Here is a 202,500-nt window from a genome sequence, read left to right on the forward strand (position 1 = left end):
TGTTTCTTGGGACTTTCATTCTCTTTTACAATCAAAGAAAATATAAATAATTCCTGTGATAAGTCCATTTATTATTATAGACGTTCACTTATGAGATAACTAAAACCCGGATATGTTAAAAGAGACAACAGTGCTGCATCAACAAACAAGTGTATTAAAGTGAGTGCTTTCTATCTGTGATCGTAAATATGTACAATCAGGTCATTTGATTCTGTCTCTCTCCTCCACCTGCCCTGAGGTGTGGAAGTTTGTGGATGCTGAAAAGCTCTGAGCTCATGGGGAGGATCAGGCTGTAAAACACTGACCTCAGATGGAGACCTGCAGGGTGTTCAGGTCACCGGGTCACAGCACTCATTCATCAACTTCCATTCTCGACATGAGTTTACAGCCCATCTCACACAAACACACACACAAATACACACACACGCACACACACACACACACACGCACACACGCACTCACGATATACAACCACTCCAGCACTGACAGGTGAAAAACACAATCAGCTCACAGATAAGAGGAACGTCTGATGTTTGATAATAGATCAGGGACTACAAGCCAAATAGGTCTAATGCCTCTTGAATCAAGCAGAAAGTGCATATTACTGTGTGCTGTCATGAAAGTTGGTGCAGCCATCAAAAAAATGTGTGAAATGTGGCTAGTAAATGCACTGAAGGAGCGCACAGCCGCAAGTGCATGACAAAGTGCATGAAAAAGAAAGAAGTAGCCTTAATCCATTAAATTATCTTCATAATCCCCACCTGAGCATGACATGTGAACACTCTGTATGAGATTGGTGTTTCTTTCTGACACGGAAAAAATACAAAAAAGTCCAGTCAAAAGACTTGACCAGCTGACCAATCGGAACAGAGTTGGTTTATGGAAGGGGGAGGGGTTTACAGACATTAAAGGCTGGTTTATACTTCTGCGTCAAGTGATTACCAACTCCCACTGCACCTGCCTTGCACGTAGCTGTGCATTTATACTACTGTTTGTGTGGCTCTGCAATAACACATCTGAAACACTAGCTAGCAGTAGGTTATGCTGTGTTTCTCTGTATCGAGTTTCTTCGTGGGTGTTTTGTTTTTTTCTGAACGCTACCTTAAATGTACAAGTACAGTTCAAGTCAGAATTATTAGCCACCCTGTTTATTTTTTTCCCAATTTGTTTAAGAGAGAGAAAAAAATTTCAACACATTAATTTTTTTTTTAAACTATTAAAACATAATAGTTTTAATAACTCATTTGTAATAACTGATTTATTTTATCTTTGCCATGATGACAGTAAATAATATTTGACTAGATATTTTTCAAGACACTTCTCTACAGCTTAAAGTGACATTTAAAGGTCCTTGCTCTGTTAAACATCATTTGCGAAATATTTAATTTTATAATAGTTCTAATAATTCTGGCCAATAATTCTGATTTCAACGGTAGCTAAAACTTGTTAATTCAGAGGTGGGAACCAGTGAACATGCAACAACTTCACTCATAAGATAAACATGAAACAAAAGTTTCCATCTGTAGCTCCTTCACGAGATTCGACACTTGGAAACACTCGCTTCATCTAGAATGCAGCTTTCAACACCATCCACACTCATCACAGCTATCAAACAGACCGATCACAGAGCTTGCTGTACGTGGCTATGTGTAGTTAAATTGTTTGAGAGGTATACTTCAGCATTTGCATCACCCTAGGTGAGGGCTATGCGGCGGGCGAAGGCTGCATCGAATCATACGTGTGCGCTTGACGCAGAAGTATAAATCAGTTTTAAGCCCTGAGTTGTTTAAATTAAAGCATATGGAACTCAATGCAAAATAATTCTAATGTTAAACATGAAAGTTTGAGTTTTCTGACCTTATACATCTCGTCCTGACAACATGCAATGCGACGAGATTCCAGCAACAAGCATTTTGTTTGTCTGCACCAAAATCGATGCGACAGAAACATTTAAATACCAGCCACTGAACTCCCAATGAAATGGTTAAGGCTCTTAATCTAAACATTAATCTTAAATCTTAAACATTATTAATGGGCTACGGAGTGACTGGTGTTGCTGGTTTGCACTGCATCACAGTTCTTTTTCAAACCCTCAGCTAGTTATTTTATTTCCAAGATTGGAGGTGAACTATCTGCTGCTGCTTTCAGTAGTATGGCAATAAATGTTATGTAAAATGGTATATAAACTCACATTAGGAGAATTTAACACATCATTTGGACCTGAGGTGATCATTGTCAAAGTAGTTTATGCTGTTGTTCTGCTGCAAAGTCGCAGAAATAGAAAGCATTTCTAAAATTTTAATATCTCGTATCACTGTTGCAGATAGGACAAACACTTCTTATAACATGGAAAAGACACCTTTCGTTGTATGCAGTGGTGCCATGTTGCATGTTGTTAAGACACGGTGTTAGATGCATTTAGACCTCAGATGAACTACTATTTCAACTTGTATTAAAGAGCCCATATTATGGGTTTTTGAAAATTCCCCTCCATGTAGTGTGTAACACAGCTCTAAGTGAAGTAAAGTATCCAGCTAAGGCTTAAATCTGTAAGTGTACAGTGATTAAAATGGTTGATTCATCTATAAAAGAGTCGACTCATAGTGCTTCAAACGAGTTGCCTTGATACCGAGTCATTAGGTGTTTCGCCATGACATACGAACGAAACCAAGTTATTCACGTGCACGCGCAAACCCGGGACATTTGAAACGTGAGGCCCCGCCCTCTGACATCGAAACCCAGACACACACACACATGCCTATCGATTGAAGTCACACTTCAGATGGATATTATCGAGTCTCTACCCAAAGATGAAACCAAGCAGTTGGAAACTACTGGAAACTTCTGCAAACTACATGCTACAAAGAATACTTCATCTGCGTTTGTTAAAGGAAGGATCAGTAAAGAGTAACTTACTGATGGACGTCAGGATGGGTTTCTTCCTCCATTTCTCAAGTGTAAGTAAGTGCATTAACGTTGTTGCCTCGTTTACTCTAGCTTGCAAATGTATTTAGTTGTGATTTGTTACTTGTAACCGCGTGTACTGTATCAGGTTAACTGGCTACATTCTCTTATTGCGTGCAAACACAAAAAACGAATGAAAAAAACCCGACGCGTGCTGCTTTGTTTACGGAGCTCCATGGACGAGGGTAGTGTGTGCGTGCGTGTGTGTGTGTGCGTGCGCTGTCGTCCAGAGGTATGTGTGTGTGTTTGTGTGTGTGTGCGCGCGCGTGTTGTCGACTGGAGGTGTGTGTGTGTTTTTGTGTGTGTGTGTGCACGCGCGCAAGGACGAGGGCAATATGTGTGTTTGTGTGTGTGTGTCTGTGAAAAGAGCAGAGTGAGACACGCGAGGAGATCTCGACAGTTTTTGGAGTTTTTGCTCAATAAAATAGTTAGTCGTCTGTATTTACATTGACCCACTGGCAGCTAAAATCCACGCCTACACTATCGAGCATGTGTGAACTGTGATTACTTTTATATTGCTGATTAGCTGTTGGGCATTTCACTCTCTGACTGAAGGCAGTCGACCAATCGCAACAGACTGTCATCGGTCCAATCAGCGCAGATTAGCTTCGCGCTAAGGAGGGGTTTGGGAACAAATGAATCACTGGACGATTCATATGGGAGTCGCTGGAATTATTAGGTAAAAATAAATGCAGATTATAAGGCCATGAAAGTGTTTTTTGACCTTGCATGCATATTAGACTGTTGTTGGAGACCCTTACAACCAAGATATGACCCTATTTCATGTATAATATGGGCTCTTTAACATGTCTTGTGTATACTTGCATATGAATTGTCAAAAAGTTTCACTTGATTAAATAAAAGCTTTATTTATAATGAGGATGGTGTTGTATGCTCTAAAACTTGTCGAATGTTTTGTTCAAGTCTATCAAAAGATCAAGGTAAATGTGATTTTTATGTCCTCTCCACTTTTTTAGCCTGAAAAAACCTGCTCATAAAAGGCATTTTGAAAAAAAAAGCATAAATAAAAACAACTAACACAAGCTCATTAAAAATGCATGCTTCAATATTTTTGTGTAACTGCGAAGATGTACTTCAACATACATTTGACTTCAGTTTGGTTAAAAATAAACGCTAGTAGTTTATGCCCCAGTTGCCAATAATCAAATTTTCTGAGCCTTTGAATGACCAGGCATTCTTGCTCTGGCAAAAAAAGGCATCTTAACATTTAAAGATCTCTTTGTTAATGGCTGTTTCTTGTCTATTACAAGAGGGAAATCGAACCCTAGTGCAATTCAACCGAACTAAATAAAGCTCTGCTCACACTGTGAGATTTCAGCCACGATTTTGTCATCTAAGACAAATTCGGGAAATCCTAAAACATTCCTGAAATCCTGGGCTAAAATCTGGGATTTTTGATCATTGGTTTAAAATGTTCACAGACAGCTGCTTAGTGGCCGTTGTGATCAAATATTTCCTCTGATGAAGTTCTGGCAGTGCCAGAAGATTTCAAACACTTTCCTGCAGTGTGACAACAGCTGTGATGAGCGTAAATCCAAGAGCCAATAGGAGCTCTGGATTTGATGACGCAATCCATGCGACAATTCAAGTGACCGCGGGAAAATGTCAAAACGTTTGGTTTTTTCCTGGTTTTATTTTTGAGACACGAAGCATGCAAAACTGTCGCTACAGATTGTTTATGTTTGCTGTGAGAAACCACTTCAGAATGTGGGATAGTGAAAGTGTCACGGGTGAATGACGTCAAACTCCGGTGGTCATTTTCTTTCATGTTTAGCACGTCTTCATTGTAGTTCAGTCTGACTTTATGACAGCTGAGATATTGCAGTGTGACATGGGAGCCATGTTCGTGCAGTCTGACATGCTACGATCATTCAGGATTATAAAACTAAGGCCCCGTTTACACTAGTGCGTTTAAGTTTTAAAACAGCATTTTAGAATGAAAACGATCCGCGTCCACACTTGCGTTTTACCCAGAGTTTCTGAACTGCTCTCCATCCACACCAAAACGCTGAAAACGCACATCACGTGACCACACACACACTCTTTGGCAAGCGCTGCAGCCCATCTACCCAAATAAGAGCTCTGCTAGTCAGACTTCTCATCAAGCATCTCCCGCTGGATCTAATCTCACTATATTTATTAAACGTGATATTTCATTCATCTTGTTGTCTTTATCTAACGACATATTCCCTGACTTTGGTCATTGGAATCTATTACTTGTTCTCAGGTAACGTGTTTTGGCTGAGCGCAAAGATAAGTTAATGATTAATGTAAGCACATACATTCTGTATATTGACTGATAGCTAGCCTTTATTTCCTATAATGTATAAACTTATTGTATGTCTTTTTGTAAGCAAAAGAGAGGGGATGTTTCGTATTTTCACTGAAATTGAAAGGAGGCAGTTGTTATTGACCTTATTCTCCGCAGACGAGCGGGCGCTGCCATTTAAATCTTTTTGGCTCGAGACTTCCGGTCTCATTCACTTCCATTCATTTTTAGACATTAAAAACTGCTTGTTTCGCTGTTTAATGTTGCAAACTGATATTTCCTTGTTATATTATTCTACTTGGTCTGTATAGTCATGCAAACATTTGTTTGTAGAGCAAGTAGTTTGACCGTTTTTTGCCGTTTATTATTCCTTGTCATTTCTCCCATAGGCAACTGAAACGGAAGTTCTAAGACAATCGCCAAAACAGGCGCACTTCCGCATTTTAGAATAAGGTCAATAGGCTCCGTTTTGTTATAAATATCTACACGGTGAAGATGACGCTCATATATGCAGCACGGCGCCTCAACATTTCTGCTGTCTGTTAAGTTGCTAATATTAAAATGAAAATAGGCAGTTCCTTATATCATGTTTATATTCTATTGTTGAGAAAGTGAAACAACGTAGCCAGGGTGATGTGAATGAAGTTATAAAGCACACTGTTCCCTTTGAAGATTTACCCGTGTCCTCGGTATAGTCTGTTCTCCATATCAAACTGAGAAGAAGAAACTGCAGCCTTGATCAAACTTGCGAAGTCTGAACTTACACAGAGAAGATGCAGGACTGAACTGTTTGTAGGCTACTTAATATTGAGGAAAAGCCCCAATCAGAGAGGCGAATGTCGGCAGCCCCGCCTCCGTTTTCAGATGTCTCCGTTTTTCATCATCCACTCTGAGACGGAGCAGCAGCGTTTCAGAATAAAAACGGCCTCTCCAGCGTTTTTGAAACGCTCCGTTTTCGGCGCTCAAGAACTCTGGCGTAGTGTGGACGGATGGCGTAAACTAAAACGCATTAGTGTAAACGGGGCCTAAATCTCACAGTGTGAGCCGGCCTTAAGGCAGGTGTGAAAGCACCCAAAGAGAAGTGGTAACAAACAATTTCGCTGGACTGATCTTAAACAAATTAAATTTAGTCATTTTAATTTGTTTGCTTAAATTCAGCCCATATAAACTGTTTGCAACGACCTATCTTCTGTAAAATGTAGGAAATTCAATGATTTTTTTTTCCAGTTTACTACTACTAATACTAACAGTCACATTTTTGTTTTGTGATCTGACCTTTGCTAATTAGATACTTAGATTAGGTAGAAAACTGTTCTCCAGTAAAATTCATTAAGACTAGAGTAAAAAAACAGGCCAGAAAGTGACAAACGGATAACCTCAGCTCACCCTTGGTTACTGCAAGTCCTACAGCCGCATACCACAGCTATAACGAAAATCTTGCCACTACATGCCAAAATCTCACTCTTTCTATATAGAATTTTACTTTGAATAAAGAGATCGCAAGCAGAGCATAAAGGAAACAATACCAGGATCTGATCATCCAGTTTGTGAACAAATGCGCATTCAAGAAAAGCTTTGTGAATTTGAGGTGAAGCGCAGAAAGTTCACTTTAAAGGCATTCAGAAATTTCGACCAAACAAAGAAGTCAGTTTTTCCTCCCGTTTACATGTTGCGGTCCATCTAAACACGGTTGTGCGCTTCAGCTCTGGCCTTTGTAAGAGCACTGAGGCTTTTTATTCAGGAGGTGTTTGGAGTCACAGCTTGTCCCCACAGCAGGAATCCCTGTCCAAACAGCCAGAGGACAAATCCCTTCACTTCCTTCACTTTCAGGCTCTTCTCCACAGCAACACACAATAAGGCACGTTTACAGAGAGCTAAAGCATAGAACAGTACAGTCGAGAGCAAAACTGCTGAAGAATGAGCAGAGAATTAGGGTGTACTCACAAGAGTTCAAGACAACCGTGCCTAGATGCTACTGTTCACCCTCGACCAGCACTCACATTGCATTCCGAGCCCGAGCATGCTCACATAATCGATGGTGCGACTGTTTAGTTTAACAGAAGAGAAATGCCTTGGTCCATACAATGGAGATTGCTTTAGTTATATTGCTTTGTATTATTTTAAAGTCGCTTGATATGCAGTGACACACAGTCAAATCTTTTGCCGAACAGATCCACCACTTTTGACGCTCATAAATGTTCATGCAAGTCCTCGTGCTGCACGTATTTGGAGGTTTGCTGAAGGTGCAGCTGTCATGCAGTGCGGGGTTTGTATCTTTAATAACCTATGACAGTTCACGTTCGTTTAAAAGTACGAATGGTTAATAAATCCATGTGAAATAGTCTCTTAAAAGTGACATCGCATTTCGGTTTCGCCCTTTGCACTCACACTACAAGCTTACCGTGAAAAAGCCCAATCGAGCCACGCTCTGGCACACCTCTTCCAACCGGGCCAGGGCTGGCCAAATGAACTGTGTCTGGGCGCGATTCGGGGCACTCACGCTTGTCAAACGAACAGGGCAATGGCAGTCAATCATGCCTGGCCGTGGTTCGGATAGCCTAATGTGAGTCCCCTAAGGCTGATTTCTACTTTTGCGCAAAGCGCAGCCTACGCTTAGAAGCATAGCCCTCGCCGTGGCTATCGACGATGCTGACGCGCACCTCTCAAAAACGTCACTATGACATGTAGTGCAAGCTCTGTGATTGGTTGGTTTGGTAGCGGTGATGAGTGTGGGTGGAGTAGAGAGTCCCGCGAGCCCAATGGAGCGTTTGTTTACAAGTGTGGAGTCTCTGGTGAAGGAGCTCCAGACGGAAACTGTTGTTTTGTGTTTACATTATGATTGAAGTTGTTGCACATCTATTGATTTCACCTCAAAATGAGTGAGTTTGAGCCACTTGTACATTAAGGTAGTGTTCAGAAAAACAAAATACCAGCGAAGAAACTCGACACAGAGGAACATAAACACCTACTGCCAGCTAGTGTTTTGAAAGTGTTATTGCTCTGCAAATACGAACAGCGCGCAGAAGTATAAATGCATGGCTACCCGCACTGCATGCGCCATTGGTCACTCTGAATACTCGACACAGAAGTATAAACCAGGCTTTACAGTAGGTGCCAGCAGCATTAATAAAAGTGTAGAAAATTTGAATATTACACAAATTAGTATTTTTATGTCATGCAAACATTTTTTGCAGTATATTATCACATTATATGCATTATATTGCATGCATGTGTTCTCTTTCAAATGACTAAAGCTGTTGAAACTGCACAATTTACAGTGTATATACTGTTTTAAATAAATACATGAAAAAAAAAACTTTAAAACAAATTGATAACCAATTTAAAATATTGTATAAAATATATACAATGGCCACATTATTTCAGGTATATACAAAATATATTTTTTAATAAAGCAACTAAGATGAAATTGATCATATCATTTTAAATTTAAGAATATATATATATATATATATATATATATATATATATATATATATATATATATATATATATATATATATATATATATAGACATTTTAAATTGTCATAGAATTGACAAAAGCACAACAACATTAAAATGAAATAATCAAAACTAAGCTGAAAAAATGAAAACTAATAAAAAACTTAACAGTATTTTGGTATTTATTATTACTATTGAGAAGGCACACTCAAGATTAAGAAGATTAAGATTAAAAAAAATTATTGATCAAAAAAAAAAAAATTTCAGATCATTAAAATTAAAATGAATCTAAACAATTATTTTAAATGCAATTTAGAGTGTCTTCAATTACTTGTTTCACTGTCAGATATTCCCATACATAACAGGCATACCCATACATCCCATACATAACATAAAAACCAAAAAAAGCAAAAATATATTTACAACTTTTTATCTCAAAGTTCTAGCTAAATTTGTAGCTATTCTTTGTGCAATTCATCTTACAATTTGGACTTTTCAAAATGTTGTGATCTTATATCTCACATTTTTAAGTTCTCAAACAAACTTTCAAATACAAGTTAAATCAGTTTTAGCCTTATTTTCTTAAAATGCGACTTTATGTCTCAAAAGGAAAAGAGTCAATAGTGAACATTTTATATATAGGCACAATCCTGTAAACCTCTTTCCGATTTAGAATAAATGCCCTGAGGTGAGAAATCCTGTATAGCTCAACATGTCGGGAGCTTTTAGCTACAAACATACACACACACACTTAATGAGATCAGTCTGAAATGGTCAGAGCTGTAGGCACTCATTAAATCATCCACACCGGCTATAGCATAAACACCTCTCACCTGGAAATAAAGTGCTAACTGCCTGCTAATGCTTTTTTACAGGGAAGGAAATGTAAACAAAGATCATTAAATGGGCGAAGAGGAAACGGTGTGATTGTTTTGTAAAAGCTCTTATAAAGGACACTGAAATGAAAAAACTCAGATTTTTTGATAAACTACTTCAGTGCGATTCTAAACTAGATAGTAACTTTTGAAAGTGCATTACTATATTGAGTTTCTCCCCAAAAAAGTAACTACAGTAGTTGCGTTACTTAGCTACTTGTAATGGAAAGTAAGGCGTTACGTTAAGTTTGAGCTTTTTCATACCTGCCTGAGGCTTGATCTCTTTCAGAACTTGCAGGGTATTTTTCTTTTTTTTAATAGAGGAACTCTGCATTTAATAACACACTGTATAACCTACACCTTCATTTACTTACAAAAAACTAATTCAAAAACATGAGAACAATGTTAGCTTCTGAGAACTTCCTGATGCTATACACATGCCGTATATACAGATTAATAAAGGTTGAAAGCTATGTGTTTGCTACTTTTGTATTTTTGTCTTATTAGTTTTGCAAAATCACTCTCTATTGGGACTATTATGCTTTTCTTCCATGTGTTCATAATAATGAGAAAAGGTTGTTTTTAATCACGGCATTGTGGTGAAATTCAGATGGAGAGCTGGCAGTAAAAAACTGAATGGGAGACAGAAGAAAGTCTGTATTTTTGTGATTTATACCATAATTCAAAGAATATATAAATAGAAAATAAGCAAATATCTTGGGCATGATCCTTATATTATAAAGAGGGCCAATTTTTCTAAAATAAATACAGCGGTATACTGTTACATGAAAAAGTACTCTAGAAAATACTATAGTGTTTGGAAGCATACTCTATACTGTAAAAAAAAAAATCTGTAACTTTACGGTTTATTTCCGGCAGCTGGGGTGCCAAAAGTAAAACGTAAAATAATGGCCGGTAAATTACAGAAATTTACTGTAAAATAACAGAGGTTGAATTACAGAAATTTACCAGAAATTTCAATTTAAGTATATTTCTGTAATTTAATGTCTGCTGTTTTACAAAGTATTTTCAGCACCCCAGCTGTTTTTCTCGGGAACTGAAATTTACTGAGTTATTTTTAAAATGTGTACTTTTACTTTCCCTTGAGTACATTTTTAGTGCTGTATCAGTACTTTTACTCCACTACTTTCAACCTGCAGTCACATTTTTTCTTGTCTCTATGGGGATTGGCTAAGTGAAGTTTCTCAAACCAATTTCAAGAGGAACACGTGATATGATTGACTGCAGCTGGTCCTTATCGCTAATCATTAGCTAGCCAATCGGATTAGCCCAAATTTAATAAAAATATACAGCCTAAAATTCTTTCCCTATCTTTGTTTTGGAAACACCCCCATCCCCCCCCCCCCCCCCCCACAAATTATGCAAGAGTTATATTAGGTAGATACTTTATTTAGATGATACTGCTTATTTTCTACTTTTAATATGAAAAACACTGAAAATAATTGATTTTATTTCAAAAAGTGCAAGTTGTTTAGGCAATGTGTGCTTTAATTTCAGTTGTTCAAAGTCGATGTTCAATAATTATTTTAAAATCCAGTAATGCACCCTTCATTCAGAAATCTCTCACTTGTAATTTGTGAGCATGTTTGCTGTACAAAAACTGTCAGTGAACTATGAGGGCAAAAATATAAAATAAATAAATAAAATAATTGTTAATTAATCAAGATTTTGATTTAAGGCCAAATCGCCTAGCCCTACTGTGAACCCATCTGGCTGAAGAAAATTCATCACGGTCAGCCATCTCAATCATGCAATATACAGGCTTAACCCTGTTTGGGTTACTAGGCAAACATTACATAATCCTCTACTTTTCTTCTTTTTGCGGTGACCCTTGGTCCAGTCTCGCTAATTAAAAGATGCCATAATTTAAAGCAGCAATAAAAGTCAACTTACAGACATCAGATAAAATCAATTGCAGGAATCCATTTTGGCTCAGCTTGATCTGTTTCTTATTCTCCCGTCACCCTTTAACTATTTCCTGTTTCGAGATGAGCTGCACACTCAGTCCTGATTTAGGATGTGATAAAGTGACTGCTGCTTTAAATGAGTTTATGGGTTTGAGAGTAATTAAGTTAGCATCTGTTTGCATATGCTCATCTTCTGCATACAGAATAATCAATAGCACTAAAATGATTTAACGAGAACTTTAGTGCTCAAAGACATTCAAGGAGGTCCCAGTTTCATCTGGTTAGGTTATGTAATGCGCTTTTTAATATGATATTATTTTTGTCCAACCATTTCATCTAGTTTTTTTAGCAGATGCTGCAGATTATATTTATGTATGCATTTGTTATTAGGGTTGGGTACTGAAAAACCGGTGCCATTATAGCACTCGTATCTTTGTAATTCAATTCAATTCACCTTTATTTGTATAGCGCTTTTACAATGTAGATTGTGTCAAGCAGCTTCACATAAAAGGTCATAGTAAATTAGAACAGTGTAGTTCAGTTTTTTAGGGCTCTATTTTGACGGTCCATGCGCAGAGCGCAAAAAGCAGGGCGCAAGCTCTTTCAGGGCGTGTCAGAACGCATTTTTGCTAATTTAAGGACGGGAAAATCAGCTTTGCGCCGTGACGCATGGTCTAAAAGGGTTGAGTTTATTTTCTTAATGAGTTATATGTGTGTTTCGAGAATAAACCAATCAGAGTCTCATCTCCCATTCCCTTTAAGAGCCAGCTGTGTCGCGCCATAAGCGCATTCGCTATTTACAGAAAGTAAATTAAGTCTAAGTGGGAAAACTGAGCATTTCACAAGCAAACAGTTAACAGTTCACAGAAAACTGTTAAACAGAGCATCTACTGCGTGAGAATGAGAGATAAATGATCTACTTTCACTTTCGCTCTTGGATAGGGAAACCTTTATGCACAGACATCAATTAGCCTATAAATAATTAATTGCGTTTGTTAAGCGCAAATATTCCTTTCAAAACTATTTCTAAATTTAATTCTAATTTCCAGCAAACGAATAAATGAACAATAAAAACAAAGTGTGCTCAAAAACCTGAGTTATATCCTAAAACACATGCTGTGCCCTTTATGGTCTAAAACCTGCAGGTGGGCAAATCTAAGCTTGTTTTTAATAAAACAAATATAAATATGGAGATAATAAATAATACTGCTAATAATAATAACATTATACAAAAGCAAATTGTTATGAATGAACTGAAAAAGCCTCCCGAGATAAGGAAGACATAAAAGCAGTGGTTTTTCATATTTATGTAGGCTAGAAAATAATATGTTTTGTAATATTTTAATCCTTTATATTTATATCCTATATCTATTCTTATTGTATCCTATATATAACCTTAATATTTAATTTTTTTCATATGTAAAGATATTTGTCTATAGATCTCTTGTGCGTATTAAGCAGTGCGTAAGCGAGGCGCAACTCTGCGCCGGAGTTTAGACCGGGTTTGTTTAGGTCTAATGAAAAATCTATTTTAGTTTCTCAAAATAGCAACGCGCCAGCGGTCTGCCTCAGAATGCCTTCCTTTTTAGACCAGAACGCCTATGGGCGCACATATGAGCGCTAATGCATTTGCTATTTAAACAGCGTAGCGCAACGCCTCAAAACGACTCTTGCGCCAAGCTGAAACTAGCAAAAGACTATTGCGCTGCGCCTTGTGCCACATTTCGCCGGGTGTATGATAGGGCCCATAGTGTTTAAGTTCAGTTCAGTTCAGTTCAATGTGGTTTAATAATCATCACTGAGGGTCCTAACACTGGAGAGCAAATCCATCGATGCGTAGCTCTACCGATCCCAAACCATGCAAGCTAGTGGCGACAGCGGAGAGGGAAAAAAAAACTTCACTAATCGGCGAAAGTGAAGAAAAAAAAAAACCTTGAGAGAAACCAGACTCAGTTGGGCACCAACATTATGTAACCGTTATGTACCGGACCGAATCAGCATATGAATTTCAGTGCCACTGGTGCTGCGACAAGGCCGTAAAAAGCATCAAAGGGTGCATCAAAACCACACATAGGTACGCACTGTCACACCCTCTCTAAACATTCTAAAAAACTTTGAAAAATACGGACAGGTGATGTCAGGCATTTGTTCTTGTTGCTTAGGGAACAGACGCACGCAACATACACGGTACAGCGAATTCGATGAGCGAGAGCGACTCTCTTTAGACCAACATGCATAATTGCGTTTATCAAATTTGCTTAAACTAAGTGTTCTAAAGCGTATTTTACAAGCAAGGATTCTGACACAGCAACGTGAAGCAGATGCTTTACAAAAGTTGCGTGTAACGGGGAAACACATCAAACTTAATGATACATTTGAGGGCTCATGGAATCAACTTAAAGGCAGAGGAATGCACCATCTGTGATAGCTTGCGACATCATCTGGCACTTGCAATGAGTATGTACATGGACACCAATGCTCCGATTCTAATATGATTAGGACAATACTCTGATTAAGAGTCTAGACAAATAATAGACTTCTAGTTGATCATTTGGAAAAGTGACAGAAGGTCGATTTTTCAGACGAATCATATGTTGAACTGCATCCCGATCATTACAAATACTGGAGGAGACCTATTGGGACCTGCATGGACCCAAGGCCCCAAGAAATCAGTCAGGTTTGGTGAAGGAAAAACCTTGGTTTGGGGTTACATTCATTATGGACGCGTGTAAGAGATCTGCAGAGTGGATGGCAACATCCACAGCTTGAGGAATCAAGACATTTGTGCTGCCTATTACATAACAAATCACAGGAGAGGGTAATTTCTTCAGCAGAATAGCGCTCCTTGTTATACTTCAGCCTAAACATCAAAGTTCCTGAAAGTAAAGAAGGTACAGGATTGGCCAACCCAGTCACCAGACATGAACATTATTAAGGATGTCTGGGGTAAGATGGAGGCATTGAAGATGAATCCAAAGAATCTTGATGAACTCTGGGAGTCCTGCAAGAACGCTTTCTTTGCCATACCAGATGACTTTATTAATGCATGTATGCAGTCCTCCAAGCTCATGGGAGTCATACACAATATTAGTTCTTTTTTGTCTGCACCATGACTTTATAATCTAGACTGTACATTATTTCTGTTAAGTGACAATACTTTTGTCAAAGCAAAGTCAGACCTTACTGTCCTAATTAAATAATTAAAAAAATCAAGGCATGATCATATTTGATTTTAAGCATAATCTAGAGGCCTTTGCCTTTCATATAAGCCACTTCTGATACCAAATGATCAACTAGAAGTCGAGTTATTATTTATTGTTCCTAAAACTTGGATAGGCGACAAGGCTTTTGTCAGGTAATGTATATTATTTCCTATTTTATTGTTATTTATATTACACACCAGTAAAATGTCAATAAAAGTTACTTTGTTAAACTGTAGAGTTGAATTTTCAACATTTTAGCATCAAATGTCGACATATCAAGGTCCCAGAATTCAATTCACCACTGTAAATACCAGAAAACCCTTGAGAATCACAAAATCCTTAAACTATTCATAAACAGATCATTTTTACAGTGTACCTCCTTTTTGTAAAAGAAAACCCTTAATTTCCTTCAGGGTAATTTCAGGGTTATTATACAGCACTTGCTTTCTGAAACCGACCCCTGATTGCTTTAGTGTAAACACTCAAATGCATTCAAACAGCCACAAAAGACCTTTTCTCATTTTTAACAGACCGAACATTGCATTCTGCCAAAACACACAGATTACAATTACAAATGTAAAGCATGAACGGGTCTCAACGCAAGTAGTAACAAGAAACGCATCATAACCAGGGGAGCAGCAACCGGGGGGGACGGGCGGGATATGTCCCCTTCACTTTTAGAGACAGACCATTTAGAAACCGGTCATTAATGATTCTATAAACCTAAAGTTTAGGATCTCATACAGCTGCCCCTCCCCACTTTTAAAATGTCCGCTACACCCCTGATCGGAACGCATGTTAAAACAGAGCCTAAAATTCAATGCTTTAATGCTGTTTCCAGGCAGCTGTTTTCAATTACCCTATCGAATTACAATCCACAGAAATAACTAGACTTGTAGATCACAGTCTAAGGGATCTCTCCTGCAGTGCCGCATTATCATCAGCTGCTTAAACACGCAGCCACATACCAATGCAGTTTTATCAGACGGACCCACACTGAGGTGCAAAGGACAAACATGGCAGCTCTTGACCCCCCTGAGAGAGAAAACAAGCCGACTGATGAAGCTGAAACCTCTGGAGAAAATCTGCTCTGAAAGCAGTTTGAGAGAAAATGTTTTGGGCACCTACATGCATTTAAATGTGAAGTGTTTTTTTTGGTTGATTGTTTCAGCTTGAAAACAATCATCAGGTTGTAACATGGTAAACTCATGCTACTGTTTAGGTTCATAATGATTTTTTTAAATAACCCTTAGGGGTCTAAAGTGGTCCATGTCCACACTAGAAAGTTTTCATTTAAAAATGCATAAAATTCTTTTTTTTTTTTTTTTTTTTTGTACAATTCAGCCCCTATCCACAATGTGATGGCATTTTATTTTAAAGATGAAAAACGGATCTTTTTGAAAATGCCATTTTTGTGTTGCAGTGTGAACTATGCATGGGGCGATAACCGCTTTCAAGGTAAACCGGGGTTTGGAAAAGTAAAGGTTTTAAATCCGCCAAAATTTTCTGTAATACCGTTCCAAAGGTATGTGTAAGATTTTTTTTATTTACGTTTTTTTAGTTTTCAAGGACAACAGTATCTCCAGCAGAAAAGATATCCAAAGATGAAGGTTAAATGGTAAAGAAATCTGTGTTTTTGAAACAAGACAGCAGTCAATTATTCATTTGAATTATTTAGCCTGACAAGGTTACTGCTCCAAAATATTTAAAATGTTTCTCAAAATAGAATATATTGTGTTCAAAGGAGAAAAAAGTTTTTGTTTTTTACCCAGACATTTAAAAAGAACATATTTTAGAGCAGTAATCACAATACCGTGGTACCATAAATCCAAGGCGTCATACCGTCAGAATCTTACACCGGCCCATGCCAAGTGTGGACTGTGAAGACCAAAGGTGCGTTCGACTTCATGCGGCGCTGCGCAGATCGATCGAAATCTGTCTTAAAGCGGTGCATTCTGGTTAGAAATCTTGTCCGGATTGATGCTGCGCCGACACCACGTGACTGTCACATGTGGCATCAAAGTACCGCGACAGCGCTCCGAGATCAGACGGCAAACTCAGACCATGCAGCTTCTGAAGAGCGACTGCAGGAGCTTTGATGACGACACCGATATTACACGATTAGCCGAGTTTACCACATGACAACAAACACGTGTATTTCGGGTTTATAATTGGACAAATTCCGATTCAAAAGTTTCAAAACAAACAATTCACTTTTCACACCCTCTCTATCATGTACACATCTTGCTTATTAAAAGACTACCAATATTTTACTGCAGTATCATCTTTTGTTAAGTAATCTGGTTATAAAGGTTAGCTTGTTTGCACAGGTTTATTATTTATTTTTATACAGACTATTTACTGCATTCATCTCCATGAACGATTTAAATGGTATATTTTAGTGTATATTTTAGTGAATAACCTAAATAAGTCTTACAGACTTGAAATAAGAAAATCATCATTGATCCTGCCACCCTAAAGCTCTCTTAACAAATTAAAGTAAAGAACTATTTTATTAAATAATTATAAAATGGTTTTATTATTATAATATAAATATATATTTTATTTTCTGTCTAGCAGTTTAAAGGCTACCTGCTCTTTCTGGGAAACTTCTACATAGCTCACTTATTTCACCTTTTGTTCTTTTCAACACAATCTTTTTGGATTAAAGTGCTTTTTTGAAAATTCATTCATTATCCAAAATGATGTCATTTATTAAGACCTAATCAAAACACCTTGTTTTGCTTTTTACATTGGACATTTTTATATCTATAAATGTACATATATGTAAACCCATTTTTAGCATATTCAAACAAGAAGTATTAGCCTAAAGATTGATGTTTAACTCCTAGAATTTATGCTTATTGCTTTGTATTTAATAGACCTGTTCGTTTTTATGTTTATATTAACCTCTCATTTCCTCTTATTTCTCTCATGCATTTGTTATATATTTTATTCATAATTCTCTCTTATTGTTTAAAAAGGAACTATAGTTTTTAGAGATTGTATTCTGTTTTATTCGTAAATGTTTTGTTGTTATAAATAAAAATAACAAAAAAATGTGATGACGCCATGTGATCGGTCATCATGACTGCAGCAACTTTGAGTCCCGAAGTGTCCAGCTGTCCGTCTTGACGGCTCCGTTTTCAACTCCGCCCCCGCCTGCGCTCGGCTAATCTCGTTGATCACCGGCTGCAGCTGAGCTTCATGTCGAACGCACCTCAAGTCTTTTGAAAATGATGATGCATTTTAGTCATGTGACACAGTCATATGACCAGTTCAGCTAACATGGTGAATGGAAAAATAGATGTTTTGGATGCTGTTCGTTTTGACAGCTTTATTAAAGATTAATCAGTTTGTACATGCTCCATATTGCCTCAACAACAACTCCACTTCTCTGCCAGTCCATTTCAAGAGTTCACACTTAGCTAACGATTGATAAAAATAGTTTTTGGTATGCTGTGCTGGAAGACAGCCCTGAGTTTGGAAGATCCTCAAGCCCAGGGCTCCCTTGAAAGGTCTTGAAATAGGTCTTGAAATTCCTTTGTTTATCAGGGGTTACCACAGTGAAATAAACTGCTAACTATTCCAGCAAATGTTTTGCGTAGTGGATGCCCTTCCATCCTTAACCCAATACTAAGAAACACGAACCAGTAACCTTCTTGCTGTGAGCCACTAAGCCACTATGCCGCCCTACCTTGATTAATCTGATTGGTAAATCATGAGATAGCTATAGCTAGTGTGGGACCAGCCGTGGTCAATCATAAGTAAGTGGTCCTGAAATCTAAAATCTGTGATTTTTCTATGACATTTTGCTGTGAGCTTGCAAAGAGATGGAAAGTAAATAACGCCCAGCCAAATATGACAGGTAAAAAAGTCTTACATCTGTGTGCATGTGCAGTGAATGAAAACGTTTCCAGTCATTTTACTGTGGATGACCATTTTTTTATACATTTAAAATGATAGTGTGGACAATGTAGACGAAAACGGCATTCTCAAATTTAATGTCAACATCAAAATTGGGATATGCTCTGATATTTGTGCTCATTTCTTCTACTTGTACCATTGACCAACATGTCTTTTTTTTCATTCAAAACTTGCGTAATTTTGACATGTTATTTCTGAAAACAAGACAAACATTTTTGCTTATCTAGAAAATGCTTCTTGATTTTAGAAACTTTAGATATTTGGACTAGAAACAAAACAAAAACCCCACACCATTTTGCAGTGCAGCTATATGCTTTTTGCATGTATAGCTTAAGGACAAATTTCTCTCAGTTCTGCGAAAAAGTTAACAAGCAGAAACAGGACATGTAGTCATCAGTCAAAAGATATGTAAAAAAAAACAAAACAAACCTATAACGGATCGTCTGTGGTGAGATTAAGACTCATTGAATGACAGTAAGATTCTACATCCGCTCTCAGAGTCAACATTCACAGACGTTATTTATGAATATGACATTGAATGGAGGAGTTTGGGAACAGGGGTTATGCTCCATGAGTTTTGACTTGGATGGGAGGAAACTCTTTCTGCCTCACTGGCTGTGAAAGGTTTGTGTGACGCACTGACATTTCATTTGCATGGTCCTTTTTGTCTGTGTCAATCGAGTGGCTTTGCGATGTTACGTAAAGCAGTTGCTGATTTCACAATCATTTCTTCAAAAAATCGAAAACTAACAATAGAGTGATGAAAGTCTAATGATGTTGTGGACTGAAGCAAAACATAAAACCGGCTCAAAATCAGTCACATCTACAACTAACACTGTAGAACAAATAAAACACTAAAAGACAGACATTACAAAACATTGTATAAAAATAAAAAGTATTTCCAGAAGGTGCTTGCAATACTGTTAAATACAAAATGATTAGCCCTCCTAACAAACTTTAATTCTTTACAAAATATTTCCCCAAGCGATTGTTATTGGAATGATTTTTAATGCAGCAATTTTAAACATAATACTTTTCACAACTATTTTCTAATTCTAATTTATTTTGTCTTTGCCATGATAATAGTACTTTTTACTAGTTTTTTTTTATCAAGATACAGTACTAGTATTTAAAAGCTTAACTATGTTTTTTAAGGAGGCTAATAATACTGACCTTCAATTAAAAAAATAAATAAATAAACAACTGCTTTCATTCCAAATTAAAAGAAAAAAAAGTACCTCTCAGAAGAAAAAAATATTTTATGATAAACTGTGAAAATGTCCTTGTACTGTTAAACATTGCTTGGATAATATTTGTAAAAGGAGGGCTAATAATTGTGCCTAAACTGTATAGACCGATAGATAGACCGATAGTTAGATAGGTAGGTAGGTAGGTAGATAATAGATAGATATAGATAGATAGATAGATAGATAGATAGATAGATAGATAGATAGATAGATAGATAGATAGATAGATAGATAGATAGATAGATAGATAGAACAGTTTATGGATGGATGGATGGATGGATGGATGGATGGATGGATGGATGGATGGATGGATGGACGGACGGACGGACGGACGGACGGACGGACGGACAGACAGACAGACAGACAGACAGACAGATAGATAGATAGATGGATAGATGGATAGATAGATAGATGGATAGACGGATAGACAGATAGACAGACAGACAGACAGACAGATAGATAGATAGATAGATAGATAGATAGATAGATAGATAGATAGATAGATAGATAGATAGATAGATAGATAGAACAGTTTATGGATGGATGGATGGATGGATGGAGGGACGGACGGACGGACGGACGGACGGACGGACGGACAGACAGACAGACAGACAGACAGACAGATAGATAGATAGATGGATAGATGGATAGATAGATAGATGGATAGACGGATAGACAGATAGACAGACAGACAGACAGACAGATAGATAGATAGATAGATAGATAGATAGATAGATAGATAGATAGATAGATAGATAGATAGATAGATAGATAGATAGATAGATAGATAGATAGATAAAACAGTTGATAGATACTGTATATATTTAGCGATCGTGATTTTCGAAGTATTACATCGATTTTAAATGTTTATTATTACCATTTGTTGAGCCTCCGCATACAATTTGATAGAGCTCTTGGATCCAGAAGCTGCTTTGCGTGACGGTTTCTTTGGTTTCGAACATACTATGCACTACTATGTTGGATGTAAGGATTAATTGATGAGCCATTGAGTTGTAGTATTTGTTAACTCGCTTTCTCTCCCTTTGACTTGGTCTTCGCTACTAAAGGGATGGTTCAACATGAAAATTCTGTCTTTTACTCACTCTCCAAACCTGGAACCGCTGACTTAGTATTTGTTTTTCATACTATGTCGTTCCCACTACTGGATTGCGGCTGGAAGGGCTGTGTAAAACAAATGCTAAATAAGTTGGCGGTTCATTCCACTGTGGAAAAACCTGATAAATAAAGGGACTAGGCCAAAGGAAAAATGAATGAATCAATAAAAAATTGATCACTTTCTGGCTATCTGATATTAGGCATGGATATATACACCGATTGTGATTTTCGAAAGTATTAAATCGCTTTGTAAACGTTTATTATCACCCTTTGTTGAGCCTCCACATACATATATTTGATAGAGCGATTGGACCTGGTATTTGCATGACGTCACTCTTAACAAGCGGTTTCTTTGGTTTCGACATACTATGCACTACAATGTTGTATGTAAGGATTAACTGAGCCATTGAATCCTAATATTCGCTATATTTCCTCCATTTGACTTGGTCAGTGTTACTAAATGGATGGTTCAACCAAAAGTGAAAATTCTGTCATTTACTCACTTTTTTATCTTGGTGCAAACCGGTATGAGTTTCTTCCTCCTGTTGAACACTAAAGAAGATGTTTTAAAGAAAGCTGAAAACCGTTGACTAAGGCCTAATCCCAATTCTATTGTTGTATAGTGTGAAGGGCTTTAAAATTTACCCCTAAGAATTGGAACAGCGCTCCAGCACCTGCACACGTCATCATGTGTCATCGCCATCTCTTATGAAATCAGACGATTGCATTTGCTGTAGTTATTCCAGTTGTGTTATTTCTTGGTGTTTATCTTCAGGAAATCACTGAAGGCCACGATATCATGTTATCATAACCATACAATGTGGCAATAAGCTCGTAACTGTACTGTGCATTTACACCGTGGCCGTATTCATCTATGTAAACACATGAAAACAACATTAACGTTATAGCAGACACTGTAAACAGCTCATTCCCAACCACTGGACTTTTCTGACAGAGTGTCATCTAGTGTCAGATGTAAAAGTATACTGTGGGACGACTATACAGGAGTTATTAGGGATTATAAATAGCAAAATTTAGCGGGTTTTTTTTTATGATATCTTTTTTTAAAGCATGATGGTAAAACACGAACACGGTTATTAATGTATTAAAGCACGTGTTTGTTTGTTATAGAAATTGACAAAAATACTAATTTGTGCATCTCCTGACTTCCGTGTGCAGTAGCTGGTGTATTCTGGGAAATTTTCTTACCCCTTGGTTTCGAGTGTGGCCCTAAAAAATCTCTGTTTCAAGGGCTATCTAGCCCTTCCCCTTAGCCCTACGCCTTCAAACTAAAGATAATTGGGTAAGAGGAATGACTATGGGGTAGAATTGGGCTTGGACCTTAGTATTTGTTTTCCTACTCTGGAAGTCAGTGGTTACATGCTTTCAGCTTTCTTCAAACTATCTTCTTTTGTAAGTAAATCGAGAGCACATTCCTATTTTTTGGGTGAACTATCCCTTTCAACTGTAGACTTTGTATTATTTTTCTTATAATGCAATGGAGTGTTATTCCTCTGCTATCCACAGCTGCTAAATTCACTGTTTTGACTTTATTTGTCAGGTTTTTGTCCTCAAACTGCTCCTGCGTGTAGGATTAGTAAGCCTTCAGTTGTGTTTTGATCTGATTTCTCACTGTGAAATAACTCGAATCATTCAGCGTAGTGATACAAAGCTGTAATGCACTCAAAACCTGCTGGAACTATTTATCTGACCTGCACACCTTAGAATGCTCACCGGCTAATCAAAATCAAGCAGAATAAGTAAGGAGTAATCAATGGATTGGCTCTTTTTATGTCATTAAGTATGTTTAAAATGCACAACAAGCCATAACTACTGCTTATTCCATGGTTCAAGTTAAAATAATATAGACCTCCTTTCACATTTCTAGGTTTCTCAGCAGCGGTTGTCAATAGAAAGCATTTCAGTTTGCGCACATAAAAAAGAAAACCTCGACATTAAAAATCATGTGAGACTGAAAACTGCAGAATATTTATATATTTCTATAGTCAAATGCACTGACCTGCTCATACACTACATTAGGAATACCTCTTTCGAAGCAAATATGTAGCTCTAAAGCTGTATAAATGTACAAATGTTAGTTTATTAAACACTCAGTTATTTAAGAGAACTGTTGAAATGCGTCATTATCCTCTTTGTGAAATGGTCTGTTGTTTGTTGGTGTATTATTTGTCAGAATGGCTAAAAATGAGTTCTTTTTGTCAGTTTCTACACGTTAGATCTGGCCATCTTTGAATCCGTCAGTGTGTGATAAAGAAATATGTAATAGCTCATAGTAATGTGTGATAGCTGCATCTAGACTGCTGGGTCCCTCCTGTGCTTTCATTCACTGCGTTCAACCAAAGACTAGTCCAGGGGTGGCCAACCCTGTTCCTGTAGAGCTACCTTCCTGCACAATTCAGTCCCAAACCTGATCAAACACACCTGAACCAATTAATAGTACCTAAAGCAGCACTTGATAATTACAAACAGGTGCGTTTGGTCAGGGTTGCAACTGAAATGTGCAGGAAGGCAGCTCTTCAGGAACAGAGTTGGTGACCCCTGGACTAGTCATTCGTGCTGCCCATTACATTACAAACCACAAGAGAGGGCACATTTTTAGGATAGCGCTGCTCATACTTCAGCCTCCACATCAAACTCCTGAAAGCAAAGAAGGTCAAGCTGGTTCAGGATTGGCCAGCCTACTCACCAGATATGAACATTATTGAGCATGTCTGGGGTAATATCATTGTTATGAAATTCAGGCTATCAGTGGAGTCTTAAAAAAGTCTTAAATCTCAAAAGCTAAATGTTAGGCCTTAAAATATAGTTCAACCAAAACAATCATTCTGTCCTCATTTCCTCAGCCTTCAGCTGTTATAAACCAGTTTGACTTTCTTTCTTCGGGTTGAACAGAAATGAAGATGTTTGTAAGAATGTTCAAAACCTGTAAGAACACATTCAACACTTCTGAAGCAGAAATTGAGCAGATAAACTCGACACACTCTCCTCTGTTTTGTTCAACACAACTTTATTGAGTTCTACACGTTTCTCTGTCCCCATAACAGAATATGGCGGTTTTTCCCCCGCCGTGCAGCCTGGGCCTTGGAGGCAGGTCTGTTGTTGGGCCACATGTGCTGCTTGTGTATCGGGAACTTTCTGTTCAACTCCTCTTTCAAGCTGTCAACTGTCCATGTGGTCATCCTCCTCCTGTTCGCCACCCTCTCCTCCACCTCCTCCTTTCTTACGATGTCAGTTATTGTCTCTTTCTCCTCCATGCTCTTTTCCACCTCCTCACTTTCCTGTCCTTTCACCTCCTCCTCCACCCTGCGGTTTCTCCTCGGCCTCCTTCTCCTCTTTGTCTTCTTCTTCACTTTGTCTTTCTCCATGTCCTCCACTTCCGCTTTTTCAGTGTGTTTTATTTCCTCATTTTCCTCCACCACACTTTCCTTCTCCTCCTCCCTCAATTTCATTCTCCAGAACTCCTCTGACAGCTGGCTGCTTATCTCCTCCTCCTTTCTTTTCTTGACCTCCTCCTCTGTCTTCTCTTCCTTCGTGTTATCGTTCACTTTCTCAGTCATTACAACCTCCTCCTCCTCCGTCATCACCACCTCCTCCTCCATCACCTCCTCCTCCTCCTCCTGCTTCATCTCCTTCAGTTCCTCCTCCTCCACCATCCTCTTCTCATAGACCTCATAATCTGTTAGAGGACAGATGATTGCAGTTTGCACATACACACCGTCAGTTTCATGGTAAACTCCAGATTCACAGCATTACAGTCTGAAACATCTACTGTAGATGCCAAAAGCATCATTTACCATCAGAGGATGGGAATCTGAACGGCTCATCACTGGGAGAGAAGCAGAACCATCTCAAGGCCGCTCTGGTGAACGAAGCAACCTTGCTCTTCTTTTTCTTCGTCTTCCTCTCTTTCACTTTCACCTCTTCCTCCTTCTCCACCTCCTCCTCCATCACCACATCCTCCTCCATCACCACATCCTCCTCCTCATTCTGCTTCATCTGCTTCAGTTCCTCTTCCTCCACCATCCTCTTCTCATAGACCTCATAATCTGTTAGAGGACAGATGATTGCAGTTTGCACATACACACCGTCAGTTTCATGGTAAACTCCAGATCAGGGCAGTAAAAATACAGTTTATTCATAACATTATAGTCTGAAACATCTACTGTAGATGCCAAAAGCATAATTTACCATCAGAGGATGGGAATCTGAACGGCTCATCACTGGGAGAGAAGCAGAACCATCTCAAGGCCGCTCTGGTGAACGAAGCAACCTTGCTCTTCTTTTTCATCTTTGTCTCTTTCACTTTCTTCTTCTTGTCGTCTGTTAAAAGATAAACAGTTGCACATCTTGACACACTTCTCCAGAGTAGTTGAGGAAATTAAATGAACAATCACCAAAAACAAACACCCAAATATAAATAACTAAACCACTCATTTACCATGATTTAAACACACTTTACCCATGAAATTTCACTTTTATTTTGTATTTTAGTATTAGTTATTGTAATCAACTCTATAATAATATGTGATGTTGCTCTTACTCTCCATTTTGGCAGCCGATGTCTCGGGGTCAACGCCCAGTGGAAGATGCTCAATCATGACGTCAGTTTGGTTTTCAGACTTTCTGTCAAGAGCTCGGGGTCTGGTAGCTGAAATGGGATGATGATTTCGGTCTTGCACCGTGAATCACTCAAACGGGCAGAGATGTTCAGTCGCTGAGAATCACTACAGGAGTTAGATATTCACTCGCAACGAAAGACAAACCCGCTCAACGCCACTACCACAAACCAACAAGAGTTTCTCCTGTGCTGCAAGGCTTACAGTTCACTTTTGGAATGCGTTCTATTCTCAGAACACGCTTCACTATGGTAACCAGACCCTGCACTAACCAATGTTTTCTTTTAAAAACAAATGACTGAGGACATGTGCAAAGCACATAGAATACAGAAAACTATGCTAAATTAATTGATTAAAAGCCGTCTTAAATACATAATTAGTTAGAAATTGATGCAACTGTAGACAAAGAAGCACAACAAATGTAATGGAGAGGGTTCTGCGAAACTCAAACCACAAAACTGACATATATTGATTGATATAATATAAATTCATTTGAAGTATTCAGCTTCAATGTGATGCATCCAGCAAGACATAGGGGAGAGCGGGGCACAGAGCAATACTTTTTGGTGTTGGCCAAATAATGAACGAATAGAATATAACCCCTAATAATAATCCCTACTGGGGTTAGACCAACCATTTGTTTTTTTTACTAACAACACACAAGCCTCTCCTACAAATGAGCACTGCTTTTTATTTTTATAAATTTATTTTTTATTCTACATAGCACAGTATGTTTATTTATTTATTTATCTATTGAATAAACACATTTTGGTTTATTTGCATTATTATCCATGATTTTGCAATGCATTTATTTGCATTATTAGCAATAAAAAAAATTATATTAAATAAAAAAAATTATATTAAAAAAACTTTTTTCATTTGAAAAGTTCCCAACAATACACTCAGAATTTAGCAATGATTGTGTTGGTTTAATTGGTGTCCAACAGTGTGTGGCTTATTTGTAACACCCTGTTACAACTAACCCCGCTGTGTCGCGTTTTCCTCAAAACTGGCTACGTAGCTTTTTTACATCTTTCAAAATGGTTCCATCTTTTAGCCCACGATATTTAATATTTAATATGAGCGATATTTAAAAATCAGTGAAAGTATGAGCGTAAAATCTTGTAAAATATTGCTGTAAACACCGTCTTCACTCTCAGAAATAAAGGTGCAGCAGCTGTCATTGGGGCAGTATCTTTTCAATAGGTGCATATTTGTACCTGAAGGGTCCACAGTGGTACCTCAAATGTACTTTTTAGTAACATTAGGGTACGAATATGCACTGTGGACTATTTGGGTACAAATGTGTATCTTTTAAAAAGATAAATAAAATTGCTGCTTCACACCTTTTTATTGGTCATTTTTTGCTTAAAGAATAAAGACTTTGGGATGGAGCACACGTGCACACACACACACACACACACACACACACACACACACACACACACACATGTGCACACACACACACACACACACACTGAAGGAAGCACAGAAATGATATCAGGATATTTTATTATAAAACAGTTGTGTCCTGTAATCTGCCAGTGTGTGCGGCAGATGAGCAACACTGTTCTCGATGTACATCAGACATCTTCACTTCTTAAAGCGATCCAGCGCTGATTTCTTCTCCAGCTCTTTCCTCTCGTCGCTCCTCTCTTTCTGCTCTTTCTGTCGTTTCATCTTCTCTTCAACAGTCTGTCGGATTTCATCCTGCAGAATCACAATAGAGGAGAAATCATGACAACTCAAAAATATAAATAAGAGATTTTTTGGTACTTCGTCGAATATTTCCCGAATGATGTTGAACAGATTCAGGAAATTTCCACAGTATTTCCTATAATATTTGTTTCTTCTGGAGAAAGTCTTACTTGTTTTATTTCAGTTAGAATAAAAGCAGTTTTTAATTATTTTAAACCCATTTTAAGGTCAATATTATTCGCCCCCTTCAGCAATATTAGTGTTGGATTGTCTCCAGAACAAACCACTGTTATACAATGACTTGCCTAATTACCCTAACTTTACCCTGATTACCCTAGTGAAGCCTTTACATGTCACCTTAAGCTGAATACTAGTGTCTTGAAGAATATCTAGTCTGATATTATTTACTGTCATCATGACAAAGAGAAAATACATCAGTTATTAAAACTAATATGATTATAAATATGCTGAATAAAAAAAACAAACATTGGGTAAAAAATATAAAATAATTCAAATGTCACTGGATCGCTCTCTTCAACTGTAAATTTAAAGGGTCGCAAAACACCAGAACACATGTGTTGAGCTGTTGACAGTCGTATATGTGTCCCACACTGCTAAAAACACTATTAGGACACCTATATCTCACTAAAAAGTGTAAATTGGTTGTTTTTGCCTTATTTAGAGCAAATTCGTTTTTAAGGATTGAAACGAATTTTTAAAGCTACGTCACGGCCATGAGATCTAGACTGGATGTCCCGTATTACGTCTCCGAGTGTGCTGCATTAATGCATGAGTAAGGCTTGGTTCAAACCAATCAGCGCGCTCTATTGTGCAACTTCATTAATATTCATTACTGTCACAGTGTTTAGACGGCAGAGACGCCACGTTGTGTTGGCAAAACAAGCGTGAAGTGTTGCTTTTATAGTTTGCTGCAGTGAAGTTTTGTTTTCATTTTCTCTCTGTGAGAGCTCAGACTCGCGTGTGGATTACAGTGTACGCAACATGACGCGCGACAACAATAACTTACGTGTCTAGTATCGAACTATTGCACTTATTGTAAACATGTTAGCTCCACAACCAAACTTTAACCTCGTGTAGGGTTTTTACCGTATTTAGTGACCGGAATAACACACGCGGCTTTCTGACGCTACCTGCCGTGTGCATCTAAGTTTTCGGGAAATGCTGAGGGTTTTTTTCTCTCATTCGCCGTGCGGTATCAAACATTGCATGAAAAATACACGCTTAGAGCAGTTCCTCGAATCAAATATCTCGTTTGTCGCGAGGGACACGACTGAATTCCCTGAATGAAAGAGCCAAACTGCAGTTAAAGTCCACCATTTAATCATTTGGCAAATAATTCGACTACAGATGTCCATGTAAACACAGTCACATTCTCCCCGGTGTGTGTGTGTGTGTGTGTGTGTGTTTTGACTCTGAAAGTCAGCGTGCCCAAATAGACACTCCCACACCAAGCCTCTTTAGTTCATCCAACACTCCCCCCTAAACAGAGCTGGACACGCCCACTTTTCTGACTTTTCCCAAAGTAGAGGTGTGAAAACACCCTGCTGAAACGAGAGGCTTTCATGGCCCTTTAAATTATAGAGCGATTAAGAAATGTGAATGAGATTTCATAACTTTAATTTCTTTAACTTTAATTAGATATGATTAGATATGAGATTCTCATGATCTATATATAGTTCTTGATCTCCTGCAATGCTGTCAGACATTCTAGCCGTTGTCAAGAAGGCATAAGATGATCCCAAACACACCAGGATGACTTAATCTTAAGCTTATTAGAAGAATCAGAAACTAGCCTTTACCAAATACCACTAAAACAAACGCCAGAGCGACAGAGAGAGATGACATACCCTCTGATCTTCATGGGCGACTTTCCTCTTTCTCTTCTCTACAGCGCCTGCAGAGCTTCTTCCCTTCTTCCTCATCCGCGGCTAGAATTTCTGTTTCGCCAAAGGATCAAATCCCTGAAACAGACAAGACAAAGTCAACACTAATGTTCCTTTTATATTATGGTTATGGTAAACACTCACTCGAGTACAATCACACTATATTTACATTGAGATGTGTGTGTGAGCTTAAATGACATGCAGTTCACACACACTATTATGTGATGTATATCGTACAAACTTTGAAGGACATTTTAACACTCGTGCAACAAGTAGATGACAGTTCAAACAATCACAGTCATCAGTTTGATTAAAATCACCATTAATTGCGACAGGCCGACTCACCATTACTTCAACCCGTTCCTTGTGTCTCTGCTCAAAGCTGGCCTGGTCCACTTTACTCAGCAGTCCGGGATCCAGACCGATCAGCTCGGGCTGCACTTTCTCCAGCAGAGCCTTGACCTCCCACTCCTGCCTCTGTTTAGCGCTGCGGTACGGGTTCGTATCGAGAGCGTCGAAATTCGGTTCTCCTGCACCTGGAGAGACAAATCATAAAGCACGGTTAACCAAAAATAAATAAATCAGCATATTCATGAGACTTTCCCAGAGATGGGTTGCAGCTGGAAGGGCATCCGCTGTGTAAAAACCTGCTGGATAAGTTGGCGGTTCATTCCGATGTGGCAACCCCTGATTAATAAAGGGACTAAGCAGACAAGAAAATGAATGAATGATATTCATGATACATATATTAAAAATATACTGTAATATACTAAAACAGACAGAAAAATAATTTCCCTCACTGATTTTGATGCTTATGTGGTGTTTGTATGAATGTACAGTACATATAGTTTATTTTCTAATGCTATGTTAAATAACATCCACATTTATGCACATGGCAAACATGCAAATTAATCAATTATTGCTTTTATTTGCCTTCCTTTATAACAATATATTTATTTAAAACTATATATTTTATAATATTATATATTTAATACTATATATTTTATAACACTATATATTTTATAATACTATATATTAAATACTACATATTTTATAATACTACATATTTTATTATACCATATAATTATTACTATATATTTTATAATACTATATATTTAATAATACATATTTTATAATACTATATATTTAATACTATATATTTTATAATACTATATATATTAAATACTATATATTTTATAATACTACATATTTTATTATACTATATAATTATTACTATATATTTTATAATATTATATATTTAATACTATATATTTTATAACACTTTATATTTTATAATACTATATATTAAATACTAGCTATTTTATAATACTATATATTTAATACTAGATATTTTATAATACTACATATTTTATTATACCATATAATTATTACTATATATTTTATAATAATATATATTTTATAATACTATATATTTAATACTATATATTTTATACTATTTATTTTACAATACTATATTTAAAACTATATTTTATAATACTATATATTTAATACTACATATATAATATATATTTTATAATACTATATATTTAATACTATATATTTTATAATACTACATATTTATTATACCATATAATTATTACTATATATTTTATAATAATATATATTTTATAATACAATATATTTAATACTATATATTTTTTGTACTATTTATTTTACAATACTATATTTAAAACTATATTTTATAATACTATATATTTAATACTACATATATAATATATATTTTATAATACTATATATATTTAATACTATATATTTTATAATACTATATATTTTATAATACTATATATTTAATACTAGATATTTTATAATACTACATATTTTATACTATTTTATAATACTATATATTTGATAATATATCTTTTATAATACTATATATTTAATAATATATAAATCTTCTCTAATTTACATTACGATACTATACCAGCTGAAGTATCGTGATACCAAGTAGCATTGCGATACTCAAATCTATGAAATAAAGTTGAATATTCAGAAATACTATATTTTACATGTTATAATAGGCCTAGTTGAAGTTCATTTGGAATTCCCTTATTACTGAAAAAAGTGTTTGCATGTCACTTCACCTAAACTATTTTGTAGATAACTGACCAACAAAAAATACATTAAAATAAAGGTACAAAATACACCAAACGAAATTCGTTCTAAAAATCGTATTTTTCCAACAAAATTAGGCTATATGAAGTGGTCAAAAATTGTTTTAATGTTTTCTTCTTGCTATTTTGGTTTTTTATCTATATTTTGTCTTATCATGTATTCAAAATTTCACTTTGAGAGTCGTTCTTTTTAAGAGATTGTCGCGATTGTTGTAGCTACTAAATCATATTAACAGGAACAGAAATGAACCGATGTGCGTTCGAACTGAAACTTCAGAAAACTTGCAATAGGCTACCATAAAAGGCGTGAATTCAGTTTTGTGAACACAGTTTTGCGACCTTAAAGCGCTCCACAGACTATTAAAATAAAATGATTTATTGTTGCACAAACGTGTGAACGTTTTAGTCACTTTTTCCACATGCAACATTGTGTATTGTAGATAGATCGCTAATGACGATACTATCGTTTACAAACTACAGTTGCAATGCGAGTATTTTGGAGCCATAGTATCTCAATGCTACCATAGTATCGGTAAACGGTGCAACCCAATTTGCATGTTCTCCCCGTGTTGGCGTGGGTTTCCTCCAGGTGCTCCGGTTTCCCCCACAGTCCAAACACATGCGCTATAGGGGAACTGATCAACTAAATTTGCCATAGTGTATGAGTGTGTATGGGTGTTTCCCAGTACTGGGAAGGACATTCACCGCGTAATACATATGCTGGATAAGTTGGCGGTTTATTCCGCTGTGGCGACCCCTGATGATTAAGCTACCAAGCCAAAGCAAAATTAATGAATGAATAAAAAAATTAATCACTTTCTGGCCATCTAATATTAGGCATGTATATATATATTTAGCGATCGTGATTTTCGAAGTATTACATCGATTTTAAACGTTTATTATTACCATTTGTTGAGCCTCCGCATACAATTTGATAGAGCTCTTGGATCCAGAAGCTGCTTTGTGTGACGGTTTCTTTGGTTTCGAACATACTATGCACTACTATGTTGGATGTAAGGATTAATTGATGAGCCATTGAGTTGTAGTATTTGTTAACTCGCTTTCTCTCCCTTTGACTTGGTCTTCGCTACTAAAGGGATGGTTCAACATGAAAATTCTGTCTTTTACTCACTCTCCAAACCTGGAACCGCTGACTTAGTATTTGTTTTTCATACTATGTCGTTCCCACTACTGGATTGCGGCTGGAAGGGTTGTGTAAAACAAATGCTAAATAAGTTTGCGGTTCATTCCGCTGTGGAAAAACCTGATAAATAAAGGGACTAGGCCAAAGGAAAATGAATGAATGAATAAAAAATTGATCACTTTCTGGCTATCTGATATTAGGCATGGATATATACACCGATTGTGATTTTCGAAAGTATTAAATCGCTTTGTAAACGTTTATTATCACCCTTTGTTGAGCCTCCACATACAATTTGATAGAGCGTTTGGACCTGGTATTTGCATGACGTCACTCTTAACAAGCGGTTTCTTTGGTTTTGACATACTATGCACTACAATGTTGTATGTAAGGATTAACTGAGCCATTGAATCCTAATATTCGCTATATTTCCTCCATTTGACTTGGTCAGTGTTACTAAATGGATGGTTCAACCAAAAGTGAAAATTCTGTCATTTACTCACTTTTTTATCTTGGTGCAAACCTGTATGAGTTTCTTCCTCCTGTTGAACACTAAAGAAGATGTTTTAAAGAAAGCTGAAAACCGTTGACTAAGGCCTAATCCCAATTCTATTGTTGTATAGTGTGAAGGGCTTTAAAATTTACCCCTAAGAATTGGAACAGCGCTCCAGCACCTGCACACGTCATCATGTGTCATCGCCATCTCTTATGAAATCAGACGATTGCATTTGCTGTAGTTATTCCAGTTGTGTTATTTCTTGGTGTTTATCTTCAGGAAATCACTGAAGGCCACGATATCATGTTATCATAACCATACAATGTGGCAATAAGCTCGTAACTGTACTGTGCATTTACACCGTGGCCGTATTCATCTATGTAAACACATGAAAACAACATTAACGTTATAGCAGACACTGTAAACAGCTCATTCCCAACCACTGGACTTTTCTGACAGAGTGTCATCTAGTGTCAGATGTAAAAGTATACTGTGGGACGACTATACAGGAGTTATTAGGGATTATAAATAGCGAAATTTAGCGGGGGTTTTTTATGATATATTTTTTTAAAGCATGATGGTAAAACACGAACATGGTTATTAATGTATTATTAATGCATGTGTTTGTTATTGAATATCGTAATATTGACAAAAATACTAATTTGTGCATCTCCTGACTTCCGTGTGCAGTAGCTGGTGTATTCTGGGAAATTTTCTTACCCCTTGGTTTCGAGTGTGGCCCTAAAAAATCTCTGTTTCAAGGGCTATCTAGCCCTTCCCCTTAGCCCTACGCCTTCAAGCTAAAGATAATTGGGTAAGAGGAATGACTAAGGGGTAGAATTGGGCTTGGACCTTAGTATTTGTTTTCCTACTCTGGAAGTCAGTGGTTACATGCTTTCAGCTTTCTTCAAACTATCTTCTTTTGTAAGTAAATCGAGAGCACATTCCTATTTTTTGGGTGAACTATCCCTTTCAACTGTAGACTTTGTATTATTTTTCTTATAATGCAATGGAGTGTTATTCCTCTGCTATCCACAGCTGCTAAATTCACTGTTTCGACTTTATTTGTCAGGTTTTTGTCCTCAAACTGCTCCTGCGTGTAGGATTAGTAAGCCTTCAGTTGTGTTTTGATCTGATTTCTCACTGTGAAATAACTCGAATCATTCAGCGTAGTGATACAAAGCTGTAATGCACTCAAAACCTGCTGGAACTATTTATCTGACCTGCACACCTTAGAATGCTCACCGGCTAATCAAAATCAAGCAGAATAAGTAAGGAGTAATCAATGGATTGGCTCTTTTTATGTCATTAAGTATGTTTAAAATGCACAACAAGCCATAACTACTGCTTATTCCATGGTTCAAGTTAAAATAATATAGACCTCCTTTCACATTTCTAGGTTTTTCAGCAGCGGTTGTCAATAGAAAGCATTTCAGTTTGCGCACATAAAAAAAGAAAACCTCGACATTAAAAATCATGTGAGACTGAAAACTGCAGAATATTTATATATTTCTATAGTCAAATGCACTGACCTGCTCATACACTACATTAGGAATACCTCTTTCGAAGCAAATATGTAGCTCTAAAGCTGTATAAATGTACAAATGTTAGTTTATTAAACACTCAGTTATTTAAGAGAACTGTTGAAATGCGTCATTATCCTCTTTGTGAAATGGTCTGTTTGTTGGTGTATTATTTGTCAGAATGGCTAAAAATGAGTTCTTTTTGTCAGTTTCTACACGTTAGATCTGGCCATCTTTGAATTCGTCAGTGTGTGATAAAGAAATATGTAATAGCTCATAGTAATGTGTGATAGCTGCATCCAGACTGCTGGGTCCCTCCTGTGCTTTCATTCACTGCATTCAACCAAAGACTAGTCCAGGGGTCACCAACCCTGTTCCTGTAGAGCTACCTTCCTGCACAATTCAGTCCCAACCCTGATCAAACACACCTGAACCAATTAATAGTACCTAAAGCAGCACTTGATAATTACAAACAGGTGTGTTTGGTCAGGGTTGCAACTGAAATGTGCAGGAAGGCAGCTCTTCAGGAACAGGGTTGGTGACCCCTGGACTGGACATTCGTGCTGCCCATTACATTACAAACCACAGGAGAGGGCACATTTTTAGGATAGCGCTGCTCATACTTCAGCCTCCACATCAAACTCCTGAAAGCAAAGAAGGTCAAGCTGGTTCAGGATTGGCCAGCCCACTCACCAGATATGAACATTATTGAGCATGTCTGGGGTAATATCATTGTTATGATATTCAGGCTATCAGTGGAGTCTTAAAAAAGTCTTAAATCTCAAAAGCTAAATGTTAGGCCTTGAAATATAGTTCAACCAAAACAATCATTCTGTCCTCATTTCCTCAGCCTTCAGCTGTTATAAACCAGTTTGACTTTCTTTCTTCGGGTTGAACAGAAATGAAGATGTTTGTAAGAATGTTCAAAACCTGTAAGAACACATTCAACACTTCTGAAGCAGAAATTGAGCAGATAAACTCGACACACTCTCCTCTGTTTTGTTCAACACAACTTTATTGAGTTCTACACGTTTCTCTGTCCCCATAACAGAATATGGCGGTTTTTCCCCCGCCGTGCAGCCTGGGCCTTGGAGGCAGGTCTGTTGTTGGGCCACATGTGCTGCTTGTGTATCGGGAACTTTCTGTTCAACTCCTCTTTCAAGCTGTCAACTGTCCATGTGGTCATCCTCCTCCTGTTCGCCACCCTCTCCTCCACCTCCTCCTTTCTTACGATGTCAGTTATTGTCTCTTTCTCCTCCATGCTCTTTTCCACCTCCTCACTTTCCTGTCCTTTCACCTCCTCCTCCACCCTGCGGTTTCTCCTCGGCCTCCTTCTCCTCTTTGTCTTCTTCTTCACTTTGTCTTTCTCCATGTCCTCCACTTCCGCTTTTTCAGTGTGTTTTATTTCCTCATTTTCCTCCACCACACTTTCCTTCTCCTCCTCCCTCAATTTCATTCTCCAGAACTCCTCTGACAGCTGGCTGCTTATCTCCTCCTCCTTTCTTTTCTTGACCTCCTCCTTAGTCTTCTCTTCCTTCGTGTTATCGTTCACTTTCTCAGTCATCACAACCTCCTCCTCCTCCGTCATCACCACCTCCTCCTCCATCACCTCCTCCTCCTCCTCCTGCTTCATCTCCTTCAGTTCCTCCTCCTCCACCATCTTCTTCTCATAGACCTCATAATCTGTTAGAGGACAGATGATTGCAGTTTGCACATACACACCGTCAGTTTCATGTTAAATTCCAGATGAGGGCAGTAAATATACAGTTTATTTATAACATTATAGTCTGAAACATCTACTGTAGATGCCAAAAGCATCATTTACCATCAGAGGATGGGAATCTGAACGGCTCATCACTGGGAGAGAAGCAGAACCATCTCAAGGCCGCTCTGGTGAACGAAGCAACCTTGCTCTTCTTTTTCATCTTTGTCTCTTTCACTTTCTTCTTCTTGTCGTCTGTTAAAAGATAAACAGTTGCACATCTTGACACACTTCTCCAGAGTAGTTGAGGAAATTAAATGAACATTCACCAAAAACAAACACCCAAATATAAATAACTAAACCACTCATTTACCATGATTTAAACACACTTTACCCATGAAATTTCACTTTTATTTTGTATTTTAGTATTAGTTATTGTAATCAACTTTAATAATGTGTGATGTTGCTCTTACTCTCCATTTTGGCAGCCGATGTCTCGGGGTCAACGCCCAGTGGAAGATGCTCAATCATGACGTCAGTTTGGTTTTCAGACTTTCTGTCAAGAGCTCGGGGTCTGGTAGCTGAAATGGGATGATGATTTCGGTCTTGCACCGTGAATCAATCGAACGGGCAGTGATGTTCAGTCGCTGAGAATCACTACAGGAGTTAGATATTCACTCGCAATGAAAGACAAACCCGCTCAACGCCACTACCACAAACCAACAAGAGTTTCTCCTGTGCTGCAAGGCTTACAGTTCACTTTTGGAATGCGTTCTATTCTCAGAACACGCTTCACTATGGTAACCAGACCCTGCACTAACCAATGTTTTCTTTTAAAAACAAATGACTGAGGACATGTGCAAAGCACATAGAATACATAAAACTATGCTAAATTAATTGATTAAAAGCCGTCTTAAATACATAATTAGTTAGAAATTGATGCAACTGTAGACAAAGAAGCACAACAAATGTAATGGAGAGGGTTCTGCGAAACTCAAACCACAAAACTGACATATATTGATTGATATAATATAAATTCATTTGAAGTATTCAGCTTCAATGTGATGCATCCAGCAAGACATAGGGGAGAGCGGGGCACAGAGCAATACTTTTTGGTGTTGGCCAAATAATGAACGAATAGAATATAACCCCTAATAATAATCCCTACTGGGGTTAGACCAACCATTTGTTTTTTTTACCAACAACACACAAGCCTCTCCTACAAATGAGCACTGCTTTTTATTTTTATAAATTTATTTTTTATTCTACATAGCACAGTATGTTTATTTATTTATCTATTGAATAAACACATTTTGATTTATTTGCATTATTATCCATCATTTTGCAATGCATTTATTTGCATTATTAGCAATAAAAAAAAATTATATTAAAAAAACTTTTTTCATTTGAAAAGTTCCCAACAATACACTCAGAATTTAGCAATGATTGTGTTGGTTTAATTGGTGTCCAACAGTGTGTGGCTTATTTGTAACACCCTGTTACAACTAACCCCGCTGTGTCGCGTTTTCCTCAAAACTGGCTACGTAGCTTTTTTACATCTTTCAAAATGGTTCCATCTTTTAGCCCACGATATTTAATATTCAATATGAGCGATATTTAAATATCAGTGAAAGTATGAGCGTAAAATCTTGTAAAATATTGCTGTAAACACCGTCTTCACTCTCAGAAATAAAGGTGCAGGAGCTGTCATTGGGGCAGTATCTTTTCAAAAGGTGCATATTTGTACCTGAAGGGTCCACAGTGGTACCTCAAATGTACTTTTTAGTAACATTAGGGTACGAATATGCACTGTGGACTATTTGGGTACAAATGTGTATCTTTTAAAAAGATAAATAAAATTGCTGCTTCACACCTTTTTATTGGTCATTTTTTGCTTAAAGAATAAAGACTTTGGGATGGAGCACACGTGCACACACACACACACACACACACACACACACACACACACACACACACACACACACACACACACACATGTGCACACACACACACACACACACACACACTGAAGGAAGCACAGAAATGACATCAGGATATTTTATTATAAAACAGTCGTGTCCAGTAATCTGCCAGTGTGTGCGGCAGATGAGCAACACTGTTCTCGATGTACATCAGACATCTTCACTTCTTAAAGCGATCCAGCGCTGATTTCTTCTCCAGCTCTTTCCTCTCGTCGCTCCTCTCTTTCTGCTCTTTCTGTCGTTTCATCTTCTCTTCAACAGTCTGTCGGATTTCATCCTGCAGAATCACAATAGAGGAGAAATCATGACAACTCAAAAATATAAATAAGAGATTTTTTGGTACTTCGTCGAATATTTCCCGAATGATGTTGAACAGATTCAGGAAATTTCCACAGTATTTCCTATAATATTTGTTTCTTCTGGAGAAAGTCTTACTTGTTTTATTTCAGTTAGAATAAAAGCAGTTTTTAATTATTTTAAACCCATTTTAAGGTCAATATTATTCGCCCCCTTCAGCAATATTAGTGTTGGATTGTCTCCAGAACAAACCACTGTTATACAATGACTTGCCTAATTACCCTAACTTTACCCTGATTACCCTAGTGAAGCCTTTACATGTCACCTTAAGCTGAATACTAGTGTCTTAAAGAATATCTAGTCTGATATTATTTACTGTCATCATGACAAAGAGAAAATACATCAGTTATTAAAACTAATATGATTATAAATATGCTGAATAAAAAATACAGACATTGGGTAAAAAATATAAAATAATTCAAATGTCACTGGATCAAATGTCACTTTAAGAAAGGCCACTTAACTGAGACTGCCCTGCTCTCGGTCGTGGAGGATCTCAGACTGGCTAAAGCAGACTCTAAATCATCAGTCCTCATTTTGCTGGACTTGTCAGCTGCTTTTGACACTGTCAACCACCAGATCCTGCTATCTACGCTTGAGTCACTGGGCGTTGCGGGCACTGTTATACAATGGTTCAGATCTTACCTCTCTGACAGGTCATTCAGGGTGTCTTGGAGGGGAGAGGTGTCCAACCTACAGCATCTAAACACTGGGGTACCTCAAGGCTCTGTTCTTGGGCCACTTCTCTTCTCCATCTACACATCATCTCTAGGACCAGTCATCCAGAGACATGGATTCTCCTACCACTGCTATGCTGATGATACCCAGCTATACCTCTCTTTTCATCCTGATGATCCCTCGGTTCCAGCTCGTATCTCAGCCTGCCTGTTGGATATTTCACACTGGATGAAAGATCATCATCTTCAGCTGAACCTCGCAAAAACGGAAATGCTTGTAGTTTCTGCCAACCCGACTCTACACCATAACTTTTCAATCCAGATGGATGGGGCAACCATTACTGCATCCAAAATGGTGAAAAGCCTTGGAGTAACGATTGATGACCAACTAAACTTCTCTGACCACATTTCTAGAACTGCTCGATCGTGCAGATTTGCACTCTATAACATCAGAAAGATCCGACCCTTCTTATCTGAACATGCAGCTCAACTCCTTGTTCAAGCTCTTGTTCTCTCCAAACTGGATTACTGCAACTCTCTACTAGCTGGGCTTCCAGCTAACTCTATCAAGCCTCTTCAACTGCTCCAGAATGCAGCAGCACGAGTTGTCTTCAATGAACCTAAACGAGCACATGTCACTCCGCTGCTAGTCCGTTTGCACTGGCTGCCAGTTGCTGCTCGCATCAAATTCAAAACTCTGATGTTTGCCTACAAAGTGACTTCTGGCCTAGCACCTTCTTATCTGCACTCACTTCTGCAGATCTATGTGCCCTCCAGAAACTTGCGTTCTGTGAATGAACGTCGCCTCGTGGTTCCATCCCAAAGAGGAAAAAAATCACTTTCGCGAACGCTCACGCTCAATCTGCCCAGTTGGTGGAATGAACTCCCTAACTGCATCAGAACAGCAGAGTCACTCGCTATTTTCAAGAAACGACTAAAAACTCAACTATTTAGTCTCCACTTCACTTCCTAATCTGCAATTGCCTATTTGAATATCACACTAACTGTACAAAAAAAAAAAAAAAAAAAAAAAAAAAATTACTAACACTTCCCTTCTTAGACTTTACAGACCTGAAACTTGCCTTTAGTACTTATTCATTGTTGCTCTTAGTTGTGTAAATTGCTTCCTTGTCCTCATTTGTAAGTCGCTTTGGATAAAAGCGTCTGCTAAATGACTAAATGTAAATGTAAATGTAAAATGTAAATGGATCGCTCTCTTCAACTGTAAATTTAAAGGGTCGCAAAACACCAGAACACATGTGTTGAGCTGTTGACAGTCGTATATGTGTCCCACACTGCTAAAAACACTATTAGGACACCTATATCTCACTAAAAAGTGTAAATTGGTTGTTTTTGCCTTATTTAGAGCAAATTCGTTTTTAAGGATTGAAACAAATTTTTAAAGCTACGTCACGGCCATGAGATCTAGACTGGATGTCCCGTATTACGTCTCCGAGTGTGCTGCATTAATGCATGAGTAAGGCTTGGTTCAAACCAATCAGCGTGCTCTATTGTGCAACTTCATTAATATTCATTACTGTCACAGTGTTTAGACGGCAGAGACGCCACGTTGTGTTGGCAAAACAAGCGTGAAGTGTTGCTTTTATAGTTTGCTGCAGTGAAGTTTTGTTTTCATTTTCTCTCTGTGAGAGCTCAGACTCGCGTGTGGATTACAGTGTACGCAACATGACGCGCGACAACAATAACTTACGTGTCTAGTATCGAACTATTGCACTTATTGTAAACATGTTAGCTCCACAACCAAACTTTAACCTCGTGTAGGGTTTTTACCGTATTTAGTGACCGGAATAACACACGCGGCTTTCTGACGCTACCTGCCGTGTGCATCTAAGTTTTCGGGAAATGCTGAGGGTTTTTTTCTCTCATTCGCCGTGCGGTATCAAACATTGCATGAAAAATACACGCTTAGAGCAGTTCCTCGAATCAAATATCTCGTTTGTCGCGAGGGACACGACTGAATTCCCTGAATGAAAGAGCCAAACTGCAGTTAAAGTCCACCATTTAATCATTTGGCAAATAATTCGACTACAGATGTCCATGTAAACACAGTCACATTCTCCCCGGTGTGTGTGTGTGTGTGTGTGTGTTTTGACTCTGAAAGTCAGCGCGCCCAAATAGACACTCCCACACCAAGCCTCTTTAGTTCATCCAACACTCCCCCCTAAACAGAGCTGGACACGCCCACTTTTCTGACTTTTCCCAAAGCAGAGGTGTGAAAACACCCTGCTGAAACGAGAGGCTTTCATGGCCCTTTAAATTATAGAGCGATTAAGAAGTGTGAATGAGATTTCATAACTTTAATTTCTATATTAGTGCATTGATTTTTCCTTATTTTCTCATCCCAATGTTGAAAGGTATGTTAAATAAAAAAATAAATAAATCAATTAAAGTATGCAATAAATACTAGAAAACATTCTAATACAGTTTGTATAGTTCAAAGAGAAACAAGACTCGCTGTTAAAATTCCTCAAGTCTATGATATTCTAGCTTCTAGATATGATTTCTTTAGATTCTCATGATCTATATATAGTTCTTGATCTCCTGCAATGCTGTCAGACATTTTAGCCGTCGTCAAGAAGGCATAAGATGATCCCAAACACACCAGGATGACTTAATCTTAAGCTTATTAGAAGAATCAGAAACTAGCCTTTACCAAATACCACTAAAACAAACGCCAGAGCGACAGAGAGAGATGACATACCCTCTGATCTTCATGGGCGACTTTCCTCTTTCTCTTCTCTACAGCGCCTGCAGAGCTTCTTCCCTTCTTCCTCATCCGCGGCTTGAATTTCTGTTTCGCCAAAGGATCAAATCCCTGAAACAGACAAGACAAAGTCAACACTAATGTTCCTTTTATATTATGGTTATGGTAAACACTCACTCGAGAACAATCACACTATATTTACATTGAGATGTGTGTGTGAGCTTAAATGACATGCAGTTCACGCACACTATTATGTGATGTATATCGTACAAACTTTGAAGGACATTTTAACACTCGTGCAACAAGTAGATGACAGTTCAAACACACACAGTCATCAGTTTGATTAAAATCACCATTAATTGCGACAGGCCGACTCACCATTACTTCAACCCGTTCCTTGTGTCTCTGCTCAAAGCTGGCCTGGTCCACTTTACTCAGCAGTCCGGGATCCAGACCGATCAGCTCGGGCTGCACTTTCTCCAGCAGAGCCTTGACCTCCCACTCCTGCCTCTGTTTAGCGCTGCGGTACGGGTTCGTATCGAGAGCGTCGAAATTCGGTTCTCCTGCACCTGGAGAGACAAATCATAAAGCACGGTTAACCAAAAATAAATAAATCAGCATATTCATGAGACTTTCCTAGAGATGGGTTGCAGCTGGAAGGGTATCCGCTGTGTAAAAACCTGCTGGATAAGTTGGCGGTTCATTCCGATGTGGCAACCCCTGATTAATAAAGGGACTAAGCAGACAAGAAAATGAATGAATGATATTCATGATACATATATTAAAAATATACTGTAATATACTAAAACAGACAGAAAAATAATTTCCCTCACTGATTTTGATGCTTATGTGGTGTTTGTATGAATGTACAGTACATATAGTTTATTTTCTAATGCTATGTTAAATAACATCCACATTTATCCACATTTTGCAAACATGCAAATTAATCAATTATTGCTTTTAATTGCCTTCCTTTATAACAATATATTTATTTAATACTATATATTTTATAATATTATATATTTAATACTATATATTTTATAACACTATATATTTTATAATACTATATATTAAATACTACATATTTTATAATACTACATATTTTATTATACCATATAATTATTACTATATATTTTATAATACTATATATTTAATAATACATATTTTATAATACTATATATTTTATACTATATATTTTATAATACTATATATATTAAATACTATATATTTTATAATACTACATATTTTATTATACTATATAATTATTACTATATATTTTATAATAATATATATTTTATAATACAATATATTTAATACTATATATTTTTTGTACTATTTATTTTACAATACTATATTTAAAACTATATTTTATAATACTATATATTTAATACTACATATATAATATATATTTTATAATACTATATATATTTAATACTATATATTTTATAATACTATATATTTTATAATACTACATATTTTATACTATTTTATAATACTATATATTTGATAATATATCTTTTATAATACTATATATTTAGTAATATATAAATCTTCTCTAATTTACATTACGATACTATACCAGCTGAAGTATCGTGATACCAAGTAGCATTGCGATACTCAAATCTATGAAATAAAGTTGAATATTCAGAAATACTATATTTTACATGTTATAATAGGCCTAGTTGAAGTTCATTTGGAATTCCCTTATTACTGAAAAAAGTGTTTGCACGTCACTTCACCTAAACTATTTTGTAGATAACTGACCAACAAAAAATACATTAAAATAAAGGTACAAAATACACCAAACGAAATTCGTTCTAAAAATCGTATTTTTCCAACAAAATTAGGCTATATGAAGTGGTCAAAAATTGTTTTAATGTTTTCTTCTTGCTATTTTGGTTTTTTATCTATATTTTGTCTTATCATGTATTCAAAATTTCACTTTGAGAGTCGTTAAGAGATTGTCGCGATTGTTGTAGCTACTAAATCATATTAACAGGAACAGAAATGAACCGATGTGCGTTCGAACTGAAACATCAGAAAACTTGCAATAGGCTACCATAAAAGGCGTGAATTCTACACAGTTTTGCGACCTTAAAGCGCTCCACAGACTATTAAAATAAAATGATTTATTGTTGCACAAACGTGTGAACGTTTTAGTCACTTTTTCCACATGCAACATTGTGTATTGTAGATAGATCGCTAATGACGATACTACCGTTTACAAACTACAGCAGCAATGCGAGTATTTTGGAGCCATAGTATCTCGATGCTACCATAGTATCGGTAAACGGTGCAACCCAATTTGCATGTTCTCCCCGTGTTGGCGTGGGTTTCCTCCAGGTGCTCCGGTTTCCCCCACAGTCCAAACACATGCGCTATAGGGGAACTGATCAACTAAATTTGCCATAGTGTATGAGTGTGTATGGGTGTTTCCCAGTACTGGGAAGGACATCCACCGCGTAATACATATGCTGGATAAGTTGGCGGTTTATTCCGCTGTGGCGACCCCTGATGATTAAGCTACCAAGCCAAAGCAAAATTAATGAATGAATAAAACAATTAATCACTTTCTGGCCATCTAATATTAGGCATGTATATATACAGTAGATAGATAGATAGATAGATAGATAGATAGATAGATAGATAGATAGATAGATAGATAGATAGATAGATAGATAGATAGATAGATAGATAGATAGATAGATAGATAGATAGATAGATAGATAGATAGATAGATAGATAGATAGACAGATAGATAGACAGATAGATAAAACAGTTGATAGATAGATAGATAGATAGATAGATAGATAGATAGATAGATAGATAGATAGATAGATAGATAGATAGATAGATAGATAGATAGATAGATAGATAGATAGATAGATAGATAGATAGATAGATAGATAGATAGATAGATAGACAGATAGATAGATAGATAAAACAGTTGATAGATAGATAGATAGATAGATAGATAGATAGATAGATAGATAGATAGATAGATAGATAGATAGATAGATAGATAGATAGATAGATAGATAGATAGATAGATAGATAGATAGATAGATAGATAGATAGATAGATAGATAAATAGATAGATAGATAGATGATAGATAGATAGATAGATAGATAAACAGAATGACAGACAGAATGGCAGAGCAAAAGAACAATGAATGACTGACAGAACAAGAGACATAATGGCCATCACTAAAACTGTAGATGAAATGGTAGAACAAGAGATGAAATGATCGACAGAATGAGAGAGCAATAGAGTGATAGATAGTATAGATACAATCAATGACAAACAATTGATGGAACATAGAACAACAGAACAGTGAACGAATGTAAGAACAATAGAACGATAGGTAGAACGGTAAATCGATAGAACGGGAGATGAAATGATCAACAGAATGACAGAGCTATAGAGTGAAAGTATAGATAGAATCAATGGCAAATCAGTGTAAATGAACGACAGAATGACGGAGTGATAGAATGATAGAGAGCATGAATAGAATGAATGACAAACAAAAATAAATGGAACAACATAATGACACAGAATAAAGGAACAGTGAACGATTGACAGAACAATAGAACGATAGTTAGAATGGTAAATTGATAGAACAGAAGATGAAATGATCGACAGAATGACAGAGCAATAGAGTGATAGATAGTATAGATAGAATCAATACGATAGATAAAATCATTCATTCATTTTCTTTTGGCTTTGTCCCTTATTTAGGGGTTACCACAGAAGAATGAACCTCCAACTTATCAAGCATGTTATACGCTGCGGATGGATGCCCTTCCAGCCACAATACAGTACACCCATACACACTCACATTCACACACACTCATCCAATATGGCCCATTTAGTTCATCCAATTTACTCATAGTGCATGTGAGGGAAACCAGAGCACCTGGAGGAAACCTACAGGAACAGGGGGAGAATATGCAAACTCCACACAGAAATGACAACTGGTCCAGCCAGGACTCGAATCAGCAACCTTCTTGCTTTGAGGCGACAGTGCTGTAAACCACTGAGCCACCATGCCACCCTTTTACGAACAATAAGATAACTGCTTAGTGGGACGCAACAATGCATAAAGTTTTCTCTGCTGTATTTACACCATACAAGATACAGCAGCCAAAACTCTAAACACATAGCACCTCTGTCTGATTGAGCCTTGTGCTTACAAAACCTGCTCCAGATCACACCTGAACTGAGGTCAGTGAGTTCAGCAGTCACCGGATGACAAACAGCTAGAAAGAGTAACAAAGATTAACACACTTTAATCAATACAGATACAAATATTCAGGGTATCTGAAAATTCATGTAGGAATAACCACACAGGCACATATATGAAGATCACACAGAATACAGACAGAAAAACAGCAGAATGAATGAGTGAGCTAGAGGTCTGTTGAGCTGGTTTCCCAGAACAATAAACCCAGACATTTTATGGCTTTTTATGATCTGTTTGCTCTGTCCTGCTAATCCAGGTCAACATCTGACAGATAACACACAACACATACATACCTTGCAGCTGTCAAATACACACACATGCACACAAAGATAGAGGCCGAAACCTCATTTGCGACCATTACGTATCAATAAACAGCACTTGCAACTCCATTCATTCATTTTCCTTTGAGTTAGCCCCTTATTTATCAGGGGTCACCACAGTGGAATGAACCAAAAGCCTATGAACTTATCCAGCATGTGTTTTACACAGTGGATGCCCTTCCAACTGCAACCCAGTACTGGGAAACACCCATACACACTCATACACACACATACACTACAGCCGATTTAGTTTCATTCAATTCACCTATAGTGCATGTCTTTGGACTGTGGGGGAAACCAGAGCACCCGGAGGAAACCCACAAAAACAAGGAGAGAACATGCAAACTCCACACAGAAATAGCATTTGCAACTTAATTAGGGCAAATCGTTGCAATTGTTTACTGAGAATTGTTAGATTGTACTTTGCAAATGTGAAATAACTCTTTTAAAAAGTCTGATGGTAGCTCGCAAACAGGAACAACAAATAAGGGCTGCACACTATATCATTTCAGCATTGATTAATGCAGTCATTCGCAATAGTCACATCGCAGGAGCTGCAAATTTGAGTTTGTATTATAATTTAGAATTTAATAATAATTGCATGTTTCTATCTGTAATAACGATTGACTTATTGGATTGTTTTTATCTTTAATATTCAATTACTGTACCTGAATACTGTTAAGCTGCGTCCCAAATGGCACACTATACACTATGCACTCATGCACTATGTACTTATGCACTTACACACTCAACAGGATAGTATATGTATGTAGTGTTGTCCCAAATGGCACACTAATGTTTTTTTACTAAACGGAAATTCAAACCGTTTCCCTGATGACGTGTGACGGTTGCCAAATCAGTGAAATAGACGACCGACTTATCAAATAATACCTGCCGTGAGTATAGCTGCATTCACCATCGGGAGGCGCTATAATCACTCTCATAGGAGAATTTTGCTTTCACCATCCAAAATAAATTAAGTTATTCAACATGTGCGTCCGATAGCTCCGCCCCTTCTGCTACGTAAGCAAACCTGCGGTCGTTGAGTGCGTGAAGTGTCCAACATTCCACACTTCATTTTAGCGGCTGAATGAGTGCATCATCCGGGTAATTTAAGTGCACTTATGATTTTTAGAGTTTTTAGTGTGAACACACTACTTACACTATTTATACTACAAAATGGCGTAGAATAGTGCATAAATATGCGATTTGGGACGCAGCTTTAGACTCGGAAAATGATAACGTGTTTCTACACAGTAGGGTTGTAACAATATACCGGTATGACGGTCTACCACGATTTGAACGTGCACGATTATCATACCATGAACAATTGCATATCAACGGTTTTAACCCTTAAAGACCGAGACAGCTGCCCGCGGCTAAAAATAAGTATTGCTCTTAAATGTTTAATAACTTTTGATCCGCTGATCCGATTCATACAATTCAAAGATTGGCATAAAGAAAAGAATCTCAGCTTTTCCAGCTTTCCGGAATCAGTGCGGTTACGTCATCAAAATTTGACAACGCTGATTTGACAAAGAAACGCTCGTCACTGTGTCTCCGGACAAACCAGACATGATACATTGATGCATTGTCCCTCCTCCATGCCCAGATTGGTTCAAACTCGCTATATCACAACCAATAAGCATAGGTTTCGCTTTTGTTTGTGGACCAACAGTGAGCTTTTTGAACAACACGGGATGAGAGATAGGCATACATTTATGCGCGGCTAAATAAAACGCAAAAAAAAAGTTTTGCATGAAATAATTCTCATACTAAGTACTTTTGCATGCACAGCAGCACAGAAACATGACAAAACAGTGACACAGCAAAGACGAACTGCTGCTCTTGCTGTTTTCAAAAGACGCAAATGAAGGTGCAGCTGTTTGTCTGCATTGCAGACAACCATATCCAAATCCATATCCACAGACAACCATATCCATGCTGGCACATAAAACCTAAGGATGTTCCTTATTGAATCTAGTTTCGTTATGTAACTATTTATAGTATAGTAAATATTTATATCTATTTTTTTACTGAGGATTTGCACCATGTTTATTTGGACTTTATTTGGACTTTGACACATTATTTATTATTTTCTTATTTTTTTATTTGTTCATTGTAAGTGGTGTTGTTTATAGTAACTGAAACTATATTATTTGGAAAAAGTCAAATTTGCTTCACTGTTCTATTATTTTGTAACATTTGTAACATACCGTATACCGCGAAACCGTCAAACCGTGGTATTGTTTTAGACAATTATCATACCGTAAAAAATTCATAAAGTTACAACCCTACTACACAGTAAAACCCAACAGTCAGCTGTAATAAATAAAAAGAGTGTAGTTAACTCAAAATTTACTGAAAATTAAATCTACTCATTTGAAAAGAGTTTTGAACTCAGCTTTGAATGTAATGAGTTAATTAAATACCTCACTACTTCAACTTAAATGGAGTAAGAACACAGTTCTTATATAGATTAGTTTAACTCAAATGGTTTGTAGCAATCAGTTTCCTCAAACGGTTTGAGTTGCCTTAACCTATTGGGTTTCACACTACTCAATTGGCTTGAGTTCTCTGCTCAATTGCTTTGTTTACTCAAGTTCACAGAACTCATTAGGATTAGTTTTTGAACTTAAATGGTTTGTTGCAATCAGTTTCCTAAAATGGTTTGATTTACCATAACTTTTTGGGCTTTACAGTGTAATAATTATTTCTACTGTATATTTTTCTTTTCTGTATTTATAGATTGTTTTTTAGATTTTATGCAGATGCACTCCCACTGCGGAATCATCCCAAATCAATCTAAAAGTATCAATTCTTTCCAAATATATTTGGAGACATTTAAGCCCTTTGGTGAAATTATATTCATATCGCAGCATATATTGCAGATTTACAAATATTGCAATGTTATTTTTTTTTTTCAATATTGGGCCGCCCTACAACAAACAGGTACAGGTTTCCAGCTTTCTTCAAAATATCATATATTTTTTTACAGAGGAAAGAAACTCAAACAGGTTTGGATCAAGTGACAGGTGAATACATGACAGACTTTTCTGCTTTGAAAATAATAACATAAAAATTTAGGTTTTATAACACTATTAAGTGATTATGTCTTTAGCAGGGGTCACCAACATGTGTTGCCCGCAGGCCTGTTCTAAAAATAGCTCAACATAGCGCCACTTACCAGTAAGCTTCATCTCATATAGAAATGTAAAATGTAAATATTTGCAGAGATATATAAAAATAAAGTGTTGCACATTGATACATTAAATACAGGGTATTTCCTACCCTGTTAAATCATTGTTGATAACTTTTGTGAGAATCATTAACATGATCAGTGTCTTCACATGGATGAATATCATTAATTATTACCAAAAACATAAAGTATAATTAAAAGTAAATTGAACAGATTTGTTATTTGAGAAGTGTTTATCAAACTGGTAGCCCTCCACATTAATCAGTAGCCAAGAAGTAGCTCTCAGTTTCATAAAGGTTGGTGACCCCTGGTCTATAGTATGATGCAGTGGCATGTGAATGAAAACCTATATCACATTTATATTTCACAATTCAGACTTTCTTCCAATCTATAAGCGAATTTGGTTCAGCATGCATGTGTGGAGTGCAAAGTTTGAATGGCAGCATCTCTGTTTAGTATCATTGGGCCAGCTGCAACCATGGAACAAGAGCAAAAGTTCCTTTAATAATATGCCAGAATAAGAAGGCCTTGCCATGTCTACCTAGAAAATAAGAACTTCTCAGTTTCTGTCTATCTTAGTATATGATTTAACTACAGAAGAGTGATGCTTTAACTCTTTAACTGCATTTCTTAACTCCTAATGTTGCTAGATAACACACTCAATGCATTTTTTTTTCAACACATCTCATAATTTCTTAAATATCAATCTCTACCAAATGGTAGATATGTCGGTTTATGGTAAAAGTACTGGAATTCATACATATGTAAGCCCAATATATTTAAAAACAATCAAAATTAAACATTTTTAATACCAAATACTCTTTATTGTTTGAAGTATGCTATAAAATACGCAAATTCTCATTTAATATGTTTTTTGAGGGATATTTTTAACAATAAAACCTAACTATTATTTAAAGCAATCATTCTTTAAATGGATTTAAACAGAGGTATCCAAACTCAGTCCCGGGGCCGGTGTCCTGCATAGTTTAGCTCCAACTTCCTCCAACACACCTGCCTGAAAGTTTCAAGTATACCTAGAAAGAGCTTGATTAGCTGGTTTCAGGTGTGTTTATTTGGGGTTGGAATTAAAATATGAAGGACACAGGCCCTCCAGGACCGAGTTTGGACAGCCCTGGCTTTAACAGTCATTATTCAAAACAGACAAAATATGGTCAACCATTTGGTAGAGCAGGCAGTTAAAGGGTAAATAGGAAAATAATTGAAAGTCATTTTGGAGGGAGATGATGCTAATGGTCTAATCTGATTCAATGATCTATGCTAAGCTAAAAGCGCTACTGTCAGACCCAAAAATTGGCTGAATGGATTCAGTAATTGTAATACTTGACTGTCTAACTCTAGAGGGTTTGTAAAATGAGCATATTTTCAAAAACAGTGGAGTGTTTCTTTAAAGACAGGCTGTTAATGGCCCAACCTACAAAGACAGACAGGAGTCACAGAATTGATCACTGTCTGGCACCAAACACACACACACTCACGCAGTTATCCACAGATTTTCATGCACATCTAATTAAAATTCAGCATTGAAGTTAATGACTTTGCCTGCATTGTAAAATGCAAATTCGCACAAAAGTAAAAGAAAACTGAAATAAGACTTTAAAAAGGTTTGAGCACACTTAATAAGGCATTAAAGAAAATCCAAGTAAATTGAACAGGGTTTTCTATGAGGGTTAGCATCCCTAACATCACTAGCTTATTATAAAAAATTAAGTCAGTGGAAAGTCCCCAGTATGACAGAAAACAAATGTGTGTTTATGCTCTGGAAAGCTGTGAAGTTTGCCATGTTTAACCCATCATAAAGCTTCGCCTTTATGAAGAACGTCATTCCCTGGTAATATTGCACCATATAATCCAAGATAAATATCCATTATAGGTCAGAATGTTTGCTGAAACAACACAAGATCAAATGTGGTGGGTTTTGTGAAGGTCAAAGCGGTCTGTTAAATAAATATTTCTTCCTTTTTGAACGTCACAATTTTGCTAATGGTGATTTATAGATGATTTCTAATTGACTAATTGCTAAAGAGTGCCTTGTTTGACCTTCCTTGCAGTTTTATAGGCCTACTATTCCCCTTCATGCTCAATTTATTTGATGTCAAAATCAAAATATAGGGATCAAGAGGTCATATACAGGCAGTTGCATTGATCTGAGGTAAACATTTTCAAGTGGAATAATTTACAGATTCTAGACAGAGTGTACGCTAGCAAATATACGATGCGACACTGTTGCCCTCTAGTGGAAAAATTAAGTTGTAAATTATTCCTATATGTAGGACTTTTGGCAGCTTAGATAAGGAAAATTAGCGTGTTGTTGAAATGTAATCATAATAATAACATTTTATGAAGGATAACATTTAAAGATGAGCTTCTAAGCAAATATTTCCTCAATGCCTGACATGACGGAAAAGTAAAATCTGCCATTGCCTCGAGGAGTTTGTTTACTTTGTCAACCTGAGGTTCATTTTGATTTCCATTTTAACTTGACGAAAGGTTTTAAAGTGAGGTTAACCAACTATTATTAACAGAAAGCACAAATGGTTAAATTTATCGTTAATACTCACGTTTACTATGTCGAATTCCATTAGAAATAATGCCACTTCCTGTGGGATTGGACGATGTCATCATTAGTTAGGCACACCCTGGCCTTGCATTTCAAAATACTCAAATCGATGCAGACTAACATTAAGGACACCATGAAAATATCCGAATATTTCTTAATGAATGAAAACGTTTGTCCGTTTTGTTGTCTGTCAGAATGATTTAAACCAGATGTAAAATCTACAATGCGCCTTTCTATGTTGAAAAACATGCATGTTATCAGAGGTGGGTAGTAAAGAATTACATTTACTTCTCTATATTTACTTAAGAAAATTTTTTGAGTACATTTAAAAATGTGTACTTTGGCTTATACTCAAGTATATTAGAGAAAATAATTACTCTTACTTGTACAATTGGCGGTGTTCCTCTGTTACTGTAATAAATGTGATTCATTTGACTTGTTTGCAAATAGAAAATATCGCGAGGGGGCTACTCTGGAAATGTAAAAGGGTTTCTTTTAAAGACTTTCACCAAAAGAAAAAAATATAGGAAATATTGTGAAAAATATCTTGCTCTGTTAAACATCATTTGGGAATTATTCGAAAAAGAAAAAAAAAATCACAAGAGGGAGAATCATTTTCACTTCAAATATGCGCACACACACATGTATATATTTAATTAAAAGTAACTATTTACTTGAGTAATTTTTTCATCAAATACTCTTTTACTCTTACTCGAGTAACTTTTGAGATTGTTACTTGTACTTTTACTTGAGTAATAATTGTCATTGAGAGCTGTGGCCCGAAGGTAAATATACTAATCTACATTAAAGTTGCTATAGCTAATGTATTTAACATTTAAAAAAACAGATATTACTTAAATATTACTTGATATCATGTAAACTAATGCAGTATTTTATTATTATTATTATTATTATTATAACGTATTGCAATAAAAATTCAATCACATTTTAAAGCACATTGGAGTTCATTGCTGACATTACGGAACTAGTCAAGCAGGATCAGCTTTTGTCTCCATTCGCTCAGATATCTCTGCGGTGTGCTCTATATCTATCAGGCGAGTATAAGTGCATTTAAAAATATATCATATTAATTGAATTGAAACATTTCATTTCTCAAAATGCCCATCATTCTCCTTCTCTTGTCAGATGGGATGGTGGCCAATTTTAGCCCATGGGCCCTAGTTTGGGCATATACGTAGATCTCTGATCAATAGTATGAAGTGGACCAAATATTTCCCTTTATTTTCATGCATTAAATTTAGACTATACCAAATAATAATAATAATTCACAAATAATAATAATAATTCACATTATTCAGTGCACAGATCAATGCAGCTTGCAAACTACAATGTACTAATATGTTGCCATGTTAAATTTTTATACCTGTCAAATACCCTTCAAACCACTAGGTTTATCCTTTACCCAGCAATACACTTTTAATATTTTAAAACATAAAACATAGTAAGTGCTATAAATCTGAATTATGCTGTTTAATTTATTGGCCTTGTTTTGCTCTCATATTTTCACTTCAAGATATTTGAAACATTAAAGTAGACACTTTACTAGAATTTCAAGTGTTTTCTATGTATGCACAATCACTTGTGATTTCAATATTTATTTGGACATCCCTTCAATATGCTTGTGTGTGCAAACGATAAAGCACAAAAAGTAGACATTATATAGTTCCCCATCTTTTATTCAAACCTGACACTGTAATTGATAATTGGAATGTTGTGATCTGAACTCACGTTTTCATTTTGGTCTGACTAATAATTCAGTATTCAGTCCCAGTTTACTGAAACGCCACACAATAATATGTCCGATATGATTAATGTGGATGAAATAAAAACAGCTGCAGACTATGAGAGCCCGTTCTCTTGTAATGCCTTTGGTTTTACTGAGAGATCACACATTTTCTCAGAAATACAATTGAAATACAATAAATTGGCAGTGAGTATCAGCTTTTTAAATAAAATAAAAAAACAAGTCAAATGCAGTTTATTTGTATTTTACCTTAACTTTGTATTCTATTCTTTAAGTATACAATAGGGACATCAGCATTGAATCAACAGGTAAAATAGTATCAGAAAGCACAGTCAAGTGTGTCATTTTTGCACCACTAGTAGTATTAAAATGAAATGTTACCGATTTGTGAAGCATAACCAGATCTATAATGATCATGAAGATGTTTTGTTGTTGTCTGCTATATTGACACAGAAATGACACACCTGACCTGTAGTTTTACAGATGTTTTGGAGGCTGGTACAGTATAGTAAAGAGTGAATACATGGATATGTGCCAGTATGGATTAAGTCTTTTTGAATGCATTCAAAACTCATAGAAATCCGCACAGTGTAGCATCCGCAATCCCTTTCTGAACCGAAAAGTGACGCAAACAGAGGAGTCTTTACTGGAAAAAGGAATTAAATGGATTATGGCTGCAAATTTACAAAGGTTTCGATCATCAGACCTGCACTAACATGATTTACAAAGACATACAAGAGGAACAAAGAAGAAAGACGTTCATTTTTGGAAAAAGTAACCCTTTAAAGGGGACCTATTATGCAAAAATCACTTTTATAAGGGGTTTAAACACAGTTGTATGGCAAAAGTCTGTGAATATAATTAGCTTCTAATGCTAAAACAAATTACTAATATATTTTTTAGAATCACACTTGATAAAAACAGTCTGCAGAAACACTTTGACATTCTCCCTTTGCACGTGTCATCAAAGGGGGAAAGCCCCGCCCATTAGAGATGATCTCTCTCATTAGCATAGATAGCCCTGAGTGAGAAGCAGCCGTCTGCCTTTATAGTGTGAGCAATTTACATGTTAATTCAATGCAAAGACGTGATTATATTAGCGGACATTCGTGCCACGTTAACCAATCAAGAGCTTGCTCTAGTAGGGGCATGATTATGACGTAGCGCATATTGTTGGTGTCCTAAAGGGAAATCATGCTGCCGACATGGAACAACAGCTCATCAAATTAGGACCGGTGTCCTGACATTTTAACCTATCCATCAGATCACGCTACCAACACTGTATTTGAATGGTTCTGAGGCTGGGGTTAGGGATTAGGTAGGTTAGGACGATGTTACAGCTTCATATCACACTACTCCACATTGAAACTTACACTGGTAGCAAAATCTGATGGGTTGCATATTGCGTCATCAAATTGTGCTACCTACTTTTTGAATGGGTGATAGGACAATCTGACAAGGTCGGACAAATCGACAGAACACCAGCTCAGTCGGAAAGCGTCTGTCACCCAGGCATAGCTTCTGGAGGAGTTGATGAACTCACAGAGTTGGGTGCACCTCGGAAAGACCCAAGAACAAATGAAATGCCTTTTATCAGCCATCCTTAAGCACATAAAGCACAGCTACTCTCCCAATAAAATCTGAAATCCTTTTTAACTAGCCAAAGTGGCTAGTGGGGGTGTCTGTCTGTCTGTCTAACCCACCTGAAAATCTACGGGCATTTGGCGGGTGTTAATGTCAAGCCCTGATTATATCCCTGGGAATGTCTGACACCTATACATATTGTAATAGACGTGCCAGGCATGAAAGCTTGACAGGCGTAACAACAGTAACTAAGGGGGCGGGGCTTAGTGAAGGGTCAGTTCACCAAAATAGCACAATTAGGATCAAATCCTAAAAGAGGCAGTTCCAAAGAGTTATAAAACATTATCCATGGGGTATTTTAGTTTTTTTATTATCTAGGGACATCAGACATTTTGCATTTCATAAAAGGGGCATGATAGGTCTCCTTTAAAGTGCACTCTTAAACCTCTCTATGCATTTTTTATTTTAATATATAATATTAACCTATGGACAAAAGGTCAACCAGGAGGTTGTGATGCTTGTTAAAGGGTTAAAGGAACAGAAAGTCAAATAATAAATCGAGTGTTACACAATTTTGGAGATTTATAGATGAGTAGGTTGGATCCTCCGTTCATTTCAGACTGACATCGTATGATAATATTGCAGCATGGGACTTTCTTCTGGCTATAGTTATAGGCGAGAAACATCGGAGGAGGAGTAAACAGCTGTGTGATACATCAGGTGAGCGTGTGCAGATGTGGGCAGATTTCCATCTCAGAAGAGTTTGGCTTTCTTCTTCAGTTCATTGCGTTTCCACAGAGGCAACCTGTTGAATTCCTGAATTTCCATCCCAAAGATTTCGAAGAACACTTCTGGAGCCAGGTGGCGCTAGAAAAACAGGAGGAACAAATATTTAAAAGAAGAAAAATAATAATATTAGCCCTCGCGTGACCTGGGCACTATTTAACAGCAGATTTCTTTTCATTTTGGGGGGAAATTTTGACCTGCAGTTATATAAAAACTTTTTCACACCACAAAAATACAGGCACACACTAGCAGAAACATGCACACTGCAACACACACACACAATAAGAATCTGCTGCTGAACATTTTGATTACTGTTTTAATAAAAACCTTTTACACTCATGCAAAATACTTTTAGCGTTACAGAATACTTTTAGCATTAAAAAATCTACCCTTTAGTCAAAATCTAGCATTGCCCTCTGATCAAACATTGATGCAATACTGCACACTGGTGAGGGAAAACCTAGACATTTACAGAGTTTGTGATGAGGATGGGAGTGTTTTATAATGCAATATATATATACTCACCGGCCACTTTATTAGGGTACACCTGTCTATCTGCTCATTAACGCAAATGTCTAATCAGCCAATCACAAGGCAGCAACTCAATGCATTTAGGCATGTAGACATGGTCAAGATGATCTGCTGCAGTTCAAACCGAGCATCAGAATGGGGAAGAAAGATGATTTAAGTGTCTTTGAATGCAGCATAGTTGTTCGTGCAAGACAGGCTGGTCTAAGTATTTGAGAAACTGCTGATCTACTGGGATTTTCACGCACAACCATCTCTAGGGTTTACACAGAATGGTCTGAAAAAGAGAAAACATCCAGTGAGCGACAGTTCTGTTTGCGCAAATGCCTTGTTGATGCCAGAGGTCAGAGAAGAATGGTTCAAGCTGATAGACAGGCAACAGTAACTCAAATAACCACTCGTTACAATCAAGGTCTGCAGAAGAGCATTTATGAACGCACAACACATCCAACCATGAGGCAGAGGGGCTACAGCAGCAGAAGACCACACCAGGTGCCACCCCTGTCCACTAAGAACAGGAAAATGAGGCTAAAATTTGCACAGGCTCACCAAAATTGCACAATAGAAGTGTGATGACTGGTATCACAAAAATAAGGGAAAGATCCAAGTGCAGCAAAACACATTTATTGTCAGTGCAAAACTTGAGCACAAGAGTGATTCAAAGAAAAACTAAACAGGAATCCAAAAACATAGTAATGATACTAAACAAACTGAACAAACAAACCAAACACGATGAAACGGATCACAAATTAAGCAGGGGTCCGTTCTTCGTACCTCGCTTAAATGATCTAAGATGATTTGGCAGATCCTGGATCTTTTAATCTTGATAACTGATCTCTCACTAATTTGGTTCTTCAAACAAGTTCACGAATCAGATTAGAATGTCTGGATAAACTGATCTGAGATCGCTGCGTGTGTTGTGAAGGACAGATCTATCGATCCTCGAAATCATGATCAGCAATGCAACGATTGGCTGACGGCACAGCAGCGTAATGACATCATCTGATTAATATTCAATTATCCATGTGAGCAAAATTACGTCAAATTAGCAGTAAACGGCTTGTTAAATATGACACGCAATAACCTTCCACATTTGTTGTGAGCTGCAGGCTTTACACTTTCATGTGTCAAGAGTATTCATCATGTATTTCAATGCAAATCAATGTATTTAGTTCCACATTTAGAAAATATTTTCTTTATTATAGTAGCCATTTTTTAATCGGTGTAAAGAATAACTGGTTGTTTACAAAAGTGTTTTCATATTGGTAAAGGCGTCTGCAACTTTTGTGAAGCATCAAATCACCGGCATATTAACTATCAAAACATGTTTATGACTGCTGAAATGTATTATTGCTTTAAAAAAGTCACATATTGTGCATTTCTATTATACACAATTTGTACTAAAGCGATCTAAAAAGTTCATATCAATAAGTTTTCTCTTTGCACCACCAGGTGGCAATCTTTGTAGCCTACTTTTATTTCAAGGGTGCAGATGGCATATGTTTTATTAAAATGTATAACTTAATTTATTTTATTAATGACTATAACTTTATATATACATAGTTAAAAAATATTTACCATTTTCCCAAGTGTATATAACTACTACTGTAAGAAAATATCAGAATTCAGAACATACTTTCTGTATTATCTTTGCTTGAACTGAGCCGATCTAATCCTGTTTATATGAATTGAACCTGCTCCCGATCAGGTTTGACCTAGCAGAACGTTCGAGGTTACTAAAGTAACCCTTCGTTCCCCGAGGAGGGGAACGGAAGCACTATAAGTGGATTTGATTGTAAAATCCACGCATTGGGAGGTTCGGTTCAGAAGCTACTCGTCTGAAAGAGTATTGAACGGGCCAATTAAGAATGAATTGGCAGCGCAAGCCTGCGCAGGTGAGCGGCATAAGCAATCAACTGAGTATATAAGCTCACCTGGCGCCAGCAGACGCTATCCTTTTTAAGCTGAAGAGACTTTCAACAGCTAAGGGACAGTCATTATGGCGACGGAGTATAGTGCTTCCGTTCCCCTCCTCGGGGAACGAAGGGTTACTTTAGTAACCTCGAACGTTCCCCTTCGGGGGGAACTTCAGCACTATAAGTGGATTTGATTGTAAAATCCACGCATTGGGAGCCCATTGAAAGCGCCATAATGACTGCACCTTACCAACACCCCCGATGAGGAGATAGTCAAGCAAGCGTGACGCACCCACATCATGGGGGGCGCGGTCCTCCAACGTGTCCCTGGCCCTAATTTATCCTACTTCAACAGAAGTTTTACGGATTTATATATATTTTTTTGGGAAGTCGTGAGCATCTAGATAATTCTAGGAAAATACGACAGTACGTTGGGAAGCGTGCAATCCCGATAGGGAGGACGCTGCGGAGGCCATCCGTTACCCAAGGGGGGATAGATGGCAGAATTTACATATGGACTAGCCCTAAAAGGGGGAGTACGCATAGCAAAAGAGTGGTTAGCGGGGAGGGAAGACACGGGTCCGCCCAGGGGGGGACTTAACCGTGGCTGAATAAGCATATGGGATCGCCTAGTGGGGACCACGCATAGCAGGCACCTTTACCCAAAACGCGGGCTGACCAGCGGGCAGACCTACAACGTAGTGGGCCAGCAAGTGACTCCTCCGCTGAGTCAGTGCTGGGGGCCACGGAGGAATCTGCAGGGCTCACCTGATGGGGAACTTTACTGACAGATAAAAAGGCGCACGTATCTCCGTGTTAGGGAAAATGGCGCAGCAAGCGTGTTTCAACACCCTACCGAATTGTTTCCTCAATCACCAAGGGTTACCTAATACCCTTGAGGAAACCAGCTCCACTCGCAGATTGTAAAACCTTGCAAATGTGTTGGGTGTCACCCAGCCCGCAGCTCTACAGATGTCTGTTAGAGGGGCGCCGCGTGCGTGCGCTCGAGAGGATGCGAAGCTCCGAGTGGAGTGCGCACGCGCTCTCGGGGGACGCGGCTCATCTCGGCTCTGATAGTGAAAGAAGGCATCCACAATCTAGTGGGAACTTATTTCGGTACGGCACTTCCCTGCTGCCGACCGCTATAACAGACGAAGAGCTGCTCAGATGATCTAAACTCTGAGTGCGGTCCGGATAATACGCAAAACGCGAACTGGACAATAAATAAGGGCTGGGTCTGCCTCCTCCGAGGGCAGCGCTTGCAGGCTCACTACCTCGTATTAAAACGGAGTGGTAGGAACCTTGGGCACATATCGCGGGCGGGGTCTCATACGTGAGAGAAGCCAGCCCAATTACAGGCACGAGTCACTGACCGAAAAATGCCTCCGGGTCCCCGACCCTCTGATCGATATCAACGCGACCAGCAGAGCTGTCTTCAGGGACAGAAATATACTGAGTCGAGGATCGAAGGGATCTGACGCGGCTTGTGTACGAGGGCGAGATCCTAAGAGGGCATGAGAGGGGGCGGGGTGGATTAATTCGCTTAACGCCCCTGAGGAACCGGATGATGAGGTTATGCGTTCCCACGGTGCTGCCAGCCACCGCGTTATGAGAGCGGAGATGGCAGCCACGTAACCTTGAGTGTGGAGGGCGACAGCCTGCTCTCCAGCTTCTCTCGGCGTAAAGAAAGCACAACGCTGATCTGGCAAATTACGGGGGTCTTCTCAGCGAGAGACACACCATTCAGTGAATAGACTTCACGTCAGGGCATAGGCGCGCTCGGGGAGGGGGCTCTAGCCCGAGTGACGGTATTAGCCTCCGCAATCGGAGGTTACCTAAGTCTTCCTCACGTCTAAAAATCTCCAAATATCGGCGAGGGTGCCAGGTGGTGCCCTGTCCCTGAGAGAGTAGGTGCTCTCTCGAAGGGACTGCCAGGGGAGGGCTATCGCGAGGGAGAGCTCTGACATCCAGGTCCGGTTGAGCCAGAGGGGCGCAACCAGCAACCTGTTCCTCGTCCTCCCTGACCATGCACAGTAACTGCGCGAGCAGGCTCACTGGGGAAAACACGTATTGCGCGTGCCCCGAGGCCAGCTGTAAGCCAGTGCATCCGTGCCGAGAGCGCTCGGTCAGGGAAAGAACAACTGGCAATGAGCGATCTCGGGGGAAGCAACAGATCGATCTGGGCTTCCCCGAATCGCGCCCATATCAGCTGAACAGACTCGGGGTGGAGTCTCCATGCTCCAGGACGCAAGGCTGCCGTGAGAGCGCATCGGCTGCACGGTTGAGCTTGCCTGAATATGAATGGCGTGCAGCGATTTCAGCCGCGGATGACTCCAGAGGAGCAGACGGCGGGCGAGCTGAGACATGCGGCGAGAGCGCATACCCCCTATACGGCTGATATACGCCACCGCCGCCGTACTGTCCGTCCTGACCAGCACGTGTTGCCGCTCCAGCACCGGAAAAAAACGGTGGAGAGCGAGGAACACTGCCAACAGCTCCAGGCGATATGCCAATGCAACTGGGTACCTTTCCACAGGTCCGCAGGCGATATGCCAATGCAACTGGGTACCTTTCCACAGGTCCGCAGCCGCATGCCCGCAACGCACAGCCCCCCAGCCCGTGTTGGAAGCGTCTGCTGAAACGACAACAAGACTGGACGCCTGTTCTAGAGACACCCAGGCCTGTAGGAACGAGGGGTCGCTCCAAGGGCTGAGGGCGCGGCGACACAGCGCAGTAACAGAGACTCGGTGTGCGCGCGCGTGCCATGCGCGTCTGGGGACTCGATCGTGAAGCCAGTGCTGAAGTGGTCTCATATAGAATAATCCGAGCGGCATGAAGCGGCTGCGGATGCCATATGCCCCAGGAGCCTCTGAAATAGTTTCAGTGGGACCACTATTTTACTGTCGAGCTCTCTCAGACAGTACAGCATCAGCTGAGCGCGCTCTCCGGAGAGGCGCGCTGCCATGGAGACCGAGTCCAGCTCCAGCCCGAGAGAAGAGATCCTCTGCACGGGGGCGAGTTTGCTCTTTTCTCGGTTGACCTGAAACCCCCACAGGTGGAAGTGCCAGAGCACTTTGTCTCTGTGCATAATCAACTCTGTGCATAATCAAAGAGAGGGCAAATTCAGCCAGTCGTAAAGAAATTGAGTATGCAGATGCCCGCGAGCCGAAGGGGCGCTGAGGCACCCTCCGCGGGCTTGGTGAGGACCCGCGGAGACAGAGAGAGCCCGAAGGGGAGGGCTTTGTATTGCCAAGCTCGACCTTCAAACGCAAACCGCAGAAACTGTCGGTGGCGAGGAAGAGTGGAGACATGGAAATACGCGTCCATCAGGTCTAATGCTGCAGACCAACCCAGAGGACGAACGCACCGGAGGATGCGCTTCTGCGTTAGCATTCTGAACGGCAGCTTGTGCAGGCAGCGGTTCAAAACGCGCAGATCTAGGATTGGCCGTAACCCACCGCTCTTTTTGGGCACGATGAAGCGTGGGCTGTAAAACCCGCTCTCCATCTCGGCTGGAGGGAGCGGCTCGATTGCATCCTTCGCCAGGAGGACAGCAATCTCCTCTCGCAAGACAGGGGCGGACAGGGGGCTGACCCTGGTGAATACACACCCGTGACTTGGGGGGCCGTTTCGCGAACTGAATCGAATAGCCGAGTCTGATTGTGCGTATGAGCCACCGCGAAGAGCTGGCCCGCGCTAACCAGGCAGGCAGAGCTCTCGCTAATGGACTCATCGCTACAATCGCTGACGTACCAGCAGTGGGGCAGCGCGGAGTGGGTGTGCTGATCCGGGAAGCTCGCGGGTCCCACGGAAAAGCTGGAGGTGAGATATTTGCTCTCACTCCAAACCCGAGCTCCGGAGGGGAGGCTCGAGAGGTGGGAGAAAGGAGACCGTCCTCCCAGCGCTCGTGAGCCACTGGCGAAACGCACCGAATCTGCAAGCTAGAAAGCAATGCGTCCCAGACTGGCAGATTTCGGGCTGTCACATCTGGGGAAGTGAAAAGTGCCCTTTCATAATGTTTTCATGGCAGTAAAAAGTGCCGTTGGAAATGGGGCCCCGCCCTCCAGCGGGGAAAGAGCAAGTTCCCTCTTCTCCAGATGGCCTGTCCCAGGGGCGCTTCGCGGTCCGTTGCCGGACTTAGCGGCGTTCTGGGCAGGGGGGCTGCCTGCTTCCGAGGTGCCCGACGCGCTCGCTTCGCCGAAGGCGTGTGCGGGGGCGGAGCAGCTCTCGTAGGCGGGCGCCTTCGGCGAGGAGCAGGTATGAATGGCACGGCGGGCGGAGCGGGCTACGGACCGCCGATAAGACATCACCCACCAACTGCTCTCTCACCGCCTTGAATTCCTGGGTGAATTCACAGACAGTGTCGCCGAACCTGGCTGGGGATATGGGGAAGTCAAGAAAGCAGACTTTGTCGACTTTGCGCATATCAGCCAGGGGTGGCGCTCCTGGACCACTAATGTGGACATCGTCCTCCCCAACGCACACGCAGCGGACTCAGTAGTCCGAAGAGCTAAGTCGGCGGCGGTGCGAAGCTCGTAAGCCTGGGTTGGACCCACCCTCGTGCAGCTCGGCCAGCGCCTGCGCTTGGTAGCGCTGGTAGGTGGCTATCGCATGCAAGGCGGAAGCAGCCTGGCCCGCAGCTATGTAAGCTCTAGCTCCGAGGGAGGTAGATAACTTACAGGCTTTGGATGGGAGACGAGGCGAACCCGCCAAGAAGAGGCGCCGCGCGGATTTACCGCCATCGCACACTCAACCTGAGGAATCGCCACATACCCCCTGGCTGTTTCACCGTCAAGAGTGGTTAGGGTGGAGGAACACGCAGCACGAGCAGAAAAAAGTGCTTTACAAGACCGCGTGAGCCTACTGTGCACCTCCGGGAAGAAGGGAACGCCCCTCTAGTCGGTCCGGGCGCGGAGCTGGGGGATAAACCATCTCCAACCCACGGCCGAAGCAGCCCGGGAAAGCACGGCTAACATGTCCGTTTCAGGATCCGTAGTGACAGCGCTCACCAGCCCGAAGGGGGCGAGCGGGTCTGGATCATCATCGGACAATGAAAGCCCACCCTCCGATGCCGCGGTGGACATCTGGTCTCCGGTGTCATCGGGCGTAAGGGCTACCATCTGTTAGACGGATTGCTTCCCCCGCCCGAAGCTTGGATGGAGCGCTTAGAGGAGCGGGAGGTCCGCGGGCCCGTGGGCGACGGATTATCTCTCGCTGAAACCCTCAGATCTGCCCGAGTGCCCGCTGCAGAGCAGGGGACAACTGGGGTGGTTCGCCCTTTTGCAAAGGCTAACCGCGATCTTGCGCAACAGTCATGGCATCGCAATGACGACATGAACTGCCCGCGAGCAGCGCATTAACATGCTGGACCCCCAGACATGTAACGCAGTGCCCGCGCCCATCATCCGAGGACAGGAAACCACCGCATCCAGAAACGCACAGTCGGAGCGCCGTCCTGATAAGGACGTGCTGCACGACTGTGTTGCTCTTTCTGTGAAGTTTGCAACTTTATACGCACCGCTCTGGAGGACCGGACCCAAAGAACGCCAGGCAAGGGAGAAACCCAGCTCGACCGTCTGCCTCTGCGTGTACACACTCTGGACCGGGAGAATGCTCTCGTTCGCTCAGAATCGCTGGTCACAGCAGGAGGAACCCTCATCGACTCGATCAGAAAGTCTCTGAAGTGAAAAGGATAGCATCTGCTGGCGCCAGGTGAGCTTATATACTCAGTTGATTGCTTATGCCGCTCACCTGCGCAGGCTTGCGCTGCCAATTCATTCTTAATTGGCCCGTTCAATACTCTTTCAGACGAGTAGCTTCTGAACCGAACCTCCCAATGCGTGGATTTTACAATCAAATCCACTTATAGTGCTGAAGTTCCCCCCGAAGGGGAACTGTTGCTATGACAACAACTCTCGGATCAGCTTTGAAGAACGAAACGATCCTGGATCATGTCAAATCGTCAATATCCAAATCCAGCTAACTGAGTAATCCACGTACGAAGAACGGACCCCTGGAAACAAGGAGTGATCACATGACTAGGATGAAAAAAACAAACACCAAAACAAAAACTGGTGCCCTTGATGACCACTAGAGGGCACTGCAGCAGGTGTGACAAGATGATTGGAAAAATGTTGCCCTGGTCTGATGAGTCTTAATTTCTACTGTTACTTGCCTTGTATTATCGGTTCAGGCTGGTAGTGGTGGTTTAATGGTAAGGGAGATATTTTCTTGGCACACTTTGGCCCATTATTACCAATTGAGCATCTTGTCAATGCCACAGCCTACCTGAATATAGTTGCTGACCATGTCCATCCCATTATGACCACATTGTACCCATCGTCTGATGGTTACTTTTAGCAGGATAACATGCCATATAATAAAGCGCGAATCATCTCAGACTGGTTTCTTGAACATGACAATGAGTTAACTGTACTCAAATGGCCCCCACAGTCCCCAGACCTCAATCCAATAGAGCACCTTTGGGATGTGGTGGATGTGCAGCCGACAAATCTGCAGCAACTGCGGGATGCTATCATGTCAATATGGACAAAAATCTCTCAGGAATATTTCCAGTACCTTGTTGAATCTATGTCACGAAGAATTACGGCAGTTCAGAGTGCAAAAGGGGGTCCAACAAGGTACTACTAAGGTGTACCTAATAAAGTGGCCGGTGAGTGTAGATTTTAAAATATTTTGAAATTGAAAAGGTTGAAATGTGAGTTAAATAAATCATAATATTTGGGTTTGTGTTTAAGATTTATTTATTTGAATTGCATAAAAAATGTCAGGATCATGTTTGTTTTAACATAAGCATACACATTAAAATCATAAACTAAACTGGGAAGTAACTGGTCAAATCTCTGCACTCAATACAAACATATTTGACAACACATGAATTCAAATAGCAAACATCTTAATTAAAATGAGTTGAAACAACAAAAGTCCTATCTTAACTGTTTTATGTTCAGTCCATTTAAATTTGTAAACACGATTAAGTCAACTTAATGGATTTGTGTTGGGACAACATAAAGTAATTGTGTGGAACCCAGCCTGTTTTTACAGTGTAAATTGTGAAAAATTACCTCTAGTCGGGTTCTGTCCACATCTCTGGGCAGTTTGGAGCGACTACGGCTGGTTATAATTAGCATTTCATACGGATAAACCTTCAAAAACACGTATAAATCAGTACAAAAAGGCTGCATCTGCTCTTTCTAATGTGCGAAATATAATCTGTGGTCAACTTACAATAAGTTAGTTCCCTAGACGATAATTCAACTCATAATAAATATAGTTTAATATCATTTAATAAGTTACACTTGCCTTTGGTTCCAGCATATTCGGCATAGACACTCCTCTGTCCATTCTAGTGGGTGTTCGATGGCCGTCATGCATAGGCTAATAATTATAATAATAATAATAATAATAAAAGAAAGGTAGAGAAGCTATTTCAATGATTTAACTGTTGAATATTACACATTATATTTATACTAAGGATGCAATAATTATATATGGGAACACATAAGTGATTAAAAGAGATAATCAAGTCTACATACCTGAAACTCTGTTAGGGAAAAATAATAAGAATATTTTGAGTCATGAGTTTGAGTCATGCCATATCTAGTTTATGTACTAAACGATGCTTTATAAGACAATAGGAATTTATTTCACAGAGCATATGCCTATATGTGAATATTATTGCTCTCATATTCATCTGTGTAATTTAAGTTGAAGTAAATGAAAAGACTTACCTCTCATGCCACCACACACGTCCCCATAACTGTTATACTGTGTGAAATCAGTGGACTGAGGCTGCAGCAAAGATAACAAACAATTATAAAAGAAACAGAACATTTCACTGAATGACAATTTAAAAACATTGGGCAGCACAAAAATGTTTGAGCATTTTCCTTTAAAATGTACTTTTTTTAAATTATAACTTTGAAAACTTCGCATGAGGAGTTTGCATATTCTCCCTGTGTTGGCATGGGTTTCCTCCGGGTGTTCCGGTATTCCCCACAGTTCAAAGACATGCTGCAGGTGAATTGAATAAACTAAATTGGCCGTTGTGTATTTGTGTTTATGAGTGTGTATGGGTGTTTCCCAGTACTGGATTGCAGCTAAAAGGGCATCAGCTGTGTAAAACATTTGCCCGATAAGTTGGCGGTTCATTCCACTGTGGCGACCCCTGATGAATGAAGGAACTAAGCCAAATGATGAATGAGTGAATGAATTATATTATATAATAAATCTTACACGGTGCAGTCCATTTCGCCCATATCCTGGCAATGAACCGGTTTTAGATGGTGAACTTTGATCTGCAAAACAAGAGCATTTTTAATAAACATCCACTATGAAAAAAAAATTTACAAATACATTTTTTTTTTAAATATTGTATGTATTAATAAAGGTACTTAGTCGAAAAGAAATAGAATGAATGAATGTATATATTAATACTATATTAGTATTATATGTACAAATATCATTATTACCATAATCTTTTTATGAAGAGCTAGACAATTTTCACAGTATGTCTGATAATATTTTAGTCTTATTTGTATAATTTCAGCTAGAATAAAATCAGTTTTTAATTTCTTAAACACCATTTTATGGTCAAAATTATTAGCCCCTTTAAGTGAAGTTTATTCATAAACTAATTTCGAGAGGATCACGTGCTTATGATTTATCACGTCCAGTCTCGCATTTGCTAATCACTAATCTTCCAATCATACGAGCCCTAAGGCACCATAAATAGTCTAAGTTTCCAGTTCACTTTATCTTCGTTTGGAAGAAGCAGCTTCACCGTAGCTAGCTCCGTTGAAGAACCAACTCTAAACCAGCATGGACAAATAAAGCAGCAACAAGCTACAATCTTCAGGATCTTCATTTGGAAGAACGCTCTGCTCTGCTCATCAACTACAAAGCTACAAGTGCTACAAGCTACAAAAGCTTCAAGCTACAATCTACAATATACAATCTAAAAGCTTCAATCTACAAGCTACAATATACAAGCTACAGCAACAACAACAACAACTACTATTGCTACCATTTCAAACAACTACAACTCCAACAATTTCATCAACAGCTTAAACAACAACACCAAAACCTTCCACTTCAAAAAGCCTCCACAACGCATCTGCTGTGTCTTCAACCTTATTTCCCAGCAAGATATAAGCCAAAACTCCAAAGCTATTGCAATAAAACGGAACCCTCACCTTCTCCTAGCAGTACACAAGCTATCCATCGTTTAACAGATTGTTTGCTGGAATGTGTTCAGCAGAGCAGCAGCTCCAGCCACAAACAATGTTGAATTTGATCAACAAAATGGCCGCCAGGCTTTTGCACCTTTTGCATGGCCTGACTGAAACTTCTTAAGCCAATAGCTCTAAAGATAAGCGTCTCCATCCAATGAGCTAAAAGACTGGAGATGGTCCCGCCCTCTCTCTTGACTCTGTTGCAAAGACCTTATGAATGAATAGGCCAGACACGCTTGTAAATTTAGTTAAAAAAAAAAAAAAAAAAAAAAAAAAAAAAATTCCATTTGACATTTAACTTCTAAAAAGATTATTACCCAACCAGTAAATACAAGCTATTGAAAAACATTATGCCATCAAGCACAGAAGTCCAATTGTAATACGCCAGCGACTCATGTGTTGATTTACAAGCGTCATATAAGATTATATAGCAAGTCAGTCGGATGTGAAAACGGCAAAGAAACAAACTTCCCACTTGACTGTTATAAATACAAATTTAAACTTCACTATCACTTCACATGCTCAGTCTTCAAGGGGTACCAGTTTTCCAGGACCACCAGACTAGCCATATCCCATATCCTCAGCTCTCCATTCATCTGTCATCCCGTTAGGAGACGAACACCCACCCCTACCATCCTTGCACATCGTATCAATGAAGTCATCGGACCATGCATTATCAAAAAAGCTTCCATTTACAGCCGCCCATGCCCTTATTAAGATGCCTCGCATGGATATAAACTAAAACAGTTTTCATGTCTGCCATACTTGTATTATTTTGCAAAGATTTAATTTCTGATTCTCTTTGTTTTTTCTATTTTAGAGATCATGACTGCTGGCTCCAGAAGCTGACCCTCATCCAACCTATTACACTCCACATCCTCTTCACAAAGGATACATTCCATTTTTCACTTTATCCAATCTGTCCTAACCTGCAGTCTGCAACCTCCGAACCTGAAACCGTCGATTATCTTATTAAAAAGAAATCGACAACAACTTCATGATTGGAACTCCAAGGCTCCTCCTTTTAATATCTCGCGCATTAGCCCCATTGGTGTCGCTACTCAAAAATGTTCTGGCAAAAACGCCTTGTAGTCGACCTTTCGTCCCAACACAATTGCTCCTTTCCTAGCATTAACAGCACTATCCCATTGGACGAATATTTACTTAACTACCACGACATTGATCAAGAGATCTCTCTCATAAAGATAGCCAGTCGTAACACCTGGCTAGCCAAAGAAGACATTTCCCCTACCTTTAAAATCATGCCAATCCACCCAGACTTCTGGCACCTTTTGGCATTTATTGGCGAAATCAATTCTGTTTTTCGGATGCAAAAGCAGCCCAAAAATATTTGACATGATGTCAGAAGCTTTATGCTGGATTCTGTCTAATATTTACGAAATCCCATACCTCATTCACCTTCTAGACGATTTTCTTATTTCCCCCCCCGTCATCTCCTCCAGCCAAACACCTAGCGATCACCCAGCAGGTTTTCGCTGATCTCGGAAGGACCCAGTACTTCAATCGAATTTCTGGGTATTAATCTAGACTCGCATAAATTCCAAGCATCCCTTCCTAAAGAGAAAATCAATCGAATAATTTCTCTATCCCAAATTTTCCTCGAAAAACAAATGTGCACACAACGAGAACTCCTACCAATTCTCGGCCATCTAAATTTCGCTATGCGCATTATTCCTTTCATTTCCCACCTCCTTCAATTATCCACCACAGTTCATGGTTTAGAAGAAACAATTTTTCTCTCCAAACCCAGTCGCGATGAACTTTGCTTATGGATCTCTTTCCTTAAGCAATGGAACGGCTGTTCCTTTTTCTACAGCGACTTGATTGCATCCCCTATTGACATCAACACATACACAGACGCTGCCCCTCCAATAGGTTACAGTGGCTAATATAAAGGACACTGGTTTGTCTCAACATGGCCAACCCAATTGTAATTCCATTCCAAAGACCAATGTTTTTCAGCCCTCTTCAAATTCTACCCTATCATCGCAGCAGCCATCCTGTGGGGGGACGAATGGTCTACATCTAGCATTCTCTTTCACTACGATAACGAAGCTACAGTGCATTGCATTAACAAAGGGCGCTCCCACTCCCAATCGCTTATGCCATTTTTAAGACACCTTATCTGGATATCTGCTAAAAAACAATTTATCATGATTGCTGAACATGTACCTGGTTGCAAAAACCAAATCGCTGACTCTCTCTCTCATTTCTCTTTGCAGATATTCTGGCAACTAGCCCCGGAAGCAGACCCTCACCCAACGCCGGTCCCTCCTTATTCAGTAAAGATATTTCCATAAACCACCCATTTCATAATCTTCATCAAACTTCTCTATCTCTTATCCTACAAGCAATAGCTCCCAGAACCCTCAATGCATACCTCACAGCATGGAATTCGTTCAAACAATTCCATACCATGCTAGACAACCCATTACACTCAAAATCCTTACCTCATGCATCTACACCCTCTGTAAAGGTTACATTTCCTCCCATACAGCCCGCACCTTAGATGCTATGTTCAATCTAGCATTTTTTTGGGGGGGTTTCTTAAACGTTCTGAATTAACAGTTACATCCAAATTTAACCCTCTGCTCCACCCCACCATCTCAGATCTAGCTTTGCAAGACAGGGAAACTATCTCTTTCCTTATCAAACAAAGCAAAACAGATTAATTCCAGAGAGGACACTCTATCCTCATTTTCAATATTCCTTCACCTACACGCCCATTCCAAACCCTCTTAGCCTAGAAAATCTCAAGAGGCTAACCCACTGGCCCCGCTTTTTACTGATGACGCTAACCGTCCAGTATCTCGATTCTGGTTTCAAAAACACCTTAAAGAAATCTTTCGCCTATCAGGTTTTTTCCCAGAGCCCTTTTCCAGCCACTCATTCAGGATTGGCGCAGCCACTACAACGGGCTCTCACACCATCAGATCCAGACCCTTGGTCGCTGGTCTTCTGAAGTTTTCAAATCTTATATACGTCTCAGTAAATACCACCTCAAGAAAGCCCAACAGGCTTTAACCAACCCCCAAGCACCTCCTCGCACGGCTCCAACTCAAAAAGGTGTCTAACAGAGCCTCGACTCTCGCAAGAGTCATCCAAACCAAACCCCGCAGAAGCCCAATTGTCCACCCATTGCACCCTTACATGCTTGCCAAGGACTCCCTCAAGGGCCATTGCAGTTAGCATCTTCTGCAATCACCAATAGCTATTTACAGATGCAGACGTTTGTATCCACATGTTCTTTGCGCATTTACTGCGTTTGTACATATGTATTATATTTGTGCTTGTTCCCTTCTTCCAACTTTTCCAAATCTTTTATCCTTATAACCCTACTTTTCAGCCTCTCGTTCCTTTCTTCTCTACACTCCACTCCTAACTAATCTATTTTACACTCTACCTCTAATGATCTTGTTTCTCCTGTCTAGACTCTTCAGACACCCGAAGGGGCCCCCTTGAGCTCCAACTCTCGCAGGATTCGGCCATAGCGGCCACAGTCCTTTCTTCTTCACGATGTTACCTATTCTTTTTCCGCCTAGACTCTTTCTCCAAGCTCCAAACCCCGCAGGGGTCCGTTCAAGCTAAAACTTCTTCACTCTACTTCAACTACCTCTCTTCTCCTTATGACTCACCCTCTAGCTCTGACCCCCACAGGGATCGCTCCGAGCCCCAATCTCTCGCAAGAGTTATCCAAATCCTCTTTCCCACTCACTGATATCTATCTCCTCCTATCCGCAATCTACCCTCAAGCTCTGACCTCCACAAAGGTCGCTCAGAGCTCCAACTCTCACAAGAGTTACTCTCTTCCACTCACTGCTACCTATCTCCCCCTATCTACACTCTACCCCCAAGCTCTGACCTCCACAGAGGTCGCTTCAAGCTCCAACTCTCGCAAGAGTTACTCTCTTCCACTCACTGCTCCTCCCAGCTACACTCTACCCTCAAGCTCAAACCTCCGCAGAGGTCACTCCTATCTGCACCCTACCCTCAAGCTCAAACCTCCGCAGAGGTCACTCCTATCTACACCCTACCTTCAAGCTCAAACCTCCGCAGAGGTCGCTCCTATCTACACCCTACCCTCAAGCTCAAACCTCCGCAGAGGTCGCTCCTATCTACTCCCTACCCGCAAGCTCTAACCTCCGCAGAGGTCACTCCTATCTACACCCTATCCTCAAGCTCAAACCTCCGCAGAGGTCACTCCTATCTACACCCTACTTTCAAGCTCAAACCTCCGCAGAGGTCGCTCCTATCTACTCCCTACCCTCAAGCTCTAACCTCCGCAGAGGTCACTCCTATCTACACCCTATCCTCAAGCTCAAACCTCCGCAGAGGTCACTCCTATCTATACCCTACCTTCAAACTCAAACCTCCGCAGAGGTCGCTCCTATCTACACCCTACCTTCAAGCTCAAACCTCCGCAGAGGTCGCTCCTATCTACACCCTACCTTCAAGCTCAAACCTCCGCAGAGGTCACTCCTATCTATACCCTACCTTCAAGCTCAAACCTCCGCAGAGGTCGCTCCTATCTACACCCTACCTTCAAGCTCAAACCTCCGCAGAGGTCGCTCCTATCTATACCCTACCTTCAAGCTCAAACCTCCGCAGAGGTCGCTCCTATCTACACCCTACCTTCAAGCTCAAACCTCCGCAGAGGTCGCTCCTATCTACACCCTACCTTCAAGCTCAAACCTCCGCAGAGGTCGCTCCTATCTACTCCCTACCCTCAAGCTCTAACCTCCGCAGAGGTCACTCCTATCTACACCCTACCCTCAAGCTCTAACCTCCGCAGAGGCCGCTCTAAACTCAAACTCTCACAAAGCTCCATCTTTCGTAAGAGCTACTCTCCTCCACTCTCTGCTCCATACCTTCACTCTACTCTGGCCCCCGCAGGGGTCACTTAGAGCTCCAACTCCTACAAGATTCTCTCAAAGTTCTCTTTCACTGCTTCAAACCACCTATTCTCCCCTTCTTCTTAACCCCGAAAACCATGACCCCCGCAGGGGTTCCTTCAAACTCTAACTCCAGCAAGAGTTATTAGAATCCTCTTTTCACCCTTATTAATCCTATCTAATTAATGCCCATGCATTTAACCTCTTTTCTTCTACTATATCCAGCAGCCGGATATAGCTCTAAATTTCCTGCCTTTTGGGGGGTTTTTTCTTCGAATACGCGGCTGCTGTCCCGAGCGATTAATTCTGCATTTTGGGGAGTTCTGAGATCCACCGAGCTCAGGCTCCCTTCTTGCTCTGCCAACGGGAGGAAGCCCCGGGCTCGAGGAGCCCTTGAGCTCGGGGCTCTCTCCCGGGACAGCATGCCAAATAAGCTTTGTAAATCATCAGCTAAGTGTGAACTCTTGAAGTGAAGTTTATTCATAAACTAATTTCGAGAGGATCACGTGCTTATGATTTATCACGTCCAGTCTCGCATTTGCTAATCACTAATCTTCCAATCATACGAGCCCTAAGGCACCATAAATAGTCTAAGTTTCCAGTTCACTTTATCTTCGTTTGGAAGAAACCCCCCTCCTCCCCTATTCTCCTCCTTTACCTGTAATTGGGCGGCACGGCGGTCCAGTGGTTAGCACTGTGAACCACACAGCAAGAATACTGCCGGTCCTAGTTCGATAGGACCGGTGAGTGTTTCTGTGGGGAGTTTGTATGTCCTTCCCGTGTCCGCGTGGGTTTTCCCCGGGCTCTCCGGTTTCCTCCCACCATCCAAAGACATTCAACATACTTAACAATCAAGCTGGTCTAATTCCTTACGTTCCCTTAGCTACAGCGGCAGGGGAGTTCTGAGATCCACCGAGCTCAGGCTCCCTTCTTGCTCTGCCAACGGGAGGAAGCCCCGGGCTCGAGGAGCCCTTGAGCTCGGGGCTCTCTCCCGGGACAGCATGCCAAATAAGCTTTGTAAATCATCAGCTAAGTGTGAACTCTTGAAGCTATAATTGTTCAATAGTCTACAGGACAAACCATCATTATACTGGCCTAATTACCCTAACCTGCCTAGTTAACCTATATAACTTAGTTAAGCTTTCAAATGTCACATTAAGCTGTATAGAAGTGTCTTGTCTTGAAAAATATCAAGTCAAATATTATTTACTGTCATCATGACAAAGATAAAATAAATCTGTAATTAGAAACTATTATGTTTAGAAATGTGTTAAAAATATAAAATATTCATTCTGTTTAACATAAATTGGGGAAATTATATATTTTATTATAAATTATATATATATATATATATATATATATATATATATATATATATATATATATATATATATATATATATATATATATATATATATATGCTAGTTTCTCTGGATTAATGACTTGTTTATGTATTTTAAGTAAAACAAAATTTTATTTTTGTTCTGTAAACTATTGATGACATTTCTTCCAAATAATAATTATAAAAAAAATCATTTTGAGTATTGTTTGGTGACAAAAAACAACATAGAACCGAATTTCTGTGTTTTCAAAAATGTGTTAGGAAATCAATATTAATATAATCCTGGTTTTCAATCACAACTAATGCGGACATTTGCTATTCTGATCATTTGTCATTTTCCACTAACAATAAAATAAAAATACAACAAAAATGACAGTACTTTTATATTAAATTTGAAAGAATTTTTAAAGACTTTTAGAGGAAAAAAAGGTAACATTGACATTTTACTCAAACCCATAAATAAAAAAAAATCGATAAAATCCTGTAGTAAAATCCAGAGAATTTGTTTGTTTTCCAGTTTTTTCTTATTTTTTAATAACTGAACACTTGCAAGAGAATAAGCAGCATAAAGGCTGATTTATACTTCTGCGTCAAGAGCACACTTATGCTCCAGCGCAGACCTCTATTTTAATATTTTATTGAACTAAATGAACTAAATATAATTAACTGTCTGAGATATGAACAAAAACAAGTGATGCATCAAAGTTTGTTTTTAAAAATTAGGAATGGTCATAAAAAATTTAATAATTAGTAAAATTATTTATGAAAATAATTGACATTAAACGACATTAATGATATGATGTAGTTATGGAAACTTTCTTCTATGTTTCTCCATCTGAATTTACAGTGGGTTTCTTTTTTACAACCCCCCTGTCATTGTAAAAAATATCTCAACGGCCAATGCATCAAGTATAAATCAGCCTTGACGGTTATTAGAAATGAGTTATTAAAACTATTATGTTTAGAAATATGTTGAAAAAAATCTTCTCTGTTAAACAGAAATTGGGGGGAAATATACAGGGGGCTAATAATTCAATAATTCTGACTTTAACTGAGTATCAACAGATGATCATCTGGTGTGTGATGTATTGTACTGAGGAGTATTACTGCTTCCGTGTTCGTAGCGTTGTGCTGACAGACTCCTTGCATGACGCTCTCGAATCTTCTCCTTCTCCATCTCCTCTTTCAGGATCATTTTCCCCAAACCAGACTGAATCTGGAAGCAGAAACACGAAGCATTTATATAGGAATACAACTGTACGTCATTTTGCATTGCTGAGCTGTTTCTAACCTTATTAAGATGTTCCTCCTGAATCTGCCTGCGTTTCTGGATCTCCTCCTCATCCTCTTCTTTTGACCTTCTTCTCCCATCTGTTCCTAAACAACAAAATAGAACACTTTCACACACACAAGCCCCTGTAAGTGAACAATGGAAGGGACAGCTAAGGCGAATGAAAAATACATTAGGTTTTTTCTACATACTGACAGCTATTAAAGTACTGAAATGACATGAAGCTTGAGTATTATGTTGATTACACAGAGAGACATGGACAAAGACGACACAAATGTTTGAAGTCAATCTCAGTTTTTGCCCATAACAAGTATACAGTATATATGTACTTAAAACATTGCACGAACGTTACTATTACATTTTTTCTCCATTTAGTCATTTAGCAGTCGCTTTTATGCAAAGCAACTTGTAGTGAAGATAATCAAGCACTTTAAATCATAGGAAAGTTTGAGTATATACAGTTGAAACCAGAAGTTTACATACACTGTAAAAAGGCACTTAACCATTTTTTTAAAAGTCAGATGTTAATGTGACTAAACTTTTTCTCTTTTAGGTAAGTTAGGATTATCAAATTTGTTTCTGTTATGCTTAATAGCAGAATAATGAGAGAGATTTTTTGGGGGGGGGAAATTGTTAAAGTAACTTTTCTTGAAAGTCAAGTTTACATAAAAGAAGATTTTTATGCCTCTGAAAAAGTTTAGATAATGGTGTCAAGGTTTTGGAAGTTTCTGATTGGCTAATTGACAACATGTGAGTTAATTGGAGGCACAATTGTAGAGTAGTATGTAAGGAAAACCTCAAACACTGCTTCACTGACTGACAACATGGGAAAATCAACAAGCCAGAATCAATAAAAAAGCCAGATTACAATTACAATGGGAAAAAGACTAATTATCGGAGTCATGTCCTGTGGTCTGATGGAACTAAGATTGAACTGTTTGGCAATAATGACCAGTATTTGGTCATTTGAAGGACAAAGGGGAAAGCTTACAAGCCTAAGAACACCATCCCAACTGAAGTATGGGGGCGGCAGCATCATGTTGTGGGGCTGTTTTGCTGCAGGAGGGACTGGTCCACTTCACAGCATAGATGGCATCATGAAGAAAGAACGTTATGTAGAAATACTGAAGCAACATCTCAAGACATCAGCCAGGAAATTACAACTTGGCCACAAATGGGTCTTCCAAACAGACCATGACCCTAAGCACACTGCCAAAACAGTTAAAATGTGCTTTAAGGTCAACAGAGTGGATGTTTTGGAGTGGCCATCACAAAGCCCTGATCTCAATCCTATAGAAAATTTGTGGGCAGAGTTGAAAAAGCTTGTGGGAGCAAGACAGCCAACATATCTGACTCATTTACACCAATTCTGTCCGGATGAATGGGACAAAATTCCTTCAGACTATTGTGAGAAGCTTGTGGAAGGATACAAAAAACATTTGACCAAAGTTATACAGTTTAAAAGCAAAGCTAAAAAAATACCAAGGAAATGTATGTAAACTTTTGACTGTCTAGAAATTATGTTAAAAATTCTTAAAAGAAATTTTCTCATTATTCTGGCATTTAACGAATGTTAAATCATTTAGGTAATCCTAACAGACCTAAAATAGTAAACGTTTAGTATGATTTACCATGATTTTTAAAAAAAAATGGTTATATTCCTTTTTTTAGAGTGTATGTAAACTTCTGGTTTCAACTGTACATGCTGTGACAAGTCTAAGCATTTATAGAAAGTTTTAAAGAAAGTTTATTTCAGAATGTTCTCTGATTGCTCACACTATCACAAGTAAATTGTGTTTCTTGATGTTTCAAGAAACATACTAGCCATTTTTTTCTTCTTTTTTGAATGAAAGCTATTTCTACACCAATACCATATTAATAGCATTATACTGCATTTACAAATGTGTGTTAATAAATCAGACTTATATCCTTAGGAAAGGGTTAAAGTTCACCTAAAAATGAAAACTGTCATTTCAGACCCATACTATCTCAAAACACGTTTAAAAAGTCAAGTATTGTTAATAAAACATTAAAGTAAGTTATATTATATAAATTATATATATTTTTGTAAACTGTTCATTTAAAGGAATAGTTCAACCCAAAATGAAAATACTCACCATTTCAAACCTCTGATTTTTTTTTTCTTTTTCGGATGAACACAAAAGAAGATATTTCAAAGAATGTTGGTGTGAATGTTGATGGTTCACACTGACTTCAATAGTAGAGCAAAATATTAAGAACCAATAACAGTTTGACTACATGTGTACTTCAAAATATCTTCTTTTGTGTTGATCAGAGTAAGAAACTCTCCTAAAATGAGCATTTTGCTCAGTTATTTCACTTTAAAGACAATGAAAAGAACTTATTTGTCTCTATTAAAGTAAATAATTGAGCGCAACCACAGGAGTCTGAGAAAAATGCTAATTTTAGAAGAAAATATCTAATGGGATATAGAGGTTTTTGCATCTAAACTCTTCAAATGATGACAGAATTTTTTATTTGTGGTTGATCTGTCCCTTTAACGCAGAGGCATCAAAACAGATGCATTATGGGTGACCACAGTACCTAGGGCAGCGTGAAAGTTGGGGAAGGACCAGCAGTCTGTCTCTATCTTTGTAGGGTAGTCTGGACCAGGAGCGAACGCTGAGGGGAATTTGGCCGATTTGATGATGTCATCAGCGGACTTGCTCTGGGCTGCAAAGGCAGCTGAATCTAGATCAATACATTGGTGGAGCTGGACATCAGTGTGGCTAGACCAATATCTAACCATGTCATAATCCACATAGTAGAAAATCACAAAATAGAAAATGTTTGGTATTGGAGACTATCGGTAGCCTGCTTGCATGCTGAGCATGCATAGCTATAATAATAAAAAAAAACACTCAACATAGGCCATGCAGTAATCAGACAAACCATCACCGGCTTCAAAACACAGTGAATGAGTGTTATTACTGGATCTGACTCACTGAATCCAGCTACAAATGGACTATGACAAAATTAAAGGGGTCATACCATGAAGAATTGCATTTCTTGTTTGAGGGAAACTAATTTAATTAACATTAAATCATAGAGAAAGAAGGGGAAAATAGGGTATATGCCGAAGCATGCTAATAGGACTTTTAATTTGCCAGTAACCTGGGTTAAGCGCTTCCGACGAACTGTATGTCAGCGTAAAACTGGCGTGTTTAAGGTCTGTTTTCTTTAAAAATCAGCCATCTCCACTAGCTGTGTGATATCCGATATAAAGTTGGTTTCAGATTGTACAAGAAGCGCTGCATTAAACTACATTTCCCTCCGCTATGTCTTAATATGAGCATTTATTTTACCCCAGTACATTCAATGGAGCTTCTGCGCTAGCCTGCCAATTCTGACGGGCGCGTGCAAGTAAATGGCTTTTTGTCTCGTTTTACGCTTGAGCAGCTAAATGAATGCCAAAGTTTATTTAACTGAATGTATTTTAGTGACATTACAACATCGATGCTGTAAAAGGAACCGTATAAAATGGAAAAAAGTTCACAAAACTTTTTTCGTAAAACACCGAAAGTTTATCAGTATGGGAAAAACACTAGCTTGGCATATACCCTATACCTTCATGTCAGCTCATAGATCTTTAATTAAATATGAAGCCTGCAAAAAGAAAAACGCACTATCCTATACTACTATTCGTCACAGGATGGCGCCAAACAGTCATAGTTACTAACGGTCAAGACTTCGGAGCAACCGCCTAGTTTAAATACATACAAGTTTATCTGCATGACTCCAGACAGTCTCAACATTAGAAATACGTCGCTATAGTTTAGTTTTAACTAGATACAGATCGACATAAACGACATAACAAACTAAACCAGTGCACATCATTTTTGAAGCCAGAACAAAAATACATGTAGAACTATCTCTAGAACTTAACAGAAAACCTGTAGTTGTGAGCAGGGAGAGATAAATAAATAAATAAATAAATAAATAAATAAATAAATAAATAAATAAATAAATAAATAAATAAATTAATTCATTCATTCATTCATTCATTCATTCATTTATTCATTCATTAATAATAAAAATACATAAAAAAATTTCCCTGTATAAGCGTCAGAGAGAGCTTAATTGTTGCTAATATTTTGATACAATAGCAATTTTATGAGTAAACTTTAAGAGAAATAATCAAAACTGAATGATATGACCCCATAAAATTTAATGAATTTAATTACGCTTTTTAAACTTAGTGTCATTGCTTGTTGACAAATAATACAACTTAGTGTCACTATAGTTTATGACATGACGTTACTGGTTTGAAATAAATAACCTAAAAATCTTGCAACTTTTTTGCAAGTTTTTTTTTTGATGAATATGAATGAGCGCTGATCAGGAGAAGACGCTTTATTGATGGTTGAGTAGCTGATCGGATTATTAATATCTATAAAAAATGAGCTCAGTTGAGAAGACTTCAAACAATACTTACATGTTAACATTGAGGTGGTGTTAAATGGCACACAAGCAGATATTAATGAGGTGGAGACTCACAGTTTCCAAAATAAAAACAAACAAACAAACAAACAAAACACAGGATTATGGTAAAATGACATACAAACATACACAGTCATGGCGTGACATACTACACAATGTCTTGATCTTAAAGAAAACATGCAGTGTTTGCATAAATTGTAAGTATTTTTTTGTATACACATTTATATATTGATATTATATTACTTGTATATTTATTTATTTACACTTCACTATTATTCACAACTGCTAATAGTGATAGTTTAGTGATAGTTTCTATTAAATCTGCATGTTCTGCATTTGTGTTCATTTTGTCACTGTTATTTTTTTAAACTCTGCCTGAAATAATATAGCGAGTTGATAATATGAGGTGTTTGTGACAGAGTATATTAGTGAGATGAAGCAGCTGTGAAACATTGCTTTAGTCTATAAACCAACAGGCGTGTGTTTAATTTTGCACCAACCATAGCACATATGGTCTTGGAAAATCAAATACAGAAATACTGAACACTGCCATTTAACATATTGCATTGGCATTTTGCATATTACATTTCGAAATGAATTTTGCTACTCATATGCTTGCATAAAATCTAACCTCTAAACATTTAATGTAAAACGCTAAGCTTCAAAACCTCAAAGATTCTGAATGACTATACCATGCTGTTTGTAGATCGGGGGCTTCCTGTAGATGTTCATTCCTTGATCTGAAAAAAAAAAGGAAAAAATGTGATGAATTAATTTTAGTTTTTAATATCAGAGATATTTGGTTTTAAAGTCTGTGTGAAATAAAATTTTGCAATGTTTATTTTGCTAACGCACATTTTTTATTTTTAGGTGAACAACTAATCCATGCAAGTGAATCTTCAATTAAAGTTTGACCCTTTTCTTCTGTTTGGATTGGTTGATAGTCTCAAACACAATATTCTTAACCGCGCCCCTCTAACCGTTAGTTTGCTTTGAGGGAATGATGCTCAATAATAAAACCCCGCCCCTACTCAATATTCAGTTTCAGTCTGAAGAACCAAAGACATTATAATAGATAGCTAGACACCCCATAAGCTAGGGCTGGGCGAGATTTTCATTAATTTTCCTTTGGCTGAGTCCCTTTATTCATCAGGGGTAACCACAATGGAATAAACCACCAACTTATTCAGCGTATTTTTTACACAGTGGATGCCCTTCCAGCTGCAATCCAGTACTGGGAAACACTCATACACTTTCACATTCACACACCACGGCCAATTTAGTTTATTCAATTCACCTATAGCGAATGTCTTTGGGCTGTGGGGGAAACCAAAGCACCCAGAAGAAACCCACACCAACACGGGGAGAACATGCAAACTCTGATTTTAAAATCCACAAAAAAAAAAAAAAAAATGCTTGGAGTTTACATTTACATTTAGTCATTTAGCAGACGCTTTTATTCAAAGCGACTTACAAATGAGGACAAGGAAGCAACTTACACAACTATAAAAGCAACAATAAATAAGTGCTGTAGGCAAGTTTCAGGTCTGTAAAGTCTAATAAGGAAAGTATTAGTAAAAATTATTATTATTATTTATTTATTTATTTATTTATTTATTTTTATTTATTTATTTATTTTTTTTTTTTTGAGTACAGTTAGTGGTATATCCAGAAAGGCAATTGCAGATTAGGAAGTGAAGTGGAGTGGAAGTGAAGTGAAGTTGAAGTTGAAGGTTATTAACCTATTTCACCTTATCATAATTATAATTATAGAACATAAAACAGCTGATTAAAATGTTATTGCTCGATTGAATGGGTGTTTTCAGTGGTTATCAGCTGATATAAGGTAAGGTAAGGTAAGGTAAAACTTTATTGTCCCAGTTGGGGAAATTTGTCTTGGGCTCTTGCCCTCAGCTGCAGTCATCACAAACATGGACAAAACAATAAACATACAAAACACAAATAAGTAATTCAATAAAAGTTACAAGCCTCACTCCATGTACACATAAATAAGCAAACTGATACTCTCAATCTAAGCCACCACTATTATTTAATAGCTTAATGCTCGTAGGATAAAAATAATTTTTACATCTGTTTAATCTACAGCAAGGTACTCTGAATCTTTTCCCCGAGGGTAACAACTCATATTCCATGTGCAGAACATGTGATACGTCACAAACTATTTACTATTTACTACTTACCTTAATGCATCCAGTTCATACATATCCTGTAGTAACATCAGCTCTGATACACCTATAATTTTCCAGGCAGTGTGAAATAAAGGAACTACTTTATGTCACGGTTGCAGGTTTGTGCGCTCTTCCGGAGTGTCTGTTTGATCATGTGGGTTTGTTTTGTTTTTTGGTGCCCACGTGTATTTGTTTTGGTCATGTGTTTTGAGGGCACTCAGTTGGTTTGATTAGTTCGCCAGCTGATGCTCATTTTCGTGCCTATATATGTGCGAAGTTTTCTGTGTTTCCTTGTCAGTTCGTTACGTGTGCTTATGTGTTCATTTGTCTATGCTCAGGCCTGTCTGATCCCTGCTCTGGTTTCTCCTAGCCCTAGCAACGCACTCTTTTGTTACAGTTATCTTTAGTGTGTACTTGGATCCATCTGGACTTTCTTTGTTTGTGACACTTTAGATCTCAGCTGTACAGACAAGTTGCCGAACCAAGCTGTGATACCGTACCTTATCAAACTCTCAAACGCAGCCTTATAGAACATGATCATACATTTCTGATCCACTCCATAAATTCTTAGACGTCTTAAAAAATACAGTCGTTGCTGAAGCTTACTACAGAGATTATCAACATGTATATGCCATTTTAGTGAGTTATCAAAAAAGACACCAAGACATTTATATGACGTCACCTGTGTGATGGTTTGAGTTTTGATGGTCACAGGCCTATGATCACCAATTCATCAAAGATATGGGCTAGGATCAAATGGCTGATATCATCCATCCACATGGCTAATCAGCTATAGATCACATATGGCTGCAGCCGGGACGAGAATTATTTATATTATTTATTACAATTCCCATTAATTGTATTTTATTAACGTCTACCCCTACACCAACCCTAAACCCAACCATCGCAGTAATGTAAAAACAGATCTGGATCTGGAGTCTTCGCTATTTGTATAGCTGGTTAACCATGTGGATATAGGTTCCTACTGATGGTTCTCCGGTCCCACTTTATATTAAGTGGCCTTAACTAATATGTACTTACACAGGATCTAATAGTTTGTTACAATGTACTTATTGTGTAAATACATGTATTTACTTTGTTCTTATGCTTAAATACATGCATGTAACTACATTTGTAATTAACTTTTGTAATTACATTTGTAAATACACTGTTGACCATCCCTGACACCTTAACCCACCCTTAAACCTACCCACACCACCAAACCTGTCCATAACCCAACCTCTATCCCAAATCAAAGCACCACAAGTGTTCTCAAATACATTATAAACACAGTAAGTACACTGTATTTATTTTTTGATGTAAGTACATAGTAGTTAAGGACACTTAATATAGAGTGGGACCAGTTCCTATTGAAGGTTCTTACTGGCCCATATCTATCAGCTGATAATCACTGATAACTGATAACCAGAGATAACATTCGAAGCGGGTGATATAAAAATGATAAAGAACATTCATTTAAAAAGTTAATTTATGATTGCATACAAGACTTTTATAATAATAATAACAACAACAACAACAATAATAATAATAATAATAATAATAATAATAATAATAATAATAATAATAATTTAAATTACACCATTTTATATAATTGCAGTGAAAGTAAACCCCTTATGATTGTTAAAAAGGGGACATTTTCAAGATGATTTTTTATTTTTAATGAACATGCATTCAGAGGTTTATTCATTTTTATTTCAACTGTTCACACTTAGCTGATGATTGATTATAAAGCTTGTTTGACATGCTGTCCTGGGAGAGAGCCCTGAGCTCATAAGATCCTCGTGCCCGGGGCTCCCTCCCATTTGCAAGGCGAGAGGTGATTTTAAGCTCAGGTAGATCTCGAGATATCTCCTGCTGTGGTAGCTAAAGAACAGATAGTGATTGCTCTTAAGAGATAACTACTTACTAGGAGCATGTTTATGTTGCCGATTTGGATTAGTCAATTAACTTAAGCTGCATGATTTTGGATGGTGGAAGGAAACCAGGGAACCCGGGGAAACCCACGCGAGCACAGGGAGAACGTGTAAACTCTGCACAGAAACGTCGGCTGGCTTGGGAAGGACTAGGACAAGTGACCTTCTTGCTGTGAGGCAACAGTGCTAACCACATGGCCACCGTGCCACCCACCTAGGAAAGGATGATAAGAAGGGGTGGAAGGGGGGATTCTTCAAAATGAAAATGGCTGTTATATTGAACTTAGGGTATTTATATGGTGGGAAGAAACCTGGAAGTATTGCCTGAGTCACAAAGGAACGTTGTGTACCTGGCTGTATATCTTATCAGCAAAGAAAAAGTGACACAAATGGATCATTTCCCCACCTTCCTAGTGACCCGAAGGTCCATTCTGAATGGATAGTATAGTAAATAAAATGGGATATCAGACCTCATTTTCAGCTAAGTTAAGAGAAATAGCACTAGTTAGCTAATGTTTTCTTTCCCAAACACATTTTAGATGCCATTTATTAAACTCAGGTTAATGAACTGATTCTTTCACTATATGAGACTCGTCAGGTCAAGTTTTTCAAGAGGTGACATTTAGCTGATGATAGATTATAAAGCTTGTTTGTCATGCTGTCCTGGGAGAGAGCCCTGAGGTCATAAGATCCTCGAGCCCGGGGCTCCCTTCAAATTGCAGGGCAAGAGGTTAATGGATAAAACACTCGAGTTAATCGATATAATTGATTCATCGCCCAGTCCTGCCATAAGCCGCTGGATGGTACGTCAATGTCGCCGCCATCTTAATCCGGTTCACTGTTATATCTCTTAAAAGAGATTATGATAAAATTCCTGAAATATTTGCTTATTGAAGCTGTTTAAATGGTCGGACAGTAAAACTAGTTTCTGGAAATTACATTTCACAGGTTTTTATACCATAAAATTCCAAAACAGGCTCATTCTGAAAACGTAGTCCCATGGACATTTCTGGAAACCGCGAATTATGTAGCCGGAGGTATGTAGGTACATTGTTTTTTAACAAATGCTACAGGGCAGTATGACGCAGTTTCTTTTCGCGCTTACCAGTTGACCACGTGCGTAGGACTTTTCCACCACAACCAGTTTGTCCCATTAGTTCATCATGTACTGTACGTTGGAGGACTTGAGACGCAGAGAGGAGTTGACCATGATGACAACGGGGTTTGAGTATGGGAAAGAGTGGTTCCAGACAGGGCCGGAGTGGGACTCTTTTTTAGCCCTGGAGTTTCAAGCCTTAGACCGGCCCACCTCAGTTCACCACTGACTATATTAAGATAAGGTCATCTCCAATTCAGTTTCTAATTACACTATCACGTCTTTTTTTGAGAAAACAGCTGTTTTAGAACTTTAAATGTTCAACAACCCTTACAATATTATATGTCTTAACAATAAAAAAAGAAAAAAAAAAGTTAATCAGATGAGGACCGAACCCGGGTTGGCAGCATCATAACCTAACGTGCTAACCACTTTACCACAACATCTGTACGTTGGATGGTGACTCATCTGGTTATATCATCATTAACCTGCAGACTGTATCTTGCTCAAGAGTAAAATAGATAAAAAGGCTACGAGAAAATAGATAAAAAGAGCAGAGCTGCGGTAAAATAATGAATAAGAAGGCTGTGGTCAAGTAAATAAATAAATTATTTTTAAAAAGTGTGACTGCTAAGAGCGACAGATTCTGGAGCTAGGGACACCGGCCCTCGCGGCCAAAAAACCGACCGGCTCATCGGGAATTCTCCCGGTCCTCCCGATTAGCCAATCCGGGCCTGGTTCCAGAAATCAGATAAGACAAAACAGAATCCAAAAAATAAAATGAATAAGTTAATAAGAGGGTAAGAATGTGGTAAAATCCGAAAACGTGGTAAAAATCAGACGAGGGCTTTTCTTTTTCTGGACTGCTTTTGTAAATTGTTTGTTGGGTTTAGAGAAGTAAGCGGGCGGGTCAATTGATAAAATTGGGTGGGTTCAGGGAAGGAGGAGGGTGGGTCAGTTGGCCAGTCAATCAGACAGACAGTCAGTCAACAGTGGGTTTACGCGAGAACATTGGGCGCGAATGGCACTGGCGAGAAAAATTAGAGTTATAAAAAAAGAGGAAACAAAAACTACAAAAATATGTACCTCCCGGGACGTATTTCGCGGCCTCCAGAAATGTCCATAGGACTACGTTTTCAGAATGAGCCTGGGTTGTAAAATTCACATAACAAGTTTGAGCTTTACTTTTAAGTAACTGAAGTTTTTTCACACTGTATAATTATAAATGGTTAATAAATACAATTGTTATTGTATTTTTATATCTGAGAAAACAGCAGCTCCTCCATTCAGTTGCATCTGTTACAGCTCAGTCATGACCGAATAAAGATGGCAGCTGCCTGGCAAAAATGAAAACAACAGACCGCAGCGGAAAAAGAGGCGCTTGCTTTATATTATAATGTCTATGAGAACTACATTAACATACTGAAATAAGTCTCAGCAACTTGCGATTCACACAGACTTTAAACAGACGGCAAAATGGCATTGGTAAACATAAAAACATTCAAACTGACAGCAACATCAGGATGTCCGATTATCAAAATAACAAACAATTTATACATTTTCTGAACAGAAAACGTGCTTGGTGTGTTCCTCGTGCACATTTTTCATTTCTGGCAGAGCTGTGGCCTTAGAACAGAGACATAACCAAAAACAGAAAGAGTGAATTGTGAAATTTAGACAGACGGCATGCTGGGATTGACACACAGCAGCCTCTGGGAGACTCCCACAGTACCTGGCAGGTGGAAATGTTTAGGAGTCAGAAGGAGAGGAGGAGTGCTGGAGCCTGGAGAACTCCTGCCGCTAGATGGCTCAGTGCCTCCAATCACAAACACGAACATCAGTGAAAGCAGAAGAGCTCAGATTACAGCTGCATGGGCCTAATACACAACTCCACATTCCAAAGTGCTAATATATATCTAATATATAGACAGTTCTGTCTGGCTCTCAAATCTGATTGGCTGAGAGCAGTGCCATATTAAAGCAATATCAGCACTTGTACAGCCTCTTCACCCTTGTGTATTACTCCGCCCACACTAGTACTAAAGAGGAACTACGTCTACTGCCTTCCACCAGTGCTGATATACAGCCATATAGCACTGCTACTCGTGTGATATTGCTCATATATTAGGTACCTCAAACTTTCATGTTAACTCACGGTGCATCAACTAATGTTAACAAGCATGAATTCGGATGCATTAGTAAATGTTGAATGATGATTAATAAATTCTGTAGAAGCATTGTTCATAATTACTTCATGCTAGTAACTAACATTAATGAAACCTTATTGTAAAAGTGACCAAATAAGTAAATAAATAATTAAAAGATGACTTTATAATTTGATTCATATGCATAAATGCAGTATTTAATGCAATTTAAGTTTAATCCATGAAAGGAAAAGAATCACTGATTGGATTAAGCATTACTGTCAGTGTTGATTTCTCACCGGGTCTGTGGAAGTGTTGTGGTGAGCGGGACAGGGTTGGTGTGTAATTGTGGCGGCTGTAAATGGGAGAACCAATGGAGCCTTGACTCGTCGACCTGTGGAGGATTCGTTCTCTCATGTCATAGTAGCCCTGCACAAAACACACAAAACAACAACAAAACTATTTTATTAAATACAAAATAAATAGCATACACAATTCAAAACTAGATGTTATAAATTATTTCTGATATTAATCAATTCTGGATTCATTTCCCCATTAAAAATTAAAATATAATTTCATTATATTATGAAATATGTTTAAATGCAAAATAAAACTACACATCTAACTTACCTCAGCAGATGGTGTGGGTGACCTGGTCTGAAACAACATGAAAATAAATATAAGTATCTTTGAATTTATTACTTATGGGTTTGAGAATAGGTCTGAAAACATTTCTAATTAAAAAAAAAAAAAAATATATATATATATATATATATATATATATATATATATATATATATATATATACCTAATGTTTTTCACTGACAATAGTTTTCATGCTAAATATATAATATACAGCTGAAGTCAGAACTATTAGCCCTCCTGTTTATTTTTTTCCCAATTTCTGTTTAACAGACAGATTTTTAACACATTTCTAAGCATAATAGTTTATAAAACTCATTTTTAATAACTGATTATTTTATCTTTGCCAGGATGACAGTGAATAATATTTGACAATATATATATATATATATATTTTTTTTTATTTATTTAAAGGCTTAACTAGGTTAATTAGGTTAACTAGGCAGGTTAGGGATATTAGGCAAGTTATTGTATAATGATGGTTTGTTTTGTAGACTATCGAAAAAAAATATATATAGCTTAAAGGGGCTAATAATTTTGACCTTGAATGGTGTTTTTTCATGGACTCGCTCCAGAAGAAAAAATGTCCTTGCTCTGTTAAAAATTATATGGGAAATTTTTAAAAAAGAAAAAAAAATTCAAAAGAGGGCTAATACTTCTGACTTCAACTCTATATAATAAGACCGGTTATAAGTCGGAATTTGCCACAAAGCATTAAATAAAATATTTTTCATGGTAGCATAAGAAGTGTAATATCAGCTTAAATGTATAGTGATTAAAAAGTGCATAAAACTAATAAAAATTAAAACAGTACAACATAAAACATTATAACAATACTGATAATCTACTGAGACACCACTGAAAACAACATGACTGTAATATTGTTATAAATGACCAAACCACAAAACCCCTACAATCTACCTCAACACTGCTAGTTAATAGTGTCTGGCTGTTGCACATGCACGCTCAGACACTCAGACCTTCCCTCTTTCTCATTTCCTTGGAAGTTCATCATTGATTACAATACACAAGTGTCCACTACTGGCAGAACATCTAAATCAGGGGTCTGGCCTGCAGGCCATTTGCACTCACTTTTTGGACCCTACTTGACATTTAAAGTACTGTACTATATATTCGGGTTACTCATTTATGGCTCCTAAACTCTGTAATAGCCTTCCTGATAATTTCAGAGGTTCAGACACACTCTCGCAGTTCAAAACTAGATTAAAGATCTGTTTAGTAAAGCATACACTCAATGCATCACATAGTATGACGCATGAATGTGCCCCACACAGGTTTCTGCATCTCGTTTAGATACACTATGAACAGCAGCTATGCTAATTATTCTCATTATTCTCTATTTCCACCTGGGGATACTCATCCCGAGGCCCACAGAGACTATGCAGTGCCACTGGCATTCTGGGACATATAGGTACTGGAGTGAAGACATGAAGCCGACTTACTCCATCGGTCAAAATCGAGGAGTCGAGATTATGTTAGCTTCCCTCATTTACTTGACGAAGTGGAACACACTTCAAAATGGCTTTGGGGATTCTCCCGAGGGAACAAGGGAAGAGAAGTTTGCAAGTGCGTGTCTAAAATTGGAGTGGAGCGCAGCAATGCACTCTCAGACACAAGCACTGAATAAATGAAATGGCGTCACTGTGAGGGTGAGGTGTAGATGTTCTTTTCTCCTCCTAGTTTGCATCCGCAGTGACATTTGAGACAACACCAAACAACACATCGAAATGATCAATGTGTGAACGTGACCGACTTACTCTGTCATCAGGCATGGGTGAAGACTCTCTCCTGGAGCTCTGAAGCTGTCAACAGAACAAAAAAATGTTGTGTTGAGATAATAATGTTGAGGTAAATATGAAATGTAAGTAAATCAAAATCATTTTAATATGCATTTTCTACAGGCCTAAGTTGTTCCCATACAATTTGATGACTGGCACCTATAATGCTGTCTAGATAGAAGGTTCACTAGGGTTTGGAATGAGGCTTGTGTTTGACTTATTTATTTTGGTTTTTACCTCTGCCACACTCTCTCTCTCCTCGGACTCATCCAGGGATGTGGTGTAAAGTGGCTCATAGTTGATTAGATCTGGACGCTCAATGTCATAAATGGCTTTGACCTTGGGAATGGCTGCTAAATCCCTGTAATCAAGGATCTCATTGTCTACTTTTGCCTAGAAGGACACAAACACAGACAGGGAGTCACAAGGACGTTTCTACATGACAGCAGTGGAAACTCATTTTTAGAAATAGCCTCTAATGCATCAATCTGATCATAAGTACACCAAAAAATACTGCCAAAAAGCCACTTGAGCTTGTGTGTTACAGTGATGTTGTGCTTTAATAAGGTAACTATTTGTGTCAGCACTGCTGTCAGGATTCACAATGACAGGAAAGAGTTATCTAGTGGGACTTCAATCGTTTTTAACATTCAAAAAGTTACTCAGTTAGGGTGTACTCATATTATGTACAGTTGCCTTGAACTGGGCCAAAGCACACTTGTCCCCCCTCCCATCGTTTGATATGCAGTGGCACACAGTCAAATATTTCTCCAAATAGATCAGCCAGTTTTGACGCTCTGCAGGAATTAGGAGGTTTGCTGAAGGTGCAGCTGTCGTACAGTAAGGGGGTTTGCGTCTTTAATAAACTACGACATTTTGCGTTCATTGAACAGTAAGAATGATTAATAAATCCGTATCAAACAACCCCTTACGCCCCATTCACACGGGGCTTCAGCATCAATGCTTAACAGAGGGCGTGTCTGAAGTTGGGGGTGAGGCGATTGTCATAGCAGCGTCAGCCAATGAAATTAATCAGCAATAGGCCACTGTTTGATCTGGTTTATTTGCATACAGCGATCTAATTGGCTGATGCTTCGGTTGGAGCTTAAAAAGTTGAGCAAGTCCCAACTTATGCAGCGAGCAATGCCTCTGAAGCCGCGCCGACGGACCCACAATGCAGTTCGGCAACGCCTGATGTCACGGTTTGGATAGCATAGTGTGAGTAGGCCCTTAATCAGCTAAGCTAGTATATAACTTTTCTAAAAGCACATAAGCTGCTGTTACAAAAATATGGACTGGTAAGAATCTGAAGAGAACATTTTTGGAAGAAAACTCTTTTGCTTCCCATGGTATTTAATACAATTATTATTACAATTCACAATTAATTAATGTACACTCGCCGGCCACTTTATTAAGTACACCATACTAGTACTGGGTTGGAGCCCCAGATTCTGACCCTGCCATCCGAATGTCGCAGTAGAAAGAGAATCCTCAGACCAGGCAACGTTTTATCAATCTTCTATTGTCCAAATTTTGGTGAGCCTGTGCGAATTGTAGCCTCAGTTTCCTGTTCTTAGCTAACTGGAGGGGCACCCGGTGTGGTCTTCTGCTGCTGTAGCCCATCTGCCTCAATGTTGGACGTGTTGTGCGATCAGAGATGCTCTTCTGCATACCTCAGTTGTAACAAGTGGTTATTTGAGTTACTGTTGCCTTTCTATCAGCTCAAACCAGTCTGGTCATTCTCCTCTGGCCTCTTTTCGAAGCAGAGAAATGGTTGTGCATGGAAATCCCAGTAGATCAGCAGTTTCTGAAATACTCAGACCAGCCTGTCTGGATAGGTGTACTTAATAAAGTGGCTGTGGAGTGTATTTGAAAATGTAATGTATTCATGTGATTCAAAGCTGAACATCCTTCAGAAATCATTCAAACAAGCTGATTTAGTGCTGTCTTGTTACTTATTATGTAAAGTATTTTTGTTTTTTCTTTAGGATTTTTTAATAGATTATAAAAAAACATTTAGAAAAATAAACCTTTTGTAAAATTATGTTTTCTTTCCATGCCAGAGAATATTTAATTTGATTGTGTCTATAAATAAATTTTTTAATATAAATTAGGGTTAAGCATTTGTCATTATATCTAACTCTGCATTTAAAAAAATATCTGTGGTATTTCCTGGTAATATGGTGTAATATGGTCACGTATGGTATTGACTGTAAGATGCATGAACTGATGTACTGTACTTACATAAATGGTGTGACCCGGTGAGCTAGGTATGCTTGAACCAGGTCTGGAACATATACTCTCGGACGACGAGCGTGTCGGCTGTGGAACAAGCACAGGTTTAGAACCAATAACCAATATTCAGAATCAGAATCAGATTCAACATAATCATTCAGAAAAACATCTGCAGAGAAGACTAGAAAATCATTATTTTGCACTTAAATTGCAGGTTGCTCAAGTGATGTGAAGAAGAGATTTTAAAGAATGCTAGTAACCATTAGCCTTTGACTTTCATTGTTCTTTTCTTTCTGCTATGTCAATGGCTACTGCATTCCAACATTCTTTAAAACATCTTCTTTTGCATTAAAGATATTCAAACTTTCATTTGTTTTGCGAGCTATGCCTTTACAACAAAATATACAGATCAAACCAAAAAAAGAGTCCCATGCATACTTTGTAGCATCATAAGACCAATTTTTCTTAAGAAAAACACAGACCTGTAAATAATGGTTTATTATGAAGGAAAGAATTAGATAAATGAAAGAAGGGGTGTGTGATATTTACTGTAACTGAAATGATTTTCATTTCAACATGATCATGTATTTCCAAGTGAAACGGAATATTGAAGAGGGGGGTGGGGCTTTATTTTTGTGCTCATCCTCTCATCTTTGATTGTATTGACTAAGCATAGTTCGCCCAAGCCATCAAACTGACATCATCGGAGAAGGACTGCTATTCCAGAGAGGAAGCAAATGGTTCGATTTTGATTAAAGATTACCAAAACAAAAAGTTTTTTGTTAGTTGCATAACTTTCATGGATTAATTGTCAATTTGTTTATTAATGCAGACTTTAATAATGTAAAAGCTAACATAGTCACCAGCACAAAAAAAAATCTTGAGTCCAAAAAAAAATTGTTAATTAATAATGAAGCCTATTTTAATGTGGCTGACAAGCCATTATATATAAAATAAACAAATAAGACTTTCTCCAGAAGAAAAAAAAAATATTATCATATATACTGTGAAAATTTCTTTGTTAAGCATAATTTGTTAAGCATAATTAAATAAAAATATTTTAAAAAGAAAAAAAATCTAAGAGGGGGGTGGGGGGCAAATAGTACTGTGTATATATATATATATATATATATATATATATATATATATATATATATATATATATATATATATATATATATATATATCCAGCAATTTTCCAGATGAAACGTAACATAACCAGTAAATTGACAGAATTCTGCTGTGTCTAAACAACACATTTTTTAACTCACCGGTAGATTTGTTACAGTAATTCTGCAGAAAGTTATTGGTATTTTAACTCAACCTCACAAAGAAATGTAACTATTTTATCTATTATCAGGAAAGTGCAACCCAGAGTCATTCTGATTATGTACCCTTATATACAATTCTGGAGAGCGCAAAATACGTACCAGGAGCTATTTTTTTGCTTTCGCAAATCCACTAAAGGCCCCTGTGTATGCTTTTTGAGATCTCAAATTTTTCTCCTGAGTGCCATTTATGCCTGCTGTTCTCACGTAAATCCATCAGAGGCTGCTGTTGACTGACTGACTGACCAATCAACTGACCCACCCTCCTCCTTCCGTAAACCCAACAGACAGTGTTTCAAAAAGCACAGATTGACTCGATTGAGCAAACATGTTTTTAGGCTTTTGTTTTTTGTGCTACCTTCTTTCTGGAACCGTTCTTCACAGTGGTAAAGCAGTCCACAGGAAAGTAAGAATTCAGCCAGTAAGCGTGAAAAGGACAAGTCATACCCCATATCATTCATTTTAAAAGTAAAATGCAGCCATACATTCCTCTGGCTACATAATTACCAATCTCCAGAAATGTATAGGATTACGTTTTCAGAATGAGCCTATGTTGGAAAAGTGGCTCATGAAAACATACAATTTGTAAAAGGAGGCATTCACCAAAAACTTAACCATAACCCTACCTCTCATCTTCGTGTCGGGAGATGAGCAAATCAAAATATATGAATGAGATTGGACAACTGATTAGAAATTTCACTCTAAATCACTAAATCTAAATGTTACGGATTGCTATGAGATGCGTTTAGCATTACTGTGTGAAGACTCACTTAAAACTTTTTAGTGGCAGTTTTAGTGTCTTTAGTGTATTTATATAGTGTCAAGTTTTATCAATTACAGTCCAAACCAACACCAAACACAAAAACACACTCATCCCAAATTATGTTGAGATGTATTTTTTGCCCATATCACACACCCCTGGATAAAATAACCATTGTAACTATCCTATAAAGCAAATGAAATCATTCATTTTGCTTGCTACACAATGAATGAGATTCATCAATGTTTCCAGTGGCGAGAAATGCTTCTTGGGATCATGATGTAAATGCGTTTCATTTTGCACCATGTGTGATTATATCTGCCAGGTTTGATTTGAAGCTTATTCAGTAAAAATGTAGCACAAAACAAAGCAGAAAAGCTTCCTTTAGGGTATGCTATCTGTTCTGTAGCATCAGCATCTATGAGATGGGATAAACCAGATGTTAATGATGGTTTTATGGCAAGTACTGATAGCGGGCGGTCTGAGCTCTGCAGTGCCTCCAAGGAGCAGCACATGGTCATGCGATGCCATGGCGCAGCTAACAGCGAGTACAGTACCTGCCTTTCTGTTTTGCTGAGCAGAGCTAGAGATGCAGGCAATAGCTGTGGAGGAAGACACAGGGGTTTGGTTGGACACCATACAAGACACCTACAGTTGAAGTCAGAATTATTAGCCCTCCTGAATTTTTAGCCCCCATTTAAATATTTTTTTACCCAATTTCTGTTTAACGGAAAGTAGATTTTTTTTCAACACATTTCTAAACATAATAGTTTTAATAACTCATTATTAATTTATTTTATCTTTGCCATGATGACAGTACATATTATTTGACTAGATATTTTTCAAGACAGCAGTATTTTTCAGCTTAAAGTGCAATTTAAAGGCTTAACTAAGTTAATAAGGCAAGTTAGGGTAATTTCCCTTCTCTAAACCCAACAGATAGTATTTTCACCAGCAAACTAGAAGAGAAAAGCCATAAGGCCATGACATCACATTGCTTATTTTTGGGTTTCATTTTTCTTAGGACCATCCTTCACTGGACTTTAAACACCGGCCTGCTCCACTCCGGATCCCAAGTCTAATACAGTTCGTAGTGAGCTGCATTGCAAACCAGTCAGGCCAAATTAGCCATCCATACGGAGGGAAGTACCAATCTGTAGCACAAAATGCAGCCATATGTACCCATAAGCACAAACTTCTTGGTTCTCAAAAATGCATTCCAGGGCACATTTTTCCAATGAGACTGTGTTGGATTACTCATTAGGTGTACACTCACCGGCCACTTTATTAAACACACCTTACTAGTACCAGGTTGGACCCTCTTTTGCCTTCAGAACTGCCTTAACGCTTCGTGGCATAGATTCAACAAGGTACTGGAAATATTCCTCAGAGATTTTGGTCCATATTGACATGATAGCATCAAACAGTTGATGCAGATTTGTTGGCTACACATCCATGAAGCAAATCTTCCGTTCCACCACATCCCAAAGGTGGTCTATTGGACTGAGCTCTGGGGACTGTGGAGCAAAGGGGACTGGGGACTGTAGAGCAAAGAAAATATCCCGACACCATTACACCACCACCAGCCTGAACCGTTGATATAAGGCAGGATGGATCTATGCTTTTATGTTGTTGACCCTGAATTCTGACCCTAACATGCAAATGTCAGACCAGGCAACGTTTTTTTCAATCTTCTATTGTTCAATTGTGGTGAGCCTGTGTGAATTGCAGCCTCAATTTCCTGTCCTTGGCTGACAGAAGAGGCACCTGCTATAGTCTTCTGCTGCTGTAACCCATCCGCCTCAAGGTTGGATGTGTTGTGCGTTCAGAGATGCTCTTCTGCAGACTTCATTTAGTTATTTGAGTAAATGTTGCCTTTCTTTCAGCTCAAACCAGTCAGGCCCTTCTCTTCTGACCTCAGGCATCAACAAGGCATTTGCACCCACAGAACTGCCGCTCACTGGATATTTTCTCTTTTTCAGACCATTCTCTGTAAACCCAGAGATGGTTGTGCATGAAAATCCCAGCAGATCAGCAGTTTCTGAAATACTCAGACCAGCCCGTCTGGCACCAACAACCATGGCACATTCAAAGTCACTTAAATCACCTTTCTTCCCTATTCTGATGCTCAGTTTGAACTGCAGCAGAACGTCTTGACCATGTCTAAATGCCTAAACGCATTGAGTTGCTGTCCATGTGATAGGCAGATTAGAAATTAACGAGCAGGTGTACCTAATAAAGTGGCCGGTGAGGGTACATTAATTGTACACTCGTTATTGGGTGCGTAGTGAGATTGTTTGACTTCATGGCTGCTCCTTCAAATAGTGTACTTTTTAGGGTATAGTTGGTGATTTTGAATCCAGCACTAGTCTATTGTTGTTTTCTCGATACAACCTCATCAAAGCTAACACCGAGATATTAGCAGAGAAGGACATACATATACAGAAACAACACACAGGACACATGTAAACAATGTGTATATTTATAAAAAAATAACAAGGAAAGGGCCGTACCCGCTGTCTCTCTTCGCCTCTAGGTGAATGTTTACAGCTTGGATGCCAAACTGTTGATCCTGGGTAAACAATGAAACAGATGGTAAAATAAACAATCCAGTCAACCGGGGAAAGAAGCTACACATGGAGTGGATTTATCTATTTGGCAGTGACACCAACAGCAATTTGTATGTACCTTTATGAACATTTTTTTTACAGCAGGGATTAACTCAATTAATTAAAAATGGCATAACGTCACAAAATATTGCTATATTAAATAAGTCTGATTGTTTTGTATATTAATGTATCAGATATTAAGCAAATGTATGTTAAAATGTATTAAATAATAAATTATTCTTAATCTTTAAATGTGCATATTTCTTCCTTTCAAATAAAATACAAGAAAGTGCACGTCATCTAATCTAAAAATAGCTTTTTCTTCCATCCCAAGAGCCACTCAAGTGTCTTCTTCAAAACTGATTTGCTCAGCTAAAATAACCAGACAACAACAACAAAACATTTCTTATCTGGAATATGACCAAGAAGTGATTTAAGAATAATAAATCACTTTTAAAATGTTAAAATAACAGTGCTGATCATATTCGTATGTTTAATTGAGATACAATTAATGATTATGGTTACATTTTATTGTAAGGTACAGTTTTTATGGCCATTAACTATGATTTTGCCTCAATAAACTCCTAACTTGCTGCTTGTTTTAAGTTATTAAGGTAGTAGTTAGGTTTATTAGGTAGGATTAAGGATGGACAATAAGATCATGAAGAATATGCATGAAAATAAATAAGGAATAATCAACAATTTGCTGTGTGTTAAAGGATTTTAAAAAAATACCCGCTCTTGGGCACGACATAAGCTTTAGCTTCAGTTTGAAGAGAATGAAGCTATATCCTATTTCAGCAACCTCATTCGCTTGCAAATATGTATTTGTTTTTCAAAAGAAAAACTTTAAACATGTCAGCACTGGTGAGAGAACATTATACTAGTAAAGAAACTTGAAATATTGTGTTACTTTGTGTATGATTTTGAACTTATTTATTTTTTTATGTTGTGTTGTATTTTGTATATAGGTTGATTTGTTGAATGAATTACGTTGTTTGGGGACTTTAATTATGACGTCAAAATTGCGGAGCTTACCGGATGTATAAATTGCGTGTAGTAATGAATGAAAACAAAATATGGAACGCTAGGTGAAACACGGTAAAAGGGGCACAGGTATACGGTTGCTTCATGGATTCCTCCTTCGTGAGTTATAGCAAGGCCCACACGGAATCTGCGCGCGCAGAATTCCGCAGATTTTCCGGAGATTACCGCAGATTTCTGCAGATTTTTAGCCTATTATTAATTCTGTTTATTTACTTGAGTAAATGTGTAAATCTGAATTTATTCCGTTTTATTTCAGTAATTTATTACTTTAAGGTTTTAGTTATAATACTCCGCTAGAAACTCCCAAAGTAATTCCGCAGAAATCCGCAGATTTTTACCAAAATTCTCCGCAGAAATAGCAAAAAATGTCTGCAGATTCCATCTGGCCCTGGTTATAGCTCCTGGTTTGAGGGGAAAAATAAGGTAATTTGGTTTATTTGTTAAAGATTAATGTTTAATTGTTAATGTTGGCTCAGTGTTAGTTCTCAGGATTTATTTGTGTTTGTTTATTTTCTCTCTAGTTCTTACGGTGATTCATGATGAAATAATGCGGACTAATTCTATGTAGTGTGACCAATAAATGAATCGTGAACCATCAGTGAAAGACACTTACTACATTTTCATTCAATACAAAACATTCAAAGTTTAACTCTCTCTCTCTAACATGATTTAAAATGCAAACTTTTTATAAAAAGTAAAAAGACTGGCCCATAATTAAAATCAGGCTAAATATCATGTTTAGTTGAACACATATCAAGTTATATACAGTCTCAGAAAAAAAGGTACACTGTGGTACAAATAATGTTCATTAAGGAACAGTTTTGTACCTTTGTAAAAGTTGTACCGTATATGGTACAAAAAAGACCTCTTATGATACTGTTCTGTGACTTTTATGGTGAAATAAAGGTACTCAATTGTTCTCATAAAAAGGTACATACATGTTGGACAACTCCTTCTTTACTACAATATCTTTGAAAATAAATATTACTGGAAAGGCAAAGTGATTTTATAAATAATTTCCATAAAACATGAATCATCATTTGAAACCATTTGTTTAAAGAAATAAAACATTCACTATTAAGTTCTATAATACAAAACAACTAGTAAAACTAAACGCCACACTTTATTTTGATGGTCTGTTTGGTTCCTTGAATTAAGTTACATTCCATCTATATGCCAACTAATGGGTTAGGGAACTGCTAAGTTGGGGTTAGGGTCAGGGTTAGTGTAAGTTGACATGTACTTGCAAAGTTTCTTATCGTCAATAAAATGTCTGCTGAAGGAGCAGTATCAACAGATATTAAGCAGACAGTCTACTAATACTCAAATGGACCATCAAAATAAAGTGTTCCCAAACAAAACTATAGGTATTTAAACATTTAAGGCAAACATTTGGTAAGCATTTTTTGATAAATAGAGTTTAATTATTGATATCCACAGCTTTCGGCATTTGCTTTCAACTATAAGTACGTGAGCTGACAAAGTCCTGCATATGCAAAGTGTTCATGCAGACATTTTATTATTGTAAAACTAATCAAGCATTGCGCATATCTCGGCACAATACTTTTGCATAATTCTATTTGATTTTAAAATGAAGTAAATTAAATAAACTTTTAAGTGATTAAAAAGTTTTTTTTTTTGTGAGAATTATAGAAAATAATGTTTTATAGAGAGAATGTGTTTCTGTAACATCTTTGTGAAAAGTGTGAAATGATTAGCAGAAAACATCTTTTGATTGATGTTAAAGTAATTTTTATTCTTTGGTAAATGGAAAAGGTGCATTTACACAAAAATAACCTCTTAAAAACTGTTTAATAAATGTATTTGATGTTTTATATTTACTGACACATTTTGGATAAAGCAAAATGCCTTTAAATAGTTCATGAAGGAACATATTTGACACTGTTAAGGTAAAGTGTCTTGTCACTGTGGTGGTACCTTCATGGATCAGATTTGTACCTTTGATGAAGGTACAATATTGTATCTGCAGGTTTTAAATAGCAAAGTTACATTTTGGTTTCCGATGGTACAAATCAGGTCCTTAAAGGTACAAACTGCAATAGTACAAATTTGTTTCTCTGTCTTAAGGTACTATTCTGTTCCATAAAAAGGTAGTGCCTCAGTGACAAGGATTTATACCTTGTTTGTAACCAACATAGCTTTTTTTTCTAAGTGTATAAAATACTAATTCTCATATTGAAATCCTAAACATCCTTTATTATACCTGACAGCCCCATTCACCTGAATTAACAAATGCTTGTCTTGGAGAATCCCCTAATTTCTGCGTAATATATGTGTTGAAGGCTCACCTTGCAGGTACATCTCCTCTCCTTCAGTGAACATCTGGTTACACCTGCTGCAGCGAGCACAGCTGGGATGATAGTGCTTGTCCCCTGCCTGAGGAAAAACACACATATTACACATTCACTTCTACTTTAAACTCTATAACAACCATTAGTGTCCGATAACTCAAACAAACCGTTCAGGAGGAGCTGATGTTTTGCATGTGTATCATGCGAGACCACACATATTTTATTCAAATCGCCAGAACCAATAAACTTATCATCCAATGCTGAAATGCTCTGTGTTTGCGTTCTCACTTTGTAGAGCAGAACTCATTTAATGCCTCTTGAGCTATACTGTTTTTTTATTTAGATGCGGTTATATACTTCAAAACTCTGCTGTTTCTTTGCAATTATTTGTAAATTGTTTTACCGTAAACCAAAAAGTCATTATAGAGAATCATGTGAACTCAAATTACCAAAAGTCCTTTATTTACTGTACATTTTTGTATGTTTTAAGATTTAGAGCATATTTTAAAAGTGTTACTTGCTGTTTTTTTAACCCATTTAATGTCACACTTCTTTTTGAGAAAATGATATATGATACACAGTGTTCGGTGTAAATAGTTACAAACTAATCTTTTATTTATTCAATTTCTTTTCGGGTTAGTCCCTTTATTAATCAGGGGTCACATCAGTAGAATAAACCTCCAACTTATCCAGCATGTGTTTTACACAGTGGATGCCCTTCTAGCTGCAACCCAGTACTGGGAAACACAAACTAAATAGTGTAATTAAACTACTTTTCTGCTAAAAAAAAACTTAAGTGATTAGTTTTAATGTTCATGTAAATGAATTACAGTTACTTAATAATAATAATAATAATAATAATAATAACCTTTATTTTTATATAGCGCCTTTAAAAGTAGCAACTCAAGGCACTTTAGAGACATTTAAAATGTGCAGCAGTAAAAGCAAAGTAAAAGCTCATTTTGAAAACGTTCCATTATAAACATTTCTGGAGATCGCGAAAATACACCCAAGGAGGCTTTTTTTTTGCAGTTTTTGTTTTCATGAATCCACCAGAGGCCGCTGTGTACACTTTTTGAGATCTCAAATTTATCCCACAAGTCCTCCACCAAAGGCCACTGTTGACTGACTGACTGACCCATCGACTGTTCCACCCTCCCCCTTCCCTAAACCCAACCAATAGTGTTTTCAAAAGCACCGATTGACCCGCCCACCCAATTCCCTAAACCCAACCGACAGTTTTCAAAAGCAATCCATAAAAAGAAAAGCCCTCGTCTAATTTTTAACACATTTTTAGATTTTACCACATTCTCACCCTGTTATATACTTGTTTATTAGATTTTTTGGCTTCTGTTTTTGTCTTACCGGCTTTCTTGAATCATTCTTTACTGGACGCAAACTCCTTTGTTGTTATCATCTCCACTCTGCGTCTCAAGTCTGCCAAGTTAATCTCCTCACTGCTCACTGCTGAACCACTTGGGCTCCAGTGAGGGGGAACTTGAGCTCCAACTCCTCCTCCTATAAGCTGTTTTAATGCGTACACCCACCCCACCCCTACCCACAACCCCCAGTGACATCACTTGTAGAAGAAGTGCAAGGAAGGAGGAGCTGGAGCTTAAGCTCCCCCTTGCTGGAGCTCAGCTCTACCCAAGTGGCTCTGCAGTAAGTACCACTTGAGTTAAATGACGAGTTAACTGGACAAACTGGCAACACTGGTAAAGCCGTCCATATAGGGTTAAGTGGTCAGCTGGTAATTGGGAAAAAGAATGGCATCATAGAGCCCCGTAGCATTTGTTTTAAAGACGAAATGCAGCCATACCTTTCTCTGTCTACATAATTTGCGATCTCCAGAAATGTATATAGAGCTGCGTTTTCAGGATGAGCCTGTGTTGCATCAAAGATACATACTGTACAAGGATAAATGCAAAAAAAATGCAGTAATAAAAATAATTAAAAACAAAAAATAATCTTAATAATAATATATTTAAAAATCAAATAAAAGCTAAGTTTAAGTAATGATTTAAAAACACTCAGGGATTCTGCATTGTGAATATCAGAGGGTAAAGAGTTCTGCAATTTAGGTGCCAATGAAGAGAATGTCTGATCCGTTACACAGTACTTTCCTTAAATACTGTACATAAATTTAACAGTTATAACTGAAGCAATTCAGAAAAGCATGTTTTGATACACACATGATATATATCATTTAGTTTTTTTTTTTTTGTCATACAAATACACTTTACAGAATAATTAATAGATCTTCATGCAATATCGTGGCATTCCACAGTCCCAATACTTGTGCTAGACGGGTGCATCGCTGCCAAGAACCCTTCTGGAGGACCATGTGCAGCCAATAGTTCAAACATTGTATATTCTGATGGTGATGCCGTGTATCAGGATGATAATGCACCAATTGACACAGCAAAACTGCTGGCAGAGTAGTTTGATGAACATGAAAGTGAAGTTGAACATCTCTCATGGCCTGCACAGTCACCAGACCTAAATATTATTGAGCCACTTTGTGTTGTTTTGGAGGAGTGAGTCAGGAAACGTTTTCCTCCACCAGCATCACATAGTGACTTGGCTACACTATTCTGCATGAAGAATAGCTCAAAATCCTTCTGGCCACTGTACAGGACTTGTATCTGTCATTCTCAAGATGAATTGATGCTGTATTGGCCACAAAAGAAGGCCTTATTACTATACTAATGAATTATTGTAGTTTAAAGCCAGCTTTTTTCCTCAACTTTTATTTATTTTTAAATGAAAAGTGGCAATAATTAATAGATTTTCATCTACCAAAGGTTAAAATTATCAGAATGATGGCACATGCTTTAGAAAAAATATTAAATGAGTAATTAGTTGTACATTAATACAAACAAAATATAACGTTTACATTAAGAGAAGCCGAGTAATTGTATACACACATCACATATTGTATATATTATTTGATAATAATAGTATTATAATAATAATAATAACATGATTTGGTTCAACTAAACAATGTTAGATTAGAACATTTCCACATGCCTGAGAAACAATAAAATAAAGTCAATATATTAAATTTGTATATTAATTTAACTGTATATTAATTTAACTGTAAATTTAAAAAATAATATTTTAATTTTTCTGTTTGACTTAAATTAAAAGTTTAATTGATATCATCTATAAGCATTGAGATTCACAGTATATTGATTTTAAATAGTATCAAGTCGAGTAATTAAGTAACTTTTCAGACAAAATTATTAGAGAAACAACTTAAATATATGATTTTAACGATGTATTTATTAATTCATTACTATTTTGAAGTAACAAATCTAACACTGATATATGCAAATTATAAATTACTTGCTATAGAGAAGTTCAGGTTAGGACATTATTTTTAATAATTAAATATGAGTTAATTATAAGTCGATCATAAATCAAAAGTTTTTACAAAATCAGAGACTTACAAGCTGTGTGGAGATCTTCTTAAGAGCTCAAACTAGCCAAATCCTTCATTCAGGGCTCATTTTATGCACAAACATTCCATTAAAACAAACAGGAAGTGTTAAGACAAAGACCAAACATCTCTCTAACAGCCAATCGGCTTCAGCTAGCTGTATGAAACTTCCTGTTGCAGCACTGTGGAGTCTGATGTTGTGCGCTATTGTGAAACTTAGATGGTAATCTGTCTGAGATCAAATATATGTGACATAAAATTCTTCTATCTTGTATGTCTCTTAAACAAACATTGTTTTTTTGTTGCGCGGTATATACTGTAGTTGTATGGTGTAGTAATTACAATATAAGATGGGTCTTATTAAAAAAAATACAATAACAATACAACCCTCCATTAAAATTGCTGTAGTTTGTGCCGATCAAAAAGTTGTTTATGATTGTTGGCACAAAAGAACTGCACTGAATGTAAACAAAAACACTTGCAAGCCGGTGAGCTGTTTGATGAACGCAATGCTCTGTCCTGTGTCGACATTTCCTATTCAAAACAGGAAGTTGGACATATTCTGTACAAACTTTAGGTTCACAAATCATTTGCTTAGTTTCTGAGCTACTTTCTGCTTGCCTTTGAGTCACTGGAGTGGTAGTTAATTATACCTTTTTGGCCTGACCGCTTAATGAGAAACTGTTGGTATTATTTATTTTGCATATTACACTGAGCAGATGTAATAAACTAACCGGGTTTATCTAAGATCAGTTATTTAAGGGATCGTTCACCCAACAATGAAATCTCTGTCATCATTTATCGACCCTTCACTTGTTCAAATCCTGTTTGAGCTTCTTTCTTCTGTTGAACACAAAAGAAGATATTTTGAAAAATGCTGACTCCTATGGTACTTTTTTTCCTACTATGCATTTCCAACCAGCATTTTTCAAAATGAATTATTTTGTGTTTAACATAATACAGAATAAAGAAACTTATAAAGGTTTCAAACTACACAAGGAAGAGTAAATGGTGAGATAATTCGAATTTTTTTGGTGAACTATCCCTTTAAAAGCCCACATCCAGAAGAGTTACGGTGTGGAAAAGCCCCAAAGAAGCATATCACCCAGACTGCTGCATGCCCAGAGTGAAGCATGAGGGTGGATCAGTGATGGTTTGGGCTGCAATATCATGGCATTCCCCAGGTCCAATACTTGTGCTATAGATGCACAAGTATTGGTCCCACAAGTCCCACAGACACGGACTAACAAACCATTCTAGAGGACCATGTGCACCCAATGGTTCAAACATTGTATCCTGAAGGCGGTGTGGTGTTTGAAGATAATAATGCACCAATAGACAAAGCAAGACTGGTGAGTGGTTTGATGAACTTGAAAGTGAAGTTGAACATCTCTCATGGCCTGCACAGTCACCCGATATAAATATTATTGAGTCACTTTGGGGTGTTTAGGAGGAGCGAGTCAGGAAACGTTTTCTTCCACCAGCATCACGTAGTCACCAAGCCACTACTCTGCAAGAAGAATGGTTTAAAATCCCTCTAACCACTGTGTAGAACTTGTATCTGTCATTCCCAAGACTGACATTGATGCTGTATGGGCAGCAAAAGAAGGCCCAATACCATACTAATGAATTATTGTGGTCGAAAACCAGGCGGTTCAGGTAGTTCCAGTCTCAGTTTGGATCACAGTTCAAAATAAATGCACAAAATAAAAGTTTATTTGTAAAGCACTTTTGCTATATATTTTGCTATAATTTCACAATTATTGTTTCTAAGCAGCTTTACAAAAGGTGCATATTATTGCATTACAATCAAAATTAGAAAAGCTAAGGTTATTAGTTACCATAACTATATTAGTTACTATTAACTTTAACTAATTAACTAAAAAAAACTAATTGCTAATAACTTACTAATAAAGTGTGATAAACATGCAAAGAAAAAAGAAATCAGTAAGGGCAAACAGTACTGGGTTGCAGCTGGAAGGGCGTCTGTTGCATAAAAATAAATGCTGGAATAGTTGGTGGTTCATTCCACTGTGGTGACCCCTGATAGATAAGGGAATAAGCCAAAAGAAAATTAATGAATGAATGAAGCATGCAAAAAAGTAAAGGGGCAAACAGTACTGGGTTGCGGCTAGAAGAACATTTGTTGCGTAAAAATATAAGCCAGAATAGTTTGTAGTTCATTCAGCTTTGGCGACCCCTGATAAATAAGGGACTAAGTTGAAGGAAAATGAATGAATGAATGAAACATGCAGAGAATGTAAAGGGGCAAACAGTACTGGGTTGCAGCTGGAAAAAACATCTGTTGCTTAAAAACATATGCCGGAATAGTTGTTAGTTCATTCCGCGGTGGCGACCCCTGATAAATAAGGGACTAAGCCAGGGGTCACCAAACTTGTTCCTGGAGGGCCGGTGTCCTGCAGATTTTAGCTCCAACCCTAATCAAACACACCTGAACAAGCTAATCAAGGTCTTACTAGGTATACTTGAAACATCCAGGCAGGTGTGTTGAGGCTAAGTTGGAGCTAAACCCTGCAGGGACACCGGCCCTCCAGGACTGAGATTGGTGACCCCTGGACTAAGCTGAAGGAAAATGAATGAATGAATGAATGAATGAATGAAACATGCAAAGAATGTAAAGGGGCAAACAGTACTGGGTTGCAGCTGGAAAATCATCTGTTGCGTAAAAACATATGCCGGAATAGTTGGTGGTTCATTCCGCTATGGTGCCCCCTAATAAATAAGGGACTAAGCCGAAAGAAAATAAATGAATAAATGAAACATGCAAAGAATGTAAGGGGGCAAACAGTACTAGGTTGCGGCTGGAAGCACAGCTGTTGCATAAAAACATATGCCGAATAGTTGGTGGTTCATTCCGCTGAGGCAATTTCTGATAAATAAGGGACTAAGCTGAAGGAAAATAAATGAATTAATTACTTAATGAATGAATGAAACATGCAAAGAAAGTAAAGGGACAAACAGTACTGGGTTGCAGGTGGAAGAACAATCATTGTGCAAAAACATATGCCGGAATAGTTGGTGGTTCATTCTGCTGTATCGACCCCTCATAAATAAGGGACTAAGCAGAAGGAAAATGAATGAATGAATGAATGAATGAATGAATCATGCAAAGAATGTAAAAGGACAAACAGTACAGGGTTGCAGCAGGAAGAACATTCGTTGTGCAAAAATATATGCCGGAATAGTTGGTGGTTCATTCCGCTGTGGCAACGCCTCATAAATAAGGGACTAAGCTGAAGGAAAATGAATGAATGAAACATGCAAAGAAATTAAAGGGACAAACAGTATTCGGATGTGGCTGAAAGAACATTCGTTGTGCAAAAACATATGCCTGAATAGTTGGTGGTTCATTCCACTGTGGTGACCACTCATAAAGAAGGGACTAAGCTGAAGGAATATGGATGAGTAAGGAGGCAAATAATGTACAGATATATTGTGTACTGTGTAAAGGATATTCTAATAATTTAAAAAACTGTATTTTTAATAATGAACCTTATATGCAATGACAAACGTCCATTGAAGTTACATATTCGTCACAAAATCAACAACCCTTTATTGCTAAGAGATGAACCAGAAGCCACACACATATCCAGACTGACTGTGCTTGTTTGTGTGTGCTTACCTCCAGAACTTTCCCTGTGATGAACTGCTGACATGCTTCACACTGCACTCCAAACTGAAGCTGATAATCCCGCTCACAGAAGGGGGCGCCGTCTCTGCACACAAAACAACAAGCCAGCGCAGAGTCATCCATCACCTCAGATGGATTCAAAGTGTGTGTAAATGTGTGTATGTGTGTGTCTTACTTGCTGATGTATTCTCCGGTCAATACTTTGGCACAGGCCTTACATTTAAAACAACCCAAATGCCACTGCCTCTCTAGAGCCAACAGAGCCTGGCCGTTCTTAATGTCTCTGCCACAGCCGGCACAACCTGAAACACACAGACACGGGAAATCCTGTAAAATCCTTCTTTAAATTCAAGTTTTAAAGAAATAACTTATGCTCATTAATAAAACTGGGCTCATTTTTATGCGCGATTATAAAAAGAAATCTATAGATAACACTGTATAGTGGATGACAGTGTATGTGACAAATAATATTTGAATTAGAAGATCTAGCAAGGATTTTGGCCACAATGCTAGCTTTGTTTCCTCATAAATTTAACAACTTGCATAACAAATCTATTCTCTAAACCAGGGGTGCTCAACCCTATTTCTGGAGATGTACCTTATTGCATAGTTCAGCTCCAACTCTGATCAAACACCACTAAACCAATTAAAGCCGCGTTCACACTGGACTTTTCTCCCCATAGACTTCCATTCATACGCATGCGAATGCAACAGATCGGAAACGCAAACTCGCGCGGCAAATTTCGCAGTTTACTGCCTTGCGAAATCACATCACGTGACTGCGTAAGACCAATCAAAGATCAAAATATGACCTCTCTGGACAGAAATTTAAAATATGGACCGATCGCTCGCTTTTTTAAACGTCTAATAATCTTGTATAATCCTGCCCCTATTTCGCTGCGCCATACAACAGAATTTCGCAAGCTCAAATTCTAGTGTTACCGCGGCATAAGAAGAATCTGACGGAGCACTTGGTTATTAAAGACAGATGTGTTTGATCAAGGTTGCAGCTGAAGTCTTAGGGAAGGTAGATCTCCAGGAACAGGGTTGGGCACCCCTGCTCTAAACAATTAGGTTAATGAACCCACATTTTAGATTAGTGCAAAATCCAAAATAAAAATGAATTTTTCTAATTTATTTGAAGCTGTCATTACCAAAACAGCCTCTTTTTTTTTCTTTTTTTTTCAATGTGTTTAATACATTTCAGCAGGTCAGTAGTTTTTTCTTGTGTGATTCCATTGTTATTTCACATAATTAATGTGTCAGTTTTTTGTTTTATTTTTTTATTTGTATGTTTTTTTTAACCAAAATCTTGGTCAATTACCTGTAAACAGCTTCTTTATAAATATATTTAACAGAAATAAATTATAAAATTTTTAATACTTATTTTACTTGCTGTATGTGAAAAAGAGGGCGGCACGGTTGCGCAGTGGGTAGCATTGTTGCCTCACAGCAAGTAGATCGCTGGTTCGAGTCCCAGCTGTTGTAGGTGAATTGGTTAAGCCTAACTGTCTGTATTGTATGTGTATATGTTCTGGTCCTCCAGGTTGGGGGTGAGGCATTGGGCTAACGACCCACCTCGTAAAAAAATAGATGTTACAAAACACTAACATAGTGTGAGTAATTATCAACTTTGATATAAACAGCCCTGGGAGTATATGAAGTATATAAAAGAGATCAGTCTGCTGATCATTTAGCCAATCACATAATCTACTGAGGCAAAGTCAAATAAGATTTTAATTGTTGCTCTGTGAATTTATCTAAAAAATATTTACATAGAAAAAAGGTTAAGCTTCAACTGAGCACATTTGTTTTTATGTACATTTTTAAGATTCTATGCATGTGCATTTTTGTCTGGAAATATGCATTAAAAAGTAGGTGACTGATGACTCAAACTTTGATTTATTAATACCATTGCTTAATGTTTTTTTTTGTGCATTACTGATATCTGCTTTTTTTTTTTCTTCTTCTTCACATTTTACTGTATACCTTGTAGATGAAAGCTGATGATTGGCTTCAGTAGTCAAGCTTAAAGACTTAAGTGGCAATAATTATAAATTATTGATCATAGTAGGTGGATTCTGGCCAAAAAAGCCCCCAAACACACAGAAACTGGGAACAAAGAGAGATGGAGGATCTGAATAATTTACAGTTCCATACCGTATATTCACGCTAGGGCATCTCTAAGTGGCTTTACAGGATTTTACACAATCAATTCTGTTTCCATTAGGTTGTGCTTTGTGTGGAGGCATTATTTGTGTGTCACTTTTACTGTAGTTAATGTACACTGATGGTATTTCTATTTATTTCTATTTTTTTAAAGTGGAACAAATTTGACCAGGGAGTTATGATTAAATAAGCTATAAGTTATGTTAACAGTTATAAAATTCTTATATTGTTCTTATAGTTCAAAAACATATTTTCCACTAATGGGAATGAGCTTGAAACACGAGATTTAGTATGGTGATGAACATCTATATGACAATGTTGATGTATTTGGTCTTGGTGGTATAGATCTGCTACGCTGCTGCTGCTGCTGCTTTGGATGTTATGGCAGATCAAGTACAGAGACCTGCCACCGCCAGTATATACACAGACATGCCGTCTGAGAATATAACACGCTGTTGCTACAAACCTAGTATACAGTTGAAAATAAAAGTTACATTTTTTAAAAATGTCTGATGGTAAATCATACTAAACCTTTAAAATTTTAGGTCTGTTAGAATTACCTAAATCATTTACATTTGCAAAATGTCAGAATAATGAGAGACATTTTTTGAGAATATTTTTTTAATTTCTGTAAATCTGACAGTCAAAAGTTTACATAGATTTCCTTAGTATTTTTTTAGCTTTGCTTTTACTCTGTATAACTTTGGTCAAATGTTTTGGGTATCTTTCCACAAGCTTCTCACAATAGTCTGACGGAATTTTGGCCCATTCCTCCAGACAGAATTGGTGTAAATGAGTCACATTTGTCTTGCTCGCACAAGCTTTTTCAACTCTGACCACAAATTTTCTATAGGATTGAGATCAGGGCTTTGTGATGGCCACTCCAAAACATTCACTCTGTTGTCCTTAAAGCACATTTTAACTGTTTTGGCAGTATGCTTATGGGTCATGGTCTGTTTGGAAGACCCATTTGTGGCCAAGTTTTAATTTCCTGGCTGATGTCTTGAGATGTTACTTCAGTATTTCTACATAAAGTTCTTTCTTCATGATGCCATCTATGCTGTGAACTGGACCAGTCCCTCCTGCAGCAAAACAGCCCCACAACATGCTGCTGCCCGCATATTTTACAGTTGGGATGGTGTTCTTAGGCTTGTAAGCTTTCCCCTTTGTCCTCCAATCGTAGGACTGGTCATTATGGCCAAACAGTTCAATCTTAGTTCTATCACACCACAGGACATGACTCCAATAATTAGTCTTTTTTTCAGAGGCATAATAATCTTATTGTATGTAAACTTGACTTTCAAGAAAAGTTATAACGATTACTCAAAAAAATCTCTCTCATTATTCTGCTTTTAAGCATAACAGAAACAAATTTGATAATCCTAACTTACATAAAAGAGAAAAAGTTTAGTCACATTACCTTCTGACTTTTTTTTTAAGGTTATGTGCCTTATTTTTACAATGTATGAAACTTCTGGTTTCAACTGTATATGTATCACCCATAGCAGATCTAAACACAGGTGGAGTTGGGTCTCTAAAAACGCGCCTCAACTTATGGGCGTAAAATGATGAGGAGCAAGCTCATTGGCTGCCGGGGTGACAGCAACCAATCTCTTGTGCCATGTAGTTAATGATGCAGAAGCAAATTAGGTGACCTATCAGCCTGAACACACATAGAGTTTCAGGGCAGAAATGTCACTCCTAGATTTTTTATTAAATACAAGCTTGAAAAGTGCTATTTATTGAATGTAAATTCCCATACACTTATTCTGGAATAACAATAGATTTGTTTGAGAATCATATTGATTTAAAGTCTTGATTTCTGATAACATTTTTTAAATGATTTTTTATTTTGTTAAAATAGAAAAAAATCGGATAATAGGATTAAATTTCTGTTTATTAATTTTTGTTATTTTCTAAATACAGTAGCAGATTTTTTGTTCTTGTTTTAAGCATAAAATATTTATTTTTTATTTAAATAAAAGACTTAACATAAATTAACATAACTCATAGCCAAAACATAAAATGTAGCCCTATATACATTTCTGGAGAGTGTCAAATACATCACGAGAGGTATGTTTTTTTTTTCTTTTTCTTTTTTTTTTACAGTTTTTGCTTTCGCAAATCCACCAGAGGCCGATGTGTACACTTTTGAGATCTTGCATTTCTCTCGTGAGTCCCATTTGCACCTGCTGGTACCGCATAATCCACCAGAGGCCGCTGAGTACGCTTTTGAGATCTCAAATTTCAAAAGTACCGATTAACCAATGCCCAGCCACTTCCAAAAACCCAACCAACAGTGTTTTCAAAAGCAATTCAGAAAAAGAAAATCCCTCGCCTGATTTTTACCATGTTTTCAGATTTTACCACCCTGTTATTTACTTGTTTATTTTCATTATTTATAATTTATTTTTGCCTTTTGTTTTTGTTTTAGCTGCTTTCTGGAACCGTTCTTCGACAGACTCGAACCCTGTTGTTGTGGTTAACTCCTCTCAGCGTGTCAAATCCGTCAACTTACATAGCGAGCTACTGAACAAATTGGTAACAGCGGGAAAGCTGTCCATAGGTAAGCTGTCAGCTGCTAGTGCTAAAAGGAAAGGCGTCATACTGCCATGTAGCGTTCATTTTAAAGATGAAATGCAGCCATACATTCTTCTGGCTACATAATTCGCGATCTCCAGACATGTATATAGAGGAACGTTTTCGTTTACAGTTAAAGTCAGAATTATTAGCCCCCCTTTGAATTTTTCTTTTATTTTTAAATATTTCCCAAATGATGTTTAACAGTGCAAGGAAATTTTCACAGTATGTCTGATAATATTTTTTCTTCTGGAGAAAGTCTTATTTGTTTTATTCCGGCAAGAATAAAAACAGTTTTTAATTTTTTTAAATACATTTTAAGGTCAAAATTATTACCCCTGCAAGCTAGATTTTTTTTTTCGATAGTCTACAGAACAAACCATCATTATACAATAATCTGCCTAATTATCCTAAGATGCCTAGTTAACCTAATTGACCAATAAGCCTTTAAATTGTTTTAAAAAAGTGTCTTGAAAAAAATCTAGTCAAATATTATTTACTGTCATCATGGCAAAGATAAAATAAATCAGTTATTAGAGACGAGTTATTAAAACTAATATGTTTATAAATGTGTTGAAAAAAATCACCTCTCTGTTGAACAGAAATTGGGGAAAAAATAAACAGGGGTCTTATAATTCTGACTTCAGCTGTATGTTGCTCACAGCTCAACCTAATTGACTAAACAAGTAAAAACATCTCAGAATTGTAAGACACAAAAATACTGACGAAAATGATTTTTACTTTTTGAGTTTTTCTTCTCGTACTCACTGCTGGGTCCGACGACATCTTTGGTGGGTCCCGGAGACATTGGCTCTGCACAGTACTGACACAGACAGTCCTTGCCATTGAAAGTTACTCTGTCTCCAGCTGGAAATGGTCTCCTGTAGGTCAAAAAAAAACGATAAGATCCAGGATAAAACTCCAGTCTGTGTTGGATTCACCCTAAAGCAATGACTGAATACTTTCAAAGTGTGTGTGTGTGCATGTGTGTGTGTGTGGGCTCTTACTTGCAGATTGTGCACACAAAGCATGTTGGGTGGTAGGTTTTTCCGAGCGCCGTCACCACCTCTCCCTCCACAAACTCTCCACAGATGTTACAGCGCGTGCCGTGGATGCGCTGGTAGTCCAGAGTGCACAGATATTCTCCATTCTTCATGAAAAATCCTCCCTGGGCCAGATCGCAGCCACATACTGCAGACACAAAAAAACACATACACATACACTGTGAACCATTTCTAAAAAAAAAAAAAAGTTTAATTTTATGTAGTATATATACAGCCGGTGAAAAAAAAGTATTAAATTATGTCATCATTTTTCGCAGAAAACATATTTCTAAAAGTGCTGTAGACTTGAATTTTTACTAGATGTCGATAACAACCAAAGTAATCCATGAGTACAACTAAAACAAAAATAATTAGTTGTGTAATAAAATGTGTAATGAAATTAAATGACACAGGGGAAAAACCTGGTATTGAACACATGAAGAAAGGGAGTTGTACGAAGGCATGGAATGACCAGACAGAAGCTAAAATCTCTCCGTTTTTGGAAAGTAAACCTGCCCCTCATCAGTGTAAATGAATATTAGCTGCTTCAGTGCCAACATCTGCATTATCAGATGATGAAGATGAAACCAGAGTGGACATTTTAGCAAAACAATGTGCAAAAACACAGACAAGAAAACTTGATTGATTGATAGAAGATAAAATAAAGCTGAATCATTGCAAAGAAAAAGTTTTTGTACGGCGGATAAAATAAGTCTTGAACACATCACCATTTTTCTCAGAAAACATATTTCTAAAGCTGCTGTAGACTTGAGTTTTTACCAGATGTCGGTAACAGTCAAAATAATCCACACTTACAATGAAAACAAAATTGATTAGTTGTGTAATGAATTTAAATGACACAGGGGAAAACGTGGTATTGAACACATGAAGAAAGGCATATATAAAAAGGCATGGAATGACCGACAGAAGCTTAAATCTCTCCGTTTTTTGTAAGCAAATCTGCCCCTTGTCAGTGTAAATAAATATTAGCTGCTTCAGTGCCAACATCAGGATTATTAGATGATAAAGATGAAACCAGAGTGGACATTTCAGCAAAACAATGAGCACAAATACAGTCAAGGACACTATCAACTGATTTCAGAAAAAGAAAATAAAGCTAAATTATTATAAAAAAAAGTAATATTTTGAGAAGAGTATGTACAGCAGTTAAAAACAGCATTGAACATGTCAGCATTTTTTCTCAGAAAACATATTTGTAAAGGAGCTGCAGACTTGAATTTTTCACCAGATGTCGATAACAACCAAAAGAATCCATACTTACAATGAAAACAAAATTAATGAGTTTAGAAAATAAGTTTTGTGTAATTAAATGAAATTACACAGCAAAAAAGTATTAACACATGAAGAAAAAGAGGTTTAAATAGCATGGAAAACCCAGAGAGCAGCTGAAATTTATATATATTTATAAATTATATAATTTTATATGAAATTTATAATATTATATATATATATTTAATATCATATATATATTTTTTTTTCTTTTTTAAGTATTTCCAAAATGATGTTTAACAGAGCAGGGAAATTTCTTTAATTTCAGCTAGAATAAAAGTCTTTAATTTTTTTAATACCATTTTAAGGACAAAATTATTAACCCCTTTAAGCTATATTTCTTCCGATAGTCTGCAGAACAAACCATCGTTATACAATTACTTGCCTAATTACCCTAATTAACCTAGTTAAGCTCTTAAATGTCACTTTAAGCTGTATAGAAGTGTCTTGAAAAATATCTAGTCAAATATTTTTTACTGTCATCGTGGCAAAGATAAAATAAATCAGTTATTAGAAATGAGTTATTAAAACTATTATGATTAGAAATGTGTTGAAATCAGGACTAATAAATCAGGGTGGCTAATAATTCTGACTTCAACTGTATATATATATATATATATATATATATATATATATATATATATATATATATATACTGTGTTTCCCTTTAGGATTTTTTTTAGCTGTGGCGGCAGGCTTTTTACAAAGATCTACCAACTACCTATGGTGTTATTTCAATGAAAAATGTTGTGACACAGTCAAGATCACGATCAAGTAATATGAGTATGCGAATTTCTCTGCTTGAGCACCAATTTCCTCTGTTCATGCACAAAACTTCTTCCCCCAAATATGCTCAAGCACAAATTTTCTTGTGCGCTATCAAATAAACGCTGCTGAAGTCTGATTTAGTGCGTTTATGTAACCAGGAGATTATTAGATTTGCTGGGAGTTTTTATGAATGTCTCCAACAGACCTACAGAACGACATTGATGCGTCCTAAAGTAAAGTGAAGCTGCTATAAACTCCAGCTAAATAAAGTCTTTATACGCAGAAATAATAAAACAATTCGTAAATAAATAATGCTAATATTTTTAGCAAGACCCTTAATTTTTCTTTAGGGTTATAATGGCTCCTTTGTCGTATGTTTCTATTCTTGTAACAGGATAATGCAGCATCATTGGCGCTCTAGGAATAGCAACTGTAAGAATAAACCTCAGTAAAGGACAATGGCCAAACCCTGATCTTGAGAAAACATAACAGTCCTTAAACCTTGACATGTCTAATCTCAAGCAGCAAACATTATCAAACTCATTCAGGGCTCATTGTGTTTCATTTTAGGCTATTAAATGCTCCTTCAGTCATGTTTTGTTAGTTTAAAAACCTGCACAAACAATACTGAGAAGCTTGTGGCTGTGACCGAAACAGCATGAGACATTTACAGAGAGGATAAATGAATAGTAAATTAAAGTGAAATGAAAGTATTATGGTTCTTTATAGTACTTCAGTATCTGTACAGTGTGTCCATATGCAGGAAAGCTCTGCAGTGCTCTTATGTAACTGATTACAGTGGTTTTCACAGCCTTCTACAAGATCTGCTCTAACAAAAAGAGTTGATGCACAGAGGAGCGTCTGCAGAGATTTTATGAGGACAAAACTTGCCAGTGTAATGGATAAAGCAAAAAGTGTTTTTTTACACTTATAGAGATTTAATTCCACTTTTAACATGGAAAAAGTGCAAAAGCAGCAAACAAATATTTTTAAAAATAACTCATAAAAACCTTTTTAAGCAGGTTTACCTTTAGAAGTCTTGTTATTGTTTTATGTAAAATTTCAGCTTCATTTTAACATTTAAAATTGTTTTATTTTAATACTTTCCAAATCCATTTCAAGTTTTAGTGACTTTGTGGTGTGGTTTTCTAATTCATTACTTTGTATTTATTTATTGCTTAGCTAATTTTTCTATGGACCAAAGATCAAACAACTTTTTCATGCAACATTGGAAGTTTAACATAGATTTATATATTTAGTAACTTATTAAAAATCTGTTTCCTCATTCATTTGTTCATTTTTTTTTTTCATTAATCCAGGGTCGCCACAGAGGAATGAACCAACAACTTATCCAGCATATGTTTTACGCAGCGGAAGTTCTTACAGCTGCAACCCATCACCAGAAAACATCCATACACTCTCATTCACACACATACACTACTTAGCTTGTTTAATTCTCCTATACCACAAGTTCTTGGACTGTGGGGGAAACCGGAGTATCCGGAGGAAACCTACGCGCACACTGGGAGAGCATGCAAACTCCACACAGAAATGCCAAGTGACCCAGCTGGGGCTCAAACCAGTGATCTTCTTGCTGTGAGGCGATTGTAATACCCACTGCACCACTGTGCTGCTAAATGTGTTTCTTATAAGACAAAATTAAACAACTATAATATATTATTACCAGGATTTGCTGACTTTTGTACAGTAACTCACTGCAACATTAGTTTATTAGAAAAACATTCATTCATTCATTTTCTTTTCAGCTTAGTCCCTTTATTAATCCAGGGTCGCCACAGCGTAATGAACCGCCAACTTATCCAGCATATGTTTTTACGCAGCGGATGCCCTTCAAGCTGCAACCCATCTCTGGGAAACATCCATACACACTCATTCACACTCATACACTACGGACAATTTAGCCTACCCAATTCACCTGTACCGCATGTCTTTGGACTGTGGGGGAAACCAGAGCACCCGGAGGAAACCCACGCAAACGCAGGAAGAACATGCAAACTCCACACAGAAACACCAACTGAGTATCAAAAACATTATAGGCATATTTAGACCAAGAATTATTTAATAATTTTTTTTTATTAGTTGCGAGCACACACACACACACACACACATACACACACACAAAATTATTAATATTTTGACAATTTTATTAATTATATACTGTATTTTCTACAGTGCAAAATAAGGATATTTATTTGTACGTTAATATAGCGCTGTGCTTAATGGCAATGAGACCTAATTATTTCTATATTTTCCCATTTTATTTAAAACAAAATAAATGAAAACTCTTTACTGCTATTTTAACATGCTTTCTGTGTGTACAGTTTCAGTTTTTTCAAATGAACTGGACCAGGGGTGTCAAACTCAATTCCTGGAGGGCCGAAGCCCTGCACAGTTTAGTTCCAACCCTGCTCCAACACACTTACCTGTAGGTTTCAAACAAGCCTGAAGGACTCAATTAGTTTGATCAGGTGTGTTTAATTAGGGTTGGAACTAAACTGTGCAGAGCTGCGGCCCTTTTGGAACTGAGTTTGACACCTGTGAACTAGACCCTGACAATAATATATTTTACTTAAATATATATTTGTATTAATTTATTTTATTGAATTAATTTTTTTGTACAAGAAGTTATTATTAGCATCCCTGCCAAACAATATCATTAGAAATATTATAATACTATTTCCCTGACAATCAGCTTACAATAAGGTTACATTTAATTTTAACTTGTGTTTTAATTTAATTAATTTTAACGTGTTAATTTAAAAATTATAAAAAGATCTTTGAAATGAAAATTACATTTAAAGGGAATAAACAATATGTCTGCTCCTCCTTTGAAAATGAGGAAATCAGCATGAAATGGCTTGATCTGAAGAATAAATGAATAGGTAATGGACTTGGTGATAAAATCCCTTCAGACATTTCTATATACAAACTGACTTTCATCTGTAGATGCAGACACAAAAGAATTCATTAACTCCAGTATCACACCAATAAACCTTCATTCATTGTAAGACGTTTTATTTTAGTGGTAAACTAAGTGTTCCTACAGTACGCTAATAAGAATGATCAAAATAAAAACTCCAAATATAAATACACAATTAGAAAGTTCCATAAATATGACATGAGTTTATTTCAAGAAGGTATTACATAGCAATTCACCGATATGGAATTTTTAACCAATACCGACATCCAATAACTATTTAGATTTAGAAGCCAATAACTTAACCAATAATATATATACAGTATATATATATATATATATATATATATATATATATATATATATATATATATATATATATATATATATATTAGGGATGCACCGATATGGATTTTTTGGCCGATACCGATAACCGATAATTCTTCAGACTTGGAGGCCGATAGCCAATATATATAGGCCGATAATTATACATTTTAAAATGTTATATTTTTATACAGCAAACTTCATAAAAGCTGAAACTCCGCTCTTTTGAACTGAATAGCCTATACTCAAAGCAAAAAAGCTATGATTTCAAAATTATATATATATATATATATATATATATATATATATAATGCATTATTTAATTTGTTCATCATGGTTTTTATGTTTTTTTTTTTCAATAAACACGTATAATAAATAACTAATTTATCTGACCACAGCACACGTTACCACACGTGCTCCACCCCAGATGCCTCTGAGCCCAGAGAAGTCAATGGCACTTCTGCACACTGTTAACATAGGTTAACAGTTTTAACACAGGTAACACAGTTTTAACTGGCATTTGTGGACGTAACTACGTATTGAGGTACTCAATACAAAGGTTTTTCAAAAGTAGTCTTGAGCCCATGTGGTGATATTGCTTAAAGATGAATGATGATTCATGATGCAGTGTGAGCTGGGGGATCAAAGATCACTGTAGTTTGGTCTGCGCCCTTGACCTTTATGCACTGAAATTCCACTGTTGAAGGTGACAAATCCAAATGTCTTCCTATCTTTATTTGTGGAACATTGTTTTTAAACATTTCAATAACTTTCTAACACATTTGTCAACAAACTGGCGATCTATAGCTCATCTTTGCTCCTAAAGGACTAGACCTCTCTTGGAAGCTGCTTTTGAACCAAACCATTATTACAATCCCCTGTTGACATCGCCTGTTTCAAATCAAATCATTATTTATAACCAATTTACCTTATCACTAGTCCAAAATTGCTCCTGTCCCAACCTTTATATATGTGTTGCAGGTCTGAATGACAGGAAAGGATCTATATTTATAAATGAGGTGAAGTTGACCAGACAAAACTTTCTTTTTTATTTGCATTTCTCATACTGTCCGAACATTTTCTGATCTGGGGTTTTACATTATCCATTGGTAAAACAAAAACAAAAGAAGTAGCTTGTAAATGCAGAATAGCATGATCTAATTGTCTGTGTGCGGTTCAAGAGTGATTAGATGACTAGATAAGCTGATTATTATTACACAGACTTACTGTAAGAATGACATAATCCCTGCGGATGGTGAACACAAAGCAGATGATCAGCTCTTACGCTCTTTATCTGCTCACTTTACAACAGGTCCTGCTCAAACTCAGTTCAGTTCAATACTGAGCTGACCAAAAAAAGAGCTTCATATGACATATTCATTATCACGTTGCATATTTATAATTCATAAATCCTAGTCTAGAATAGGCATGCTGAGTCATCATTTTTCTACATCTCTCCAATGTCTCTGACTAGGATGTCTTTAGAAGTCATGAGCTCAGCCGTGTTATATGGTATATAAAGGTATGGTATGGTACGGTAAGGTATGGTATGGTATGGTATATAAAGAGCTAGCCTAGATGTTCAATATTCAAGATCAGGATTTGACATTAACACCCGCCAGCCCGCCAAATGCGGGTAGATTTCCGCTGTGGTGGGTTAGACAGGAATTCCCACTAGCCACTTTGACTGGTTGAAAATAAATTTTAAATTGCCAGAGCAGCCTCTCCCTAAAGATTAGAATGTTAGTTTAAGATTGTTTTCACTTTTATATAAGATTTAAGATAAGATTTAAAGCAAACTAAATTAGAATTAGATTCTATCTTACTATCTATTTATCCATCCATCTATCCATCTATCTATCTATCTATCTATCTATCTATCTATCTATCTATCTATCTATCTATCTATCTATCTATCTATCTATCTATCTATCTATCTATCCATACGTTGATCCATCCATCAATCCATCCATCCATTTATCCATCCATTCATCCATCTATCCATCCATCCATTCATCTATTGGTCTGTCGGTCCATGCATAGATCCATCCATTCATCCATCCATCCATCCATTTATCCATTCATCTATTGGTATGTCGGTCCATGCATCCATCCATCCATCCATCCATTTATCCTTCCATTCATCTATTAGTCTGTCGGTCCATCCATCCATTCATCCATCCATCCATCCATCCTTTGGTTTGTCCATCGGTCCATCCATCCATACATTCACCCCCAGTCTTTTGGTTTGCGCATCGGTCTGTCCATCCATCCACCCATCTATTGTTCTGTTCATCCATCCATCCTTCCATCCTTTGGTTTGTCCATCGGTCCATCCATCCATACATCCACCCCCCATCTTTTGGTTTGTGCATCGGTCCATCCATCCATCCACCCATCTATTGGTCTGTACATCCATCCATCCATCCATCAATCCATCCATCCATCCATCCATCCATCCATCCATCCATCTATTAGTCTGTCGGTCCATCCATCCATCCATCCATCCATCCATCCATCCATCCATCCATCAATCCATCCATCCATCCATCCATCCATCCATCCATCCATCCATCCATCCATCCATCCATCCATCCATCCATCCATCCATCCATCTATTAGTCTGTCGGTCCATCCATCCATTCATCCATCCATCCATCCATCCATCCATCCTTTGGTTTGTCCATCGGTCCATCCATCCATACATTCACCCCCCGTCTTTTGATTTGTGCATCGGTCTGTCCATCCATCCACCCATCTATTGTTCTGTTCATCCATCCATCCTTCCATCCTTTGGTTTGTCCATCGGTCCATCCATCCATACATCCACCCCCCGTCTTTTGGTTTGTGCACCGGTCCATCCATCCATCCACCCATCTAATGTTCTGTACATCCATCCATCCATCCATTCTTTGGTTTGTCCATCCATCCATCCGTCCATCCATCCATACATCCACCCCCATCCATTGGTTTGTGCATCGGTCCGTCCATTTATCCACCCATCTATTGGTCTGTCCATCCATCCATCCATCTATCTATGCATACATACATGGGTTTGTTTATCACTTGGTCCATCCATCCATCCACTCCCCTATCCATCTTTTTGTTCATTGGTCAGTGCATCCATCCATCCATCCATCCATCCATCCATTCGTCCATCCCTTCACCGCCCATCCATCTGTTTGTTCATTGGTCGGTGCAACTATTCAACCCACCCATCCATCCATCCATCCATTGGTCAGACTTTCCATCCATCCATCTTTCCATCCATCCAATGGTTTGTCCATCCATCCATCCATCCATCCATCCATCCATCCATCCATCCATCCATCTAATAGTCCATCGGTTTGTCCATCAGTCCATCCATTTATCCATCTTTCAGTTGCTCTATCCATCCATCAGTCGTTCCATCTATCCTTTCCCACCCAACCATCGGTTTGTTTATCGGTCAGTCCATCCAAACATCCATCCATATATATATTATTCCCTTATTTTTATGAATAGCTGCCAATAAATGCATTTTACATTTTAATCATAATAGTTCATTTCAAAGCTTTAGTTTATCTAAAAATGAAAATTTAGTTTTTAATTACTCACCAACATGTTGTTTCAAACCCGACACTTTAGTTTATCTTTAAAACACAAATTAAGATATTTTAGATGAAAATCCTCTCTCATCCTTCATAGACAGCAACAATTCTGAGACTTTAAAACTTCAGAAAAGGAACCAGAAATATTGTCAAAACTCCATGAGATTCAATGGTTCAATGGTAATTAAACGAAGCTACACGAACACTTTTATGCACCAAAAGACTCCCAGACAAGAGTGCATGTTTATTACAAAATATTGCCTTTGCAGTCAACACACCATGCAAGCGTCATATTGTACATAGTCATAGTCAGAAGACATATGCAAATAAAGTTGTTTTAACTTTTTTTTTTTTTTTGGTGCACAAAAGGTGATTGCAGTTGATTACAGTTGAACCATTAAAGTCACATGGAATTTTTTGGCAATATTTTAGGTGCCTTTTTCTAAAATTTGAATGTTTTGGGAACCGTACTGTCTATTGAGGTTCAGAAAGCTCTTGAATTTCATGCAAAATATCTTAATTCGTGTTCTAAAGGGGATTGGAATGACAAGTGTGAATAATTAATACCAGAATATTAATTTTGGGTAAGCTAACCTTTTCATGACGTTAATTCTAAAAACAGAAACAAAGTATAATAAGGCATAAAGATGTCCAAACATTGGCTGGCAGTGTCAGATATACTTAGCACAAGGCTACTTCCATTAATTAATCCCTAAAAGACATCATGTGCTGTACATAATAGATGTGAGCGAGTCAGTCAGATTAGCTCTGTCTCTTTGTCTGACTGAAGTGGTTCAGCAGGACAGAGAAAGTCTCGGGGTTAATAGGATCACAGCTCAAGCATGACAGGATTTACTTTGTAATGTGGGACCTTCATCCAGGTCTGCTGCACACAAGTCAAGAGCTACTGACAAAAATACTCAGTAAGTTTACTGCTTAGTTTAGTGCAGATGGGTTTGGTTGGTATACTAAACATTGGCTCTGAAGTGGCATTGTCAATCAGGTCACTATGCACTGTAATATGGTTAGTTACTTTACTTTAAAACATTAAACCCATTGCCTTAAAAGCAACACGTTGACTTTATAAAGTGAGTAAATGCATTGTAACTTCAAATTGTTAAGTTGCCTTAATTTAATTTGTATAATTATACACATTATTCACTTACTTAAATTTAAAGCAATGGGTTTACTTGTGTTTTTTAAGTAAAGTTAACTAATCGATTTAAAAGCAATGGGTTTTAAAAGCAATCTTCCATTTATGTCTAAAATACTAGAAAAAAGTTGTTTCTACCCAATTATGCTCCTTTCTGCAGACAAACAATGCTTTTAAAGTGTTTCCGTCAGGTTTCAGGGCTCATCAAAGTACAGAAACTGCATTAGTAAATATAACCAGTCTACTCCTAGCTGCTGACCAAGGATGCATCTCACTCTTAGTTTCACTTGATCTTAGAGCGGCATTTGACATCATTGACCACAGTATCCTCATAAATCGCTTAAAGTCTACAGGTGTCCAGGGACAGGCTCTACAATTGTTTAAGTCATACTTAGCTGACTGTTATTAGTTTGTGAATATTATTAGACAGCCTTCACATGTCAGCCCAGTAAAGTATGGGGTGCCTCAGGGAGCAGTCTCAGGCCCTTTGCTGTTTGCAATTTACATGCTATCTCTGAGAGACATAATTAGTAGACATGCGATCAGCTTTCACTGCTACGCAGATGATACTCAATTATATATTTCAACTAAACCTGATTAGACGTCTGAAATGTCTAAGCTAACTGAGTGTATTAAAGATGTTAAAGACTGGATGACCAACAATTTTCTTCTCCTAAACTCAGACAAAACAGAATTATTACTTATTGGGCCTAAATCCTGTACACAGCAGATCTCGCAACTCAATCTATAATTAGAGGGTTACAAAGTTAGCGTTAGCTCTACTATAAAAGATCTGGGTGTCATATTAGACAGCAATTTAACTTTTGAAAATCATATATACCATGTCACAAAAACTGCCTTCTTTTATCTGAGAAATATCGCTAAGTTACAAAGTATGCTATCCATCTCAGATGCAAAAAGCTAGTCCATGCTATTATGACCTCTAGGCTGGATTACTGTAATGCTCTGTTTGCTGGCTGCCCAGCATCCTCTATTAACAAACTTCAATTAGTACAAAATGCAGCAGCCAGAGTTCTGACCAGGTCTAGAAAATATGATCATATCACCCCAATTTTATCCTCCTTACACTGGCTGCCTGTTAAGTTTCGTATTGATTTTAAAATATTGCTTCTTACATATAAAGCTTTAAATAATCTAGCTCCTGTTTATCTAACCAACCTTCTGTCGCGCTACAATCCAACTCGTTCTTTAAGATCTCAAAACTCAGGGCTTCTGTAGTACCTAGAATAGCAAAGTCAAGTAAAGGAGGTCAAGCCTTCTTGTTTATGCCTCCTAAACTCTGGAATAGCCTTCCTGATAACGTCCGAGGTTCAGACACACTCTCCCAATTCAAAACTAGATTAAAGACCTATCTGTTTAGTAAAGCACACACTCAGTGCATCACTTAGCGGGTTTCCACACAGGTTTGCATCTAGTTTATATACACTATGAACAGCAGCTACGCTAATTATTCTCTTTATTCTCCATTTGCACCTAGGGATATTCATCCCGAGGCCCTCAGACTATGCAGAGTCACTGATTCGATCCAAGACCAGCGACAAGATGATCCCAAGGTTTCCATATCCTGGACCAGGCCATATCCTGAGCAGCTGCTGTGGTGGTCATGGAGGAGTGGAGAGCATGAGTCTGATTCTTGTGACGCTCCAGGGACGAGTCTTTGCTGAGGCCCAGCTTCCAGTCTCCGCCGCTGAGACTGAAGCTCTGCACAAGACGTTTGGCCAGTGGAGAAATTTAAATGATCATGCCCAACTGAGTCCGGTTTCTCTCAAGGTTTTTTTTTCTTCACTTTCACTAATTAGTGAAGTTTTTTTCCCCTCTCCGCTGTCGCCTCAAGCTTGCATGGTTTAGGATCGGTAGAGCTGCGCATCGATGAATTGCTCTTGTAGTAATTGTAGTGATTATTAAACCACACTGAACTGAGCTAAAATGAACTTAAACACTAAAAAAACTGAACTAAACTGTTTCAATTTATTATGATCTTTTATGTGAAGCTGCTTTGACACAATCTACATTGTAAAAGCGCTATGCAAATAAAGCTGAATTGAATTGAATTGAAGTTTACTCACATTTTTTTAAAGTAAAAGTCAACTAATCAATTTAAAAGCAATGGGTTTACTCATTTTTTAAGTAAAGTCAACATTTCGCTTTAAAAGCAATGGGTTTACTTACATTTTTTAGTAAAGCAAACTAATCGCTTTTTAGCGTGTGGAAACCTTATATAAATACACACCTTAAACAGAGCCTTCAGCATTTGCTGATTCTGCAATCACTAAATTTAATACAAAATCAAGCAAATGTTTCACAATTTTGTGGAGCACACAATTTATTTTTAAAATTGCCACAGCTTTCCTGGATGGTTTGGGTAGTCAGGAAACTCTTAAAATTCTTCAAACTTACCACAAAATCACTCATTTATTCATAAAAATCAGAATTTCTTTAGTAAAATGTAATTTAAAAAAAAAATATATATATATATATGTATATATATATATATATATATATATATATATATATATATATATATATATATATATATATATATATATATATATATATATATATATATTCGGAGAAAAAAAAATTGTAGGTGCACAAAAATGTTATGCCTAAAAATATTATAGAATAGCCTAAAAATGTACTGTAAAACATTTAGCATAATAATAAATATTCTATATGCAATGCCATCATCTCTGATACCATCTTGCCCCAAAAAGGAGGACTGACTTTGTGAAAGTTGCGTAAGAACCCTGCCAACTGCAAAGGACAAAGTCAGGCCTCCTCCACTCAGCCCCTGACTGGCAAAGAAAAGTGTTAAAGTGACTTCTTAGTAAAGTAGTGCCGGGAAGGGGGCTGGAAGACTCACTGTGAGCCAATACAGGTGGGCTGTAGATGGTTTGCAGTGTGTTCACTCTGTAAAGTCTTCAACCAAGAGAGAGGGCCATTAAATCAGTTTGTGGAGCTGCAGAGAAAGTCACAAGATGGCTATGGATAAAAAGGGCTGATCCATGGGTGATGGCTACTAGGACACAAGTATCAACCTCAGCTGGGTCACCTGGGCGAGGGTGTCTGATGTTGAAAGACTCGAAAGACCCAGTGACCTCAGGATACATGACTGATGATGATGTATCTTGCACACACATAAATACAGACTGAAATATGCGTATTATCATTACAGCAATAAATGGACTTTTTAAATATATATATATATATATATATATATATATATATATATATATATATATATATATATATATATATATATATATATATATATATATATATATATATATATATGTTCTCTAACAGGTTAAAAATGGGGTATTAGGTATTTATTTATTACATATTTACTAACATGAACAAACAATGCACAATACATTTATTACATAATTCATTCACCTTTATGTTAGTTATTGAAAATAAAGCGGTTCATTGTTAGTTTGTTAACTCACAGTGCATTAACTAATGTTGAACTATGAGCTATGATTAATAAATGCAAGAGTGCTCAAATTTAGTTCATGTGAAATACTTAATTTAAAGTCTTATTTACTGTTACATGCTGTGAAATAAACAAAATCAAGCGGGATAGTTTGTCTGAAAAATAACTGTACAGATTAGAATGCTCATCAGCCAATCAAAATCAAGCGTTCCAGAGCCCCCTTAAAAATAAATATGAAATAATACAGTAATAAAGGGTTTATATGAGTTAGAGCATTTCACTGCTGAAAGTACTTTAATATTAATACTGACCACTGTCATTTCAGTAGTGACCCACTGCTGCTGATAACCTCACCTGTATTTAATACTATAGATTTAAAACCACACACCATAAACACAAGCAGATGGTGTTTATTTGCTTACAGATCCTGATGAACATATGCTAAATAGGTCAAGCTAGACCATCTTGAACACCCTCCTCTGTTCCACAGTGATGCTGAAATGTGCCAGGAGAGGTGAGTCACAGCAGACTCACACATGGCTTTCTAAACATTTATGAGAATCACTCAGCAGACCAGAGCCGCGGCAATACAGACGAAGAGGGTTTTACTTTCAAAACTGTCATGAACATGTCCTGCATGCATTGCACACAAAAATAATGTATTCATTTTCCACTCCATATTTCATTATAAGTAAATAAATAAATACATTAAAAATGAATAATAATAATAATAAATAAATAAATACATTAATAATAACAATATATATTATATATAACAATATATATATATATATATATATATATATATATATATATATATATATATATATATATTATATATTATTATATTATATATATATATATATATATATATATAATATAATAATATATAATAATATAATATATGTATATAACAACAATAATAAACACATTGAAATAATAATAATAATAAATAAATAAATTAAAATAATAATAATAATAATAAAAGAAATAATAATAATAAATTAATTAATTATTTAATCTAAAATAAATAAATAATAACAACAATAATAATAAATACATTAAAAAATTAACAATAATAATAATAAAATAAAATAATCATAATAATAAATACATTAAAATAATTAAAATAATAATGATATTAAATTAATTAATTATTTAATTAAAAAATATTAAAAAACAATAATGAATACATTAAAAAGTAATAATAATAATAATAATAAATACATAAAAATAATAACGATAATTAACTAATATTATTACTAAAAATAAATAATAATAGCAACAATAATAAATAAATAAATAAATAAAAAATGAATAATAATATTAAACAATAATATAATAATAATAATAATAATAAATACATAAAAATAATAACAATAATTAATTAACTAATATTATTATTAAAAATAAATAATAATAGCAACAATAATAAATAAATAAATAAATAAATAAAAAATGAATAATAATATTAAACAATAATAATAATAATAATAATAATAATAACAATAAATACATTAAAATAAATAATAATAATAATAATAATCTAAGGAGTCATTGAATCATAAATCTTTAGCTTTGTCAATTAACACCGCTTTTTACCTTCATGTTAGGGATCCCTCACTCATTGCTTTTTTTATAGGGCCCAAAATTGCTAGCGGCGCGCCTGATCATAACACTTGCGGTAGTCAGGAAAATGCGCAATAGTGACATTGATTCACTTACCTTTGCATGTGAAGCACTTGATGTGGAAGTGTTTGGCCTGCACTCGTAACACCTCTCCTTTGCACAACTCTCCACATTTAGCACAGCGAATCAAAGGCTTCTCCGTCTGGTGGTGAGACTCCTGTGTATGGGCCACTGCATAGAAAGAAAAACAAATGTAGTCATGATTTGTTCCAGTATTGAAAGGTGCTGTTTTGACTCTTAATACCATAAAAGACCACAATAAGGGGCCTTCGGGAGCATAGTCCACCAAATGTGATTTCGATTAAACTCACTCCAGGGTGACACTTAATATTTTGTAACCTTACCGGTGTAAAATTTAAAAAGTGACATTTCAGATATGTGTGAAATATGGAAGATTTGATGTCTTAACACTGAGGTCTTTTCATTAATTTATCTTCGCCACCGCAAACCAGTACTGGGAAACACCCATACTCTCTTGTATTCGCACACACTCATACACTATGACTAATTTTGTTTATTAAATTCAACTATACCACATTTCTTTGGACTGTGGGGGAAACCGGAGCACCCGGAGGAAACTCACGCCAACACAAGGGGAAGACAGTGCTAACCACTGAGCCACCGTGCCACACAGACTGGAATAATCTACAAATTCTGGAAGTTCAGCTCTGCGTCACAGGAATAAATCATTTTAAAATGGCATATACAAACAAAATCAAATTCCAATCAGAGCAAAAACTCGGAAAGGTTTAGACTGTTTACGTTCTGCTTCAGTATTTGCACAGCAGAACGTGTAACTTCAAATCTCCTCTGTTTTAAAAGCATCAGCACCTCAGGCGGCCACAAAATATGATTATCAATTCAGTATTGAAAAGTATTGCATGAACGAGCGTTTTTCATTCCCCTGGAGAAAGACTTCAGTCCATAATGAAATACACAAAGCTTTTACTGTTATTGATCTGCATTTGGTTTCCATTTATCTTGTTCATTTTGAGAGTCACTTTTATATATATGAGCAATTTCACTGTTTCTCTTGTATTTGCCACACATTACGGTCCTGTGAAGTGCTTTTAAATGAGATTTTTTTATTCGATGTTTGAGGTAATCTCTAATGAAAACTAAGAGGGGGTGGGCATGGAGTAGCTCCTCCCCTTTAAAAGAAACAGCCAATCGTTTTTTGTTTATCACAGCTCTGCCAGTGAGAGTGGATGAGCTCAGGTGCATCAAATGAAAAGCAAATGAGAAGTGTCGTGAAGGGGCGGGGCATGTCAGATACTACAAAGCATTTGATTGGTCAAGATTTGATGAGAAACTGAAGTATGAGGTGACGTGATTAAAATCGTTGATCCCTTTAGGTGGAAGTGACAAACTACAAGCTTGACATGTTGATATCAGGTTTATATTTTTGTCACTGTTTTGGAGCACACTTGCTTATGGATATCTTAAAACTAACAGACTGAAACTAACATTATGATATAAAAAAACTACTTTTTTATTTTATTTTCATGGGACCTTTATTAGTTTTTCTTATATGTCCTTATAGTTCATTTTTCTTTTACGTAAAGTACATCAAGTACATGTAAACAGTTAACCAATATAAGCAGACCAACCAAACAGTGATATAATTTATATTACCGCATGTTTATTTTTAGTAACAATAAAAGTCCCAGTACAGGGTTGCGGCTGGAAGTGAATCTGCTGCATAAAACTGGAACTGGCTTTGCCGCGTTTTGACTCTCGTCTTGTTTGTTTGTTTGTTTACGTTTCTTGCTGCCCGTACTGACCATTCGCCTGTTTAATGACTATGGCTGTTTCTCAATATGCGTTCTTTTCTGTACTGGCGTTCTTGTGTCCTCGTGAAACGTCATCAACCGCCGCCAAAGTACTGTTCCAATTCAAAGTTCACATCTTTCCAAGTATACATGAAATTCCCGGACGTGTACTTGCTCTGGCCTTTGGCCAAGGATGCATCGAGAGGTGACCTGTGCGAACTTGTGAAGCTCAGGTATCCCAGAATGCATTGCAGCGTAACCAGCAAGCGCTAATGGCAGAGGAGGAAACTTGCACGGTTTTAAAAATACTCCTTTACTGAGTCACAAAATAAAGTTTTAAGAGTTTTTCAGGCGAGAATGTAGTTGTTTTAAACTCGAATCGGCAGTTTATTCACAAAGATAGCGCTTTTTTAACGATGTGGCTCAACTTATGCGGACTCCGACTCCCAGCCTGCCAGCGGGAGCTCCGTCATCAGCTCCCCCACAAGAGCAGCTTCACTTCGGCCAGGCCATCTCGGACGTACCGCTGGATCTCATCTCTCCATTGTAGTTAAAACATGATATTTAATTCATCTTGTGAATATCTATCGGTGTCACACAACCAGCGATCGCTTTTCAGAGATCGCTGGTTCTCACACGAACTCAAAACTACATTTCCGCATTTCCCAGGACTACATTTTCACACATGCACTGCTCCCAAACACGCATGCCTGTTCATTCATCTATCCTAATTGCAATCACCAGCTGAACCTTGTCACAGACTGATATCACACCATACTTAAGCCACACATTCACGTTTCCAGTTTGTCGAGTCTTGTTTGCTTTACTGTGACATTACAACGTGTTTCCCTGTCTTGTTTTCTCCGTGTTAGACCTTAGCCCAGTATTCCCTGTTCTCCTGTTTAGCCGCCTGCCTTGTGACCTGTTGCCTGATTTACGAGTACGATTTTGGATTTCCCTTAATATACCCGATTGTACCTGATTTTACTATTGCTTGCCTGACGCTGAATAAACCTACATTTGGATCCTACCTTCTGTTGTGAGTGTCACTCCCCCCAGTCGTTACAATCGGACAGTTTTTGGTCTTGTAAATCTATTATTTGTTCTCAGGTGTATTATTTTGGCAGTGTTATTTTGTTACTTTTTATAATTGTCTTTAATTATGTTACGGTGTTGTACGCTGTTTGTCCTTGATTACTACAGTAAATAGCTTGACAGAATATTTCCTATCGTGTGTAAAATTACCATTGTAGTTTAATAAATCTGATAATCAAAGACATGTTTCAGTGTATAATAACTCATTTTAATTAACATTTTTATGAATATATGTGTACACTTTCTTAAATCAAAAATGTAGATTTATAATATTAATATAATGCAAATTTAATAATTTTATTGTTAATGTACAGTGAAACTGATGAATCCATGGTGAGGTAAGGGACGTTATAAAGTACACTGCTGTTCCATTTGAAGAAGTACCCGACTTGTGTCCTCGCGTCCTCGGGAGTTTGTTCTTCCAAGTCTGAACTTGGCAAGTCTGAACTTCCAAGGACGCAAGTCCAAATTTTGCATATTTGGTATTGAGAAACAGCCTATGACTCTGGATTAATTTATTCATTCATTTTCTTTTGGGCTTAGTCCCTTTTTTAATCCAGGGTCGCCACAGTGTAATGAACCGCCAACTTATCCAGCACATTTTTACGCAGTGGATACCCTTCTGGCCGCAAACTATCTCTGGAAAAGACTCTGGATTACCTATATACATCTGTTTGATCCTGTTGACCGTTGCCTGCCTGACCATCCTGTTAAAAAACCTGCATGTGGATCAGCAACTCTGTTGTCAGCGTCCATCACATGACAAAATCAAAAACATTGCAAATTAATTCTTATATTCAATAAATATTCTGAGAAAATTACTATAATTTTTTTACTTTAGATGCATTTAAATCTGTTGTATGGGAATCCAACACAACATTAGAGCACTTTAAAATACAATATGAGCAGCTCTTTAATGAAGCACAAATAACAACACCTACTCCTTGCATCCCATCATTCCCTCCCTATCCACAGAGAATGGCTGGTTTTGAATTTAAGATCAAACACACACGCAGTCTCTCTGCTACTGAATCGCCATCACAGGGAAGAGCATGCGTGTGTGTTGGCTCGTACGAGTCTCATGGGACATTCGTTTCACAGACACAGACTTTTTTCATGCATATTTATGAGTCGACTCTCTTTCCCTGCCCCCTTTCTACATCCTCTCCACCCTTCAGACCCTCCGTCCCAGGACAAACAAAGCACTGGAAAGCGGGATCAGAGCCGTATCACTCACAGCCAGAGACAAAGCATAATTAACCTCAAAGCCTTTTCAGCATTCACCAAAACATCAATAACAGTATGTTTGAAATAAAAGTGAACAAGTGCAGTGAGATCAAATGTAAACAAACTACATTAGATATTTCTATGCTTTTATATGACGGCAAGATTTGAGCGATGCTTGTTTATGCAAAATAATAGTCTTGATGTTATGCAGTACAAAAAAAGCTAATGGTTTTTGAAATTTACTGAATTACTGAAAATGGGTCAACACAGTGGCTCAGTGGTTAGCACTGTCGCCTGACACCAAGAAGGTTGCAGGTTTGAGTCCCAGCTGGGGTGGTTTCCCCCACAGTCCAAAGATATGCGGTACAGGGGAATTGAGTAAACACAATTGGCTTTGGTTTATGAGTGTGTGTGAATGTGCGAGTGTATGGGTGTTTCCCAGTACTGGGTTGCAACTGGAAGGGCATCCACGGTGTAAAACATGTGCCGGAATAGTTGGTGGTTCATTCCGCTGTGGCAACCCCTGATAAATAAGGGACTAAGCCGAAGGAAAATAAATGAATGAATGAATGTACTGAAAATGTAAAATATTCTTTGGTGTTTTAGAAAGGTTTTGCATACACAAAACTACATTGTAAAAATGATCCTCGTTCAAAAGCATCCATGAAAATTAACAAGAATGTTGTATTGTGCATGCCTGGTCTATAGCTGGCGCTGTCACTATGAAACTCAATGCAAAAATACGTTTCTGTACCCCATCATTTTTTTTTTCTTTTTGTCAAATGCTTATATATATATATATATATATATATATATATATATATATATATATATATATATATATATATATATATATATATACACACACACACATTTTTAAGTGTTATTATTTAAATTACAAATATATGCTACCTGACAAAAGTCTTGTCAAGTTTTAGGAACAACAAACAATAACTCGACTTCTAGTTGATCATTTGGTATCAGAAGTGGCTTATATGAAAAGCAAAGGCCTCTAGATTATGCTTATTTTCCCAAAATAAAACATGATCGTGCCTTGATTCTTAATGATTTAACTAGGACAGTAAGGTCTGACTTTGTCTCGACAAAATTCTTGTCATTTAACATAAATAATGTACAGTATAGGAAATAAAGTCATGGTGCAGTGGAAAAAGAATCCCTCCTCCTTCATCTTACCCCAGACATGCTCAATAATGTTTATGTCTGCTGTCTGGGCTGGCCAATTCAAGAGCACCTTGACCTTCATTCCTTTCAGGAACTTTGATGTGGAGGCTGAAGTATAAGGAGCGCTATCCTGCTGAAGAAATTGACCTCTTCTTGTGGTTTGTAATGTAATGGGCAGCACAAATGTCTTGATACCTCAGGTGTCTTCCACACAGCAGATCTCTCGCACGCCCCCATACTGATTGTAACCCCAAACTATGATTTTTCCTTCTCCAAACTTGGCTAATTTCTGTGAGAATCTTGGGACCATGTGGATTCCAATAGGTCTTCTGCAGTATTTGTGATGATTGGGATGCAGTTTAACAGATGATTCAGCAAAAAAAATCTACCTTCTGTCACTTTTCCAAATGATCAACTAGAAATCAAGTTATTATTTGTTGCTCTTACAACTGGGATTGACGACAAGACTTTTGTCAGGTAGTTTATATATAAAAACAATTAAGAATTTATTTCCATTTTCAGGTGTCCAAAAATGCCATTGTTGTGTAAATAATAGACTAATATGCATAATCCAAAATAAATATATGTGCTTTTTTTCTTTCTTAAAACAATACACATTAACGCAAGAGGAAAAGTGTCTTTTAGTCTTGCTTTCTGAAAACTTGATCAGAGTTAAGTGAATTATTGCTTGACAAATCAAGGAAACCAAGACAGGCATTCATTCATTCATTTTCTTTCGGCTTAGTCTCTGATTTATTAGGGTTTGCCACAGACGAATGAACCATACACTACTAGAGCATATGTTTTACACAGTGGATGCCTTTCTAGCTGCAACCCAGTACTGGGAAACACTCATACTTTCATTCACACACACTCATAAACTACAGTCATTACATGTCTTTGGACTGTGGGAGAAACCGAAGCACCCAGAGGAAACCCACGCCAACACGGTAAGAACATGCAAACTCATCACAGAAGTTCCCAGCCGGGACTCAAATCAGCAACCTTCTTGCTAAGAGATGACAGTAATGACAGTAGAAATGTACTTTGATTTAAAAGGGATACTTCACCTAAAATTACATATTTGTCATCATTTTGTTTCAATAATGTTTGAGTTTCTTTCTTCAGTTGAACACAAAGGAAGATATTCTGAAGAATGCTGGGAAATAATACTGATTTTTACTCCTGCTATAGACATCAGTGACTTTATTTTAAATTTTGTATGAATTGTTCCTTTATGAATACTTAATTATAATACTTATATATTTATAAACAAAATAAAAATACTATATTAGACAAAGCAACATCCACATTGAAGCATCTAACAAAATTCAAAACCCAAACTGTATCGTCACGTCTCAAAACTGAGCTTATTTCTCTCTTAAAACACCTTACCATTAACAACATCTGATCACTTACTAATATAAAACAATGCATTCAATGCTTAGAAAAAGTATGGAATCGAATAATCCAATAGATGCAGATGACTGCACTTCCAGTACTTCATTTCAAACACTTTGTGAAGCTTTATGAAACACATCCTCCACACAAGCAGCCATTTATGCTGATTAAGCTCTGAAGTGGCACAACAAGATTAAGTGGGCCGGTCAGAAGAGTTAACCTCCATCTCTGAGAGCAGCATTACTGATATGACATTCACATCACACACACACTGCACTCACGCTAAAAAACAAACAACGTTTTACTTTAAAGAGCTCCCATCATGCAAAACTAACCTTTGGAAGCTGTTTGGACAGACATTTGTGTAGTATGGTTTGTATTCAAAGCCATATTAGAGTGGTATAAACACATCAAATATTTTTTTTTTAATATACTGAAATTAAATCAGGATCCAAATCCACTGTGATGTAGCAGTGCAGTCTTCTTTGCACAAAAACTGATTGACAGGCGTGTATTTGCATGTCGTCTTAGTAACGCACATAATCATGTACACAAGACAGGATTTGCAAAGAAACTGTGATTAAAAGTTCCGTTCAAACTATCTGGGTTTTACAAGTTTTTAAAGGGCCATGAAATCCCCCTCTTTTAATTCAAGTATAGATTTTTTATTATTTTTTTTATAAACATTATAAATGAGGAAGACTTCTCTCCTACTGAATACCTGGGCCAGAATGCAGACAGTGGATAGCAGTGCAGCAGGTCAGGTTTTAAACATAGGCGAACACAGCAGCACGAATATAGGCAATGTGTATGAATGGTATTGAACTCATCTGATAAAAAGACAAAGTCCGCCACTCTCCAATTCCCATACAGCTCTCCCGACAAAACTGTTTGCTACACACAAAGAGCTTGGTTGTATTGGCCCATACAGCACCACGGAGGAAAACCATGCAAAAAACCCCGTGGATCATGGAAACAAACACATATGACCAACCCAAGCTCATTCTGGAAACGTAGCCCCGCGGACGTTTCTGGAGACAGCGATTTACGTGGCCGGAGGTACGTAAAGGTTTTTTTGGTTTCTTTCAAACGAACGCCGCGGGGAGGAGGAGGAGCCGGCCGCGGTGGACGACGACCGGGATCGAGTCCGGGGAACAGCAGGTTCCGGAAATCAGGTGAGACGAAAAACGGAATCTGAAAAATGAGGGCGAGAATGCGGCGGGATCCGAAAACGCGGTCGAAATCGAAGACGAGGGCTTTTGCTTTTTTTTTTTTTTTCCCCGATCCGGCGGCTTTTCGCACGAGAACGGCGCGGGCGCGAATGCCGCACGCTCCCGAGAGGCGCCCGCCTGAGACGAGAAAAAGCGCGCACAGCGGCCTCTAGCGGATCCGCGAAAACAAAAAAACGCTCGGATACGTACTTCCCGGGACGTAAATCGCGGTCCGCAGAAACGTCCGCGGGGCTACGTTTCCACAATGAGCCCGGGTTGCATATGACCCTTCATGAACAGCTACAGTTGAAACCAGAAGTTTACATACACTGTATAAAAAGGCATATAACCATTTTTTAAAAAGTCAGATGTCAGTCAGCAGAATAATGAGAGAGATATTTTTTTTGAGAAATTGTTATAACTTTTCTTGAAAGTCAAGTGTATATACAATAAGATCATTATGCCTCTGAAAAAGCTCAGATGATGGTGTCAAGGTTTTGGAAGTTTCTGATTGGCTAATTGACAACATTTGAGTTAATTTCCAGACTCAACTGTAAAATTGTATTTAAGAAAAACCTCAAACACTGCTTCCTCATGTGACAACATGGGAAAATCAACAAGCCAGAATCAACAAAAAAGCCAGATTACAATTAGCTAAATTACACTGAGAAAAGGAATAATTTTTGGAGTCGTGTCCTGTAGTCTGATGGAACTAAGATTGGACACAGGGGAAAGCTTACAAGTCTAAGAACACCATCCCAACTGAAGTATGGGGGCGGCAGCATCATGTTGTGGGGCTGTTTTGCTGCAGGAGGGACTGGTCCACTTCACAGCATAGATGGCATCATGAAGAAAGAACATTATGTAGAAATACTGAAGCAACATCTCAAGACAACAGGTAAATTTAATCCCCTTTGTCTCGATTTATCCATCAAAAAGGAGCTAAGAATTTAGTGAACTAAATAAACTGGTACATTCAATGCTACGTTAAAAATGAGAAAGAGAATACTATGGTATTGAGATTAAATATACCATGTTTGTTGTACACTAGCATGATGATAAAGCTATATTCTTTAATGAACAAAATAAACTACAGTTTAAAGGTTTTATGGTCAGCGAGATTCGTTTTTTTTTCTTTTTTTTGTTTATAAGTGCATTTCTTGTGCTCTGTATTTCTTTGATGTAACTTCAGTAACACTGTAATGAAGTGAAATGTTATTAAAATAAATGATTTCTATCCTAATACACTGTAAATCGTAATGTCCACAAGATAAAGAAATCAAAGGCATAGTTCACCTAAAAATGGAAATTTACTCACCATTTACTCACCCTCAAGTGGTTCCAAACCTTTATGAGCTTTTTTTTTTATTCTGTTGAACACTAAAGAAGATATTTTAAAAAATAGCTGAACACCTGTAACCATTGACTTCCATAGTAGGAAAAAACAAATAATATTTGATTACAGGTTTCCAACTTTCTTCAAAATATATTTTGTGTTCAACAGAAGAATAAATCGTAATCACCAAATTGCTTTCCGGTTCCTCTTATCTGATTTGATGTTTTGACCATGCTATTTTTTTCCGTAACCTGGTGACAACCAGTACAGCGATGAAACAGCAACATGCCGGCAACATTAAATTATAAGGCTAAAAGAAAAAGTTTGTTTCTGACGTCCTGTAAGCAGACATTTACATGTGAACAACGCAACTAAAAAATGAAGTGATGTTTCGCACAGTTTGCACTCAGTTTGATAAGTCAGCCACCTTTTGTTAAATAATTTTGAACCACAATAAAATACCTAATTTTCCTCTGCTCTTTTTGTTTGCAAAACACTTTAACATTTGTTAGGTATTGAAATTCTAGTCACAGACTTTGTTGACAAATTATTTAAAATCTGCGGCTAAAAAAATAGCTATTAACTTCCCTTTTTCTTTTTTTTTTGGTGGGGCCGGTAAAATTTTGGCAGGGCAAGTAAAAATCTGAACCACTGGCCTGATCGGACCAGTAGAAAAACTCCTTAGCGTTGAACCCTGGACAGACATTTTATGAAGCAACCCAATATCAAATATATCATAACGTTATTAAACTACATTTGATTCTAATCAAATGTAAAACAGCTGTACTGACACCAACTGTTTGTGAATCAAATCATTTATTATGAACCTTAACGTCTTAAAAACTTGTGTTTATTCATTCAGTTGTGACTAAATGTTTGTGCCAATGATACACTTGCATTCCTCCCTCTGTAGTATAGCATTAAATACCTAAATAAATGTCCTATTCAAATCCATTACAACCAAAGCAAGAAGTTTGCATCTCTGCAGATGAACTGCAGCATCTTTGAAGAGACTCCCTAAAACTGAAAGAGGCCACTGCAGCCCAGACACAACAATGGACTCTACCTTCATGACAGCGTTGCCATGGTGACGGCTGCGGCTCTACCTCACGCTTCTGTGTCCCATTTAAAACTGCAACACTGCCGAAACATCGGCGCCAACATCACAAGACCAGCCGCTAACTCAGATTCAACAATCAACAATGAGCTCTGATCCACTAACCTGTAAACCTGAGAGGTACGACTGCAGCAACACCGCTCTCTCTATTACATAACAGTTCCTGCCATCCAAATACCTTAGCTAAATGGTGCAACCTGGGCATAAACATTAAGATTATCAACCTATGTTTAACAAATGAGCCAAAGAATATAGCTTAAGAGTCACCTTTAATATTTAGCTTTAGCTGCAGACTGATAACAGTAAAAGAAAAGCATTTAAAATATGATAAACCACTATTAAAGTGGAGGTAATGATGGTTTATTTACCTCTTAAAAGTGTGCAAAGTGACACATTACAGATCAAAGATGGTCAGTGACACACACACACACACACACACACACACCCTATTATCATCATTTACCTTTCTTCTTGACCATGACCATCAGTGAGAAGTGAAGATGAATCAATAATCAGGTCTAGTGGTGAATCCAGTGATGAGAAATGCAGCATTTAAAAAGCTGAGCAAAAGTTAATCCAGGTAACGTCTATGGGTGAATAACAGAATGCAAGATGATTGAGAGAAAGCTTAAAGGTCTCCTAAAGACAAGAGGCAGCCCCGGCGTGTGCCTGTTCCCCTGTACCCCGGCGTCTCCTCCTCCGTCTGTCTGTCCCATCCCCCTTTTCTGTCTCATTAATGTGAGGACTCGCCCCTCTTCTGCTGCAGTCTGGAGTTTGCCAGCACTGACAAGCAGGTTTTATGAATACAGCTGCCAATTTAAAGCTTAAACGAGAATGAAATGGAGTGTGTGGTTCACGCTCAAAGGGAAACGGTTTTGTGTGTGTTGTGTTTTCATATATATGTATATGACAGTGATGCTACAAATTCTACAGCAAGTCCACAAGTTCACGCTACATATAATCAGCTGCTTGATTATGTGTATTTATACAGTCAAGCCTGAAATGATTCATACCCCAGGGCTATATACACACCTGTATATACAGCGAGGTGCAAAAAAAGGTGCCAACATTAAACAGCCCAGGCTTAGTCTGAAAATGTACTGATATACACATTTCTGGAGAGCGCCAAAATTTTTGCAGTTTTTGATTTTGCGAAACCACCAGAGGTCGCTGTCTGTGCTTTTTCAGATCTCAAATTTAGCAAGTGCCATTCACGCCAAATTTAGCAAAGTGCCATTCACGCCATCTGTTCCACCAGAGGCCGCTGTCGACTGTCGACTGACTGACCCACCCTTCACCTTCCCTAAACGCAACCAATAGTGTTTTCTAAAGCACAGATTGACCCGCCTATGGAACCAGATTAGTCTCAAAAGAACTTCATGCAAAAGACACAATGTACACATGCGTAGCCAAATTCACGTGCATAAAACCAAATTCACGTGCGCAAAATATTTATTTATATTCACAAAAAAATTTCACGTGCACAAAATAAAAATACATTTTCATAAAATACTTTTCACAAATGCAAAACACCATTTGCAAATGTATAAGAGTGTACAAAAAGTTTTGAATGTTTAAAACTTGTGAGTTCATCCTGAATGAGAATGTGCAAATCCTCTTTCACGTACGACTCCCCCTGGATACTTGTGTGTGTATTTTTGAGACTTTCCTGCCAGAGTCAGGACTACTCGTACCTTTCAGCCAATCAGATGAGAGCTGTATTCAATGAAACCAACTCTGCACTTCTTTTGCGCAGACAGTTCCTCTCCAGCATGGCGAAGGGAGAAAATTTTTTTTTTTTAATTTATTCATTTATTTGACTATATCCTCACTCTTTTTATCCATTATTTTGCCGCAGCTCCGCTCTTCTTATTTATTGTCTCGTAACCCCATGAGCAACATGTATCCTGCAGGGTAATCATAAGTATCATTCCGGTCACATTAGTATCACAGTGCCATTGTGGTCCAGTGGTCAGTGTGTTGGGTTAACATGCCCTTAGACCTGTGTTTGAACCTTACCTGTGTTGATATCTTTTTTTTTATCTTTATTGTTAAGACATATAAAACTGTAAGGTTGTTGAACATTTGAAGTTCTAAAGCAGCTGTTTTCTTGAAAAAGACGTGATAGTGTCATTAGAAACTGAATGAAACTGAAAAAAAAGATATTTACTCAGGTGAGGATCTTTATTTTTTTTCAGTTTCATTTTTTTTTTGTGAATATAAATAAATATTTTACGCACGTGAATTTGGTTTTATGCACTTGAATTTGGCTACGCATGTGTACATCGTGTCTTTTGCGTGAATTTCTTTTGAGACTAATCTGGTTCCATACCCGCCCACCTACTTCTCTAAATCCAATCGACAGTTTTAAGAAGCAATACAGAAAAATAAAAGCCCTCGTCTGATTTTTACCACGTGAGTTTACCACATTCTCACCCTGTTATTTACTTGTTTATTTTATTTTTTGGCTTCTGCCTTTGCTTTATCCACTTTCTAGAACTGTTCATCACCTGACTTAAACCCTGTTGTCGTGGTTAACTCCTCTTTGCATCTCAAGTCTGTCGACGTACAAGGCAAGCCACTGGACAAACTGGTAACAATGGTAAAGCCTTTCATATGAAGGTAAGCGGTCAGCTGGAAAACGAGAAAAGGTTATAAAGGTTTTAAAGACAAAATGCAGCCATATGTACTTCTGGCTAGATAACTTGCGTTCTCCAGAAATGTATGTAGGGCTACGTTTTCAGAATGAGCCTATGTTGACATTAAATATGTTGTTTTACTAATGGTATAATGGATGTATGTGACCCTTTACCACAAAACCAGTCATAAGTGTAAATACTTGTAAAATAAATTTTAAATTAGGATTTATCCAAGGTGAATCAATCGGTTTTAAGTTGTATGGTTTGTTAGGATAGAAGTTAGGTTAGAGTTTGATTTATTTTGGTTTAATTGTTGAAGACAATGTTGAAAAGCAGCTGTCTGTCCTAGTTTGAGCTGCTGTTGAGTGCTGTTAGCAATATTGTCTGAATTGATGGAATTGTGAGTGTTGTAAAGTACAGTTTTAATCCATTATGCCATGCCTTCTGAAAAGGACTTTTGATAGTAATAGTTTTCATTTTCGGCATGAAAATGATTTGCTAATTGCAGTGAAATCCAATTTAGGACATACTCTCACTAGGTACAGTTGCCTTGAACTGAACCTCTTTCAACTGGGCCAGGGCCAGCAAATTGAACCATGCCTAGGCCCGATAGCCTAGAGTGACTAAGCCCTTTGAGAAAGAAACCAGCTGATGAAACGCAGACAGTCATGAAATGGCCTTCACAAGGTCCAGACCTGAATATTATAGAGGCTTTATGAACGAACCACTGACATTTGAGGACCTGAAGAGGTGAGCTGAGCAAAGAGACAAAAATACCTTCATAGACAAAAGAGCAGGTAAACATTGAATTATTATTTTCTCCTTCTTATAGTATTGTATTTATGACTTATTTGTCGTGCAATCAACCTTTTGGGCTAGTTGTAGATTTGTTTGGAATAATATTTTGCCAAATTGAACCAAATGAACGAAATGACTCGAAAAAAGATTTGTTGAATGCTAAAAATATGATTCATAGTTATTTTCACAAGAGCACATATTCATTGATTTGTCATCCCATTAACTTTCCCAATAGCACAGACTCTGCACTCGGTGTGTCTCTGCCTTCCTTAGATGACCCTGGAAAAGCTCTTAGCCCTTCACGATAATGTTAGGAAGTAAACGCCTCTCGCCTAATCAATAGACACGGATTGTAAAATATATAATGCCATTTGAAGAAAAAAAATAAATAAATTTAAAAAAAAACACAGGCTGTGTTGTAGCTCTACATAGACAGAAATATATTAAAACAGAGCAAAATAAATCTCAAGAGTACCTAAATTTACTTTTAACTTTAGGTTTGCTAAAGAACAAAAACCATTGTGTAAATGTTACATAACGACAATGAAAACATATTATTTTTAGAATCAGTATTATACTTTAAACATTTTAAGCCTATTATGTGCACAGAAGTTGCATATTATATACTTACAGAGTCCAAAATGTACTCCTTAAAGGGTAAGATAACACAAAACTGAAAATTCTGTTATCATTTACTCACGCTTCACTTTGTGAAGTTTATTCATAAACTAATTTCGAGAGGATCACGTGCTTATGATTGACACGGCTGGCCCCGAGTCAAGCTAATGTACGAACCACCAATCAGACTACTCCTAACCAAGTATAAATAACCAAACACCTTACCTTTAGTCATCTTCGTCTTGAAGAATCCCCCCTTCCACCCCTTCGCCTCCTCTTTTGTCTACAGGGCAGCACGGCGGCCCAGTGGCTAGCACTGCAGCCTCACAGCAAAATGCCTCCAGTTCGGGCATCTACCCAAACGGTCAGCATTTTCGTGTGGAGTTCATGTTCTCCCCGTGCTTGCGTGGGTTTTCCCCGGGTCCTCCGGTTTCCTCCCACACTCCCAAAAACATGAGACTAAGGTAAATTGATTAATCCAAATAAGCACCAAATTTGATTCAATTCTGTCAGCAACGCATCACCTTAGCAACCCTCACGCAGCAAGAGGGAGGGGGGTTCTCGAGATCTACCCGAGCTCAAACTCCCCTCTCGCCCTGCAACGGGAGGGAGCCCCGGGCTCGAGGCTCTCATGAGCTCGGGGCTCTCTCCCGGGACAGCATGCCAAACTAGCTTATTACCAATCATCAGCTAAGTGTGAACTCTTGAAAAACACACACACATATATATATATATATAAAACTCGGGGAAAAAAGGTTTATACATATATATATAACGTGCTGCATTAACACAAACAAGACTCTTATCACGCAATAAAAAATATTGCCGTTAATCTATTCTCAAACTTGGGTTAGGAGCTGGGGTTATTCTACGTAAGCTATGATGACTTTCACCTTGATATTTTAGAGCGGATGTATATCTGACCGGTGAGCCGTCTGATAAAAAAGTGCCCTTCTGAATCAAATCAGCAGGATGCCTGACTTTAACTGCAGTTCACAGTTTCACATTAACTCATGAACATTTCATTCATGCCCCTGTGACAAACTGGGGTATTAGATGCAAATAAGAAGTAAGGACTGGTGAAAACTACTTCTGCGATTCGTGCTTTGTGTGTGTGTGTGTGTGTTTGTGTGTGTGTGTGTGTGTGTGCGGTTCTTTACTGACAGCCATGTCTGTGGATCTTGTTGGAAAATGTGGATGCAGACACAGTGGATAGCAAGAATAATTAATAGTCATGAATAATTAAGAAGCAGGCTCTTCTGATAGGATAAGAAAACTCAGCAATGAATAATAATGAGAAACATCTCTGGACATGCAGATGAGCGCTACATCACTGATTATAATCCCGCCCCAATAATGATTTTAAACCTAAATGAAGAAATTAGCTAACAAAAGCTCAAAATTATCCAGTTTTACAGGTGCTAACGCTGTCTTAACTGATGCTCTACACACACAAATCTGTTAAAATCTCAAAAAAAGTCCTCCAGGATTTCTTGAACCTGACAAGCTGAAATTATTGACTTGATATTTTTCCTATTATAGTAGCAGTAGTAGTAATAGTTAGTATTTTTCTTCAAAATATCTTCTTTTGTGTTTAACAGAATAAATAAACTCGTGAATTTTTGGAATCACTTAAGGGTGAATAAATAGTGAGTACATTTTGGGTGAACTATCCCTTTAAAAAAAGCCAAATGAAGTTACTTTTCCACATCCACCCATGATCGGTTTGTGCAAATCTTTACCAAACAAGATTTTACAAGCAAATGCCAGAAAACCAAAAGGCACTGGATTGAGGAAATCTGCTGGATTTGTCTGATGGTTTGCTTGTAATACTTTCTGCAAAGCCTTTTTGGTTGTGTCAAACACACTTGTGGAAATTTGTAGTTGCATAAAGCTCATTTTCAAAAAGCAGAAACAATTATTTGTTGACATGTGTGCACTGATTAATACATTGCATAATGTTTTCCCCCCACCTCTCATGCACACATACGTTTTTTGTGTCAAGATGTTTCCTGGCGCTAGACGAGCACGACCTCTCAATTAGCATAATGAATTACTTCCATCCCATTAATAGCACACAATCCCTTTTTAGCAGCTGAGATATTCACTTTCATAATCTGCTTTAGCTCATCTACACTCAGTGGAGATTCACAGAGCATCGCTAACATGACAGAAGCGTTTCAAGTGAATGGGACAAAAGTCAACAAGCCATAAAACTTCTTTTTGGAAGGGATGGTCTCATTCATATTCTGAAACAAATTGTACATTTTGTGCATTTGCATAGACCCTAACTTGAGTAAAAGAAAAAAAAGTGTTCAACCATAAGAGAAAATGCTTTTTTCTCAAATATTAGAATAGTGTCCATTACTTAAATAATAATAATTAAATAAATAATTAACTTTAATAATTATATAAATAAATAAACATACATTATAAATATATAAAATTATATATATATATATATATATATATATATATATATATATATATATATATATATATATATATACACATTGCACTGCTACTCATGTGATATTGCTAATATATATATATATATATATATATATATATATATATATATATATATATATATATATATATATATATATATCATTAGAATTTTAAGTAAATATCTTGTTCCATGACAATAATTTGTAATTGTCCTTTCATAAATACATCAAAACATAATTTTAGATTAGTAAGATGCATTGTTGGCAGTTCATTCCGCTGTGGCGACCCCTGATAAATAAGGGACTAAGCCGAAGGAAAATTAATGAATGAACATGCAATGTTAAGAACTTAATTTGGAAAACGTTATAGGTGACATCCTCTGTATTTAATTTTTTTTTACACTCATATTCTAGATTTTTAAGTACTTTTATTTTAGCCAATGTTGTCCTATGCTAACAATAATATACATCAATGGAAAGCTTTTTACATTTTTACAGCTTTCAGGTGTTGTATAAATTGCAATTTTCATAACTTATGACATATTTCACATATATAAATGGTCAAGGGTCACATATTTAAATTAACTGAATTTTAAATAATGGTATAAACTGTACATCATTTTGCAAAACAATTCTGCTTGAGTAAAGATAGAAGAAAGAAAATATCTTATACACTTTACATAAGAAAACATAAGAATACTAATGAGACCGTAATGGAGACAAAGACACAACTACTAAGTTTTTCAAAAACAATTTCATTGCTCACCATTATCACTATAAAAGCAAGCCTAAATGACACCCAGGCAATATTTATATGCAAGAAGCAAGAGGTGTGTGTGATGTCAGTTTTAAGTACTTTAAATATTCATACCAGGCGTGAGGCTCTCTGTCATATAATAATCATCAGGATTGATGAACGGCAGCTGTTGCTTCACTGACTGTTTGGGGATCAGATACAGCACTTCTGCCACTCGTCCGTCCTCGATGACTGACATTCGCTTGACGGAGTGTGCGCGCTTGATGCGAGTGCGATTTACATGCTGACTGCGCCCCGATCCACACAGCTTCCCTAGGCTGTTTAAAGTCGGAAGAGATGGCATGGACACGGCACACAATTAGTCCTCAAAATATGACCAAAACACTTCAAAATAAAATGGGAAGTCCTTAAGAGGTCTTTGGCCAAAGCCTCTGATTCTTCGGGTCAACCAGTCTTAGATCTTGTTACTCCTGGTTAAAAGGTTGCCAGATTGTGTCCCGATCTACACAACTTCCCCAGGCTGTTCAATGTGGGAAGGGATGGCGTGGACACAGTGCACGATTAGTTCTCAAAATGTGACCAAAACACTCCCAAAAATGGTCAAATCTTGAAGTATTGACCAATGAGAGGTCAAAACGTCTGATTCCTTAGGCCAACAAACCTTAGATCTTGCTTGTACTGGTTAATATGTTGGCAGATTGCGTGTTGATCTACACAGCTTCCCCTGGCTGTTCAAAGTGGGAAGGGACAGCATCAAAATGTGACCAAAAACACTCCAGACAATAGGAGGTCTTTGGCCAAAATGTCAACCTGAAAACTTTTGATCCTGCAGGTCAACCAATCATCGATCTTGTTAGTACTGGTTAAAAGGTTGCCAGATTGCATCCTGATCTACAAAAGCTTCCTTAGACCTTTCAAAGTGGTTAGAGATGGCATGAACACGGCGCAGGATTAGTTCTTAAAATATGACTAAAAACACTGCAAATAAGGGTGAAATCTTGAAGAATTGATACATGAGAAGTTAAAACATCAAGCTAAAAACCTCTGATGCATGATTAGTTCTCGAAATGTGACCAAAAACACTCCTAATAAATAGGAGGTCTTTGAGACGTCAACCTGAAAAACCTCTGATTCTTCAGAGGAAGGAGTCTTAGATCAAGATTGTCCTGGTTAAAAGGTTGCCAGATTGTGTCCCAATCCACACAGATTCCTTAGACCTTTCAAAATGAGAAGGGACGGCATGGACACAGCACACTATTACTCCTCAAAATGTAATGAAAACACTCGAAAGAATGGTCAAATCTTGAAGTATTGACCATTGAGAGGTCAAAACGTCAACCAGAAAAACCTCCGATTCTTCAGGTTAACCAACCTTAGATCTTGCTTGTCTTGGTTAAAAGGTTGCCAGATTGTGTCCTGATCTACACAGCATCTCCAGGCTAATCAAAGAGGTTTTGTCCTCAAAATATGACCAAAAACACTTAGTTTTTTGAGAGGTCTTTAGCCAAAACGTCAACCCGAAAAACCTCTGATTCTTCAGGTCAATTAATCTTAGATCTTGTTATTCCTGGTTTAAAAGGTTGCCCGATTGTGTTTCAATCCACACAGCTTCCGCTGGTTATTCAAAGTGGTTTAGTCCTCAAATTGTTACCAAAAACACTCAAAAAAATGGTGAAATGTTGAAGTTGTGACTAATGAGAGGTCAAAATGTCAATCTGAAAAACCTCTGATTCTTTAGGTCAACCAGTAATAGATCTTGCTCGTCCTGGTTTAAATGGTTGCCAGATTGTATCCCAATCCACACAGCTTCCGCAGGTTATTCAAAGTGGTTTAGTCCTCAAATTGTGATCTAGAACACGCTAAAAAAAATGGTGAAATGTTGAAGTATATTGAACAATTAGAAGTCAAAAGGTCAAACCTGAAAAACCTCTGTTTCTTCAGGTCAACCAGTGTTAGATCTTGCTCGTCCTGGTTTAATGGTTGCCAGATTGTGTCCTGATCCACACAGCTTCCGCAGGTTTTTAAAAGTTTTTTAGTCCTCAAATTGTGATCAAAAACATTTGGGTGAAATGTTGAAGAATAGACCAATGAGAGGTCAAAAAACGTCAACCTGAAAAACCTCTAATTCTTCAGGTCAAGGAATCGTGAATTTTGCTTGTCCTGGTTAAAAGGTTGGCAGATTGCGTTGCGATCCACACAGCTTCCCCAGGCTGTTCAAAGTGGGAAGGGACATGGAGCACAATTAGTCCTCAAAATGTAACCAAAAACACTCTAAAAACTGGGAGGTTTTTGCGAGGTCTTTGGCCAAAACATCATCCCGAAAAACCTCTGATTCTTTAGCTCAACGAATTATAGATCTTGCTAGTCCTGGTTTAAAAGGTTTTTCATACTGTGTCTCGATCCACACAGCTTCAGCAGGCTACTCAAAGTGGTTTAGTCCTTAAAATATAACCAAAAAAAAACTCCAAATAAGCGTCAAATGTTGAAGTATTGACCAATGAGAGACCTCTGATTCTTCAGGTCACGGAATCGTAGATCTTGCTAGTCCTGGTTAAAAAGGTTGCCAGATATAACGCTCCTCACTTGAAAGACAACACCTCTTCTTTAGGTGATGACTACAAATGAACTCTATGCCGGAGTGTAAAGTATAAGAAGTGGCTGGAATATCTCCTCGGCATCTCCCAAGAGGATTAACCCTGACGTCTACACTATACGATTATCTCTTGGACACGACTAGATCATGCCACCAGAGCTGCCGCACAAGCCGCTTGAGGAGACTAGTTTAATGACACAACTAAAAATATACTGTGCTCTGTGGCTAAATCAAGAATGCTCATCACTGAGACAATTAACAAGTCCTTATTTGCACCATTTGAGTCTTAATTTAGACACAAAGTCTGTTTTTTGCGAATTAAAACAGTGCGCAAGATTAGCTGCAAATCTGGGCAGAGATGCAGGTCTGCGGTAATCCTGCAAAACTCCTGTAAATCTTTAAATCGCTGGATTTTCTTGTTTGGCCGAAGAAATGGCATCAGAATGAAAAAAATAATAATTATGTAATGATGAGGGGGGAAAAGACCCCTATTGCAGAAATAATATACAGTCTTTATATTAAATCCATAATTAGGTCTTAAATACATCATTTTGGACATGCCACTTTTGTTAAAATGTAAATAAAAGCTGATAATTTTTTTCATTTTCTTTAATGATGGCTCTTGTACATCGTCTTATTATCTTTTGGGAGATGCCTGTGTCATAACAGGTGTCCTGACATTTTATCCTATCCATCAGATCACGCTACCAACACTGTATTTGAAGGGTTCTGAGGTTGGGGTTAGAGATTAGGTAGGTTAGGGCGATGTTACAGCTTCATATCACACTACTTCACATTAAAATTTACACTGGTAGCAAAATGTGATGGCTAGCATATTGCGTCATCAAATTGTGCTACCTACTTTTTGAATGGGAGGTAGGACAATCTGACAGGGTCGGACAAATCAACAAAACACCAATCAAAAAAACTAAAAAAAAACTTGCTGGTTGAATAAAAGAAACTTTAACTCAGAAGCCAGGGGTATGAACATATCAACACTCACTGGCCTCTTTATTACGCACATGTCCTTTTTTCTCTTGGATTAAAAGTGCCCTTCAAAAATGAACTAAAGTGCCCCCCGCTCTTGAGTTTGCAACCGTCTACCAGGTTTTAGGTTTTCTCAGAACATTGATCTGCAGCCAACAAATCTGCAGCAACTGCGTGATGCTATCATGTCAATATGGATCAAAATCTCTGAGGAATATTTCCAGTACCTTGTTGAATCTATGCCACAAAGGATTAAGGCAGTTCTGAAGGCAAAAGGGGGTCCAACCAGGTACTAATAAGGTGGTGTACCTAATAAAGTGGCTGGTAAGTTTTTTTTTTTTTAAATATACATTATATCCATAGAGAGTCTGAATTCTTGAGGAATGCAATTTGTAATATATACAAGTACTGAAAAATATGATTTGAATATTTCCAAACTGCATATTTATAAAGGGATAGTTCACCCAGAAATGTAATTTACTTCCTCTTGACTTGCTTCAAACCACAGAAAATGTCTTGAAGAATGTTTTAAATCAGTAACCGTTGACATCCATAGTAGGAAAAACAAATACTATGGGAGTCAATGGTTAGAGGTAGGGCTGCACGATATTAGACAAATCTGACATTGTAATATTTTGTTCTGCTGAGATATAAATTGCCATTTTCCCAGTGATGGATTGCGGCTGGAAGGGCGTAAAACGTATGCTGGATAAGTTGGCGGTTCGTTCCGCTGTGGCGACCTCACATTGATAAAGGGACTAAGCTGAAAAGAAAATGAATGAATAAATGAATATACAGTTTTGCCATATGAAAACAATTTCAGCAGATGGTTTGTGAAATAAAATAATTCTTTTAGATTATTTGGGTTGATTTTGTAATTGTGTGATTCATGTCTAAAAATAAAAGTGCATGAATAATTACAACAGAGCAAAGAAAAAAGTCAAGTAAGCAATTATTTATATATTTAAGAGTCAAACAGTATTTAAATACAGAAATTTAATGTCAAATAGCACTGTGTAGTCTTCATTGTATTAATAAATCAGTCAAATTTCTCTACATTAAAGTTTCAATTGCTTTACATTGTGTCCGAATGCTTTACGCTTTCTTAAAATGCCTTTAAAACACTTGCAAATGATAAAGATTAACACTGTTATGGTTATACGTTGCAATGACTCCACAAATCTCATGTAAACTCAATTGTTGACATTGCGATATCGATGCTGAAACCATATATTTAGAGGTTTTCAACATTCTTCAAAATATCTTCTTTTTTAAACAGAACAGATAAACTTAAACTGGTTGTGAACAAGTCAAGGGTGTGTAAATGAAGATTTTCTTTTCATTTGGGGGTGAACTATCTCTTTAATTTAGACTAATCTGCTTTTCATTTGCAATTATGAAATTTAAAGCCAGTTCATTTTATTTAGTGACGATGGCATAAAAAATCCAATCACTGTAGCTTAATTAATGTGAGACAGACGTTCATTGACTGTTACAAATTTACAAATCCCTACCACACCTTTGCATTTGTTCCTTCATCCCTAGAGGATAGAGGTGAGAACATATGGGCATCCACAGACAATGGGACTCGCCTTTCTGACTGAGGGCAAAAAAACTGTTAAGGTTATGGGGATTGTTTGTTAAACATACAGTGCATCTATTTATTATCCAGCCACTGAAATAAGACAGACCCAGCAGTTTGATATTATATTAATTTTCTAGGGAATATATTTAAAATCCAGATAGGACTTAATTTATTTTGACCTTGATCAAAAAATGTAATCGCAGCTAAATTTCCTGCTGTGCTGCCTGGTGACCTTTCATTATGCATTTTGGGGCTTTCTGCCAATTCTAGCAAGAATAAAAGCTGGAGGGAACTGGAAGTCAGTGCTGCCCTTCAGCTAAAATAAATAATAAATAAATAATTATGATTATCAATAATAAACATTATAGTGTTATTATTATTATTATTATTATCAATAATAATAATAATAATAATAATAATAATAATAATAATAATAATTGTGTATGTATGTATTTATTTATTTAATAAGTGTTTTAAGTTAGTGTATTTAATAAGTGTATTTAATTAGTGTTATAAATAATAATAATAACAATAATAAAATAATAATAATAATAATAATAAAATAATAATAACATTAATCATCATAGGTTTGCTGAGATTATATTTATATTACTAGAATGACAGATGATTTTCTGTTCTTTTGCTGTTTACTCACTTGCCCTTCAGCTACAATAAATAAATAAATAAATAAATATTATTATCAATAATAATAATACTTTTTGTATTCATTTATTTATTTAATAATTATTATTAGTGTTCTGAATAATAACAATAATTATTATTATATTAAGCAAATAAATATTTAAAGGTATTTATATACCTTTTTTTTAAAGAAATATATTAAACTATCATCTTCTCCCTAGAAAAATTAAACAATAAACCTACTTAAAAATGAAAAAAAAACATTTTCTTATGCTATGAGAGAAGCAGATGCAAGAGAAAGTCATGTGTTAAAAATACCACAGTGCAGAAAAACTGATTCTAATCTATGATACTCTGTTCTTCAGCTGTTTATTTTCACTATAATGGACTATTTCTCTAGAGAGGGATGGGACTGAATGAGTTAAAAAAGGATTAATAAAAGTAATAATGTAAAAATAAGATGATAAATGCACATGAAAGAAACATTATAAATAATATTTGGAAATTCTGGACACACATATTTTCACATAAGTGCAAATAAAACATCAAAAAGGCTCACACTTACTTCAATGTATAAATAATAATGATATAATTTTAGCTGAAATACATAATACAGAAATTAAACCCGCAATGACAAACAGGCATACAGCACAGTAACCATGATGTAATGTTTGCAGAGTCATTTACAGTGATTTTAAAAGCAGCTTAACCAATCAGAATCAAGGACCGGTTTAGTAATATAACATTAAATATTACGAAATGCATAACTCCCCCGAATAAACTCCATACTGATTATATAAACCGATTTGAATGACATGACAAGACATCCAAATTCAAACTAGAAAACTAATCACATCTGAAAAGTGCTTTAGTCGCAGTCGAAAATTCACTAAACAATGACAAATTCTGAAGGAAAGCACTGAACCTTTCGCTTTTATGAAATTACATGCTAAAAAATCTGATTAAACAGACATGCGTCCCAGTGACAGACCCAACGGAGGGTCTTTCTGCACTCTCAGATGCATTAGAGAGGGAGTGAATCAGCAGTTTATACTATTAAGACAGACCCAGGCTCCGTTCCAAACCATATAGAGATGCCTACGCAAGCAGGAATTAAAAAAGGGTTCTTGAAAAAGGAAATTAGCATGCTTTCCAAGACAACAAAACTGCTTCTTTGTACTTGTCCTTCACAGAGAAGGTCATTACATAATATAATGCAACAATTCTACTCGAAACATTTATAAAGGACACTTTACTGTATATCGAGACTACACTGCTCTATTTTTTTACTTGCAATTTTGACTTTTTAAAGTTTGATTTTTTCCTTGCCTAGCAGAAATGGGTTTCCATATGATATTCATTCATTCATTTTCTTTTCGGCTTAGTCTTTTTTATTAATCTGGCGAATGAACAGCCAATTTATCCAGCATTTGGTTTACACAGTGGATGCCCTTCCAGTCGCAACCCATCACTGGGAAACATCCATACACACTCATTCACACACATACACTACGGACAATTTAGCCTACCCAATTCACCTGTACCACATGTCTTTGGACTTTGAGGGAAACCGGAGCACCCTGAGGAAACCCAAGTGATCACAGGGAGAACATGCAAACTCCACACAGAAACACCATTTGACCCAGCCGAGGCTCGAACCAGCAACCTTCTAGCTGTGAGAACGTGCTACCCACTGCGTCACCGTGCAGCTCATATGATATTTATATAATATCAAGAATAGAATATTATAATCAACGCATCTGCAAGTTTGCTTGGGTGCATGCAACAAATATGTCATAAAAATGTCACAATTAGGATTTAGTGAGTTCAAATTAAGCCCCACTAAGGAAGAAATCCTAGAACCGCCCCTCTAAAGCACATATGTCATAATAAATGTTTGCGTATGAAGAGTTCAGATGCAAAAACCTCTAAACGCAGTCTGAATTTTTTCCAGGAAAATTGACCTTGGTCAAAACCAAAATATTGTCTAAAGTGACATTTATGAAAAAAAAGGTTATTTTATGTACCAGCTAATAACCTCATAATTACATATAAAATGAATCTTCTGAACCGAATCAGAGTATCCTGATAGAAAATGCTCATCTACAAGAAAAGAGGTCAGATGGATTTAGAGGGTTTTGGATCTGAACTCTGCATATCTTTTTAAGTGAACTTCTTTTTGGTGAACTTCTCTTCGGTCTCATGATTTTGACTTTATAAGTCATAATTTTGACATCTCATAATTTCAAAGTTTCAGCTCCTAATTTTAACTTAATTTTAACTTAATTTAATTTAAACTAATTTTAAGACATAATTTTGGGCATTTTAAGGCTTGATTTTTTTTTCTTATCTAGCGTAAATGTGTTTCCATATATCATTAATTTGATTTCATACTCAAAATGCCCGCAAGTTTGCTTGGGTGAGTACAACAAATATGAAGTCATCATGACATTGGCGGAAGTTCGTTTTGAGCGTGCAAAATCTCATTATGGCTGGTGATGTGCTAGAGCTTCTGGTGTGAACCCGCAATAGTGTTGTAAACTACTGCTGAATTCATTCATTCATTTTCTTGTCGGCTTACTCCCTTTATTAATCCGGGGTCGCCACAGCGGAATGAACCGCCAACTTATCCAGCAAGTTTTTACGCAGCAGATGCCCTTCCAGCCGCAACCCATCTCTGGGAAACATCCACACACATTCACACTCATACACTATGGACAATTTAGCCTACCCAATTCACCTGTACCGCATGTCTTTGGACTGTGGGGGAAACCGGAGCACCCGAAGGAAACCCACGCAAAGGTAGGGAGAACATGCAAACTCCACACAGAAACGCCAACTAAGCGAGGTTCGAACCAGGGACCTTCTTGCTGTGAGGTGACAGCACTACCTACTGCGCCACTGCCTCGCCCTATGCTGAATTCAATGGATTAAAAAAACACAGTAAAAATCTAACATTCATACTCAATTAATTCTAACCTGCTCTTTTTCACTCTAGTGGAAAATACATTAAGATATTTCATAAAATGACTGAAATTTGGCAACATGCACAGACTCTGCGAGAATAAAGACTCCTTTGAAAAATACTAAAAGATCTTCATTACAACTCTGAAAAGAGCCACAAAGTATGTTGGCAGATGCTGACAGATTTTATAACAGATTGCAGGGGATTAGAATATGCATGTAATCTTTAAACTATCAAATGCTGAACATCATTTACATGTCAACTGAAAATGAGATTTTATAGGGAGGGGAGAAGAGAGTGATGGAAATGGATGAAGGTTAGACGGGAGAAACAGGGATGAAGTTTTTCTTTCCTCGTGATGCTCTGAGTGATATTGGGCTTCATGAATAATAGAGCTCTGCTGTCTCCATTATATGGAGCTGTCTTCCGTTCTCTCTCTTTCACACGACTCGAGCACTAATCTGCCCTCAACAGGAAAAGCGTTTCAGAAAATGTCATGAAAAGGGCAATTTTAGATAAGTTATGTAACAAGATCGCTGTAAATATACTAACAATGGATGCTTGCATTAACTTTTAATGTAGTCCGCAATCCAGCTGTTTGTGAATGCAAAAGATCAAAGTGCGGAAATAAAAAGTTACTGTTAAAGAAAGAACGGGCTGAAACGAGTCATCAGTAATTCCAGTCTTACTTCTGCCACAAAATAATGTAGGTTTGTAATAGATTGTCTTCATTGGCTGGCCAAAGAAATGATTAGTTGAATTCACTTAAGAAAGTGAGTAATCCATTGCATTTAAAGCAGTTAGTTAACTTTACTTAAAAAGGTGAGTAAATCCATTGCTTTTAAAGTGATTAGTTGACTATAGCTGCGTCCCAAACGGCACACTATACACTATGCACTCATGCACTATGTACTTACACACTCAACAGCAAAGTATATGTATGTAGTGTCCTCCCAAATGGAGCACTAATGTTTTTTTTACTAAGCGGAAATTCAACCCGTATCTTAGATGACGTTTGACCGTTGCCAAATTACTGAAATAAATTAACAAAGTACCAAATAATACCTGCCGTGAGTATTGCCGCATTCTCCACCGGGAGGCGCTATAATCCCTCTCATAAGAGAACTTCACTTTCACCGGCCAAAATAAATAAAGTTATGCAACATGTGCGCCCGATAGCTCTCCACTTCCGCTACATGAGCAAATCTGCAGTCATTGAGTGCGTGAAGTGTCCAACATTCCACACTTAATTTTACCGGCTGAATGAGTGCATCATCCGGGTAATTAAAGTGCACTTGTTATTTTTAGAGTTTTCAGTGAAAACGCACTACTTACACTATTTATACTACAAAATGGCGTATTTGGGATGCTCCTTGTATCTAAAGAAGTGAGTATACTATTAGTATTAGTTGTGTTTACTTAAACATGCGATTATAAACCAACCAACATTGGCTTATTCTGAAAACATAGCAATAGAAGACTGCAAATTATGTATCCAGAAGTACGTATGGCTGCATTTCATCTTTAAATCGAATGCTACGGGGCTGTATGACGCTGTTACGTTTGGTGCTTACCAGCTGACCGTTTACCTCCATGTAGACGGCTTTTCTGCTGTTACCAGTTTGTCCAGTGGCTCAATGTGTACGTCAGAGGATTTAAGACACAGAGCGGAGTTGAGTGTAAAGACAGGGTTCAAGTCTGGTAAAGAATGGTTTCAGAAAGCAGGTAAAACAAAAGCCAAAAAATAAAATAAACAAGTAAATATCAAGGTGAGAATGTGGTAAAATCTGCACTCGTGGTAGAAATCAGGGTTTTTTTCTTTTTCTGGATTGCTTTTGAAAACACTGTCGATTTGGAAGTGGTTGGGCGCTGCAATCGGTGCTTTTTAAAACAGTTCTAAAATTTGTTGAGTTTAGGGAACGGGTGGTCGATCGGTTGGTCAGTCATTCAGACAGTCAATAAGTCAGACATCTGCCGCCTTTGGTGGATTTAAGTGAGAAGAGCAGGCGCGAATGGACCTTACGAAAAAAAAACTGAGTTCTCAAAAAGCAGACACAGTGGCCTCTGGCGGAGTCGCGAAAACTAAAACTAATTAAAACTAAAGCGCTCTCCAGAACTGTGTATAGGGGTAAGTAATCAGAATGAGCTTTCCCAGAGATGGGTTGCAGTTGCAAGGGCATCCGCTGCGTAAAACATGTGCTGGATAAATTGGCGGTTCATTCCACTGTGGTGACCCCTGATTAATAAAGGGACTAAGCCCCAAAAAAATAAAATAAATAAACGAATCAGAATGAGCCTGGGTTAAAACCAACTGTTTTAAAATGATTAGGTAAATGATTTATGTTCACAATTGTAAAATTTAAGTTAAGTCAATTTAACAGTTCCTAGTTCCAACGGGTTTAGTCACTTTTTAAAGTAAAGTCAACTTATCACATTTAAAGCAGGGTTACACATTTTTTACAGTAAAGTAATTAATGGCTTTTAAAAGCATACTTTGACCCTCATATCTGAGACCTTGATGATTTAGGTTTGTGGTGTCAACATGGCAAGATGACAGTTTTCTGGGCCACAAAAACAAATCCCCTTTTATACAAATAGAAAGACATATAGCATATTTGTAATATAATGAAAAAAAAAACTTCTTAAAATAAGTCATAAAAAATATGTATCAAATATTTTTTGAAATATGAAAAATAGACAGATCGAGACAGATGTGCAGATGGATGTTCCAGCTGTTTTTGTTTATGCCAAAGATGCTACATCACAGAACTTCACAAAAGAGGCTAACAGACTGAAGAGCTAACAAATACATTTATGTGACCCTGGACCACAAAACCAGTCACCAGTCCTTTCCATCTTAAACTGAGATTTATACGTCACCTGAAAGCTGTATAAATGCTTTTCATTGTTAATATAGTGGTAGAAAAAAACAACAACAGCTTTTTCGATATTTGAAAAATGCTGAGAAAATCACATTTAAAGGTGTCTAAATTAATTTCATTGCACATTGCTAATAAAAAAATAAGTCACAAAAAGGACAATTTTAGTTAGGACAACAAGATGGAAATGTACCAACAATGGATGCTTGCATTAACTTTTAACGTAGTTCACAATCCAGCTTTTTGTGAATGCAAATGATAAATTTAAATATTAAGTGTCTAAATTCATTTCAATGCACATTATTAATAATAAAATTAAGTTTTGGGACATTTACAGCAAATAACTGACAAAATATCTTCATGAAACATAAGCTTTACTTAAAATTTTAAAGATTTTTGGCATAATAGAAAAATCTATCATTTTGACCCATTCAGTGTATGTTTGTCTATTGCCAAAACTCTACCCATACAACATACAATCCAGAGTCACATACAAAAGCAGTTGAGCACTAAAATCTTCCAACCACTGATTTCAGATCAGCATCTGAGCAAAACACCATTGAATGTGAATAGATGGGCAGGACAGCATGTACTCTTCTTGTTTTAGATGATATGCCAAGCTCTCACCCTACATTAATTTTTAATATTCATATTTTTTTTCTTTCCATAGAGAGTTGAAGTCAAAATTATAAGCCCGCCTGAATTATTAGCCGCCCTGTACATTTTTACCCAAATTTCTGTTTAACAGAGAGAAGATTTATTCAACACATTTCTAAACATAATAGTTTTAATAACTCATCGCTAATAACTGATTTCTTTTATCCTTGCCATGAAGACAGTAAATAATATTTAACTAGATGTTTTTAGTATTCAGATTAAAGTGACATTTAAAGGCTTAACTATGTTAATTAGGCAAGTTAGGGTAAACTGAATCTGAGTGTTTGTAAATATTATGTGGTTTAATAAGTGAAATCAACAAAAAATATAAAGTTTGTAGCTTTACATGAATATATGTTGTTTAGAATTCATCTGTGTTTATTCATTTACTCATTTTTTCATTTACATAATTTTTCTACAATCTCAGACAAACTTTTTTGTACTCATATTCAACATAACATAACCTTGTTTAATTTACAAAATAACATTTCAAATAAGAAGAGCATGCGGACTGAGAATAAGGTGAGAATCAAATTATTAAAGTTAGTTATGGGTTCATTAACATCTGTTTTACAACAGTTTTTGAATTGTACAGAAACAAAGACAGCTGTGAACTGTAAAAATAACTGCTTTGTATGGATTTACTAATATAACAAGTAAAGCTGGTAATTAGGCATATCATTTGTTCTGTAGACAATCAAGAATATACAGTTCAAGTAAGAATTATTAGCCCCCTGAATTATTAGCCCCCGTTTAATTCTTCCCCAATTTCTGTTTAACAGAGAGATTTTTTTCAACACGTTTCTAAACATAATAGTTTTAATAACTCATTTCTAATAACTGATTTATTTTATATTTGCCATGATGACAGTGAATAATATTTTTAAATTTTGTTAGGGGTTTTCACCTTTATTTTTGAAAGGACAGTAGAGAGAATTGACAGGAAAGCATGAGGAGCAGAGAGAGGGGAAGGATCAGCATAGGACCGCGAGGCGGAATCGAACCCAGGTCGCCGCGAGCACCGGAGTGCAAGTGTCGACGCACTAACCACTACACCACTGGCTACGACGAGTGAACAATATATTAGATATTAATTAATTAGGTTAATTAGGTTAACTAGCCAGGTTAGGTAATTAAGTTATTGTAGACTGTCGAAAAAAAAAAATTAGCTTAAGGGGCTAATATTTTGTCCCTAAAATGTTTTTTTTTTTAATTAAAAACTGTTTTCATTCTAGCAGAAACAAAACAAATAAGACTTTCTCCAGAAGAAATAACATTATCAGATATGCTGTGAAAATTTCATTGCTCTGTTAAACATTATTTAGGAAATATTAAAAAAAAAGAAAAACATTCAAAGGGGGCTAATAATTCTGACTTTGACTGTATATATTGCATAAGGGGGCAAATAATGTTGACCTTAAAATGCTTTAAAATATTAAAAACTAATTTTATTCTAGCCATAATAAAACAAATAAGATTTTCTGCAAAAAATAAATACTGTGAAAATTTCCTTCCTCTGTTTAACATCAATTGGGAAAAATTTGGGGGAAAAAATCACGGATGGGCGAATAATTTTGGCTTCGACTGTCTCGTCCATATTCTCTATACAGTAAACACACTGGTTTGCTGTTTCTTCTTTGCAGGGCAGCACACAGCCAATTAGCTACAAATAAATACACCATTAAGGTTAGAGTGAAAATGCACCAATCACCTCCCGAAAACTGATCCAGCATCAGTTCCAGCACACAAATCAGAGACAACTCCCTTTCAGAGGAAAACAAAGGCACAACGCATCCAGCAGAGACAAACACATAAATCACTCAGAGCATAAAACCAGCCAAATCTGCGCTTACCATCCAGTCCAAAGCAGGACGTGATTTTCTGGGCGTAGTTGCACAGTCCATCATAAGGAGGCTGTTTTTGCTGGTGCACTGCACTCTTCTCCCCCATCTCTACTGACGAACATACACAAACTCACACCCTTCCAGACTAACAGGACGGCCCCGGCAGGACCTTCTGAGGCTGCGTCCTCATCAATAATTCACATTCGCACGCGGGCCACATGCACACGCGCACAGCAGACTCAGGAAAGTGCTGAGACGGAGAGTCCTCGCTGCATGTGTTCTGCTGTCCGGACTGAGAGGAAGAACAGCAGGAGGAGGAGATTCAGGTTACCGCGGCAGCCGTTGTCAAGGATAGGCTGGTGATGCTGCAGTCTAACAGGTAGAAAAAGTCGGCCGTTCCTGGCGCAGAGCGGGGCGGGGCATTTACGGGACGAGCAGAACAGAGATGCAACAACACACACACAAACACACACACAAACACATACAGTTGAAGTCAAAATGATTAACTCTCCTGTGAATTTTTTCTAATATTTCCCAATTGATGTTTAACAGAGCAAAGAATTTTCCACAGTATTTCCTATATTTTTTCTACTGAAGAAAGTCTTATTTGTTTTATTTCGGCTAGAGTAAAAGCAGTTTTTAAAGCTATTTTAAGGTAATTAAATTAGGTATTTTTTTCCAGATTGTCTACAGCAGTGGTTCTCAAACTGTGGGCTTCCTTCTAGTGGTACGCGGAAGAAATGGGTAAATACTTCACAACGCAATCTCACGGCAATTCGTAACTTTTTGATTTAGCGGCTAATTCGTATGAATTCGTACGATCTAATTTGTACAATTTAGTATGGTTTGCCCATCACCCAATGACGGTTGGGGTTAGGGGTGGAGCTGGGTGCCATGCCTCCTTTTTAAAATCCTACATTTTCGTACGACTGACTGACTGTACGAATTAGCCACTAAACTGACAAAATGTAAAATTTTTACGTTTCCTCGTGAGATCAGGCTGTACAAATGTGTTAAATGTGTGCTTATAGTTGCGTAAAATAATGTGTTTTATAAATAAAGTTATTTATTTTGTAAAGCAGCGTGACATTCGGTTTAAATTGTTACCTCAGATCTAACCTAATTAATTTGTATGTGATTCAAATGGCTTGGGACTCAGAACATAGACTCAAGTAACTTTGCCATGATTAAAGCTTAGAGGTAGAATATAATCAAAGCTAGTATCCGTGTGCACATGTAACCTCGCCGGTCCAACACCACCCATTTTTTCTCTTTTTATCTTATTTTATTTTTTAAATATTTCCAAAATGATGTTTAACAGAGCAAGAAAATTTTCACAGTATGTCTGATAATATTTTATTCTTTTAAAGATCCCAGAGATGCTGCTGGATAAGTTGGCGGTTCATTCCGCTGTGGGGACCCCAGATTAATAAAGGGACTAAGCCGACAAGAAAATGAATGAATAATTGAATGAAGAAAATCTTTTTGTTTTATTTTGGCTAGAATAAAAAGTTATACATTTTTTTAAACACCATTTTAAGGACAAAATTATTAACCTCTTTAAGCTATATTTCTTTTCGATAGTCTACAGAACAAACCATCGTTATACAATAACTAATTAACCTAACCTGCCTAGTTAACCTAATTAACCTAGTTAAGCCTTTAAATGTCACATTAAGCTGTATAGAAGTGTCTTGAAAAATATCTAGTCAAATGTTATTTACTGTCATCATGGCAAAGATAAAATAAATCAGTTATTAAAAATGAGTTATTAAAACTATTATGTTTAGAAATGTGCTGAAAAAAATCTTCAGGGGGCTAATAATTCTGACTCTAACTGTATATACATGTTGGACCGATTAGAATTGATTATACAAAAAATACAGTGGGGTCAGTTCGGATGTAGCACAGTGCTTAGTAAATGATCTACTTTTTAGTAAATACACAGTTAACCAATATTCTAATTATGAGCGTTAATGTTAAGCTAATATTATGCCAACTCGTGACAAATTAAACAATGCATGGGAAAGGGCTTTGGTTGCCGTGTTAGTTGCGGTGCACTATGCAACAAGCTATTGTAAACAAGCTAATGTTAACAAGATAAGTAATATTTTAATCGCTAATATAGCAAATTCATGGAAAATTACATCAGTAATCAGCATTTTTATCGCAAATGAGTCAACTACAACTACATTAAAGAGAATCACTTCAATGAAAGTGACACTTGTATTAAATCTAATGCCAATTCATAGATTTTTGGTAGGTTAATTAAAAAAATAAGATATTTTTGATATTTTTCATATTTAAGAAACATCATAGCTGTGACTGTGTTTTCCCAAAGTGGAACATGCTGAAAGTACGGCTCGGAAATGCAGTGCTGATATGCAGGGCTGATCAGCCCTTTACAGTTCACTCATTGAACATGGGAACATGGCCATCGCTCAATAATACAGACGGATATATTGATTCACCTATAAGAGCTACAGCATTAAAACGACAAAGTGCTGAGCTGTGGGAAACCAAACCACTCGAATATTCCGCAAACCTCAGTTGCACCATTAATATCTTTTTATCTGTATTTAATGGTTACGCATTTTTATAATCTGCCATTACTCTGTGCAGGTAATGTGTTATAACTTATGAAACACCCACTTCCAATATTCATGTAGAAATCTTCGAGCGTTGCTTAGTAAATGAGCTACCAGAGAATTTGATGATACATCAAAAAACACAAAAAAATACATTTATTTTATCTACAAAGTAAAACACAAATGTGCTAACCATAGCATAACTATCACAGAACGCTCTTTAAGGTTACCATATAGTTTCTATTTAGTTTTAAGAACCAAACAAGAGAGAAAGAACGCTCTAGGAACCCATTTAGAAATCTAATATACTGTATAACAATATATTTCATTCATTCATTTTCTTCTCGGCTTAGTCCCTTTATTAATCTGGGGTTGCCACAGCGAAATGAACCGCCAACTTATCCAGCACGTTTTTACGCAGCGGATGCCTTTCCAGCAGCAACCCATCTCTGGGAAACATCCACACACACTCATTCACACTCATACACTAGGGACAATTTAGCCTACCCAATTCACCTGTACCGCATGTCTTTGGACTGTGGGGGAAACCGTAGCACCCGGAGGAAACCCACACGAACGCAGGGAGAACATGCAAACTCCACACAGAAACGCCAACTGACCCAGCGAACTTCTTGCTGTGAGGCGACAGCACTACCTACTGCGCCGCCGCAATATACTTCATATATGACATAAAAGTTCATATTTGGATTTCACATGTGTAAAATATGTCATAAAGGAAACATATTTAAAAATATTGGAAAAATAGCTGTTTACATATAATATTTGTCCAACCATTTGGTTCTATAGCCTGTATTAGATATATAATTTTCATAAACGGCCATATATAAACATACACATAGCTAATACATTTGAACATATATGCACATATTTGAAATATCAATGGTTGAAAAATATATATGTAAACAGATATTTGTTGCAATATTTTGGCAGAGACTGTATCATCCAAATTAGAACTTGTATGTCATATATTTAATTTGCATATATTGCCATATATCTACAAAATTTTTAAATGGGAACATTCTTTGTAGGCTATTATTATTATTATTTTAGTAACCAAAAATGAATCTTAATGAAACGTGTTGGGGAGGTTTTTAAGCTACAACTAAAAGACAACCAAGAGAACATTCCGGAAACGTTCTTCTAACCTAGAGGAATTGCTCTATTCACGTAAAGAAAATAAAAAAATCCTGGTAACCTATAATATAAACTCTGGGAACATTTGCAAACCACAAATTAACGTTCCAATAAAATCCACAGAGGATTTCTCAACACACATGAACTCTCCACTAGTCCCTGATAATAAATAAAGCCATAAAATGGCTCCAACTTGCTTCAACACACCTGTGATGGTTATAGAAAGCGGGGTGCCCAACGGTCCTGCAAAGTTTTGTTACCCAATCCGACACACCTGGGCTAGCTAATCAAGAAATGTCCTGGCAGGTGTGTTGAGGCAAGTTGGAGCTAAACTGCAGGACATCGATTGGCTCTCCAGGAACGAGTTTGGGCACTCCTAGCTAGCCCAGGCGTGTCTGAAACTTGCAGGGCACATCTCTGATATTAATAACACCAACTTTGGTGCCATCTGTTGGTTTAATGAAGCAAATTCATCCTTTCTCTTCCCAAACGCTGTTACAATTTTTAACTGATGGCAGTTTGTTTTTTAAACCTTCACAGTAAAAACTATACATTATGACCGTCTGTCAGCCTTGGAGTTCTTTACTAAACCAAGTTTGAGTTATTTAATAATCGATGTTATATTGTGGATAATCGATGTTGTATTGTGGATGGGAGTTCCAGAGGAGATGCAAATGGATTTTCATTCCGCAACAGAGATCAAGTTAATGATAAGCGCTTACATTCTGCAGCATGAGCAGGTGAGGACGATGACTGGAGTAAATGGACATACTGTAAAAACGATGATGATAATGATGCATGAATGTCCCGCAAACTCACCGCGTACAGACATTCCTGAAACACCGTGTCCCGGTCCGGACGGGAATCTGATTAGAGAATCGGTTCCAGCCCGTACGGCGATGATGACGCGCACGAGCATGAGCTTATCTTTAAAGAGCTAGAATAGGCTATTGTTAGACCATGTCATTTGTAACTGTATTATACAGATTTTATACATCCAAAGGTCAGAATAAACATTAATATTACACCATTATTTCTTAAACATTAAAGTAACTTGCATTTATTGTTTTGTTTTCTATTAAAATCACTTTCATGAATGTATTTTGGTGCATATTTGACTAAGTCAACATAGAATCAAAATTTATTTTTTACAGCTGTTCACATTAATTTAATATTTATGTCTATATAGGCTAATTTCAGCTGTGACTTTTTTTTACCCCTGACTTTTTTTTGCTTTCAGGAACTTTGATGTGGAGGCTGAAGTATGAGGAGCACTATCCTGCTGAAGAATTTGCCCTCTCCTGTGGTTTGTTATGTAATGGGTGCGTGCGAGAGATCAGCAGAGTGGATACCTCAGGTTGTTGATGTTGCCATCTACTCTGCTGACCTCTCGCACGCCCCCATACTGAATGTAACCCCAAACCATGATTTTTCCTTCACCAAACTTGACTGATTTCTGTGAGAATCTTGGGTCCATGTGGGTTCCAATAGGTCTTCTGCAGTATTTGTGATGATTGGGATGCAGTTTAACAAATTCATGCATGGGAAAACTTTACTTTCTGCCACTTTTACAAATGATCAACTAGAGGTCAAGTTATTATTTGTTGCTCTTACAACTGGGATTGACTACAAGACTTTTGTTAGGTAGTGAATGTTTAAAGGCTTGTGATAGCATTTACATACTGCAACCCTCTGATGATTTGAAGTTTTTTTGTTGTATTTTTATGTCACTTTGGGGTAAGGCAGTGGTGCAGTGGGTAGTGCTGTTGCCTCACAGCAAGAAGGTCGCTGGGTCGCTGGTTCGAATCTTGGCTCAGTTGTCGTTTCAGTGTGGAGTTTGCATGTTCTTCCTGCCCTCGCATGGGTTTCCTCCGGTTTCCCCCACAGTCCAAAGACATGTGGTACAGGTGAATTGGGTAGGCTAAATTGTCTGTAGTGTGTGAATGTGTGTGTGGATGTTTCCCAGAGATAGGTTGTGGCTGGAAGGGCATCCGCTGTGTAAAAACTTGCTGGATAAGTTGGCGGTTCATTCCGCTGTGGCGACCTCGGATTAATAAAGGGACTAAGCCGACAAGAAAATGAATGAATGAATGTCACTTTGGATGAAAGTGTCTGCTAGTGAGTCAATTTAAATTTAAAATATGATTCCTGTGGTCTCACTTATAAAATGTTGTGTAGAAACCTTCCTAAAAATAATTGTTTGACAAAATAACTGTTGGCAGGGAGGGCATCCGCTGCATAAACCAAACGCAAGAGTAGTTGGCGCCTCATTCTGCCATGGTGATCCCTGATAAATCAGGACCTAAAGTGAAGGAAAATGAATGAAATAATGTCTCATATGATGATTTAAAATGGTTCAATGAAGTCAATATTTCGGTTAAGTGTTTTTTACTTAGATTTTACTTACAGCTGCAGACATTCTCCTATCAAGTTTGTTTTTTTTAGATGACAACTTTTTGCATGGGAAGTTACGTACACACAGTTCCACCCTCATTTGGTGTTTCCTCCATATTATACATTTAAAAATAAATAAAAATAATAATAATAAAAAGGCGGCACAATGGCTGTGGTTAGCACTGTCAATTCTGAGCAGGAAGGTCGCTAGTTCGAATCCCAGCTGGACAAGTTTGCATTTCTGTGTGGAGTGTGCATCTTCTCCCCTTGTTAGTGTGGGTTTCCTCCAGGTGCTCCGGATTCCCCCAGTCCAAAGACATGCGCTATAGGTGAATTGAATAAACTAAATCAGTGGTTCCCAACCTTTTTCTTTGGGGCCCCCCCCATAAACATATACAAACACTGGAGCCCCCCCACCATATAAATACACACGCACGCACGCACACACATATGTACTGTGTGTATATATATATATATATATATATATATATATATATATATATATATATATATATATATATATATATATGTATATATATGTGTGTGTGTGTGTGTGTGTGTGTGTGTGTGTGTGTGTGTGTGTGTGTGTGTAATATTAATATATAGTAATATGTATAGAAAATATTAATTAATCAGTTTTAACTTGTCTTGGCCCTCAATAAAACCAAAATTTAGGTAGGCTTTGTCATACTGTCTAATCTTTTTCTTCGCCTCTGAAGAATCACTGCATTTACGTTTGTCTGCCATTTTTGTTTTGATTTTGCCTTTACGACACGTTGACAAGCAGATTGCCCGAGTGAGCAAAATTTAAATAATTATTTAAAGTTATTTATTTTAATTATTTTCACTATTATGTTGGAATTTTAAGCATGTGTTTAGATTATTTTTTATTTTTTGGGCTGCTCGATTTTGGGAAAAATCATAATCACGATTATTTTGGTCATAATTGTAATCACGATTATTCAAAACCATTGCCAGTTAAAGTCAAAATTATTAGCGCTCCTGAGATTTTTTTTTTTTTATAAATATTTCCCAAATTATGTTTAACAGAGCAAGGAATTTTAACAGTATTTCCTATAATATTTTTTCTTCTATTTGTTTTATTTTAGCTAGAATAAAGACAGGTTTAAATATTTTTAAACCAATTTAAGGTCAATATTATTAGCCCCCTTAAGCAATATATATTTTTGATTGTCTGCAGAATAAACTACTGTCATACAATGACTTGCCTAATTACTCTAATTAAGCCTTTGAACTGCACTTTAATCTGAATGCTTGTATTTTGAAAAATATCTAGTAAAATATTATGTGCTGTCATTATAGCAAAGACAAAAAGAAATCACTAATTAGAAATGAGATATCAAAACTATTATGTTCAGAAATCAGTTAATAAAATATTCTTTCCATGAAACAGAAATTGGGCAGGAAAAGGTTTGCTAATTTTCAAGAGGGCTAATAATTCTGACTTCAACTGTATACATACAGTTATTTTCCACCCTGCAAAGGAAAGAGAAATAAATACAATAGAATAAAAATATGAAACAAACTGTGCTTTAAGCATCTTCACTGTAAGAAAAACACTTTAGCTACAGCATTCCTTCAGTCAAGAGCAGCAAAGGTTTTCTCGTTATGTTTGTTTATTAATAATAAAAACAGCCGGCAGAAGGATTATAGCGCGCTGTATCTTTAATGGTTTCTCTTTCACGTCTTTTGATCCTCAACTCGTTTGTTTATTACACAAATGAGGGTTAATGTAAATAATCACTAAACACCGCGTTTTGACACCTATTTGACCATTAAAGCGTTCACGTTAAGATGACTTTAGATGTCTGCGCTCCTCTGCTCGTCTCAGTGTGTGAATGAGAGTGAATGCTGAGCGGCCGCATGCTTCTGACTGCGTGATCGTGCTGCACACACACATAAGCTCTTTCGCGCTTTTAAGAGCAACATGTGTACAACTGTGGCGAAATATGATGCAATAATCATTTATCTCGATTAATGCTTTTTTATAATCGTTTGAAACCGAAATCTAAATCGGATTTTCGATTAATTGCAAAGCCCTTTATAATAGTGGACCATTTTTATGCCTTTTTCTACCTCAATACTTATCCTCTCCCGCGCCCCCCCTGTGAACTCTGGCGCCACCCTTAGGGGGGCGCGGACCCCAGGTTGGGAACCACTGAACTAAATCATCCATAGTGTGTATGTGTGTGAGAATAAGTGTATGGATGTTTCCCAATACTGGATTGCAGCCGGAAGGGCATCCACTGTGTAAAAAAACAAACAAACAAACAAACAAAAAAAAAACACATATGCTGGAATAGTTGGCGGTTCATTCCGCTGTGGCAAGCTTTGAAATAGAGACCAAGCCAAAGGAAAATAAATGAATGAATAATGAAAAAAAAAATTTAACATAGGTAGAATAAATTGCACAACAAAACCATCCAAAATCTGAAGAAAGCAAAGGTTTTAATTGGGACGGAGTGAAGGGAAGTAAAGAAAGTCAAAGGCAACAACAAACCTCATTAGAGAGATTCACTATAGCCCAGCAGAATCGAGCAACTGAGATCACATGACATTTCATCCCTAAAATGATACCCGATGAAAGCCGTCGTCTAAAAAGTGTCGCATAGTGACACCATGGCAGTGGATTCAACAGTAGATTCCTCCTGACAGCTGAAAGAGCTACATCTGTATAAATAATGGGTATAAAGCAGTAAAGCAGAACAGTGATAGGGTCAAAGCAGATGAATTACATACTTAGAAAAATGAAAGAGAACGAGCAGAATCTTTTTACATTGTTTTACAAGCTTTCTTTAAAAAATAAAATGAACCATTAAACTAAAGACCAATTTTCTTAGGCAAATAAAACAAAATAATGAGGTTATTGAGTGTAACCAATTGCTGCATTTAAAATAAGGCATCACAAATTTCCCCATAAATAAAAAGCAAAAAAAAAAATTAAACGTAATGGCAGATTGGACTGAAATTTGCTTTCTTCTGCTGCATATGAACAAATATGACCTTGCATGCATTTCACACCAGACATCACTACTGTTTTTACTGTACATTTGTATGTATATATACATATATATATATATATATATATACACATCGTTCTTGGTATAAAATGTGCATGATCAAGAATAACATAAAAACGACGCACTGTTTTTCTTTATGAAACACCAATGCATCTGCCATGATGATAAATCCTTTGGTTGTCAAAGAAAAAACTATTTAAAAGACAGACGTTTAGGTTTCCCCCACTTGTAAAATGGAAAAACAGACACGAGTGTGCAAGTCTTGACAATAAACACAAATGGTGACACAATGCCGGCTTCAACAGGATAGTTCACCCAAAACATTGAGCCACATTCAGTCACAAACCTGTTTTTTTTTCCTGTTGAACACTAAAGAAGATATTTAGAAAAATGCTGAAAACCTATTTAGTCAATTGTATTTGTTTTTCCTAAGTTTACAGGTTTCAACCATTTTGGTTTGGGATTTTGGGTGAACAATCCCTTTTAAACACACTTTTATGGATGGAAGATGAAAGGTAATGTTCGAGACACAGAAATCCAAACCCTGTAAAGACCAAGCCACCATAGAATTTGAAAAAAAGCCCTGGAAGCAATCTCTCTGAAATTAAAATGAAAATCCCAACCCCCGTTTCAAGCTGTGCCCTTTCTCTGCCAAATGTACAGTGTGTGCATTTAGCACAGCATGTCCTTTACAAAGAGCAGATGAAGAATCAGCCTGATGAATAACACTATTGCTGGTAGAATTCCATACTGACACAAAATGCAATTGTATAACGGTATCCCCTGAAAGGAAGCAGATAAACTAACCTAGATGATCATTTCTGAGCTTTAAAAGGAATATTTCATGCAAAAAATAAAACAAAACATTCTCTTTTCTATACAAAAATGGGAATTTTTACTACAAAGCACCACAAAAGAGATCCTGTGCATTATATTCCAAGCCTTTTTTAAGAAACACTCCGCTTTGTTTGTTGAAAATAGGCTACTACAACTCTCCTTAAGTTAAACAGTTGAGTTTTACCATTTTTGTATTCATTTAGTCAATCTTAGGGTCTGACAGGAGCACTTTTAGCTTAGCTTAGCATAGATCATTGAATCAGATTAGACCATTAGCATCTCACTTAAATGACAAGAGTTTTGATCATTTAAAGCTGGACTCTTCTGAATTTACATTGTGTACTTGGACCGACAGAATCTGAGAAGTTGCTATTTTCTAGGCTGATATAGCTAGAAACTTTGCTTTCATTCTGGCTTAATAAATCAAGGAACATTGCTGCAAGTGTAGTTACCAGCCATAATGACCTAAAAAATAGCAACAGTTCATTTTATGTCAGTGTTGCAATGAAATTACAGAAAAATCAAGCTGTAAATAGAAGAATTATCAAATCTCTTTGGCAATTTTGGGCGAGATGCTAATGGTCAAATCTGATTCAATATATGCTAAGCTAAGCTAAAAAGGTAATAAATTTAAAAAAAATAGGCTCCTTTTACAACTCCCTAAAAGTTAAACAGTTGAGTTTTACATTTTTTAAATTCCAATCAGTCAATCTCCAGGTCTGACAGGAGCACTTTTAGCTTAGCTTAGCATAGATCATTAATTCAGATTAGACCATTAGCATCTTGCTTAAATGACAGAGTTTTGATAACTTTCCTATTTGAAGCTAGACTCTTCTGAAGTTACATTGTGCTATTGGACTGACAAAACATGAAAAGTTACGATTTTAGCTTTCATTCCGGCGTAATAATTTAAGAAACATTGCTGCGCGTCTAGTTTTTAGCCATAATGATCTAAAAAAAGCAAAAGTTCATTTTATGTCAGTGTTGCAACAAAATTACAGGAAAATCAAGTTTTAAATATCAAATCTCTTTAGTGACTTTTGGGCGAGATGCTAACGGTCTAATCCGATTCAATAATCAACGCTACACTAAAATAAAAAGGTTTTAAATTGATTAAATAACGCTCATTTTACAACTCCTCTAGATTTAAACAGTTTTAGTTTATCTTGGAGTTTTACCATTTTTGAATTCACTCAGCCAATCTCCAGGTCTGACAGGAGCACTTTTAGCTTTGCTTAACATAGATCATTAAATCAGATGAGACCATTAGCATCTCGCTTAAATGTCAAGAGTTTTGATGACTTTCCTACTTAAAGTTGGACTTTTCTGAAGTTATATTGTGCAATTGGACTGACAAAATTATGAAAAGTTACTATTTAAGCTTTCATCCTGGCGTAATAAATCAAGGAACATTGCTGCGAGTCTAGTTTCTAGCAATAATGAACAAATTCAAAATTTCAAATTCTTTAAATAGGAAAATTATCGAATATCTTTGGCCATTTTTGGGAGAGATGCTAATGGTCTAATCTGACTCCATGATCTATGCTAAGCTAAGCTAAATGTGCTCTCACCAGATCAAGAGATGGACTAAATGGATTCAAAAGTCAACTGCTTAACTATAGGGCATATGTAAAAGGATCATATTTAAATAATAATAATAATAAGTGAAGTGTTCCTTTAAAATCATCCAGTAGACTTAGAATAAAGTGCACAAAATGTAAGGTGCTTTTTGCGTCCATTTGCATTCATCCGTATTGCATGAAAAAGAGCGTCCAGGACATTCGTCTCTTTCACAGAAGAAAAATGAAGTTACATTTTAGGTGAACTATTCCTTTAAAACTATTTTTCTATATTAAATCAGTAATAAATACATGATGATACAAGATGAAGGACACAGCTACTGTCTAGCTGAGACCAAGGCACACACACACATAACATATGTCAAGTTAAACAACTAAAATAGTTTGGAAACACTGTCGGGATCATGAAGGACAAACAGCTCTCTGCACCAGTGGAAACCGGTTTGAGTGCAAAATGTGCACAGTCTCAAATCAATCCAGTCCGCATCGCATTCGGTTCAGTTCACTTTAAAAATAATACACCAAAGAAAAGAAAAAAAACGAGAGAGGATTTTGGTTTTAAAAACTTGGTTTGTTTTCGGATACTCCAATTACTTAAAAGCTTCGAGTCCTGAGTTGATATAATTTTTCATTATAAAGGAACTTTTGTGTTTCGCTTGATGTTAGCACAGTTTTTTTCTCAGAAGAAGAACGACAGACTAAATTATCTAAAGTATTTGATACTGTATCTAAAGTATTTGATACTGCAAATGACAAACGATATTCATTAATTAAATATTTAACTTAACATGTCTTGACTTTTTACCTTTAATTAATTGAATCAAGCTGAAGTCATTTCTCACTTTTAGACCTAATTTGTGTGGCATTATCATCCTGTACTCGTGGAGTTTATATATATATATATATATATATATATATATATATATATATATATATATATATATATATATATATATATATATATATATATATATATATATATATATTTATATATATATAACTAAATCCTCTCTCCGTGCTCCACATGGGCTGTTCAATGAGTTATAATTCACTCGTCCTGTTATAAACTGCTCCACTCTGATGCCTTTAGAAAACAGCTTTCTCAGTCATAGTTACTGAAACATCCCAGAGAAAACACGAACAAAGCATCCTTGAATGTGATTCCCCCGCAGGCATCAGTCTGGATGAGTGCAGTTGGGTTTGTCGTTCTGTCATCCACCTCCTTTTATCTGTTTATTCGTCTGTTTGTGTCCGGAGTACAGTGTTGTGCGGATCATGGGGAGGTCGAGGCAGACGCATGAAACTTCACAAACGCAATCGCCGCCAGCTCTTTGCAGAACTCCTCCAAAACAATGACGCCTTCCAGCAAAGTCACATGATCGACACTGCAAGACAAAGATGAAGCTCTTCATCACTCAAAAACAAATAGATAGATCAAAAATCACAATGACTCAAAATTAAAGGGAGAGATCACCCAAAACTGAGAATATTGTCATCATTAACTTACTCTTCACTTCTGTTGAACACAAACGAAGATATTTAAAAGAATGCTGGAAATCTGTACCCATTGACTTCCATGGTATTTGTTTTTCCTACTGTGGATGTCAGTGGTTCCATGTTTTCAGCTTTTTTTGGTTGTCAAGATAACTTCCTTTGTGTTAAACAAAAGAAAGAAACTCATAAAGGTTAATAACAACTTGAGGATAAGTACATCTTAGGGTAAACTGTGCCTTTATTTATTTATTATTTTATTTATTGCCACTTTAGCAACTTATGGCTATTTTGTGGCAAAATGGACATACATAAATATTACATGATAAAAACAAATTCGTATTACACAAAAAAGTTACTTAGACAAATATATCAAATGTAAATAGATAAAATTCACATACAAAAAAAAAAATGATTCAAAGTTAAATATGATTTTTCAGTTCAATTTAAATTTAAAAATAATTTAAGATTTTTCCTGGTGGTTCCTTTTTAAAAATGTCCATCAAAGTACTCTCCTTATAAAAAAATTGTCTAATGGAATTTAAACTTCTACATTCCAACAAAGAAATGTTTTATGGTAAGAGCAGTCTGACAGTAATGAAATTTAGATGATTCTTCGTTATTCCATAAAAATAAATGTGTCAACCTAGAATGTCCAATTCAACATCTGTTATAGAGTATCTGATCATGCCTGGTCTCAAAATTATAATTTGCTAAATGTCTTTCATTTATTTTCGGGTTAATTTCATGTTATTTATTATTTATGCAGTTGTGCCATTCCCTTTGCCATGATTCGTTTATGTACAAATTGATTGTAGGTTTCAAGTCCTCAGGAGGAATAAAAAATTCAATCACATTCAAGGAGATCTAGTATTGTCATTTTCTACATACATCTAAGTGACGTTTAGGTTGCCGATTTGTCATTGTTTATATGCTCAACAGAAAGGATTGTGATTGGCAGTGAAGGTCATCAGTTCACCGAACTCACCGCTGTTTACTGTACGTAACCACAGATACAGGGACACTGCAGTGTTTCAAAGTCACGTCTATCAGCTGGTTTGTCTGACATACGAGTGATCCGCTGATGAATCACGGCTTTAAAACACTCCAGTGTCCCTGGTTACATGCAGCAAACAGCAGTGAGTTCGGTGAACCGATGACCTTCACGGTCATTTCTGTTGAGCACATGAACACAACAGTGAAAATAAGCGCTGTTTAAGAACGTGCTCAACAGCACTCAAATGTTAGCAGGAAATGGACGTTTTTAAAATTTCAGTACTAATCGGTATTAAATTCCAGTACCGTGACAGACCTAACTCTAGTTATTGTTTTCTGAAGCAAAATATCACAGTAGTGGGTTGGGACAACCAGCTCATTTCCATTTAACACCCAAAAACCGCCACCCACCAATAGTGGCTTAGCAACCGTAGCTACGCACAGGGCCTCAGTCAAGCTTAAGAGCGAGGGGAAACAAGCCAAAGCGTTGTGCATATGAACAGTGCAAATCTGACAGCCGGTATCCTAAAAGTTTGGACGGGGTGGTGGAATTATTTCCCTTTTCAAAACCAAAAACCCAAGAGGAGAAATGCCAGCGTGGATCAAGCTCTGTGAGGGGCGCTAAAGGAGCGGAGTTAGGTTGGTTTTGATATTCCTGACACATTAAGTGATAAACCAACAGCAAAAACTCACACACCTCTTACCCTAAACAGATCTAAACTGTGTTTCCTACGAAAATACAAAGCAGGTTAGGTTTCCCAGCTGTCTTTTTCTTTTTTTTCTTTCTTTCTTTCTTTCTTTCATTTTTTTTGCTCGATATTATGAGCACTGCTCTGTTTAAGCCTTCGCCATAGAAGCCCTACTAATAGCGAACAAACATACTGACAGTAATAGGTAACTTACTGTACATTGTTATGGGTCAATGATGGTAATATTTAGCACAAATCCATCAATTTACCCTTTCTGGCTGTTCTTTCTGTCAATAATTATGTGGAAGCACTGTCCGTGCGTGTTTCCTCGTCAGTTAGTAACGCTATATTTCATTGCACAACAATAGTTTATCAGGCTTTTTGGCTAAAACTAGAGAAATCACGGTTTAATTAGTAGTTATTAGATTGTTTTTAAATTTCACATCTCCTGCTGTGCATGAACTAAGCTGTTGAATGGTTAGCATATGAGCTAGCCTAACCTAGCTTTAATTTTTTATTGAATTATTCTCTAATCTGTCGCCTACTATGTGGTGAATATACCTCTGTAATGCACACTGCAGTCCTTTTTTATCTGGCTTTCTCAGATATCTCACCTGTTCGCCAAAAATGACTTATTATATCCCTGGCAATGTCTGACACCGGCGCATACACATTGTAAAAGACGTGCCAGGCATGAAAGCTTGACAGGCATAGGAAGAGTAACTAAGGAGGGCGGGGCTTAGCGAAGGGTCAATTCCCTTTGCCCAAAAATTGACATTTTCAACAGAGAATAATAAATCATCTGATGGGTATTTTGTCATGAAACTTCACATTCTGGAAACAAAAAATATGTATTTTACATCTTGTAAAAAGGCCAAAATTGGAGTCTTTTAAATTTCTCTAAATTGATTTATCAACTTTTAATACTTTAAGACACCGCAGAGACCCTGCAGAAGTAGCACATATCACAGTCATATCACCCTGCAGCCCAAGACCGGTTACTCACTGAAGCCAAGCAGGGCTGAGCCTGGTTAGTACCTGGATGGGAGACCACTAGGGAACACTAGGTTGCTGTTGGAAGTGGTGTTAGTGAGGCCAGCAGGGGGCGCTCAACCTGAGGTCTACATGAGTCCTAATGCCCCAGTAAAAGTGAAGGGGACACTACACTGTCAGTGGGTGCCGACTTTCGGATGAGACGTTAAACTGAGGTCCTGACTCTCTGTGGTCATTAAAAATCCCATGGCACTTCTCGTGAAGAGCAGGGGTGTAACCCCGGTGTCCTGGCCAAAGTCCCTCTATCGGCCCATACGATCATGGCCTCCCAATTATCCCCTTCCACCGAATTAACTCTATCACTGTCTCTCCACTCCACCAATAGCTGGTGTGTGGTGAGCGCACTGGTGCCCTTGTCCTGTGGCTGCCTTCGCATCATCCAAGTGGATGCTGCACACTGGTGGTGGTGTGGAGAGACCTCCCCCTCATAATTGTGAAGCGCTTTGGGTGTATGGCCATACACAATAAATGCGCTATATAAATACAAATTACATTACATTATATTACCATCTGTGTACATCTGAAATACTCATTTCAACATAATACGAATTGGGTCACACTAATTCTAGTTTCAAATACTATTTAGGATGGATAGTATGCAAATTAAGAAGCAGCATTTGATCCATGTTGGAAAACGTTCCTAGAAAAATTTGCTCCCAGTTTTTGCGCAAGTTCCTATATAGACAACTAAGCCTTACCTCATCCCCTCTGGCTCTAGTCCCAGAAGTCTCTTCCTCACTAGCAGGAGTTTAGGAGTAAATTCAGGGATGCGATGAGTTCGCAGCATCAAATCTCCAACCACCTGATCAATCCAGCATAAAAAACAATGCATTAAATACTGTGCAATGTGTCGAAATAACAACATTTGAGTTAACTAATCCAGTCAGAAACTGATTCATTTAAACCATCAAAACCTGGTCAAACTTTATTTTAATGCACAATTCACACTATTAACAAACTATTAACGAAGACTTTTAGCTCAATAGACTACTAATTAATAGTAAGGTAGTATGATTAGGAATGTAAAATAAGATCATACTATATAAGTACTAATAAACAGTTAATATATCAATAAAAGGCAGTTAATAAGACAGTAGTAAATGGTTTGAATTGTTATTTAAACTAAAGTGTTTAACCCAAACCTTCATTACATACAATAAACAATTAACACACAGTGTAACAGAATTAGTGTTGGGCAAAGATTAATCGTGATTAATCGCATCCAAAATAAAAGTTGTATTATGTATATTTATTCTGTGTATTCGATACACAAACACACAAAACAATTTTGTTACATAGAAACTTCAATTGATATATAATTTGTATCCTAAACACGAACACTTTATATTTTAATATAAATAAATATGCTCAAATACATGCATGCATGTGTGCATTTATATATAAATAATATATGTATGTGTACTGTGTATATTTATAATGTCAACGCAAGCTATTAATTTGGATGCCAAATGTTTGCCCAGCACTAAACAAAATATTTAAAGTCTATTAAAACATCATGACACTGTGCTTGGAAACTGCAAAGCTAGGATTATTAGGCTGGCACAAATTGTATTTTTAAAGTAGTGATTACAACCGTACCCTGACGATGACTGAAAAGAGCGACCTGCAGCCTGGCGCCAGGTTAATGTATGGGTCCAGCAGATACTCATGAAGATGAGCATGAGGCAAAAGAGACAGCTTAGACAACACCGACGTCACCTGCAGATTCACATCATACGGCTGGACGGACACAGAGAAAAAAGCGCATGAGGAGAGCACATGACTGACTGTACTAAATGTCTTACACAAGCGGCAATTTTTTTTGTAATTTGATACAAATATGATATAATACATAAATACATATAAACGCTCATAAGTTTTGTGAACATGGAAATATGAAAAAAAATTCAAGGATTTAATATGCTGATGACCGTTAAAGGTATCATAACAGTCTTGTGAAAAGGGCCCATAGCAATATGACTGTATATAGAATTTGAAGAAAATGCACAAAGTTTACCTGATCAAGGATTCGTCCCATTCTGTCAAACAGCACTTTGAGGAAATGTCCTTCAAAAAAAGGACTGTCAAGATTACACTTCTCAAAGGGTTTTGGGGTGCTACGCCAGTCCCACTTCTGACAAATTCCACAGTAGTCCCGAAACTGTCAACATACAACCAAACATGTACATAACTGCAATAAAAAAAATGCTATGACAAATGAAAACATAATAACAAAATAAATAAAAAATAATTAAAATAAATAAAAAATAAACAAATGAAAAAAAAATTATTTAAAAATATTTTAAGAAAAGAATAAAAAAATTAATAAAGGAATACATAAAACAAATAACTAAATAAATAGTAAAAAAAAACTGAATAAAAAAAATAATAATAAATAAACAAAAAAATCTACGTAAGGCCAAAAAAAAAAAAAAATTATATATATATATATATATATATATATATATATATATATATATATATATTTACACACAAATAAAAAGCATAAAAGAAATGAAGAAAATAATAAAAAATAAAAGAAAAAAATGAAAAAACAAATACTTAAATAAATAATAAAAAATTACAACAAATAAATAAATGCTACATAAATGCAATAAATAAAGGAATAAAAAATAATAAAAAATAAAAAAGGTATAAACAAATACAAAATAAAATAAATATTAATTACAACATAATAATAATAATAATATAAAAATAATTAAATATATAAAAACATACAAGCATACTCAACAGCAGGAACATTATAATAGCAACACTTCTGAATCTTTAGATTATTTAAAAAAAAAACATTAATATAATTTAATTATAAAAAATCATAAGAAATCTAAATGTAATTTATTACTTTTTATATTAATCTTATTTCAACTATATATTGCTATCATATAAAAAAGAGCTAACATTCCAATAACTATATTATATTTCCTGCAATTGTTTCCTTTATTTTCTCCATAGCTCACCTGTCTGTGTGCATCCCTAAGGTAGGTGTCATAACCTGTGCCCTCGACCTGATACGATGACTTGGCCTCATCAGGCACCAAACACAGGAAGCTACCAGAGAATAATGCTAAATTATTATCCTGCAATCTGACGATTGTTATAAAATGATTCAACTGGCACATCACTGATACATCAGCATTATGCAATACCTGTTAACTATTTTGTGCACCTCCGTCTTCCCATCAGGCTTTGTGTGTTCTGTGCTTGCTGGTGGTGAACAACTTAACCAATCAGGGCTGGAGAGTCTGTTATCAGGAGAAAGATCTGAGAACAGTGGATCTTCCTCCAGATCTCTGTAGACAAAAATAAAACAAACAAACATAAATACACTCCAAAAGAAATTACGATTACTATTTGTTTAAACTACTTTACTAAAATGAGTTGAAACAACAATTCCTAAAATTTTTTTAAGGACAACATAATTGTTTTATGTTCATTCATTCTCCTTAGTCCCTTTATTCATCAGCGGAATGAACCGTCAACTTATCCAGCATATGTTTTACACAGCGGAAGCTCTTCCAGCTGCAACCCAGTACTGGGGAACACCCATACACACTCATTCACACACTAACACTATGGTCAATTCACCTATAGCGCATGTTTTTGGACTGTGGGGGGAACCAGAGCACCTGGAGGAAACCAACACCAACATGAGGAGAACAACTGACCCAGCAAGGACTCGAACCAGTGACCTTTTTGCTTTGAGGCGACAGTGCTAACCACTGAGCCACTGTTTCACCCTGTTTTATGTTCAATCCACTTAAATGTATAAAAAACTAATAAGCTAACTTAATTTCTTCGTGTTGTCCCAACACACATCGATTGTGGAACCCAGCATCAATTACATGCGTAAAAAAAACAAGAAAATGATATATAACATCATAACATGTCTATATTAAAGGGATGTTGGTATACATTTACTCCAGCGCAATATTAAAGTAATATAGCTTTGATACATTCCCATTTATTATAATGAGAGGCTACATATTCATGTTTGAGATATTTAATAAATTAACCTTATGTAAAACAAATATATTAATTAAACTATTTTAGAAATGCAATAGGCAACTTGAGCTCTTTCTCAGTACTGGATTGCAGCTGGAAGGGCATCCGCTGCGTAAAACGTGCTTGAATAGTTGGCGGTTCATTCCACTGTGGCGACCCCTGATAAATAAGAGACTAAGCCGAATGAAAATGAATGAACCCGAGCTCTCGCATTCCACTCCAGTAGTCATTCAGGACAAATGGAGTCAGGATAAATGTGTACCTTAAGTTTCTCAAAGAATTAATTGTTGTTGTGTTGTTCATTCATTTAAAGGTGAAGCATGTAATTTCAAAGGTTTTTCTGTATGGTTGTAAAATGTTGTTGTACTGCATGCTCAAAAGATGAGCACATCTTTATATTGTTAAAGAGATTCTGCTCACACACATGGCTACATTATCAATTACATGGACATCAGTAATCAAATTATTTCCCTTAATCTGAATAAGACAATAATATGATTAAGGCAGGGGTGGCCAACCCTGTTCCCGGAGAGCCTCCTTCCTGCAGATTTCAGTTGCTACCCATATCAAACACACCTGAACCAATTAATTCGGACCTGAATACCACGGCTGCATCCGAAACCGCATACTTCCATACTATATAGTACGCTAAAATCAGTATGTGAGCCGAGTAGTATGTCCAAATTTATAGAATTCGAAAATCAGTATGCAGGAAGTACCCGGATGACTTACTACTTCCTGCACTATCCCATAATGCCCCGCGAGAGAATTTATGAATGGAAGTGAAGCGACGCAACTGACGCAGGTAGGTCACATGACCATGACAAAATGGTGGATGTAGTACGTCCGAATTCCATTCATACTTTTCACATTCATATTGTATAGAACATACTTTTCTAACGGCCGAGCAGTATGTTTAAATTCAAATGCAGTACCTACTGAGTAGTAGGCGGTTTCGGACGCGCCTACGTGATAATTACAGGCAGGTGTGTTTGATATGGGTTGCAAGTGAAATCTGCAGGAAGGTGGCTCTCCAGGAACAGGGTTGGCCACCCCTGGATTAAGGTGTTTACATGAGGTCCTTTTTGAATGTTCCTTTCATGATCCCGTTTTACATATTATAGCACAAAGTTCAATTAATGTCATTGCATCACCACAGTACCCATATTTCCTCTGGAGTGTCAAGTAATTTCGTAGTTTCATCTTTCAGGGTTTCTGCGGGGTCTTAAAAAGTCTTAAATCTCAAAATCCAATTTTTAGGCCTTAAAAAGTCAAAATTTACTGAAATATTGTGTTGCATGTCTTAAATCTTTTATTAACAGGTCCTAATTTTTGTGAGTGCTGAAGTTTGCAACGCAGTTTGCGAATGTTAGTTGGAACGACGATTTGGGAAACTATGCTTGTAACGACAGAACTTGCGAACTTAATTAGCTAACGATGGTTTTGGGAAACGCACCCCTGGACAGATTGTTGTGCATACATTCAGTTTATTCTAGTTTTTAAAACATTTAAAACTTTTGTATATTTTTCTTTTTTAGGTTTATGTTAGAAAAAAAAAGTTAATAGATACAAGTATATATATATATATATATATATATATATATATATATATATATAAATTAATAGGGCAAATAAAAATCTTTTCCATTTGGGCCATTTAAAAAAATCCTTAGCCTTTAGCCCTTTATGAGTGTAAAATTTCATTCATAATGGTCTAAATGTCTTAAAAAGTCTTAAATTTAACTTGGTGAACCCTGTAGAAACCCTGTTTTTAATTTGTTGACTTTAACTGCAGTTTGGCACTTTCACTTTTATTCAGGAACATTTCATGCATGCCCCACCAGTCAAACAAGATATTGGATGCGAGTATGAACTGCTGGGGTGTTGTTTTATGGAATTTGATACTGCATGCTGTACGACGAAAAAAAAAAAAAACTCTCATAAAAAGCATTTTATGATGCAGGTGTCTGCGGTGCTTTTCTGACTAAGTGCAGAAAATAGCATCAATATAGCGCCTATAGTGTATAGACTATCCTGTCGCAAAATGCTGCGAAAATCCTAGCGAAGAATCTCTATTGAATATACTGGGGTAAAATAAATGTTCATATTATAAAGACATGGCAGGGAAAATGTAATTTAATGCAGCGCTTCTTGTACAATCTGAGACCCACTTTAAATTGGATATCACTTAGCCAGTGGAGATCGCTGATTTTTAAAGAAAACAGACCTTGAAAGCACCGATTTTGCAATGGCATACAGTTCACTGAAAGCGCACAACCCAGGTTACTGGCAAATTAAAAGTCCTATTAGCATACTCTGGCATATACCCTATAGTTTGATTGTGGTGTTTACATGTCTGTACTGCACTTTAATAATGCAGCTTATATCAGCATACTGCACTTGTCTTAATTAAATTTCTGTTTAGTTCGATTATGACTTTGATAATGACATTTGATTTATTAAGATTTGATGAGAAATATGTGGAAAAAGTTTGCAAACTTTTGATGTTTATACCTTCTAAATGTTATTTTAATTTCATTGGATCTTTAAAATAAAATGTATTTTAACATGATAATACATTTTGCACATATTGCAATTTTTTAAATCCCTTGGCAAAAACATTATTGCATTACAAGCATTAATTACTAATAACTTTAACTAATAACAAGTAAATAATGGTCTTTAGGCGACACAGTGGTGTAGTAGGTAGTGTTGTCGCGTCACAGCAAGAAGATCGCTGGTTCGAGTATCGGCTGGATCGGTTGGAATTTCTGTGTGGAGTTTGCATGTTCTTCCCGCGTTCGCATGGGTTTACTCCAGGTGCTCCAGTTTCCCCCCCCAGTCCGAAGACATGCAGTACAGGTGAATTGGGTAGGCTAAATTGTTCGTAGTGAATGAGAGTGTATGGGTGTTTCCCAGTGATGGGTTGCAGCTGGAATAGCATCCGCTAAGTAAAATATGTGCTGGATAAGTTGGCAGTTCATTCCTCTGTGGCGACCCCTGATAAATAAAGTGACTAAACCGAAAAGAAAATAAAGTTATTATGTATAAAAAGTTCACCTGCAGTTATACAGTATATAGGTGACGTCTATGTGTACATGTTTAATGAAGTGTAATTGTGTATTAAGTGTGTGTGTGTTGTCCTCGAAGCATCACTGTACAAAATGCAAAACATTTGACATGCATTGAGGTTTATTCATTGAGAAATTGCAGTTCATTAATGATTGAGCATTGAGCATTTACTAGAAGCATCAATCTGAAGCACAGCAGCTCTTACACGGCGTCATGCGGTTGGCCGTTCTCCATGTGCTCGCGCTCCTCTCGCTCCTCCTGCTGTTTGTTCTCGCTGTAATTTCTTTCTTCCAAGCAGCGTAGCACCAGGTTTTGAAGAATGTGCTGACATGGCTTCTGGAGCAGATGCTCAAAGAGTCGTAGGGTCATGATACTTATCTAAAAACGAGACAGAATCAGGACTTCAGGAAGGTCAAACATTGAAAACTGCTGGAGTTGGAGATGTATGGCGAGTTAACTATCCAATAATATTCTTTTATAGGCATGATATAATATATACAGTTGTTATTTATTCATTCTAAATGTACATCAAAGTACAGTTCATATATTAAAAAAAAAATTATATATAGGAAAAGGTATAAATAAGAAAACAAAAATTAAACAAAATTTTTTTATATATTATATGAATGTGAATGTAAATTATATATATATATATATATATATATATATATATATATATATATATATACACACACACACACACATCCACATACACATACAACAGTTCTGTCTGGTTCTCAAATCTGATTGGCTGATAGCCGTGTGATATACATCTCCTACAGCCTCTTTACCCTTTGTGTATTACTCCGCCCACATACAGCCAGCAAAAAGCAGACACTACAGATCTAAAGTATATAAGATGCACTCAACTGTTTAACTGTCAGCTTATGATTTGAATCCGGAAGAAAGTAGTTCCTTATACAAAAGGGTTTTTGAGACTCTCCATGTTTGATTTTGCTTTTATATACACAATTATGCCATCAAACTGTTGTATAAATGCAATATCACACTGGTAGCAGTGCAATATGATTGTATATCGGCACTGGTCTACACCCGCCACCCTCCAGTGCCGATATACAGCCATATCGCACTGCTACTCGTGTGATATTGCTCATATATATATATATATATATATATATATATATATATATATATATATATATATATATATATATATATATATATAATATATATAATATCAGCACTCATACAGCCTCTTCACCCTTGTGTATAACTCTGCCCACATGAATGGCAAGCAGAGAAAAGTTTGACAAATATTACAGCTGTTGGACAACATAATGCACTTTTGAGGCTTATTTTAGGTGAGGATGTAGTTGTTTAGATTACAACTATGCAGTTTATTTATAAGGATAGTGCTTATTTTTAAAATTTATAATTTCAGAGATTCTGTGCATTGGCAGCCAGCCTGGCAATGCAATAACGGTTGATGTTCCGCCACATAAGACTGCATAATAAGTCCTTAGGGGTGAAAAAACACATTTTTTAGTGCACATGTCAAACTACGGCTGGACAAATCATTACAGAACAGGTAAGTGACATTCTTAGTCGATCTCTCTCTTTTATATGTTGTAGTTCTGCATTTATACCATAGTAATCTGGTAGTGTTTTCTTTGCTCTGGCTTTTTTGGGGTTAATTATTGTAATCTCCCGATTTTAACAGAGAAATACTGGGAAATCTCTGTAGACTGATGGCATTTCATTGCTGTTCAGCCTTATAATCTTAAAATGTGAGCAAAATCACCTGTTTTGTCGTAATTTTGAAATTACGCCAGAGAATCATTCAAATACTAGCTTTAAAGTGATGTGGGGAATGAGAAACGGTTTCTGCTGTTTTGACAATCAGTTGCAGATGTGAATGAACCGTGGAATAAAGTAGTTCCTCTTACAAAAGGGTTTTTGAGTCATATCACACTGCTATTTGTGCGATATATATAATTAATAGCATTTCTGTATTAATAGTATTTCTGCTAACTCTTGCAGCTAAGAATAGGTAAAGGGGTGGTAAGTTCTGTTTTCATGAATAAGTTCAAACTGTCATCTTTCAAAATTCTAAATTAAATCCAAAATTCTTTGATTTTTATGCATTAACAATTTATAAAAATAAAAACACATTATATTTGACAATAATTCAAATTAAATATCCTTGTTTTTAGTTTGAACAAAAAAAGAAACATGCATAAATCCCCTTATTTAGTTAAAATATTAAGTTTTAGCTCTTGCAATTTGAATCTAATTAGCGATATCACTGCCTGTTTGGTTAAATTCCTATATATTTTTCCTTACATGTACATTTATATTTTTTCCTTACATATTCCATTTCTATTTTTTTATTTGGTTATTTTCTCTGTTTCATTAATTTTGATCGTCTAGTCAACTGCAAAGAAAATGTATTACCTTATTTATGTTATTATTAAAAATTATATTCATAACTAAACAAAATCATATTACATCGTTTTGTCTTGTTTTGAGTCAAAATATTAAAAGAAATTGTTAAAAAAAACTTTTTCTAATGAAATAAAACATATTGCTTTGTTTTCAGAATTAATAAGTCAAAATTAAGTGACTTTTTATTTAAAACAAGCTAAAAAAAATCTGCCAATGAGAAAATAAACTAATATTATCTCAAACCAGAAACTAAATTAATTTACTTATGGCACTGTCAGAATTATTAAGCTTGTTTTAGGGAAAAAAGTCAATAATTTTGACTTATTTCTGAAAAAAAATCAAACAATATTTTATACCCGTCTAGAAAATCCTCCTTAATTTAAGATGTTTTTAGATATTTGCACTAGAATTAACACAGAATTCTTTGCAGAAGGATGAAACCCATCAATGTATACAATTAATGCATCCAGCTTTACCTCATCTGACAAGTGATCACAATGTTCTATGAGTCTGTGTCTCAGGGGATGCTGAGTAATGCCAGCAAGTGTCTCTGGCCCTGTTTCCTCCCCCAACAGGAAGTAAATGGTCTCTTGAAGAAGGGCTTCTGATGTCACCTGTCTGATGATCCGGTTCAACAGGGCTGTAGAAGTTAAAATGCCAACCTCTGACCTGGAAAGAGACAAAAATGACAAAAGACTAAGAAGGAAAACTTTCCCCGTTCAATTCTGCTGCCGGTGCAATTGCAAAGCAAACAGTCCTGAGATAGCTGACATACTTACGTTTGCATTAGCTGAGGTTCCATCACAGCAACAAAGAACCGCTCTCTTACAGCTCGAGCCAGAACTGCAGCAGCTGACTAACATAACAGAGGAATCAAACAAAATAAGTTACAAAAAAAACCATGAGTATAATATATATAGAGCTTAAAGGGGCTGATAATTTTGACCTTAAAATGTATATATATATATATATATATATATATATATATATATATATATATATATATATATATAATAAGATAAAGTATTACACATACACAAAAGCATATATGCATGAAATGATATAACATTAAAAAATAAAACAATAAAAATAAATACATTATAATAATAATAATATAAAGTATCAAATATACACAAATCATATATGCATAAAGTGATAGAACATTAAATAAAGAATAATAAGAAATTTATTAACAAATGAATAAAGTAGGGAAATAAAAAAAACACAAAAAAATAAATAGAAAAATATAAATAAAAAATAACTATGAAATCATTTATTTGATATGAAAATAAATTTGTGTTTTTTGTTTGTATTGATTTTACCTTATGAGCCTCTTTGATGAGCTGATCACAATAGTCCAGCCACGATAAAAAGGAAATAAGTGCACGTTTCCCAGCAAAAGCAGCAGCGTCTTCTTTTAGATTGTACACATCCAGCCTACAAACACACATACACTTTTAACAAACATCCAAAACAGTTCAACACATCTCTAGGCAATATAGAACATATAGCAATATCTTTTAAATTATTTTATTGGCAAAAAATAAAATGAATATCAGATGATTAAAAACATTTTTAAAACAGTTGGACGTGTTAATATTATAACTTATTAGCAAAAAAAAAACAGGTAAATATTATATAGCTGGATATAAATTAAACTAATTTAATTTACTGTTTGTCATTTAGTGAAAAAAGGATATGTAGAAAACTATATTTACATTAAAAATTAAATATAATATTTAGTTTAATTTGTATTAAAGACAGCGAGAGATATAAAGATAGACATAGAAGGAAATAGAGTAAGATAGATAGATAGATAGATAGATAGATAGATAGATAGATAGATAGATAGATAGATAGATAGATAGATAGATAGATAGATAGATAGATAGATAGATAGATAGATAGATAGATAGATAGATCCATAGATGCATAGATGCATAGATGCATAGATAGATACATAGATAGATACATAGATAGAAAGAACAATAGAACAAACGAATGATAGATAGACAGACAGACAGATAGATAGAACTAACGATATTGATAGATAGAATGTACAATAGAAAAATCAAGACAGAATGAACGATAGATAGAACAAATGAACGATAGACAGAATGAAAGACAGATAGAACGATAAGATAGAATGAACAATAGAACAAACGATGGACGGACGGACGGACGGACGGACGGACAGACAGACAGACAGACAGACAGATAGATAGATAGATAGAACGAACCATAGATAGAACAAATGAATGATAGATAGGATGAACGAAGGTTAGATAGAACGAACAAACAAAATGATAGATCGATAGATATATCGAACGAAAGATAGAACGGTAAGATGGATAGAATGAATGATAGCTAGATGGAACGAACAGACGATAGAACGAAAGAGAGATCAAACTAACGAACAGTAGATAGAACTTTTTTTCAGTATCAATCGACCTTAATACAAATAATCCTACTTAATATGGAATTAAAATATATTTTTTAAAAATCAATCACATCAGCATAGATATTAAACCAGTTTAAAAGCATTGGATTAAAGAATGCATGTACCCCCAGTTTACAGACTCCACAGTTTCAATATCCAAAGGGTCCATCGACTGGGGAAGGGCCCGGTAAAACTGTCCCAGTCGATCGGTGAGCAGCTGACTGAGCTCTGTGTTTTCTGTCAGACATTTGGCTGCAGCCGGCTCCGGCAAACTGACTATCAGCATCAGACCTTCACATGCCTTCACTACAATACGACCATCCTGACAAAAACACCTGATCAGTTAAACACCAAACTCCACATTCATCTTAATGTCTGAGAGACTAAGGTCTGCACTTACTGGACTCTTAGTGAGGTTCAGAAGGGAGCTGACTAGGTTATAGTTGTCGTTGTTTGGCAGTGTGTTGTGGACGGAGGACGGATTTGCTTCTGCTGGGCCTGGGGCTTGACTGGCTGAATCTTCCAGACTAGAATTTTGGTTTTGATTCTGTCCTGTATCCGGAGAAGAAGGATCATCTTTCACCTGGTCAGTTCCAGCTTCTTTACCAGCTTCTAATCGTTTATTCTTATTCTGCAGAAACACACAGAGAAAAGACACATAAACGCTGGAAGCAAGCAGAGATGTTTAATGTGGTAGTAGAAACACCTCATCAAGTAGAAATAAGGTTTTTCTTTAGTTTTGTTGACAGAGCTACATTATTTACACTTGTTTGTGACCTTAGTGTTCAATTAGGCATTATTAAGGGATGCAAAACAAGTTAAATATGTCATGGATGGTGCTTGCTTATCAACCATATTTGCATTTTCTGAAGAAAATATTGAAGCTTATTATATTGCTTAATATTAGTGGAAAATTAAATAAAAAGTTTTTTAGATTAATTAGATTTTTCATAAAGGTCTTAAAAAACAAATTAGTAAAAAGGTAAACAAATAAATAAACAAATAAACAAAAACAAACTAACAAACAATGATAGATTTCTAGAATTATCAATAGATAACTAGAACAAATGATAGACAGCTGGAACGAATGATAGCTAGAACGAATGATAGAATGAACAATAAGGATAGATAGATAGATAGATAGATAGATAGATAGATAGATAGATAGATAGATAGATAGATAGATAGATAGATAGATAGATAGATAGATAGATAGATAGATAGATAGATAGATATAAAGAACAATAGAACGAACAAATGATAAACAGAAAGACAGACAGACAGACAGACAGACAGACGGAACTAAGGATAGATAGCTAGAATTAACGATAAATAGCTAAAACGAACGATATAGATAGATAGAACGTACAATAGAAAAATCAAGACAGAATGTGCCTGACAAATAAAATAAATACATAGTTTTAGATTAGTTTAACTTTAGAGCGTTGGTTTTGCATAAGTTAGGTGCCTAACAATTAAATTAAATAAATAAATAAAACAAAGTATTTTAGGTTAGTTTCACTCTTGGCCCGTTTCCGTAGTGGTTCGGTACAGTTCGGTACGCTTTTATGGCCATTTTCACTGCCTAAAGGTACCTAAAAGCGAACCCTACCATACCACTTTTTGGTACACTTTGCAAAGGGTACCTAGCATGGCAAAAGGGTACCAAAAGGCAGAGCTAGACGTGCAGCTAAACGGTATTGGTTTACAGAGAAACATCAGTTGCGCACACAGAAGCAGGAGAATGAAAACAAAGAAACTGCTATTTTTAAATACAAAGCCGACACATTACATTGTAATACTATATGCTAGAGCTGCACTATAAAGGTTATTATGAGTGGGCTATTATTACTGTTATTTCTCAAACATACAGTAAAAAAACTATTATAATATTATGTGTAGCTCTACTGTTGGTTAAAATGCTCAATTTGGTATAGACTTGGAATGGGTGACTTGAACAGACTTTAGTTCACTAGTCATTGATGCACAGTAAAGTGATTACATCAGAATAAACTTCTTATAATTCTGATGTTGAATCATTATGTTTGAGAAATATGCTTGTAATCTGTCACTGACAGCATTATTAAACCATTTTTTTACTGATAAAATCAGACATTTGACATCATCAGATTCCCTCTTGCATTATATTCAACATTATATAGGCTAGATAAGTTAACTAGAACTGTTAAACATTTATTCACATGTAAAACACTGTGTTCGCTATGAATGAAAAAACACATTAAATGCTTGTCACAATCATACTCTATAAAACAATATGATTATTTAAATGATGTGTTTGCATTTGGTTTCATTTTTACTGCTAAGTGCGGTTCATACTTCTCGCGCGGCTCCCAAACGATCACTCTGTGCCACAAACTGAATGTTATTTATAACTTTATTACCTGTTTTTCACAGCCTGTGCAGGCTTTAGTTTTCACTAAAGTAGACTTCATTCACATGGGTGCACCTGCCCTCTCTGTGGTAACAAATCAAAGTCAGCTTACATCACGTGTGATTTCACAGCTGCAAATATATCATTATATTAAGACAGAAATGGCGTTTTTGAGTGAATTATACCCTGTAATTACAGTATGCGACTCTTTCAACACCATTTCAACACCATTGGTGTCCACGGTGCTGAACAACCTATGTAAAACAATGTGAACACTTTCTCATACGATATGTGAACGACCAGTACAACTTTACTTTGTCATTTTCTCGAGCGAGAATGACATCAACTGGAACTTTCTGTCGTACACCAAGCCCACCAAAGCCCACCCTTGGTACCCTTTAGGCAGTGAAAATGCAAGCCTGATAAAGATGACCCATACTGACCTGTACTGTACTGTATCGTACTGTACCAGTAAGTGTAAATGGGCCATTTAAGGCTTTGGGCTTGCATAAATTGTGGCAAACAATTAAATAAATGATTAAATAAATGATTAAATAAATAAATAAATAAATAAATATTTCTAGGCTAGTTTTAATTCAGGGTTTTTGTTTTGCATAAATTCAGTGCCTTCCAAACAAACAAACAAACAAACAAACAAACAAACCAATAAATAAATAAATAAATAAATAAATAATAGATAAATAAAAATGTTTTAGGTTAGTTTTACTTTAGGGTTTTAGTTTTGCTTAAATTAAGCAGCTAACAATTAATTAAATAAAAAGAAAAACAAAATCACTCACTTCCAGAAAGAAGTTGACAAGGTATGGGTCCTGCTTAAGTTTGGCACAGACTGTACACAGAAACTGGATCTCTTCATTCTCTGTAGGAGCAGCCAGAACCTCCCCGCACAGGCGAACCAGTTTCTGGAGAAAAATAAACAGCGTCATGAACTTTTACACAGTATTTACAGAGTGAAGACAGTTTAAAACTGTATATCTGACTACCTGTACAGGTCTGTGAACATTGATGTGAGGCAGGAGAGGTTGGCGAATTCGACCCAAGAGCTTGGTGTAGAAACTCAAAACTTGCTGTTTCATTCCAGGAGGACACTAAAGGAAAGAAAAAAAAATGAATGCCTGTTTTTCTAGTTCACTGATCCTTATTCAAAGCATTACACATGTTAAAGCAACATCAATTTACTGTACAAGAGATATGTTTCATTAAAATGATGAAACAGCATACTTGCTTTACATATTTTAATAAGTGCATTTTAGGATAAATCATATAAATTTTATTTTTTTTTTAAATAATAATAAAAACTTCCTGCTGGCAAATATGTAAAATATCACAATGCAGCATAAAGCATAGTGGTAGAGCATAAATAAATAAAATGACATTTAATTAGTATTTTTGGGCTGCAATGTAATCTTGAAATAGAGTCTTTTATGTTTTTTGTCCTAGAAATGCCTCTACTGTTACATTGAATGCCATTTTACAGCGTGTCTCCTGTAAATCATTGTAAAACACTTGTGAAAAAGTCACATATTAATGTAAACATTAATAATATATAGTTGTAATAAACGTACTGCACTGAAAAAAGATATCTGGAAAATTGTTGCAAACAATTTATGCGTTGAATTTAATAAATTAAATTTTGTAATGTTCAACTTTCTTCTTTTATTTCTATATATATATATATATATATATATATATATATATATATATATATATATATATATATATATATATATATATATATATGACGAACAGTTGCAAATATTCTATTCTATTTTTCTTTAAAGCAAGAAAATGGTTTGCACTCCTTGGTGATATTTTAGACAGCCTGCAGTTATTTCCTAATGAGTCAAAGCAACTGACAGTCTCTTTTCACCAAACATGACTCACAGTAAATGAGTAGGTCTCTTCTGACCACACGTTATTTACAAATATCTTTGCCATCTTCCACAATCTAGTGAGGAGTGTTCTGAAGCAAACAACAGAGTGTGTGAGTGCTTCAAATTAGGGTTGGGCGATTTCGACCAATTTGGCATCTTTTGATGTAAAATGTAAAATGGACGATGGCATCGTCGTCGTAGGTGGCGGTGAATAAATTATTTATGAATAATTAATTAATCCATAACAAATGAATTAATTGTAGCCTACCGTTTCAACCACCTGACCTCAGCTCTACTACCTTAGCTCTGGGTTCAGCTTTGGGCCGCTTCAGCTAATAGCAGAACAGAAACTACTGGGAAGGTGGGGATAAAGATAGTGTCGCCCCATCTGATTGATCAAATTTAGATAAACAACCAAAGCATAAAATAAGTTTATCCAGTGGTGGAAAGAGTACTGAAACAATCATACTTGGGTAAAAGTACCATTACTTGACTAAAAATGTAGAGTAAAAGTATCTGTTGTAGATATTACTCAACAAATGAGTAAAAAGTAGCCCTTTCAAAAGTACTCAAGAGTAGTGAGTGTTACGCTGTAAAAAGCTGATGCATTTACATGTGACTTGTGGATGTGTGTAAACTAGGGATGGGAAGATTCATCGATATGTATCGATACGCGGTCATGCGCGTGCACGATGCGAGTGCATCGGTTGAGCAGCAGAGGATGAATGAAATTTTGGAAGCAAATCGAGATGCATCGGTTTTTGCGAGATGCATCGATTTTTCCGAGATACAGCTTATATTTTTAATATAGAATGTATTTTTTATTTATTAGCAAGTGTTGTCAACCTGTTTTTGGCGCATAATTTAATCGACCTACATAAAGTAAGCCTTAGCAACGTATTTGCGGATGTGTACACTTACACTACAACTCAGTGTATCAGGTGTGCGGATGAAGCTAGTAGTGCGCCCTCAGAAAGCGCGAGAAGCAAAACAAACATTTTATTCCTCACTGAGTTTTAAATCTAAAGTATGGCAACATTATGGATTTAAGGATGGACGACATGACAGGACAGATGCAATTTGCAAAATGTGCTGCGCATCTGTAAAATACGCGGGCAGTACGAGTAATCTGAAATCCCACTTGAAGCGGCGCCACGGTGTTGTTGTGAAAGCATCTTCCAGTGTTCCTGCATCCCCGGCTTTCGCACTGCTTCAACTGTAGCTACCAGCTCCAAAAGTGGTGAGAAAAGCATTGCAAGTTTTTTTTCCATGCGCAACAGTTTTGTGCGCTCTACGCCAATAACGAATGCTATTGCATTGTTCATCTGCAAAGATATTCAGCCTAGTGTCACGGAGAACAAGGTTTTAAACACCTCCTCCTGTTAATTTTTATTTAATTATAATAATAATAATAATAATAATAATAATAATAATAATAATAATGATAAAAATAATGGGTGTCACGGTGGCACAGTGGGTAGTATGACCACCTCACAGCAAGAAGATTGCTGGTTTGTTATATTTTTATTAGCCTGTTGTTTACAGTGACAGTGATGTTTCAAAGCAGCATAACACTGCTAGTTCACGACCTTAAGTTTTGAATATTCAGTGGCAAAATATATCTTTGTAAAACTTGTTTTCATAGTTGAAAAGTTAAATCACAATTCTTGTTGTGCAATGCTAAACCTTTATGTTGAAAGAGTGCAAATATATATATATATATATATATATATATATATATATATATATATATATATATATATATATATATATATATATATTTTTTTTTTATATATATATTGCACTTATACATTCTGTTTATCTTGAAAATACTTAAATAATATGTGCTATATGTATTAAAATGGCCCTCTACTGTAAACTGACACTCTGGCTCTGAGAGAAGAGCCAGTTTGTAAAAAAAGTCTTGGTTTTGCTTGGTTTATAAATAATCAAACTCATTCAATAGCACAGCATCCTCTTTCACATCATCTCATAAACTTGATCTAATTAGTTAGTGCTGAAATATCGCATCGTATCGTGATATGGGTGTGAATCGTATCGTGTTGCATCGCAATATGTCACAAATGTATCGCTAATATATCGGATCGTATTCTTTGTATCGAGATGCGTATCGGATCGGCATTATAGCTTAGATGCCCAACCCTAGTGTAAACGTAACATTCTGAAGTGCATTTAGTTATTGCCCAGCAGGTACACAACGCCATAAGATGTTATTATTAGGTTACATTTAGGTTGTAATGTCAGGTGACCAAAATTTTACATCTAGCCAGCGTCTAAGTACAACGTTATTTTTATGTCCAATAACGACGTCAAATGACGTTGATATTTGGTTGTTTTTAGGTTGTTAGAAATTGACCAAAATCCAACGACAAGCCAACATCTTAAACCAACATCATATTGACGTCAAATACTGACATTTATTCGTCAGGTACGGCAACCAAAACCCAACATTTGATAGACGTGATAGTGGTAACGTCCACACAACGTCAAGCTGTAACATCATTAGACATTAATATTTGCAAGCTGATTTTTATTTCCAAACAAAATGCATCGTCCCCACGACAGTGGGGTACAACCAGGCCCGGATTAAGAATTAAGGCACAATCTCTTGTAGGCCCCTACCTGGCTGCACCACTATAGTTGAATAAAAAAAATAAGACTAATATAATATTGCCCCCATCACATATACATATACAGTACATCGGTACATATATAGTCTACAAAAGATTTAACTTATTTATAAAGCATTTGAAGCAAACTTTGACAAAAAAAAATACTAATATAACTAGTGAAAATGAATGGATTTTAATATACTTGTTCAAGTTCACAGAAGCAGTACTAAAATATATATATTTAAGAGTATTTTTAATGTGTAACATCTACAAACTTATAATGCATATGATTTGGATATAACATCTCTCCAATCCAGTTCTATGAATCTGAGTCTTCTATAATACACACACTTATGAATGATTCCTACTTGTCTTCCTCGTGATGAAGAGTAGGCAATATCTGATATGTAATGTGTAAAAAAAGATGAACGTGTTCATCAGATGCTGGATTCGAACCGAGTTAATGATCGATGACGTCAAAACATATTGCCATGCGCTTTACGTACTACACCACTCACACTGCTGTTTGTCACGCTCTTTAGTTATGTTGTCTCTGTCAATCAATTGGTGATGGGCGGGAATCCCTCAACTAGTTTATTCCAACGAGGTGCGCTATTTGCACTTAGCCTAAATAGCCACTACAAAATCTGCATTTTTTCTCCCCTAACAGGGGCCCCAAGTGCGCACGGGTCCCTGGGCCTTTGCCCATAAGTTAATTCGGCCCAGGGTACAACTTCAATCTGACGTCATGTTAACATCTTTTGCCTGCTGGGTGTTTAAGGCCATTTCGGTCATCATACAGTAAACATCCGTCATTTTTAATCAGTGACATGCATCTAAACAGTCTCTGGATTAATGCGTGTAAAGATTTTAGACATCTTCTTGGACACTTTTTATGCTTAGAAACAGTTTACTGCAATTATAAATCGACTGTGTCTTGAGGTAGTTCATAATAATGCAATTTAGCTCTATGTGCGATTCGATTGGACAGCTTTCTAATCCCCATAGACAATGCAGGTTAAAGGAAAGTAGAGGAGTAAAAGTACCAATACAGCACTAAAAAAGTACTCAAGGGAAAGTAAAAGTAAACATTTTTCAAACTACTTAATAAATCACAATTCCTGAGAAAAACTACTCAATTAGAGTAGCTTGAGTATTTGTAATTTGTTACTTTACACTAGGGTTGGGCCAAAAGACGATGTCAGTCCATCGCCGATGGCCTATAAACTTCACGATGCTGAGCCGGCATTGTGATCCATCGCCCCGCCACATTTACATTGATATATAACTTATTATTTGCATGATATCTTAATAGCAATGTCGGTCTTTTTATGAGCTGTGTTAAGGCAAGTGTCAAGCATTGCAGGCTTTTTTTTTTACTTCAGCAGGTTCACATAACAACTATTTATCTATTCCTGAGTGCTGCGTTTGGCATTTTTAGGTGCAAAGATGCATTCTGCATCACCTAAATCCGTGCACGCGGATTTAGGTCGCATAGATAAAAATTTGGGCGCATATATGACCAAAACGATTGAGCCCTAGCATCTTTACTAGTTATTATTTCCTCATAATAATAATAAAATAAGGAAGTTATCATCAATCACAATACAAATTACAATGAACTCCAAACAAACTCGTCTCCTCCACCAGCTGTGGGAAAAAAACAAAAACCATTATAACAACACAGATCACTCTGCCTATTCAGAGTCCCGCAGAAAAAAGTGATTGATAGGTGCTAATTTGTGTGTAACTTTATTTATTTATTTATTTATTTATGGTTTGGTTATGGGTAAAGCAAAGACCATGTGGGTCAGGTAGTGAAAACGGTAGGCTACAATTAATTAATTTGTTATGAATTAATTGATATTTAACAACAACCACCCCCACCTATGACAACGATGCCATCGTCCATCGCAATGTTTTACATTAGACATTGTACGATGCCAAATTGATCAAAATCGCCCAACCCTACTTTACACCACTGAATTTAATCACACACTCCTGCATTATGTATTGACCTTATTCTAAAATGCGGAAGTGCGCCTGTTTTCGCAATTGTTTTAGAACTTCCGTTTCAGTCGCCTATAGGAGAAATGACAAGGAATAATAAACGTCAAAAAACGGTCAAACTACTTGCTCTACAAACAAATGTTTGCATGACTATACATACCAAGTAGAATAATATAACAAGGAAATATCAGTTTGCAACATCAAACAGCGAAACGAGCAGTTTTAAATGTCTTAAAATGAATGGAAGTGAATGAGACCAGAAGTCTCGTGCCAAAAAGATTCAAATGGCAGCGCCCGCTCGTCTGCGGAGAATAAGGTCAATAGTTCATATACTCTATCGCGATGACAATAAGTTTGTGCAGCCCTATCAGAAATGTCAAATTTCAATTTACCCCTGCGCTGTCCACATGTGATTGGATTGACAAATGCATCTTACTCCCAGACATCTATTCTAAACCAGGTGGAAACCAGTGCAAAAAACTCACATCTGCTTTGCCCAGGGTGTAGAGAGTCTCCAGTATCTTATGGTGGAGAAGATATTCCATACAGGGTCCCGTCTCTCCTGACTCCCTCTCCCTCTCCTCCTGGGTCAGAATATCCAGCATCTGCTCCAGGTGGGAGGGAATGTTGGTGTCTGTCACGGGAGCTTTGTCATCTGCAAAAACATGAACAGGTGATCACAAATGGTTTCTTGGTCCTGGTAATTTAGCACAACAAAGTGAGATTGACTGCAGATCTCTTACCTGAGGTTTCTATGTAATAATGTGTGATGGCCTTCCAATGATAGACGAAATCTTCTTGCAATGGCAGTGACGGCGCAAGCTAAAAAAGAAATAATTAATTAATAGCGACAAAATACCTGTCGTCACTGGTTTGCTTGGTTTGGGACTTGTGGAGCTGCGGATAGATGGATTTGCTCTTCAGTGTTTGGACTTTCAGCTGTGAAAATTAAACCACACTGAACTAAACTAAACTGAACCTAAACTCTAAAAACTGGACTGATATAGTTTCATATTCTTGTAATCTTCTATGTTAAGCTGATTTGACACAATCTACATTGTAAAACCGCTATAGAAATAAAGATTAATTGAATTAAACTTAACACCCCAAACATTATCATATACAGTAGCACACAAACATATGCCCAAAGATTGTCTGATTGCATCATGGAAATGATAAAATATATAAAAACCAAGTGTGTTCAGTGAAGATGAGCTACTTTTGTCAGAAAAATGTTTTAATTTTTTTTTTTTTTTTTTTTTTACTGGTTTTAGTAGACAACTTTTTGCCTCAACCTGACGAGTGCTATAAACATTTCATCATCATTAAAAGCGCCTTCCTATTTTACCATGATTTTGTTAGCATGTCTATTGTCTAGATCAGAGATGCCCAAACTAGGGTGCTTTGATTAGGTGACCTTTGATTTGGCCCTCCATCCCATCTGAGAAGAGAGGGAGAATGATGGGAAATTTAAGGGGAATGGCGTTAACAGGGATTGTCGATTCTAATTTAACATAACTTTGGTTTTTTAACTGCTGAGCTACAAAAAAGCAAACTGAAATTAAATTTTTCAATTAAATATTGTAAATGAATCAGATATAAAACAACAATACAGTCACTTGATGGATAGCAAGTGCAGAAGACATCAGCAAGCGAATCAAGGCAAAGTGTATTTTTCAGTGTTATAAATGGAATTGTTAATGATTTTATTGTAAGAAGTTCATTCATTACAAAATATACAAAAATGTATAATTATTTATACAAATAAAGTATTTTAAATGTAATAAATAATAGTATTAATTCAATTATATAATGAAGTATAATAATAAATTATGAAATGTATATGTAAAATGTAATAATAAAATATGGAATGTAAACAATAACAATGGTCCCAAGGCATTTAAATTTCAGGCCTCGACAATAAGGACTGTCCGATGGCCCAGGGTCAGTCAGCGTGAGAGATGCTCGGCACAGTAGACAGGATTGTAACTGGCCCGATCGGAACAGCGCTGCCTTATCACTAAAGTTTAATTTGGATCCAACTGTTTGTAAACTGCATTGCAAATACAGGGTGCTTTCACGCCCAGATGTTTGTTTTGGAACCGTTCTCGTTTGCCCAGTAAGCGCGGTTCGTTTGGCATATGTGAATTCAGCGCTCAGATCTGGGCCAAATCAATCTGCCCGAGACCGAGGTGGTTCAGGCCTGGATTGGCAAATCGGGATTACTGGGAGAATTTCTGGTGGGCCGGTCCATTTTTTTGTCCGCGAGGGCCGGTGTACCTAGCTACACACTCTCAGCAGTCTCACTTTTTTCATTTATTTATTTATTTGACCATAGCCTCACTGTTTTTAATCATTGTTTTGTCGCAGCTCCACTCCTTTTATTTATTTTTTCGCAGCCCCATGAGCAAAATGCAGCCTGCAGGTTAATGATAAAGTAACTATCATTCGACCCCAAACAGTGGCACCCTAGTGAATGTAAGAATGCGAATAATTAATATTAATGAACAATACACCAGGGGGCTGTTCCAGAAAGCAGGTTATGTGACATACACGGGTAAGTTTGAGAGTAAGTAGGTGGATAACCTCAACTTTGGTTCCAAAATCGGAGGTAACTTCTGGGTATGTTAAGTAGCCATAGCAACTTACTCTCTGAAGATAACCTGCTCCGGAGCAGGTTATGTTCAGAGAGTAAGTTGCTATGTTTCAGAGTTTGTCTGTTTCAGAGAGTTTACTGAGCATTGCGTGCTCTTTTGATGAGAATATTTATGGATGTGGACACACAGATACAAGTTTTTTTTTTGTTGTGAGAGGGTTATAAGTGCATAGTTTTTTTCCTAACCAAATTCATAATGTTAATGTATTTAACAAACCTTTATGAAATCAAATGTGACAAACCGCGGGTCTGCGCTTACCATAAAAAACATTCAGTGCAGCTCTTTGTATTCGCGTCAGGGCATTTTAGGCAACTGTACAATGTGGCAGTAGGACCACCTGTACAGTATGCCTGGCACTGAACAGTTTTTTACACTTTTGTACAGTTCCTTGGTCATACATTACTGCGTATCATTACACAGATGATTTAGACCACGGGAATAGCGTAGTGGACAGTGTGTCGATAAAGAACAACGGAGCGCACAACGGAGCGAGTTCGAATCTCACTTACAGATCTTGTGTTTTTTCTCTCCTTCTGCACCCTCACATTTTTCTGTATAATATTATAAGTGGCAGCTTTGTCTTTTGTAGGAAAATATATCTTTAATTTAAGATGTAGGACGTCGTTCTTATATATACATTCACGCACACACACCTACATTTTTTAAATATTTTTTTTCAGGGTTTCTAAATGCTATTGTGTGCATTAATTGCAGCCGATTTTAAAGCTCCTTCAGTCACTAAAGGACACTGATAATATAACATTTGTCCAAAGTATAAGTGTGCAGGTACAACTTAATTTTCTATCTTTAATCTTTTGGTGTTTCAACTATTAAACTCATTACTGCTTCCACTTACCAGCTCATCACACACCCCACCTCATCACTATATGTTGAGGCTAAATGGCTGATTTTCAGGAAGTAATGATTTAAGTGTATAACACAAATATAGTAAAAAAAAAAAAAAAAAAAACTATAAAGCAAATGTTGCTTAACACAATGTTTATTTTTATTATATTTGTATTATAAAATAGAATCATTACTGGGCACTACATTGTTACTTGCTGGAGGACAAAAGATACCCTTTTCTGCCTTATACGATGACACGTACCTGCAGCCTGACCCAGAGGAAATCTCAGTGACCCAAGCAGACAAAACAGATGGAAGAGTGCTAAAAAATATTTAATTAGTCAAAAAACTATGTTTAATCAAATAGTTTGGTCTGTTCATTTCTTCATTTCCTAAAATAAAATGAATGATTTTTTTACACTGCTTTATACATGCACGTTTCAACGTGTAACATATTTTTCATATACATTTCTCACCTTAAGTTGATGCTCATGTGACTTTATCTTTGAAGATGGACCTTATACAGCTACTTTAGAATTTAAATATGTAGATAAAAGATTTTGTGATCCAAGAGTAATATTCAAATATGGAAAAATGCAGAAAATTCTTACACTGCTTGTTAGTTGAGGCAGAAGGAACTTCGTCTGCATGCAAAATAAAAAGAACCTAAAGCTGTCTGACAACAATCACTTACAACAGTGACAGAGTGTGTGGTTTAAGTCAAAAACTCAACCACTGAAAAGCCTTTATTATAGGACACAGCAGTTAGACAGGTTTCTATTAGCTGCATGTCAGAAAGAATATTCTAGTGTTAAATAAAGAGCTCCAGCAATTAAATATTACCTTTTATCATAATGTTTCTGTGTTTAATGACTTTGGACAGAGTTCTAGCTCCAGAAAGATTACAATTTCTATAAGCCTTATTAGTCAATACACATATTGTGGCCTTAAGAAATTAATGGCAAGAAAAATAAATGCATGAATGGTTACACAGCATACTCAAAAAGGATGTTAAAGAGTAGTTTAATTTATCAGTACAATAAAATGGAGGGTGGCATGTGTAATTTAATGAACTAATAAATTTTCTTATTATTTATTTTTTATTTTCTTATCTATTTCTTATTCTATATTTCTTTCCTTCGTTGAAGCAGATGTGTAATCTCTGTGTTTAAAACCTCCAGCTTCGCCTCTGTAAAGTGCGTTGCCCTTTTTTTCTCACCGTGACTTTCTATGGTGACTCGTGAATTCGGCGATCTACTGAAAATGCCTTCAGGTGTGTGGCGTGCACGCGCATTAACCCGCGGTTATCTTGAGGAGGTTGATTTAACTAACTCTTGTCACCTGTTTTGGAACCAACATACTCGCGGTAAGCAGGTTTTGGGTAAATCAACCGAGAGTTTAGGTTTTAGCAGATGGTAAGTTAACCCAGCTTTCTGGAATACCCCCCTGCTCAGTGAATATCAGATTCTTCACAACATTAATAAATATGACATAACTGGATCATAAATGTAAAAAGGGGAGAAAAAGATTAAGCCATTAGATGACAGTATAATGCTTATTTTTTTATTCCATGCGAACCGGCATAACAGCGCCTTTGTGTTTCAATGGTCAGCATGTTGCGTTATGCCGCCGCCAACCCGAGTTGACAAATTTTCGCCAAAATATCAAAACTGTTTCTGCATTTTTTGTGTAAGCAAGTATTATACAGTGCTTAAAACATCTCTGATAATGTTTTCAAACAATTTTTTTTTGACTTACCAAAATCACACAAGTGGTAATTTCACATCTGTCCCACTCATAACGGAGAGATTCATAACAGAGATTTTTCCTCAAGAATGCAAAAAAATGTTAAATAAAATAAAATCAACAATTTCTGTTCTATAGTGAGCCGACTCTTATTCTTTTGATTAGCATAGTTTATTTTGAGTTGTGCAGTTTAATTCACACAATTTCTACAAAGTATTTTGTATACTCTAAACTTTCATACTTTTTTGGTCACATCTATAACGCATGTTTATTTTCCTCATTTAAAAAATAAAAAATGTTTACAGACTGATATTTTTCTGCTCCCATAATTCTGTGGTAAGTTGTTTTGGAAAACATAAACAGATATTTTAATATAATGTAAACATATACCTTCTATATGGATTTATGTTTTGAAATTTTACTCCAAATGTCACATCCATAACAGC

The 202,500-nt window shown here is 36.9% G+C and overlaps 5 protein-coding genes and 1 long non-coding RNA gene across 57 annotated transcripts in view; 1 reads left to right on the plus strand and 5 right to left on the minus strand.

The window, feature by feature from the left end:
- Positions 1-24,021: 24,021 nt before the first annotated feature.
- On the minus strand, positions 24,022-25,833 carry LOC147841187 (uncharacterized). Its single transcript, XM_087279728.1, has 4 exons — positions 25,572-25,833; positions 25,220-25,351; positions 24,826-25,077; positions 24,022-24,707 (listed from the first exon to the last, which is right to left on the minus strand). Exons 1-4 carry the CDS (start codon positions 25,627-25,629, stop codon positions 24,049-24,051), a joined length of 1,101 nt encoding a protein of 366 aa, XP_087135854.1. The 5' UTR covers positions 25,630-25,833; the 3' UTR covers positions 24,022-24,048.
- A 9,705-nt stretch (positions 25,834-35,538) lies between these two features.
- On the minus strand, positions 35,539-36,967 carry LOC147841188 (uncharacterized). Its single transcript, XM_087279730.1, has 3 exons — positions 36,717-36,967; positions 36,367-36,498; positions 35,539-36,224 (listed from the first exon to the last, which is right to left on the minus strand). The coding sequence occupies exons 1-3, from the start codon at positions 36,772-36,774 to the stop codon at positions 35,566-35,568; spliced, it is 849 nt and encodes a 282-aa protein (XP_087135856.1). The 5' UTR covers positions 36,775-36,967; the 3' UTR covers positions 35,539-35,565.
- Positions 36,968-38,287: 1,320 nt separating this feature from the next.
- On the minus strand, positions 38,288-52,439 carry LOC147841189 (WD repeat-containing protein 46-like). Its single transcript, XM_087279734.2, has 4 exons — positions 52,327-52,439; positions 42,363-42,553; positions 41,982-42,095; positions 38,288-38,502 (listed from the first exon to the last, which is right to left on the minus strand). Exons 1-4 carry the CDS (start codon positions 52,388-52,390, stop codon positions 38,386-38,388), a joined length of 486 nt encoding a protein of 161 aa, XP_087135860.1. The 5' UTR covers positions 52,391-52,439; the 3' UTR covers positions 38,288-38,385.
- A 1,562-nt stretch (positions 52,440-54,001) lies between these two features.
- Positions 54,002-164,725, minus strand: ablim1a (actin binding LIM protein 1a). Of its 51 annotated transcripts, none has more exons than XR_015504831.1 (24): positions 164,673-164,725; positions 128,392-128,526; positions 113,111-113,294; positions 112,872-112,984; positions 107,530-107,656; positions 107,346-107,439; positions 100,258-100,345; positions 96,806-96,864; positions 94,850-94,894; positions 92,214-92,291; positions 90,207-90,362; positions 89,949-89,993; positions 88,159-88,185; positions 87,828-87,957; positions 87,117-87,200; positions 80,858-80,905; positions 78,270-78,416; positions 75,705-75,790; positions 75,521-75,629; positions 67,161-67,222; positions 66,652-66,716; positions 66,228-66,302; positions 65,990-66,070; positions 54,002-56,541 (listed from the first exon to the last, which is right to left on the minus strand). XR_015504831.1 is itself a non-coding variant. In XM_087277250.1 (24 exons), exons 1-24 carry the CDS (start codon positions 146,299-146,301, stop codon positions 56,428-56,430), a joined length of 2,346 nt encoding a protein of 781 aa, XP_087133376.1. In that variant the 5' UTR covers positions 146,302-149,462; the 3' UTR covers positions 54,002-56,427.
- On the plus strand, positions 88,581-93,162 carry LOC147834293 (uncharacterized). The gene is made up of 2 exons (XR_015506364.1): positions 88,581-90,861; positions 90,925-93,162. It is a non-coding gene; the product is annotated as an uncharacterized LOC147834293 (long non-coding RNA).
- A 3,967-nt stretch (positions 164,726-168,692) lies between the features above and the next one.
- The window catches only part of fhip2a (FHF complex subunit HOOK interacting protein 2), a 35,207-nt gene continuing 1,399 nt past the window's right edge, over positions 168,693-202,500 (minus strand). The window contains 16 exon segments of one of the 2 annotated variants that reach the window (NM_001328189.2): positions 168,693-173,090; positions 176,633-176,736; positions 177,534-177,674; positions 177,952-178,095; positions 178,913-179,003; positions 179,102-179,245; positions 183,235-183,407; positions 185,912-186,104; positions 186,215-186,291; positions 186,758-186,872; positions 188,001-188,197; positions 188,276-188,506; positions 191,068-191,190; positions 191,272-191,376; positions 197,291-197,460; positions 197,549-197,627. In NM_001328189.2, the coding sequence (NP_001315118.1) occupies positions 172,979-173,090; positions 176,633-176,736; positions 177,534-177,674; positions 177,952-178,095; positions 178,913-179,003; positions 179,102-179,245; positions 183,235-183,407; positions 185,912-186,104; positions 186,215-186,291; positions 186,758-186,872; positions 188,001-188,197; positions 188,276-188,506; positions 191,068-191,190; positions 191,272-191,376; positions 197,291-197,460; positions 197,549-197,627 (2,199 nt within the window). In that variant the 3' untranslated portion in view covers positions 168,693-172,978. 2 annotated transcript variants of the gene reach the window in all.

The sequence above is a fragment of the Danio rerio genome, chromosome 13 (assembly GCF_052040795.2).
Source record: "Danio rerio strain M-AB ecotype USA chromosome 13, GRCz13ab, whole genome shotgun sequence".
In the NCBI taxonomy this organism is placed as follows: domain Eukaryota; kingdom Metazoa; phylum Chordata; class Actinopteri; order Cypriniformes; family Danionidae; genus Danio; species Danio rerio.

Excerpts from the sequence above, each read along its gene's own strand:
- LOC147841187 (XM_087279728.1), bottom strand. The coding sequence starts at position 25,629 with ATGATTGAGCATCTTCCACTGGGCGTTGACCCCGAGACATCGGCTGCC. Across the intron at positions 25,352-25,571 it reads ATCGGCTGCCAAAATGGAGA|ACGACAAGAAGAAGAAAGTG; the intron begins GTAAGAGCAACA and ends ATCTTTTAACAG. Across the intron at positions 25,078-25,219 it reads CAGATTCCCATCCTCTGATG|ATTATGAGGTCTATGAGAAG; the intron begins GTAAATTATGCT and ends GTCCTCTAACAG.
- LOC147841188 (XM_087279730.1), bottom strand. The coding sequence starts at position 36,774 with ATGATTGAGCATCTTCCACTGGGCGTTGACCCCGAGACATCGGCTGCC. Across the intron at positions 36,499-36,716 it reads ATCGGCTGCCAAAATGGAGA|ACGACAAGAAGAAGAAAGTG; the intron begins GTAAGAGCAACA and ends ATCTTTTAACAG. Across the intron at positions 36,225-36,366 it reads CAGATTCCCATCCTCTGATG|ATTATGAGGTCTATGAGAAG; the intron begins GTAAATGATGCT and ends GTCCTCTAACAG.
- LOC147841189 (XM_087279734.2), bottom strand. The coding sequence starts at position 52,390 with ATGATGACATCGTCCAATCCCACAGGAAGTGGCATTATTTCTAATGGA. Across the intron at positions 42,554-52,326 it reads TGGAATTCGACATAGTAAAC|GTGCAGGAGAACCGAATTTC; the intron begins GTGAGTATTAAC and ends TTGTCTCTCCAG. Across the intron at positions 38,503-41,981 it reads TCGCCCATGAAGATCAGAGG|GATGAAATCCGACAGACTGT; the intron begins GTATGTCATCTC and ends GTGATTCTGCAG.
- ablim1a (XM_087277250.1), bottom strand. The coding sequence starts at position 146,301 with ATGCCATCTCTTCCGACTTTAAACAGCCTAGGGAAGCTGTGTGGATCG. Across the intron at positions 113,295-128,391 it reads CAAGTGCTTCACATGCAAAG|TATGTGGCTGCGATCTGGCC; the intron begins GTAAGTGAATCA and ends TTGTGTCTGCAG. Across the intron at positions 56,542-65,989 it reads TGGACAGAACCCGACTAGAG|CGCCACCTGGCTCCAGAAGT; the intron begins GTAATTTTTCAC and ends CTGTTTTTCTAG.